The sequence below is a fragment of the Convolutriloba macropyga genome, chromosome 9 (assembly GCF_964194025.1).
Source record: "Convolutriloba macropyga chromosome 9, txConMacr16.3, whole genome shotgun sequence".
NCBI classification, from domain to species: domain Eukaryota; kingdom Metazoa; phylum Xenacoelomorpha; order Acoela; family Convolutidae; genus Convolutriloba; species Convolutriloba macropyga.
This window is the reverse complement of record NC_134476.1, coordinates 60,278,066-60,566,423: the sequence shown is the minus strand read 5'-3', so window position 1 is coordinate 60,566,423 and position 288,358 is coordinate 60,278,066. Positions and strand designations below refer to the sequence as shown.

The 288,358-nt window shown below is 37.1% G+C and overlaps 2 protein-coding genes, 1 long non-coding RNA gene and 1 other non-coding gene across 10 annotated transcripts in view; 2 read left to right on the top strand and 2 right to left on the bottom strand.

Annotated features, from left to right (window-relative positions):
• Window positions 1-122,584, top strand: part of LOC142345506 (coagulation factor IX-like) — a 132,494-nt gene extending 9,910 nt beyond the window's left edge. Inside the window, exons 6-11 of one of the 3 annotated variants that reach the window (XR_012759333.1) lie at window positions 254-366; window positions 4,306-4,503; window positions 7,901-7,968; window positions 111,277-111,403; window positions 121,061-121,388; window positions 122,475-122,584. Coding sequence is in view for 1 of the 3 variants with exons in the window: in XM_075397578.1 (XP_075253693.1) it covers window positions 254-366; window positions 4,306-4,503; window positions 7,901-7,968; window positions 111,277-111,403; window positions 121,061-121,317 (763 nt within the window). In the remaining 2 variants the exon portion in view is untranslated. Of the gene's footprint in view, window positions 1-253; window positions 367-4,305; window positions 4,504-7,900; window positions 7,969-111,276; window positions 111,404-121,060; window positions 121,610-122,474 lie in introns of those variants that run through there. The other 2 variants (XR_012759334.1, XM_075397578.1) reach the window with 2 other exon arrangements.
• A 22,996-nt stretch (window positions 122,585-145,580) lies between these two features.
• Window positions 145,581-252,246, top strand: LOC142345904 (uncharacterized). 5 transcript variants are annotated; one of them, XM_075398350.1, is made up of 18 exons: window positions 145,581-145,866; window positions 181,211-181,257; window positions 184,196-184,269; window positions 189,753-189,767; window positions 192,889-192,996; window positions 199,794-199,935; window positions 211,467-211,523; window positions 211,595-211,653; window positions 219,889-219,987; window positions 220,064-220,114; window positions 228,149-228,365; window positions 229,261-229,413; window positions 230,185-230,385; window positions 230,778-230,963; window positions 235,407-235,645; window positions 240,307-240,372; window positions 243,232-243,328; window positions 251,496-252,246. In XM_075398350.1, exons 1-18 carry the CDS (start codon window positions 145,755-145,757, stop codon window positions 252,150-252,152), a joined length of 2,580 nt encoding a protein of 859 aa, XP_075254465.1. In that variant the 5' UTR covers window positions 145,581-145,754; the 3' UTR covers window positions 252,153-252,246. The 5 variants fall into 5 exon arrangements, with proteins under 5 accessions (XP_075254465.1, XP_075254464.1, XP_075254466.1 ...); XM_075398349.1 differs by lacking the exon at window positions 145,581-145,866 and adding an exon at window positions 153,015-153,337 and having other exon boundaries at window positions 251,496-252,245; XM_075398351.1 differs by lacking the exons at window positions 145,581-145,866; window positions 189,753-189,767 and adding an exon at window positions 153,015-153,337 and having other exon boundaries at window positions 251,496-252,244.
• LOC142345905 (uncharacterized) lies at window positions 189,621-190,392 on the bottom strand. Its single transcript, XR_012759363.1, has 2 exons — window positions 190,110-190,392; window positions 189,621-189,918 (listed from the first exon to the last, which is right to left on the bottom strand). It is a non-coding gene; the product is annotated as an uncharacterized LOC142345905 (long non-coding RNA).
• A 6,137-nt stretch (window positions 252,247-258,383) lies between the features above and the next one.
• On the bottom strand, window positions 258,384-258,455 carry Trnam-cau (transfer RNA methionine (anticodon CAU)). The gene has a single exon. It is a non-coding gene; the product is annotated as a tRNA-Met (tRNA).
• Window positions 258,456-288,358: the final 29,903 nt, after the last annotated feature.

Below are 288,358 nucleotides of genomic sequence, written 5' to 3'. Positions count from 1 at the left end.
ATCAAAGTCAAATCAATAGTTTCAATTTCACGCTGAAAATGTCCTTTTTTGGTCAAATCGTCGTACTTGTTCTCGCAGACACAGCCACCTGGAATTTAAACATCTCCTCGCATCGGTTTTAAGTATGCCCTCTGATTGAGTGGGATCCATTTTTTTGAAATCTTAAGTTGCTTGTCCAGTAAATGATATTTTCTTATTTTTGAAACTGTAAACCATTCAATCATGCCACATCCTCCATTATGTTTTGTTTCAGTCTGTGTGGTGGTGCTATCATAAGTTCTTCAATGGTGATCACGGCTGCCTCTTGTTTGTGGAACTCAGAAGAGGGCGAATTCTACAAAGCAGAATATCTTTTTGCAACAACCGGTTATCTCAATTGAACACTATCATGATTATTATTGAGTTTTCGGATCTTTTCCATTTGTGCAACCCCCCAAGAATAGTGGCTGCATATTATTGTCAACCCCTGGACGCACGTGTCATAGTTGGCATGACGATTTCCTAATGGGGGCACAAACGGAAAAGATCAAAGTTTTTTCATTGACATATGACATCTCAAAAATATTCAACTCAATGAGACCTCTTTACCAGAAAGTTGAGTGGCTGAAAAGGGCAACTTTTTCAATACAATTGACACATCCAAACAGATATGTAAGACTATAATTGTAAACCTAAACATGAAAACAACCCGGAGAAGAAAGTTTATTTCCAACAGTATTTGTATAAATTAACAAAAAACAAAACAAAGAATATTCACGAACTTGGCGTCTTCTATTTTTTTATTCGTGCTATTGTCTATAGAATTGCTGCATATTGTTAACAACATCTCGTTAAAACCAGTAAACAGAGCACATTTAAGCTGCTCCTTAGTATTTTTCAGATAGAGTCCAAAAAAGTATTCAACAATTTTATTGTCAAATATTGAAGTTGTACGAAAGGGTGGAACTAAAATGTGGTCTAACGAATTTTTAGATTTTTTGTTTTCAAAAATTTTTCAGGTCTCAGTGATCCCAGAAAAAGCATCAAAAATCATACAATATCTACTAGTTGCATTCACACAAAAAAAAAAAAAAAAGCTGACTTTTTTTAAAAACATATTCATTGATTTTTTATTCATCTGTTGAAATATGTGGCATAGATACATGTTGAAACAAACAAAAACAATCAAAATACTTTTTTATGCACGAAGCATGACTAGTATAAACAAAAATGTTATATTAATCAAAGAATTCAAAAAAACGTTTAGATGAAAAGTCAATAAAGTTGAAACTATTATTTCCTAAAAAATTTTTGGTCCTCAAACGTTACGATGTTATTAAAAAATTTTATTATTTCAATTTTTATATGTTCAGTTTTCTGTCATTTTTGTCATTTTTTTCTTAGGAAATAAGAAATGTGAAAGCTTCCTTCAATTACAACAACAATACCTGTCTGAGTCAAGTTCTCAATACATTCAACATCTAGCTAGACAAAAAATCACCTAGCCAAAGTACAACAGTTTGCCAGTAAATTTCTATTTTCCTAATGGAAATTTTTTTAAGGTTCTTGTTAATTTTTTCCAGTCAGGCTCCTAAATTTGATCACAATATTACACTCACAATATTCAAAATTGTACATAATCCCTGAAATATTGCACTGCATTTCTGATCATTTTAATTTCTTTCAGCTTACAAAACAGTTTAAATTGTACAAACGGATGCATCTTTTCAAAAATATATTCCTCAAGTCTTCCTCTGAGAAAAATTCTCAAAACAATGCTGGTTTCCTTCGGTTTTTGAAAAAAAAAACAAATCAAGTAATTTATATAAATACGGAGGGGTTGGCCAATTTTCTCAGAAGAATATTTTGGAAAGATTTCGTTTTCAGAACGGAACAAATTAATACAAATTTTGCAAAAAAAACTCTCCATCGTGCAAACTAACTTATAGCGCAAAATTTAGTTTTCTGGTCAGGTGAACTTTTGTTTTGCAAAAGTTTGCAAAATAACTTGATTGTATCAACTGTCGGCACCTCCTAGATAATATAACTAATATAGGTTGGGCAAAATTTTCTCGCTGATTTTGTATTGAATAATTTTGATGAAATCTCTCAAAATTTGAGTTTTCTAAAAAGGTCATTTGAATTTGAATAATCTTAGTCACTTCAAACTTTCAAACAAGCATTACATTGTCTTTTTATTTTATTAATTTATATCATTTGATTCTTGTGCGCAGTAGAGGAGATTATAATTATTTATTCACTATTTAACAGAAATGTACATACGCATGACAAGTTTTTAAATAGCGACCCAAACGTCAATCAGACCCAATATTAACTTAAAAGCATATCTTTAGTAACAAATAATTACTATTTTGGTTTTTAAACATCAATTAGAGGGTGTGTATAGTTTTCAAGCTTCTAACAACTTCTTTGTCAATGTGTTTCCAAATTTTTGATAAATTTCATGCTTTCGTTCTATTTTTCTCAAAACAGCTGCCTGTTTTTGTAAATAGTGCTTCAAATTTGCGTTTAGAAGCGGAGTCAATTCTGGATCTTTTAGTTCATCCATGTTTTTCTCTTGTGGGAAATTTCTGAACTTCTCGGAAGCACTATCTCGCCACCAAAATTTGTCTCGAAAATACAATTTTTCATCCCAAGCCTCCACGTAAACTATAACGTATAGCCTGTTTAACATTTATTTTTTATCCATCTAATTGTAATCTACCACCAAATTTTGATTGAATGCTTTGCCAAACACTTTTTTTGCTTTTTTGTCAAAAAATCTTGTTCCAGTTCTTCGAAGAGCTGGCACTATTCCGTCGCTACAGATGCCTTGAACCTGTCACTTTTTGGTAACGTTTTTTTGCAAGTTGTTCTCCAAATTCTGATTTTATATTAAGTTGGTTTCAAAATTTGTATGAAAATGAAAATTCAAATCGTGGCAAAAAAGCAAAAAATCTGTAGAACTTATTTGATGATGAAATATATCATTCTCTATATCGTATCTAAATTGAGTTTGTGACAAAAACTATTAGGAGTAAAAATTTAGCGCTACCCGGCCGCCATGATCTCTTTTGAAAATTTTCCTCGAATTTAATGGATAACATAACGCTTGATGAATTGGCATTAGAAATGACGTTACCAAAAAAACAGCAATTAAAAAGGGTGCCAAAAGGAAAGGACGAAAACCAGGAGCGTCTTTTAGTAGAAAATATTTGTTCCTAACATCTTTAAAATAGAAATTTTTAGAGAGACAAGAAGAGTAGCTTAAAGTCATATTTATGACGAGGAAATAACCCAGTCAAGACAGGATGGCTATACTAAACAATTTTGGTTTTTCTCATCTACAATAATTCGTTCAAAGTTTTGGCAAGGTTAGGAGTATTATTATTAGTTGTAAAAAAGCAAAAAAATATGAAAGAATCAATAAAAATTAGTAATAGGTATCAGCGAGAATTGTTTAATCCAGAGAAACTATTGTAAACTTCGTTAGACATATAGTAGTTTTCGCCATGTAAGAACAGAATGTCATTTTATTAATTACAACCTAATTTTAAATTGAGGTCTGATGGGAAACCCCAATCTAATTTTCAGTCATCTATTCAACAAACAACAACGGCACCTCTCAATAATGGTATTTTTGGAGACTTTTAGGCCTGTAAGTTCGTTTTTGAACCACATCGAATAAGCATCTAGGGTCTAGTAAAAAACAAAAAATCAACAATAGCCAAAGAAACAGAAAATCAAAAAAAAATATAAAGAAAGCTTTGAGAAACCCAGAAAAGAAGATTGAGGGACTCTTATACTGTTGCCACAGATTTTCAGTTATCTGATGTTTTTGTTCTTCTTTCATTGATATGAAAATTATGTGTATATATTCAGATAAAACAGCGCTTTCATGTTTAGTTATATTGAAAGGAAAAAAGTGGTTGTGCTTATTTTTTTGGTTTAAAATTGCGGCTGTAATTATCTGGCAGAGGAATCCGGCAGACAAAATGTTATCCTACCATTTGGCGAGATCATACGTCATCATACATTATTCTGGTGGAAATCATGCATGTGGTAGAAATATATTATTTCAAAAGATTCTGGAAGAAAATTTGCAAAATTATTTGTTTCGCAAAATTCTATTGAAATCTGTGACGTTCTTGCACTATATATCATTTCGATTTATTAATTTATTAATATTATTTAAGCCTTAAAAAGCTCATAAAAATTATTTCATTAAGTATTTTGTTTCGTTCCTAAACGTATAGAAATTCGCAAAACAAAGAAATGACTTAGGAATAATTTAGGTATATAGATATTCAGTTTTGGTTCTTTCAGGTGACTACAACTTTTATTTTAATGAGGACAATCCACTCAGTAGAAGACATTACATTAAAAGCATCTTCTACCATTCCAAGTTCCTGGTTGACTCCAACTACGATTACAATATCGCAATTGTAGAACTAGAGAAGGAAATAGCAGATGATGACTACAGATCTGATATTCCTCTCTGCCAACAAAAGGATCTCACTTCTCGTCAGTTAAAGCAATTACAAAAAATACTGAGGTATTATAGTTTGGGAACTGGAGTCTTTCCCTCTGATTTTATAGCCCCCCATTATGGTATAATTACCATGATGGGGGGGAGGGTTTAGGTTATCCGACCACTAAGCGGGGGGGGGGGGGGCTATAATGGAAAAGACCCAACATTTCTATAAAAATTGAGGTACGAATCTGCGAGTCTGATTTTTCATCTCCAGCCAAATTTTTCTTTTTGCTTGTGTTTCTACCCCCACCCAAACTCGTTGCCCAGCAAAAACCAATGCAATTACATAGCCAATCGCTAAACATAAAACATAAATAAGAGTATTTAGTTCAATTAAGTTTGGATACATCCGTCACAAATTTTCATGATGACTGTTTTTGGATGAGCAGAGGAAACAATGACAAAATTTTGTTACTTCTCTCCACGTTATAGGCAACTCATTTCTACGCGTCATATTGTCCAAGGTTGCAGTATCTATTAACTATAGTGTCAATTAGTCGGTAATAAAAGAAAGCTTGTTGATAAATGGTTATATGGCAAAACTAATTGTGCATTAAGAAGACAAGCAGTTTTGCAGTTTTGCAATAGCTCAAATCACGGTTCGCAAGAATATTTTCGAAATTGGTATCAACTAGTATTAAAATTTGGGCAAAAAAATTTATCCATACTACATGTATTAAATTTTGGACATGGGTTATGATAGTCTGTCAATACTGATGACGGAATCCAGTTTCATTCATCACTTTCTTAGTATTCAAATTTTCAATAACCACAATATGCACAATTTTAATAAGTAAATTTCATCTTGAAAAAATATTTAAGTTATGCTAAATGAAAAAGGTAAAAAAATATTGAAAATGTTGTCCATCTAACACCAAATTCACTCGTAAACAGAATTTTGCAACGTTATGATAAGAAGGAGGCGCAAGCAGACAAGATTCCGCTTCGTATAGGAAAAGTTCCTATGTATAGTAAAAGCTCTCCATCGTTTCAGAGCTCCTATAGGTTAGCTTTTATTTACCTAAAATTTCAATATTCTAGTTTTTTCTTTCAAGTTATTTCTGTGAAAGATTTAAAAAAAACTAAGAAATTTTAAAAACTGCAGATTAGGAGCTGTTTTTTGGATGATTAATTTTGTTGGCCATATCGCCGTTTGTAGCCCTTTTACGGTTACCTTACATTTTAATTCACTATATGGAGTATAGAGAATCAGCTTGAGGGTTGTCGATAAAATGCACCCACTAGCTGGTAGGGAGAAATTAAAAATGTCACAACAAATATTCAAAGGAAAAGTTCGGTTTCTATTCTGATACAAATACCAAGAGTTTGAATTCGGTTTTCTTATGAACTTCTGAAATTTATTGGAAGGCATAGCGTTTGCCAAGAAAAAATTTTTTCGAAAAGTTTATGTTTCAGACATCAGAAAAGTGCTCATTAAAAACCACAATTTAGCAAAACTTTATTTTTTTAAATTTTTCTCACAACTTTTGTTCTGAAACATTTCTGCAGAAAAGATTTGCTGTCGCAAAATTTTTGAAATGATGTTCAATTGCCAATAACATTATAAACTCAAGGAGTTTGAATCTTTCCGCATTGAGAGAAACTGAGAGACGCTAAGCTAGGCAACCATGAGCACCTTTCCAAACATTTTTTGGCCTTACGCACATAACGAACGTCACTTTTGAAAACTGTTTTTTAAAGGTTATTTTTGCTGTGTCGAAGCTACTCAACTCAATTTAAAATTTTTTTATAATAATAGTTTAAAAATAAATTCAACAGATTAGAAATGAAAACATAAACCGGCAAATGTCGGAAGAATTGCTCTTGAACGACAGGCGAGGCAATTTAATTCATGGTCTTTAGTATAGATCACTTTTCTTTATGGGTTCAAACCTACCGGGACTCCACCGGGATTCGAACCACTGTCCTCCCTATCCATGGCAACCCACACTTACCACTGCGCTACGGATTTGCATAAACGATTTGCATAAAAGAGAGACACACACGTTTACAATAATTGCTATGAACTGCGTTCAAGAGCAATTAAAAACAACTGACATTTAATAAGTATTAACTATTTGCATTTCACTCAGATGTCTTTTTATCAACAACTGCACATCATACACAAAATCAATGACTTTTTTCAACTGAGATATGTTCATTCATCTATTGTTTAGCCCTTGACATTTTTCAAAATATCAAATACATGCAAAAACAATAGGCTTATGACATTGGAAACATTAACTCCAAAAATATTATAAACAATTTTTGTACTTTGTGTTACTTTCAAAGCATCTGTCCATATTCTTCCATTTTCATTATTATCTTTCAAAGCATTGGATGAGAAGTAAAACACATTGCAAACGTATGGTGAAATTATTGATAACACATGCGTTCACACAATAAAATTGATTAACGGAGTAAACTATTTGCTCCCGCAAAACTTGTTCAAACGTTTGTTCTCAATTGTTTTTTTTTCTTTGTTTTTAATTCGAATTCTGCGCTGAATGATTGCTATTATAATTCTTGTTCATTTATCATTATAAGATATGTTACAAATCTCGGTTGTCACTGGACAGAGTGTCAAGCTGAATTACACTTTTTCAACATCCCTGACATTTACTATCAATTTGTTGTCATATGTTAGTAGTTTTTTGAAGCGTAAATCTAGAGATTTTTGTCCACAGGACTATATTTAAAACCATGTAGGGACAGGAACGCAGGAAGACTGATTAGCCTCGCAAAAAACTAATCCAATTTATGAAACAATTGGCACAAGACCACAACATTTAAGAATCTCATTCAGTTCAGAAGTTGTTGGTTGTACTATGTTGTCATTTTAGTTGATTGAATGAAACTTGGGAGCAGAACTGTAATGCTCTTCTTCCCATAGGCACTACTCTTTTGCCGTTGTTTTCCTCCCTAAATTCTGAATTTTTATTTTTAAAAAACCATAATTTGTTTGATAAGTGGTTTTTCGGAACTGGAACAGAAGAAGACCATAATTGATAGCTACGTTATTAACATTAAAGAGAAACTGATATGCGTGTAAAATTGTTACAGGAAAATTAAGAGACCAATGAAAAAACTATTTCTCCACTTTTGATTTGGTTCAAAACAACGTTGAGCATCAAATTTATGTCGATTTATAGTCAAGCATAAAACTTTGGTCGCGCTAAAGTCCAGCAGCAAAATTTGGGCGATCTAAAGTCAATGACGATAAAGTCGAGCTAAAGCATTTTCATGGTAGATTTGGCTCGAGTATGGACTTTTTCTACCTTTTTTGATCGAACAGGGTCTTTTCATAAGTGAAGGCCTAAACGTGACAAGAACTTAAGTGGATACAGTTTTTACTACTTTTCTAACTATTTTTTTTACTATTTTCAGCCGAGAGATTTATGATGGTTGGAGTTGGTTACATAGATTCCAGTGCAACAATTCCTGATGGAATGAAGGTACCTGTAGCATCATCACCACTCTTTTCACCTTGTTATTTCTTATTTCAATCGTTGAGGAAATTTTAATTGAAAGATTTTCAGAACTAACAGAAACTATCGAACAGTTGAGTGTCTTAACTAACAGAAACCGGGTAACATCCCATCGGTTTGCCAAGTGTATATTTATCCAAGCACTTTCTGAGATAATCATAAATAAATATAAATAAAGTTATTTATGGACCGAAGGCCACATAGGGAGATCATTAATAACAATTGACAAAACAGGATCTATTCTGTTTCACCGAGTGAGCACAAATCTTTTATCACCCCCACGCGCACGTGCTATTTTCTTTCATAGTAACGTGCTATATAACAACAACATATAATTTGTAACTGGGGGTCATAAAAAACACTGGGGGGGGGGGGGTGGGGCGAAACAGAATAGATCCCAATATTCTAATCAACTCGGTTACCAGACACATGACCAAAATTGGCCAATAAATTAACTGCCCAATATCTCGGCTGTGCAAAAACTCAAACGTGCAATAGTTGTTTAACTATAAAATGATTCAACTGCCCAATTGCGTAGTGAATATTAATTGAGACGCTCTTTGCGGTATATTGGGTTAATAATGGGTTGAATAGAGCCCAAAAACCACCGAGTGAAATGAATAATAACGACTATCAAAAAGCGGGTCTTTTCTGTTTTTGCCCCCCCCCCCCAGTCCTATATAACCAGTCTGTTTGACCCCCCAAATATGTACTTTTTTTGTCCTTACAGGTCCTTCAATTTAGGCACAAGAACGTGCCCGCAACAGCACAAGATTGGATGGATTTTTTTACCGGTTATCAAAAAAAATTAGTGTCATAAAGCCAATCCTATTGAATATAAGCGCAAAAATAGTAAAATGACGCATTATTCTTTGTCTGTTTACATTATAAGCAAAATTCAATTACCGTATACGTCCTAATTTCAAAACTTCTCTGCATAATTAAATTGTAAATGCCGTTTGTGCGTAATTGTATGTAAAAAAATTAACTTAACTGTTCCACGACTCAACTGTCCAAAAACTCAAATCCCGAATAACTCAGATTTTGAGTAGCTCAACTGATTAAAAACAGCAGTTTGAAAGCCCAGCTGTGCAATAAACCAGATAAATAAACCGGTAACTCAACTCTCCAAATGTTCCATCTTCCCGACAACTCAAGTGTATAAAAAATAAATTCATTTGTCCCACAATTCAGATTTCTAATGACTCAAGGGTATTAACTTAACTGTCGCACAATCCAACTGTCTGAAAAATCAAATCGAATAGCTGAGACATCTAGTAGCTCGACTTATTCAAAAATCAACCGACCAATGCCTCAACTGTGCAATAACTCAAGTATTCAATACCTCAGCTGTCCAGAAACTAAAATACCCAGTAATAAAATGTATATCTACCGACTCAGCTCTCCAAATAACTCATCTAACCAATAGTCAACTGGCCAGCAACCCAAATGTCTGATAAATTAGCTGACCAATATCATAAAAGATCAAAAATTGAACTACCAAGTGACTTAATTAACCAAAAACTCAAGTACCTAACTAAAGCTCAACTCACCAAACCATCAGCTGTCCAATGACTCAGCTGTCCGGTAACTCAACTGTCTAATCAATCAAATTTCCAATATTACAATTTTGTAATTTTTCAGCTGATCAAAAAGTCAGCTGTGCAAGAACTCAGCTGTTCCTTAACTCAACTTTCTGATATATCAAATGTCAGCTATCACAGATAACAGGAACCTGCACTGTCCAATAAAACCCTTGTATAGACAATCAGCTCTCCAAAAATTCAACTGTTCAATTGTTCAATTGTCCAAAAAATGTAGTCGTTCAACAATTCCGCTGTCTCATAACACATACAATAAATAAACTATTCAAAAACCCAATGTCAGCTAACAAAGATGTCCAACATGTCCAGTCTCCAGTAAGTAAACTAGTCAGGAACTCAGCTGGCCACCAAATGCAGATGTCCAAAAAATCAACAATTACTCCGCTTTTCGATATCTAAACTGTCCGACAAATCAATTGTACATTAATTCAACTATAGCCAATAGTCAACTGGCCGATATCTCAAATGTCCATTGAACAAACTGTGCAATAAATCAACTGTCCAAAACCTTAACTGTCAAAGGATACGCCTGGAATAATAACAAAACGGTCCCATTATTTCAACTAGCGAAAAACTCAGAGGGTTCTAAAAATCAAAAGTCTAATTTATCAAATATCCAAAAATTAAACATTCCAAAAGTCAGATGTCCAATAAACCATCTGTCCAATTACTCAGCTGACCAATAGCTCAACTGTCCGGCAAATCAACAGCTCAATTACTCGACTGTCCAAAAAATAATGTGTACAACATCTCACCTAACCTTTAACTGTGCAATTAACCAACTCTCCAGAAACCCAATTGCACTGATAAAAATCTAAACGAAAGCTCAACTGTCAATTAACTTAAATATATAGTAACTCAACTGACTATTGAGAAAACTGTCCAATAAACAAACTGTATAATAACTCAGATGTCTAAAAACTCAACCATCCAATAAATCAGATGTCCAGTCGGTCATTTGTATAATGAATCAACTTTCCAATACCCCAACTAGCAAACTGCCAAATGGACAGAAATTCAGCTGCCCGATAATTCAACTGTTTAAAAAACCAACTGTCAATTAACAAAAATCTCTAATTACTCAAAAGTCCGAAATTTTGTCTGTCCAACAACTCAACTGTCAATTAATTTGACTGTCAAATATCTCCAACTTTCCTATAACTCAGATGCCCTATTGCCCTATTGTTCAATTGACTCGAAAATCAGCTGTACACAATAAATCCAATGCTTTCAAAGTTAACTGCTATAAGGCACAATTTTTCATAAATTCAGAAGCCCATTAGTTCAACTGTGTGGTAAATCAGTTGTCAAGTTACATAGCTTACCAAAAATTCAACTGTTTAACAACTCAACTGTCAAAAAACTAAACTGTCATATAGATCAACTCTGAATCGAAACTGCGTTCTCCATTTTCTCCAATAACTCATCTGTCCATTTACAAAGCTATACAATAACCCAAATGGTGGCCACTAGCTCAGATATCCAATAGCTGAACTGACTATATATCAGCTGCTAAAAACTACAACTGTATAATAACTCAGATGTTCACAAAAGCTCAATGGTCGCTTACATTAGAAGTCATTAATTCAACTCTCTAATAAATGCGACTAAATGACACAACTAGCCAAAAACCAAATGGCCAATAAACCATATATCAAAACACCCATTTGTCCATTGCGCCAACTATTTACCAACTCAACTGGCATATGAAATAACCCATCAGGAAGTCAATTATCCAAGTAAACTTAACTCCGCTGCAAAAACTGAGATGCCCAAAAACTCAAATGTCCAATGACTAAGATGAGCAATACTTAAACTGCCCAATACTAAAACTGTCCGATTAGCAAGCTGTACAGCAATTCAGCTGTCCCACAACTCAACTGCTCCATGATTAAACTGTAGAATAAATCAACTACCCAGAATTTAAATTGTAACGTAACTCAAGTGTTCAAAAAAACAACAACCCTGTAAATCAACTTTCAATCAAATCAAATGTCTAATGAATCATATGTTCGACAACTGAATTGTCCTAAGATTTAACAATCCGAAAACCGAAAAGTCCTATTGCTCAACTGATCAAAAATTCAGATGTGTCCAATAACACAAGTGTTTTAACTGTCAACGAATCCAGAATGTTTCTTCTCCTTGTACTTATATTTAAAAAAATTATTTGTTCAAAAATTCAACTAGCAAAAACTCATGTGTTTAAGGGTTCAAAATTTTAGGGTTCCATAAGTTCAACTTTCTAACAATCAAGTTTCCCATAACTCAACCGTCTGAGTACTCAACTGTCCCATATAGCGGATGTTCAATTACACCAGCGTCCTAATACTGCTCATCGTACTAAGATGTGTCCTGTACGTCAGGTGTGCAAAAATTCATTTACTTAGGAACTCAACGAAAAACCAAAAAATCCACTGTACTTAAACTCAACCGTCCACTAAATCATCCATTCAAAAACTGGATTGTACTAAAACTCAAGTGTCCTTTAACTCAGAGATCCAATAACTCACTTCTGCAATAGCAGAATTGTCCAATAAGAACACTACCCAGTAATTCAACTGTTCAATCACTCAACTAACTAATAAATTGAGTGTCTAAACACTCAATTAGTCAATAACTCAGGTGGCCAAATATTCAAATCCGCCTTAACTCAACTGATCAATTATTCAGTTGTGCAGTATTAAAAATTTTTGTGTCTCATAACTCAATTCTCCAACATTCAAACTGTTCTATAAATCAGATGCCCAATTACTCCACTTTTCAATAACTCTTAAAACACTCACGTGCACATTTTAAAATGCCAAAATCTACAGTGCCAGAGGTTAAAATCTCAGAAGTTGCTACTTAGCCAGAAGTTGAATTTTGTTGGTTTTCGTCATTTTAAAACGTGCGCGTTTCGTGTTTTAAGCATGGTTAAGTGACCCTGCAGAAGTCACTTCGCAAATCTGACATAATATCTTGAACCGATTCGCGGTTCTCGATGAACACCAGAAGTTCTCAGTGAATTCAAGCAGAGTCACTCAGTCATTATATCTGTCCCTTCTTTACTGCATCTCAAAAACGTTGCTGACCAATAATTTAGATGTCAAATGACGAAACTGTCCAGTAACCAAGATGTCCACATAGTGCCCGGTTAAAAAACTCAATTAACAGTTATCAACTCCACTTTCCATTAACTCGAATGTACAAAAATTCAATTGTCAGCTAACCATGATGCCACAACACTCCCCGCCCAAATTGTCAGATAAGCAATATCTCCTCGACTGTCCAATAAATCAACAGTGTATATACTGAACTGTTTAATGACCCGATGCTCAGTAACTTTTTTTGGTTCAATAACTCGACTCACGTAACTCAACTATCTAAAATCTTAATTGCCTCAAGACTCAACTGTCCACTAACTCAATGGTCCGGCAACTTTAGTTAACTACAATCTAAGATGTATCCCCAAAACAAAAAGTGTCCAAAAAAACAACTGTTCAGAGACTCCAACAATTAAACTGTTCAATTACTCAAGTTTCCAAAAGCATCTGTCCAACAACTTGGCTCTCCCGCAAATCAGCTGTTAAATCACGTAACTATCTGATAATTCAATTGTGCAACAACTCAATTGTACAATAAGAAAACTGACCACTAACTCAAGGAAGTAATAAATAAGTTATGTCTGTTAAATCAACTTTTCAGTAACTCTGTTGTCCAAAACAAAATAGTATAACTATTTAGGTTTACAGTAACTCGGCTCTAGGATTAGTTATAGTCATTAATTATTCAGCGGCCTGAAAACACAGTTCTTCAAAAACTCCAATACTCAATTACTCAACTTTCCAATATATCAACTAGCCCATTAAAAAGATGTATCTAGGAAAAATAGTTCAAATAAATTGTTCAATAACTCATTTTTTAACTCAATGGCAATCAAATCCATACTCCAACAACTAAGTTGTCTCCAACAACTCTGCTTTTCCATAACTGCAGAACTGAATAGTCCATTAACTCAAGTGTCCATTAACTCTTCTGTCCAATAGGAAACCGGCCAGTTACTCAGCTGGCCATTAAATCAGTTCTTCATTAGCTCAAATGTCAAAAAATATCAATTTTCAAAAAATCAAATAGCCTATACCACAGCTATATAACAGCTCAACTGTCCTATTACTCAACTGTACAAAAATTGCACTGTCCCTTGACTCGGATGTCCAATAACTCCCTTGTCCACAAACTCAACCGCACAAATACTCATTTGTCTTATGTCTCAGCTTTTCCAAAACTCAACTGCTTGATAACTCAACTATCCAAAACATCAGATTTGTTCAATAAACCAAATAGTCTATTACTCAAGTTTTCAAAAAGTCAGGTGTCCAACACCTCAAATTTAAACTTTCCCATAACTCAGCTGTCCAAGAGCACAATTAAACAAACATTTAACTGTCCCATATATTGAATGATTACTCCACCAATAACTAAACTCCGCAACAACTTAACTGTCCAGTACGACAACTCTTCACTAATTCAACTATTCAATACCTAAACAAACTAAAAAATTGAGTGCCTAATAACTCAATTAGTTAAAAACAAATCAGCTGGCCAATGATTCAGATGTGCAGTAACTAAACTGTTCAATAAAAATAACTTTCCGTTAACTCAAATCTCCAAAACTCAACTAAACAGTAATTCAGATATTCTCATTAAATCAATTTGCCGATAAAACCTAAATGCACATTAAACCAATTTTCCAATAACTAAGTTGTCCAAAACTCAAAATTCCACTAATTCAGATATCTACTAACTCAACTGTTCAATTACTCAACTGTACAATATTTGAACTATCCTAGTAATTTCAGTTTTTAAGAACAACACATTTTTTAAACAACTCAGATGTCCAATTATTCAACAATTCATTAATTCAGCTCGCCTGTCACTCAAAAATGCTCCTCAGTAAATAAATTTTCCAAAATCTAAAATGCCCAATATCTCCACTGTCCAGTAACTCAGTTGTCAACAACTCAACTTTCCCACAACTCAGCTGTCCAATAAGTTAGCTGTCCAAAAACTCAACTGTTCTGTGTCTGCTATGACGCACATTCGACAATGGTCTGTTCAAAAACTCAAGTGATCAATAACTCAATTGTCCTATAGTTCAGATGTGTTCAAAAAATTTGAGTGCCCAATAACCCAGCTGTTCAAATTTTCAGTTCTCCAACAATTCAGATCTTCAGTAACTCCACTGTCCAAAACATCAGCTCAATTGGCGTGCAATTCACTAGTCTATAAACTCAGCTCTCCATAGACTTAGATCTGCAGTAACTCAATTAGCCAACAGTTCAACTGCGCAGTAAATCAACTAGCCAATAATTCAACTGTGGAGTAATTCAACTAGCCATTCACTCTACTATGCAGTAACCTAAACAGCCATTAATTCAAATGAGCACTAAGTCAACTGGCAAACAAATAAACTGTGCAGTAACACAACTAGCCAACAACTCAAATTTGCACTATGTCAATTAGCCAGTAACTCAAATGTGCAGTAAATCAACCAGCCTATAAATCAGCTCTGCAGTAACTCAAAGAGCGAAAAATTCAGATGTGGAGTGACTCAACTAGCCAATAATTCAACTCTGCTTTAACTCAAAAAGCTAATTTCAACTGTGCAGTAACTCAACTAGCCAATAGTTTAACAACTGTTCAGTAATTCAACTGGCCAATAACTCAACTATGCAGTAACTCAACTAGCCAGTAAATCAACTGTGCACTAAGTCAATTCACCAACTACTCAGCGGTGCAGTGACTCAATTACTCAAAAATTCAGATCTGCGTTAACTCAACTACCCGTACACTCAACTGTGCAGTAACTCAACTAGCCAATAATTCAGATCTGTAGTAACTCAACTAGCCAATAACTCAGTTGTGCAGTAATTCAACTAGCCAAATAACTCAGCCGTAACTCAATACCCGAATATTCAGATCTGCAGTAACTCAACTGGCCAATTTCTCAAATGTGCAATGACTCAATTAGAAAATAATTCAGATCTGCTTTAACTCAACTAGCCGTTCACTCAACTGTGCAGTAAAGGAACTAGCCAATAAATCAACTGTGCAAAAACTCAACTAGCCAATAATTCAGATCTGGAGTAACTCAACTAGCCAATAACTCAGTTGTGCAGTAATTCAACTAGCCAAATAACTCAGCCGTAACTCAATACCCGAATATTCAGATCTGCAGTAACTCAACTGGCCAATTTCTCAAATGTGCAATGACTCAATTAGAAAATAATTCAGATCTGCTTTAACTCAACTAGCCGTTCACTCAACTGTGCAGTAAGTGAACTAGCCAATTAATCAACTGTGCATTAACTCAACCAGCCAATAATTCAGATCTGGAGTAACTCAACTAGCCAATAAATTAGCTGTGTGGTAATTCAACTAGCCAATAAATCAACTCTGCAGTAACTCAACTAGCCAATAACTCAGCTGTGGAGTAAATCAACAAGCCAATAATTCAGCTCCGCTGTAATTCAACTAGACAATAACTCAGCTGCGCAGTAATTGAACTAAAAAATTGCCAAAAAATTAATTCTGCAGTAACTCAACTCTGCTGTAACTCAGCTAGCCAATAATTCAGCTCCGCAGTAACTCAACCAGCCAATAACTCAGATCTGCAATAAGCCAACTAACCGGTAACTCAGTTGCGCAAAAACTCTTCTAGCCAATAACTCAACTGTGAAGCAACTCAGCTAGCCAAAATTTCAACTTTGCAAAAATTCAAATAGGCAATAAAACAACAGTGCGGGAGCTCAATTAGCGAATAACTCGGAACTGCAGTAACTCAAATAGCCAATAATTCAACAGTGCACCAACCGAAATAGCCAATTACAAAACTGTGCAGTAAACCGGGGCCAATGGCTTAACTGTGCAGTAACTCAATTAGTCGATAACTAGCCAATAAACCAAATTTGCGGTAACTCAATCAGCCCAAACTTCAGACCTGCTGTAAATCTATTAGCCCGCAGTTCAATTGTGCAGCAATTCAACTAGCCATTAAATCTCTTATGCAGTAACTCAAACGGCCAATAATTCAATTATGCAATAAGTCAACTATCCAACAAATAAACTGCGCAGAAGCTTAACAACTCAACAACTCAACTGTGCAGTAACTCAACTAGCCAACAACTCAACTACGAATTAACTCAATTAGCCAATATCTCAAGTAGGCAGTAAAACAACAGTGCGGTAGCTCATTTAGCGAATAACTCGGAACTGCAATAACTCAAATAGCCAATAATTCAACAGTGCGCCAACTGAAATAGCCAATTACAAAACTATGCAGTAAACCGAGGCCAATGGTTTAACTGTGCAGTAACTCAATAAGTCGATAACTAGCCAATAACCCAAATTTGCGGTAACTCAACTAGCCAAAACTTCAGACCTGCTGTGAATCAATTAGCCCGCAGTTCAATTGTGCAGTAATTCAACTAGCCATTAAATCTACTATGCAGTAACTCAAACGGCCAATAATTCAAATATGCAATAAGTCAACTATCCAACAAATAAACTGCGCAGAAACTTAACAACTCAACAACTCAACTGTGCAGTATTTCAATTAGCCCAAAATTCAGATCTGGAGTGACTAAACTAGCCAATAATTCAACTGTGGATTAACTCATCCAGCCAAAAACTCAGCTGTGGAGTAACTCAACTAGCCAACAACTCAGCTGTGCGGTAATTCAGCTAGCCAATAAATCAAGTGTTGCAGTAACTCAGCTGGCCAATAATTCAACTCTGCAGTAACTCAACTAGCCAATAATTCAGATCTGCAGTAACTCAACCAGCTATAAACTCAGTTTTGCAAAAACTCAAATAGGAATTAACCAAACTGTGCGGTAACTCAATAAGCGAATAATTCAGAACTACATTAACTCAACCAGCCATTCACTCATAAGTGCAGTGCAGAAACTCAACTAGCCAATAACTTAACTATGCAGTAACTCAACTAGCCAATATTTCAAATGTGCAATAACTCAACGAACTGTGCAGTACATGAACTGTGCAGTAACTCTATAAGTCAAAAATTCACTTGTGCAATAATAAAACTAGCCAATCAATATAAAACAACTATGCGGTAATTCAACTAGCCGGTAAATCAACTGTGCAATAACTCAACAAGTCAACAACTCAATTGTGCGGCATTCAACTTTACAAAAAATTATTTGTGTAGTGACTCAACTAGCCAATATTTCAGGTCTGCGGTAACTCAACTAGCCGTTCACTCAACTGTGCAGTACATCAGACAGCCACTAACTCAACTGCGCAGTAACTCATCTAGCCAATAAATTAACTATGCAGTAACTCAAACAGCCAATAATGCAACTATGCAATAAGTCAACTATCCAACAATTAAACTGAGCAGGAACTTAACAATCCAACAACTCAACAACAGTGCAGTAACTCAATTAGCCAATAATGGAGATCAGGAGTAACTCGACTAGCCACTAAATCAATTCTGGAGGAATTCAGCTAGCCAAAAACTCAGCTGTAGAGTAACTCAACTAGCCAACAACTCAGCTGTGCGGTAATTCAACTAGCCAATAAATCAAGTGTGCAGTAACTCAACTGGCCAACAATTCAACTCTGCAGTATCTCAATAAGCTAATAACTCAGATCTGCGGTAACTCAAATAGCCAATGACTCAGCTGTGCACTAACTCCAGGAGCCAATCACTCAACTGTGCAGCAACTCAGCTAGCCAAAATTTCAACTTTGCAAAAATTCAAATAGGCAATAAAACAACAGTGCGGGAGCTCAATTAGCGAATAACTCGGAACTGCAGTAACTCAAATAGCCAATAATTCAACAGTGCACCAACCGAAATAGCCAATTACAAAACTGTGCAGTAAACCGGGGCCAATGGCTTAACTGTGCAGTAACTCAATTAGTCGATAACTAGCCAATAACCCAAATTTGCGGTAACTCAATCAGCCCATACTTCAGACCTGCTGTAAATCTATTAGCCCGCAGTTCAATTGTGCAGCAATTCAACTAGCCATTAAATCTACTATGCAGTAACTCAAACGGCCAATAATTCAATTATGCAATAAGTCAACTATCCAACAAATAAACTGCGCAGAAGCTTAACAACTCAACAACTCAACTGTGCAGTAACTCAACTAGCCAACAACTCAACTACGAATTAACTCAATTAGCCAATATCTCAAGTAGGCAGTAAAACAACAGTGCGGTAGCTCATTTAGCGAATAACTCGGAACTGCAGTAACTCAAAGAGCCAATAATTCAACAGTGCGCCAACTGAAATAGCCAATTACAAAACTGTGCAGCAAACCGAGGCCAATGGCTTAACTGTGCAGTAACTCAATTAGTCGATAACTAGCCAATAACCCAAATTTGCGGTAACTCAACTAGCCAAAACTTCAGACCTGCTGTGAATCAATTAGCCCGCAGTTCAATTGTGCAGTAATTCAACTAGCCATTAAATCTACTATGCAGTAACTCAAACGGCCAATAATTCAAATATGCAATAAGTCAACTATCCAACAAATAAACTGCGCAGAAACTTAACAACTCAACAACTCAACTGTGCAGTATTTCAATTAGCCCAAAATTCAGATCTGGAGTGACTAAACTAGCCAATAATTCAACTGTGGATTAACTCATCCAGCCAAAAACTCAGCTGTGGAGTAACTCAACTAGCCAACAACTCAGCTGTGCGGTAATTCAGCTAGCCAATAAATCAAGTGTTGCAGTAACTCAACTGGCCAATAATTCAACTCTGCAGTAACTCAACTAGCCAATAATTCAGATCTGCAATAACTCAACCAGCTATAAACTCAGTTTTGCAAAAACTCAAATAGGAATTAATCAAACTGTGCGGTAACTCAATAAGCGAATAATTCAGAACTACATTAACTCAACCAGCCATTCACTCATAAGTGCAGTGCAGAAACTCAACTAGCCAATAACTTAACTATGCAGTAACTCAACTAGCCAATATTTCAAATGTGCAATAACTCAACGAACTGTGCAGTACATGAACTGTGCAGTAACTCTATAAGTCAAAAATTCACTTGTGCAATAATAAAACTAGCCAATCAATATAAAACAACTATGCGGTAATTCAACTAGCCGGTAAATCAACTGTGCAATAACTCAACAAGTCAACAACTCAATTGTGCGGCATTCAACTTTACAAAAATTTATTTGTGTAGTGACTCAACTAGCCAATATTTCAGGTCTGCGGTAACTCAACTAGCCGTTCACTCAACTGTGCAGTACATCAGACAGCCACTAACTCAACTGCGCAGTAACTCATCTAGCCAATAAATTAACTATGCAGTAACTCAAACAGCCAATAATGCAACTATGCAATAAGTCAACTATCCAACAATTAAACTGAGCAGGAACTTAACAATCCAACAACTCAACAACAGTGCAGTAACTCAATTAGCCAATAATGGAGATCAGGAGTAACTCAACTAGCCACTAAATCAATTCTGGAGGAATTCAGCTGGCCAAGAACTCAGCTGTAGAGTAACTCAACTAGCCAACAACTCAGCTGTGCGGTAATTCAACTAGCCAATAAATCAAGTGCGCAGTAACTCAACTGGCCAACAATTCAACTCTGCAGTATCTCAATAAGCTAATAACTCAGATCTGCAGTAACTCAAATAGCCAATGACTCAGCTGTGCACTAACTCCAGGAGCCAATCACTCAACTGTCCAGTAAACCAAGTCCAATGGCCTAACTGTGCAGTGACTCAAATAAACAATAACTCAACTCGCCATTAACTCAACTTTGCATTAACTCAATCACAATTCAGATCTAGGGTAAATCAATTAGCCGACAGTTCAATTGTTCAGTAATTCAACTAGCCAATAACAACTCAACTATACAGTAACTCAACTAGCCAGTAACTCAACAGTGCACTAAGTCAATTAATCAATAACACTTCGGTGCAGTGACTCAATTACCCAATAATTCAGATCTGCATCAACTCAATTAGCGATTCGCTCGTATGTGAAGTAACTCAACTAGCCAATAACTTAACTATGCAGTAACTCAACTAGCCAATATCTCAAATCTGCAGTAACTCACCGAATTGTGCAGTAACTGAACTGTGCAGTAACTCTATAAGTCAATAATTCACTTGTGCAATAATACAACTAGCCAATAAAAATAAAACAACCATGCAGTAACCCTACTAGCCAGTAACTCAACTGTGCAATAACTCAACAAGTCAAAAACTCAATAGTGCGGCATTCTACTATGAAAAAATTTATTTGTATAGAGACTCAGCTAGCCAATATTTCAGGTCTGCGGTAACTCAACTAGCCATTCACTCAACTGTGCAGTACCTTAAACAGCCACTAACTCAACTGCGCAGTAACCCATCTAGCCAATAACTTAACTATGCAAAAACTCAAACAGCCATTAGTTCAACTATGCAATAAGTCAACTGTTTGTAACTAAATAGATGTAAGCGAGAAATATACCAAAATGCGTCATTTTTCTTTGCCAATCAGAATTGAGTATTTAAATACGCATAGAAATTGTTCCAACTGACGTACAAAGCTCGGAAAAAGTGCAAATAACATAATTTCAAGTAAATCTAATCATAAGACCTATCAAATAAGACATGATTCGGCTTAATAATTTTCGGGTTTTTGGATTCATTGGTACAAAATGGTGACTGTCATTGAACTGTTTCGTAATCTGACAAAATAACGGCCACAAGAGCATCAAAAATTGCCGTCTAAAAAACCACTTGCTGCTATGTACGTTACAATCTTAATACGTTGCTATCACCAATACGAATACGTTGCTTTATAATATATTTATGACGTTGAATTTATGGCTTTTCTCGATGAATTGAAAACTTATAGGTAGACTGCTTTACATCTCAGCTACAGTTTTGGTGCCGCTCCAACCGAACACAAGGGGTATTCAGCACTTCGTGGGAAAAGAAGTCAATTATTCCGTCAATTGAACTGGACATTTATTCTAGATTACACTATTTGTTCCCCAATAGAGCTCGAAATGTTCGCTGGAAAGACAGTCGGATTTCTCTGAAGTTTTGAATCAAATCACGCTGACTGATGATCGTACAAAACAGAATCGGGTCCAGAAGGTGGCTTACCATAGACTGGACTCAGAGACTCCAGCTACTACAGAAAGCGGCAACCGGCGATTAAGGAGGCTGGTTTGGCGCAATGAGCAACAACTGTTTATGGAAATGGATTACAGGTTCACTAGTCGACACATCAAAATGCTAAATATATGTCTTCTCAGGCTAATGTGTCCTGGCGATCTCTTCAATTTGGGGAGAAAGGAACAGGAATTTACGAAGATTTTGATGTAATCAATCAAGCAGTTGGGACAAAAAAACAGGCGCACAATCAGAGAAGCCCAAACTCTAACAGTTGAATTCAATATGAGAAAGGAGCTGAAAGTGTGTGGGACATTGAAGGTTAGCCGAGGTTCAGAACATCAGCCCATCAGCCTCTGACGAACTTGAACAGGGATTTCTGCAAAAACTGTAAGACAGAACAGAACTTTTACAAATTTTTTGCAGTAAAAATTAAGTTTCAATTTAGACGGCAGACCACAACCCCTAGATTTCCTTACTTTACAATCAAATATATTGGGTTATCAAAAAAAATAACGGTACCAGAACAAAAATATAGATAATCGGTCACCATAAAACCCCACACATCGAAATTTTTGTGACAAAAAAACAACGATTTTGAAAATTTTCGTCGAATTGTCCAAAATTTGTAAAAGGTGATTAAATCGGGTCGTATATCAAAAAGTTAGCTCTGATATAGAGAAAATTGAGAAAACATTATGCTAAACTGCTCAATTTTGAAAATTTTTGGTCAATTTGGATGCAATATTAAGAACGTTAGAAAATCAATATCGAATATTGATAAATCGTATTTTCAAGCTTGAAACCGTCAAAATTTTGACAAAGTTGTCAAAATTTTGATTTTTCAACCAGAAGGCTCGTCAATTTAGTGAAACTCAATACACACAGAAAATTTGTGAAAAAATGAACAACCTGCGGCCCATACAAAAAACCATTTCATCGTTTTTTTTCTCGTTTTACGTTTTCGTTACGTACCGTCCGCTTCTTTTTCGTTCCTTAACTTCGCCATTCTGTTTATTTTTCATTTTCGTCGCTCTCCCAAAATTTCGTTTTCGTATTCGATCATTCGGTTTTTTCTTGCGTTCACAGTTGTGTCTCTCCGCCTAATTATTTCTTCGATGTAAAGTGTCATATGTGATGTAGTATGTTGCTGTTTTTGTTGCAGTATGTTGATTATGCTAGTATGCTGGTCAGTTGCTTCAGTTTTGTTGCTTTCTAGGATGTGACTTAAGTTTGTTCTAGAGTTACGGCTAGTTGATTCCTGGACTTTTCCAACTTACTAATTTACTAGCACCCCTGTTGTAGTATATTAATTTTTGCTGCTTTTTGTTTGCGTGTAACTGTTTGAATGTTAGTTGGTTTAGGGTTTTGCCTTCTAGTGTGTGACTTAAGTTCATTCTGGAGTTACGGCTAGATTGTTTCTTCACTTTTCCAGCTTTCATAGACTACAAAAGCGCTGCATATTACTTAACTTTTGCTGTAGTTTGTTTAATATTGTTGGTATGCTCATCGGTTGTTTAGGTTTGATTATTGCTAGGGTGTGACTTAAGTTTATTCGGGAGTTACGGCTAGTTAATTGCTTGTTCTTTTCATCCATTTAGTATACTATTGTCTGCCGTAATTTAGTTTGTTATTTTCATATGTTAAGCCCCATAATGACTTGTGCTAGTTTGTCTCTTGCAGTAGCATCTCTCCTTCTTCCTAGGGTGTGACTTAAGTTTATTCTGGAGTTACGGCTAGTTTGTTCGGCTGAATTTGTTGCTGTGGTCTGCTAGCATAGTACTTCAGAATGTCCCCGCTCGCTGCTTAATCGGCTCCCGCCCGTTCCTTTCCGTCTATCAGTTTCGTTGTGCGCTACTCGCCCAACGCCTTCGTTCCGTTGGTCTCGTTTCCCGTTTCTTCGCGCGTCGCTCGTTCAGCGTTTCCGTCCCGTCCGTTGCGTCGCCCGTTTCCTACCCGAATTTTCGCCAGTTCCGTTCCGTTCCCTGTTGCGTTGCGCGCTGTTCGCCCGTCCTTCCCGCCCCGTCCGCTTCGTTTCCCGTTTCGTCGTGCTTCGTCCACCCAGTCCTCTTTCCCCAGTTGCCCGTGTTCCTCTTTAGTCTCACGTTGCTTTCAAGCACGTTAGACGCCCTCTCTACTTTGTTACTCACTTTCGCCGGGTAATTTATTACTCGGTAACTTCTTTTCTGCTTTTCCACGTCTTGATTATCAAGTCGTTGTCATTTGGGTTCGGTATAACCCTCATTCCACGTGTTTGGCTGAAAGTTACTCTACACTGATAAATTAGCCATTTCAATATCATGGCCGAACAGCAAGAGAAATTGAAAAATCTCTTTAATGCAAGATCCAATCTAGAATCTGAGTTATGTAACATCCATAAGGACATCACAGATGCCATAGATCGCCAAGACAGGAGAGTTAAAGTTGAACGCTTGGTTTCTATGTCAAAGGATATCTTCAGTAAACTGGTGGAGAAGAATGAGGAACTACTTGATTTGGCCAGTAAAGCGTAGAGCCCAGATTCATTTTACCCTGTCCTTGAGCAATGGTTGGATGATGTAACTAAGAACAATGATAAATTTTTGCTTGCGGCCAGAAGCTATATTGACTCAATTGCTCAGCGAGACAACGTATATGAGGGCGTTAACCCTCAAGGGCAGTCTAAGAGAAGTTCACGTCGAATAGCATCATCAATGCCTAGCCAGCGTAAACATGACTTTCTCATGGCAAAACTAAAACGAGAAGAGGCCGAGAAACAAGAACAAGCTGCCATGCGCCTGGCTAAACAGAAACACGAAATTGCCATGAGAAATAAGGGGCTTGAAATACAAATGGAGCAGATGGCACTTCAAGAATTGGAGGAAGACCACCGCCAGCGTGTTGCCGCAGCTAAATTAGATGAGGCTGAATTAATGGATAACCATTCATTGTCTAGTCACCACTCAAGTGGACTGAACCTGCTTAAAGATAGGGGATCAGATAGAAGTTAGAGACTTGTTCAGGATTGGGTAAATTTTTTTCCAGCAGGTAATTCATTGACTGCTGCAAGCGAGTTAAATTTTTCTCGTCCTGGTTCAGCAACCGCTGACCTCCCTGTCCAAGATACTGCCCATAGTAATCCTCCAGAAAACACAAAAATTGTTGCCGGTAATTTGAATCATCTTGAAATGTTTTCTCAGTACACACGGCCAGGAGTTGCAATTTCTGTTTCTCAGCAAGAAGCGTTGTATCGGGAATACCTCCAGGCTCAACTGCAGCAACCACTCAGTGATCAAAGAGTCGAGCAGGCACATAGTCCCTCAGGCAGTTATAAGGTGAGCCAAGTATCAGTCAACGTACAAAATGTTGCACTTCCACCATTTCAGCCACCTATGCAACTTCCCCGGCCACCAACACCCGTTATGGCACCAACTAACTCCATTTTTGTACCTGATTTTTCAACAAACCCACAGGTAAATCAATTCTTGGGTCCAAAAAGCTCCAGTGTGCCTTGTCATTTACATATGTCGATGCCTCATGTTCCTCAACAACAGAACCTACCTCAGGGTAACATTCCACACCAAACACAAGTCCCTATTGCCCATTCCTTGCATAATTTCCCTCAATCTCTAAACCCACTCGTGAACCTGCCTCCTGAATTCCCGCCTCAACAATTATACAATCTTCAGACTCCCGTGGTTCCGTCGCCCATTCCAGCGAGCGCAACAACATACTTACCCGTCCCCAACATTCCACAACAAAACATTGTCCATTCACCTCAAACCGACCTGGTACCGTGTCCTACAGCACAAAAACCTCCCAAGAACTGTAACCTTGATCTAAACTTGTGAAGTTTTCCCCAGAATAAAACCCCAAACGTAAACAAGGCGACTAATAATGCTACTGTCTTTAAAAATATTCAACCGTACCTACCCCCAAGCACTGCTAACCCCACTATCAGCCATCCCATCTTGCAAATGAGTGCACAACATTATCCAAATAGCAATCACGCAGCAACTTATAGCATGCCTGTTAACCCCTTTAGCACAACTACTAACATCGCGCCACCTTTCGTCACGCCGGTTATACATCCGACATACGGGCATATTGATCCGATACCATTGTGCTGGGGTGGCCCACCATATCCCACGCCTCCAGCGCCAGTATCTGAAAATGCAAGTTTGATTAAGGCATTCACTGACGCCTTATCTAGCAAGACGAATGACCCACTACCCGAATGGAAGTTGTCCCAATACAATGAGGATCCCCTACAGTGGCACGAATGGTATGGTCAATTTAAAAGCGCACTTGACTCTCAAACCTTAACTGATGATGTAAAATTGACATACTTTAAGACCCTCGTAACAGGTAAAGCTAAAACAGCTATAGCTGAGTTCGCCTACTGCGGCGCAATGTACAAAGACGCACTGAGGACCTTAGAACGTAAATTTCGCCAACCACAGGTGGTCGTAAGTGCCCATTTGGATAAACTCAACAGCTTTCCACCCATGAAGATGCACAATAGCGATAACATCATTAACTACTCGGGGTGCATTTCAAATCTTGTCGGGGTATTTAAATCGCTGTCATACGATTCGGATTCAAAGAGTGCTGCGCTTCTGAACACTGCCGTACAGAAGCTACCACTCATTATGAAGGAGTCATGGTCACTCTTCACTGTCAAAAGGCATTGGGTGAAACCTACTCTTCTTGATTTCAACGATTGGTTAAAAGAGAAGGCCGAAGCGCACGATTTAATGAAGAATACCGCAACTAAAGCAAGGACTGAGGATACCATTAAATCAGTAGCAAGATCAAAAGTCGCTTCGAAGACATTTGCTGCAAATACGCAACACAAGAGTAACCTTAAGCCGCAAGAGAGATCTCCGTTAGCATCAATCTCTAGTTGCATTGTATGCAAAGGCAGCCACCGGTTGTGGGAATGCCGAGTCTTTAAGGAAAAAACCCCCACGCAGAGAGCCAAGGTCGTGGCTGAGGCAAAGATCTTTGTCTCGTGTTTGCGTGATAAACACAAGTTTAGGCAATGCCCAAGTCCCCGTAAGTGTAGAAAAGATGGTTGGAACAGCTCCCATAACACCTTACTTCATGGAGCTGGAAGGGGTTTTCCCCGCTAAACCCTCAACAAACAACAACATCGATACTTCGAAGTCGAACGCAGGTACAAGTAGGCCATCTACTGGTCAACAGAAACCAAGCAAAAAAACCACTTTGTCTTCCGTGACGGATGTCAAAGGCCTCCTTCAGGTCACGGAACTGAAACTTACTAATTCTTCTGGTACCAGTACTACGGCGTTGGTTTTATGCGATACCGCTTTCAGTAACTCTTTGGTGTCCGATAGTCTCGCAGCTAGACTAGGGTTACAGGGTACCGCAATAAAACTGACCGTCAAGGGTATAAACACGGAAGAACTCATAGACACAAAGGTGGTACAGTTGACTGTGACACCTTATAAAGATCAAGACTTCGAAGCAGTCACTGTGCATCCCAACGTGAGGGAAACATTAAACGTAGGTTCCGACATCATTGACGTCAAGTCCATGCAAGAGACTTACCCACATTTGGCAGTTCTAGATTCAGTAAGATTTAGCTGTGGAGAAATTGAGATGATACTTGGACAGGATATCTACCATGCCATCCGCCCGTTAGAGTATTTTTCATCCGACGAAAATTGCTCACTGTTCGCTGTCCGCTTGCACATAGGTTGGGTTTTAAGTGGCCCACTTCCGTCAAGTTCAAGTTTAGTCTCGGTGTGTTTCAAAGCCAATATTGAACAGGATTTTGAATTAGCTTGTCAGGTTAAATCTTGGTATGATATCGAACTGTACGGTGCGTTCAAGCAAGTTGACCCACGATCCGCAGCGGATGCTCGCGCGCAGGAAATACTTGAAACAACAACTTTCCATAACGGCCAAAGATACGATGTCGGTACGTTGTGGGCTGATGACAACATCCACCTTCCCAATATATACTTTTCGTCACTGGTACAGCTCAAGTCTCTCGAAAAGCGGCTCTCGAGAGATACATCATTGAAAAAAAAATTATGCTAATACCATCCGTGAAGACTTGGAAAAAGGTTACTTGATTACAGTCCCTGATGCTCACAAGGTTGAGCAGCGGTCGGATAAAGAGTGGTACCTACCACATCATCCCGTAATAAACGCGAACAAACCGGGAAAAGTGGGTAGGGTTTTAAATGGTGCAGAAAAGTTCCACGGTACATCTTTGAATAAGTCTTTGCTCACTGGCCCCGACCTGCTCCAAAACCTAATCCATGTACTACTTAGGTTCCGTCAACATCAATTCGCCGTGTCCGCAGATATCGAGGGTATGTTCTTCCAAGTGGGTGTCCCTGACTGTGACCAGCCATCAGTGCGTTTTTTGTGGCGGGAGGACCCCACAACAAATGTAATGTATCAATACATGCGCCATATATTTGGGGATAAAGACTCTCCCACATGCGCTAACTATGCATTGCAACGCACGGCCCAAGACAATGTCAGTCAGTACACGGAAGCAACCAAAGCTGTCCTAGAAAACTTCTACATGGACGATTACTTGGATTCGGTGGAGTCACCTGAGAGGGCTCTCAAAAGATCGAAGGAGTTGGCGCATCTTCTCCATCTCGGCGGGTTCAAGCTTACTAAGTTTGTAAGCAATGTACCAAATCTGGCTGATCGAATTGATGGGTCACCTCAGTACACAGAACCAAAATTTTTTGCCTCATCCAAGGAGGAAACTTCGCATGTGCTTGGGTTGAGATGGGATCACAACAATGATACTCTAGTTGTGAGTAGCCGTATTGCTCCGGAGTAACCGTATTGCTCCGTTTTCTCCCTTTATTGGGCCAAATCGTCTAATCCGATCGGCCGGCCGCATCAAACGGTTGGTCGAAGTTGACTTTGACGTAAAACATCCTATCAGTCTTGACGCACGCCATGCATATGTGAAGTTGTTCCTTAGGCACAACCATGTTAAACATCATCATCAAGGTATTGACTACTTGCGGGCTAAAGTACAGGAACGTTATACCATCCTCAAATTACGATCCTCACTGCGTTCAATTAAATCAAACTGCGTCACGTGCAGAAAGTTCCGAGCTGCCACTATCCAACCAATCATGGCTACCGAGAAGAGGTGGGGTTTCCTATTCACCTGCTTAACTACTCGTGCCGTTCATGTTGAAATCGTTCCGTCCATGGACGCCAGTTCGTGTGTAATGGGAGTGGAGTGGTTTGTCTCCCGTCGAGTTACACCTTCCATTATTTGGTCAGACAATGGCACTAACTTTGTTCGCGCGGAAAAAGAACTACGCGAGAATATCGAAAAGTGGAACACCATCAACATCGCCGTCGAATTTGCCCACAAAGGCATTAAGTGGAGGTTCAATCCGCCCACTGCGCCACACCAAGCTGGCATATGGGAGAGGCTGGTACGTAGTTTTAAGCGAATACTTTACACCATCCTCGGTACTCGTCGTCTCACGGACAAAGTTTTGAACACTACTTTTTGTCTAGTCGAACATGCACTTAATTCACGTCCGTTAACGCCCGTAAGCGCCAACCCGTCCGACCTAGGTGCATTAACACCTAATCATTTTCTCCTCGGTAACCAAGCAGGTAGTCTCCCTTCCATCATTGTCGTAGATGAGTTCGATCACCGTAAGCGTTAGCCCGTGCGCAATCGCACGCTAACGCTATTTGGTTACGTTGGATCAAAGAGTACGTACCGGCGCTGAACCGACGTTCCAAGTGGCAGACGCCTGCCGAGCAACGCCTAAAGACTGGTGACTTGGTGTGGGTAGTTGAAGAGGCCAACCCAAGGGGTTACTACCCTACTGCTCGGATCACCGAACTTCGTTACGGTTCCGACAGCGTCTCACGCTCCGCCGTCTTGCGCACGTCCACCGGATCGCTCGTCCGCCCTCTTGTAAAATTAGTACCCATTCTCCCTACATCTTCTTCTGGGCCGGAGGATGTTAGTAACTAAATAGATGTAAGCGAGAAATATATCAAAATGCGTCATTTTTCTTAGCCAATCAGAATGGAGTATTTAAATACGCATAGAAATTGTTCAAATTGACGTACAAAGCTCGGAAAAAGTGCAAATAACATAATTTCTAGTATATCTAATCATAAGACCTATCAAATAAGACATGATTCGGCTTAATAATTTTCGGGTTTTAGGATTCATTGGTACAAAATGACGACTGTCATTGAACTGTTTCGTTATCAGACAAAATACCGGCCAAAAGAGCATCAAAGATTGCCGTCTAAAGAACCACTTGCTGCTGTGTACGTTACAATATTAATACGTTGCTATCACCAATACGAATACGTTGCTTTATAATAAACTTAATACGTTGAATTTGTGGCTTTTCTCGATGAATTGCAACCTTATAGGTAGACTGTTTTACTTCTCAGCTACAGTTTTGGTGCCGCTCAAACCGAACACAAGGGGTATTCAGCACTTCGTGGGAAAAAAAGTCAATTTTTCCGTCAATTGAACTGGACATTTATTCTAGATTACACTATTTGTTCCCCAATAGAGCTCGAAATGTTCGCTGGAAAGACAGTCGGATTTCTCTGAAGTTTTGAATCAAATCACGCTGACTGATAATCGTACAAAATAGAATCGGGTCCAGAAGGTGGCTTACCATGAACTGGACTCAGAGACTCCAGCTACTACAGAAAGCGGCAGCTTAACTTTCAGCTACATCAACTACCCAAAAAAAACTGCGCAGAAACTTAATCCAACAACTCAACAACTCAACTGTGCAGTAACTCAGTTAGCCAATAAATCAACTGTGGAGTAACTCATCTAGCCAAGGCTCAGCTGTGAAGTAACTCAACTAGCCAATAACTCAGCTGTGCGGTAATTCAAATTGCCAATAAATCAGGTGTGCAGTAACTCAACTGGCCAATAATTCAACTCTGCAGTATCTCAACTAGCCAATAATTCAGATCTGCAGTAAATCAAATAGCCAATGACTCAGCTGTGCAATAACTCCAGGAGCCAATCACTCAACTGTCCAGTAAACCGGGTCTAGTGGCTTAACTGTGCAGTAACTCAAATAAACAATAACTCAACTTGCCAATAACTTGATTTTGCAGTAACTCGACTAAATCATAATTCAGATCTAAGACAACTCAATTAGTCGACAGTTCAATTGTTTAGTAATTCAACCAGCCAATAACAACTCAACTATGCAGTAACTCAACTGTGCACTAAGACAATTAACCAATAACACTTCGGTACAGTGACTCAATTACCCAAAAATTCAGATCTGCATTAACTCAATTAGCAATTCACTCATATGTGCAGTACCTCAACAAGCCAATAACTCAACTATGCATTAACTCAACTAGCCAAAATCTCAAATGTGCAATAACTCACCGAATTGTGCAGTACCTGAACTGTGCAGTAACTCTATAAGTCAATAATTCAATTGTGCAATAATACAACCAGCCAATAAACATAAAACAACTATGCAGTAACTCAACTAGCCAGTAATTCAACTGTGCAATAACCCAACAATTCAATAACTCAATAGTGCGGCATTCTACTATGAAAAAATTTATTTGTATAGAGACTCAACTAGCCAATATATCAGGTCTGCGGTAACTCAACTAGCCATTCACTCAACTTTGCAGTACCTTAAACAACCACTAACTCAACTGCGCAGTAACTCATCTAGCCAATAACTTAACTATGCAGTAACTCAAACAGCCAATAGTTCAACTATGCAATAACTCAACTATCCAACAAATATACTGCGCAGAAACTTAACAATCCAACAACTCAACAACTCAACTGTGCAGTAACTCAATTAGCCAGTATTTCAGATCTGGAGTAACTCAGCGAGCCAATAAATCAACTGTGGAGTAACTCAGCTAGCCAAAAACTCAGCTGTGAAGTAACTCAACTAGCCAATAATTCAACTCTGCAGTATCTCAACTAGCCAATAATTCAGATCTGCATTAACTCAAATAGCCAACGACTCAGCTGTGCAATAACTCCAGGAGCCAATCACTCAACTGTCCAGTAAACCGGGTCTAATGGCTCAACTGTGCAGTAAATCAAATAAACACTAACTCAACTCGCCAATAACTCAACTGTGCAGTAACTCACCGAATTGTTTAGTAACTGAACTGTGCAGTAACTCTATAAGTCATTAATTCACTTGTGCAATAATACAACTAGCCAATAAATATGAATCATTTATACAGTAACTCAACTAGCCAGTAACTCAACTGAGCAATAACTCAACAAGTCAATGTGAGGCATTCTACTAAACAAAAATTTATTTGTGTAGTGACTCGATTAGCCAATATTTCAGGTCTGCGGTAACTCAACTAGTCATTCACTCAACTGCGCAGTAACTCATCTAGCCAATAACTTAACTATGCAATAACGCAACTAGCCAATAAACTAGCCAATAAATCAAGAGTGCAGTAACTCAACTAGCAAGTATTTCAGATCTGCATTAACTCAACTAGCCAATTTTTCAGATCTGCGGTAATCCAAGCAACCAAAAACTCGGTTGTGCAAAAACACAACTAGCCAATAACTCAATGGTGCAGTAACTGAACCAGCCTACAATTCAACTCTGCAGTAACTCGACTAGCAAAAAATAAATCAACTGTGCAGTATTTCAATTAGCCAGTAACTCATTCGTGCACTAAGTCAATTAACCAATAACTCAACTGTGCAGTAACTCAAATAGCCAATTAGTCAACTGTGAAGTAACCGAGGCAATGACTTAACTGTGCAGTAACTCAAATAGTCAATCACTCAACTAGCCAATGACTAAAATTTGCGGTAATTCAACTAGCCCATAATTCGAATCTGCATTAAATCAATTAACCAACAGTTCAACTCTGCAGTAATTCAACTAGCCATTAACTCTACTATGCAGTAACTCAAACAGCCATTAATTCAACTATGCAATATGTCAACTATCCAAAAAATAAACTGTGCAGAAATTTACCAATGCAACAACTCAATTGTGCAATAACTCAAATAGCCAATAGCTCAACCGTGCACTATCTGAAATGACCAATCACTCAACTGTTCAGTAATCCGAGGCCAATGGCTTAACTTTGCAGTAACTCAAATAGTCAATAACTCAACCAGCCAATAACTCAATTTTGCGGTAACTCAACTAGCCCATAATTCTAATCTGCAGTAAATCAATTAGCCAACAGTTCAACTTTTTAGTAATTCAACTAGCCATTAACTCTACTATTCAGTAACTCAAACAGCCATTACTTCAACCATGCAATATTTCAATTATCCAATAAATAAACTGTGCAGAAATTTAACAATCCAACAAATCCAATTGTGAAATAACTCAATTAGCCAATAACTCAACTATGTAGTAACTCCATTAGCCAATAACACAACTGTACAGTAATTCGGCCAGCCAGTAACTCAAATGTGCAGTAGCTCAACCAGCCAATAATTCAGCTCTTCAGTAACTCAAACAGCAAAAAATTCTGGAGCGATCTGGAGTAATTCAACTAGCCAGTAACTCAACTCTGCATTAGCTCAAATAGCCAAATTCAGCTATGCAGTAACTCAACTAGCCAGTAACTCAACTGTGCACTAAGTCAATTAACCAATAACTCAGCGGTGCAGTGACTCAATAATTTAAAAATACAGATCTGCTTTAACTCAACTAGCCGTTCACTCAACTGTGCAGTAACTCAACTAGCCAACAATTCAGATCTGGAGTAACTCAACTAGACAATAACTCAAAAACTGTTCAGTAATTCAACTAGCCAATAACTCAACTATGCAGTAACTCAACTGTGCACTAAGTCAATTAACCAATAACTCAGCGGTGCAGTGACTCAATAATTTAAAAATACAGATCTGCTTTAACTCAACTACCCGTTCACTCAACTGTGCATTAACTCAATCAGCCAATAATTCAGATCTGGAGTAACTCAACTAGCCAATAAATCAGCTGTGTGGTAATTCAACTAGCCAAAAAATCAAGTGTGCAGTAACTCAACTGGACAATAATTCAATTCTGCTGCAACTCAACTAGCCAATAATTCAGCTGCGCTGTAATTCAACTAGCCAATAAAACAACTCTGCGGTAACTCAACTAGTCATTCACTCAACTGTGCAGTAACTCATCTAGCCAATAACTTAAGTATGCAGTAACGCAACTAGCCAATAAACTAGCCAATAAATCAAGTGTGCAGTAACTCAACTAGCAAGTATTTCAGATCTGCATTAAATCAACTAGCCAATTTTTCAGATCTGCGGTAATCCAAGCAACCAAAAACTCGGTTGTGCAAAAACACAACTAGCCAATAACTCATTGGTGCAGTAACTGAACCAGCCTACAATTCAACTCTGCAGTAACTCGACTAGCAAAAAATAAATCAACTGTGCAGTATTTCAATTAGCCAGTAACTCATTCGTGCACTAAGTCAATTAACCAATAACTCAACTGTGCAGTAACTCAAACAGCCAATCACTCAACTGTGCAGTAACTGAGGCAATAACTTAACTGTGCAGTAACTCAAATAGTCAATCACTCAACTAGCCAATGAATAAAATTTGCGGTAATTCAACTAGCCCATAATTCGAATCTGCAGTAAATCATTTAACCGACAGTTGAACTCTGCAGTAATTCAACTAGCCATTAACTCTACCATGCAGTAACTCAAAGAGCACATAATTCAACTTTGCATTAACTCAACTATCCAATAAATAAATTGTGCAGAAACTTAACAATCCAACAACTCAACTGTGCAATAACTCAATTAGCCAATAACCCAACTGTGTAGTAGCTCAATTAGCCAATATTTCAGCTCTGCAGTTACTCTAACAGCGAGAATCCAGATTTGGGGTAACTCAACTAGCCAATAATTCAGATAATAGTGAGCCAACTAGCCAGTAACTCAGTTGCGCAAAAACTCAACTAGCCAATAACTCAACTGTGTAGTAACACAGCTAGCCAAAACTCCAACTTTGCAAAAACTCAAATAGGCAATAAACCAATTGTGCGGTAGCTCATTTAGCAAAAAATCAGATCTGCAGTAACTCAAATAGCCAATAACTCAACTGTTCAGTAACCCGAGGCCAATGGCTTAACTGTGCAGTAACTCAAATATTCAATAAGTCAACCTGCCAATTACTCAAATTTGCGGTAACTCAACTAGCCCATAATTCAAATCTGCAGTAAATCAATTAGCCGACAGATCAACTTTTCAGTAGTTCAACTAGCCATTAACTCTACTATGCCGTAACTCAAACAGCCATTAATTCAACTATGCAATATGTCAACTATCCAAAAAACAAACTGTGCAGAAATTTAACAATGCAACAACTCAATTGTGCAATAACTCAAATAGCCAATAGCTCAACCGTGCACTATCTGAAATGACCAATCACTCAACTGTTCAGTAACCCGAGGCCAATGGCTTAACTTTGCAGTAACTCAAATAGTCAATAACTCAACCAGCCAATAACTCAATTTTGCGGTAACTCAACTAGCCCATAATTCTAATCTGCAGTAAATCAATTAGCCAACAGTTCAGCTTTTTAGTAATTCAACTAGCCATTAACTCTACTATGCAGTAACTCAAATAGCCATTACTTCAACCATGCAATATTTCAATTATCCAATAAATAAACTGTGCAGAAAGTTAACAATCCAACAAATCCAATTGTGCAATAACTCAATTAGCCAATAACTCTACTATGTAGTAACTCCATTAGCCAATAACACAACTGTACAGTAACTCTTCCAGCCAGTAACTCAAATGTGCAGTAGCTCAACCAGCCAATAATTCAGCTCTGCAGTAACTCAAACAGCAAAAAAATCAGGAGCGATCTGGAGTAATTCAACTAGCCAATAACTCAACTCTGCATTAGCTCAAATAGCCAAATTCAGCTATGCATTAACTCAACTAGCCAGTAACTCAACTGTGCGCTAAGTCAATTAACCAACAACTCAGCGGTGCAGTGACTCAATTACTCAAAAACTCAGATCTGCGTTAACTCAACTACCCTGTTCACTGAACTGTGCATTAACTCAACCAGCCAATAATTCAGATCTGGAGTAACTCAACTAGCCAATAAATCAGCTGTGTGGTAATTCAACTAGCCAGTAAATCAACTCTGCAGTAACTCAACTAGCCAATAATTCAGCTGTGGAGTAACTCAACAAGCCAATAACTCAGCTGTGCTGTAATTCAACTAGCCAATAAATCAAGCGTGCAGTAACTCAATTGGAGAACAATTCAATTCTGCTGCAACTCAACTAGCCAATAATCCAGCTGCGCAGTAATTCAACTAGCCAATAAATCAACTCTGCACTAACTCAACTAGCCAATAACTCAGCTGTGGAGTAACTCAACAAACCAATAACTCAGCTGTGCTGTAATTCAACTAGCCATTAAATCAAATCTGCAGAAACTCAACTGGCCAATAATTCAATTCTGCTGTAACTCAACTAGCCAGTAACTCAGCTGCGCAGTAATTCAACTAGCCAATAAATCAGATCTGGAGTAATTCAACTAGCCAATAACTCAGGTGTGCAGTAATTAAACTAGCCAAAACATCAATTGTGATGTAAATGAATTAGCCAAACCTTCAACTCTACTGTAACTCAACTAGCCAATAACTCAGCTGCGCAGTAACTCAACTGGCCAATAAATCAACTCTGCAGTAACTCAACTAGCCAATAACTCAAAAACTGTTCAGTAATTCAACTAGCCAATAACTCAACTATGCAGTATATCAACTAGCCAGTAACTCAACTGTGCACTAAGTCAATTAACCAACAACTCAGCGGTGCAGTGACTCAATTACTCAAAAACTCAGATCTGCGTTAACTCAACTACCCGTTCACTCAACTGTGCAGTAACTCAACCAGCCAATAATTCAGATTTGGAGTAACTCAACTAGACAATAATTCAGCTGTGTGGTAATTCAACTAGCCAATAAATCAAGTGTGAAGTAACTCAATTGAACAATAATTCAATTCTGCTGCAACTCAACTAGCCAATAATTCAGCTGCGCAGTAATTCAACTAGCCAATAAATCAGATCTGGAGTAATTCAACTAGCCAATAACTCAGGTGTGCAGTAATTCATCTAGCCAAAACATCAATTGTGAAGTAAATTAACTAGCCAAACCTTCAACTCTACTGTAACTCAACTAGCCAATAACTCAGCTGCGCAGTAACTCAACTAGCCAATCAATCAACTCTGCAGTAACTCAAATAGCCAATTTCAACTGTGCGGTTACTCAACTAGCCAATAACTCTAAATCTGTTCAGTAATTCAACTATCCAATAACTCAACTATGCAGTAACTCAACTAGTCAGTAACTCAACTGTGCACTAAGTCAATTAACCAACTACTCAGCGGTGCAGTGACTCAATTACTCAAAAATTCAGATCTGCGTTAACTCAACTACCCGTACAGTCAACTGTGCAGTAACTCAACTAGCCAATAATTCAGATCTGTAGTAACTCAACTAGCCAATAACTCAGCTGCGCAGTAACTCAACTAGCCAATCAATCAACTCTGCAGTAACTCAAATAGCCAATTTCAACTGTGCGGTTACTCAACTAGCCAATAACTCTAAATCTGTTCAGTAATTCAACTATCCAATAACTCAACTATGCAGTAACTCAACTAGCCAGTAACTCAACTGTGCACTAAGTCAATTAACCAACTACTCAGCGGTGCAGTGACTCAATTACTCAAAAATTCAGATCTGCGTTAACTCAACTGCCCGTACACTCAACTGTGCAGTCCCTCAACTAGCCAATAATTCAGATCTGGAGTAACTCAACTAGCCAATAACTCAGCTGTGTGGTAATTTAACTAGCCAATAAATCAATTGTGCAGTAACTCAACTGAACAAAAATTGAATTCTGCCTCAACTCAACCTGTCGATAACTCAGCTGCGCAGTAATCCAACTAGCCAATAAATGAACTCTGCAGTAACTCAACTAGCCAATAATTCAGCTCTGCAATAACTCAAATAGCCAATTTCAACTGTGCGGTTACTCAACTAGCCAATAACTCTAAATCGGTTCAGTAATTCAACTATCCAATAACTCAACTACGCAGTAACTCAACTAGCCAGTCACTCAACTGTGCACTAAGTCAATTAACCAACTACTCAGCGGTGCAGTGACTCAATTACTCAAAAATTCAGATCTGCGTTAACTCAACTACCCGTACACTCAACTGTGCAGTAACTCAACTAGCCAATAATTGAGATCTGTAGTAACTCAACTAGCCAATAACTCAGTTGTGCAGTAATTCAACTAGCCAAAACATCAAATGTGAAGTAAATCAAATAGCCAAAGCTTCAACTCCGCTGTGACACAACTAGCCAATAACTCAGCTGCGCAGTAACTCAACTAGCCAATAAATCAACTCTGCAGTAACTCAAATAGCCAATTTCAACTGTGCGGTTACTCAACTAGCCAATAACTCTAAATCTGTTCAGTAATTCAACTATCCAATAACTCAACTACGCAGGAACTCAACTAGCCAGTCCCTCAACTGTGCACTAAGTCAATTAACCAACTACTCAGCGGTGCAGTGACTCAATTACACAAAAATTCAGATCTGCGTTAACTCAACTACCCGTACACTCAATTGTGCAGTAACTCAACTAGCCAATAATTCAGATCTGTAGTAACTCAACTAGCCAATAACTCAGTTGTGCAGTAATTCAACTAGCCAAAACATCAAATGTGAAGTAAATCAAATAGCCAAAGCCTCAACTCCGCTGTGACTCAACTAGCCAATAACTCAGCTGCGCAGTAATTCAACTAGCCAATAAATCAACTCTGCAGTAACTCAAATAGCCAATTTCAACTGTGCGGTTACTCAACTAGCCAATAACTCTAAATCTGTTCAGTAATTCAACTATCCAATAACTCAACTATGCAGTAACTCAACTAGCCAGTAACTCAACTGTGCACTAAGTCAATTAACCAACTACTCAGCGGTGCAGTGACTCAATTACTCAAAAATTCAGATCTGCGTTAACTCAACTACCCGTACACTCAACTGTGCAGTCCCTCAACTAGCCAATAATTCAGATCTGGAGTAACTCAACTAGCCAATAACTCAGCTGTGTGGTAAATTAACTAGCCAATAAATCAATTTTGCAGTAACTCAACTGGACAAAAATTTAATTCTGCCTCAACTCAACCTGCCGACAACTCAGCTGCGCAGTAATCCAATTAGCCAATAAATGAACTCTGCAGAAACTCAACTAGCCAATAATTCAGCTCTGCGATAACTCAAATAGCCAATTTCAACTGTGCGGTTACTCAACTAGCCAATAACTCTAAATCGGTTCAGTAATTCAACTATCCAATAACTCAACTACGCAGTAACTCAACTAGCCAGTCACTCAACTGTGCACTAAGTCAATTAACCAACTACTCAGCGGTGCAGTGACTCAATTACTCAAAAATTCAGATCTGCGTTAACTCAACTACCCGTACACTCAACTGTGAAGTAACTCAACTAGCCAAAAATTCAGATCTGTAGTAACTCAACTAGCCAATAACTCAGTTGTGCAGTAAGTCAACTAGCCAAAACATCAAATGTGAAGTAAATCAACTCCAGCGGTGCATTCTGGAGTTACGGCTAGATTGTTTCTTCACTTTTCCAGCTTTCATAGACTACAAAAGCGCTGCATATTACTTAACTTTTGCTGTAGTTTGTTTAATATTGTTGGTATGCTGATCGGTTGTTTAGGTTTGATTATTGCTAGGGTGTGACTTAAGTTTATTCGGGAGTTACGGCTAGTTAATTGCTTGTTCTTTTCATCCATTTAGTATACTATTGTCTGCCGTAATTTAGTTTGTTATTTTCATATGTTAAGCCCCATAATGGCTTGTGCTAGTTTGTCTCTTGCAGTAGCATCTCTCCTTCTTCCTAGGGTGTGACTTAAGTTTATTCTGGAGTTACGGCTAGTTTGTTCGGCTGAATTTGTTGCTGTGGTCTGCTAGCATAGTACTTCAGAATGTCCCCGCTCGCTGCTTAATCGGCTCCCGCCCGTTCCTTTCCGTCTATCAGTTTCGTTGTGCGCTACTCGCCCAACGCCTTCGTTCCGTCGGTCTCGTTTCCCGTTTCTTCGCGCGTCTCTCGTTCAGCGTTTCCGTCCCGTCCGTTGCGTCGCCCGTTTCCTACCCGAATTTTCGCCAGTTCCGTTCCGTTCCCTGTTGCGTTGCGCGCTGTTCGCCCGTCCTTCCCGCCCCGTCCGCTTCGTTTCCCGTTTCGTCGTGCTTCGTCCACCCAGTCCTCTTTCCCCAGTTGCCCGTGTTCCTCTTTAGTCTCACGTTGCTTTCAAGCACGTTAGACGCCCTCTCTACTTTGTTACTCACTTTCGCCGGGTAATTTATTACTCGGTAACTTCTTTTCTGCTTTTCCACGTCTTGATTATCAAGTCGTTGTCATTTGGGTTCGGTATAACCCTCATTCCACGTGTTTGGCTGAAAGTTACTCTACACTGATAAATTAGCCATTTCAATATCATGGCCGAACAGCAAGAGAAATTGAAAAATCTCTTTAATGCAAGATCCAATCTAGAATCTGAGTTATGTAACATCCATAAGGACATCACAGATGCCATAGATCGCCAAGACAGGAGAGTTAAAGTTGAACGCTTGGTTTCTATGTCAAAGGATATCTTCAGTAAACTGGTGGAGAAGAATGAGGAACTACTTGATTTGGCCAGTAAAGCGTAGAGCCCAGATTCATTTTACCCTGTCCTTGAGCAATGGTTGGATGATGTAACTAAGAACAATGATAAATTTTTGCTTGCGGCCAGAAGCTATATTGACTCAATTGCTCAGCGAGACAACGTATATGAGGGCGTTAACCCTCAAGGGCAGTCTAAGAGAAGTTCACGTCGAATAGCATCATCAATGCCTAGCCAGCGTAAACATGACTTTCTCATGGCAAAACTAAAACGAGAAGAGGCCGAGAAACAAGAACAAGCTGCCATGCGCCTGGCTAAACAGAAACACGAAAGTGCCATGAGAAATAAGGGGCTTGAAATACAAATGGAGCAGATGGCACTTCAAGAATTGGAGGAAGACCACCGCCAGCATGTTGCCGCAGCTAAATTAGATGAGGCTGAATTAATGGATAACCATTCATTGTCTAGTCACCACTCAAGTGGACTGAACCTGCTTAAAGATAGGGGATCAGATAGAAGTTAGAGACTTGTTCAGGATTGGGTAAATTTTTTTCCAGCAGGTAATTCATTGACTGCTGCAAGCGAGTTAAATTTTTCTCGTCCTGGTTCAGCAACCGCTGACCTCCCTGTCCAAGATACTGCCCAGAGTAATCCTCCAGAAAACACAAAAATTGTTGCCGGTAATTTGAATCATCTTGAAATGTTTTCTCAGTACACACGGCCAGGAGTTGCAATTTCTGTTTCTCAGCAAGAAGCGTTGTATCGGGAATACCTCCAGGCTCAACTGCAGCAACCACTCAGTGATCAAAGAGTCGAGCAGGCACATAGTCCCTCAGGCAGTTATAAGGTGAGCCAAGTATCAGTCAACGTACAAAATGTTGCACTTCCACCATTTCAGCCACCTATGCAACTTCCCCGGCCACCAACACCCGTTATGGCACCAACTAACTCCATTTTTGTACCTGATTTTTCAACAAACCCACAGGTAAATCAATTCTTGGGTCCAAAAAGCTCCAGTGTGCCTTGTCATTTACATATGTCGATGCCTCATGTTCCTCAACAACAGAACCTACCTCAGGGTAACATTCCACACCAAACACAAGTCCCTATTGCCCATTCCTTGCATAATTTCCCTCAATCTCTAAACCCACTCGTGAACCTGCCTCCTGAATTCCCGCCTCAACAATTATACAATCTTCAGACTCCCGTGGTTCCGTCGCCCATTCCAGCGAGCGCAACAACATACTTACCCGTCCCCAACATTCCACAACAAAACATTGTCCATTCACCTCAAACCGACCTGGTACCGTGTCCTACAGCACAAAAACCTCCCAAGAACTGTAACCTTGATCTAAACTTGTGAAGTTTTCCCCAGAATAAAACCCCAAACGTAAACAAGGCGACTAATAATGCTACTGTCTTTAAAAATATTCAACCGTACCTACCCCCAAGCACTGCTAACCCCACTATCAGCCATCCCATCTTGCAAATGAGTGCACAACATTATCCAAATAGCAATCACGCAGCAACTTATAGCATGCCTGTTAACCCCTTTAGCACAACTACTAACATCGCGCCACCTTTCGTCACGCCGGTTATACATCCGACATACGGGCATATTGATCCGATACCATTGTGCTGGGGTGGCCCACCATATCCCACGCCTCCAGCGCCAGTATCTGAAAATGCAAGTTTGATTAAGACATTCACTGACGCCTTATCTAGCAAGACGAATGACCCACTACCCGAATGGAAGTTGTCCCAATACAATGAGGATCCCCTACAGTGGCACGAATGGTATGGTCAATTTAAAAGCGCACTTGACTCTCAAACCTTAACTGATGATGTAAAATTGACATACTTTAAGACCCTCGTAACAGGTAAAGCTAAAACAGCTATAGCTGAGTTCGCCTACTGCGGCGCAACGTACAAAGACGCACTGAGGACCTTAGAACGTAAATTTCGCCAACCACAGGTGGTCGTAAGTGCCCATTTGGATAAACTCAACAGCTTTCCACCCATGAAGATGCACAATAGCGATAACATCATTAACTACTCGGGGTGCATTTTGAATCTTGTCGGGGTATTTAAATCGCTGTCATACGATTCGGATTCAAAGAGTGCTGCGCTTCTGAACACTGCCGTACAGAAGCTACCACTAATTATGAAGGAGTCATGGTCACTCTTCACTGTCAAAAGGCATTGGGTGAAACCTACTCTTCTTGATTTCAACGATTGGTTAAAAGAGAAGGCCGAAGCGCACGATTTAATGAAGAATACCGCAACTAAAGCAAGGACTGAGGATACCATTAAATCAGTAGCAAGATCAAAAGTCGCTTCGAAGACATTTGCTGCAAATACGCAACACAAGAGTAACCTTAAGCCGCAAGAGAGATCTCCGTTAGCATCAATCTCTAGTTGCATTGTATGCAAAGGCAGCCACCGGTTGTGGGAATGCCGAGTCTTTAAGGAAAAAACCCCCACGCAGAGAGCCAAGGTCGTGGCTGAGGCAAAGATCTTTGTCTCGTGTTTGCGTGATAAACACAAGTTTAGGCAATGCCCAAGTCCCCGTAAGTGTAGAAAAGATGGTTGCAACAGCTCCCATAACACCTTACTTCATGGAGCTGGAAGGGGTTTTCCCCGCTAAACCCTCAACAAACAACAACATCGATACTTCGAAGTCGAACGCAGGTACAAGTAGGCCATCTACTGGTCAACAGAAACCAAGCAAAAAAACCACTTTGTCTTCCGTGACGGATGTCAAAGGCCTCCTTCAGGTCACGGAACTGAAACTTACTAATTCTTCTGGTACCAGTACTACGGCGTTGGTTTTATGCGATACCGCTTTCAGTAACTCTTTGGTGTCCGATAGTCTCGCAGCTAGACTAGGGTTACAGGGTACCGCAATAAAACTGACCGTCAAGGATATAAACACGGAAGAACTCATAGACACAAAGGTGGTACAGTTGACTGTGACACCTTATAAAGATCAAGACTTCGAAGCAGTCACTGTGCATCCCTACGTGAGGGAAACATTAAACGTAGGTTCCGACATCATTGACGTCAAGTCCATGCAAGAGACTTACCCACATTTGGCAGTTCTAGATTCAGTAAGATTTAGCTGTGGAGAAATTGAGATGATACTTGGACAGGATATCTACCATGCCATCCGCCCGTTAGAGTATTTTTCATCCGACGAAAATTGCTCACTGTTCGCTGTCCGCTTGCACATAGGTTGGGTTTTAAGTGGCCCACTTCCGTCAAGTTCAAGTTTAGTCTCGGTGTGTTTCAAAGCCAATATTGAACAGGATTTTGAATTAGCTTGTCAGGTTAAATCTTGGTATGATATCGAACTGTACGGTGCGTTCAAGCAAGTTGACCCACGATCCGCAGCGGATGCTCGCGCGCAGGAAATACTTGAAACAACAACTTTCCATAACGGCCAAAGATACGAATTCGGTACGTTGTGGGCTGATGACAACATCCACCTTCCCAATATATACTTTTCGTCACTGGTACAGCTCAAGTCTCTCGAAAAGCGGCTCTCGAGAGATACATCATTGAAAAAAAAATTATGCTAATACCATCCGTGAAGACTTGGAAAAAGGTTACTTGATTACAGTCCCTGATGCTCACAAGGTTGAGCAGCGGTCGGATAAAGAGTGGTACCTACCACATCATCCCGTAATAAACGCGAACAAACCGGGAAAAGTGGGTAGGGTTTTAAATGGTGCAGAAAAGTTCCACGGTACATCTTTGAATAAGTCTTTGCTCACTGGCCCCGACCTGCTCCAAAACCTAATCCATGTACTACTTAGGTTCCGTCAACATCAATTCGCCGTGTCCGCAGATATCGAGGGTATGTTCTTCCAAGTGGGTGTCCCTGACTGTGACCAGCCATCAGTGCGTTTTTTGTGGCGGGAGGACCCCACAACAAATGTAATGTATCAATACATGCGCCATATATTTGGGGATAAAGACTCTCCCACATGCGCTAACTATGCATTGCAACGCACGGCCCAAGACAATGTCAGTCAGTACACGGAAGCAACCAAAGCTGTCCTAGAAAACTTCTACATCGACGATTACTTGGATTCGGTGGAGTCACCTGAGAGGGCTCTCAAAAGATCGAAGGAGTTGGCGCATCTTCTCCATCTCGGCGGGTTCAAGCTTACTAAGTTTGTAAGCAATGTACCAAATCTGGCTGATCGAATTGATGGGTCACCTCAGTACACAGAACCAAAATTTTTTGCCTCATCCAAGGAGGAAACTTCGCATGTGCTTGGGTTGAGATGGGATCACAACAATGATACTCTAGTTGTGAGTAGCCGTATTGCTCCGGAGTAACCGTATTGCTCCGTTTTCTCCCTTTATTGGGCCAAATCGTCTAATCCGATCGGCCGGCCGCATCAAACGGTTGGTCGAAGTTGACTTTGACGTAAAACATCCTATCAGTCTTGACGCACGCCATGCATATGTGAAGTTGTTCCTTAGGCACAACCACGTTAAACATCATCATCAAGGTATTGACTACTTGCGGGCTAAGGTACAAGAACGTTATACCATCCTCAAATTACGATCCTCACTGCGTTCAATTAAATCAAACTGCGTCACGTGCAGAAAGTTCCGAGCTGCCACTATCCAACCAATCATGGCTACCGAGAAGAGGTGGGGTTTCCTATTCACCTGCTTAACTACTCGTGCCGTTCATGTTGAAATCGTTCCGTCCATGGACGCCAGTTCGTGTGTAATGGGAGTGGAGTGGTTTGTCTCCCGTCGAGTTACACCTTCCATTATTTGGTCAGACAATGGCACTAACTTTGTTCGCGCGGAAAAAGAACTACGCGAGAATATCGAAAAGTGGAACACCATCAACATCGCCGTCGAATTTGCCCACAAAGGCATTAAGTGGAGGTTCAATCCGCCCACTGCGCCACACCAAGCTGGCATATGGGAGAGGCTGGTACGTAGTTTTAAGCGAATACTTTACACCATCCTCGGTACTCGTCGTCTCACGGACAAAGTTCTGAACACTACTTTTTGTCTAGTCGAACATGCACTTAATTCACGTCCGTTAACGCCCGTAAGCGCCAACCCGTCCGACCTAGGTGCATTAACACCTAATCATTTTCTCCTCGGTAACCAAGCAGGTAGTCTCCCTTCCATCATTGTCGTAGATGAGTTCGATCACCGTAAGCGTTAGCCCGTGCGCAATCGCACGCTAACGCTATTTGGTTACGTTGGATCAAAGAGTACGTACCGGCGCTGAACCGACGTTCCAAGTGGCAGACGCCTGCCGAGCAACGCCTAAAGACTGGTGACTTGGTGTGGGTAGTTGAAGAGGCCAACCCAAGGGGTTACTACCCTACTGCTCGGATCACCGAACTTCGTTACGGTTCCGACAGCGTCTCACGCTCCGCCGTCTTGCGCACGTCCACCGGATCGCTCGTCCGCCCTCTTGTAAAATTAGTACCCATTCTCCCTACATCTTCTTCTGGGCCGGAGGATGTTAGTAACTAAATAGATGTAAGCGAGAAATATATCAAAATGCGTCATTTTTCTTAGCCAATCAGAATGGAGTATTTAAATACGCATAGAAATTGTTCAAATTGACGTACAAAGCTCGGAAAAAGTGCAAATAACATAATTTCTAGTATATCTAATCATAAGACCTATCAAATAAGACATGATTCGGCTTAATAATTTTCGGGTTTTAGGATTCATTGGTACAAAATGACGACTGTCATTGAACTGTTTCGTTATCAGACAAAATACCGGCCAAAAGAGCATCAAAGATTGCCGTCTAAAGAACCACTTGCTGCTGTGTACGTTACAATATTAATACGTTGCTATCACCAATACGAATACGTTGCTTTATAATAAACTTAATACGTTGAATTTGTGGCTTTTCTCGATGAATTGCAACCTTATAGGTAGACTGTTTTACTTCTCAGCTACAGTTTTGGTGCCGCTCAAACCGAACACAAGGGGTATTCAGCACTTCGTGGGAAAAAAAGTCAATTTTTCCGTCAATTGAACTGGACATTTATTCTAGATTACACTATTTGTTCCCCAATAGAGCTCGAAATGTTCGCTGGAAAGACAGTCGGATTTCTCTGAAGTTTTGAATCAAATCACGCTGACTGATAATCGTACAAAATAGAATCGGGTCCAGAAGGTGGCTTACCATGAACTGGACTCAGAGACTCCAGCTACTACAGAAAGCGGCAGCTTAACTTTCAGCTACATCAACTACCCAAAAAAAACTGCGCAGAAACTTAATCCAACAACTCAACAACTCAACTGTGCAGTAACTCAGTTAGCCAATAAATCAACTGTGGAGTAACTCATCTAGCCAAGGCTCAGCTGTGAAGTAACTCAACTAGCCAATAACTCAGCTGTGCGGTAATTCAAATTGCCAATAAATCAGGTGTGCAGTAACTCAACTGGCCAATAATTCAACTCTGCAGTATCTCAACTAGCCAATAATTCAGATCTGCAGTAAATCAAATAGCCAATGACTCAGCTGTGCAATAACTCCAGGAGCCAATCACTCAACTGTCCAGTAAACAGTGTCTAGTGGCTTAACTGTGCAGTAACTCAAATAAACAATAACTCAACTTGCCAATAACTTGATTTTGCAGTAACTCGACTACATCATAATTCAGATCTAAGACAACTCAATTAGTCGACAGTTCAATTGTTTAGTAATTCAACCAGCCAATAACAAATCAACTATGCAGTAACTCAACTGTGCACTAAGACAATTAACCAATAACACTTCGGTACAGTGACTCAATTACCCAAAAATTCAGATCTGCATTAACTCAATTAGCAATTCACTCATATGTGCAGTACCTCAACAAGCCAATAACTCAACTATGCATTAACTCAACTAGCCAAAATCTCAAATGTGCAATAACTCACCGAATTGTGCAGTACCTGAACTGTGCAGTAACTCTATAAGTCAATAATTCAATTGTGCAATAATACAACTAGCCAAAAAACATAAAACAACTATGCAGTAACTCAACTAGCCAGTAATTCAACTGTGCAATAACCCAACAATTCAATAACTCAATAGTGCGGCATTCTACTATGAAAAAATTTATTTGTATAGAGACTCAACTAGCCAATATATCAGGTCTGCGGTAACTCAACTAGCCATTCACTCAACTTTGCAGTACCTTAAACAACCACTAACTCAACTGCGCAGTAACTCATCTAGCCAATAACTTAACTATGCAGTAACTCAAACAGCCAATAGTTCAACTATGCAATAACTCAACTATCCAACAAATATACTGCGCAGAAACTTAACAATCCAACAACTCAACAACTCAACTGTGCAGTAACTCAATTAGCCAGTATTTCAGATCTGGAGTAACTCAGCGAGCCAATAAATCAACTGTGGAGTAACTCAGCTAGCCAAAAACTCAGCTGTGAAGTAACTCAACTAGCCAATAATTCAACTCTGCAGTATCTCAACTAGCCAATAATTCAGATCTGCATTAACTCAAATAGCCAACGACTCAGCTGTGCAATAACTCCAGGAGCCAATCACTCAACTGTCCAGTAAACCGGGTCTAATGGCTCAACTGTGCAGTAAATCAAATAAACACTAACTCAACTCGCCAATAACTCAACTGTGCAGTAACTCACCGAATTGTTTAGTAACTGAACTGTGCAGTAACTCTATAAGTCATTAATTCACTTGTGCAATAATACAACTAGCCAATAAATATGAATCATTTATACAGTAACTCAACTAGCCAGTAACTCAACTGAGCAATAACTCAACAAGTCAATGTGAGGCATTCTACTAAACAAAAATTTATTTGTGTAGTGACTCGATTAGCCAATATTTCAGGTCTGCGGTAACTCAACTAGTCATTCACTCAACTGCGCAGTAACTCATCTAGCCAATAACTTAACTATGCAATGACGCAACTAGCCAATAAACTAGCCAATAAATCAAGAGTGCAGTAACTCAACTAGCAAGTATTTCAGATCTGCATTAACTCAACTAGCCAATTTTTCAGATCTGCGGTAATCCAAGCAACCAAAAACTCGGTTGTGCAAAAACACAACTAGCCAATAACTCAATGGTGCAGTAACTGAACCAGCCTACAATTCAACTCTGCAGTAACTCGACTAGCAAAAAATAAATCAACTGTGCAGTATTTCAATTAGCCAGTAACTCATTCGTGCACTAAGTCAATTAACCAATAACTCAACTGTGCAGTAACTCAAATAGCCAATTAGTCAACTGTGAAGTAACCGAGGCAATGACTTAACTGTGCAGTAACTCAAATAGTCAATCACTCAACTAGCCAATGACTAAAATTTGCGGTAATTCAACTAGCCCATAATTCGAATCTGCATTAAATCAATTAACCAACAGTTCAACTCTGCAGTAATTCAACTAGCCATTAAGTCTACTATGCAGTAACTCAAACAGCCATTAATTCAACTATGCAATATGTCAACTATCCAAAAAATAAACTGTGCAGAAATTTACCAATGCAACAACTCAATTGTGCAATAACTCAAATAGCCAATAGCTCAACCGTGCACTATCTGAAATGACCAATCACTCAACTGTTCAGTAACCCGAGGCCAATGGCTTAACTTTGCAGTAACTCAAATAGTCAATAACTCAACCAGCCAATAACTCAATTTTGCGGTAACTCAACTAGCCCATAATTCTAATCTGCAGTAAATCAATTAGCCAACAGTTCAACTTTTTAGTAATTCAACTAGCCATTAACTCTACTATTCAGTAACTCAAACAGCCATTACTTCAACCATGCAATATTTCAATTATCCAATAAATAAACTGTGCAGAAATTTAACAATCCAACAAATCCAATTGTGCAATAACTCAATTAGCCAATAACTCAACTATGTAGTAACTCCATTAGCCAATAACACAACTGTACAGTAATTCGGCCAGCCAGTAACTCAAATGTGCAGTAGCTCAACCAGCCAATAATTCAGCTCTTCAGTAACTCAAACAGCAAAAAATTCTGGAGCGATCCGGAGTAATTCAACTAGCCAGTAACTCAACACTGCATTAGCTCAAATAGCCAAATTCAGCTATGCAGTAACTCAACTAGCCAGTAACTCAACTGTGCACTAAGTCAATTAACCAATAACTCAGCGGTGCAGTGACTCAATAATTTAAAAATACAGATCTGCTTTAACTCAACTAGCCGTTCACTCAACTGTGCAGTAACTCAACTAGCCAACAATTCAGATCTGGAGTAACTCAACTAGACAATAACTCAAAAACTGTTCAGTAATTCAACTAGCCAATAACTCAACTATGCAGTAACTCAACTGTGCACTAAGTCAATTAACCAATAAGTCAGCGGTGCAGTGACTCAATAATTTAAAAATACAGATCTGCTTTAACTCAACTACCCGTTCACTCAACTGTGCATTAACTCAATCAGCCAATAATTCAGATCTGGAGTAACTCAACTAGCCAATAAATCAGCTGTGTGGTAATTCAACTAGCCAAAAAATCAAGTGTGCAGTAACTCAACTGGACAATAATTCAATTCTGCTGCAACTCAACTAGCCAATAATTCAGCTGCGCTGTAATTCAACTAGCCAATAAAACAACTCTGCGGTAACTCAACTAGTCATTCACTCAACTGTGCAGTAACTCATCTAGCCAATAACTTAACTATGCAGTAACGCAACTAGCCAATAAACTAGCCAATAAATCAAGTGTGCAGTAACTCAACTAGCAAGTATTTCAGATCTGCATTAAATCAACTAGCCAATTTTTCAGATCTGCGGTAATCCAAGCAACCAAAAACTCGGTTGTGCAAAAACACAACTAGCCAATAACTCAATGGTGCAGTAACTGAACCAGCCTACAATTCAACTCTGCAGTAACTCGACTAGCAAAAAATAAATCAACTGTGCAGTATTTCAATTAGCCAGTAACTCATTCGTGCACTAAGTCAATTAACCAATAACTCAACTGTGCAGTAACTCAAACAGCCAATCACTCAACTGTGCAGTAACTGAGGCAATAACTTAACTGTGCAGTAACTCAAATAGTCAATCACTCAACTAGCCAATGACTAAAATTTGCGGTAATTCAACTAGCCCATAATTCGAATCTGCAGTAAATCATTTAACCGACAGTTGAACTCTGCAGTAATTCAACTAGCCATTAACTCTACCATGCAGTAACTCAAAGAGCACATAATTCAACTTTGCATTAACTCAACTATCCAATAAATAAATTGTGCAGAAACTTAACAATCCAACAACTCAACTGTGCAATAACTCAATTAGCCAATAACCCAACTGTGTAGTAGCTCAATTAGCCAATATTTCAGCTCTGCAGTTACTCTAACAGCGAGAATCCAGATTTGGGGTAACTCAACTAGCCAATAATTCAGATAATAGTGAGCCAACTAGCCAGTAACTCAGTTGCGCAAAAACTCAACTAGCCAATAACTCAACTGTGTAGTAACACAGCTAGCCAAAACTCCAACTTTGCAAAAACTCAAATAGGCAATAAACCAATTGTGCGGTAGCTCATTTAGCAAAAAATCAAATCTGCAGTAACTCAAATAGCCAATAACTCAACTGTTCAGTAACCCGAGGCCAATGGCTTAACTGTGCAGTAACTCAAATATTCAATAACTCAACCAGCCAATAACTCAATTTTGCGGTAACTCAACTAGCCCATAATTCTAATTTGCAGTAAATCAATTAGCCGACAGATCAACTTTTCAGTAGTTCAACTAGCCATTAACTCTACTATGCCGTAACTCAAACAGCCATTAATTCAACTATGCAATATGTCAACTATCCAAAAAACAAACTGTGCAGAAATTTAACAATGCAACAACTCAATTGTGCAATAACTCAAATAGCCAATAGCTCAACCGTGCACTATCTGAAATGACCAATCACTCAACTGTTCAGTAACCCGAGGCCAATGGCTTAACTTTGCAGTAACTCAAATAGTCAATAACTCAACCAGCCAATAACTCAATTTTGCGGTAACTCAACTAGCCCATAATTCTAATTTGCAGTAAATCAATTAGCCAACAGTTCAACTTTTTAGTAATTCAACTAGCCATTAACTCTACTATGCAGTAACTCAAATAGCCATTACTTCAACCATGCAATATTTCAATTATCCAATAAATAAACTGTGCAGAAAGTTAACAATCCAACAAATCCAATTGTGCAATAACTCAATTAGCCAATAACTCTACTATGTAGTAACTCCATTAGCCAATAACACAACTGTACAGTAACTCTGCCAGCCAGTAACTCAAATGTGCAGTAGCTCAACCAGCCAATAATTCAGCTCTGCAGTAACTCAAACAGCAAAAAAATCAGGAGCGATCTGGAGTAATTCAACTAGCCAATAACTCAACTCTGCATTAGCTCAAATAGCCAAATTCAGCTATGCATTAACTCAACTAGCCAGTAACTCAACTGTGCGCTAAGTCAATTAACCAACAACTCAGCGGTGCAGTGACTCAATTACTCAAAAACTCAGATCTGCGTTAACTCAACTACCCTGTTCACTGAACTGTGCATTAACTCAACCAGCCAATAATTCAGATCTGGAGTAACTCAACTAGCCAATAAATCAACTGTGTGGTAATTCAACTAGCCAGTAAATCAACTCTGCAGTAACTCAACTAGCCAATAATTCAGCTGTGGAGTAACTCAACAAGCCAATAACTCAGCTGTGCTGTAATTCAACTAGCCAATAAATCAAGCGTGCAGTAACTCAATTGGGGAACAATTCAATTCTGCTGCAACTCAACTAGCCAATAATCCAGCTGCGCAGTAATTCAACTAGCCAATAAATCAACTCTGCACTAAATCAACTAGCCAATAACTCAGCTGTGGAGTAACTCAACAAACCAATAACTCAGCTGTGCTGTAATTCAACTAGCCATTAAATCAAATCTGCAGAAACTCAACTGGCCAATAAATCAATTCTGCTGTAACTCAACTAGCCAGTAACTCAGCTGCGCAGTAATTCAACTAGCCAATAAATCAGATCTGGAGTAATTTAACTAGCCAATAACTCAGGTGTGCAGTAATTAAACTAGCCAAAACATCAATTGTGAAGTAAATGAATTAGCCAAACCTTCAACTCTACTGTAACTCAACTAGCCAATAACTCAGCTGCGCAGTAACTCAACTGGCCAATAAATCAACTCTGCAGTAACTCAACTAGCCAATAACTCAAAAACTGTTCAGTAATTCAACTAGCCAATAACTCAACTATGCAGTATACCAACTAGCCAGTAACTCAACTGTGCACTAAGTCAATTAACCAACAACTCAGCGGTGCAGTGACTCAATTACTCAAAAACTCAGATCTGCGTTAACTCAACTACCCGTTCACTCAACTGTGCAGTAACTCAACCAGCCAATAATTCAGATTTGGAGTAACTCAACTAGACAATAATTCAGCTGTGTGGTAATTCAACTAGCCAATAAATCAAGTGTGAAGTAACTCAATTGAACAATAATTCAATTCTGCTGCAACTCAACTAGCCAATAATTCAGCTGCGCAGTAATTCAACTAGCCAATAAATCAGATCTGGAGTAATTCAACTAGCCAATAACTCAGGTGTGCAGTAATTCATCTAGCCAAAACATCAATTGTGAAGTAAATTAACTAGCCAAACCTTCAACTCTACTGTAACTCAACTAGCCAATAACTCAGCTGCGCAGTAACTCAACTAGCCAATAAATCAACTCTGCAGTAACTCAACTAGCCAATAACTCAACTATGCAGTAACTCAACTAGCCAGTAACTCAACTGTGCACTAAGTCAATTAACCAACAACTCAGCGGTGCAGTGACTCAATTACTCAAAAACTCAGATCTGCGTTAACTCAACTACCCGTTCACTCAACTGTGCAGTAACTCAACCAGCCAATAATTCAGATCTGGAGTAAATCAACTAGACAATAATTCAGCTGTGTTGTAATTCAACTAGCCAATAAATCAAGTGTGCAGTAACTCAATTGGACAATAATTCAATTCTGCTGCAACTCAACTAGCCAATAACTCAGCTGCGCAGTAATTCAACTAGCCAATAAATCAGATCTGGAGTAACTCAACTAGCCAAAAACTCAGGTGTGCAATAATTCAACTAGCCAAAACATCAATTGTGAAGTAAATCAACTAGCCAAACCTTCAACTCTGCTGTAACTCAACTAGCCAATAACTCAGCTGCGCAGTAACTCAACTAGCCAATCAATCAACTCTGCAGTAACTCAAATAGCCAATTTCAACTGTGCGGTTACTCAACTAGCCAATAACTCTAAATCTGTTCAGTAATTCAACTATCCAATAACTCAACTATGCAGTAACTCAACTAGTCAGTAACTCAACTGTGCACTAAGTCAATTAACCAACTACTCAGCGGTGCAGTGACTCAATTACTCAAAAATTCAGATCTGCGTTAACTCAACTACCCGTACAGTCAACTGTGCAGTAACTCAACTAGCCAATAATTCAGATCTGTAGTAACTCAACTAGCCAATAACTCAGCTGCGCAGTAACTCAACTAGCCAATCAATCAACTCTGCAGTAACTCAAATAGCCAATTTCAACTGTGCGGTTACTCAACTAGCCAATAACTCTAAATCTGTTCAGTAATTCAACTATCCAATAACTCAACTATGCAGTAACTCAACTAGCCAGTAACTCAACTGTGCACTAAGTCAATTAACCAACTACTCAGCGGTGCAGTGACTCAATTACTCAAAAATTCAGATCTGCGTTAACTCAACTGCCCGTACACTCAACTGTGCAGTCCCTCAATTAGCCAATAATTCAGATCTGGAGTAACTCAACTAGCCAATAACTCAGCTGTGTGGTAATTTAACTAGCCAATAAATCAATTGTGCAGTAACTCAACTGAACAAAAATTGAATTCTGCCTCAACTCAACCTGTCGATAACTCAGCTGCGCAGTAATCCAACTAGCCAATAAATGAACTCTGCAGTAACTCAACTAGCCAATAATTCAGCTCTGCAATAACTCAAATAGCCAATTTCAACTGTGCGGTTACTCAACTAGCCAATAACTCTAAATCGGTTCAGTAATTCAACTATCCAATAACTCAACTACGCAGTAACTCAACTAGCCAGTCACTCAACTGTGCACTAAGTCAATTAACCAACTACTCAGCGGTGCAGTGACTCAATTACTCAAAAATTCAGATCTGCGTTAACTCAACTACCCGTACACTCAACTGTGCAGTAATTCAACTAGCCAATAATTGAGATCTGTAGTAACTCAACTAGCGAATAACTCAGTTGTGCAGTAATTCAACTAGCCAAAACATCAAATGTGAAGTAAATCAAATAGCCAAAGCTTCAACTCCGCTGTGACACAACTAGCCAATAACTCAGCTGCGCAGTAACTCAACTAGCCAATAAATCAACTCTGCAGTAACTCAAATAGCCAATTTCAACTGTGCGGTTACTCAACTAGCCAATAACTCTAAATCTGTTCAGTAATTCAACTATCCAATAACTCAACTACGCAGGAACTCAACTAGCCAGTCACTCAACTGTGCACTAAGTCAATTAACCAACTACTCAGCGGTGCAGTGACTCAATTACACAAAAATTCAGATCTGCGTTAACTCAACTACCCGTACACTCAATTGTGCAGTAACTCAACTAGCCAATAATTCAGATCTGTAGTAACTCAACTAGCCAATAACTCAGTTGTGCAGTAATTCAACTAGCCAAAACATCAAATGTGAAGTAAATCAAATAGCCAAAGCCTCAACTCCGCTGTGACTCAACTAGCCAATAACTCAGCTGCGCAGTAATTCAACTAGCCAATAAATCAACTCTGCAGTAACTCAAATAGCCAATTTCAACTGTGCGGTTACTCAACTAGCCAATAACTCTAAATCTGTTCAGTAATTCAACTATCCAATAACTCAACTATGCAGTAACTCAACTAGCCAGTAACTCAACTGTGCACTAAGTCAATTAACCAACTACTCAGCGGTGCAGTGACTCAATTACTCAAAAATTCAGATCTGCGTTAACTCAACTACCCGTACACTCAACTGTGCAGTCCCTCAACTAGCCAATAATTCAGATCTGGAGTAACTCAACTAGCCAATAACTCAGCTGTGTGGTAAATTAACTAGCCAATAAATCAAATTTGCAGTAACTCAACTGGACAAAAATTTAATTCTGCCTCAACTCAACCTGCCGACAACTCAGCTGCGCAGTAATCCAATTAGCCAATAAATGAACTCTGCAGAAACTCAACTAGCCAATAATTCAGCTCTGCGATAACTCAAATAGCCAATTTCAACTGTGCGGTTACTCAACTAGCCAATAACTCTAAATCGGTTCAGTAATTCAACTATCCAATAACTCAACTACGCAGTAACTCAACTAGCCAGTCACTCAACTGTGCACTAAGTCAATTAACCAACTACTCAGCGGTGCAGTGACTCAATTACTCAAAAATTCAGATCTGCGTTAACTCATCTACCCGTACACTCAACTGTGAAGTAACTCAACTAGCCAAAAATTCAGATCTGTAGTAACTCAACTAGCCAATAACTCAGTTGTGCAGTAAGTCAACTAGCCAAAACATCAAATGTGAAGTAAATCAAATAGCCAAAGCTTCAACTCCGCTGTAACTCAACTAGCCAATAACTTAGCTGCGCAGTAACTCAACTAGCCAATTAATCAACTTTGCAGTAACTCAAATAGCCAATTTCAACTGTAACTCAACTAGCCAATCAATCCACTCTGCAGTAATTCAATTAGCCAATTTCAACTGTGCGGTTACTCAACTAGCCAATAACTCTAAATCTGTTCAGTAATTCAACTATCCAATAACTCAACTATGCAGTAACTCAACTAGCCAGTAACTCAACTGTGCACTAAGTCAATTAACCAACTACTCAGCGGTGCAGTGACTCAATTACTAAAAACTTCAGATCCGCGTTAACACAACTACCCGTACACTCAACTGTGCAGTCCCTCAACTAGCCAATAATTCTGATCTGGAGTAACTCAACTAGCCAATAACTCAGCTGTGTGGTAATTTAACTAGCCAATAAATCAATTGTGCAGTAACTCAACTGGACAAAAATTTAATTCTGCCTCAACTCAACCTGCCGATAACTCAGCTGCGCAGTAATCCAACTAGCCAATAAATGAACTCTGCAGTAACTCAACTAGCCAATAATTCAGCTCTGCAATAACTCAAATAGCCAATTTCAACTTTGCGGTTACTCAACTAGCCAATAACTCTAAATCGGTTCAGTAATTCAAATATCCAATAACTCAACTACGCAGTAACTCAACTAGTCAGTAACTCAACTGTGCACTAAGTCAATTAACCAACTACTCAGCGGTGCAGTGACTCAATTACTCAAAAATTCAGATCAGCGTTAACACAACTACCCGTACACTCAACTGTGCAGTAACTCAACTAGCCAAAAATTCAGAACTGTAGTTACTCAACTAGCCAATAACTCAGTTGTGCAGTAAGTCAACTAGCCAAAACATCAAATGTGAAGTAAATCAAATAGCCAAAGCTTCAACTCCGCTGTAACTCAACTAGCCAATAACTTAGCTGCGCAGTAACTCAACTAGCCAATAAATCAACTCTGCAGTAACTCAAATAGCCAATTTCAACTGTAACTCAACTAGCCAATAATTCAGATCTGGAGTAACTCAACTAGCCAATAACTCAGCTGTGTGGTAATTTAACTAGCCAATACATCAATTGTGCAGTAACTCAACTGGACTAAAATTTAATTCTGCCTCAACTCAACCTGCCGATAACTCAGCTGCGCAGAAATCCAACTAGCCAATGAATCAACTCTGCAGTAACTCAACTAGCCAATAATTCAGCTGTGCAGTAACTCAACAAGACAATAACTCAGCTGCGCAGTAATTCAACAAGCCAATAAATCAGATCTGGAGTAAATCAACTTGCCAATAACTCAAATAGCCAATTCCAACTGTGCGGTTACTCAACTAGCCAATAACTCAAAACCTGTTCAGTAATTCAACTATCCAATAACTCAACTATGCAGTAACCCAACTAGCCAGTAACTCAACTGTGCACTAAGTCAATTAACCAACTATTCAGCGGTGCAGTGACTCAATTACTCAAAAATTCAGATCTGCGTTAACAAAACTACCCGTTCAATCAACTGTGCAGCAACTCATTTAGCCAATAATTCAGATCTGAAGTAACTCAACTAGCCAATACCTCAGCTATTGGTAATTTAACTAGCCAATAAATCAAGTGTGCAGAAACTCAACTGGACAAAAATTTAATTCTGCTGCAAATAAACCTGCTAATAACTCAGCGGCGCAGCAATCCAACTAGACAATAAATCAAATAGCCAAAGCTTCACCTCCGCTTTAACTCAACTAGCCAGTAACTTAGCTGCGCAGTAACTCAACTAGCCAATAAATCAACTCTGCAGTAACTCAAATAGCCAATTTCAACTGTAACTCAACTAGCCAATAATTCAGATCTGGAGTAACTCAACTAGCCAATAACTCAGCTGTGTGGTAATTTAACTAGCCAATACATCAATTGTGCAGTAACTCAACTGGACTAAAATTTAATTCTGCCTCAACTCAACCTGCCGATAACTCAGCTGCGCAGAAATCCAACTAGCCAATAAATCAACTCTGCAGTAACTCAACTAGCCAATAATTCAGCTGTGCAGTAACTCAACAAGCCAATAACTCAGCTGCGCAGTAATTCAACAAGCCAATAAATCAGATCTGGAGTAAATCAACTTGCCAATAACTCAAATAGCCAATTCCAACTGTGCGGTTACTCAACTAGCCAATAACTCAAAACCTGTTCAGTAATTCAACTATCCAATAACTCAACTATGCAGTAACCCAACTAGCCAGTAACTCAACTGTGCACTAAGTCAATTAACCAACTATTCAGCGGTGCAGTGACTCAATTACTCAAAAATTCAGATCTGCGTTAACGAAACTACCCGTTCAATCAACTGTGCAGCAACTCATTTAGCCAACAATTCAGATCTGAAGTAACTCAACTAGCCAATACCTCAGCTATTGGTAATTTAACTAGCCAATAAATCAGGTGTGCAGAAACTCAACTGGACAAAAATTTAATTCTGCTGCAAATAAACCTGCTAATAACTCAGCGGCGCAGCAATCCAACTAGACAATAAATCAACTCTGCAGTAACTCAACTAGCCAATAACTCAGCTGTGGAGTAACTCAACAAGCCAATAAATTAGGTCTGGAGTAACTCAACCAGCCAATGACTCAGGTGTACAGTAATTCAACTAGCCAAAACATCAATTGTGAAGTAAATCAGCTAGCCAAACCTTCAATTCTGCTGTAACTCAACTAGCCAATAACTCAGCTGCGCAATAACTCAACTAGCCAATAATTCAGCTCTGCAATAACTCAAATAGCCAATTTCAACTGTGCGGTTACTCAACTAGCCAATAACTCAAAATCTGTTCAGTAATACAATTATCCAATAACTCAACTATGCAGTAACTCAACTAGCCAGTAACTCAACTGTGCACTAAGTCAATTAACCAACTACTCAGCGGTGCAGTGACTCAATTACTCAAAAACTCAGATCTGCGTTAACTCAACTATCCGTACACTCAACCGTGCAGTAACTCAACTAGCCAGTAATTCAGATCTGTAGTAAATCAACTAGCCAATAAGTCAGTTGTGCAGTAATTCAACTAGGCAATAAATCAACTCTGCAGTAACTCAACTAACCAATAATTCAGCTCTGCAATAACCCAAATAGCCCATTTCAACTGTGCGGTTACTCAACTAGCCGATAGCTCAAAACCTGTTCAGTAATTCAACTATCCAATAACTCAACTATGCAGTAACTCAACTAGCCAGTAACTCAACTGTGCACTAAGTCAATTAACCAACTACTCAGCCGTGCAATGACTCAATTACTCAAAAATTCAGATCTGCGTTAACTCAACTACCCGTTCGCTCAACTGTGCAGTAACTCAACTAGCCAATAATTCAGATCTGGAGTAGCTCAACTAGCGAATAACTCACCTGTGTGGTAATTTAACTAGCCAATAAATCAGGTGTGCAGTAACTCAACTGGACAAAAATTTAATTCTGCTGCAAATCAACCTGCTAATAACTCAGCTGCGCAGTAATCCAACTAGCCAATAAATCAACTCTGCAGTAATTCAACCAGCCAATAACTCAGCTGTGGAGTAACTCAACAAGCCAATAAATTAGATCTGGAGTAACTCAACCAGCCAATGACTCAGGTGTACAGTAATTCAACTAGCCAAAACATCAATTGTGAAGTAAATCAACTAGCCAAACCTTCAATTCTGCTGTAACTCAACTAGCCAATAACTCAGCTGCGCAATAACTCAACTAGCCAATAATTCAGCTCTGCAATAACTCAAATAGCCAATTTCAACTGTGCGGTTACTCAACTAGCCAATAACTCAAAATCTGTTCAGTAATACAATTATCCAATAACTCAACTATGCAGTAACTCAACTAGCCAGTAACTCAACTGTGCACTAAGTCAATTAACCAACTACTCAGCGGTGCAGTGACTCAATTACTCAAAAACTCAGATCTGCGTTAACTCAACTATCCGTACACTCAACCGTGCAGTAACTCAACTAGCCAGTAATTCAGATCTGTAGTAAATCAACTAGCCAATAAGTCAGTTGTGCAGTAATTCAACTAGGCAATAAATCAACTCTGCAGTAACTCAACTAACCAATAATTCAGCTCTGCAATAACCCAAATAGCCCATTTCAACTGTGCGGTTACTCAACTAGCCGATAGCTCAAAACCTGTTCAGTAATTCAACTATCCAATAACTCAACTATGCAGTAACTCAACTAGCCAGTAACTCAACTGTGCACTAAGTCAATTAACCAACTACTCAGCGGTGCAATGACTCAATTACTCAAAAACTCAGATCTGCGTTAACTCAACTACCCGTTCACTCAACTGTGCAGTAACTCAACTAGCCAATAATTCAGATCTGGAGTAACTCAACTAGCCAATAACTCAGCTGTGTTGTAATTCAACTAGCCAATAAATCAAGTGTGCAGTAACTCAACTGGACAAAAATTTAATTCTGCTGCAAATCAACCTGCTAATAACTCAGCTGCGCAGTAATCCAACTAGCCAATAAATCAACTCTGCAGTAATTCAACTAGCCAATAACTCAGCTGTGGAGCAACTCAACAAGCCAATAACTCAGCTGCGCAGTAAGTCAACTAGCCAATAAATCAGATCTGGATTAACTCAACTAGCCAATAACTCAGGTGTGCAGTAATTCAACTAGCCAAAACATCAATTGTGAAATAAATCAACTAGCCAAACCTTCAACTCTGCTGTAACTCAACTAGCCAATATCTCAGCTGCGCAGTAACTCAACTAGCCAATAATTCAGCTCTGCAATAACTCAAATAGCCAATTTCAACTGTGCGGTTACTCAACTAGCCAAAAACTCAAAATCTGTACAGTAATTCAACTATCCAATAACTCAACTTTGCAGTAACTCAACTAGCCAGTAACTCAACTGTGCACTAAGTCAATTAACCAACTACTCAGCGGTGCTGTGACTCAATTACTCAAAAATTCAGATCTGCGTTAACTCAACTAACCGTTCACTCAACTGTGCAGTAACTCAACTAGCCAATAATTCACATCTGGAGTAACTCAACTAGCCGATAACTCAGCTGTGTAGTAATTTAACTAGCCAGTAAATCAAGTGTGCAGTAACTCAACTGGACCAAAATTTAATTCTGCCGCAACTCAACCTGCCAATAACTCAGCTGCGCAGTAATCCAAATAGCCGAAAAATCAACTCTGCAGTAACTCAATTAGCCAATAATTCAGCTGTGGAGTAACTCAACAAGCCAATAACTCAGCTGCGCAGTAATTCAACTATCCAATAACTCAACTATGCAGTAACTCAACTAGCCAGTAACTCAACTGCGCACTAAGTCAATTAACCAACTACTCAGCGGTGCTGTGACTCAATTACTCAAAAATTCAGATCTGCGTTAACTCAACTAACCGTTCACTCAACTGTGCAGTAAATCAACTAGCCAATAATTCACATCTGGAGTAACTCAACTAGCCGATAACTCAGCTGTGTAGTAATTTAACTAGCCAGTAAATCAAGTGTGGAGTAACTCAACTGGACCAAAATTTAATTCTGCCGCAACTCAACCTGCCAATAACTCAGCTGCGCAGTAATCCAAATAGCCGAAAAATCAACTCTGCAGTAACTCAACTAGCCAATAATTCAGCTGTGGAGTAACTCAACAAGCCAATAACTCAGCTGCGCAGTAATTCAACTATCCAATAACTCAACTATGCAGTAACTCAACTAGCCAGTAACTCAACTGTGCACTAAGTCAATTAACCAACTACTCAGCGGTGCTGTGACTCAATTACTCAAAAATTCAGATCTGCGTTAACTCAACTTACCGTTCACTCAACTGTGCAGTAACTCAACTAGCCAATAATTCACATCTGGAGTAACTCAACTAGCCGATAACTCAGCTGTGTAGTAATTTAACTAGCCAGTAATTCAAGTGTGCAGTAACTCAACTGGACCAAAATTTAATTCTGCTGCAACTCAACCTGCCATTAACTCAGCTGTGCAGTAATCCAAATAGCCAATTAATCAACTCTGCAGTAACTCAACTAGCCAATAATTCAATTCTGCAATAACTCAAATAGCCAATTTCAACTGTGCGGTTACTCAACTAGCCAATAATTCAAAACCTGTTCAGTAATTCAACTATCCAATAACTCATCTATGCAGTAACTCAACTAGCCAGTAACTCAACTGTGCAATAAGTCAATTAACCAACTACTCTGCGGTGCAGTGACTCAATTACTCAAAAATTCAGATCTGCGTTAACTCAACTACCCGTTCACTCAACTGTGCAGTAACTCAACTAGCCAATAACTCAGCTGTGTGGTAATTTAACTAGCCAATAAATCAGGTGTGCAGTAACTCAACTGGACAAAAATTTAATTCTGCTGCAAATCAACCTGCTAATAACTCAGCTGCGCAGTAATCCAACTAGCCAATAAATCAACTCTGCAGTAACTCAACTAGCCAATAACTCAGCTGTGGAGTAACTCAACAAGCCAATAACTCAGCTGCGCAGTAGTTCAGCTAGCCAATAAATCAGATCTGGAGTAACTCAACTAGCCAATAACTCAGGTGTGCAGTAATTCAACTAGCCAAAACATCAATTGTGAAGTAAATCAACTAGCCAAAAACTCAACTCTGCTGTAACTCAACTAGCCAATAACTCAGCTGCGCAGTAATTCAACTAGCAAATGAATCAACTCTGCAGTAACTCAACCAGCCAATAATTCAGCTCTGCAGTAACTCAAACAGCAAAAAATGCAGATCTGGAGTAACTCAACAAGCCAATAACTCAGCTGCGCAGCAATTGAACTAGCCAATAAATCAGATCTGGAGTATCTCAACTAGCCAATAACTCAGGTGTGCAGTAATTCAACTAGCCAAAACATCAATTGTGAAGTAAATCAACTAGCCAAACCTTCAACTCTGCTGTAACTCAACTAGCCAATAACTCAGCTGCGCAGAAATTCAACTAGCAAATGAATCAACTCTGCAGTGACTCAACCAGCCAATAATTCAGCTCTGCAGTAACTCAAACAGCAAAAAATGCAGATCTGGAGTAACTCAACAAGCCAATAACTCAGCTGCGCAGCAATTGAACTAGCCAATAAATCAGATCTGGAGTATCTCAACTAGCCAATAACTCAGCTGCGGAGTAACTCAACTAGCCAGTAACTCAACTCTGCAATCACTCAAATAGCCAATTTCAACTGTGCGGTAACTCAACTAGCCAATAACTCAAAAACTTTTCAGTAATTCAACTATCCAATAACTCATCTATACAGTAACTCAACTAGCCAGTAACTCAACTGTGCACTAAGTCAATTAACCAACTACTCATCTGTTGGATAGTTGAACTCATCTGTGCGGTAATTCAACTAGCCAATAAATCAAAAGTGCAGTTATTCAACTGGCCAATAATTCAGTTCTGCTGTAACTCAACTAGCCAATAACTCAGCTGCGCAGCAATTCAACTAGCCAATAAATCAAGTGTGCAGTAACTCAATTGGACAATAATTCAATTCTGCAGTAACTCAAACAGCAAAAAATGCAGGTCTGGAGTAACTCAATTAGCCAGTAACTCAACTCTGCAATCACTCAAATAGCCAATTTCAACTGTGCGGTATCTCAACTAGCCAATAACTCAAAAACTGTTCAGTAACTCAACTATCCAATAACTCAACTATGCAGTAACTCAACTAGCCAGGAACTCAACTGTGCACTAAGTCAATTAACCAACTACTCAGCGGTGCAGTCACTCAATTACTCAAAAATTCAGATCTGCGTTAACTCAACTACCCGTACACTCAACTGTGCAGTAACTCAACTAGCCAATAATTCAGATCTGGAGTAACTCAACTAGCCAATACCTCAGCTGTGTGGTAATTTAACTAGCCAATACATCAATTGTGCAGTAACTCAACTGGACAATATTTTAATTCTGCTGCAACTCAACTAACCAATAACTCAGCTGCGCAGTAATCCAACTAGCCAATAAATCAACTTTCCAGTAACTCAACTAGCCAATAACTCAGCTGTGGAGGAACTCAACAAGCCAATAAATCAGATCTGGGGTCACTCAACAACCCAATAACTCATCTGTGCGGTAAATCAACTAGCCAATAAATCAAAAGTGCAGTAACTCAACTAGCCAATAATTCAATTCTGCTGTAACTCAACTAGCCAATAAGTCACGTCTGCAGTAACTAAACTGGTCAATAATTCAATTCTGCTGTAACTCAACAAGCCAATAACACAGCTGCGCAGTAATTCAACTAGCCAGTAAATCAAGTGTGCAGTAACTCAATTGGACAATAATTCAATTCTGCTGCAACTCAACTAGCCAATAACTCAGCTGCACAATAATTCAACCAGCCAATAAATCAATCCTTCAGTAGCTCAACTAGCCAATAACTCAGCTGTGGAGTACCTCAACAAGCCAATAAAGTAATTCTGCAGTAACTCAACTAGCCAATAAATCAGCTCTGCAGTAACAACATTAGCCAATAATTCAGATCTACAGTAAGCCAACTAGCCATAACTCAGTTGCGCAAAAACTTAACTAGCCAATAACTCAACTGTGTAGTAATTCAGCTAGCCAAAAACTCAACTTTGCAAAAACTCAAATAGGCAATAAACCCACTGTGTTGTAGCTCAATTAGCGAATGACTCAGATCTGCAATATGTCAACCGTGCACTAACTGAAATAACCAATCACTCAACTGTTCAGTAACACGAGGCCAATGGCTTAAATGTTCAGTGACTCAAATAGTCAATAATTCAGCTCTGCAGTAACTCAAACAGCAAAAAATGCAGATCTGGAGTAACTCAACTAGCCAGTAACTCAACTCTGCAATCACTCAAATAGCCAATTTCAACTGTGCGGTAACTCAACTAGCCAATAACTCAAAAACTGTTCAGTAATTCAACTATCCAATAACTTATCTATACAGTAACTCAACTAGCCAGTAACTCAACTGTGCACTAAGTCAATTAACCAACTACTCAGCGGTGCAGTCACTCAATTACTAAAAAATTCAGATCTGCGTTGACTCAACTACCCGTTCACTCAACTGTGCAGTAACTCAACTAGCCAATAATTCAGATCTAGAGTAACTCAACTAGCAAATAACTCAGCTGTGTGGTAATTCAACTAGCCAATAAATCAAGGGTGCAGTAACTCAACTGGACAATATTTGAATTCTGCTGCAATTCAGCTAACCAATAACTCAGCTGCGCAGTAATCCAACTAGCCAATAAATCAACTCTGCAGTTATTCAACTAGCCAATAACGCATCTGTGGAGTAACACAACAAGCCAATAACTCATCTGTGCGGTATCTCAACTAGCCAATAACTCAAAAAGTGTTCAGTAATTCAATTATCCAATAACTCAACTATGCAGTAACTCAACTAGCCAGTAACTCAACTGTGCACTAAGTCAATTAACCAACTACTCAGCGGTGCAGTCACTCAATTACTCAAAAATTCAGATCTGCGTTAACTCAACTACCCGTACACTCAACTGTGCAGTAACTCAACTAACCAATAATTCAGATCTGGAGTAACTCAACTAGCCAATAACTCAGCTGTGTGGTAATTTAACTAGCCAATACATCAATTGTGCAGTAACTCAACTGGACAATATTTTAATTCTGCTGCAACTCTAACCAACTAATCAATAACTCAGCTGCGCAGTAATCCAACTAGCCAATAAATCACTTTTCCAGTAACTCAACTAGCCAATAACTCAGCTGTGGAGTAACTCAACAAGCCAATAAATCAGATCTGGAGTAACTCAACAACCCAATAACTCATCTGTGCGGTAAATCAACTAGCCAATAAATCAAAAGTGCAGTAACTCAACTAGCCAATAATTCAATTCTGCTGTAACTCAACTAGCCAATAAGTCACGTGTGCAGTAACTAAACTGGTCAATAATTCAATTCTGCTGTAACTCAACAAGCCAATAACACAGCTGCGCAGTAATTCAACTAGCCAGTAAATCAAGTGTGCAGTAACTCAATTGGACAATAATTCAATTCTGCTGTAACTCAACTAGCCAATAACTCAGCTGCACAGTAATTCAACCAGCCAATAAATCAATCCTTCAGTAGCTCAACTAGCCAATAACTCAGCTGTGGAATAACTCAACAAGCCAATAAATCAATTCTGCAGTAACTCAACTAGCCAATAAATCAGCTCTGCAGTAACAACATTAGCCAATAATTCAGATCTGCATTAAGCCAACTAGCCAGTAACTCAGTTGCGCGAAAACTTAACTAGCCAATAACTCAACTGTGTAGTAATTCAGCTAGCCAAAAATTCAACTTTGTAAAAACTCAAATAGGCAATAAATCGACTGTGTTGTAGCTCAATTAGCGAATGACTCAGATCTACAATATGACAACCGTGCACTAACTGAAATAACCAATCACTCAACTGTTCAGTAACCCGAGGCCAATGGCTTAAATGTTCAGTGACTCAAATTGTCAATAATTCAGTTCTGAAGTAAATCAACTAACCAATAAATCAACTGTGGGGAAACTCAACTAGCCAATAACTTAGCTGTAGAGTTACTCAACTAGCCAATAAATCAGATCTGCAGTAACCCAACTAATCAGAAACTCAGTTTTGCAAAAACTCAACTAGCCAATAACTCATTTGTGCAGTAACTCAGCGAGCCAAAACATCAACTTTGCAAAAACTCAAATAACCAATAACCCAACTGTAGGATAACTCAATAAGCGAATAAATCAGATCTGCAGTAACTCAAATAGCAAATAACTCAACCGTTCACTAAATGAAATAACCAATCACTCAACTGTTCAGTAACCCGAGGCCAATGGCTCAAATGTGCTTAAATGTTCAGTGACTCAAATTGTCAATAATTCAGTTCTGAAGTAAATCAACTAACCAATAAATCAACTGTGGGTAAACTCAACTAGCCAATAACTCAGCTGTAGAGTTACTCAACTAGCCAATAAATCAGATCTGCAGTAACCCAACTAATCAGAAACTCAGTTTTGCAAAAACTTAACTAGCCAATAACTCAACTGTGTAGTAATTCAGCTAGCCAAAAATTCAACTTTGTAAAAACCCAAATAGGCAATAAACCGACTGTGTTGTAGCTCAATTAGCGAAAGACTCAGATCTACAATATGACAACCGTGCACTAACTGAAATAACCAATCACTCAACTGTTCAGTAACCCGAGGCCAATGGCTTAAATGTTCAGTGACTCAAATTGTCAATAATTCAGTTCTGAAGTAAATCAACTAACCAATAAATCAACTGTGGGGAAACTCAACTAGCCAATAACTCAGCTGTAGAGTTACTCAACTAGCCAATAAATCAGATCTGCAGTAACCCAACTAATCAGAAACTCAGTTTTGCAAAAACTCAACTAGCCAATAACTCATTTGTGCAGTAACTCAGCGAGCCAAAACATCAACTTTGCAAAAACTCAAATAACCAATAACCCAACTCTAGGATAACTCAATAAGCGAATAAATCAGATCTGCAGTAACTCAAATAGCCAATAACTCAACCGTTCACTAAATGAAATAACCAATCACTCAACTGTTCAGTAACCCAAGGCCAATGGCTCAAATGTTCAGTGACTCAAATAGTCAATAACTCAACTAGCAAATAACTTAAATTTGCGGTAACTCAACTAGCCCATTTTTCAAATCTGCAGTAAATCAATTAGTAAACAGTTTAACTGTGCAGTACTTCAACTAGCCATTAAATCTACTATGCAGTAACTCAAACAGCTATTAATTCAACAATCCAACAACTCAACTGTGCAAAAACTCAATTAGCCAATGATTCAATTGTGTAGTAACTCAACCAGCCAATAACTCAAATACTGTTCACTATTTCAACTATCAAAAACTCAACTATGCAGTAACTCAACTAGCTAGTAACTCAACTGTGCACCAAGTCAATTAACCAATAACTCAGCGGTGCAGTGACTCAATTACTCAAAATTTCAGATCTGCATTAAGTAAACTAGTCGTTCACTCAACTGTGCAGTAACTCAGTCAGCCAATAATTCGGATCTGGAGAAGCTCAACAGACAAAAAATTCAGGTGTGCAGTAATTCAACTGGACAATATTTTAATGCAACTCAACTAACCAATAACTCAGCTGCGCAGTAATCCTACTAGCCAATAAAACAACTCTGCGGTAACTCAACTAGCCAATAACTCAGCTGTGGAGTAAATCAACAAGCCAATAACTCAGCTGTGCGGTAATTCAACTAGCCAATAAATCAAAAGTGCAGTAACTCAACTGGTCAATAATTCAATTCAGCTGTAACTCAACTAGCCAATAACTCAGCTGCGCAGTAATTCAACTAGCCAAAAAATCAAGTGTGAAGTTAATCAACTACCCTATAATTCAGCTCTGCTCTAACTCAAACAGCAAAAAATTCAGATCTGGAGTAACTAAACTAGCCAATAATTCAACTCTGCATTAACTTAAATAACCAATTTCAACTGTGCAGTAACTCAATTAGCCAATAACTCAACAACAGTTCAGTAATTCAACTAGCTAAAAACCCAACTATGCAGTAACTCAACTAGCTAGTAACTCAGCTGTGCACTAAGTCAATTAACCAATAACTCAGCGGTGCAGTGACTCAAATACTCAAAATTTCAGATCTGCATTAACTCAACTAGCCGTTCACTCAACTGTGCAGGAACTCAACTAGCTAATACTTCAGATCTGGAGTAACACAACTAGCCAATAACTCAGCTGAGCGGTAATTTAAATAGCCAATAAATCAATTGTGCAGTAAATCAACTGGCCAATAATTCAACAACTGTTCAGTAATTCAACTAGCTAAAAACCCAACTATGCAGTAACTCAACTAGCTAGTAACTCAGCTATGCACTAAGTCAATTAACCAATAACTCTGCGGTGCAGTGACTCAATTACTCAAAATTTCAGATCTGCGTTAACTCAACTAGCCGTTCACTCAACTGTGCAGGATCTCAACTAGCCAATATTTCAGATCTGGAGTAACACAACTAGCCCATAACTCAGCTGCGCAGTAATTCAACTAACCTAATTAATCAACTCTGCAGCAACTCAACCAGCCAATAACTCAGCGATGGAGTAACTCAGCAAGCCAATAACTCAGCTGTGTCGAAATTTAACTAGCCAATAAATCAAGTGTGCTGTAACTCAAATGGCCAATAATTCAATTCTGCTGTAACTCAACTAGTCAACAGCTCAGCTGCGCAGTAATTCAACTAGCCAAAAATTATGAGCTCTGCAGTAACTCAACTAGCCAATAATTTAGCTCTGCAGTAACTCTATTTGCCAATAATTCAGATCTGCAGTAAGCCAACTAGCCAGTAACTCAGATGCGCAAAAACTCAACTAGCCAATAATTCAACTGTGTAGTAACTCAGCTAGCCAAAATTTCAACATTGCAAAAACTCAAATAGGCAATAAACCAACTGTGCGGTAGCTCAATTAGCGAATAACTTAGATCTCCAGTAACTCAAATAGCCAATATGTCAACCGTGCACTAACTGAAATAGCCAATCACTCAACTTTGCAGTTAGTTGAGGCCAATGGCTTCATTGTGCAATTACTCAATTAGCCAATAACTCAACTGTGTAGTAACTCAATTAGCCAATAACACAACTGCACAGTAACTCGAACAGCAAGTAACTCAAATGTGCAGTAACTGATTCCGCCAATGATTCAGCTCTGCAGTAACTCAAACAGCAAAAAATTCAGATCTGGAGTAACACAACTAGCCAATAATTCAATTCTGCATTAACTCAAATAGCCAATTTCAACTGTGCAGTAGCTCAACTTGCCAATAACTCAACAACTGTTCATTAATCCAACTAGCCAAAAACTCAACTATGCAGTAACTCAACTAGCCAGTAACTCAACTGTGCACTAAGTCAATTAACCAATAACTCAGCGGTGCAGTGACTCATTTACTCAAAATTTCAGATTTGCATTAACACATCTAGCCGTTCACTCAATTGTGCAGTAACTCAACTAGCAAATAGATCAGATATGGAGTAACTCAACTAGCCAATAATTCAGGTGTGCAGTAATTCAACTAGCGAAAAAATCAAGTGTGAAATAAATCAACTACCCAATAACTCAGCTCTGCTGTAAATCAAACAGCAAAAAGTTCAGATCTGGAGTAACTCAACTAGCCAATAATTCAGCTCTGTTCTAACTCAAATATAAATAGCCAATTTCAACTGTGCACTAAATCAACTAGCCATTAACTCAACAACTGTTCAGTAACTCAACTTGCCAGTAACTCAACTGTGCACTAAGTCAATTAACCAATAACTCAGAGGTGCAGTGACTCAATTACTCAAAGTTTCAGATTTGCATACAACACAACTAGCCACACAACTAGCCGTTCACTCAAATGTGCAGTAACTCAACTAGCAAATAGATCAGATCTGCAGTAACTCAAATAGCCGAATTGTCAACCGTCCACTAACTGAAATAGCCAATCACTGTGTGATACCCGAACATTAATTTATTCTTCAATTTCATTGATGCAGTAAAATTTATATGATGCCTTTAATTTAGTTCATTATTTTAATCTTAATCTTATGATCTTGTTTTAGCTGTCTGGTTAATTTTCCGCTTCGTGATCAGACATGTCTGATCACGCATTCACGTTGTGCCCGAGTGGCTTCAGTTTATTAATTTTATAGTTCTGACTTTCTGCAACTCAATACAGTTTGCAAAACCTTCTCTTGATTTCCCGCTCCGCAAGTAAGCGATACAAAAGTGAAAGTAGATCTCGCGCCGCGAATAGTCAAATAATATTCTCTCTGTAATCTCGCACCGCGAACCACCACAGCAAATAAATAAAGTACGACATGGCGCAGCCAGCAACGAAAAGAACACCTCTCGGAATCGACCCTTTCTGGGACAAACCAACACCGGATCCACCATTTCGCTTGGAGAAGTGGAGGGTACAATACAAATTGGCACCCTTAGCCAAAGAGAACATCATTTTGGAAACGCTACTCGGCCCAAAACTTGAAATGGTAGAGCTACCTCTAGAGCCAATCTACGTAGAGACAATCGTGGTTGCATCTGCACAATCAGAGAGGGAGAGGAACGCGCGCAACGCGCAACAAAAGATGAACTGGCAAAACAAATGCCAACGACTTATTGAGGTAGGCATCATGTGTGGCGACAAACTGTGGTCATTGGCAGACCGAAAAACAGTCTCTCCTCTTTACTTGAGCTTAGGAATAGAGGGACAACGTATCCTTAACTGTAAGAACCCGCATATCATGATAGACACTCTAGCTACTATCGATTTTTGGAAAATCGTGGAGGAAGCATTCATCCGCCCGCGCAACATAACATTTGACAGACATGTCTTTCTGATCACAAAACAGCTTAGGGGAGAAACTGTTGAGCATTTTTATGGTAAATTAAAAGAACTGGTGGAAAACTGTGATTTTGAAAACAAAGAAGAAACTCTGATACGCGAAGTATTCATCACAAATCTGATCGATCCCGAGATTCAAAAAGAACTACTAAAACAAACGGTAGAACCGCGTCAGGCGTTGGAACTCGCAATCAATATGGAACTCGGGATGCGAAACCAACATCAAATACAACAGCACAATAAAATTGTTGTTCCGGCGAATATCAATTCTGTTCAATTCAACAATAACTCACGAAGACCGTATTGGCAGCACAATAATAATAATGTTGCAAAACAAAATAATAGATCAACACTCTATTGTTCGAATTGTGGCGGAAACTGGCTCCTAAATCATCGCGAAAAGTGCATTGCAAAAGGAAAGACATGCAACAATTGCAACCACTTTGCAAAGGTCTGCCGTAAACAGCAAAAAAACATCAGCGTAAAGCCACAAGATCCCAAGAAAAAGATGGTTCGGGTGGTAGAAGAAGAGCCACACTCAGAGGACTCGGTAAATTTTGTTCAACCGGCATAACTCTATGAATCAGACTACAGCAGTGGTGAAGAGGACAACACAGTAGCAATGATTGAAACAGCAGTAGAAAAAGTTGAACCCCTCAATATGCCTCTCAAGATCGGAAATGTCAATACAACTCTACTCGTAGACTCCGGGAGTGCATGCAGTATACTTCATCATTTACTCGCTTCGCAAGTGGTACAAAGCAGCCCCCGCGCTTTCTGGATTCACGAATCGTCACCACCACAACTACGAAACTTCTCTAACGAACCTATACAGGTACTGGGGAAGATCCAAGCCCCCGTCACGAGCAAAGGATGGGTATGCGACACAGCAACTTTCACAGTTGTAGCCGACGGTTTAAAGTCCTTAATAGGTCGTGATTTGTTCGACCAACTTGGACTTGCTGTAACTCAGTCTACACTTCTTAAAGGTAACAGTGTCAACGATATTGCATCCCCTGAATTTAAAGAACAGATAGCCAAAAAATTCCTGGTTTGTTATCACGCATTGGACGATCAAAAAGTCATGAAGCAAAATCTAAAATTCACAAGAATTTCCAACCTAGACATCAAAAAGGTAGAACAATTCCTATCAATCTTCAAGACAAAGTTAATACAGATCTTAGAAAATTATTAGCTGAAAAACACATTATAAAACTGTCAAGCTGCCCCGATAATTATTTCATCTCACCTATTGTGGTTACAGTGAAAAAAGACCAAACGATAAAGCTTGCACTGGATTCAAAAGTTTTAAATAAAACTATTCACAAGAACAAGTATCAAATGCCAAACATTGATTCGCTAATTGAATCAATATCTCAACAAATAAGTGCTCCCGCCTCGCAAAACATAACGTACTTTTCTACGATTGATTTGAAATACGCATATAGTCAATTAAATCTGGACATCAATACAGCTAATCATTGTAATTTTAATATTATTAGTGGAGATATGACTGGCACTTACAGATTTCAAACAGGATTTTACGGACTTACAGATATGCCAGCCGAATTTCAAAAAGCTATGGATTATACTCTAATTGGCTTAGAAAATACATATTGCTTTTTGGATGATATTTTGTTTGTTAGCAAAGGGTCTCTGAATGATCACAAAAAATTATGTAATGAAATGTCTCCAACGTTTAGACGACGAAAATCTTAAGATAAATCTTCCTAAATGCCACTTTGGAAAATTAAAAATTGATTGGCTTGGGTATCATATATCACAAGAAGGTATTTCGACCCTCGAATCTAAGACCGCGGAAATTTTGGCTCTCGAAGCACCGAAAATTTTAAAGAAACTCCGTTCATTTTTGGGATCCGTTCATTATATTGGGAAATTTATCCCTAATCTAGCCCAAATAAGTCATCCTCTTCGCCCGCTACTGCGGAAGTCTTCAAAATTCATCTGGACAACCGAACATGAAAACTGTTTTCAAGAAATTAAGACTCGCATAGCGAACGCAACTGCAAATAGTCATTACAACCCGCATCTCGAAACACGCGTGAAATGCGACGCATCCCGCTCAGGCCTTGGCGTGGCTCTCGAGCAATTAACTGTAGATGGGTGGAAACCAATTGCATTTGCGTCTTGATTTTTAAATTCCTGTGAGGAACGTTATAGTGTAAATGAACTTGAACTTTTGGGTGTAGTCTGGTCAACAGAATATTTTAAAAATTATCTGTATGGAAAACAATTTAAAGTAATTACCGATCACAGAGCACTTATCTCGATTATGAAAGAACAAAGATCTAATAAATCATACAATAGTAGATTGACCCGCTGGGTCGATCGCCTTCTTCCTTTTCAATTTGATATTGAACACCTTCTTGGGGCAAAAATGGGTTTGGTCTATCTCTACATATGATGAAGAATTTTTTGTTGCTAAATTGAAACTAATCTCGAAATCAGTTAACGCATTAGAATTAAACACTGAACACACTGCATCACATTTACACCAGTTATTAACAAATTACACACTCGACCCGCAAAAAACATCTAAAATTGAGATACATGATCCCGCATTACAAACTACACCTAAAATTGGGACCACTAATAACTCAATAGATTCAATTAGCACCCACGCTACGCGAGTACGCGAACAAGTATTTGGCAATTCATTCGCTCCGCGAATTCATGCCTCAAATAGTATTTGTCAATTAAACAATTAAACTCGCGTCACAAAGTCCACTTTGCACCTCTCCCGCTCTGCAAAACAATCAGCAACAACAAACAATTAATCCAAATTCGGATTAAAGTAAAACTCGCATAGCGTAAGCATCAAATTACTCAATTACCAATCCCGCCAATCAAATCACATTCCACAAAAAATTTTAAAAGTCATCACCCAGAGATAAAATCAGTGCTTTTTGCCCCTTGTCATTCTAGAAATCAGTCGCATCTTGCTAAACTTAAAAATCCTAATCAATCATTTTCTGTATTTAAAAACATCAATTCAATAGATAGGAAAATGCCTTCAAAAAAATAATCACCCGAGTTTGATTCAACGATGCCTCCCGCGCGGCGAATCAAAACACCAATAGCGGCAATACAACTCGCTCCGCAAGTACACGCGCAAATTCACCAACAAGTTCTCGCACGGCGAATCAATCATTAGAAAATCCACACACCCCTCAAGGACCAAGTATGCCACCCAGTACAACCCCAGCATCCCCAACCCATTCGTCTAATGCCAGCATCCCATTAACCCCGAGCCCGCACGTACCCACTTTTGAATATATCGTATCCAAAATCTTCAATAAGTCTTTGATTGCCTCCCTAACTAGTAAGGCCGCTGTACTTAAAGAGGTCAGAGATTGCATCTTGACCAACAACGAGAGCCGATTAAAAGCGATAAACCCCTACATACAATCGTATTGGAGGGACCTACACGTGCGCTCCGGGTGCGTGTGCGTAGATGAACGAGTGGCTATCCCTAACGTGCTCCGCGGAGCGCTGATCGATGATATCCATTCAAGCCATCCAGGTACCTGGGGAATGATTTGTATGGCTACACATTGCTGGTGGCCCTACATGCATCGGGAATTAATAGTCAAATCCACTGAGTGCAAACCGTGCACAGTAATCGGTAAGAATCTTAAATCCGTTATTCCTGCTAAGCAATTCACTCCTCATATACCATGTGTTGAACCTAATCAAGAAATTCAAATTGATTTTGGGGGACCAATTTTTGGTGAAAAGGGCAATGAGGTGTACTTTTTGGCAGCGATTGATCGCTTTTCTAAATATCCAACTGCATATATTTACGACAAAGCTAATGGACCAAATGTTTTGAAATTTTTGGACAAGTATATTGAAACTCATGGAATTCCAAGATCTATCCGTTTAGACCAAGCAAAATGTTTAATTGGACGTCAAGTAAAAACTTTTTGTAACAAAAACAACATCGAAATTATTGAAGCGCCTGTAAATGATCATCGTGCTATTGGGTTGGTGGAACGATTAATTCAAACAATTAAAAATAGACTCGCATGTATCAAAGAAGAGAAATTATCTACACACGCCTTTTATGTAAAGCATGCATTAAAGATAATCATTCACCAATTGCTTTTATGTAAACAAAGAACAACAAAGACCTCGCCCTTCGAAGCACACTTTGGAAGAAAGCCTAATACCCCGCTAAGCGTGATTGCAACTAAACCTAATTTGCTGAACTTGTCATACAAGAGTATTATAAATCATTATTTAGACGAGGACACAGTGATTCCAGAAGAGATCCTGCCTGACGACAAGTGGATCAATGGATATCGCAGTGATATCGAAGTTGAATTTGGCATGACCCGAGCTACTACAGAAGCACGATCCAGGGAGCAGGCCAGTACAGACGGGGAACCAAGATTCCTCAAGACCAAGGCGATCCGCCCCATTCCCTTGAAAGAGCGTGCGGCCGAATTGAATCTTGCGAGAAAGGTGCACGGCAAGAGACGCTCGAAAAAAAACTTGGAGGGTTTATACGAGGTCCTTGTCCCTGGGTCGCACATCCTTAAAGTGAGCCCCACCACGTCGAACATAAAAGTACCGGGCAAGCAAGTGGTGACAGTTCGCAATAGCGATATTGCGAAATTTGGCACACAGTTGGAGATGCAAACTCCACTGAAAGTTTATGCTGATAGAGGCGGACCCCGTTCTGGAGAAAAAGTCGTGGAAGAGCTGATTCACAGCCATATCAAACAGTTCACCCGGGAGCAAAAGGTTGACAAGAAAATGAAGCACAGGAAGAGAGAACCGGGCAGCGGGGTTTCATCGCAAAGATCGAACATCTCACGCGCGATGCGGGGACGCATCCCAAAATTACCAAACTTCTCTGCGATACGCAATCAACAACCTCTACCCTCGACTAGCGAACCAACCACAACTACGTCTACTAATCCGGCCGCGACATCATCTACTACGCGTACTTCAGACCGTACTCGTCGAAGCCCATCATATTATGGCTTCGAGACTTCTCCACCAGCGTCTGATATCTTGCCTCCACCGAAACGACCCCACCGAGCGGCTGATGTGGAAAAATTTGCACCACCTGACACCATTGTCGAATCGGTACAGCAAATTGTGGAAAATCAACCCGAGGAACAAATTTTGTCACCCCGTATCGGCTCTGTCTCGCCTCCCACTACCCGAAATACGACTCTGCTAGATTTGGACACCCCGACGCTGGTTCGGTCGATGACAGCCCTCGATGCAGAAGAGCAAGATTCTAACAATGAAGATTGGAATATGTAATGCTAGAAAACTGCAAAAAACATCGTATATTGTATTAATCATCGTATTTTTAGCTATGATAACCAGTACATACATTGATATTATCTATTTAACCAGGGACCTTGTATTAATTTGTAAATATTGTTATTAATTAAATTTTGAAAATTGTATTCTACAATTTTCTCTTGCTGCAAAGGGTAAGTGATACCCGAACATTAATTTATTCTTCAATTCCATTGATGCAGTAAAATTTATATGATGCCTTAGTTTAGTTCATTATTTTAATCTTAATCTTATGATCTTGTTTTAACTGTCTGGTTAATTTCCTGCTTCGTGATCAGACAAGTCTGATCACGTATTCACGTTGTGCCCGTTTGGCTTCAGTTTATTAATTTCATAGTTCTGACTTTCTGCAACTCAGTTCAGTTTGCAAAACCTTCTCTTGATTTCCCGCTCCACAAGTAAGCGAAACAAAAGTGAAAGTAGATCTCGCGCCGCGAATAGTCAAATAATGTTCTCTCTGTAATCTCGCACCGCGAATCACCACAGCAAATAAATAAAGTACGACACACTGAACTGTGATGTTAGCCGAGGCCAATGGCTTAGCTGTGCAGTAACTCAAATAGTCAATAACTCAACTAGCTAATAACTCAAATTTGCGGTAACTCAACTAGCCAATAATTCAAATCTGCAGTAAATCAATTAGTCAACAGTTTAACTGTGCATTAATTCAACTATCCATTAACTCTACTATCAAGTAACTCAAACAGCCATTAATTCAACAATCCAACAACTCAACTGTGCAATAACTCATTTAGTCAATAACTCAACTGTGTAGTAACTCAAATAGCCAATAACACAACTGTACAGTAACTCGACCAGCCAGCAACTCAAATGTGCAGTAACTGAACCAGTCAATAATTATGCTCTGCAGTAACTCAACCAGCAAAAAAATCAGATCTGGAGTAACTGAACTAGCCAATAATTCAACTCTGCATTAACTCAAATAGCCAATTTCAACTGTGCAGTAGCTCAGCTTGCCAATAACTCAACAACTGTTCATTAATTCAACTAGCCAAAAACTCAACTATGCAGTAACTCAACTAGCCAGTAACTCAACTGTGCACTAAGTCAATTAACCAGAAACTCAGCGGTGCAGTGACTCAATTACTCAAAATTTCAAATTTGCGTTAACACAACTAGCCGTTCAATCAATTGTGCAGTAACTCAACTAGCAAATAGATCAGATCCGGAGTAACTCAACTAGCCAATAATTCAGGTGTGCAGTAATTCAACTAGCCAAAAAATCAAGTGTGAAGTAAATCAACTACCCAATAATTCAGCTCTGCTGTAAATCAAAGAGCAAAGAATTCAGATGTGGAGTAACTCAACTAGCCAGTAATTCAACTCTGCTTTAGCTCAAATAGACAATTTCAACTGTGCAGTAACTCAACTAGCCAGTAACTCAACAACTGTTCAGTAATTCAACTAGCCAAAAACTCAACTATGCAGTAACTCAACTGTGCACTAAGCCAATTTACCAATAACTCAGCGGTGCAGTGACTCAATTACTCAAAATTTCAGATTTGCATTAACACAACTAGCCGTTCACTCAACTATGCAGTAACTTAACTGTGCACTAAGCCAATTAACCAATAACTCAGCGGTGCAGTGACTCAATTACTCAAAATTTCAAATTTGCGTTAACACAACTAGCCGTTCAATCAATTGTGCAGTAACTCAACTAGCAAATAGATCAGATCCGGAGTAACTCAACTAGCCAATAATTCAACTCTGCACTAACTCAAAGAGCCAATTTCAACTGTGCAGTAACTCAACTAGCCAAAAACTCAACTATGCAGAAACTCAACTAGCCAATAATTCAGCTCTGCAGTAACTCGACTAGCCAATAATGCAGATCTGCAGTAAGCCAACTGGCGAGTAACTCAGTTGCGCAAAAACTCAACTAGCCAACAACTCAACTGTGTAGTAACTCAGCTAGCCGAAATTTCAACTTTGCAAAAACTCAAATAGACAATAAACCAACTTTGCGGTAGCTCAAGTAGCGTATGACTCAGACCTGCAGTAACTCAAACAGCCAATAACTCAACCGTTCACTAACTGAAATAGCCAATCACTCAACTGTGCATTAACCCGAGGCCAATGGCTTAACTGTGCAGTAACTCAAATAGTCAATAATTCAGTTCTGAAGTAAATCAACTAGCCAATAAATCAACTGTGGGGAAACTCAACTAGCCGATAACTCAGCTGTAGAGTTACTCAACTAGCCAATAACTCAGCTGTGCAGTAATTCAACTAGCCAAAAAATCAAGTGTGAAGTAAATCAACTACCCAATAATTCAGCTCTGCTGTAAATCAAACAGCAAAGAATTCAGATGTGGAGTAACTCAACTAGCCAGTAACTCAACAACTGTTCAGTAATTCAACTAGCCAAAAACTCAACTATGCAGTACCTCAACTGTGCACTAAGCCAATTAACCAATAACTCAGCGGTGCAGTGACTCAATTACTTAAAATTTCAAATTTGCGTTAACACAACTAGCCGTTCAATCAATTGTGCAGTAACTCAACTAGCAAATAGATCAGATCCGGAGTAACTCAACTAGCCAATAATTCAACTCTGCACTAACTCAAAGAGCCAATTTCAACTGTGCAGTAACTCAACTAGCCAAAAACTCAACTATGCAGAAACTCAACTAGCCAATAATTCAGCTCTGCAGTAACTCGACTAGCCAATAATGCAGATCTGCAGTAAGCCAACTGGCGAGTAACTCAGTTGCGCAAAAACTCAACTAGCCAATAACTCAACTGTGTAGTAACTCAGCTAGCCGAATATTCAACTTTGCAAAAACTCAAATAGGCAATAAACCAACTTTGCGGTAGCTCAAGTAGCGTATGACTCAAATCTGCAGTAACTCAAACAGCCAATAACTCAACCGTTCACTAACTGAAATAGCCAATCACTGAACTGTGCATTAACCCGAGGCCAATGGCTTAACTGTGCAGTAACTCAAATAGTCAATAATTCAGTTCTGAAGTAAATCAACTAGCCAATAAATCAACTGTGGGGAAACTCAACTAGCCGATAACTCAGCTGTAGAGTTACTCAACTAGCCAATAACTCAGCTGTGCAGTAATTCAACTAGCCAAAAAATCAAGTGTGAAGTAAATCAACTACCCAATAATTCAGCTCTGCTGTAAATCAAACAGCAAAGAATTCAGATGTGGAGTAACTCAACTAGCCAGTAACTCAACAACTGTTCAGTAATTCAACTAGCCAAAAACTCAACTATGCAGTAACTCAACTGTGCACTAAGCCAATTAACCAATAACTCAGCGGTGCAGTGACTCAATTACTTAAAATTTCAAATTTGCGTTAACACAACTAGCCGTTCAATCAATTGTGCAGTAACTCAACTAGCAAATAGATCAGATCCGGAGTAACTCAACTAGCCAATAATTCAACTCTGCACTAACTCAAAGAGCCAATTTCAACTGTGCAGTAACTCAACTAGCCAAAAACTCAACTATGCAGAAACTCAACTAGCCAATAATTCAGCTCTGCAGTAACTCGACTAGCCAATAATGCAGATCTGCAGTAAGCCAACTGGCGAGTAACTCAGTTGCGCAAAAACTCAACTAGCCAATAACTCAACTGTGTAGTAACTCAGCTAGCCGAAATTTCAACTTTGCAAAAAGTCAAATAGGCAATAAACCAACTTTGCGGTAGCTCAAGTAGCGTATGACTCAAATCTGCAGTAACTCAAACAGCCAATAACTCAACCGTTCACTAACTGAAATAGCCAATCACTCAACTGTGCATTAACCCGAGGCCAATGGCTTAACTGTGCAGTAACTCAAATAGTCAATAATTCAGTTCTGAAGTAAATCAACTAGCCAATTAATCAACTGTGGGGAAACTCAACTAGCCGATAACTCAGCTGTAGAGTTACTCAACTAGCCAATAACTCAGCTGTGCGGTAATTCAACTAGCCAAAAAATCAAGTGTGCAGTAATTCAACTGGCCAATAATTCAATTCTGCATTAACTCAACTAGCCAATAAGTCACATCTGCAGTAACTCAGTCAGCCGACAGTTCAACTTTGCAGTAAACCAACTAGCCAAATTTCAACTGTGCAATAATCCAACTAGCCATTAATTCTACTATGCAGTAACCGAAACAGCCATTAATTCAACTGTGCACTAATTCAACTGGCAAATAAATAAACTGAGCAGTAATTCAACTGGTCGACAACTTAAATTCGCACTTTTTCAATTAGCCAATAACTCAACTGTACAGTGACTCAACCAGCCACTAACTCAAATGTGCAGTAGCTCAACCAGCCATTAATTGAGCTCTGTCAATCAGATCTGGAGTAACTCAATTGGCCAAAAAATTCAACTCTGCATTAACTCAAGTATTCAATTTCAACAGTGCAGTAACTCAACCAGCCAATAACTCAACAACTGTTCAGTAATTCAACTAGCCAAAAACTCAACTATGCAGTAACTCAACTAGCCAGTAACTCAGCTGTGCTCTAAGTCAATTAACCAATAACTCAGCGGTGCAGTGACCCAATTACTCAAAATTTCAGATTTGCATTGACACAACTAGCCGTTCACTCAATTGTGCAGTAACTTAACTAGCAAATAGATCAGATCTGGAGTAACTCAACTAGCCAATAATTCAGGTGTGCAGTAATTCAACTAGCCAAAAAATCAAGTGTAAAGTAAATCAACTACCCAATAATTCAGCTCTGCTGTAAATCAAACAGCAAAGAATTCAGATGTGGAGTAACTCAACTAGCCAGTAATTCAGTTCTGCTTTAAATCAAATGGCCAATTTCAACTGTGCAGTAACTCAACTAGGCAATAATTCAACAACTGTTCAGTAATTCAACTAGCCAAAAGCTCAACTATGCAGTAACTCAACTGTGCACTTACTCAATTAACCAATAACTCAGCGGTGCAATGACTCAATTACTCAAAGCTTCAGATTTGCATTAACACAACTAGCCGTTCACTCAACTGTGCACCAACTCAACTAGCCAATAACTCAGATGTGCAGTAATTCAACTAGCCAAAAAAAATCAAGTGTTAAGTAAATCAACTACCCAATAATTCAGCTCTGCTGTAACTCAAACAGCAAAAAATTCAGATCTGGAGTAACTCAACTAGCCAAAAATTCAACTCTGCACTAAATCAAAGGGCCAATTTCAACTGTGCAGTAACTCAACTAGCCAATAACTCAACAACTGTTCAATTATTCAACTAGCAAAAAACTCAACTATGCCCTAATTCAACTAGCCAGTAACTCAGCTGTGCTCTAAGTCAATTAACCAATAACTCAGCGGTGCAGTGACTCAATTACTCAAAATTTCAGATTTGCATTGACACAACTAGCCGTTCACTCAATTGTGCAGTAACTCAACTAGCAAATAGATCAGATCTGGAGTAACTCAACTAGCCAATAATTCAGGTGTGCAGTAATTCAACTAGCCAAAAAATCAAGTGTGAAGTAAATCAACTACCCAATAATTCAGCTCTGCTGTAACTCAAACAGCAAAAAATTCAGATCTGGAGCAACTCAACTAGCCAAAAATTCAACTCTGCACTAACTCAAAGGGCCAATTTCAACTGTGCAGTAAGTCAACTAGCCAATAACTCAACAACTGTTCAAATATTCAACTAGCCAAAAACTCAACTGTGCAGTAACTCAACTAGCCCGTAACTCAACTGTGAACCAAGTCAATTAACCAGAAACTCAGCGGTGCAGTCACTCAATTACTCAAAAACTCAGATCTACCCGTTCACTCAACTGTGCAGTAACTCATTAATTCAACTGCAGTAATTCAACTAGCCAAAAATCAACTCAGCAGTAACTCAACTAGTCAAAAATTCAGATCTGCAGTACGCCAACTGGCGAGTAACTCAGTTGCGCAAAAACTCAACTGGCGAATAACTTAACTGTGTAGTAACTCAGCTAGCCAAAATTTCAACTTTGCAAAAACTCAAATAGGCAAAAAACCAATTTTAAGGTAGCTCAGTTAGCGTGTAACTCAGATATGCAGTAACTCAAATAGCCAATAACTCAACCGTTCACTAACTGAAAGAGCCAATCATTCAACTGTGCAGTAACCCGATGCCAATGGCTTAACTGTGCAGTAACTCAAATAGTCAATAATTCAGTTCTGGAGTAAATCAACTAGCCAATAAATCAACTCTGAAGTAACTCAACTAGCCAATAACTCAGTTGTAGAGTAACTCAACAAGCCAATAACTCAGCTGTGCGGTAATTCAACTAGCCAATAAATCAAGTGTACAGTAACTCAACTGGCCAATAATTCAACTCTGCAGTCACTCAACTAGCCAAAAGTTCAGATCTGCAGTAACTCAGTTAGCCGACAGTTCAACTTTGCAGTAAACCAACTAGCCAAATTTCAACTGTGCAATAATTCAACTAACCTTTAATTCTACTATGCAGTAACCCAAACAGCCATTAATTCAACTGTGCACTAATTCAACTGGCAAATTAATTGAACTGAGCAGTAATTCAATTGGCCGACAACTTAAATTCGCACTTTTTCAATTAGCCAATAACTCAACTGTACAGTAACTCAACCAGCCACTGACTCAAATGTGCAGTAGCTCAATCAGCCATTAATTGAGCTCTGTAGTAACTCAAACAGCGAAAAAATCAGATCTGGAGTAACTCAATTGGCCAAAAATTCAACTCTGCATTAACTCAAATATTCAATTTCAACAGTGCAGTTACTCAACTAGCCAATTACTCAACAACTGTTCAGTAATTCAACTAGCCAAAAACTCGAATATGCAGTAACTCAACTAGCCAGTAACTCAACTGTACACTAAGTCAATTAACCAATAACTCAGCGGAGCAGTGACTCAATTACTCAAAAATTCAGATCAGCATTAGCTCAACTAGCGTTCACTCAACTGTGCAGTAATTCAACTAGCCAATAATTCAGATCTGGAGTAATTCAACTAGCCAATAACTCAGTTGTGCAGTAATTCAACTAGCCAAAAAACCAAGTGTGAAGTAAATCAGCTAGCCAATAATTCAGCTCTGCTGTAACTCAACTAACCAAAAAATTAGCTGCGCAGTTATTCAACTAACTAGCCAATAAATTAACTCTGCAGTAACTCAACTAGCCAATAATTCAGCTCTGCAGTAACTCAACTAACCAATAATTCAGATCTGCAGTAAGCCAAATAGCCATTAACCCAGTAGCGCAAAAAATCAAATAGCCAATAACTCAACTGTGTAGTAACTCAACTAGCCCAAATTTCAACTTTGCAAAATCACAAATAGGCAAAAAACTAACTGAGCGGTAGCTCAATTAGCCAATAACTCAGATTTGCAGCAACTCAAATAGCCAATATGTCAACCGTCCACTAACTGAAATAGCCAATCACTCAACTGTGCAGTTAGCCGAGGCCAATGGCTTAAATGTGCGGTATCTCAAATAGTCAATAACTCAAATAGCCAATAACTCAAATTTGCGGTAACTCAACTAGCCCATAATTCAAATCTGCACTAAATCTATTAGTCAACAGTTTAACTGTGCAGTAATTCAACTAGCCATTAACTCTACTATGAAGTAACTGAAACAGCCATTAATTCAACAATCCAACAACTCAGCTGTGCAATAACTCAATTAGCCAATAACTCAACTGTGTAGTAACTCAATTAGCCAATAACACAACTGTACAGTAACTCGACCAGATAGTAACCCAAATGTGCAGTAACTGAACCAGCCAATAATTAAGCTCTGCAGTAACTCAAACAGCAAAAAATTCAGATCTGGAGTAGCACAACTAGCCAGTAATTCAACTCTGCATTAACTGAAATAGCCAATTTCAACTGTGCAGTAGCTCAACTAGCCAATAACTCAACAACTGTTCAGTAATTCAACTAGCCAAAAACTCAACTATGCAGTAACTCAACTAGCCAGTAACTCAACTGTGCACTAAGTCAATTAACCAATAACTCAGCAGTGCAGTGACTCAATTACTCAAGACTTCAGATTTGCATTAACACAACTAGCCGTTCACTCAATTGTGCAGTAACTCAACTAGCAAATATATCAGATGTGCAGTAATTTAACTAGGCAAAAAATCAAGTGTGAAGTAAATCAACTACCCAATAATTCAGCTCTGCTGTAAATCAAACAGCAAAAAAATTAGATGTGGAGTAACTCAACTAGCCAATAATTCAACTCTTCTTTAACTCAAATAGCCATTTTCAACTGTGCAGTAACTCAACTAGCCAATAAATCAACAACTGTTCAGTATTTCAACTAGCCAAAAACTCAACTATGCAGTAACTGAACTGTGCACTAAGTCAATTAACCAATAACTCAGTGGTGCAGTGACTCGATTACTCAAAGTTTTTGATTTGCATTAACACAACTAGCCGTTCACTCAACTGTGCAGTAACTCAGCTAGCCAATAACTCAGGTGTGCAGTAATTCAACTAGCCAGAAACTCTGCAGTAGCTCAACTCTGCAGTAGCTCAACTGTGCAGTAACTCAACTAGCCAATAATTCAGATCTGAAGTAATTCAACTAGCCAATAACTCAGGTTTGCAGTAATTCAACTAGCCAAAAAACCAAGTGTGAAGCAAATCAGCTAGCCAAAAATTCAGCTCTGATGTAACTCAACTAAACAATAAATTAGCTGCGCAGTAATTCAACTAGCCAGTAAATTAACTCTGCAGGAACTCAACTAGCCAATAATTCAGCTCTGCAGTAACTCAACTAGCCAATAATTCAGATCTGCAGTAAGCCAAATAGCCATTAACCCAGTAGCGCAACAACTCAAATAGCCAATAACTCAACTGTGTAGTAACTCAAAGAGCCCAAATTTCATTATTGCAAAAACTCAAATAGGCAATAAACTAACTGAGCGGTGGCTCAATTAGCGAATAACTCAGATTTGCAGCAATTCAAATAGCCAATAATTCAACCGTGCACTAACTGAAATAGCCAATCACTCAACTGTGCAGTAACCCGAGGCCAATGGCTTAGCTGTGCAGTAACTCAATTATTCAATAATGCAGTTCTGGAGTAACTCAACTAGCCAATAAATCTACTATGAAGTTACTCAACTAGTCAATAACTCAGCTGTGCGGTAATTCAAATAGCCAGTAAATCAAGTGTGCAGTAACTCAACTGGCCAATAATTCAAATCTGCAGTAACAAACTAGACAATAATTCAGATCTGCAGTAACCCAACTAGCCAGAAACTCAGTTTTCCAAAAACTCACCCAGCCAAAAACTCAGCCGTGCAGTCCCTCAGCTAGCCAAAACATCAATTTTGCAAAAACTCAAATTGCAAATAACCCAACTGTGTGGTAAATCAATAAGCGAATAATGCAGATCTGCAGTAACTCAAATAGCCAATAATTCAACTGTGCAAAAGCTCAAATATCCAATCACTCAACTGTGCAGTAAACCGAGGCCAATGAATTAACTGTGCAGTAACTCAGATAGTGAATAACTCAACTAGCCATTAACCCAACTTTGCAGAAACTCAATTAGACCATATTTCAGATCTGCAGTAACTCAACTAGCTGACAGTTCAACTGTGCTTTAAGTCAACTAGCCAAAATTTTAACTGTGCATTAATTCAACTAGCCATTAACTCTACTCAAATGGCCGTTAACTCAACTGTGCACTACGTCAACTGGCAAATAAATAAACTGTGCAGTAACCCAACTAGCCAACAAATTAAATTTGCACTTTTTCAGTTAGACAATAACTCAACTGTGCCGTAACTCAAGTAGCCAAAAACTAAACTGTGTAGTAACTCAAATAGCCAATAACACAACTGTACAGTAACTCAACTGTGCACTAAGTCAATTAACCAATAACTCAGCAGTGCAGTGACTCAATTACTCAAACTAACACAACTAGCCGTTCACTCAATTGTGCAGTAACTCAACTAGCAAATATATCAGATCTGGAGTAACTCAGGTGTGATTTAGGTGTGCAGTAATTTAACTAGGCAAAAAATCAAGTGTGAAGTAAATCAACTACCCAATAATTCAGCTCTGCTGTAAATCAAACAGCAAAAAAACTAGATGTGGAGTAACTCAACTATCCAATAATTCAACTCTGCTTTAACTCAAATAGCCATTTTCAACTGTGCAGTAACTCAACTAGCCAATAAATCAACAACTGTTCAGTATTTCAACTAGCCAAAAACTCAACTATGCAGTAACTGAACTGTGCACTAAGTCAATTAACCAATAACTCAGTGGTGCAGTGACTCGATTACTCAAAGTTTTGGATTTGCATTAACACAACTAGCCGTTCACTCAACTGTGCAGTAACTCAGCTAGCCAATAACTCAGGTGTGCAGTAATTCAACTAGCCAGAAACTCTGCAGTAGCTCAACTCTGCAGTAGCTCAACTGTGCAGTAACTCAACTAGCCAATAATTCAGATCTGAAGTAATTCAACTAGCCAATAACTCAGGTGTGCAGTAATTCAACTAGCCAAAAAACCATGTGTGAAGTAAATCAGCTAGCCAAAAATTCAGCTCTGATGTAACTCAACTAACCAATAAATTAGCTGCGCAGTAATTCAACTAGCCAGTAAAATAACTCTGCAGGAACTCAACTAGCCAATAATTCAGCTCTGCAGTAACTCAACTAGCCAATAATTCAGATCTGCAGTAAGCCAACTAGCCATTAACCCAGTAGCGCAACAACTCAAATAGCCAATAACTCAACTGTGTAGTAACTCAAATAGCCCAAATTTCATTATTGCAAAAACTCAAATAGGCAATAAACTAACTGAGCGGTGGCTCAATTAGCGAATAACTCAGATTTGCAGCAATTCAAATAGCCAATAATTCAACCGTGCACTAACTGAAATAGCCAATCACTCAACTGTGCAGTAACCCGAGGCCAATGGCTTAACTGTGCAGTAACTCAATTATTCAATAATGCAGTTCTGGAGTAACTCAACTAGCCAATAAATCTACTATGAAGTTACTCAACTAGTCAATAACTCAGCTGTGCGGTAATTCAAATAGCCAGTAAATCAAGTGTGCAGTAACTCAACTGGCCAATAATTCAAATCTGCAGTAACAAACTAGACAATAATTCTGATCTGCAGTAACCCAACTAGCCAGAAACTCAGTTTTCCAAAAACTCACCTAGCCAAAAACTCAGCCGTGCAGTCCCTCAGCTAGCCAAAACTTCAACTTTGCAAAAACTCAAATTGCAAATAACCCAACTCTGTGGTAAATCAATAAGCGAATAATGCAGATCTGCAGTAACTCAAATAGCCAATAATTCAACTGTGCAAAAGCTCAAATATCCAATCACTCAACTGTGCAGTAAACCGAGGCCAATGAATTAACTGTGCAGTAACTCAGATAGTGAATAACTCAACTAGCCATTAACCCAACTTTGCAGTAACTCAATTAGACCATATTTCAGATCTGCAGTAACTCAACTAGCTGACAGTTCAACTGTGTTTAAGTCAACTAGCCAAAATTTTAACTGTGCATTAATTCAACTAGCCATTAACTCTACTCAAATGGCCGTTAACTCAACTGTGCACTACGTCAACTGGCAAATAAATAAACTGTGCAGTAACCCAACTAGCCAACAACTTAAATTTGCACTTTTTCAGTTAGACAATAACTCAACTGTGCCGTAACTCAAGTAGCCAAAAACTAAACTGTGTAGTAACTCAAATAGCCAATAACACAACTGTACAGTAACTCGACCAGATAGTAACCCAAATGTGCAGTAACTGAACCAGCCAATAATTAAGCTCTGCAGTAACTCAAACAGCAAAAAATTCAGATCTGGAGTAGCACAACTAGCCAATAATTCAACTCTGCATTAACTCAAATAGCCAATTTCAACTGTGAAGTATCTCAACTAGCCGATGACTCAATAACTGTTCAGTAATTCAACTAGCCAATAACAACTCTACTATGCAGTAAATCAAACGGCCGTTAATTCAACTGTGCACTAAGTCAACTGGAAAAATCTTATATTTGCACTTTTTCAGTTAGACAATAACTCAACTGTGCAACAACTCAATTAGCCAAAACTCAACTGTGTAGTAACTGAAATAGCCAGTAACACAACTGTACAGTAACTCCACCAGCCACTAATTCAAATGATCAGTAACTCAACCAGCCAATAACTCAACTATGCAGTAAGTCAACTAGCCAGTAAATCAACTGTACACTAAGTCAATTAACCAATAATTCAGCGGTGCAGTGACTCAATTACTCATATTTTCAGATCTACATTAACTCAACTAGCCGTTCACTCAACTGTGCACTAACTCAACTAGCAAAAACTCAACTGTGTAGTAACTGAAATAGCCAGTAACACAACTGTACATTAACTCAAACAGCCACTAACTCAAATGTGCAGTAACTCAACCAGCCAATAATTCAGCTCTGCATTAACTCAAACAGCAAAAAAATCAGATCTGGAGTACCTCAACTAGCCAATAACTCAACAACTGTTCATTATTTCAACTAGCCAATAACTCAACTATACTTTAACTCAACTAACCAGTAACTCAACTGTGCACTAAGTCAGTTAACCAATAACTCAGCGGTGCAGTGACTCAAATACTCAAAAATTCAGATCTGCATTAACTCAACTAGCCGTTCACTCAACCGTGCAGTAAGTCAACTAGCCATTTTTTCAGCTCTGCAGTATATCAACTAGCCAATAACTCAGATGCGCAGCAATTCAGCTAGCCAATAAATCAACTCTGCAGTAACTCAACTAGCCAATAATTCAGCTCTGCACTAACCCAACTAGCCAGAAACTCAGTTTTGCAATAACTCAACAAATCAATAGCTCAACTGTGTAGCAACTCAGCTAGCCAAACGTTCAACTTTGCAAAAAATCAAATAGACAATAAACCAACTGTGCGTTAGCTCAATTAGCGAATAACTCAGATCTGCAGTAACTCAAATAGCAAATATTTCAACCGTGCACTAACTGAAATAGCCAATCACTCAACTGTGCAGTAATCTGAGGCCAATGGCTTAATTGGGCAGTTGCTCAAATAGTCAATAAAGCAGTTCTGGAGTAACCCAACTACCCAATAAAACAACTGTGGAGTATCTCAACTAGCCAATAACTCGGCTGTGCGGTAAATCAAATAGCCAATAAATCAAATGTGCAGTAACTCAACTAGCCAATAATTCAGATCTGCAGTAGACCAACTAGCCAGAAACTCAGTATTGCAAAAACTCAACTAGCCTATAACTCAGCTGTGCAGTAACTCAGCTAGCCAAAACATCAACATTGCAAAAACTCAAATAGCAAATAACCCAATTAATCAATAAGAGCATAATTCAGATCTGCGGTAACTCGAATAGCCGAATAGCCGATAATTCATTTGTGCAATAAATATTCTTAGAAAAAACTCAAATAGACAATAAACCAACTGTGCGTTAGCTCAATTAGCGAATAACTCAGATCTGCAGTAACTCAAATAGCGAATATTTCAACCGTGCACTAACTGAAATAGCCAATCACTCAACTCTGCATTGAACCGAGGCCAATAGCTTAACTGTGCGGTAACTCAAATAGTCAATAACCCAAATGGCCAATAAGCCAAATTTGCAGTAACTCAACTATCCCATATTTCAGATATGCAGTAAATCAATTAGCCGACAGTTCAACTGTGCAATAATTCAACTAACCATTAACTCTACTATGCAGTAACTCAAACGGCCGTTAATTCAACAGTGCACTAGGTCAACTGGCAAATAACTAAACTGTGCAGTAACTCAACTAGCCAACAACTTATATTTGCACTTTTTCAATTAGACAATAACTCAACTGTGCAGTAACTCAACTAGCCAATAACTAAACTGTGCAGTAACTGAAACAGCCGAAAACACAACTGTACGGTAACTCAACCAGTCACTATCTCAAATGTGCAGTAACTCAACCAGCCATTAATTCAACTCTGCATCAACTCAAATAATCAATTTCAACTGTGCATTAACCCAACTAGCCAATAACTCAACAACTGTTCCGTAATTCAACTAGCCAATAACAACTTAACTATGCAGTAACTCAACTAGACTGTAACTCAACTGCGTACTAAGTCAAATACCAATAACTCAGCGGTGCAGTGTCTCAATTACCCAATAATTCAGATCTGCATTAACTCAACTAGCCATTCACTCAACTGTGCAGTAACTCAACTAACCAATATCTCAAATGTGCAAAAACTCAAATTTAAAAACAATTCAGATTTGCAGTAATTCAATTAGCCATTCACTGAACTGTGCAGTAACTCTTTAAGTCAATAGTTCACCTATGCAGAAACGCAACTAGCCAGTAACTCAACTGTGCAAAAACTCAACAAGTCAATAACTCAACTGTGTAGTAACTCAGCTAGTCAAAATTCCAACATTGCAAAAACTCAGATAGTCAATAACCCAAATGGCCAATAAGCCAAATTTGCAGTAACTCAACTATCCCATAATTCAGATATGCAGCAAATCAACTAGCCAAAATTTCAACTGTGCAATAATTCAACTAACCATTAACTCTACTATGCAGTAACTCAAACGGCCGTTAATTCAACAGTGCACTAGGTCAACTGGCAAATAACTAAACTGTGCAGTAACTCAACTAGCCAACAACTTATATTTGCACTTTTTCAATTAGACAATTACTCAACTGTGCAGTAACTCAACTAGCCAATAACTAAACTGTGCAGTAACTGAAATAGCCGAAAACACAACTGTACGGTAACTCAACCAGTCACTATCTCAAATGTGCAGTAACTCAACCAGCCATTAATTCAAATCTGCATCAACTCAAATAATCAATTTCAACTGTGCATTAACCCAACTAGCCAATAACTCAACAACTGTTCCGTAATTCAACTAGCCAATAACAACTCAACTATGCAGTAACTCAACTAGACTGTAACTCAACTGCGTACTAAGTCAAATACCAATAACTCAGCGGTGCAGTGTCTCAATTACGAAATAATTCAGATCTGCATTAACTCAACTATCCATTCACTCAACTGTGCAGTAACTCAACTAACCAATAAATTAAATATGCAGTAACTCAACTAGCCAATATCTCAAATGTGCAAAAACTCAAATTTAAAAACAATTCAGATCTGCAGTAATTCAATTAGCCATTCACTGAACTGTGCAGTAACTCTATAAGTCAATAGTTCACCTATGCAGAAACACAACTAGCCAGTAACTCAGTTTTGCAATAACTCAACAAGTCAATAACTCAACTGTGTAGTAACTCAGCTAGTCAAAATTTCAACATTGCAAAAACTCAGATAGGCAATAAACCAACTGTGTGGTAGCTCAATTAGCGAATAACTCAGATCTGTAGTAATTCAAATAGCCAATATTTCCACCGTGCACTAACTGAAATAGCCAATCACTCAACTGTGCAGTAACCCGAGGCCATTGTCTTAACAGTGCAGTAACTCAAATAGTCAATAATGCAGTTGCGGTGTAATTGAACTAGACAATAATTCAACTGTGGAGTAACTCAACTAGCCAATAACTCAGCTGTGAGGTAATTCAACTAGCCAATAATTCAGATCTAGAGTAACTCAATTAACAGACAGTTCAACTGTGCTGTAATCAACTAGCCAATATTTCAACTGTGCAATAATAATTCAACTAGCCATTAACTCTACTATGCAGTAACTCAAACGGCCATTAATTCAACTGTGTACTAAATCAACTGGCAAATAAATAGGCTGTGCAGTAAATCACCTGGCCAACAACTTAAATTTGCACTTTTTCAATTAACCAATAACTCAAATGTGTGCTAACTCAAATAGCCAATAACACAACAGTACATTAATTCAACCAGCCACTAACTAAAATGTGCAGTAACTCAACTAACCAATAAATTAAATATGCAGTAACTCAACTAGCCAATATCTCAAATGTGCAAAAACTCAAATTTAAAAACAATTCAGATCTGCAGTAATTCAATTAGCCATTCACTGAACTGTGCAGTAACTCTATAAGTCAATAGTTCACCTATGCAGAAACACAACTAGCCAGTAACTCAGTTTTGCAATAACTCAACAAGTCAATAACTCAACTGTGTAGTAACTCAGCTAGTCAAAATTTCAACATTGCAAAAACTCAGATAGGCAATAAACCAACTGTGTGGTAGCTCATTTAGCAAAAAATCAGATCTGCAGTAATTCAAATAGCCAATATTTCCACCGTGCACTAACTGAAATAGCCAATCACTCAACTGTGCAGTAACCCGAGGCCATTGTCTTAACAGTGCAGTAACTCAAATAGTCAATATTGCAGTTGCGGTGTAATTGAACTAGACAATAAATCAACTGTGGAGTAACTCAACTAGCCAATAACTCAGCTGTGAAGTAATTCAACTAGCCAATAATTGAGATCTAGAGTAACTCAATTAACAGACAGTTCAACTGTGCTGTAATCAACTAGCCAATATTTCAACTGTGCAATAATAATTCAACTAGCCATTAACTCTACTATGCAGTAACTCAAACGGCCATTAATTCAACTGTGTACTAAATCAACTGGCAAATAAATAGGCTGTGCAGTAAATCACCTGGCCAACAACTTAAATTTGCACTTTTTCAATTAACCAATAACTCAAATGTGTGCTAACTCAAATAGCCAATAACACAACAGTACATTAATTCAACCAGCCACTAACTAAAATGTGCAGTAACTCAACTAACCAATAAATTAAATATGCAGTAACTCAACTAGCCAATATCTCAAATGTGCAAAAACTCAAATTTATAAACAATTCAGATCTGCAGTAATTCAATTAGCCTTTCACTGAACTTTGCAGTAACTGTATAAGTCAATAATTCACCTGTGCAAAAATACAACTTGCCAATAAATTTAAAACAACTATGCAGTAACTCAACTAGCCAGTAACTGAACTGTGCAATAACTCAGCAAGTCAATAACTCAACTGAGCTGCATTCACTATACAAAAATGCGTTTGTGCAGAGACTCAACTAGCCAGTAACTCAACTGTGCAATAAGTCAATTAACCAATAACTCAGCGGTACAGTGACTCAATTACGCAATAATTCAGATCTGCGGTAACTCAACTAGCCATTCACTAAACGGCGCAGTAACTCATCTAGCCAATAACTTAGCTATGCAGTAACTCAACTAGCCAATATCTCAAATGTGCAATAACTCAATTAAAAAACGATTCAGATCTGCAATAATTCAATTAGTCATTTACTGAACAGTGCAGTAACTCTATAAGTCAATAATTTACCTGTGCAGTAATACAACTAGCCAATAAATTTAAAACAACTATTCAGTAACTCAACTAGCCAGTAACTCAACTGTGCAGTACATCAACCAGCTAAAAATTCAACTGCGCAGTAACTCTTTTAGCCAATAATTTAACTATGCAGTAGCGCAACTAGCCAATAAGCTAGCCATTAAATCAAGTGTGCAGTAACTCCACTAGCCAGTATTCCAGATCTGCATTAACTCAAATAGCCAAAATTTGGATCTGCGGTAATCCAAGCAGCCAATAACTCCGTTGTGCAAAAACTCAACTAGCCAGTAACTCATTTGTGCACTAAGACAATTAACCAATAATTCAACTGTATAGTAACTCAATTAGCCAATCACACAACTGTTCAGTAACTCAACCAGCCACTAACTCAAATGTTCAGTAACTCAACCAGTCATTAATTGAGCTCTGTAGTAACTCAAACAGCGAAAATGTCAGATTTGGAGTAACTCAAGTAGCCAATAATTCAACTCTGCTTTAACTCAAATAATCAATTTCAACTGTGCAGTAACCCAACAAGCCAATAACTCAACAACTGTTCAGTAATTCAGCTAGCCAATAACAGCTCATCTATGCAGTAACTCAACTAGCCAGTAACTCAACTGTGCATTAAGTCAATTAACCAATAACTCAGCGGTGCAGTGACTCAATTAATCGAAATTTCAGATTTGCATTAACACATCTAGCCGTTCACTCAATTGTGCAGTAACTCAACTAGCCAACAAATCAAATATGCAGTAACTCAACTAACCAATATCTCAAATGTGACATAACTCAATTAAGAAACGATTCAGATATGCAGTAATTCAATTAGTCGTTTACTGAACAGTGCAGTAACTCTATAAGTCAATAATTCACCTGTGCAGTAATACAACTAGCCAATAAATTTAAAACAACTATTCAGTAACTCAACTAGCCAGTAACTCAACTGTGCAGTACATCAACCAGCCAATAACTCAACTGCGCAGTAACTCTTCTAGCCATTAACTTAACTATGCATTAGCGCAACTAGCCAATGAACTAGCCAATAAATCAAGTGTGCAGTAACTCCACTAGCCAGTATTCCAGATCTGCTTTAACTCGAATAGCCAAAATTTGGATCTGTGGTAATCCAAGCAGCCAATAACTCCGTTGTGCAAAAACTCAACTAGCCAGTAACTCTTTTGTGCACTAAGACAATTAATCAATAATTCAACTGTGTAGTACTTCAATTAGCCAATCACACAACTGTTCAGTAATTCAACCAGCCACTGACTCAAATGTGCAGTAACTCAACCAGTCATTAATTGAGCTCTGTAGTAACTCAAACAGCGAAAATGTCAGATCTGGAGTAACTCAACTAGCCAACAATTCAACTCTGCTTTAACTCAAATAATCAATTTCAACTGTGCAGTAACTCAACTAGCCAATAACTCAACAACTGTTCAATAATTCAGCTAGCCAATAACAGCTTAACTATGCAGTAACTCAACTAGCCAGTAACTTAAATGTGCAATAACTCAAAAAGTCAATAACTCAACTGAGCTGAATTCAACTATACAAAAATTCGTTTGTGCAGTGACTCAACTAGCAAATAACTTAGCTATGCAGTAACTCAACTAGCCAATATCTCAAATGTGCAATAACTCAAATAAAAAACGATTCAGTTCTGCAATAATTCAATTAGTCTTTCACTGAACTGTGCAGTAACTCTATAAGTCAATAATTCACCTGTGCAGTAATACAACTAGCCAATAAATTTAAAACAACTATTCAGAAACTGAACTAGCCAGTAACTCAACTGCGCAATAACTCAACAGGTCAATAACTCAATTGTGCGGCATTCAACTATACAAAAATTTGTTTGTGCAGTGACTCAACTAGCGAATAATTCTTATCTGCTGTAACTCAACTAGCTATTCACTCAACTGTGCAGTACCTCAACCAGCCAATAACTCAACTGCGCAGTAACTCATCTGGCCAATAACTTAACTATGCAGTAGCGCAACTTGCCAATATACTAGCCAATAAATCAAGTGTGCAGTAACTCGACTAGCCAGTATTCCAGATCTGCATTAACTCAACTAACCAATAGTTGGGATCTGCGGTAATCCAAGCAGCCAATAACTCAGTTGTGCAAAAACCCAACTAGCCAATAACTCAAAGGGGCAGTAACTGAATTAGCCGACAATTCAACTCTGCAGTAACTCGACTAGCAAAAAAAAACAAATTAGCTGCGCAGTAACCCAACTAGACAGTAACTCACTTCTGCACTAAGTCAATTAACCATTAACTCAACTATGTAGCAACTCAATTAGCCAATCACACAACTGTACAGTAACTCAACCAGCCACTAACTCAAGTGTGCAGTAACTCAACCAGCCATTAATTGAGCTCTGTAGTAACTCAAACAGCGAAGAATTCAGATCTCGAGTAACTCAACTAGCCAATAATTCAACTCAAATTAACTGTATTAACTCAAATAATCATTTTCAACAGTGCAGTAACTCAACTAGCCAACAACTCAACAACTGTTCAGTGATTCAACTAGCTAATGACAACTCAAATATGCAGTAACTCAACTAGCCAGTAACTCAACTGTGCACAAAGCCAATTAATTAATAATTCTGCGGTGCAGTGACTCAATTACCCAATTATTCAGATCTGCATTAACTCAACTAGTCATTCACTCAACTGTGTTGTAACTCAACTAGCCAATAAATTAAAAAAATGCAGTAACTCAACTAGCCAATATTTCAAATGTGCAATATCTCAACAAGTCAATGGCTCAATTGTGCGGCATTCAACTATGCAAAAATTTACTTGTGCCGTGACTCAAATAGCCAATAATTCAGGTAAGCGGTAACTCAACTAGCCATTCACTCAACTCTGCAGTAATTCAACTAGCCAAGAACTTAAATAGGCAGTAACTCAACTAACCACTATCCCAAATGTGCAACAACTCAATTAAAAAACAATTCAGATCTGCAGTAATACAATTAAGCATTCACTGAACTGTGCAGTAACTCTATAAGTCAATGATTCACCTGTGCAGTAATACACCTAGCCAATACATTTAAAACAACTATGCAGTAACTCAACTAGCCATTCATTCAACTGTGCAGTAACTCAACCAGCCAATAACTCAACTCTGTATTAACTCAAATAATCAATTTCAACTGTGCAGTAACTCAACTAGCAATAACTCAACAACTGTTCAGTGATTCAACTAGCTAATAACAACACAAATATGCAGTAATTCAACTAGCCAGTAACTCAACTGTGCACAAAGTCAATTAATTAATAATTTTGCGGTGCAGTGACTCAATTACCCAATAATTCAGATCTGCATTAACTCAACTAGTCATTCACTCAACTGTGTTGTAACTCAACTAGCCAATAAATTAAAAATGCAGTAACTCAACTAGCCAATATCTCAAATGTGCAATATCTCAACAAGTCAATAGCTCAATTGTGCGGCATTCAACTATACAAAAATTTACTTGTGCAGTGACTCAACTAGCCAATAATTCAGGTCAGCGGTATCTCAACTAGCCATTCACTCAACTGTGCAGTAATTCAACTAGCCAAGAACTTAAATAGGCAGTAAATCAACTAACCATTATCCCAAATGTGCAACAACTCAATTAAAAAACAATTCAGATCTGCAGTAATACAATTAAGCATTCACTGAACTGTGCAGTAACTCTATAAGTCAATGATTCACCTGTGCAGTAATACACCTAGCCAATACATTTAAAACAACTATGCAGTAACTCAACTAGCCATTCATTCAACTGTGCAGTAACTCAACCAGCCAATAACTCAACTCTGTATTAACTCAAATAATCAATTTCAACTGTGCAGTAACTCAACTAGCAATAACTCAACAACTGTTCAGTGATTCAACTAGCTAATAACAACGCAAATATGCAGTAACTCAACTAGCCAGTAACTCAACTGTGCACAAAGTCAATTAATTAATAATTCTGCGGTGCAGTGACTCAATTACCCAATAATTCAGATCTGCATTAATTCAACTAGTCATTCACTCAGCTGTGTTATAACTCAACTAGCCAATAAATTAAAAATGCAGTAACTCAACTAGCCAATATCTCAAATGTGCAATATCTCAACAAGTCAATAGCTCAATTGTGCGGCATTCAACTATACAAAAATTTACTTGTGCAGCGACTCAACTAGCCAATAATTCAGGTCAGCGGTATCTCAACTAGTCATTCACTCAACTGTGCAATAATTCAACTAGCCAAGAACTTAAATAGGCAGTAAATCAACTAACCATTATCCCAAATGTGCAACAACTCAATTAAAAAACACTTCAGATCTGCAGTAATACAATTAACCATTCACTGAACTGTGCAGTAACTCTATAAGTCAATGATTCACCTGTGCAGTAATACACCTAGCCAAAAAATTTAAAACAACTTTGAAGCAACTCAACTAGCCATTCACTCAACTGTGCAGTAACTCAACCAGCCAATAACTCAACTGCCTAGCTAGCCAATAATTTAACTATGCAGTAGCGCAACTAGCCAATAAACTAGTCAATAAATCAAGTGTGCAGTATTTGGAGTCAGAAGACATCAACGTCAGCAAAGAAGTAAAATTTCTTGGACTCGATCTTTATTATAAATTGACGTGGACAAACCATGTAGACAAAATAGTCACAAAAATGCAACAAAGAATCAACATGCTGAGACATCTAAAATCAAAAAACATAAAACCTAATATTATTATGTACCTTTACAAAACAATGGTAAGACCACTATACATGTATGCAAGTGCAGCTTGGGCAAATGTAACAAAAAACGATCTCAACAAAATACAAAGAGAACAAAATAAAGCCATAAGACTTGCATATAACCTACCAATGTGGACAAGCAAAGATTAACTACATCAAAAAGGAAATTTAGAAATAGTAAGCAAAACAATCCAAAAATTAAACTCGGAAAACTTTACAAGTGCTATAAAACGTAATAAAGAAATTAAAAACATAACAGAAAAACATCTAATAACTTGGAGCCAGATCAAAATGTATCAAACTCCTTTGCAAAACATTTTATAAAAAGGAAAATAAAAGAATAGTAAAAACATACAAAATTAGGGCAAAATCCAAAACAAACTTGGATGCGGATGTCTTGGGGTATGACTCGAGGCGTTAGCTGAAGCCATTCAAACTGAAAAAGAATAGAAACAAACAAATCAGGACAAAATTCGAACAAAGGTGGATGCGGATGTCTTGGGGTATGACTCGAGGCGTTAGCTGAAGCCATTCAAACTGAAAATGAAAAAGAAGAAAAACGAACAAGTTAGGACAAAATTCAAACAAAGGTGGATGCGGATGTCTTGGGGTATGACTCGAGGCGTTAGCTGAAGCCATTCAAACTGAAAAAAATAAAAACAAACAAATTAGGACAATATTCGAACAAAAGTGGATGCGGATGTCTTAGGGTATGACTCGAGGCGTTAGCTGAAGCCATTCAAAATGAAAATGAAAAAGAAGAAAAACAAACAATTTAGAACAAAATTTGAACAAAGGTGGATGCGGATGTCTTGGGGTATGACTCGAGGCGTTAGCTGAAGCCATTCAAAATGAAAAAGAAAGAAAAAGAATCAAGCATAAGGATAACAACATTAGGGCAAACATAAGGATAAAAACAAAATCAGGAGAAAATTCAAAACAAAGGTGGATGCGGATGTCTTGGGGTATAACTCGAGGCGTTAACTGAAACCATCCAAAACAAACTGCCCTGGCCAAACTTGGGTTAGGTTTTTATTTTATTTTTTTTTTAAATTTTATTTTTTTTATTTTTTTTTGCTTACACATATGTGTGTATGCCTGGATACCTAATTCTAATATGTAACAAATTGAATCTTCCTATTCTCTTCTCTCTCTTCCTCTCCAAGGAATCTACTCCTTCACTCTCACCAGCATCCCTCAATCCCCCTCAACTAAACTTCCTATGAACCTCCTTCCCTGCCACTTCCGGGCCCCTCCTTCCATCCATCCACGAAAACCACTCCACCCAAACCAATCTCTTTGTCTCTCTTTCCTCCAGACAAGTATTCAATATAAACTACAAGAAACCAACGAAAATACCAAAACCAAATGCAAACCAAAGTGAAAGCGCGGTTTAAAAAGGTGGTGTAAACTACCACCTGAGAAATCGCAATTAGCAGTTCACTGCTAATTAAACACATTAAAAAGCGAAAAGTGTGCAGTATTTGGAGTAGCCAGTTTTTCAGATCTGCATTAACTCAAGTAGCCAATATTTTGGATCTGCGGTAATCCAAGCAGCCAATAACTTGGTTGTGCAAAAACTCAACTAGCCAGGAACTCATTTGAGCACTAAGTCAATTAAGTCAACTGTGTAGATACTCTATTAGCCAATCACACAACTGTACAGTAACTCAACCAGCCACTAACTCAACTGTGCAGTAACTCAACCAGTGAAAAATTGAGCTCTGTAGTAACTTAAACAGCGAAAATTTCAGATCTGGAGTAAATCAACTAGCCAATAATTCAACTCTGCATTAACTCAGATAATCAATTTCAACTCTGCAGTAACTCAACTAGCCAATAACAACTCAAAATTGCAGTAAATCAACTAGCCAGTAACTCAATTGTGCAGTAAGTCAATTAACCAATAACTCAGAGGTGCAGTGACTCAATTACCCGATAATTCAGATCTGCAACAACTCAACTAGCAATTCAGTCAACTGTGCAGTAACTTAACTAGCCAATAACTTATAAATGCAGTAACTCAAATAGCCAATATCTCAAATGTGCAATAACTCAATTAACAAACAATTCAGATCTGCAGTAATACAATTAGCCATTCACTGAACTGTGCAGTAACTCCATAAGTCAATAATTCACCTGTGCAGTAATACACCTAGCCAATAAATTCAAAACAACTATGCAGTAACTCAACTAGCCATTCACTCAACTGTGCAGTAACTCAACCAGCCAATAATTCAACTGCGCAGTAACTCATCTAGCCAATAACTTAACAATGCAGTAACGCAACTAGTGAATAAACTAACCAATAAATCAAGTTTGCAGTAACTCGACTAGCAAATATCTTAAACGTGCAATAACTCAATTAACAAACAATTCAGATCTGCAGTAATACAATTAGCCATTCACTGAACTGTGCAATAACTCAACAAGTCAAAAATTAATTGTGCGACACTCAACTATACAAAAATTTATTTGGGCAGTGATTCAACTAGCCAACAAGTAAGATCTGTGGTAACCCAACTAGCCATTCACTCAACTGTGCAGTACCTCAAACAGCCAATAACTCAACTGCGCAGTACATCATCTAGCCAATAACTTAACAATGCAGTAACGCAACTAGTCAGTAAACTAACCTATAAATCAAGTTTGCAGTCCCTCAACTAGCCAGTATTTCAGATCTGCATTAACTCAACTAGCCAATAAATTGGATCTGCGGCAATCCAGGCAGCCAATAACTCGGTTGTGCAAAAACTCAACTAGCCAGTAACTCAGCTGTGCACTAAGTTAATAATTAATGACTCAGCGGTGCAGTGACTCAATTAACTAATAATTCAGATCTGCATTAACTCAACTAGCCATTCACTGAACTGTGCTGTAACTCAACTAGCCAATATCTCAATTGTGCATTATTTCAACAAATCAATATATCAAATAACAAACAATTCAGATCTGCAGTAATACAAATAGCCATTCACTGAACTGTGTAGTAACTCTATAAGTCAATAATTCACCTGTGCATTAATAAAACTAGCCAATATATTTAAAACAACTATGCGGTATATCAACTAGCCAGTAACTCAACTGTGCAATAACTCAACAATTCAATAACTTAATTGTGCTGCATTCAACTATACAAAAATTTATTTGTGCAGTTATACAACTAGTCAATAAGTCAGATCTGCGGTAACTCAACCAGCCATTCAGTCAACTGTGCAGTACATCAAACAGCCAATAACTCAACTGCGCAGTAACTCATCTAGCCAATAACTTAACAATGCAGTAACGCAACTAGCCAATAAACTAGCCAATAAATCAAATGTGCAGTAACTCGACTAGCCAGTAGTTTAGATCTGCATTAACTCAACTAGCCAATAATTTGGATCTGCGGCAATCCAAGCAGCCAATAACTCGGCTGTGGAAAAACTCAACTAGCCAATATTTCAACAACTTTTCAGTAATTCAACTAGCCAATAAAAAAATCATCTGAGCACTAACTCAACTAGCCAGTAACTCAGCTGTGCACTAAGTTAATTAATTAATAACTCAGCGGTGCAGTGACCCAATTACCCAATAATTCAGATCTGCATTAACTCAACTAGTCATTCACTGAACTATACAGTAACTCAACTAGCCAATATCTCAAATGTGTAGTAACTCGAAAAGTCAATAACTCAATTGAGCGGCAATCAACTATATAAAAATTTATTTATGCAGTAACTCAATCAGCCACTAACTCAAATGTGCAGTAAGTCAACCAGCCATTAATTGAGCTCTGCAGTAGCTCAAACAGCGAAGAATTTAGATCTGGAGCAACTCAACTAGGCAATAATTCAACTCTGCTCTAAATCAAATAATCATTTTCAAATGTGCAGTAACTCAACTAGCCAATAACTCAGCAACTGTTCAGTATTTCAACTATCCAATCACAACTCAACTGTGCAGTATCTCAACAAACCAGTAACTCAGCTGTGCACTAAGTTAAATAATAAATAACTCAGCGGTGCAGTGACTCAATTACCCAATAATTCAGATCTGCATTAACTAAACTAATCATTCACGGAACTGTGCAGTAACTCAACTAGTCAATAACTCAACAACTGTTCAGTAATTCAACTAGCCAATAACAACTGAACTGCGCAGTAACTCATCTAGCCAATAACTCAACAACTGTTCAGTAATTCAACTAGCCAATAACAACTCAACTCCGCAGTAACTCAGCTAGCCAATAACTTAACTATGCAATAACGCAACTAGCCAAAAATTTAGCCAGTAAACCAAGTGTACAGTAACTCGACTAGCCAGTATTTCAGATCTGTATTAACTTAACTAGCCAATAATTTGGATTTGCGGTAATACAAGCAGCCAATAACGCGGTTGTGCAAAAACTCAACTAGCCAATAACTCAAAGGTGCAGTAACCCGAGGCCCATGGCTTAACTGTGCAGTAACTCAAATAGTCAATAATTGAGTTCCGGAGTAACTCACCTAGCCAATAAATCAACTGTGGAGTAACTCAACTAGCCAATAACGCAGCTGTGTGGTAATTCAACTAGCCAATAATTCAACTCTGCAGTAACTCAACTAGCCAATAAATCAGATCTGCAGTAACCCAACTAATCAGAGACTCAGTTTTGCAAAAACTCAACTAGCCAATAACTCATTTGTGCAGTAACTCAGCGAGCCAAAACATCAACTTTGCAAAAATTCAAATAACCAATAACCCAACTGCAGGATAACTCAATAAGCGAATAAATCAGATCTGCAGTAACTCAAATAGCCAATAACTCAACCGTTCACTAAATGAAATAGCCAATCATTCAACTGTGCAGTAACCCGAGGCCAATGGCTGAACTGTGCAGTAACTCAAAAGCAACTCAACTAGCCAGTAACTCGGCTGTGCGGTAGTTCGTCTAGCCAATAAATCAAGTGTGCAGTAACTCAACTGGCCAATAACTCAACTCTGCATTAACTCAACTAGCCAATAATTCAGATCTGCAGTAACTCAGTTAGCCGACAGTTCAATTTTGCAGTAAACCAATCAGCCAAATTTCAACTGTGCAATAATTCAACTAGCCATTGATTCTACTATGCAGTAACCCAAACAGCCATTAATTCAACTGTGCACTAATTCAACTGGCAAATAAATAAACTGTGCAGTAATTCAACTAGCCGACAAGTTAAATTCGCACTTTTTCAATTAGCCAATTACTCGACTGTTCAATAACTCAAATAGCCAATCATTCAACTGTGCTGTAAACCCAGGACAATGGCTTAACTGTGCAGCAATCCAACTAGCCAATAACCCAACTTTGCATTAACTCAACCAAAATTCAGATCAGCAGTAACTCAGTTAGCCGACAGTTCAACTGTGCAGTAAATCAACTAGCCAATAATTGAATTGTGCAATAATTCAACTAGCCATTAAATCTACTGTGCAGTAACTCAAACAGCCATTAATTCAACTGTGCACTAAGTCATCTGTCAAATAAATGGACAGTGCAGTAAATCAACTGGCCAACAATTTAAATTTGCACTTTTTCAATTAGCCAATAACTCAACTGTGCAGTAGCTCAATTAGCCAATAACAACTCAACTATGCAGTAAATCAACTAGCCAGTAGCTCAATTGTGCACAAAGTCAATTAACCAATAACTCAGCGGTGCAGTGACTCAATTACCCAATAATTCATATCTAAAATAACTCAACTAGCTATTCAATCAACTGTGCAGTAACTCAACTAGCCAAGAACTTAAATAGGCAGTAACTCAACTAACCATTATCCCAAATGTGCAACAACTCAATTAAAAAACAATTCAGATCTGCAGTAATACAATTAGCCATTCACTGAACTGTGCAGTAACTCTATAAGTCAATGAATCACCTGTGCACTAATACACCTAGCCAATAAATTTAAAACAACTATGCAGTAACTCAACTAGCCAGTAACTCAACTGTTCAGTACCTCAACCAGCCAAAATCCCAACTGCGCAGTAACCAGTAACTCATCTAGCCAATGACTTAACTATGCAGTAACGCAACTAGCCAATAAACTAGCCCTCAAATCAATTCTACAGTAACTCGTCTAGCAAAAAAAAAATCAGCTGTGCAGTAACTTAACTAGCCAGTAACTCATTTGTGCACTTAGTCAATTAACCAATAACTCAACTGTGTAATAACTCAATTAGCCACCGACTCAAATGTGCAGTAACACAACCAGCCCTTAATTGAGCTCTGTAGTAACTCAAGCAGCGAAAAATTTAGTTCTGGGGTAACTCAATTAGCCAATGATTCAACTCTTCATTAACCCAAATAATCAATTTCAACTGTGCAGTAACTCTACTAGCCAATAACTCAACAACTGTTCAGTAATTCAACTAGTCAATTACAACTCAACTATGCAGTGACTCAACTAGCCAGTAACTCAACTGTGCAAAAACTCAACAAGTCAATAACTCAATTCTGCGGCATTCAACCATACAAAAATCTATTTCTGCAGTGACTCAACTAGCCAATAATTCTGATAGGCGGTAACTCAACTAGCCATTCAATTCACTCAACTGTGCAGTACTTCAACAAGCCAATAGCTCAACTGCAGAGTAACTCATCTAGCCAATAACTTAACTATGCGGTATGGCAAGTAACCAATAAATCAAGTGTGCGGTAACTTGACCAGCCAGTATTTCAGATCTGCATTAACTCAACTAGCCAATAACTTTGATCTGCAGTAATCCAAGCAGCCAATAACTCGGTTGTGCAAAAACGCAACTAGACAATAAATCAAAGGTGCAGTAACTGAACAAGCCACCAATTCAACTCTGCAGCAACTCGACTAGCAAAAAAATAACTCAACTGTGCAGTAACTCAAGTAGCCAATATCTCAAATGTGCAATAGCTGAATTAAAAAAGAATTCAGACCTGCACTAATTCAATTAGCCATTCACTCAACTGTGCAGTAATTCTATAAGTCAATAACTCACCTGTGCAGTAATACAACTAGCTAATTTGAAACAACTATCCAGCAACTCAACTGTGCAATAACTCAACTAGTCAATAACTCAATTGGGCAGCACTCGAATCTACAAAAGTTTAAGTTTGAAGTGGCTCAACTAGCCAATAATTAGATCAGCGGTAACTTAACTAGCCATTCACTCAATTGTTCTGTTCCTCACCTAGCCAATAACTTAACTATGCAGTAACGCAACTAGCCAATAACTCAAGTGTGCACTAACTCAATTAGCCAGTATTTCAGATCTGCATTAACACAACTGGCCAACATTTCAACTGTGCAGTTACTCAACTAGCCAATAAATATAAAACAACTGTGCAGTGCCTCAACTAGCCAATAACTCAATAGCCCAATAACCTAACTGTCCAGTAACTCAGCTCTCGAATAATAGAATCTACGGTTATAATAACACAAACCTGAATTAAAAACGTTAAACTTTGTTATTTATTCCATATATATGTGGTCTGTTTCTATTTCAACATTAGCGTTATATGTTTGGGATTTCAAAAGCTTGCTTGCAACAGTGGAGCGACATAACAATTTTGGGAAACTTCTTCTTTAAATTTAATCACTTCACAGATCTGAAAATTAAAAAAAAATCTTTTTTTCATTTTTGTTGGTTAAGCACTCCGTTACGTCCGCTTTTTTGGTTTCGTTTTCCATAAATTACCTCCAGGAGTCCAAAAAATAACCTATTTTAGCACTTGTTCAGTCGTTTGAAACACATTCTACTTGGTTTTAGAATAGCCTATGCACTAATGTTAACTTTCTGAAAAAATTGGAAATGCTGCAAAAATGTTTATAAAGACATCCGCTTAATTTAAAATTTTTAATTAACTCAATATTAGTCGATAGCAACGTTTTTTCAAACGAAATCAGTATTGCATTTTCACATCGTATTCTTTGAACATCAAGCTGCACAGTGATGTTTAATTGTGCAAAAGGAATTGTTTTTGAAGGCGTTTAGACAACCACAAAATTTCAAATTCACAATTTCAAATTTATTTTTTTCAAACTTATCTGTCATGTAAAACAGAAAAATTACAAGTTAACATGTAGTTGTTAAAAGAAGTTTAAAAAAAATTAATAAATTTTTACTTCGGACATATATATAAGTTCGGTAATCGAAGACTTGACAAAAGGCAATAGAAGTGTCACCCGCGTCGATGTGTCACCGCTAAAAATCCCTGAACGATGTAAAAATTTTGGTGAATTTGAGTAAAAGTGTAAGATTTGCGTTCAATGCGATGAATGCGATGAAAGCAACTTTTAAGCGGTGAGAAAATTTCTTTAACGCTTAAGCGATGAAAGAAAATTTTTCACTGCTGTCAGCAGAAAGCGGTGAAAAAAAATTTCAGCCCTACCAGCAGAATGCGGCGAAAAACATTTTTCACCCCTAAAAGCCGCAAAAATTCACCGCTTTCAACTCTGAAAGATGCGGGCGCTTTGAAGTGAAAATTTTTTTCACCGCTATTCACCGCTAATCTTACATTATTGTTTGATCAAACCTCGACCCGGGCACTGGTAGGTACTTGTAATGATTGCCTTGTCTTGAGAACAGAAATTAAAACAGTTTTCCCTATGGTCTGTTTTCTTCAATGACAATTGTATTTCTTTCAGTTGCAGTTCTCCTCACATAGATAGGGAGGACTTCCTTTTAAAGGTGCTTTTTTTCAGCATATCTTTTTTCGCTTTTACCGTTACTAACTATTCTCTATTTTGATATACAGAAACGCTTATTGCATAAAAATTACCTTAGAGATCATTTTCGATCCTGCGTTCCATTCCTTTGAAAAAAAGAATTATTAATTAAGTCGGAGAAAATAAACACACGTTGTATAACCCTTATTCTCGTTCCATTTGAATTGGAAACAGGCGTTTTGTTCTGCAGGAAATGGCTCAGCCAACTAAGAGTGTTTGTGCTTTGTAATAAACTTGTATGAGTTTTAAAAAATCATTTCAACCTTAGTTTTAAAATTTTCACTACCAAAACAAGTTGTTTTATATGATAATTAATGAACTTCATTAACAAACAGAAAACGCATAGAGAAAAATCCTGAGGTGTTATTAATATTTCGCAGCTACAATTTAATTTGCCAGCTTTTTTTCAAGAAAAATAACTTTACTTTTTTTCGTTGTACAAAAGTTTTTGTTTTGTCTGACAAACTCACTTGCATCGGAAAACCACTGCGATATATTTCTGGACATCCGGTTCATTGGTGACCTTTTATTTTTCATTGAAAAAGGAAAAAGTGATGCAGCTCAGTTGAAATACAATTACCATTATATTGAATTATTAAAAGAAAAAAATGTAGAAACTGCAAAATCTGCTAAGCATTGATTATGATTGACAAAGTTGACTGCATTTATAGCGAGTAAAGTCAGATTGTTTTTTAAAATTTGAATTATAGCTTTCCTCCAAAAAAAAAAAACAAACGAAAAATCCGCCACAACCTTTTCTTCCATATGAGCTTTCGATAATAGGACATCATACACCTCTAAACTGTTTGATGATTTCCATCTATGAAATCAATAGCGTGCCACTAAAAACAGAATCGAACTAAATTGTTCAATAGACTGGACAAGTACAAAAATTGATGTCCGGTGCTCTTTCTTTTTAGAAGAGAAATTTTAAAATAGTGGAATTAGGTTTCTATGAATTTTTTTTTACTTTTATAGCAGCCCCTCTATTATGGTACAGCCCACATTATGGTATAATTGCCACGACTGTGGATCTATATGTCATATGATCACTAAGTTGCAGGGGGCTATAACGGGAAAGATCTAAAATATGCGATGTAATCAACTCAAAATGATATATAATTATATAATAAAATATACTACAACATGGTACATAGCGCTATATTGTGGTATAATATCTGAATTTATGCTCAATGTCGTGAAAACTGTCCAGTACATGTCTACTGCAGTGAGTTTGACTACTACCTAAAGAACACTACCTGAAATGAGTTTGACTCATTTTGTTCTCGAAGAATTATTTGTCCTTAAATTTCAGAATACACGTCATACTTATATAGCATGCATTCCCGAACAGCTTTTTTGTAATTATGCGGGAAAACATTAATCTTGATAGACCTAAAGTGACCTTTTTACTGAATTGATTGTTAATTACTAACCCTGGTTTGCTCCAATTCCATTCAAGTAAAGATAAAAGTATCATATTATGTTCTGTCATGTTAACATTTGCTCAACAAGCTCAACACAAGAGTACACAATATCCAAATTGATTTTTAAAAAGAGCAAACTCAGAGGTCGATACATTCCCTGTTGAAAAGTTTACATTCCCTGTTTACTCATGAAAAGTTTTTGGCTAAAAGCAGCTCCTGAAGACCAACTTTTTTGCGGTGTACGCTCAGAGTGCTTTTGACACTTAAAGAAAATCAAACTAATTGTGATAATCAAGGTATTTTTGTCAAAATTATAAGAGACAAACTTCTTGCCGTGTAAGAGTTTTTCCGTCTCAACGAATGGATCGCCGTGTTTTTTTCACCCCCAACTACAAAACATGAGTAGTTATCTAGCACGGTACTATGTAAAGAATAGCACGTTATATGCCCACTTAGCCAAGGGGGAGTCAAAACATAATAGATTCTTATGATCTCTTCCGTGACAAATGTTTGCTGTTTCTTTTTCTGAATCATTGAGGGCAAAATGCTGACTTAGAAAACTGTTTACTTCTAATTCAAATTAACTTATTAATTTGTTTAATCCACGAATAATGAAGCAATTTTAAACCTCATTTTGATACCATTCGATACAATTCATAGTCCAACGGTTTCGAGTGGTCCAAAAAACCGGCTGACCTGGGTTGATTTAGGCCTTTGAAATTGAAAATTAATCTTTAGGGCCAATCAGCAAAACCATTTCCTTCAGACAAACTATAACTGCCCTTTGATATGACATCATGCAAGCAAAAGAACATAATCATAATTTGTTATATTTTGTTGAATTTGCACGAAAAGTGGATAAAAATTTAAACTATTATGACACCAGAAGAGATGAAGTGCACTTCGCTAATGAAAATGTGAGGAGATGTAGTTCAAAAGACTGAGCGTCAAAAACCGGGGCAAACGAAAACCTCGATCTGACTGGGTTATGATCAGAAGGAACAAAAACCTATTTTCTTGTCTTGTTATAATTTAGCGGTTTCTAAAAAATGGGGAAAAGCATAAAATTGGTTTTAAAATGATTTTGTGTTGGTTTTGAAGGTATCGCACATTTTGTACGCAACCCATGTTAGAAGTTTGAGGGAGAGCAACCTAATCGGTATTGAGCATATGCTAAACTTAACAAAAAGCTAGCTCTACTTCACCAAAGTATATTGAGGTAGAGAAATTAAAGCCTTCAGCAAATGTTTCGATTGAACATTAAAGGAACATTAAAGGATGTAAATCTACCATTAGCATTAATCTTTTTGTATCAACAAGTACACCTCATTTGAATAAAATATTTGATCATGCGCATAAAAGTCATTCAGAACTTCAGAGTTTGTGCAACATAATTATCTCGCAAAATAAATTTTTGAAAAGTCTAATTAATTTTGAAAAAATTACCATATCCTCTGCGTACACATTTTAAATTTTTATCTAAGTCACTTAAAGTAGTTTTTAACTCCGATGTTTGATTTTGTGTATAAAGTTGTGCAGTTTTTATGATAAAATGAATGCTTCATAATTGGAAAAATTTGTCATTTTTATCAACGATGGCTTTTTTCGAGCAATCGTGAAAAAAGTGACAATATTACCACAATATTAACAACTTCACATCTGTCTGTCCACTGTTAAAATCTCCTGCTGGCAAGGTGAAAATTAGACAGCGCTGAAAGAAAACCTAATTTTCGATTATTTGTATAGAAGTCTCCCTCAAACGCTACTAATTGGGAATTGAGGAGAGAATTAGCAGCCATACACCTATCTACAGTATGTCTCTTAAGAAAGATGAAATAGACTTTGAGTTAGGTCTCAAGCCATTACTAAATGAATTGGAGCAATTTACTTTTAGAAATTTAGGCTAGTTGAAGATTTTTAAGTAAAATTACACACTCGAAACCGTGGAATAGACTACGGAATTTTTTTGAAAAAAAAGAGCGCTGAGATTATGACACTTTTGTCCTCTGTTCACATCAATTTTCCAAAAAACACAAAATGACACAAATATGATTTTTGAGACGTAATAATTGTCAGCCTGGGTAAGAATTGAAGATTTTAGCTGCAATTACATATACTTGTATTTTTCTTACTTTCTTTTTGATGGAAAACATTAACAGGTAGTTGCCATTTTCAAACTTATGTTGTAGGAAATTCGGGTGATGGAAAGAGAGTGCAACTTGAATGATGGGTCAGGGGACTCGTGGTCCATAAAAGACACAACACCTCAAGACACCTTCCGATGCTTCAATGCCACATTACACTGCACATATTATGGTAAACACACCCCCTTTAACATTACTTGAAGAATCCTGTGATGTAGTTCGAATGTAAGGTTCTATCTATTAGTATTATCTGACGCTGCTAGCATCATGTTATAGAAAAACATATGAAAACCCAGGTTGAGGTCCAGACCCAAATTGAGCTATGATCAGACCCAGTCGAGCGCACACCCGTGTGTTCCCAGACCGAAATTACAGGGTCTGGACGGAAGTTCGAGCGCACTACAGTCTGGACGATGGTCTGGAGATGGTCTGATCAGAGGTCATTTTGGTCTGAAAAGTCTGATCATAGGCGTATTCGATCGCACTTGAGTCTGATCATAAAGAGTTCGAGCGCAATTGGGTCTGATCTGAAGCGCATTCGAGCGCACTTGAGTCGGATCATAAACGGTTCGAGCGCAATTGGGTCTGATCAGAAATGTTTTCGAACGCAATTTGGTCTGATCAGGGACCATTTCAAACGCCTTATTTTTTCATTTTTTTTGTTTTTTTGCTGAGAGATGTTGGCTCCGTCAAGAGGCAACAATAAAGCAGCGCTCTGATCAGAGACTAATCTAAAGTCCGATAGCTCTGATCAGAAAAAAGGAGTCCAGCCGATAGCAAAGGCCGGTCCCCTTCAGAGGAAATTTTGATTAACTGGAGACCACGGTGTTTCTTTTGGAAAATGTCTAAACTCATCCATTGAGTCAGAAATATACACTAAACCGTATAGTAAACAAAATTTGTTCTCAACAGTTGGGTTTTGTATTCTTTAGCAATACTTTTAAAATTGGTTTTTCCTTACATGAATTAAGTATCGCAAATATCAGGTTTTATGAAATGAATCTATTATAGCAAAATTAAGAGATTTGTTCATAATTAAAATCTTTCTCTGATCAGACTATTCCGAGCGCACTTGAGTCTGATCAGAACTGGTTTCGAGCGGCGCTTCAGTCTGATCATAAATGGCTTCAAGCGCCAGACCCAATTGTGCTTGAAGCCATTTATGATCAGACTGAAGCGCCGCTCGAAACCAGTTCTGATCAGACTCAAGTGCGCTCGAAATAGTCTGATCAGAGAAAGATTTTAATTATGAACAAATCTCTTTATTTTGCTATAATAGATTCATTTCATAAAACCTGATATTTGCGATATTTCATAAATGCTTCGAGCGCAACTGGGTCTGATAATAACATCTTCGAGCGCACTTGAGTCTGAACATAGTCTGATTAAGGTCTGGGCAATGGTCTGAATTTGAGTCGGGACCATGGTCTGAAGATGGTCTGATCAGAATGCTTTCGGTCTGAGAAGACTGATCAGAGACCTTCTTTGTCTGGAAAGTCTGATCAGAGGTTAATTGGGTCTGAAAAGTCTGATCACGGGTAACTTTGGTCTGGAAAGTCTGATCAGAGATAATTTTGGTCTGGAAAGTCTGACCAGAAGAAAATTTGGGTCTGGAACTCAACCTGGGAAACTAGCTCTCGTAGTTCCTGTTTAGCTTACGTAAAAGACATTGGACAATAAAACTTTACTAAATTGCAATACAGATACTCATTGACACTTCCTTAAAAAATTGTATACCAGACAAATGAATTATTTTTGATCATTTCGGAACAATATGATTTCCAAGTTTATCACTATTCTAAAATTATGCCAGAAAACAGTTACTAATTAATAAATTTTTGATGAAAAAAAATTCCTTTCATGCAAATGAAAATTGTTTCCTTTCTCTCGCTGGATTTTGCAATTTATTTTAACTCCTTCAAAAAGTTACATTTAGGATAGATATACTTTTATAATTAGGATACATTTACAATTATAATACGATAAAATTGTCTACAAACGTCCCTTAAATATAATAAAGGCTGTTAGAAGTTAATGATAAACTAGATAGGGATCGAATCAAAACAATTCAAACCTTGTCAAAACGAACCAAGAGACAAGGTTAGGTCTCATTTTATGAAAAGACTCAAAATTCTAGTAAAAGGCTTTATTCAATAAAATTTCATTGTCAGGTTTCCTACTTGAAACTGCCGAATGAAAAATTTGTACTGATCGAGTAGATGTCTTTTCATAGGATTGTACATTGGATCGAGCATGGTCGACAAACATTGTTCTGTTAGTCCAGCTAAGAAAAAACTCATTGGTTGATAATGGTCTTTTCTGGGGTCAAACAAAATTCTTTTCATAAGCCATATTAATTGATTGTATGAAACTATGCAGTTTAATTATAACGGTCTTCCTTTTCGTCATGATCAATTTTGGCACTTATTAGTTGTATTCACTTGAAAATTATGAATGATCTTTTTTTTCAAAAACAATGCAAAATTTTGAGATTGACTTTTGATTCTTCAGAATGCTTTGGTTCTCTAACGAATAGTGAGCAAAAAAACTAAGTGTAAAATTTTTGATGCAAAAACTCACACTCACAAAACAGGGCTCGACTCATAATTTGTCAATAGCACGACATAATTCATTATTTTGAATCCTAGAAGAATCGAGGAGATCATTTGGGTTGAACCAAAGTCCAGCGGGGTTAATTCGTGTAAAGCAAAAGCCGAACATGATCATTTCGATTGGGCAAATGTCCACTTGTTCGCTGAAGTTGAGCTAAAGCCGTTTCAGAAACTATTTGAGTCGAGCGCAGTCTTTCCATACCACAATTTGGCCAAGCATCGTCTTTCAAAAAAAACAGACAGTTGTGCAACGTAGAGTCTGACAAAAACATAGTCCAATTGTAGTACGTTGGAACCATTGACATAAATTTGCCTAATCAAACCAAATAGATCACCGGTGAAGAGAATAAGAGATTTGGTGTTACCCTCTCTGGTAACCATTTTTTAAAATTTTACCCGCATGACTAACCTTATTGTCTCCCGCCAAGCTGAGGGTGAAAACCAACGAACAGGGTTAATGAGTGGTCGAATCACAGAGAAGATCCCTCGGACTCCTGACCGCCTTTAAATAAAATTCAAATGGACACTAAGGGCACCACCAATTGAAGAAAAAAGATCCAAGTAAAATTGAGTTTCGAAAAATTGACAAACGTCTATTTTTCCGTAGGCATTTTTGTTTGATTCCATGATTCGAATTATCCAAACCCAAGATTAATTTCGAAAAACTTGAAATTTTTTTTGAAGTTTATGGCAAAGAAAAAAATGGGGAACATCATTTGCGTTTTGCATTTACAAAGACTTTCCGAAGTAAGCAAATTCATTTTGAGAGATCAATCACAAGCCAGTTACGACATGTTGAGATATGCATTGGTCTGAAATGGTCAGAAAACATATGATTTCAGTTTTATTTTGTGGTTCCACTGGATGATGTGCCATTGAGCAAGACTGCTCGCGCGAGTCTGTGCCTAGCACATAATGTTCCAACAGGACTTAATAACTTTTAAAATCTGTCAAAAAAACCATTGGGAGAATCGAATCCGAAAGCAACTTATAAGCATTAGAGAAAGTTATGGAAATTTTAGAAAGACAAGTGCATTTCAATTTCGAAAACCCGGACACAGTTAAAACATACAAAACACACTCGCCACAAAATGAAAAAACACACCCACACAAATCAAAACCAAACGCCAAACAATATTATTTTTTTACCGATCTGATTCATATCTGATATCTACTCAACGTTCACTTATATCTTGATTCTTTTTTTTCTAGAAAATTCGATAAGGACTTTTTGAGCTAACCCTATCGATGATTGTTAAATTGGAAATAACATCTGAAATGAACTTTGAAGTTTTTCGTTTCTTTAATGTTCCAACAAAACTTTCTTTAAAATAGTTTCTTTAATGTTCCATGATCACTATGGGTCAATTAGTTTTTCAAAATCTCGTAGATGTGTTATAAGCAAGTGTTAAAAACAAAACAGCTTGGATATTGGACTCAATTATAGCCGCAATTTGCAGCAAAAATATGTTTTTCTGATTTTTCATGATTTCTCAAAGTTTTTGCCTCTATTTGCGTCTAACATTTGTACGAACAATTTCTCCCACGCTAGCAATCCTTCTCTCATTGTTTCATTCTCTCGCTCCATCTTTCTCTCTCACTCTCTTTCTCTCTTTTAAGCAAACATACCACACATTACAAATACGCATAGTCATACATACAACCACACAAGCACAGACGCATACACATAAACACATTTACAACGATCTCCACCAAAGAAACAAACGAAGTTTTAACTTGGCATCTGTTTTTTACTGAATGTTCGTCATCTCTCATTTACGACCTGATTATGTTTGGAAAACTAGGCGTGGACTTCTTGTGGCAACTGTATCTTGATTATAAAAATGATGGTAAAATCAGAAACGAACTTTCTTGAAATAAATTGTCATTTTTGATGTTTCTAGATAAATTTGGTCCATCCAATTTTGTTTTTAACAAAATCTCTCGGATGTGTTAATCTCTAGATTGAATAAACACACTTTTGGTAGTGCATACCTTTAAATCCACATTTTCAGCAACTTTTTCTAACCAAGATAAATTTTTCAACTTTTTAATATTTGTGATAGATTTTGCACTCTACCTGTAGTTGTGTTGGAAAAGTAAAAGAAAGTTAAAAGCTGTTTTTGAAATTTCATGTCTAGTAGCATGGGTTGTTAGGAAATAATTTTGGTTCTCTCACTCGTTTGAGTATTATTATTTGTATCTCTCACTCGTTTGAGTATTATTATTTGTATGGAAATAGGAAAATTTATTAACGTTTATCATAACTGAAAAAAAAGAAAATTTCCTGTTTTCCTTTCAAAATTGTTTTTGTTATTCTTATAATTAACAATCAACAAAAAGTAGGTTTTTATACAAAACTGCTCAAAAACTGGAGAAAATGAATTCGAAGGGCAATTTCAAAATAAAGCGAAATTCAAAGTAAAATGCTCAAATTGAAACAATTATGATTATGAGTAAAAAATTTTCAATCTGGCAATCTATCAAGTCTCTAACTCTCAATTTCATCTGTTTTCCATTATACTAGAGTATATTGGTTAGAACTATCTGCTCTGACATTATAGAGGAAACAAAAAATAAAAAAGAAAAAATTTGTTTCTTTTTTTCAATAAAGAATTTGTTTTTTTTGTGCAACTCCCGATACCAATATTTTACGTCTACAAGGTTTTGAAAAAGTCAGTAAGATAGTTCCGAGGAAATAAGAAAATTATTTGAAAACATTAACTCTATAGTTTAAAAAAATACACTTTTCGGCTTTTAGTTTTAACTTTTCAACGTTGATTTTAGTTTTCTTAAGCTATTAACTTCTTGAGGTCTTCAGTTGTCGAGAAAATTGTTTTCATGCAGAGAAAAAAATATATTCAAAAGCGTTTAATCAGCAGAAAATAAAGAGACGGAAAAAGTCTTTTTAAAAAAAACGTGTGAGAAAAAGAACCAAGAGAATTGATTCTTATTTGGAGTTTTTTGGTTATATAATTTAAATTGTTAATTTTTAGGCTTGAAACTGTATAGAGATTCTACAAATCTCCATTTACAGTGACTAAATTTATTCGAAAATTTTCTGTTTGTTTCTATCTGAATTTTCAGCTCAATCTGTCCCCTCCGCCCCGAGCGATATTTTTCCGTTCTCAATTTTTCATTTTCTCCATCAATATTTTAATGAGTTGCCGGTTTTAAAATTTCTGATAATTTTTTAAATAATTTGAAATAATTTTAAACTGAACCCTGAGGGTTACAAAACGGTTTCTTTCTTTTTCCCCTACATTGCCTAACAAAAAGTGTAAATTTGACTGAAGAAAAAAAGCCAGCATCGCATATATATTCCCCTATTTTGAAAAAATTTGGAACAATATTTGGACAAAAGGGAAACATTTTAGAGCATATGTCGAACAGATGAACTCTAAAACAAAATTGAAGCCTTCAGATTGTAAACCAGATTTAGAAGTATCTGGATTCTTCAAAGATTGATCTTAACGGCCGGAAGCACCTTAACTGCTTGCATAATCTCTAAAATTTCATAGCAACGCTTGAAATAATTGGCAAAAAAATTTTTAATTAAAAATTTTTCTCTAACGCCGCAACAAGGCTGCCGATATAAACTAATTTTAAAAAAATTAGGATCTTTTCCGTTTGTGCCCCCCCAGCTTAGTGGGTGCATATTATTTGCAACCCCCAGATGCACGTGCAATATTTTTACATAATGATTTACTATGTAATGACACGTGCTCTGTAACTGGGGGGAGCATAACGTACTGGGGGGGCACAAACGGAAAAGATCCAAAATTTATTTTATCAAGGTTAAAATATTTTCAAAGTTATAATCGTTTTTTATTTCCAGGGCACGCTGGATCCCACCTGGAGGAATTTGTTCTCCAATAGGCCATGAAATACTAAAATCGATCCCCCTAAGGGACGCAAAGAGTAGGCACACGTTTGGTTAAATTCGTTAATACAATCCAAGAAGTAGATTGTATTGCTGCTCTATCTTTTTTATATGACGTTTGTACATTTTTTTTTCATGAGATTGATCTTTGAAACTGGGATAAACGGGTAACGCCCAATGGGCATTAGATAGTCCATTAGAGGTCCATAGCTGGCTTTGGTAGTGTTTTATATGCTTAGAGTGCTGCAGTTGATAGGAAGTTCAAAATTCAACATGAAAATCCTTTTCGAGGTGTTTTGAGACCCTAAAATAGAAGAGCTTTTGAGTTTTTAGTTGCTCTCAAACGAAGTTTGTATCAATTATATTAGTTCTGTCGGTCTTTTTTATGCGATCTTTCGCTTGACCAATTTTTCGTCTGACGCTTTTGACTTTTCGTCCTCAAAAAAGGGATAAACAGGTAGCGCCCAGCGGGCATTAAGTGCTCTTAGAGCATTTTAGCTCTGTTTCAGCTCAAACAGTTTTGGAGACTTATACTTATGGTGTGAACAGCGGTTCTTAGAGGTTGAAGACACCCCACTGCTGCCCCCCCCCGCAGCCACTGACGAACAACCGCTAGCTAAAAACACGCAAATTTATACTAATTTTCACTATTTTTTTTAAAGATTTTTGAAAATTTTTGTCATTTTTAAAGTTTTAGCAGCCCTAGATGGCAAGGAACCCACTCTAGGATTTGATAATGGGTTATTGCATACTTTCTAGTGGTAATAGAATGGTTTCAACATTTCAACATTGCGAACTTTTTGCATTTTTTTTGATAAATTTTGTAAATTTTTTAACGATTTTTGAAATTTTTCGTCGTTTTTTAGGTTTATCCAGCCTCAAGAGCCAAGAAACCTCCTCTAGGGTTTAGGAATAGGTTTTTATGTATTTTCTAAAAGTAATGGAATCATTTTCAAGACTTTAACATCACCAATTTTCGCATTTTTTTTGACAAAAATTGCTATATTTTAAAAAATTTTTTGACATATATTTTCATTATTCAAGATTTTTCAGCCTCAGGGAGCAGACAACCTCCTGAAGAATTTGATAATAGATTGCTGCATAGTTTTTAGAGATAATAGAATGGTTTTCAACATTTGAACATCACGAATTTTAGCAATTGTTTGATAATACCTGAATTTTTTTTCAAGGCTTTTAAAATTTGTCATTATCTAAGTTCTTCCAGCCCCAGGAAACCTCGTATAGGCTTTAATAATAGGTTACTGAATTTTTTTTATTGGCGATAGAATAGTTTTCAACTTTTTAATATCACAAATTTTATCGATTTTCTAAATAAAACTTATGATTTTTTCAAGTTTTTTTTTGAAATTTTCGTTATTTTATGGTTTTATCTAGCCTCAAGAGCCAAGTAACCTCTTCTAGGGTTTGATAAAGGGTTACTGGTTGATTGCTAGATGCAATGGAGTGTTTTTAGTGATTTTAGGTGATTTTGGTATTACGAGTTTAAGCATTCTTTTTAAAAAAATCGTATGCAACAATTTCAAGTTTTCGAATATTTTTTTCGTGCACCAGGGACCTCCTTCGAAGTTTCTTATTAGGCTGCTTAGTTTCTAGAGTTAATGAAATTGTTATCATTATTTTAATGACTCGAGTTTTAGCAGTTTTTTGATAAAATTTAATTTGAAATTTTTTTGAAAATATATGTTCCAAATGTATGGATCTTTATGAGCCAGTGAAGCTGTTTAAGGGTTGAAATGAGGATTTTGAATAGTCTCTTGAGACAATGGAATGGTGTTCTGAAGATTTTAATATCACGAATTTTGCAAGATTTTGTCAAAATTTGCAATTATTTTTAATTTTTTTTGAATATTGTCCTTTTTTGAGTTTAACGATCAATACTCGCCAACGAAGCTTTTTATGTCTTGCTGATGAGTTACATGACAAAAATCAAGAGACAAAAAAATGTTCTTTGAACATTTTATTCACTGCAAAATGTGGAAAGTTTTCTTTTGAATTTTGCACTTTCATTTTTTTTCTACATGATTTAGTTACTAACAAGGCTAGAAAACTTAAAGTTGTAGAGTCGAATCTCATCATGAAAAAAAATTCCTACCTCTCTCTCTCTGAGTTGGTTGGCGTTTCTTTCCCTCTCTTTCTCGCTCACGTTTTACCTCGCTTTCTCTCTCTCTCTCTCTCTTTAACACTTTTGTTGACTTCAGCGGCTGTTATGTGGCGTGATAATATCGTCTATTACCTTAGCCTCACGCCTCTTCAATCAATTCGTTTTTTGTTTGATTATTATTAAGTTATCGATACTCAAAGTTGATGAAGAATTTTTTTGCGAGATATACAAACTTTTAATGTCCATTTTTGAGCAATATGTTTTGATAATGCAACTGAAGCGCTCAAAATTATACGTATTTTTGCAAATTTTTCAGATTTTTTTTTGAAAATTTTGTCATTTTTTTGTTTTTGGACGTTCAGGTGCCAAACGTCCTCTAGTTTAACAATAAGCTACTACACATTTTGTAGTGGTATTGGAATGATTTTGAAGATATAAAATTCACTAACTTCAGCATTTTTTCGATTAAGTTTCTCACAGATAGGTTACTACTCAGATTGTAGAGTTATCTAAATGGCTCGAACAATTTAATACCACAAATTTTAGCAAATTTCAAAAAATTTGCTGTGCTCTTTATCTTATTGCAAATAAAAGCCTTTCAAAGCTTGTGCGTGAGTTAATGGGAATATTTAAATGTATGAAATTTGGCATTAAGGATAAAAATTTCGGAATAGAGATTTAGCAATCAATATAATTTTGCTTATTTTTTGAAACTTTTTGGACTCTTTTTCTGCTTGCCTGTCAATTGATCTGCGGGTCAGGTACAAGAATTTTAACTTTTAGTCAATTCTCTGGACTTTTAAGACTTTTGTTCTGGTATGTTTTTTTTAAAAAAATTTTATCCTCGGTTTATCCTCAAATAAGGATTGCATATTATCTTAACGCAGATTGATTTGGTAGAAACAACTGAAGTTGAGACATATTTGGTTACTAACTGACACTAAAACTGACCAATTATTCAATTATTATAACAATCTTACCGTAATTTTAATCTTAAATTCTATGTCATGTTTGATACATTATCTAGCGACTAATTAAAATGAGAACAAACTAAAAGCCCAGATTTTCCTCTTGATATTATTTTATTGAGCCAGTATCCTTCAACAAAATACGCAATTTAATCAAATTTGTTCACCAAAATATTACATTTCTTTTTAACTATGCATAAGAAAAAAATTGTGACAAGTTCGAAAAGGAACAACTTTTTTGCAGGGGATCAGGGCAACCCTATTGTGATACAGAAACGCAAATTCCAAGGAAACTATTTTCGCACTTGGTTCGAGGACCTCTGTCTAGTTGGATTTCTGATTGAGAATAACAACGAATGCTTTGAAGATGATGGCAAGATTCTGGCAATGAACCTTCCTTTCTTCCAAAATGAAGAGTTGGATGTGAAGAGGGAGAATGATATTGATGATAGGGAGAAGAAATGGAAGCTAAGTGGAAACACATTGACACAAATATCATAAAGAATAACCACAGTGACAAGCATAGAGTGACAACCGATAGACCAAAAGAATAATAGATTGAAAATAAAAAGGTTGGGACATTAGATCGAAAAATAATCTTCATTCTAATTGACTGTAATTACAATCTATTTGCGACTTTACATAATATAGGTGCATTTGGCCACGCCTCAGGAGCCGTGGCCATCCCGGTTCAAAACTTTTGCTCAAAAATATGTAACAAATGCACTGACAGCCACTGAAAGAAAAACTTTTCAGCGGCTCAATCTTAATTAATTATCCACTCAATGTGTTAAATTTTCAACCACTTTTTAAATTAATTCAGCACTTGTTATTAATTAACAAATTAATTATGTACGATTTTCCACCTTAAAATTGATTTTAAAAGCCTGTCAGCAACTGTTATGCTAAAGCAGTTATCGCTGCTGGAGTATATTGCCACATTACTCGTTTGAAGGAGATCAGGTATAGCTTAAGTGTAATTTTCTTCCTTCAATTGGCCAAAATTGAAGTTCGAGGCTTTTCAGTTATTTCTTAGCAAAAACGTGAATTAAATTTTTTTTTTGAAAAAAACAATGCCATTTTTTGATTGATTGTTGTTTTTTCTGCAAAAGATGAAGCAATGAACATGTTGAATACGTTATAAGCAATAGCGGGCATTGTAATTGCCCCTAAAAAGTGATGATTGTCTAAAAAGTAGCCCCAAATATGTAAGGAATGAGCTGAAAGCGCCCCTCTCTTTCTGAAGTGCTGAACTTATGTTAGAAAAGAGTAGAAATTTTGTAGCGTGGAATTTATGTTAAATAATATTTAGGTGTTGAAAGCTGCAAATATGTTCGAGATCCGATTAATAATAAATTGAGTTTTTGTAAGAATTGATTTGGTTTTTATTCAGCACAATCAGCGTTGAAAACTAAAATGTCAACCAAAAAAACAGCGTAGTCCCTACAAAATTTCGGCACATTCAGCGCGTGTCTCGCAATGTTTTCTGGTTTAACCCGCTCAAATTTTGACCTGGGATGTCTTAACAGCCTGTGAAACTTGATATGAATCTATCAAAATTGGACACAATATCTTGATCGAACATGACATAGCATTATTGTGTTGTTAAATCTCATTAACCAATTCAATTTTGAATTATTTTTGATCTAATGTTCCAGTTTCGATCTTCGATATTTTGTCCTAGCACTGGTAAATAAAGGGTCATCAATCACTGGTTGCTTGAAATAATTAATTTCTGCGGTTCAGATCAAAGAGTTTGGGGTGCTGATGTTAATTGTGAATAAATATTTATTTGATTCTTTTTATTCTGAGAAATGTAAAATGAAAGTAACCGCTTGGTTAAAGTTACATGCTTAATACTTATAATTGAATCTTTATTGTTTTTTTTTAAAATAGAACAACATATGGGTGGATGGGTTGGTTTTTCGATGAGTAGTCCAATCGAATATGTATTTGACTTCCAAATTTTCTGTCCATTTGAACTCTTTCGGCGATGTGGGGCTGGTTCATCATCAATTACTCTTGACTATGTGTGATGGTGGTGGTGCTGTGATGTCAAACTGCCTACAAAAGGCTTTTGCCACGATACGCTTCGGCTATCTTTTGCTCACTTCTGTTTTTGAGCGGTTTGTTTCCTAATTTTTTGATACGATGAAAAAGAGAAAATCTATGAACATCTTCTTTATACATAGAAATCAACAATATGCTTTTGCTTCAATAAATTTTATAGTTTTCAGTACAGCAGGTATTTCTGTCACATTATCCAAACTCATTGAGGGGAATCAGACATCAGAATTGTTGATGTTGAAGTTTTTCTCTTCTCTTTCGTGGATGAGTGATGTCATTAGCAGGCAGTGGCATCTTTTTCAAATTGTTTCAGTCCTTTTGAAGTATGTTAGAGTGAGTTATTGTGTCTTGAATTGAACATTTAAACACTTAGTCCACTGAATTTATTATTCCTACATATAACAAAGATTTGATCAAACTCTCGCTTTTATGTTATTAAATTGCTGCTAGTGAGTTGAACATTTATTAAATAAATGTTGCTGAAAGTTGCTAAAAAATTGCCACATGTTTTTGACAAAATCTGCTGATAAACAATTGAGTTTTTTTGCTGATAATCATAGGTGACTAACGAAAATAATTAAAAACTCGTCCTGAGGTTGTTTCCTTTTCAGTTGTGTATAAAATGTAATTTGAGTTGATTACCGTTTTATATATCTGGCTCCTGTTGTCTAATTGTTCGGTAGTCGTATCTTGATTGGTTGATCTTGATGAGTCTCCTGACAATTGTTGTTGATTTGATCCCTAGATTAAAAACTCTGCCCATATCAATTACCAATTCGTACGGTTACCAATTTAACATCATTTTCACTTGTTTCCTCTATCCTTATCTCAAAGGCTAACTAACCCATTATGAAATCTGAACTTAGTTTTTGTAGCTAAAACACTAAGAATAATATGAACAAAACTGATTCATTAGAACGGAAACCTTTTTTTTAAATTGGTCTATTTAACTGCTTACCTGCTATTCTGGTTGAAAAATTTTCATCTTTTCAAGTTTTATTGTATTTGTTTGTATTCTTTTGGGTTAATTGTCTACCCATCATGTCCTCCAGAAAACTTGTCAGTTTAATTTGAAAAATTGTTCCCCAAAAATTAAACCGATCTATCACCCTAGTTGGGCCGTCATTGGGGCTTTGTCAAGTTTTCAGAATTTTCATTTGAGCTCTTTCAAACCCCTTTTCTGACATCTGTGACATGTTTTATCGACTGATCAAATTAGATCTTTGGCGTGTAATTTGAATCTCAAAGTTTGTAATTAACATATTTGACTCTGTAGCAATGGTGTTGTTAACGCTTCTTCTTGTTTAAACTTGAACGCTAAGAAAACTAGTTGATTTGTCCTCTATTGGGCTGAATTACTGTAACTTTCATCGGTAGCCTTCTTGCCGTAGCTATCAAACAGGGTCATGTTGTTAAGCTTTTTTTTCACACATGTCCCTGCACAGATGCAACAGGTCCGCTCTTAAGAAGTGGTTAAATTTGACGGAACATGGTTGTCACACTATCCTTCTCTATTTATCTCGATACGACAATTTTTTCAAAAAGAATCTATTCATCATTTGAAGTAGGTGTGTGTCCCTACAGTCCGTCAATCAAAGCGCGGAATTTCACTTGTAATACTCTTATAAGCAACTTTCTTCAATTATGTGTACATTTGAATATTTTTTTGTTAAAAGATTCTCTTCTAAAATCTGTGCAGTGCTTATGAAATATAGGTTGTTAAGAGAATAACTTTAATCTCGTAATGGAAAACCCCCTTTTTGAGAAGAATCTTTTGGAAAACCATCATTCATGTTGGTTGTGATGTGTTCTATGCCACCTCCATGTGAACCGCTTGTAATGTTAAGCAGGAAAACAGGCAAAAGTAGACCTTCAGGTCACTGCCATGTTGGTTGTATAATTCAAAGTGTCCAAGGATGTCAAAGCCAGTTTTTTGAAGGAGATGTGTTCGGCCAAAAACCTGTAAATAGGAAAAACTGACATCTGAGGTTTCCTGCTGCGCTGTCTTCCCCGTCGGCCGTCGTAGCATCCTTTGTGAAATGTCTCCATTACTGTTTTGCCTTGTAAGACCCAATTAGTTTTAATGACTTTATGAGCTCATTTTTCAATTTCCACAATGTCGTTCATGCTGTGTTGCATTTCCAGAAGGACTCAAACAGTTTTTGGATTTTTTTTTCCGTTTGTGCCCCCCCCCAGCTTAGTGGGTTCATAATATTTGCGCCCCCAGATGCACGTGCCATATTTTTTTATAATGATTTACTATGTAATGGCACGTGCTCTGTATTTGGGGGCGCATAACGTACTGGGAGGGAGCAAACGCAATAGATCCCAGTTTTTTTTCTATTCATCAGGGTTAACTAGATTGTCTTTGCTGTTGACAGTGGAGCAATGGCAAGGGGAATGCTATATGTACTGTAATTGAAATTGACCCATTTCAACTGTATTGCTTTGGCCTGTTCAAATTAATTAAATTCCAGCTGTTTTAGTCGCATCTTTCACGGTTTTTGTTGAGATTCGATTTTCATCCAAATAAATTCAAATCAAAATGTATAAGAAGCGGTAAGCTTGTCATTTTCAATTCCATAAAATAATCTCTCCAAATAATTTCCTTGATTATTTTTGGAAGCGTTTCGAAAAACTAAATCCATCTACTGCCATGGTTTTTCCGTCAATACAACTTTATCAAGGGCGTTCTTGTAAATTTCTATTGATTTTCTCTTTAGTCATTGTACACTTCTTTTTGGGCCGTTTCAAACTGCTTTTCTGAAATCAATAGTAAAATTTTCTTTATATTAATTTAAGTAAATGATTTTGGATTCGAATGCTCGCAAATATGAAGTAAGACTTTGTAACAATGTTTTCTAAAACTTCATTTTCATATACTTGGTTGCCAAATATTCATAACATTTTTTTTCTTTTTTGAGACTGAAACTAATTGCAGGCTTCAAAAGCTCTCCTTTCGAAGGAGGGAGATCCCACTTGATTGTCAATGATTGTGTTCGGACGAAGAACCCTACCCACTACTCATGTACCCCTGAATTTTTTTCTTTTCCATCAACCATACCATGTCCCTTGTTTTCATTTTGTGAACTGCTTAATGCCATTTAGTTTGAATTCTAAATGTTAGTAAGAGTTTATTAATTAATTGTGAATAGAGCAGATGTTGCTGCTTACTGTTGCATCAGATCTGGTCTTGACAGGTGCTTACACAATTGACATTTTAAAATGGTGAAACCGTCTTTCTGAAGTTTTGATTTTGGAGAAAAGTCTCTTGATCATTACAGATAGACGTTCCCACAGTTCCCCAGAGCGTGGATCTCCAATTGAATTAAATTTCCAAGTGATCTCACTAAATTTGGCGTAGCTTGGTGTGACTCCTGTTGTAAAAAGGCTCATCTCATAAGTTTGTGCGTGAATCATAGCGTGTTGTCGCTGCGAATGCTGTCTGGTAGTACACTTCAGCTGAAAAAAACTTTGGAGAATCGTGATTCATATTCAGTGTTGTTCACCTCCCCTTTGGCCCGAGCCTCAGGTATTTAATCATCAGACCTTTAGAAGAACTGGTTCCCAGCCATCAAGACCAGAGCATCGGTGCTAATAACGTCTGGTGTCAATCTTATTTTGGAGTTGAGTCTCTCGAGCCTCAAGTCTCTTTAAATCATCTTCCGGGACATAACAGAGCGTGTGTAGTCTGGACTAGACATGTAGTGTAGCTGCTCTTAACTTTTGAGCTCTGCTATCACAGATGCAACACAACTGTTCGGTGGTATTTCTGTGGCTATCACTACGTCTTTCTTGTCTGAACCTCACATAGTATTTCCCACTTGAAACCTTTCACTTCAGATACCAGATGTCAGATACCAACAGGGATCACACCCAGTTTTCTCATCCACTACTCATCAACTTTCGGTCCGACAGTGTAGCAGTAATCCCAAGCTTCCTCGCATCTCAACCTTACTAGCCCTGCAGTCGTTGCCTACTAGCAACGAGATTCAGTTTGATTAGATTTTACAAGAGACTTTACTCGGAGTCTAGACAAATCGCTACTAAATGCATGGCCGAACTGCATCTACTAGTCGCGAATTCACTTTCGCTACTTTGCGGATTTTTGAGCCAGTAGGACCATCTTTTGCAACAGGGAGAAGTCAGCGAGACATGACCGCCAGAGCCACTTTTATACAGGGCCCCACCGACGACCACTTATGCTCCCTTTTTTCAAGGGCGTTGTTCAATGCTCTCCCTCAGCTACTTCATCTCGGGATCTTGCCTGCGCTGATGGGTATCGGACCGGCAAGGAACAGATTTTTGACATTGAGTCTTTAAGACCTCGTGATTTGTGAGATCGATTGAAGACTTTGCCGTTTAGCTAGACAAACGTCTGTCCAGGGCGGCCCACGAGGAGGTTAGGGCGACAGTAGATACTCTTTGGCATTCTGCTCTATGCCGTTCAGTGTTGTAATTCCTTTGTCACCTCTATGTGAATTGCTTGTACTGTTGAGTAGAACATGTAACAGTAGATCTTCATGGCACAGTCGTTTTGGTCATGTGTTTGGAACGGTTCAAAGAGGTCCACATGTTTTATTGAAGGCAGTAGGTTTGACGGAAAACTGTACCTGGGAGTTTGACTGTAACTGGGAAACCAAGACATCTGAAGCTTTCTGCTGAGCTCTCTTTGTCGTCGGTTGTTGTAAATTTCCTTTGAATTTTTTTTCAATACTGTTATGTCTCGAAAAACTCAATTAGTCTTATTGACATTATGAGTTAAGTGTTCTGCTAAAGGCTTGGCGTTTGAAAGATTTATGTCGCTTGGAGACTGTGTCAATGGAAAGGGAAGTTTCGCATTTCTGATTTCCAATTCCTAGATCTGGTCTTTTTCCCTTGCCATTTTCTTTACCTTGAGCACGCATAGTTTTCTTCATATTACGTTCGAGAGTTGGTAGGGGGTCACTATAAGAAACCATGGGAGTGTTCCGCGTTCAGTAAGTTTCGACTATTCGACTATGTGTGATGATGCTCCTGAAATACGACGACGGAGAACCATGAATCAGTTTGCTTCACTGACTGCAATTGTTGGCGACGCTTAAAACGGCTGGTGTAGTATTTCTTTTTTTCGCAACATGCCTGCACTACACTTTGCCCATTGTTACTCTTGGGCAACAGTTTAAAATGTTCTTAAGATTTGCTTCGTAAATTTTCTTTTGATACCCTTAAAGAGAGAACAAATTCCAAATCTTTACTTTCACATAGAAAATAAAATGTTTTGGTTTCAACAAGTCAACTGGGGTTGAACAACGCTCTGGGGGGGGGGGGGGGGGTGGCACACGGAAAAGATCCAAAAAATCTCTTTCCTCATGACTTTCATAGCCACCACTTTAACTGATAGTACGTAGAGATCTAATCAAGATAGTCATGCTTGAGTAACCGGAAACATAGAATCCTGTTGCTAAAATACATTTAAAATGTTTTTTGCTCTAATAAATGTGTCTGTCTCATGTCCAATACAATCTCCATGTTATAGTCATTTGATAACCCAGACTTCTTTCAAAGTATCCACAATTTTGTTCGGCCACATATTGTTGAAAATCAGCTTCTCAATTTGAGCTCTAATTATGGCTAAGTTTGTAATGAAACCCATAGTTCTAGGATGGAAGGTCAAATTTCAAGATTACGGCTTCCATGTTTTGGTAACTAAACAAGTTTTTTTGCTGCAAATCATCTTTACGTTACTTATTTAGCTATCTTGAAGTTGCATCCGCAACATGCTCCACGGGGGCAACAGGAACAAGAGGGTAAAATAAGAATAAAACCACCAAATAAATATTGTTTCCAGCTCCAGTTGGAATCGATAAACCCAAATTAAATAGAATAAAACTATATGCAACCAAACCACCTTTGCCTAAAACTGGCGCGAAAAGGTCAAAAAAGATAGCTAATCAGCAAGCAAAAACACGTGCCAGACGGGAGACAGGGTGGACGCTGAGAACCGCTTGGGATTGTTTTTTGTAAGAAATCCATTGTAAAAGATCCATTTTTTTGTAAGAAACCCTGAGTAATAAATTTTGAGCAGCAGTTTAGCTTAGAAATTATTTGTTTTACGCGTAGAAATGTTTTACGCAAATTATGATTTTCAGTAGTTTTTTTTAATATTTTTCTAGTAATTGGATGATGCCGAGAACAGCTTTTGATATTTGTTATTTAACTTTCAATTCAATAAGAGAACTAGACAAATATGAAAAAAGAATAAGACAAAGACAAAATTAAATTTAGGTTATTACTTACAACAAGAAGAATAGCATCAGCAGCATGAGCAATAGCATGAACGAGATACAAATATTGATACTAATACTAATAGTCATACTGATATTAATACTAATACTAATAATTACAGTGAAACTTACGCTAATACTAATAAAAATAGTGATACTGACACTAAAACTAATAATGTTAGTGATACCAATGATAATGATAGTGATACTAATGATAGTCAATATACCGGTCATCAATTTATTGAAGAGTTTAAAAATCAAAGAGCATTAACTACTCATATCAATATTCATGTGCGAATCAGTTTCCCTGATCCACGTGGTGGCAACGTTGTTCATAATAGATTACCACTAGCCGATCAACCACTTAGTGGTAACACCGTTCTAAACTTATCAATAAAACTTAACTGCTATGGCAAACAATTTTATGTTAAAGATAGTGAGGGTAGATGTGTCAAAGATATCAAACATGCGGTTGATCAAACACTCACTCAAGTATAAAAAAATATTAGATATTAAATTTTATTAGGGTTTCTAAGTACAAGGTAACTGTTGAATGTGAATATAAAAAAGAGGAGAACTATATAGCAATAAAACTCAGAAGTGATTTCATATTTAGTGGCTGTGAACCAGTAGACCTATAGAATCCCTTGTAGTTAATTGGGGTTCTAAAATCTGTTCCGAATCTTTCTGAAAAATTGGAAAGGTTTCAATCATTTGAATTCAGAATATACAAGTAAATCTCAGCTCTAAGAAGGATTATAACAAATTAAGTCTAGCAAAAGTAAAATGTAGGGAAGGCAGCCTCTGAAATGGGTTCAAAAGTTATTATGATCTGTGATATTCAATTTCTAACGGTATAGCCACCGGTTTTATCTCTATTTGCATTTACCAAGATAACTTGGTCCCAAAGACCTTGCTCTGTTTTTCTTTTCCAAACACAGCGTTTGGTCCCAACGATAATGTTTGAACATAATAATTTTTCTCCGACATAATCTCAGTTCTGACGTTTGAACCATAAATTCCTATGACAAGTCGTTAAATATACTGTCTCGTAATTATTAAGAAAACAATCAGCGCGTTTGGCACTCACTTTCAAGTGTTTTTTAGTTAAAAGGTAATTTCTGAACGCTTCCTCTTTAAGTGCTTCCTCATTGGTGCTTCCTCAGTACAATAGTTTAGAGTAGTTAACTCGACTATAACTGCTGCACTGCTGACTCTGCATGTACTTTTAGGACTCCCTCTTTACTTATTAAAGGAGAATGAGAATCATCGTTCCCCATTAGTGCTAGAACGTTTCGTCGAATAATCTTATTCATCCTGCATCTCATATTCGAAAGGCCGTCGCAGTTGCATGTAAACTATTGAACTCTTGGACAAATAGCGCATCTAAAATTTTCTGACATCTTGAGCACTTACAGTGTATGTTGTTTCCGGAGAATTTAATCCTAGACTAAATTGATAATTATGGCAATTTTGAATGTTAGTTTTTTCCACCACTAGTTGGTTTATTTTGGCTTCTTCGCTCAAAACTTATATGACAATGTTTTCTTTATCAGCGGTCTCGCCCATCACATAGTGGTGATCCCCCACAGCAATCAACTCTGCTGTGTTTTGGTTCCAGAATTCAGCTAGGTTGAACAGTTTTTTTATATTTCTAGTTTGGACTCTGTATTGGATGTAATCGATCTCAAAATTATCTTTCCTCCAAGAAACAATTTGTTGGTTATCAAACGTGTCTACAAACCTAATCTTTGAGACCGATTTTGTTTGCAACACTTCAGCATTAATTTTCCCAAGTGTTACTTCTGCGTTAATAACTACGCTACCTGGGATACGCTACCATGTGATTTTTCTGTGGGACTTTTTACTTCTCGGTCTATAGGATCACCACCACTATATATGAAATCACTTCTGAGGTTTATCGCTGTATAGTTCTCCTGTTTATTATTCAACAGTTAGCTTGTAATTAAAAAAACCTAATAATCTTTAATGTTAAAGTGTTTTCTTTAACTTGATTGGGTGTTTGATCAACCGCATTGTTGATATCTTTGATTTATTTACCCTGACTATATTTAACATAAAATTGATTGCTCTAGCAGCTAAGTTTTATTGCTAAGTTTACAACGGTGCTACCACTAAGTGGTTGATCGGCTAGTGGTAATCTATTATCAACAACGTTGCCACCAAGTGGATCAGTGAAGTTGATTCGCAGACGAATATTGATGTGTGTAGTTAATGCTCTTGGATTTTTAAACTCTCCATAACATTCAGGACCGGTATAAGTACTATCATTAGTATCACTATCATTATCATTGGTATCACTAACATTATTAGTTTTAGTGTTAGTATCAATATCTCTATTAGTATTAGCGTAAGTATCACTGTCATTATTAGTATTAGTTTTAATATCAGTGTGACTATTAGTTTTGGTATCATAATTTGTATCTTGTTCATGCTATTGCTCATGCTGCTGATGCTATTCTTCTTGTTGTAAGTGATAGCCTAATTTTTTTCTATGTCTTATTCTTTTTTCATTTCTCTCTAGTTATCTTGTTTATTTGATGGTTAAATAAGAAACATCACAAGATGTTCTCGGCATCTTCAATATACTAGAGAAATATTAATAAAATGAAAGCTGCTGAAAATCATAAGTTGCTTAAACATTTTAAGGTATAAAATGAAACATTCCTCTGCCACACTGCCGCTCAAAATCTATTACTCAGGATTTCCTAAAAACAAAGGATTTTGATTGCATTGGGGCGCTGTCTCAAAAGTGCTCTTTATACAACTCAAAAAGAAGTTAAGTATTTTCCGTTCTACGATTCGTAGAGCTGTTATGAATCTCTGTTTAAACGACTGAAAAAGAACTGGAGAAGTCTTTTTCAATCAGTTTTAATAAAGTCAGTTTGAAAGCACCTCTTGAAATCTGCTACCTTACAGCTCCTTTTATTTTTGGACAAAAACTACGAAGACAATAATGCAATCGCAACTGATCAATTGACTGTCTTGTATCTAGACTTTGCTAAAGCTTCTGATTCATTCCCCCATGTCCGACTCATAAAAAAAACTTGTAACTTCCGGTATTGGTGCAAAATTTTGAAACTCTCACCTGTCCGCTCAGCAACAAACTGTCAAAATCAACAACTCCTCATCGAGCACTCGAATAATTACAAAAGGTGTCCCTTAGGGCTCCGTATTAGGCCCGCTACTGTTTCTGCTTTTCATTAACGGCTTGCCCGTGTCACTGCAGGACATACAGAGCTTCGGATATGCTGACCACTTTAAAGCAGTCGTCTCCAGCCAAAATGAATTGAACTTTGTAACAGCAGAATTGGGAAAATGGCTGAATGAAAATCAAATGAAACCTAACATCAACAAAACACACTTGCTCAACATCAAAAGGGAATTAAGTGACCGTCTACTCGATAATTGCGTTGAACCTTGCAAAGAGCAAAATGAAACGGCTGCTCTCCTATCAAAGACAAGGAAAACTTTACACCGCCCAGTTCGTTTCAGCGGTTTCAATTCTGTCCGAATATTGTGTTGTTGCAGTTATTTTTTGTGAACTGTATTATCCGATACTGTAGATTACCGTTGCATTACTTGTTGCTCAATTAAACTCCTTAAATAATTGCTCAGCTTTGCTGAATAAAAAATTTGTTTCTCTCGGAAAACAAAACAAATTCAGATTGACACAATCAAAATTTTGTTGATTTTTCCTTATAACTCAAATTATAAACGGAATTTAGAAATTCCCGTACCTACAAATTGTAGCCCTATAACTTGGCTATAGTCATGCAATGTTTCAGCTTTCTTTGTCAAAGATTATACTAAAGGTCACACTTAGTGTAACTATAACTGAATAACAATAACCGATTTTCTTACTTTAATGTTAGCAAGTCTTTTTATTGGTTTCAATAACATCAAAATAAAATTGAGCTAGGCTTCGTTAAAGCCAGTAAAAGAAACCAAATTTATGCTTTGCACAAAGTTTTTTTTATTTAGGGACTTCCTTCCTCAGAAGGAAACATTGAGTATATCAAAGTTAATTCTCTTTTCACAAGTCAAAGTTAATTTATAATTCGACAGTCACTACTATGATCTACAGAAACAAGACAGGATAACAATTAATTTACCGCGCAAGAAAATGTTCTTCATTACGCACTCTATGTCAGTTTAATAAGACAAAATCAACGAGTTTCTACTGATTTTTGCTAGTTTTTCAAGCGCTATTTATACTGCCGTACATGTCAAATTAGCATCTCTGATTGTTTGTAGATCACTAAGTTGTAAGTTTCGCTGAATACACTGAGTTTCGGGGTTCGGGATACCTTTTACGGTGCAACGCACTCTCTGAATTGGTATGAAAATCGCAAAAATCATCGAATCTGGCCTATCATGTTGGATATCTCTTGCTCCGTTTGAGCTAAATCTGTGTAATTGTGAACATTTGAATACGTGGCAATATTAGTATAATTGGATTTTGAGTTTCAGTTTAACATCATGCGTGGTTATTGCGTACTAATAATGGTTACTGAATATGAATGTTGAACAAAGTGAACAAATCCGTATAGCTTCGACAGAATGTAGCATTGAATTTTGCTATCATGCTATTCTTGCTTTAATGCTTGAAATAGCCCTGAAGCGCTATTCAATTTCGTTGTTGGGTAAGTAAGCTCAGCCACCAGATCGCCGGCCCTGTTTTTCATCGCCAAAACATCTTTTCCAAGTAGTACTGGTGCGCGCTTTACTACTGGTCTCTTATACACTCCGTCGTTCGATCGAACTATCGCTGATCGAATCACACCGTCAGACCCTCCGATGTTGTCCGTAACTCGAGCTAGAATATAGTATTCACGTTTATTGCTTTCTTCGATCAACCAAACGAGATCGCCTTCTTTAAGGGTTTCGTTCGCCGTAGATCGCCATTTTTGGCGGTTACTCCAAGTTGGCAGATATTCTTCACGAAATCTGTCCCTTATGAGATTTTCATAGGCTAGAAATTGTCGAAAGAGTTCTCCTTGATCGACAAAATTTTCCGGGCATGGTAGATAGGGTACGCAACATCTGAACTGAGTGGAGTCAACGGTCGTGCATTCAATGTCCGCTCAACCACGCACATTGTAGTTGAAAGAACGTCCTCTCTGACTGATCTGGTCTTCAACACTGCATACATTGCTTTGTTGCAACTTCTCAACAATTGCTACCGTACTCCTCCAAGGTGTGATGCTGCGGCTGGTTTGAACTTCCATCTGATTCCTCAATGAATTAGATGTTCTTCGATGACTTCTTTGTTTTACGCCGCAACGTACGCTGCCGATTCTCGTTCAGCTCCAACAGAATTTGTCCCGTTGTCACTGAGGATCGTACTTGGTTTGCCTCTTCGCGCAATAAATTGCATAATTGCATTGAGACAACTATCTGTGTCCAACTTTGGAACCACTTCTATACGCACCGCTCTCATAGTTAGACATGTGAACAGACAACACCATAGCTTTTCGTGTCTTCGCCCAAACGTCACATTGAAGGGGCCAAAGTAGTCAACTCCAATATGTGTAAAGGTTGTTGAAGCATCTAACAGCTCTTCGGTTAGATCTGCCATTACTGGTGCTATCGTTTGCACTCTGCCTTCTTCGCAGGTAACACATTTGTTCCTTATTGATCTTAAGGCGTTTCATATGCCTAGGATCCACTTCTTCTGCTGAAAAATGTTTCTTACATGCTCAGTGTCTTTGTGTTGATTGTCCTTGTGCTCGTTTCGCAGGAATAATTCAACCGGATGATGTTTCCAGTGTAGCAATATTGGATGCTTTGCTTTGAAGTCCAATTGAATTTTGCCTATTCTGCATTTGTCTCGAATAAGTCCCTCTTCATCTAGGAAGGGTGAGAATTGTAGGATTTTGCTGCCTTTTGGAATTTCTTTCTCAGCTTTGAGAGATTTCATCTCTTCATCAAACTGTTCTCGCTGTAGTAACTTGAATACGGTTGCCTTTGCCTTTTCTCTTTCTTCAATGCTGACTACGAGTGCTGCTGGACTGGCTTTGTTCAATGCTTGCTGTACGTTTGCCACTGTGTTTACTAGTCTGTTAAAGTTACAGAATCATTCCCACTGAATAACAGCTCTCTTTTCTTCAGCCTGTATCATGAAGACTGATGAGGGTATATTCTCTTCATCTGATGCAAAGATTAGTAGGTTCACCTGTTCTGGACACTCACTTTCTGGTCGCTTCAACCAGGCCGGCCCAGTGGGTCACTCGATTCTGTTAAATTTTTTGATGCTGATGGTTCTAGTGTCAATGTCCGCTGGGTTGTTGATACTGCTCACATGTTTCCACTGTGAAACATCAGTTGTATCAAAACTGATGTATCAGTTATAATCATCGATTGGCCAGAAACACTTGTTGTTTACGATGAGAACTGTGTATCCACTGCAAAACTCTAGTTGAGTCTGAACAAAAGCGGCAACTACTTATCTTCATTTCGTGTTCCTTGACTATTAGTCCTTTTAACCTCACTGCCATGAGTACCGCTTGCAATTCCAATCGTGGTATTGAAAGATGCGTCACCGGTGCCACTCTACATTTACAATCACAAACGTTAATTCAGCTGAATATTTTTTTGGTTGTGAAAACAGATAAGCCACTACACACATCGTGTCTTCAGATGCGTCAGCAAACACATGAAGTTCGGCTTTATCCCTCTCTCTTTTGAAGTACCTTCTATCGATGCTTGTTTCAGCTACAATTGGAAGATTTCTTTCCACCTCAGGATTTCCACTTCTTCATCAGGTTCCAGTTCGTTGTCCCAGTGTCGCCCATTCTTTGGCGAGGTGCCTTTCAGAAGTCGTGATGTAAACACTGAACGGAGCAAACAATCCGATCGGGTCGAATAATGAATATACGAGTGATAGAATCTTACTCTGGGTTATAGGTGATCCAACTTCCTTGATTGTACCTCTGCACACTTGAAGACCATCATCAGTAACAGTCCATTGTAATCCAAGCACCGACGATCCCTCCTTATTAGGTTCCACTTTGACTTGTTTCGTGTTGCTGATTGAATTCAATTCTTCTTGGATTGCTTCGGTAACTGCATAATTGTTGCCTATCCACTTCTTCAGTTCAAATTCATGTTGTGAGAGAAGAAGTTGTAGTTGTTTGAATTCTTCAATCGCTTCTTCAGGGTTTTTTTTACCGATTTGATGAAATTATCCATGTAGAAGTTGTTTTGTATCGCCCTTGCTGCAATCGGATACCCTTCTTCGTTGTCCAGTCCCACTCGCTTGAGCGCATAGTTTGCACAAGTTGGAGAACTCTTAGCTCTAAAACTTGACGCTGATATTCGTATATCTGAACAGGTTCATTAGTACTTGAACGCCATAAGAACCTCAAGCAGCTGTTGTCCTGTTCGGGAACTTGCACTTGTAGAAACTTCGATTCGACGATAGGGCTATTGGTCCTTCGCGAAATCTGACGATTGTTCCAATCAACCCGGGTAGCAGACCCTGCTAGTAGCTTGTCATTTAGGCATACTTCTTTGTATTTTGAGGCAGCATAACAAACACGTCAAATTTTGTTGACTATAGTTCTCCTGATTCTTATTCAGCATTTAGCTTGAACTTAAAGGCTCTAATAAAATTTAATGTTAAAGTGTTTTCTTTAACTTGAGTGAGTGTTTGATCAACCGCATTATTGATATCTTTGATTTACCTACACTCACTATCATTAACATATAATTGTTTGCTATAGCAGCTAAATTTTATTGCTAAATTTACAACGATGTTACCACTAAGTGGTTGATCGGCTAGTGGTAATCTATTACCAACAACGTTGCCAGAAGGTGGATCAGGGAAGTTGATTCGCAGATGAATATTGATATGTGTAGTTAATGTTCTTTGATTTTTAAACTCTTCTTAACATTCAGGTCCGGTATAAGGACTATCATTAGTATCACTATCATTAGTATCACTATCATTATCATTCGTATCACTCACATTATTATTTTAGTGTTAGTTTCACTATCTTTATTCAAATTAGCGTAAGTATCACTGTCATTATTAGTTTTAGTATTAATATCAGTATGACTATTAGTATTAGTATAATAATTTGTATCTTGTTCATGCTATTGCTCATGCCGCTGATGCTATTCTTCTTGTTGTAAGTAATTGCCCAGTTTCTGTCTATTTCTTAATCTTTTTTCAATTTTGTCTAGTTATCTTATTTATTTGATGGTTAAAAATGAAATATCACAAGCTGTTCTCGGCATCTTCTATATACTAGAGAAATATTAATAAAATGAAAACTGCTGAAAATCATAATTTGCTTAAACATTTCAAGTCATAAGGTATAAAATGAAAAATTCCTGTGCCACACTGCCGCTCAAAATTTATTACTCAAGATTTTCTAAAAAACGAAGGATTTTGATTAAATTGGGGCGCTGTCTCAAAAGTGCTCTTTATACAACTCAAAAAGAAGTTAAGTATTTTCCGTTCTACGATTCGTAGAGCTGTTATGAATCTCTGTTTAAACGACTGAAATAGAACTGGAGAAGTCTTTTTCAATCAGTTTAATTAAAGTGAGTTTTAAAGCACCTCTTGAAATTTGCTACATTACAGCTCCTTTTCTTTTTGGACAAAATCTACGAAGACAATAATACAATCGCAACTGATCAATTGACTGTCTTGTAACTAGACTTTGCTAAAGCTTCTGATACATTCCCCCATGCCCGACTCATAATTAAACTTGCAAACTCCGGTATTGGTGCCAATTTCTGAAACTCATAGACTCTCACCTCTCCGCACGGCACCATTTTGACAAAATCAACAACTCCTTATCGAGCACTCGCATAATTACAAGTGGTGTCCCTCAGGGTTCCATACTAGGCCCGCTACTGTTTCTTCTTTCCATTAACGGCTTGACCCTGTCACTGCAGGACTTACAAAGCTTCGGATATGATGACCACTATAAAGCAGTCGTCTCCAGCCAAAACGAATTGAAATTTGTAACAGCAGAATTGGGAAAATTGCTAAATGAAAATCAAATGAAACCTAACTTCAAGGAAACACACTTGCTCAACATCAAGGAATTAAGTGCCTGTCTTTTCGATAATTGCATTGACCCTTGCAAAGAGCAAAATGTAACGGCTGCTCTCCTATCAAAGACAAGGAAAACTTTACACCACCCAGTTCATTTCAGCGATTTCAATTCTGTCCGGATATTATATTATTGCTGTTATTTTTGTGAATTGTATTATGCGCTATACTGTAGATTACCGTTGCATTACTTGTTGCTCAATTATTCTCCTTAAATAATTGCTCAGCTTTGATGAATAACAAACTTGTTTCTCTCGGAAAACAAAACGAATTAAGATTGAAACAATCAAAATTTTGTTGAGTTTTTCTTAATAACTCAAAAGATAAACGGAATTTAGGAATTCCCGTTCCTACAAATTGTAGCCCTATAACTTGGATATAGTCATGCAATGTTTCAGCTTGCTTTCTCAAAGATTATAGTAAAGGTCACACTTAGTGTAACTATAACTGAATAACGATAACAAATTTTCTAACTTTAATGTTTGCAAGTCTCTTTATTGGTTTCAATAAAACCAATAAGATATTAGGCTAGGCTTCGTTAAAGCCAGTAAGAGAAACCAAATTTATTCTTTGCACAAAATTTTTCTTACTTAGGAACTTCGTTCCTCAGAAGGAAACATTGAGTATTTCAAAGTTAATTCTCTTTTCACAATTCAAAGTTAATTTATAATTCGACAGTCACTACTATGATCTACAGAAACAAGTCAGGACAACAAGTAATTTACCGCTCAAAAAACTGTGCTTCAATACGCACTGTATGTCAGTTTAATAAGACAAAATTAACGAGTTTCTACTGATTTTTGCTAGTTTTGCAAGCTCTATTTATACCGCCCTACATGTCAAATTAGCTTCTCTGATTGGTTATAGATCACTATGATGTAAGATTCGCTAAATACACTGAGTGTGGGTTTCGGAATACCTCATACGGTTCACCGCACTCTTTGAATTGGTATGAAAATTGCAAAAATTATTGAATCTGGCTTAACATGTTGGATATCTCTTGCTCCGTTTGAGCTAAATCTGTGTGATTGTGAACAATTGAATACCTGGCAATAACAGTATAGTTCGAGTTTGAGTTTCAGTTTAACTTCATGTGTGGTGATTGCGTACTAATAATCATCGCGAAATACTATTTTAATAATGGTCATCGCGAAAACATCTTTTCCAGGTAGTTCTGGGGCGAGCTTCACTACTGGTCTCTTATACACTCCGTCGTTCGATCGAACTATCGCTGATCGAATGTTGTCCGTAACTCGATGTAGACCCTCCGATGTTGTCCGTAACTCGAGCTAGAATATGGTTATCAAGTTTATCGCTTTCTTCAGTCAACCAAACGAGATCGCCTTCTTTTTGAGGGTTTTGTTCGCCGTAGATCGCCATTTTGGCGGGTATTCAGAGTTGGCAGATATTCTTCACGAAATTTGTCCCATATGAGATTTGCATAGGCTTGAGTTTGTTGAAAGTGTTTTCGATGATCGAAAAATTCTTCCGCGCATGGTAGATAGAGTAAGCAAACGTTCCTGTTGCCAAGCAAGAAATTATTGGTATTAAATGCTTCCAAGTCGTTAACATCTGAGCTGACTGGAATCAACGGTCTTGCGTTCAACGTCCGCTCAACCACGCACGTTGTAATTGAAAGAACGTCCTCTGTGACTGATCTGGTCTCCAAAACTGCATGAATTGCTTTCTTGCAACTTCTCACCAACCGCTCCCAGACTCCTCCAAAGTGTGGTGCTGCAGTTGGTTTGAACTTCCCTCTGATTCCTCGTTGAATTCGAAGCTCTTTGATGCCTTCTTTGTTCCACGCCGCAACGTACTCTGCCAGTTCTGGCTCAGCTCTAACAAAATTTGTCCCGTTGTCACTGATGATCGTTCTTGATTTGCCTCTTCGCGCAATAAATCGCATAATTGCATTGAGACAACTATCTCTGTCCAATTTTGGTACCCCTTCTATATGCACCGCTCTGATAGATAGACATAGTTAGTGATTGAAGGTCGGCTTCAGCTGATTGTAGTTGTAGTTTGTGTTTCCCAAGGAGATTGACGGGTGTGCCAACGCTTCGATTGAATGCACCTTTGAATGTAGTCCCTTTATCTTGAGAGGAAACTTTTCTGTTTCCAGATTCTTTGTTCCGTGTATGCCAGCTATGCTGAGCGTCACATCGGTGCTGTGGGTTCATAACTTCTTTTGCACACTTTGATCGATGAATGAAACCGTCGATTCACTATCGATGAAAGCATATGTATTCAGCCACCGCTCTGTATTGAGACACGAATTATCAGAAGGAAGCTAGTAACTTCATTACTACAGTTGGTTGTTCCTGCGCTTACGTTGACTGCGTGGTTGCCCATGTCCACACGGTTTTCTGCGTGTAACAATCGGTTGTGCTTCTTGATGCATCCATTGATACCTCACGCGTTGAATTTACAATCTTTGGTTGCATGCATTTTGCTTAGACATCCGTAACATAAGCGTTGCTTCCTAACTGCTGCGTATCGATCATTTTTCTGAATAGTGGAAAGTTCCACATTTTATGAGTGCCACCAATTAGCGGTTAGTGATCACATTGCTTTTGCTTTGTTTCCTTCACGTTCGATCTTGCACTGAAGTACGATGTTTTCTAGAACCGTTTGTCTCTATTTGTGCTTCTCCATTATTCTTCCCTTCGCTCTCCTTTGAAAGCTGAAAACCCTTCATGCACGAATGCTATCCTAGATAGCCATTTTTCACACATAATCAGATCAGGTCAATCTTCATCTTTATCATGAACATAGAACCACAACTTCTCTTTGAGAATTTGAGGTATTTCATCTACTGCCATATACAATGTCGAGCTTGATTGCAGATCACAAATCTGCTTGTACTCTTTGAGCACATTCACAAAGTTCAAAACAGTAACTGAGAAATTGATCAGACCTGTTGACTCGTGAGGTTTCACCTGACTTGCTTTGCGAAGACTCTCCAGTTGTGCATCAATGATCACATGAGGCCTTCCAAACTTCCTCTCAAGAATGCTACATGCAGTACCATAGAACTGTACAGAATAGCCCATTCCAGAGATCACTGACTTAGCTTTGCTTGTCAGTAGAGTCTTCAGGTGGCTCATCGTCTCTGAGTCTGATATTGGACGTTGCTCTACTGTAGCAATAAACATACTAGACCACTACGGGCTTTCGAGGGGGTTTCCATCGAAATTGTTCAATTTCAGCTTTGATAGGCTGCTGCCACCTGCGTACCCACTATTGTATTGTAGTATACAGGTTCTGGGGAAAACGTCTTGGTCTTCAGTACTTGAGTATCGGTCTCGTGAACTGCGATATCATGAGAAGCGACAAGGCCTGTTCACTTCAGGGGTTACTTCGAAGCTAGCTGCTGATCGATCTGGTGTTGGAAGGTTGTCGATCATACCGGCCCAGTCTGAGACCTCTCTCGTTTTTGGGGTCCAGTTGAATGGTGACTTGTCTCGAGCACTTCCTGATTGGGAACGGACATCTTCATTCTCTAACGCTGTTCTCTTCACTTTGCGCTCTAGCTCTCACTCTTGCTTCAGCAGTGGATGGTTGGTTTTCAGTTCCTTCATCTGCATTTCCAGCTCTAGTTTCCTGCGCTTGAACCGTTCTTGCTCCAGTCGCATCTTGGTTTTGAATTTGATATCGAATTTCTTCATCCTTTCCTCACGTCTTTGGTCTGCTGAAGATGTCTCTGCTGAAGATACCTCTTGCTGTTGCTCCATTGACTACTGTTTGAGCAACTGGGTTGTCAGTTGAGTGTTGCTGTTGCTCCCGTTGTCGTTCACTGCTTCAGGTGCGTTGTTTTGTTCTCTGTTCTTTTCTGGTTGCGTGCCTTTACTTATATATGCAGGCCAATATTAATCCAAACTTGCTTTGCACTTTCTTGCTTCTTTCAGATGTTCTTCAACAAAATTTGCTTGGTTGGGCACAAGCTTGTTTTGGCGCTGTAGTTGCCTGGGTATTTCTTCTTCTAGAAGGTGAACAGTCTGTTGGTAGATTACTCTTAGTTTGATGGTTCGATCTGAATCTTCATTTATTTTGTAGCCAAGCCTTCTTTTAGTGTTGACTTCGTCAACTAAGTCTTAGAACTTCTTGTCGTACCTGTGAGCTGTTGACTGAAGCTCTTCTGTGCTGGTTTTGGTTGAATTGCTTGGTTGCTGATTGCTTTTGCGTTGCTGATTTCCTTTGAGCAGGGTTCGCACTTCATTTTCTTTATCGAATTGCACTCTTCTGTTCGCCTCGATGAGCTGTTGCTGTTGATTTGTTTGATTCTCTTTGGGGGCGCCCTCGTCGCTCTCTGCATCAGATTGAATAGCAGTTTGCCTTTCACTGTCCGGGTGGATGGACAAAATGGTACGGCTGCTCTCCTATCAAAGACAAGGAAAACTTTACACCGCCCAGTTCGTTTCAGCGGTTTCAATTCTGTCCGGATATTGTGTTATTGCAGTTAACTTTTGTGAAGTGTATTATCCGCTATAGTGTAGATTACCGTTGCATTACTTGCTGCTCAATTAGTCTTTTTAAATAATTGCTCATATTTGCTGAATAACAAACTTGTTCCTCTCAGAAAAACAAAACCAATTCAGATTGAAACAATCAAAATTTTGTTGAGCTTTTCTTAATAACTCAAAATACAAACCGAATTTAGGAATACCCGTGCTTACAAATGGTAGCATTATAACTTGGCTATAGTCATGCAAAGTTTCAGCTTTCTTTTTCAAATATTATAGGAAAAAGGTCGCACTTAGTGTAACTATAACTGAATAACAAAAACAAATTTTCTAACTTTAATAATAGCAAGTCTCTTTATTGGTTTCAATAACACCAATATGAAATTAGGCTAAATTAGGCTAGGCTTCGTTAAAAACATTAAGAGAAACTGATTTTATGCTTTGCACAAATATTTTTTTTTTAGGAACTTCGTTCCTACGGAGGGAAGATTGAGAATATCAAAGTTAATTCTATTTTCACTAGTCAAAGGTAGCATTATAACTTGGCTATAGTCATGCAAAGTTTCAGCTTTCTTTTTCAAATATTATAGGAAAAAGGTCGCACTTAGTGTAACTATAACTGAATAACAAAAACAAATTTTCTAACTTTAATAATAGCAAGTCTCTTTATTGGTTTCAATAACACCAATATGAAATTAGGCTAAATTAGGCTAGGCTTCGTTAAAAACATTAAGAGAAACTGATTTTATGCTTTGCACAAATATTTTTTTTTAGGAACTTCGTTCCTACGGAGGGAAGATTGAGAATATCAAAGTTAATTCTATTTTCACTAGTCAAAGTTAAGTTATAACTGGATAATCACTAATTTGATCTACAGAATTAAGACACGATAACACTAAATTTACGGCTCAAGAAAGTGTGCTTCAATACGCACCGTATGTCAGTTTAATAAGTCAAAATCTACGAGTTTCTACTGATTTGTGCTAGTTTTTCAAGCTCTATTTATACCGCCGTACATGTCAAATAAGCTTCTCTGATTGATTTTAGATCACTATAATTTAAGATTCTCTGAATACACTGAGTGTGGGGTTCGGGATGCCTTATACGGTGCCCCCACTCTCTGAGTTTTTATGAAAATCGCAAATTTCATCGAATCTGGCTTATCATGTTGGATATCTCTTGCTCCGTTTGAGCTAAATCTGTGCGATTGTGAACATTTGAATACGTGGCAATAATAGTATAGTTGGAGTTTGAGATTCAGTTTAACTTCATTTGTGATGATTGCGTACTTATAATAGTTACTAATTTTAAATGTTGAACAAAGTGAACAAATCCGTATTTCTTCGATAGCATGTAGAATCAAATTTCTTTTGTCATGCTATTCTTGCTTTAATGCTTGAAATGGCCTCGAAGCACTGTTCAATTTGATTGTTTATTTAGTAAGCTCAACCGGCACACAAAGAGACCTTGGTTTGATAGTAAATTGCAACATAACCTGGAAATCCAACTCATCAAAGATCAGCAAAAGCCATGAGTGCCCTCTTCCAAATTAAGAGAAACCTTGCTGTAAATTGCTCTGTTAAAATAAAACTCGACGCAGACACTGGTTACATCGTTCCAATAGTTACTTATGCTTCTCAAGCGTGGTGCCCAAACAGGCAAAACCTTCAGGAAATTGAACATATCCAAAAAGTGGCAACCAAATGGATCTTGGCAACAAATGCAGCATACAAAGACCAACCCCTAGGGCTTAATTTACTCCCCCTCTGTCTACATCGAAATGCATGACATACTGGCGCTCCTCAAAAATCAGTATGACCTAACAATTCAACCTGAATCTGATGAATCTGCTGAAATGACGCGACAAGCACAGAGAGGGGAATTCAATGTTCCGAAAAGTCGACTCCGTAAAACTGACAAGTTTTCGACGAACCAAAATACTGTTCAACTACGTCTTGCAAGTGTACAAGGACTACGGAACAATCTTGAACAAAACTACACTGAAAAGAATCTACCATCGTTTCTTTGAAAAATTTTTCAACGTAGACAACAAGTGCACATGGAAAATGTGCAGATATGGACACTGTAATGGACTCGATAAACTCAAAACTAAATAAATTGAATTTTGTGAATGGGTTCAAAGCCTTGAGCTTATTGCTCAAAATCCTTTTCTACTACTACTACTAGAGTAATGAAAACGTGGTAAAACGTTTTGTTCATTACCTTGTTTTCGAGAAACAGGCGTGGAAAAATTTTATCAGCAGGCAAAATTCTTTGCTCACATGTGGCTTTTCAAGCAGTCTTTTTTCAGTTTCAACTGATTGGTTTTGGTTAATAGTTTTGAACAGGCTAGAGTAATAATTTCAATCTTGTTTTGGTAGTGTTCAAATTTTACAATTAATCAAAGAAACGGCATGAACATATAAAGCCCGTTCATTAAGTCACAGTGCGTTAAATTTTTCATGTTCATTTAAGCGATTGCTAGCTGGCATTAGTATTATGCTTAATGGCATTCAGTTAAGAAGTTGAATTAAGTATTGTTTTAGAATCTAACCAAATACGCAAAATTTGCGCACCAAATAAGAAAATTGCCCCCTCCCCAGCTTAATGAGCGTAAATCATTTATGCCCCCAGGCACACGTGATTTTTTCTTACATTGCAACGTGCTATATAACACCATATCATTTGTAATAGAGGTTCATAAAATAACTGGGGGCCGAAAAAATAGATCCAAATATTTTGACACTTGGAAAAACTCTTTCAGTTTCTGTTTCTTTTTTTCTCTGTTTCAGTTGCAATGTGTGTAGAGCGGGTCACATGCGGCTTTTTTCTGGAATTTTGCCGGCTAAGTTGCTTTTTTGGTTTTTGTGTTTTTTCAGAAGATATGCTAGACGATTGATATTTTTGCTCAGGAACAGATGTTTGCAATCAAACGACGGCAAACAATGTAGATATCCACCCGTTCAAACATTTTATGGACCAATTTCATTTTCTCCTGACCAATCAATTGGATCAACAGTTGTCATAATTCTCATCATTAACACACTCACAATGCCTTCCAACTTCCCTCTCTTTGAGTGGTTCTTTATCGTGGACCACAAAGCACAGAGTGAAAAGGCTTCTGATAATCTTCGCAGACACGAAGACGCCTATTCAAAAGCTGGTAGGTTATGGAGCAATTGGATTGTATTCTAACTTACACTGAATACGCTTTTGTTTGTAGCTTTTTTGTGTTTCTTGCATCGCAATCGACATTATATTGGGTTCAAGATATACAAAAGATTTTAATGCTGAAGTGCGAGGTAATTTTTGAAATGCATTTCAAAATAATTAAAATAGACGTCATTTCAACTGGTTTTTTAGGGTTCAAATTTTTTTCAATTTAAAGAGTTTGGAGTGTACTGATGCTCTTAGTTTCGAGAGATGAGTTCATGATGATTAGAAAGTTATTTGAAAGCAGTCATTGAGTTTGCGTATTAATTCTGATCACTGAAGCAATATAAGAAGCTAAGGTTTTTAAACCTGAAATAAATGACATTGAATTGCCCTCAAGCGAAGACTGAAGCAATTATTGTAGACATGTGTGTCTTTTTGCTTGTCCTTTTTATGCCTTTGTTTTTCGACTTCGAGTGACTTTTTCACTCTTTATTTCTTGATTTTTGTGATTCGAGTGCTCTCATTCTGAAACTAAGTTTGTACAAAATATAAAAGCAACCGTGATTAGTTATGCGACTAGATAGCAGTTTTCCCATCACTCTCCCGTTCGCTGGACCAATTGTAACGGCTGCTCTTCTATCTAAGACAAGAAGAACTTTACACCGCTCAGTCCATTTCAGCGGTTTCAATTCTGTCCGGATATTGTGTTTTTACAGTTAAATTTTGTGAACTGTGTTATCCACTTTACTGTAGATTAACATTGCATTACTTGTTGCTCAATTAGTTTTCTTGAATAATTGCTCAGCTTTGCTGAATAACAAACTTGTTTCTCTCAGAAAAAACCAATTCTGATTGAAACAATCAAATTTTTGTTGAGTTTTTCTTATTAACTCAAATTATAAACCGAATTTAGGAATTCCCGTTCCCACAAATTTTAGCTCTAAAAATTGATTATAGTCATGCGAAGTTTCAGGTTTTTTTAATCAAAGGTTATAGGAAAGGTCACATTTAGTGTAACTATAACTGAATAACAGTAACAAATTTTCTAACATTAATGTGAGCAAGTCTCTTTATATGTTTCAATAACACCAATATGAAATTAGGCTAAATTAGGCTAGGCTTCGTTAAAAACAATAAGAGAAGCTGACTTTATCCTTTGCACAAAGTTTCTCTTACTTAGGAACTTCGTTCCTCAGAAGGGAAGATTGAGAATATCAAAGTTAATTCTCTTTCCACAAGTCAAAGTTAAGTTATCACTGGACAATCACTAATATGATCTACAGAAATAAAACACGATAACAGTAAATTTACGGCTCAAGAAAGTGTGCTCCAATACATACTGTATGTCAATTTAATAAGACAAAATTAACGAGTTTCTACTGATTTTTGCTAGTTTTTCAAGCTCTATTTATACCGCCGTACATGTCAAATTAGCTTCTCTGATTGGTTGTAGATCACTAAGTTGTAAGTTTCGCTGAATACACTGAGTTTTGGGGTTCGGGATACCTTTTACGGTGCACCGCACTCTCTGAATTGGTATGAAAATCGCAAAAATCATCGAATCTGGCTTATTATGTTGGATATCTTTTGCTCCGTTTGAGCTAAATCTGTGTGATTGTGAACATTTGAATACGTGGCAATAATAGTATAATTGGATTTTGAGTTTCAGTTTAACATCATGTGTGGTGATTGCGTACTAATAATAGTTGCTGAATATGAATGTTGAACAAAGTGAACAAAAACGTATTTCTTCGATGGAATGTAGCATTAAATTTTGCTTGTCATGCTATTCTTGTTTTAATGCATGAAATGGCCTCGAAGCGGCATTCAATTTGATTGTTGAGTTAGTAAGCTCAACCGGCACACAAAGAGACCTTGGTTTGATAGTAAATTGCAACATAACCTGGAAATCCAGCCCATCAAAGATCAGCAAAAGCCATGAGTATCCTCTTCCAAATTAAGAGAAACCTTGCTGTGAATTGCTCTGTTAAAATAAAACTCGACGCAGACACTGGTTACATCGTTCCAATCGTTACTTATGCCACTCAAGCGTGGTGCCCAAACAGGCAAAACCTTCAAGAAATTAAACATATCCAAAAAGTGGCAACCAAATGGATCTTGGCAACAAATGCAGCATACAAAGACCGAACCCTAGGGCTTAATTTACTCCCCCTCTGTCTACATCGGAATGCATGACATACTGGCGCTCCTCAAAGATCAGTATGACGTAACAATTCAACCTGAATCTGATGAATCTGCTGAAATGACGCGACAAGCACAGAGAGGGGAATTCAATGTTCCGAAAAGTCGACTCCGTAAAACTGACAAGTTTTCGACGAACCAAAATACTGTTCAACTACGTCTTGCAAGTGTACAAGGACTACGTAACGATCCTGAACAAAACTACACTGAAAAGAATCCACAATCGTTTCTTTGAAAAATTTTTCAACGTAGACAACAAGTGCACATGGAAAATGTGCAGATATGGACACTGTAATGGACTCGATCAACTCAAAACTAAAATAAATTGAATTTTGTGAATGGGTTCATAGCCTTGAGCTGATTGTTCAAAATCCTTTTCTACTACTACTAGCGTAATGAAAACGTGGGAAAACATTTTGTTCATTACCTTGTTTTCGAGAAACAGGCGTGGAAAAATTTTATCAGCCGGCAAAATTCTTTGCTCACATGTGGCTCTTCAAGCAGTCTTTTTTCAGTTTTAACTGATTGGTTTTGGTTAATAGTTTTGAACAGGCTAGAGTAATAATTTCGATCTTGTTTTGGTAGTGTTTAAATTTTAATAAAAAATACAAGAACATGGCCAAAACCGAAAATTCCGGAATAGGAATTTTTTTAAATAAATTGATAACAGATGTAAATATGAGTTGTAAATAGGCTAAATATTGTACATAAGGAATAATTTTTGATTGAATTTTTTAGAATAGTTCCTAGAAATGTTTTAAGTGTGGTCTCAGACAAATGTAAATACATATTTATTTTATCCTTTAACTATTTGTAAAACAGTTTTAACCTGATGATGAACGTAAAGTTTGAAAACGTTTGTTTTAAATATCGGAAGTAATTTTAATTTGACAAATTGGTTTCTTTTACATTTAATTTTTACAATTAATCAAAGAAACGGGATAAACATATAAAGCGCGTTCATTAAGTCACAGTGCGTTAAATTATTAATGTTCATTAAAGCGATTGCTAGCTGGCATTAGTATTAAGCTTAATGGCCTGCAGTTAAGAAGTTGAATTAATTGTTGTTTTAGAATCTAACCAAATATGAAAATTTGCGCACCAAATAAGAAAATTTGCATCTATTCTGTTTTGCCCCCCCCCAGCTTAGTGAGCATAAATTTTTTGTGACCCCAAGGCACACGTGCTATTTTCTTACATTGTAACGTGCTATATAACACCATATCATTTGTAACGGGGGTCAAAAAAACTGGGGTCCGAAAAAATCCAAATTTGACACTTTGACTACAAAATTTTTTCATCTTCTGTTTCGTTTTCTCTGTTTCAATTGCAATCGACTGTTTGCAGAACAACCAACGAGACCGAGTTCTAGACAACTTGGCATTCAGCAGAGAATCCCCAGACGTGGCGGAAATAGCAAAGAGCTTCGATGAAGTCAAATTGAGATATCCAAAATCCGAGCGAAAATCAAGTCCCCTTCGCCCGAGCCGACAAAACCAGCCGCGCGTCAACCAGCACAGCCGATCATCCGAGAAAAGCGAACATTCGATTAGATAAGCTTCCGAGGGATTCCCGAATCCTCCCGAAAAACCGCGAGAGAGCCTTATGATGAAAATGTTCAGAAAGTCAAGGAAATCCTCGCCCACATGGATATCGACTGCCCAATGGATGATGTAAAACGTTGGAACCTACGAAAATGAGAAAACGAGAACCATAATTGCAAAATTCACCAGTGAACATCATCGGTGACTTGTCCTGCTGTCCGCCCACAAACTTGCAACCTACGATAAACCAATATTCGTGAGCCGAGAACTCAGTCCGGACGAGAAAAAGTTTGAAAATGCTCTGTTGATCAAGCGCAGATACCTCACAGATGTCGAGAAAATAGCCCTAAAAGACTTGCGAATTCGCAATCTGAAACTGCAGAAAAAAGAAAACCAGAAATGGATGGACGTTGATGTCTCTTCTACTGGCAGCAGCTCACCTCCAGAACCAAATTGACTACAAAATAAAAACAAACTCCAAATACTCAGTTTCAATGTGTGAAGTCTGCTTGACTTCCAAAGGCGACAATTCTTTGACAATGAAATAGCAAAGAGGAACTACGATGTACTCTGTCTCACGGAAACCTGGTTAACAAGCGATGTACCTGACAATGCACTCTTTCTTACTGGATACACAATCCACAGAACTGACCGACCTACTGTAAACCATAACTCAAAACACGGAGGAGTTCTCATTGCGGTGAAAGACATTCTTCACTACAGACTGAAAAACACACGCACTCGGAAAGTTATCGATTGCGTTACAAACTCCAACTGAAGCACTTGTAATTTGCTGCATGTACAACCCTCCTAAACATAGCCCTTACAGGGCACCAGCCAGTCAAATCCACGAAATCTGGAAGAAATTGAAAAGCAGATGAAACAACGGGACAATCACAACTTAGTTGTCAGCGGCGATCTCAACCTCCCTGGAGCTGATTGGAACAGCATGCTCTCAGATGATGACTACGAACTTTGGCGTCTCAACAACTTTGAAACCCACTGACTTCATCAAATTCTGCCTTGCAAACGAAATCAATCACTGGATTTATGCCTCACCCAATCTCGTGACAGCATTGAAATCGCCCAAATCGACAAAATCCTCACACGGGATTACTCAATCAACAGAAAGAGATGCTCCGAGCATCAAGCATTCCGGACAACCATTTCCATCGACATATCAGCTACGAAAGCAGCCCCCAAAGTGAAACATGCATATCACAAAGTGGACTGGAAAGATTTTAACAGCCACATCAGAGACCATCCTTTTTCACCCTACTGCTTCAGCAACGTCGATGAACTTGTTGACCAATGGTACCTATGGATTGAAAAGATAATCGAGATACTAATCCCCCGTGTCACTCAGCACCGAGCAAACCTTCCCCCATGGATTTCCTCTGCCACATCACACGAACTTAAGATGAAAGGAAATATGAGAGAGCACCGACCCTCAACCTCCTGATAAAGATAAAACGACGCAAAAAACTCGTCAATGAGCAATTCTTGACAGATCAGGCAGTCTATGAAGACAAACTCTTCAAAAACCGCCGAATGTTTGACCTACAGAAATACCTGAAATCCCTACGCAAATCAAAACACTTCCCTGATAAAATGTACTACAATGTTGTGCAAAATGGACAAGAAACAAAGAAAACAAGCACAACCGATAGTGAAAAGTGCCATCTCCTCAACGACTTCTCCGACGTTTTCACCAAAGATGGTAAAATCAACGAACCCTCAGTCTACCCAAAACAGAGACTCAACTGCCTCAGACTTTCTGAAGAAGAAATCGAAAGAGAACAGCTGGGCCTCCAGGCAAACAAAGCGTGCGGCCGAAACAGCATCGGAAATTTAATCTTAAGAGCGCCCCAGCTGTGGCAAAATCTCTCAAACTTATCTTCCAAACCTGCCCTAATAAAATAAAATTCCCAGAGAACTGGAAAACAAGTGAGATCACCCCGATCTACAAAAAAAACGCCAACGCAGACATCACACAGTATTGACCAATAAGTCTCCTGAAGAACGTCTCAAAACTTTTCGAGAAAATCATCTTCGAACGACTTTAACCACCAATAGAAAGAACCCTCTCTGACTCCCAACACGGTTTCAGAAAGAAACAATCAGCAGTTCTTCATTTCATCCTCTTCACAGAAGAACTATACCAGCAACTTGAATCGAAAGAATGCAATGACATTCGAACTCTGTTTGTTGATTTCAGAAAAGCCTTTGACAAAGTAGCGCACAAAAGACTCATCCAGAAGCTCGAGAACATTGGCCTCGGAGGAAAGCTACTCCAACTACTCCAAAGCTATCTCACAAACCGAACGCAACGCATCAAAATCGGAACAAGCAAATCAAAGACCAGAAATGTAACCAGCGGAGTATCTCAGGGATCAATTTTGGGGCCTCTGATAATCAATATCTACATTGACGATCTCCCCGAAGAAATCTGAGACCTTCGGATACGCGGATGATTTCAAAGCAATTACCCACGGTGAGCACGAATGCGAGACCACTCTCGGGGAAATACAGAAATGGAGCAAAGCAAACCATATGAGCCTAAATGTTAGCAAAATTAAAACTCTCCTCATCGGAGGGGATCTAGCCGAGCGTGATGAGGCAGGTCTAAAAACCGTCGCCACCCAAAAACAATCTCGGAGTCGTAATGTCTCGAAATCTCTCTTGGAGCGCAAATTGCCAACTTAGAACAACCAAAGCGTGGAAAGCCTTCTACACACAAACGAAATGTTTCGAGCAGAACCTCAATGGAAATGAAACTGAACGCTTATATAGGATACGTAGTGCCCGTAATCTTTTACGCCTCCCAGTTTTGGTACCCTTCGAAGACTGACATGAAATCAATCGAGAAGATCCAGCACAAGGCAATGAAGTGAATATGCGGTGGAAACGACGAATAACATCAAAGACTCGAAACACTTAAAATACTCCCATTCTCCATGTACATGGAAATGCACAATGTCCTCAATCTCCTCTCAATCCTAGAAGGCAATTACTACGTCCCCGAAGACAAACTGCCAAAGCGAAAAGAAAACGAAACAAGACAAAAGCTGGATTTTGAACTCCCCAAACACCGACTACATAAATCAGACGAAAACTTCTTCAGAGCCGCAAAGCTATTCAACATCATCAGTAGAACAACGGAGAAGACAATGACGAAGAAACGTCTGACAGAGATGTACCAAAACTATTTCCAAAGAAGCTACAACGAACTCGACAGCTGCATCTAGAGACTTCTATGCAACTGTGGAATCTGTAATCCAATGAAAAAACTCGTACCAAACGAAAACTGAAGGGTTCTACACCCGAGGGCTCCGACCCTAAAGACTCTCCTTCTACTACTACAATGTGTGTCAAGCGGGTCACAGGCGGCTATTTTCTGGAATTTTGCCGGTTATGTTGCATTTTTGGTTATTTTGTGTTTTTTTAGAAGAGATGCTAGACGATTGATATTTTTGCTCAGGAACAGATCTTTGCAATCAAAAGACGGCAAATAATGTAGATATCCACCCGTTCAAACATTTTATGGACCAATTTCATTTTCTCCTGACCAATCAATTGGATCAACAGTTGTCATAATTCTCATCATTAACACAACCACAATGTCTTCCAACTTCCCTCTCTTTGAGTGGTTCTTTATCGTAGACCACAAAGCACAGAGTGAAAAGGCTTCTGATCCTCTTCACAGACACGAAGACGCCTATTCAAAAGCTGGTGGGTTATGGAACAATTGGATTGTATTCTAACTTACACTGAATACGCTTTTGTATGTAGATTTTTTTTCTGTTTCTTGCATTGCAATCGACATTAAATTGGATTCAATTTATACAAAAGATTTTAATGCTGAAGTGTAAGGTAATTTTTGGAATGCATTTTAAAATAACTAATAGCGGCGTCATTTCAACTGGTTTTTTAGGGCTCCAATTTTTTTTCAATCCAAAGAGTTTAGAGTGTACTGATGCTCTTAAGTTTTGAGGGATGAGTTCATGATGATTAGAAAGTTAATTGAAAGCAGTCATCGAGTTTGCATGTTAATTCTAATCACTGAAGCAATATAAGAAGCGAAGGTTTTTAAACCTGAAATAAATGACGTTGAATTGCCCTCAAGCGAGGACTGAAGCAATTATTGTACACATGTGTGTCCTTTTGCTTGTCCTTTTTATGCGCTTGTTTTTCGACTTCGAGTGACTTTTTAATTGCTCTCAAACGAAGTTTAGCAATTATATTAGTCCTGTCGATTTTTTTTTTATGCGAGGTTGAAGACCCCTCCCCCCACTATTAATCCCACACCCACCCCCCACTATTGCCACCACCCCCCACCGCGCTGTTCCCCCCAACCAAAAGTTGCTACCCCCCTCTGCACCCCCTTCTCCCGTCCCCCCCCCCCCCGTGGCCAGCTACTGACGATCAACCACTAAAAGCACGCAAATTTATACAAATTTTCACAATTTTTTTCAAGCTTTTTGAAAATTTTTTTTATCATTTTTTGAGTTTTATCAACCCTAGATGTCATGTAACCCACTCTATGGTTTAATAATAGGTTACTGAACAGTTTCTAGGGGTAATAGAATAGTTTTAACATTTCAACATTGCGAATTTTTGCATTTTTTTAAAAAAAAAAAACTTGCAAATTTTCCAAGGGTTTTAAAAATTTTTGTCGTTTTTTTTAGGTTTATCCAGCGTCAAGAGCCAAGGAGGCTCCTCTAGGGTTTGATAATAGGTCAGTGTATAGTTTCTAGACGTAATGGATTTTTTCAAGATCTTAACAACACGAATTTCAGCATTTTTTTTTTGAATAAAATAGCATTTTTTAATTTTTTTTTAACATTTATTGTCGTTGTTCAAGATTTTTCAGCCTCTGGGTTCAGAAAATCTGCCCTAGGGTCTGATAATAAGTGGTTGCATAGTTAATTGGTAATGGAATGGTTTTCGTCTTTTTAATATTAAAAATTTCATCGATTTGTTTATATAAACCTGCAATTTTTTAAAATTTTTTTGAAAATTTTTGTCATCTTCTAGGTTTATCTAGCCTTAAGAGCCTTAGCCCAAGGAACCTCAGCTAGAGTTTGATATCAAGTTATTGTATTTTTTCTAGATGCAATAGAGTGTTTTTAAAGATATTAACATTTAACGAGTTTTAGCATTTTTTTTGAAAAATTTTTGGCAATCTTCTTGTTTTTTGAAATTGTTTGTCACTTCTTTTAGGTTTATCCAGCCTCAAGAGGCAAGAAACCTCCTTCGAGGTTTGATACTAAGCTGCTGTCTAGTTTCTAGAGTTAATGGAATTGTTATCATTATTTTAATGACTCTAGTTTTAGCAATTTTTCGATAAATTTTAATTTCAAAAAAAATTTTGAAAAATTGTCATGTTCCAAGTGTTTTGATCATTATGAACCAGTGAAACTGTTTAAGGCTTGAAATAGGCATACTGGATAGTCTCTTGAGACAATGGAATGGTGTTCTGAAGATTTTAATACCACGAATTTCGGCAAGATTTTGTTAAAAATTGCAATTGTTTTTAAAATTTTTGTCCTTTTCTGAGTTTAACGATCATTACTGGCCAACGAAGCTTCTTAAGTCTTGCAGATGGGTTACATGACAAATATCCAGAGTAAAAAAATGTTTTTGAACATTTTCTTTACTGCAAAATGTGGAAACTTTTTCTTTTGAATTTTCAGTTTTCTATATGATTTAGTTACTAACAAGTCTAGAAAACTTGAAGTTGTAGAGTCGAATCTCATCATGGAAAAAATTCCTAGCTCTCCCTCGCTCTCTGTGTTGGCGGGCGTTTCTTTCCTTCTTTCTCGCTCACGTTTAATCTCGCATTCTCTCTCTCTCTCTCTCTCTCCTTAACTCTTTTGTTGATGCCGCACTTCAGCGGCTGTTATGTGGCTTGATGTCATTGTCCATTTCCCTAATCTCAGGCCCCTTCAATCAAGCTAAAGCTAACCTCACTAAACAATGGCTAGGTACTGACAAAGCCAACCGCTCGCCGGTTGTTTGAGAGCAATTCGCCCGACGTTAGTCGGTTATGTTTCACTCTTTATTTCTTGATCTTTGTGATTCGAGTGCTCTCATTCTGAAATTAAGTTTGTACAAAGTATAAAAGTGACTGTGATCGATTATGAATCAAAGCCATTATGCTTTGTGCGTCTGAGTTCTTTGCACGCATAAAACATTTCCGAGCTACACTGCCGCTCAAAACTATTACTCAGGATTTCTTACAAAACAAAGGATTTGGATTGTATTGGGGCGCTGTCTTTTTATACAAGTCGAAAAGAAGTTATAGTGATCTTCCGTTCTGTGACTCGTAGAGCTGTTACGATTTTTTGTTTTATCGACTCGACGATTACTGTAGAAGTCTATTTAATCAGTTTTATTGTAGTGAGTTTGAAAGTAACGAAAGCGTGGAAAAAATTATCTGTTATTCGTTACCTTGTTTTCGAGAAACAGGTGTGAAAAATTTTTATCAGCGAGCGAATTTTGTTCCGCACATGTGGCTTTTCAAGCAGTGTTTTTTTCGGCTTTAACTGATGTTTGGTTAATAGTTTTGAACAGGCTGGAGTAATAATTTCAATCTTGTTTTGGTAGTGTTTAAGTTTTATATAATTGATGCGAGTTCTTATATAATTTTGTGGTTTTTTGCTAGCTACTGTACGGAATTTTAAGCACTTCGATTGGGAGATAATTGAATTTTGTTAGCTGCCTTGATTTTTAGGGCTGAATTGTCCAATAATTAAATTTAAATATCATTTTCAAAATCCGTCATCTTCTTATGTGGCTATTTTTGTGGTGCTGTTTTAGCTTCATCAATCGCAAATTTGTTCCCCATTACCGGACTTTACAGTTTGTGAAGTTTTGTTGATTCCTCCTTACTTATTTCATTATTCGTCCATTCTGCTTGCTCAAAATGGTTTCAACAGTAGCTGCTCAACAATGCAGTCTAAATTGAGCAGTGGCTGTATCGAAAACGATTGAAAAGGAAACTGGGGTAAACCCTTAAAGACCGGTTTTAGATGCCCATTAATTGAACTGCGCTCTAATGGGTCATTGTTAACCGGTCTAATGTTTGTTGCTATTAATACCAGTACCTGTATTCTCTCATTAAGAAACTTGAGTATGTCTAACTACAAAGTTCAATAAAATAGCTTGGACTTTGAAGTATTTGTCTCTTTCTCTTTAATCTCTCTTCCTCTTAAAAAAAATAATAATAAAGGGCCGTGTACACCATCCGGCATCGATGGATGTAGGTCGAAAAATAGGGCACGATGAGTAGCACTTAGTAGCCGGATGCTGCACTCCAAGCTGTTCCCCTCCAGACAGTGTAAAGACGGCCCAGTCACAAAAATAAATAACAAGTGGAGAGGAAAGCACCTATATATATAGCACACATAGGGAACTAGAATGGAAGGATGAAAATAAAAATGGATCATCAAGGAATAAGCAAATGAATAAAGATAAGCAGCCAAACACTCAGTGCAGCCTTCCCTCCTCCACGACGGCGCTAATCGAAGTCTCACTGAGAACACGAGGCTTGAGGGCACGACATCCCCTCAAGCAGAGAACACAGCTCCTCAGAAGTGCGAAGCTGATTTTCGTTCGGATGTAGCTTATAGTGTCGGCGTACGGCTCTCCGCGTTTTTCGCTGATGTTGGTTGCGAGTTGTTTCATAACGCGCGATGCTGATGGACCTGGACCACCCGAACAAGCAAAAACCAGTGCATTGAAGCTGCTGTGTTCGGTTTCGCGGATTCGCTCTTCGTACTTATTTCGCTTGATGCTCTCGTGATATTTGTATGCATCTTTTATGGTCTTAGGGCAGCTCTTCGCATGAGGGTTGAAAATCTTCACATCGAAGAAAGTGCGATTAAAGCGGGAGCCCCACAGACCGTTTGCCTTGATGTCCAGTCGAGCGTCATCATCAGTGGTAGTGGAATTACTCGAGAAAATTTCTCCATCGAGCGACTGAAGTTTTGGCTCTATCTGTACATCGTGGCAAACGTCATCCATCAGTTTTGCAAACACATCTCTAATTTCGTTGTGTCGTAGGTGCGTATAACCGCCTTTGGCGCAATGGAGGGCATGGGTGAGGCTGAATTTTTTCCCGCATGGGCATATGGCTGGCGTGTTCTTCGCTTCCCAGGTGTAGCGAAGTGCTATTCCATCACGGAACTCAGTCTTCGTGAGGTCAAAACCATGTTTTGACAACGGAAGCGCGTTAAGCCAGCTTGATGCTCCTTTCTCCGAGGCCAGCTGGATGGTATACATCATTTCTGGTAGATTGTTTTCGATTCTGGATTTTTTCGAGATGAGTTCACGTTGATTGTCTGCTTTCTGTCTGAGACTGATCTTGGTTTGTTCTTCTTCACATTGTTGAATATTGTTGAATGACGCCAATGGTCTTGAGAGTTCAACTGATTGCTCATGATTTTTGTGAAGATCTTGTGGGAGGGCGATGTTAAGCCCCCCCATTCTGAGAGGGAGAGAAAAAAGTTCTCTTTCCTCTTGGATTACTTCTTTGCCGACGATGTTCGGTATGACTCGGCCAAGCCGCTCCTCCACCTTGTCCAGAACCCCGTCCATGGAAGGTGTAGTACGCGAAAGGAAGCTTAACTTCTGTTGAACCCCCTTCGTCAAACATGCATAGGCATTCTGGGGAGAGGTGAGAGCAAATTGACCTAGTCTGTCTAAACTTTTTGTGTATTTAGTTTCTGCATCTTTCAGGAAATTTTTACTGGCCTCAGAGCTTCCGATAACTGATCCCAGGACTCGAGCGCCCTGCGTGATTTCCACATTTGTGCCTGCAAACACAGTTGACGCTTGGCGCTCGCCTCCTGTCTTAATTATCAACTGACACTTCGGAGGATTGACAAGATATCCATACTTGGGACCCAGCTCAGTGAGCTTGTCGAAGAGTGCCCTGATATCTTCTAACTTACCGACGACGCTACCATCATCAGCATACCATTTTTGGGTCAAAGAGTCATTATGAAGTCTTGTTATTAGGGGTAGGATTGCGATTCCATACATTGCCATCGCAAGGGGATCGCCTTGTGTCGTACCTTCCTGAGACAGTATGGTCGACTTACCGAGTATTTGTTCAACAAAAATCATTTTTTTAATTTTCTTTCAATCCCTATCGGGGCTAAGGGAGTCAATGGTGACTATTTTCCAGCACACTGCTGGGAATGTTTTTTAGTGATTTCAGTTTTTAATGGTAATCAGTGGGCCATGTTTTTATTCACCAATGCAATTAAAAATTGTGCACGGTTATTGGACAGATAATAAATTTTCTGAGTGAGGCCAAAGAATTTCAAAAACTATTATATTTTTTAGTTTAGTTTAACTGATGTTTTGGTTTTTTTTATCAGTGGCACGGAATGTTATTAATAACTGGTCAAATAGGATTTTCAATCTATGCTGTAACCTTTAATGCTTTCAAGGTTCCAGTATCTAGCCAAAATTTTTGAATTCGAACTCATTTATTTGTGAAATTTGTGAATGTTTGAGCTTTAACCGTTTTTGATCAATTTTGTTACTTTAACCCTTACTTTGTTTATGGACAGATATAAATTGCTCTCTAGTGATAAATATTTTATCCGCTTGAATGTTCTCGTTTGTCAATATTTTCAATCTTTCACTTTTATTTACAAAAAAGGTTTGAAATCTTTACCCCTATTCGACGTTATTTTGGCTTATTTATTCTATTATTTCATTTTTGTGACCTCCGTTGATGCTTATTCAAATCTATTTGAAAGTATTAATTTTTAATCAATGTATTTAATAATTTGAACACCAGTTGTCTGCCATAAATAGCAATGAATCTTAGAGATTTGCCCGCGTTTGCTGTTTTTGGTGTTTTTGTTTTTGCCCTATCCCTTAATAGCATTATTGACAGGTCTTCACGGCTCTATTATTTCTTATTTTGATTTTTTTTAATTGTTCATATATCTAGTCAATGTTTTTAATTGCTCTCGAACGAAGCCAACGCGTGTTTGTCTTTTTGGATGCGATATATCCGTTTCATCGTTTTTGGGTTTTTGATCTGCAACATTCTTTCGCCTTCTTGATTTTTGATCTGCAACATTCTTTCGCCTGCTTGATTTTTTCACATTTGATTTTCGTGTAATCTTAACTGCTCTCATTTCGAAATTAAGTATTGCTTAGACAAAGTTGGTTGTAGTTACAAGCCGGTGTAGCTTGATGGTTACACTTTTACTGGCATTCGGGAGGTTGCAGGTTTGAACTCCTCTAGACTACAACTCCGAAGAAGATTGCCCCCGTCGCTCCAGTGTGATTCGTCGGACTTTGTTCGGTTTGTTTTATAAGTTCATGAGCGTTATTGATTTTCAATTTCTCATGTAATTTTTCATATTCATTACTTTGATGGTCAATAATTTCGATATTAATTACATGTAATTTTCAATTTTTTTTTACTGTCATCCCCATTTGATTGTATAAAGAGTTTGTCCTGCTTTGTCAAAGACAAGTTTGTTTCGCTTTACCAAAAATATTTTGCATGAAGTCTTGTTGACTTTTCCATGCTAGTTTTTTCAATATTTTTGCCCAATGTAATTCAAAGAGCAGTTGCTTCATAAAGCATTGAACGAAGTTGCTGTCAAAAACGAAATCAGAAATAGAAACTGATGAAGCTGTTTTAGATGCCTGTTACTCAAATAGTTTTTTCTCAAAAACTTCAAATAGTTTTGTCTATTGCTAATCGGTATTGGTACTGATCATTTCTACCAGATCCAAGCAAGATAACACGTGTTCGCAGTTTTTTGGAACTTTTAATAGCCACCGTCAGCCTCTCAACTGATGAAGCTGTTTTAGATGCCTGTTACTCAAATAGTTTTTTCTCAAAAACTTTTTTCAAATAGTTTTGTCTATTGCTAATCGGTCTTGGTGCTGATCATTTCTACCAGATCCAAGCAAGATAACACGTGTTCACATTTTTTTTGGAACTTTTAATAGCCGCCGTCAGCCTCTCAAGTGCTAATATTTAAGCGCTCTCCTTCTTCAAAAATTTTGTTATACATCAAGTCGGGAATTTCACGTTTCACTTCTGACTTACCTCACTCACTGTCAACTGAATGGATTTTAGTTCTTTCACGCATTGAATTACTCAATGTAGTGAATACAGTCAAAAGTCAACAGAGCAAAATCAAAAGAAACGGGATAAACCGATAAAGCTTGGTGCATTAGGTTATCAAAGTTCATTAGAGAGCTTGCTAGTTGACATTGAGCTAAATAGCTTACAGTTTAGAAGCTGAATTAAGTATTGTTTTAGAATTTATGATCACCGAATTAGAACAATTTTTCTATCTCTTTTTTTTTCTGTCTCATTCCCTGTATGCGTCAACGGCGGCTAGTTTTGGCAATTTGCCGGCTATTGTGTCAAGAAGTCAAATTGGAGTTGTAATTTTAACCAAGCTAGAATTGTAAAGGGAGCGAAAATGCACGTTTTTCCATGTTAATTTTTAAGTATAGCCAGAAAATGGTGTTTGGATAGATTTTCGGTTTTTTAAAGCAATTTTCTTGTTCGCCAATTTGACTTCTATTATTTGATTTTTTCTCCTGATTCTTCAACTAATTGATTCATAGGGCAATACATGTAGTCTAATGATGTAGAGTTCTATTTTTTCAATGGGTTGTTGTCACGCCCCTATTTCGTCCCTCTTAGTTACGTGATGATATTCCTTAAAATATCCATATATAAGTTCTTTAATCTATTTCATATTCAGTTAGTTCTCAAGGCCATATATAGCCAGTATTTCCATCTAGGACTGTAAACTCTAATTTGTTTATGTTTATGAAAAACAACCGCAGATTGACAGTTTACTGATAAACATATCTAGTGCCTGAAAGCCTCAGTATTTACTTTTTTGAGTTTCTTGAAGATAAATTTACGTAATCAGTAACTAACTTGAAGGGAGATCATGTACTTGGTGAAGTAATTATTCTGATAAAGTAGGTGCTAATACGGAACTTGTATATGTACTTAACAAACATCAAGAGACGTACAAAAGCCGGAAATTGCCCAACTTGAAGATCAGTAAATATTTACAAAGGACCAATACAACTCGAGGCACAGTCCTGCGGAACTTGCGGTCACCAGAACACCAGAAAACCTACTCAGAGAGCAGTTCTAAAACTTGAAAACTTTCTTTCAATTTTTGAAACTTTATATTTACTTAACAAACATCAAGAGACGTACAAAAGCCGGAAATTGCCCAACTTGAAGATCAGTAAATATTTACAAAGGACCAATACAACTCGAGGCACAGTCCTGCGGAACTTGCGATCACCAGAACAGCAGAAAACCTACTGAGAGAGCAGTTCTAAAACTTGAAAACTTTCTTTCAATTATTGAAACTTCACTCTTATTTCTTCCGAATATTAATAAAAGATTGAACTGGAAATACTTTTGAAAACTTCTAAGTTTGGACAGACTTTGTTAGAGTAGAAATTGAGACTGACAAAACTCTAATTACCCAAGGCAACTAGTGGATATATCATGCATCCGAACCGCTCAGTAAAAGGCGGTTTCTAGCTAATTTTATTAAAAATATATCCGCTAAAAATCGCACTGTGAAACATCGAAATAAGTCCTTGGAAAATTAACAATATTACTCCAAGTTATTCCAATAATTCACCTCAATAACTCCACAATGCAGAACTTTGAAAGTCAGCGCGTAACATGGTGACAGGAGTTGTTAACCGTTTTCCAGTTTAACGGACCGAAATTCCGATTAATTCTTTGATTAATTTGACATTTTCTTTCTTTTGACATTTCCTTTATTTTCTCCCACTTCATTACCTCAAGAATCTTCAGCCAGCATCCAACACTCTTTCTCCGAGAAAGACAATAACGCAAAAAGAAGTAACAAAGGAAAGAATGGGTGGAAACCGTGTTTGTGTCTATGTGGACTAAGTGTAACAACAAAGTGTTTGAGTTGGCAATAACTGGAACAAACTCAACCACAGTCGCCACAACGGACAATAAAACACAGGGTATTTACAAACGGGGATATTGTGAGTAAATGATTTTGTAAAATTCAATTTTGGTGCTTTATTTATGTCAATTTATAAAGAACAAATTCTCCCCGATATCAATAATTGTCGTGCTTCCCCCAATTTTGTTGAACATATTGAAGGAAACAATATTAACTACACACAAAACAACAATAAAACACAAGCTCAGATAGTAAGTGCTTTCTCCTCTTCACTCTATAAATCCATCGTTATTTATGTGCTAGATAAAGATGACAAACGTGTTGCAATTTATTCGACAGCAAAAAGTTTAAATCAGAAATCTCGCAAATTTGTCCTTATCCGTAACAAACTTCAGTCTGATAAAGAAATTAACCTTGACAACATCATTACTGATTACCAGATAACATCCGAATAAGCGAAATTACTGAAACCATAACTTAAACATTAACTAAAAGAGGGCAAAACAAAAACTTAAACAAAAATAAAAGCAATTAAATTTAATTCCCCCACCCAGCTCCGGAGGTCAATGAATCAAACAGTGACTTCGGTCATTTTGCTGTTGCCTATCTGAGTGCAACTTCCACAAGGCCTGTGCGGTCGTGGTCCCCACGAATGTTCCTAGACTAAGGGGCACTCTTTAGAGGTGAGACTTCGGCGGCCCATACGGCTTCAGCTATATAAGTTTGACGATTCGACCGGAGCTTTAGGAATAGGTTCATAAGCAGCCCATCTTTATTTCTGAACGAATGGTTTCAGTATTTTTTTTCTGATATTTTTGTGCTATTCATTTAACTGTTTTCATCTCTTAAAACCACTTAATCTCCCCATTAAGTTAAGTGTGCTATACGTTAAGTATATAATCTAATCGGGTAAAAAGCAAAAGGGCACACGCGCAGATCAACATCACACCCTGTCAGAAACGGATAATTTTAACGAGTTCGAACAGCTAATAACAGGGGCAATCGGAGTCGCAGCAATCGCAAACGCGCAGCAAGCGAATTTTCTGCAATTACATTTAAAGGAGATGCCTTACGATACTTCTTAACCTTACCAGCAGCTTCCAGACTAGTTTCTGCAGATAGTATGACAGCTCTGAAAAATATATTTACACAAGATGACTTGAGAGAGATTATATTTATAAAGTTAGAGAACCAAAAGTTTAATCCAAAAACATACAGTAAAAAACTTCTTAGTAAATTTAAGAACAAAAGCAAATAAAGCATATCCACCACCTGAAATAGTAGTAGCGGCAGCAGGAGGAGGTGATGCTGAAGCTCGCAGATTTGAAAGAGAGGCAGCAGCAAGAGAATCTGCCATTGAAATGTCAGAAAATAGAAAAAATGAACAAATAAAGCGTTTCTTTATTGAATTCTATGCCAAACTGGCTTAAGCCAAAGCTGTTAGAAAGACCAGACACTGATAAAATTGATCAATTATGCACCTTAGCTAGCCAACAAATTGCAATTAGGGAGATGTGTAACAGAGAAGAGTACTTTGACGACGGATTTAATGAAATAACAGAATCAAACACAGATAAAATGTTAAAAGCAATAACTACTATATCAAATAATCAAAAAGAACTCGAGCAAAAACTTGAGCAGAGACAGAGAACAGCATATAAAAATGAACCATCAGAACAAGGCCCAGTAAACATCTTCACACCACATTATCCACAACAAGTCTACAAACAAAGCTATAGATAAAATTTCAGCCCCCCAATACCAAAATTTCCGACCAAGTTACCCTCAATATCAGCCTAATTATCGTCAAGTTCAGCAAAACTATCGGCCTCAGCAACAGTATGCCACACGTGCTAATAATTACCGAGGATTTAGACACAATTTTATGCTCCTAGACCATTCTATCATAATGAACAACCACAAACTCGGAATTATTGGACTGAACCTTCAGATAGCCCCCCCATTTGTTCACCCAGCTTATGTCAATAGACCAGTTTATCGTTTCCAACATAGAAAACCGCTCAAAATCTTCTACGACAGGGAATAATTTATGATAGTCCAGCACCAGCGCAAAACCGATATGATACTCAACAATCAAATCAGTTTAATCGTACAAGTAATCCTCAAAATAGAACTATGAGAGGTATGAACTACCCATTTAATCAACAAAAAAACTGATAAAGCCACCCAACTTCGAAAAACAAACCAAAAATTATAAAAACTCAGTTAATCATTATAACGAAAGCACGTCTAGTCCAAATTTAGATAAAAGATAAAGTAATAGAGCCAGTTTATAACGAAAATAATAAAAAGCGTAGAAAACGCAAGAGAAATAGTAATAAAAGTAAAGTGAATAATTCTGTGCAACTCCCAACACAAGTACCTCAACCCGCACAAAAGCCAGTACCACATGCTCATTAACTAATCAGCATTGTCCAATTTTTAGGCAGAAGATTATCCTATGTTAAAGTTAAATATAATGGAGAATTAGATGACGCGCACTAATTGATACAAGAGCATTTGCCAACGTGATAAGTCGTGAGTTTTACAAGGAACTTATTAACACAAATATCAATTCAATAACGGAAATAGAAAAGATCTAGAATGGCAAACGGTAATATAGTTAAAATCGATAAAGCAATTAAAGTTACATTTAAATTGGGCACACAAACATGCACAGATCTCCTTGTTTTAATTGTCACAACTCCTGTAATATTAGGTAACCCTTTCTTCGTTAAACATAAATTTAGCATCTGCCCAGGACAAAGTTACATTAAATTCCCTGATCAAACTCTGCAAATAGATGAAATAAAGCCAGAAAATCAACCCAGAAGAGTAGTAAAACGTAAAAAATTCGGAGTTTATACACAGAAAAAAACAACTTTTACAATCAAATCAACAAGCAGTATTAGAATGCAAGCTTTACGATAAAATAGAATCATTCACTGACCTTTGTGGGGTAATAATTCCAAATGAAATCTTTGAAAAAGATAGCGAAGTAATATTAACGTCCTCTTTAAGTAAAGTTGCTGAAAATAATACTCTTTACATTTACGTTCTGAACATTACTGAACACCCAATTACCATAAACAAAGGCAAGGAAATAGTCAAATTCTCATTCTTAGCATCAGATCAAGCTGAAAAGTTGTTAGAAGTAGACCCTCAATTAATAAATGTAGCAAAAATGAGTGAAAATTCATTGACAGAAATAAACCAACTAATCCAAGTCACAGATACGCCAAAAAGAAAAGCTCAACCAGCAAAACCGGCTCCAGAATATAAAAAATTGTGGTTTCCAACGCCTGAAACGTGCCCTGATCCGACAAATTTGTCGCCCTTGCAGAGAGAAATATTTGAGCAACTGCTAAAATTGCAAGAAATGAAAAAATTGGACCCAAAGGGTAATCACCAGGATAAAGTCACCTTTTTGAGCAAGTTCCCGTGGGAGAAGTTCCAGCGATGAGCAAAAAGCTGTAGTAGGTGAACTACCAGTTGAATTCAGTGACATTTTTGCAAAACATAGATTTGCCGTAGGATATAATAGATTTGAAAATAAAGTTGACTCCAGAAAAAAGCATACCAAATTACGAACAAGGACCCCCAACGCCTGTCCATCTACGCAGTGAGTTACAAGTAGAACTGGCATTATTGCATTATTACGGATTAATAACAAATTTGTCTCAATCAAGATAGTACTCCCCAATAAATTGGTGACGCAATAAATTACTTCGCCGGGAAAAAACTGTTTACGAAACTTGACTGTTCTCAAGCATATCATTGCGTGCAAATGGCAGACACTGTATCAGTGCAACTGCTAGCATTTAACTTTGCTTCGAGAACTTATGCTTACAAATGTCTTGCACAAGGATTGAAGAGATCAGTAAACGGATTTTGTTCTTTTATTAGACATTACTTGGACCCATGCTTAGCCTCAGGAAATTGTACCCAGTTTATTGATGATATCGGAAATGCAGTAACAAATTTTGATCAATTGGTACCATCTTTACGAGAAATCTTTACCTGTATACGTCAATCAGGACTAAAATTTTCACCTGAAAAGTGTGAAATAGCAACAGACACAATGAAATTCCTTGGAAATAACATCAGCGCAGATGGAATATCACCAGAAAAAGCGAAAATAACTAAATTCCTTGATAAGTTCAAAATGCCGAAAACAATAAATCAAGTAAAGCGACTAATCGGCTGCACGCAATTCTTCCGTGATTACATCCCCAATCTAGGTGAAAAACTAATGCCGTTTTACAAGCTCCTGAAAAAGGATGCATTAATAGAAACCACAGAAGAACACGTAAAGACATTAGAAGTAATAAAGAAGGATCTAATGGAAGCAACAAATGTAACATTACGATTGCCAAAACCAGGCTTGCAGTATGTAATTCTTTGTGACGCTAGTTACCACGGTGCAGGCTTTGTACTAATGGTGGAAGAGTACGTAAACGAAACAGGAAAGAAAGAAAAGAAAACATACGCTCCCGTATCGTTTGGATCGCATTTGTTTAACGCCACACAATTAATGTTCTCAATTTATTGCGAAGAGTTCCTAGCTTTGTACTATGCGCTGGACTACTTTTCACACTACATTTGGGGATCAAGTAAACAAGTAATTATACTCACTGACAACAAAAGCCTTACACAATTCTTTCAGTCAAAAGTAATACCACCATCACTTTGGAATGGTTTAGACAGAATACTCGCCTTTAACATAGTAATTGCTCACATTCCTGGACGTGCTAATTACGCAGCAGGTTTCCTCTTACGAATGGGGAATGATAAAACAGCAAAAATGTCTTTAAAGTTAACAGATAGAATACCAGTTAGAGAAATTGAAATAGATACTGAAGCAAAAAAATCCTGACATAGAAATGAATGCTGTATTTGATGAACACCAAAGTTTTGGAAACCAAGTCACAGATGAAACCCTTCAACAATTAAAGACCCTTGGATTATATGAACAGTACAAAAAAAAGCACCTTAGCAATGAAATAAACGAAATACAAGGGCTATTTAAACTTAAAAGAAAGCAAGAAATGAATTCAATTCAGTATCCAAATCCATTAGATGAGTTCCCAGATCTTACAGACAACTTAATTAGCCTCAATTTAGCAGAAGAGCAGCAAAAAGATGCAGACATTAGAACAGTAATAAGCTGGATTCAACAAAATAATCAGCAACCAGATTTAAAATATGCGTCAACAAACTGAAAAAAGTATCACAAACATTTAAACAGATTAATTCTTGAAGGGAATGTCTTATACCGGAAATTTTTATGATGATACTGGAAAAGTACTTCAGAAACACTTCTGTGTACCTAAGCATTTGTGGAAAAAGAGTATATATAGGCTCCATGTTTCACAAACAGCAGGTTATTTAGGCATAAAAGCAAGAATTTAGAAAGCGATTTTATTACCCAGGCTTCACTGAACATTTCATTAGTTTCATCAAAAAGTGCCTCACTTGTCTCCAATTAAACAGAGTACTAAATCGCCACATCACACCAAAGTTACAACCAGTCAGTTCACTACAATCATATCCAGGAGATATGCTCCAAATTGACTTAGTAGGTCCCCTAAAGTCCTCTCAGTATAAGTATGTCTTGAGTGGAATAGATGTCTTCACAAAGTATCTATTTGCATTTCCATTAACGAATGGATATGCAGACACAGTAGCACGAGAACTAGTAAAGCTGTTCTTCCAATACAGTTACATTCCTCAAACAATACTTAGTGACTTAGGAACAAATTTTAATGTCAGAATTAGCAATTTTATTAGAAGTAAAGTTAAAACATGCCTCACTAAAGCACCCTCAGACCATTAGAGCAGTAGAGCGATCTCATGGACCACTGAAAAGAATATTGAAGCTCAACACTGAGGAACAATGGAAAGACTGGCATAAATATGTTCCTCTAGCAACGTTCATTCATAATACTTCCTATCACTCAGCAACAAATTGTTGTCCTTCAACTTTATTCCATGGCAGAGAACCAATAAAACCTCTTGACATTAGATTCTCTAGAAAAGTAATGTATGCAGTAGCGGTAAATTCGGATTTTGTAAATGAACTGCAAGACGCCATGATGCAAAAGTTCGGAGAAAACGAAGAAAAACTGACGACTGCATAATTGAAGTATAAAAAGTATTATGACCAAAAAGCCTCAGTAAAACCAATTGTGGAGAAATCACTCTGTTTACTTTTGAATCCTAAGCTACTAGAACAGTCAACAGTAATAGCTTCTCAAGTTCAGAAATGGCTACCGCTATATAAAGTGGAAAAAGTCCTTACTGATTCTATTTACATCATTCGAAAAGTAAACACGAACTACACACAATGTGTTCATCGCATCAGATTGAAACCAATTAAACAGAGTGAAACTCCTGAAGACCGCGAAGTCATCAATCCTGCAAACTTTCCACCTGATCCATCGAGAAGACAACACATGGAACCAGATCTATTTGATAAACATATCCCGGAATTGATAAACGAACAAGATAATGAGATACAACAATCTAAGAAAGCGAAGCAAGACCCAGTCAGAGTAACCATAAATGTTCCTCTAGGTGGACCATTAGCAGGACCAGTAGCAGCAGCACCTCCAGCAGCACCACTGGCCACACCAAGGGTAGTAGCACCAGCAGTTAGACCACGAACAGCCCCAGTACATCTTCCGGTATTTGATTCTTCAAGCTCAGATGAAGCAATTCCAAATTTATTTGATGAAAATAGTAGTTCAGATGAAAATCTAACTGACGTGAACCTAGACGCTGAACAAATAGCTAGAATACCGGTTGATCCTTTAATTGTTAACGAAATTAGACAGCAAGAACCAGAAGTCCGTGTTCCTCTAGTATCATCAGATGATGAAATGTTCCCACCTGCTCAACATTCTCAACCATCAATAGTACCATTAGATGTTGAATCGCCACCAGAAATACCCGAAGAGCAATTTGCGTTAATTGACAGGAAATTTAGAGCCCGACCTTATCACCCTAAACGAAAACCAGAGAAAAGTGCATTCAAATCACCAGTATACCAACAGAGGAAAAATGTACAAGGATTCAGAGTAAGTAGACAAATATGGTTGCATGATGAAGATAGAACAAACCCTTACTTAACCAACCAGATCAGGCAGTCCTAAACCGAAAAATGCACGTGTTAGACTGGAACAAGAAGAAAAACGTGAAGCCATAAAAGCATCAGCACAAGCATCAAAACAATCAAATACACCAAGTAGAGAGACAAAACTAGATCAAGTTAGAGCAAGTATAGCAAAATATTCAGGGAAAAAGCCCAGCAGTGCAGCAAACAAACCAGTAACCGGATCTCAATGAAAAAACTCTTCACCAGGCTCATCAAATCAAAATTTAAATCATTTGTCAGGAAATAAATGCAACATATCTAAGTTCACCAACAGATATCTTACACTCTCCACACTCTTTTGCACACTGTATATCAGCAGACCTTGCAATGTCAAGGGGAGCAGCCCGACAAGTCAAAAGCTGGTACCCAGCAGCCCCAAGTGCAATCAAACTCAGATATCCACCGAATATTGGCTCAGTTTTAATATATTTTGACCCCTGTTTTGAGCGTTATGTCTTCAGTTTAATTACCAAAATTCGGTTTTACCATAAACCCACGTACGAATCTGTATTAGCGAGTCTTTTTGAACTGAGAGAAATGGTAATAGAAGCAGGAATTTCACACTTAAGTCTTCCAAAACTCGCCAGTGGCTATGATAAATTAGATTTTAACATCATTTTTGAGCGTATATGTCAAGTCTGTGACCCTCTACCTATAACTATCTATCTCCATTAGCATGCACAGACCAAGTACAGTCCAGCAGTACCCTCTATTTGCCCCAAAAGCCCGACAAGCCTCAGCAACTTAGCCCTAAAGTCCAAAAATCGCCAAAAATTCGAAAAATTTTGACCTTAAATCCTAGTTATTCTAATGTATCTCCAGAAGTACTTGTCGGAACCTAGATTAACCAATTGTTCTGAAAAGCCCTTGTCCAGTAGAAGCGATAGCAGATATTATCGACCCCTTTCGACTCGTTCTAAGTACCAAAAACTTAGCCTAAAATTGACCCTTCCAAAAATCCTAGATTCACTCCAGAAAAACAGTCTTAAAATTTTGAAAAATGATTCACCCGATCACCCCAAGCTTTTGTGCTGCAGAATTGTTCAAGCCGAGGAACACACATGCAAATTTTGAAGCGATTTGGAGAACTTTAAAAATTGAGTGACGCTGGGGTCCCTGAAATTTCCCACTTTTCGAATCCGCACGAATTCGATCATAAATCCTACAAACAACCCCAATTGCCCTATTTTATAGCCCTAGAGCATCCTACTGGTGAAGCTTGACATCCCAGTTCTCAAAAGTCCTGTCAAAAATTAATAAACGTTGAGTTATGACAAAATACCGAACCCTACCAAAGTGCGTTAAAATTGATAAAATTGTAGTGTAAATTATACTCAATAAATATGTCAAACTGTCCCAAATGCCTCCAGCAGCTACTCCCAGCTGCCAGCTACATGGTACAACCCCAAACAACCATTAAAACATAATATTTCCAAGTATATGTTGAAAAATGACAAAAAAATGAAAATTGCGCTTCTGCTTCACTTCAGCGCTTCAAAAATTTTGTCATTTTATTTCCCACCTGACCCGATTAAAGCCACCTATACCCCCTACAACCTTAGTGCAACCCACCACTAGCCTTGTAGTGCAGTAAAAACCAGTCCCAGCTCATTCCAGTACCAACCATGAAGACTTAAACCCAAATAAGCTTTAAAATTGCCACAATTTTGTCAGGAAAATTTCAGTTATTTCCCACGGGTCAAAATTATTAATTTCTGACAAAATTTAACCATACCATCAGCACTCCCACATTTATATCTCACAGAATATGCAATCCCAGCCCCTAGTGCCAATACAAGCTGAGAAAAGACTGCCAAATTAACGAAAACCACAAAAATTTTAGTGTAATTTCCGAAAAGAGTGATAAAAAATGCATCTTAATACCTGAATATGCCCAATATTATTGTTAATTCAGTTAGCCCCACTCATGAGCAGTCCAACCATAACCATATCAACAATTTTGAACAAGTTTTTTCTAACCTCATAGCCAATAGTCTATCCCATATCTGAGCCCTTTCAAAAAACCCAGGTTCTCCGCAGCGAAAAAATAACTCTAGAAAAAATTGTTGAAACCGTCCAAATTTTTTTTCGCTGCAGGGTTTTTTGAGCCGATAACGTGATCTACAAATTTTGAGCTCAATCGAAGCATTTTAAAAATTGAGTGACGCTGGGATCCCCAATTTTGGAGACTTTTTGAAAATTTACGGACATGTTCATAAAATTCCAAATATTGATCAAAAACCCGATATTATTAGCTTAAAACATCCGTATGCTCAAGCTCTACACGCTCATATTAGAAATAATGAAAATTGTTCTGTAAAATGTTGAAATGATAGCAAAAAACTGAAGCCTACCAAACTCTTCTCAAATTAGTCAAAATAGAGCCAGATTCAGACCACAAAAATATTATCAAATAGCCGACTTATGAGCCCATATCCATTTTTCAGTCTCCCTAGTAGTTGTCCAAGCCTAATGAACCTATACAGTCGCACAAAAATTCATAAATGTTTAAAAAAGTAAAAAATCGAAAATTGCACATTTGATCAAATTTAGTTCAAAATTCTAAGCTGAAAAACTCAACATAAAATGTCAAATCTGGCATCAAACTGCACCAATAGCTGCTACCAACATAGTATTTACTATTTTGACCCACAATTACCGTTGAAAATCAATCATAACGCTTCACAAGTAAAAATCCAGCAAATTTCACAAAAACTGGCACAAAACAAGTTAATCAAGTTCAAAGCTACCAAAATGCTTTGGTAGCCAAAGATATCAGTACTAACAGTTAGCACCCGATTTACGCCAGTAGAGCATCACCAGACCGACACATGTCTTGAAAGAGCTCAATTAGTGGAAAAATCATGCCTGAAAATCAGCTTTTTGGACTTAGAAATCAATGTTTTGACCCGATAAATAGCTTCAAACCCTTTAATTTAGTAATATACATTAGTACCAAGCACAGACAGTACCTTTTTAACCATCCAATATCGATAATGTATGAACAGTGACGAGTTATTCAGCCCGAAATTTAATGACTCAAAAATAGCCAGGTTCAGATCACGAAAATAGTCATAACTTTGCCAAAAATGGTCAAATTGCGCCAAATTTTTGAGCTGCAGCGTTTTTTGAGTCATTGAAGCGACCTGCCATTTTTGAGCCCGATTGGAGCAATTTAAAAATTGAGTGACGCTGGGGTCCCCGAAATTTTGCATTTTTCGTTTTCTCATAAATGAATAAAAAAGTTGACCAAAAAGTGCCCAGAAACCTGAATTTATAGTATAGTTGTTTCCCACCGATGTCTATCGAGTAGGCCAAGCCAAAAAATTTGCCAAAAAAGTTCAATAATAATTGAAAAATTCACATATATGTAACACCAGTCCTGATGTGGAAAAATGACCTAAATTACTACACAAAAAAAATTACATGTGAAAATTAGTACCAAATACTCGTTCAAACCAGTTCATTTTACACACAAGTGCTTCTAATAACCAGGACAAGAGTCTAGAACCATTAGAATCAGTCTATGACCAATATATCTCAAATAAAGTAAAGGTAATGCTCAAAAATGAAAAAAAGTCTCATTATGTCACCAATTTTGCACTTTCACAAATATGTCATTATAAAGTCACACACCGAAATTAAATTGTTACCACATGCTCACACACACACAACAGCACCTAGTTCCAACAGTAAAAACCAATTATCAAGGCTACAATTGACAAATAATAAGTAAAAACTCACCTATAAATAAAACTAAGCTACATGATGAATTTAATCGCACCGACACTAGTCAATCCTCATTGGCGCTATCCTCAGCTACAGTACCACCACCACTAGTACCTTGAACGGCCTGACTCCTTGTCCTCGTAGAACGAGTCACGTACCTCTCAGCATCATCCAACCTGTTTAAATGCCATTACAATGAATAAAATGTCTCCAACTTGCACAAAAATTCGATCAATTCTGCACAAAAATAGTTAAATACTCACTTTGGGAAGTCTACGATTGGCTCACAATGGTACCGATACTCCTTGTCGATGAATTTCCCGATGCACTGGATCAGTACAGCAGGAGCGGTGGTCTTAGCAATGACAAAATTCCTGTAACATACCCAGCCGCCCCCATTTCCTCATTATACTGCGAATAGATATTGACATTGCATCCGAGGAGATAAGCCATACCGACAAACTAAACAGCAAAACCTCAGAATGTATCTACCTACACATGCAAGTACAAGAATTACCACGTATTGAAAGTATAATTTACCCAGAACTCGGCCAACGACCCATTGTCTTCACTCTCAGCAATCTCATACTCCGACACAAAGTACCCTAACTGGTGCTTCACAAGCTCAGAGAACCCAGGCAAACGCATCTTGGCCACAATAGCCATGCGTAAAACACGAGTATTTTGCTTGGGAACCTTTTTGTCTACAATAAACCGAATAAATGTGAATTAGAGTTCCAAATCAAATGAAAATTGCAATAAAACACGACAAATACCTGACTTTCGACCAGTTAAAGTGTAGTACAGAGCACTGAGAGCACACAAACCGCCAACCTCGGCCCTTGCACCAGCCGCACCAAGCAATTTGGGAGTTTTAAATGACACCACGTCGACATACTCAGCGTAAATGTCATTGTAGAACTCGTACCCCAATTCAGCACACACCTTAGCGCGAAGATTCGCACGGAAAAAAGTACAATGCACCTCTGTGCCGCGCATCTTCTTCACGAAACGTGGCACACCTTCACGACTGGCTCTAAACAACACGCAAAAACCCCTTCACAACTAATAATAAACGCAAAAAAGTACAGAAAAATGCATAAAAATATACATAATTATTATACACATATGCATTTACCTTTCAACAGCGGCCTGTAACCCGCCCAGCGAACGTGGAAAGAAGAATCCAGCAGCCTTCAGGCGATCGACTTGCGTCCTCACACGAGTCGTGTGCTGTGCAGAAGGACAACCCAACATGAGAGGAGCCAATTCCTGAGAGACCATCTGCTGAGTTGGAATCTCCTGAACCTGAATCTCACTGCCCACCTTCACTTTCACCTTGTACACCAATTTTTCGCGATTCACAGCCAATTACGACGTCCCCACATTCTTTTTCCCCAGTCTCTTGTGTTCTGCGCTTTCCCGATAAGCTCCTCGGTCCTCAGATGTCCGAACAAATGCTGGATACACACATTCAACCTGAGGAAACGTTCTGCTTCGCACGAAAGACAGAAAATCTTCATACTAGGCAACGTCCAAAATTAACATTAAATATCTGAAAGTTCAAAAATTGAGCTAAACTGGTTATCAAGCAAGCAAAAAGTTATAATGACACTTGAAAAATGAACAATCACAGGAATGAAAGTATACAAACAGAACAAATTGTACAATAAATGCCAAGGACGTTTAAATACCATGCTATAATGACCGCTAATAGTTAACAAAACTTGCAGTAAAACACACAACATTACTCTGAACACACAATTACACCCTTCACTAACTTTTACTTATTCACTACGCCTCACTAATTCTTCCTTTTATCCCCTACTTATATCCTCAATTCCCCCCACAAAACAAGTTTTGATATATATACTAATTACTATGATATTAGTAGCACCTTATTAAATATTAATAGCACCAAGTATATTAGTCAGTATATTAAAACAAACTAACCCAAACTACAACTAAACATATACGACTAAAAGTCAGTCAATAAGTTAAATAAATAAATATAAATAACTAGTTAAACTGCCGTCTCCTCCATCTCAACTCCTCCATCATCCTCCTGTTCTTCAATCTCCACTCTCTCCCTCCTTCATCCCACACATCTTCCCCTCCTTCTCCCTCTCCACATCCCAACAATCCCGAATAACATAAATAATAATATGAATACTAATAATAATATTACGTCCCAGTAATCTCCTCCATCGTCTAAGCTATCAACTACTGATGTACTATTATTGATATTACACCCTGGACCACTGAACCGAGTTCCTTGACACATACCTGGTCCCGTTGCTACAGCATCCCAGAGTGATATTATTCGGGCCGACAGTAATATTGAAGCACATATTTAATATCAGAATAATCTGAAAAACTCGAAAAAACATTTAAAGACTGCATAATTCGACCCCCCAACCATTTTCCTCATCATCACACACCCACCATTCAACCAAATAACCACACTTCAACATGTTTAAACACCATATTTAGTAGTAATATCAATAAACATACACATCAACACACATGATACAAAAGTAGAGTACACCTGAAACAAATAAATATATAAATAAGTGCCATATTGAGAAAACTAGAGCCAGAAGCCTGAGTACATTAAGCAAATGAGCAAATAAACACCGGAAGGCCAAACAGAAAACAGTTGAACACCCAGAAGAGCCACATCAGCAGAAGATTGTCCTGAAACATAGTTGTTATTATTGAAACACGAAAATGTTACTTACAATTGTACTGAATCTCGTACTCTTCGGCCCCACTTTTGAAATTCTGATCAACGCAGAAGCTCTGGCTCAAGGAATAATCTTTCACAAGGAAGGAAAGATCCTAATCACCGAGAAGTTCATCAACGCGGAAATCTTAGTCCCGTTTGCCCGATACAATTTCACAGTACGCCAAGTAGACTCTACTTCATGAACTCTCAAAGAAATGGACTACACAGTCGGAGTTTTGCGACACTACTTACAGTACTACGTACAAAAATCAGACAGATATGTTCAATGTTGATTGGTTTTATACAAAGATTCTAAACGAAACAATCGAAGCAGAAATTGAAGTCTTTAAACTAAGGAGTGAGACCAAAAAACTCCTCACCAGAGTCGAAGAAGAACCCCGAACTCGACAGAAAAGAGCCGCCCCGCTTGCTATAACAGCCGCAGTCGCTGGAATTGGACTTTTTGTTCCAGGAATAGCAATGAGCAGCGGAGGATGCGGTGGAATCACAGGAATTTTCGGCTCTTGCCAGCGAACGTCTCAAAATGCTGAAAACATTGATAGATTAGCTAACAGTTTTGATAGCCTTAACGATTATGTCATGGAAATTGGCGCACAAACAGATGACAAATTCTTTCTAGTTGCTGACGAACTTGCAAAGGTTTATAAAGTTCAAAACGAAATGCAAGAAAACCAGAACAGAAACTGGAAACTAGTTGAGGAACATTTCGCAATTGTAGACCACAATCTGAACGCAATAGTAACCTGTATGGAATTTCAAGCAACGCAACAACAATTGAACTTTAACTTTGACACAGTAGCATCCTTACTCCTTAAACTTTATGCAGATATTAAAAGTTATCGAGCAGCTTTATATTCTTTCCGAATTAATGTTAAGTGCAATTCCTACTTACTTGACAAACGCCTTCCAATCTCTTTAGTGCCTCGAAAATCTTTGATAGATCCTTGATGCAGTCCATGATAGCCAAAGGAACGCCCCAGATCGTCTAACTTTGGCAATACCCATGACTGACATACTTTCGTATTATGATGCGAAACTTGTACAAGAGATTTCAACAGTAGAAGACGGACTTTTACTATCATTAGCCATTCCCCTAGCCTCTAGCCAAACAGTGTTTGAACTTTATCTTGCAAAATAATCCCTATGCCCCAGAAGGACTTTGTAGACGCCTTACAATGGGTGATTGAGGGAGAATACCTAGCAATCTCAGAAGGTCGGATGAAAACAACAGTACTGACGAGATCCCAGTACGACAACTGCCTTGGATCGCCACGATACCGAATCTGTCACGAGACAATGGAAACCCACCTTGGATTCTCCTCGTGCTTAGCAACCCTCAAGTTTCATCATCCAATTACAGCATTGAGAGTATGTGACACAGAGAAGGTTGTGTTACCCAACCCAGAACGAGCAGAGAATCTTGGATATGGAGTTTGGCTACTAACATCAGCTTCAAGTGATTTTACCCTTAATGAGATTGGTATGGACGAGACGTGCCGACAGACCAATGTTCTCCATAAAGGTTGTAACATCTGTTTAATCACATTAAAATGTGGACAAACAATGTTCAGTGACCACATTAAAATTAGAGCTGATTTACAAAGTTGTCGGTACCTACCAGCGAAGAGAATCAATGTAAAATTGCCAGACCCATTAGAACTTTTAATTGACTCAGTACCACACATTAACGAGCTCCCGAAATATGAATCAAGCACAGAAGCAAATCTTGATTTATTGAAGAAAGTTAAAACGGAATTTAGGTATTCAAATAGAAAGTTATCAACAGAATCACTAGACGATATAGCAAAGCCCATTACCACTGAAATGAAGTCATTTAAGCCAGCACTAATTGACAAACTTGAAATTTACGTTCCAATCAAACTTTCTCTTTCGCTAACAATTATTGTCTTTATTGGAAACTTAGCCTTACATATTCTCTTCATGTACTTATACCATAAAGTAGCCTTTGTACGACGAATGTTACCAAATTTCATGTAGCTTAACGGAACAAATGTACCGCTAAACCCATTAGTTTCCGTACCAAAACATCTGAAAGTAGATGTAGTCGCAAATCTCACAAAACAGCTCAAGAAACGGCCAACAGTTATATCTCCAGAAGAAATGGGAACTCTCAAACGACATCAACGACGAAATTCAATGCCAGCAACTTCAACAATGTCACTGAATACACTTTACAGATTCAACACAGAAGAAGAACTTGACAACCAAGCCCAACCCCGAGAGGAGAGTATAATTTAACTTCTAGAAAGTCTTATATAGTTCGACAAGTATTATCCTTTTATAACCGATTAAGTACACCTTCACTCACTAAGTTCAACTAATCAGTGTTTATATACTCCAACTAGTGCTTAAACCATTCACTCCAGAAATTAACCAGTGCTTTAAACCATTCATTCAACCAGTATCCTTCTTCTCCTTCTAAAAGTTTAGAGCCATTATTCAACGAAATAACCATGATTATTTCCACTGCTAATTCCAACATCTTCACTTAATACTAACTATATCTTATGTTCTCACTCTTTATTCTGAATTTGCGCAGCTTAACTTCTCAAATGTCCCTTTACAGCCTTTAATCTTGTCTTAATTTTCTTCATTTTTATACTTATCTCAAATTAAACTTTGTTCCTTTTACCTTCTTTAATTGTTTTTAACTTAAATAAATGCTTTCGTTCACAAACTCTTCTCTAAGAAAAACATAAATTGGGTGCCTCCAGCAAAAACATGTTTATATCCTCATACTCGTGCAGATTATATGTTTTATAAAAATATTGTAAAAACCCAGTTCCTTCTCAAAATTTTCATGGAAAGTTTTCATAAAGTCCGGTAGTGTCACGCCCCTATTTCGTCCCTCATAGTTACGTGATGATATTCCTTAAAATATCCATATATAAGTTCTTTAATCTATTTCATATTCAGTTAGTTCTCAAGGCCATATATAGCCAGTATTTCCATCTAGGCCTGTAACCCTTAATTTGTTTATGTTTATGAAAAACAACCGCAGATTGACAATTTACTGACAAATATATCAAGTGCCTAAAAGCCTCAATATTTACTTTTTTGAGTTTCTTGAAGATAAATTCGCATAATCAGTAAATAGCTTCAAGAGAGATTATGTACTTGTTGAATTAATTATTCTGATAAAGTAGGTGCTAATACGGATTTTGCATATGTACTTAACAAACATCAAGAGACGTACAAAAGCCGGAAATTGCCCAACTTGAAGATCAGTAAATTTTTGCGAAGGACCAATACAACTGAAGGCACAGCCCTGCGGAACCCACAACGAACAGAACACCGGAGAACCTACCCAAAGATCAGTTGACTAAAACTTGAAAACTGTCTTTCAATTATTGAAATTTCAGAATAATAATAAAAGATTGAACTGGAAATTCGTTTGAAACTTCTAAGTTTGAACAGACTTCGTTAGAGTAGAAATTGAAACAAACAAAGCTCTAAAAATCCAAGGCAACTAGTGGATATATCATGCATCCGAACCGCTCAGTAAAAGGCTGTTTCTAGCTAACTTTATTAAAAATATATCCGCTAAAAATCGCGCTGTGAAACATCGAAGTTAACAATATTACTCCAAGTTATTCCAATAATTCACCTCAATAGCTCCACAATGCAGAACTCTAAAATTCTGTGCGTAACAGTTGTTCATGGTTTAGACGACTGAGGCACAGTTTGTTTAAATCAAATATCAGCGATTTTTTGTTTACCCGTTTCCGTTCGCGCGTTTTTACTGTCTTGTTTGTTAGTCTCATTAATGATGAGTCTCATTGGCTCTCTAATGAGGCGTTGTATAATCTGTATAATAAGCTTTTTGATATCTGAAGGTTTTGACTACTTTGTCACAGCTTTTCTCAAAAAATATCACTGATTTTAAGTCGTACCCATTTGTCTTATTTGTCTTATCGCTTAGTCTCAATAATGACAGTTCTTGAGGGAAAAATTCCAGTGATTTGATTTGATAGTGATTTTCATTACTTAGGCGGTATTTGTCTTCAAAAAATGGTAGCGAATTGGAGTTATTGGTCATTATTATTGTTCGTTTTAATGTGTTATAGCATGTCTCTTTAATGGCAATAGTAATCGGTTGCTAATAAATCATAAGCTTATCTAATTATTGACTTGAGTCCAAAGCGGTGGTTTTCTTATTGTAAAGATATTAGTGGTTGTCTGAGTCTTGCATGGTTTTCTTGCTGTTCTTGTGGTCTTGTCGCTCTTTATCGAATATAACTGTTTTGATTGGGCTTCTAGTGTGGCTTAGTTTTGGCAAATTTGTTGGCTTCAACTTTAACTATCGCTTTCATGCACTTACTTGCCATTGCTTTTTGAAAGATTGTTGGTGAATTTTTCAATCCTGCCTTTATTTGATGTTCTTTTCGTCCCTTTTTCACTTCGTGGAACTGTTAAGTGTTGTTTTTATACCTTCTTTTTTGTTACGCTTTGACTAATGATTTTAATCTGTGATTTGTGGTTTTCTTACTTTAACGACAGTAAGTTTCTAAAAGATTATGATTTTCCCACTAGTTTGATATATTGTGTACTCATTCTATGGACGCGTATCGTCATGGCATGTTTTTTTTTATTTGTTGATTTTCTGAAACTCTAGTTTTAGGGAAAATGAATTTTTGTCCGTTTTGTGATTTTTGATCAATACTTGTCCTGCTTTATTTTATTTCCTGTTCTAATAAATTAACATTGTTTAACGTTAACATCTTACCTTTTCGATCAGACGTGACCGCTTCAAATTTTGTTATGAAACGCTGCCTACAATTGAAAACTGATTCATTCGTCTTTAATGTCAACAGAGAATTAGACTGCCTAAGTCAGACGAGTCTCTTTTTGTAAATTAATTTTTAACTCACACTGAAGGATAAAGGGGAAATCTCTGCTTGTTTCTCAATTCTGATGTTGATATAATTCTAAACAGTCTAATCATCGGCTAATACCCTTAATTGAATTTGTTTCAGTCATCACCTACTCCTGTCTTGATGGCCAGCATTCACCCCAATTTTTGGTAAGTTGTGTTCGATATATTTGGAGCTTAATTGTCGAATGCTGTCAAACTAACTTTGCAGCAATTATTTTAGTCCTGTTGGTCTTTTTACGGTCGATTGCTCTCGAGCGATGTTTGAATCAAATATTCTAAACGTATTGGTCTTTTTTTCTGCAAGATTTTTGCCTGGCCATTTTTGCGTTTTTATTCTGGAACTTTTCAAGTAACTTTTTCAAGCTTCACTTCTTAATTTTGAGTGATTTCAGTTAATTTCATTCTGAAATGAAGTGTGTTGCTAAAATATAAAAGCGATTGTTTGCGGTTGATTCTCAAAGACGTTGTAACTAAGTGGTTAAGATGGCTGACTTCTATCTTGGAGGTGTCGGGCTGGAAACCCTATGAGTGCCGAGTTTTTGCACCCATAAAAATTTCCTAAAAAGTTACATTCCTAAATTCAATTGCCCACGCCGGTCGTTCGAGATCAATTCATCCGACGTTAGTCTTTTCGTGTTATTTTTCGTAGGACCGATATTTTGGTGTACGACCTAAGAATTTAGGTGACTTTTGGTGTAAAAAAAAGAGTTAAACTAATAAAGCCCGATGGTATTAGATCGCCGTGAAACGAGCAATTAAATAATTTGTACCCCAAAAAAAAAAACAGTTGTTAGCATTAGCACATTTAAGAAGTTTGCTGCCATGAGTTTCAAAAGTGTAGACTGCGTCTGTCGAGCAGCAGAAGATTGTAACTCCAAATTATAACTAGTGGCTTTCAGAAACAGGTGGTTTTTTAATGACTCTCAAACAAAGTTCCTAGCAATTAGAATAGTCTCGTTGGGTCTAATACTTTTAAGATTTTAGTACTGCCGACTTTCCGTCAGGTAGTTTTTTGGTGTGGAGAACATCTATAACAACGCTAGCAGGCTCTACTAGGTGCCACCTTAGTAAAATTCACTGATACCTTCTTCAGCTAAAACGTTAATATTCTATTCTCAGTTCTATGGTATAGTTTGGTCTCGTCGCAACATATTTAGAGCCATTGTTCAAAGAAATCAGTTAAAGCGAGTTCCTCGAAAGACTTCGATCAGCGGAGGGTAGAATCTCACCGCACGTCTTGAAAAGTTGAGCAATTGAACTGGAGGCACGAACTGAGCAATTGCGTAAGGCAGACACGAACTGAGCTCCTTTTACATCCTTAAGGGATATAGAGTTAGGGCTACTTATTTCTGCGCGCGAAGTAGACTCACCTACTTCTCTCTGAGTAACCGACTCTATAAAACACTTGAAGATAAAACTGAAGATCTGTTGGTGATACTAGAGTTTTTTGTTCTGCAATGTTACGTACTGTAAACGGGTGATTTTCTGCGTTATGATTCTTTAATGTGATTGCAAATTTATGAATTCGTAGTTTTGATATGAGTTCTGATGATACTTATGTTATACATACATTATTTTCTGGAAACCACTGCGGGCCCTGTATATATTTCGAAACTTCTGGGAGTTTTGGGATTACTTGTGGAAATGCACTTGCTATAGACTTTGTGGCATCAAAAATATGGTTTATCTGGCTTCGCCAAAAACGGTTTTTGAACCATGTAAAAAATGTGAGTACTTCTTGTTTATCTGGTTCTGATAAGTCAGCATCTACGACTGTACGTAGAAATATCTATATTAATTGATTAAAGCCTTCAATTTCCTGTCTGGCTATTTTGTGTACGCTTTCAGCGCGTAAATGTATAGTATCTGCGTTTAGTGTCGCTGCTAATCGTTTGAGGAATTAAAATAAGAATTTTTCAAATTTTTCCTCTTAGCTTTGTTTTTCACCGTGAATTCCTCGTAATAATTCAAAGTATCTGATATTGGATATTTGATATTGGATATGTGTCTATTTGATATTGGATCTTGAATAAATAGTTGTGCACTTTTTGTTACTTTTTCTCCAAAATTTTAATGATGAGAGAATAGCTGTTCACGCAATTTAAGAGGCTTTTTCTGGTATTGATGGTTGTTTCTGGTAATGGTTGTTGTTGTTTGTTAAAATGAAAAGATTTCAGTTTTAAAGCGGTGTTTGAGTAGGTTTCGTTTGTCTGCGTCGCTAACTTTAACTATTTCAAAGTTTTAACGTTCTCTATTAAGTGTTGGTTTTCTTGCCGTAGCATAAATATTTTCCTAGCGTAACTTGAAGTGTCCGATCAGAATAGTTTTTCTCCCTACTTGAAATTAAATTGATGAATTTATTTTTGTCGTTACTGCAGAACGATTGTTTAGGACTGTCTCCTGTGACTAAATCTAAATAATTAAAAGCTAAGTAGGTGCTCTTAAGTTTTCTGAGAGAGAGAACTCAGCTGTGTTTTTTTTCAGTTCTCTGTATGGTTTTACCTAGTTCTCCCTGACTAACCAACTCTATGAAACACTGAAGATAAAATTGAATTTTAACGGTGGTAATAGTATATAGCACCGGATTCAATGGTGTACGCATAATGCAACTATCTATTGGACTGAATAGAGGTAGACGTGCTAGCGCTATATAAAAGAGAATAGAGTCTTCTCAGTCTGTGATTGGCTGAGAATACACATTCTGCATTTTCGTCTGCTACAGAGTCATTGCCGCAAATAGTGGCCAGCTTAATTGTTGAGATAGCAAAATGAAAGCCTGGAGCCTAACGATATGTTGTAGTCTACGATAAGCTTCAACTAACCTAATATATTCAAATGAATTTTTCTAAACAGTTAATCGCCATTATAAGTGCTCTCACCTGCATCCATACTCTAAGCTTCAATGTGGGTTCTCGTCTGCGGAATTCAAAAGAATTATGCAAAATTTTGAACAATGATCCAGAAATTGGCGTTGGATTTTATGAACGCACGTTCTTTTTTACAAGTCATTCTATTTTCAGTTTTCATTATGGTGATTGATCTATTGTTTGCTGTAATAATCTATTGTTAATCTTTGACTGTTTAGAGTCGACTTCGTACAATAGCCACCGAGTTGACCATTCCATTTGGACCAAATCATCAACAGAAACTGCTTCACAGGTAACAGCAATTCTTCTTAATTGCATTCATTTCTTCTTTTCTTCCACACCATCAGTGGCAATGTTTCAAGTGCTCTCAAACCAAGTTAGTTGCCATTATTTCAATCCGGCTGGTCCTTTTAATTGCTCTCGAACGAAGTTTGAAGTAAATATTGTAAACGTGTGTGTGTGTGTGTGTGTGTGTGTGTGTTTGTGTGTGTGTGTGTGTGTGTGTTTACCGCTCGAAAAGGAATATTGGTATTCTGCAGGTTTTGTCCGCTGAAGCTGCTTTTTTAAAACAGTATAGATTTATTAGGCACTTAATTTCTTTTCTTGCTCTTTGATGTTTCTGATTTAGGTCGAATACCAGCTTTTGCTTTTATATTTATGATTTGTAATGCATAATGATTTCTGTTTTTAGAACATTGGACTTAAACAGCGTCTTAGTTTTCTAATGTACAGTTATTAGGAACTGCCGGTAAAATTTAACGTCAAAACGCCCTCGCCCACTTAACCCACACTTAAATGCTACCTATCCTCGCACCTGTCTCCCGCTATAACTTACCTATGCCTCACCTATCTATACCCAAACCAACCTATCCTCTGTCTCCGCCCTACCCCCATATTCGCACCTTACTCGTTCGCACACCGGTGCCCACAAGACCCCCACGCACCTACGCACGCCTATAGACTAAAAGCTGTTCATAAATTTTTGCGACCACTTTATGGGGGAATGAGTTCATTTTTTTCGAGATTGCTCATTTGATTAAAGTTAGTTTAATCAACACCTGTTGCGATAATAGGAGTTAAATAAACTGCCAGTGTAATAAATTTTAACGCCCGATCAACACTGGAAAAAGACTTCAGCATTAGACTACGAGTTTATCACTCTTTTATCGCCACTGTTACTAAGTAAACAGTTGCGATAAAAAGAGTGGTGATAAACTCGTAGTCTAATGATGGAAACAGTTTGATAAACTTGTAGTTTAAAAAATATAAACATGATCGCAACAGGTGTTGATTAAAAAAATTACCACACGGTTGTTATCGCCCTCGAAGTTATCATAACACCTCGGCTTCGCCTCGGAGTTTGATGACTTCTCGGTCGCGATAACAATGGGGTAATATTCATTAATCTATGCACGACTCTTCTGGTAGTTGCCGGTATTCTATGGGCTATGTTTTTAGTAATTTTGTTCCTGAATTGAGTTATGACTTCTTTGTTTCTAACATTGACTTCTGTTTTTGAACGCTGATGTCTGTTTCCTAACAGTGGTCTTCAATAGTGGCTTAGTTTTCTAATATACGATAATTAAAAACTGCCGGTATTACTCAAGGTTAAAAGGACATTTTGAGAAATTTGTGCATAAGAGTCCCTCATCCCCATTCAGTCTATATCCTCACCTTCCTAACCAGCCCCCACACGCATCAACAAGCACACATACCTCAACCTCTAGCATTCTCCACATAGCTGCACTACCCCCTCCCCCCCCACCAATCCCGCTTCCACGGAGCCCTCTAAAAAACTTTTCAAGATATAAATATATAAATTTTTGGCAACTTTTCCATGAAGTTAACGGTTTCCTATTAATTTCTTCAAGTTTCTTTGTCACGTTTATCGTTTTGCAATCGCAAGAGAGCAACAAATTTTTGTCAGCCTGCGAAAGGATTAATAGTAGTTTCACTGACTATAGATTGCTTTTTAATACCCGCCCTCATCTCAGCCGGCTATTATAGCACTCCTATTTTTTAATAGCCGCACAGCGATAGCTGAGGCTATTATTGGCCTTCTCTTGGTTTTTTTACAATTCAAAGAATTTGAATTGTATTGGGGCGCTGTCTTTTTTTAAGATCGGTTCACACATTTTCATGATTTTTGAAGTCAAATTGGAGTAGTGATTTGAGTTAGGCCGAAACGGGAAATGGAGCGAAAAAGCGAGAGGTTTTGCGGCGTGAATTTTTTTGCTCTAATTTTAAAGTAGAGTGAGAAAACGGTGTTTGAACAAAAATTCGGTTTCTCGGTAGTCATTTTTTGTTCACATGCGGCAATTTCACTCTAATTTTTACGATTTTTTCGATTTTTTGGACAGGATTTTTTTGTAAATGGTTTTCCCAATCGATTCACAGCTCATTCTAGGCCTAATTTTTTGTTTCAATTAAATTTTCATTTCTCGATAGTGTTTTTTTGTTCACATGCGGCATTTTGACATTGATTTTCTGTTTTTTTCTTATTTTTTGATCTGATTTTTTAAAAAATTGTTTTTCTCAATTCACGCATAGTCCATTCTAGGTCTAGTTTTTTTTGTTTAGTCAATGAAAATTCTTTGAATTGTACGTCAGGACTTGTCCTGTTATGTTTTTTTTATTTCGTCGTCATGATTTTTGTTACGACCATATGACGTCACAACCACTTCAAATCTGCTTTTTTGTTCATTCGTTCATGCAATTTCAATTGAATTGCGTGCATGACGTCATTTTTCACTCTTAGTGGAGCGAGTTTTTTGTTCATTCGCGTGATTAAATTTTTGGTCACACTTCACTTACCTCACTCTCAAAAATGACTTCCTCACTCTGAAATTGACTTTTATTGAAAGTTTTAATTCAAAGAGATAAGGTCAAATGGGTGTTTGTCACTCTAAATGAAGGTTATTTGAGAGCAGCTAATAGAGGCAGCAAAAACTTATTCAGATTTTCAATCAAAATATAACATATCAGCCTTCAATGACAAGATGAATTTTTTTGGTCTGTCTTTTTTACTGTTTTTTTAGACTGCAGATCTACGAAGCAATTGCGGCTATTTTCTGGCAATCTGCCAGCTATGTTTTTTTTTTACTTCGTCGAAGAAAAAAATGTTTCGCTTTACCTCATTTTGGCGCTTTTTCAACATTTTGCCCAATTTTAGATGCCCGCTATTTGGACGTCGTTCCTATAAGTCTTAGTAACCACTTTTAATGCTTATTGGTATTGATAGTAGCCCCTGTAGCCTCTCTCTAAGAAACAGAAGTATGTTCAACTACGAAATGCCATCAAAATAAATTGGACTTAAAAAATGTTTTTGTACAAAATTCTTTTTGTTCAATATCTTCTGTTCTTTCAATCCCAATCATGCTTATTGGAATCAACGGCGGATATTTTTCAGGTAATCTAACGGGTCGGTTTAACTTTTGTAAACTCAATGAAGTTTGATTTTTAGTTGTTTTGGAGAGGTTTTTATTGTTTTGGAAAGGTTTTTTTAACCTTTCATTCATCTGTAGGGACGGTGAAGCTTATAAAAAGTTTTTGCTTTTGTTAATGCCAATAATGTAATAGTAGTTTAGTTTTTGGTTTTGTCGACATTAGCGTTAAGAGCTTGAGCAATTTTATGGAGTGTTCGCTAATGTTTTCAAAGTTTTTTTTGTCGTTCTAGCTCATGCTTGCGTCTTTTGCGCAGCAAGATCTCTGCTAGCTTGCAAGTAGCATAAATTCTGTACTGATTTTAGCATAAAAAAGTGGTTTTAACGATATATGTCTAAAAATTTAACCAAATTTAGGATAGTCTTTTTTAACAATTTTTCATTTTTTAAATTTAGGGAATGTTTTGTCACTTAATTTTGTGAGCTTAATAGATATTGTTTTGAAAATAGTGCTCTGTTGATGCATGAAATTTAACATAACAGTTTTGGCGTTGAAAATTTTCATGCTAGAAGCTCTAGTGGATCTTTGATTTCATCAACTTGGCTTTCAACACGCTGATCCTCAAAGTATACACTTTTAAAGCTATCATTCCTCTGAATTTGAGAAACTACTTTTATGTTTTTCTGGCAATGCTCAACTGGTCTGCTGGTCCCGTCAGATACAGTAGCTTTTAGTTGCATTATGTTCTTTGGATTGCATCACTGGACTTAAAAGCTATGTTTTTTAATTGCTCTCGAACGAAGTTTGTAGCAGTTATTGTAAGCGTGTTGGTCTTTTTTATGCAAATTTTTTGCTTGACCGTTGTTGCGCTTTTCTGGAACATTCATTGACTTCTCAAACGACTTTCACGCTTTGTTTCTTCATTTTTGCTGACTCCGACGCATAGAAACAAGAGGGGTCTGACAGCCGAGTGGGCAGGGCTTCAGGTGAGGGATCGGGAGGCCCATGGGACGAATATTGGAGTGGTTAACTTTTTTGCATCCATAAAGAAAAATTTATCTAAGCTACAGCCATTGAATTAAATTGCCTCGCCTGTAGTTCGAGAGCAATTCTTTCGACATTAGTCGGTTTATGTTTTTGTAAGATGTTTTCACACCTTTTTCCCTGACTGAGCTTTTGAAACGGGATCAACGGGTAAAACTCTGCGGGCCTTGAGTTGCAATAGGTGCTCAGCTGGCTTTAGAAGCTTTTGAGATGCCTAATGTGCAGAAACTGCTTTAAGGCCTAGATGCAAGGTGAAAATGTCAGTTTTTGCTGTTTATGAATCTTTATGGAATCTTTTCAACAACACAGATTTGATTTTGACGATCTGGATATCTTTAGTTTTTGCGTCTCTAATTAGTTTTGCTAATTTTTCAACTTTTTCAGAAGTTTTCTTTTTATTTTTTTAGTGACCAATGGAAATGTTTTGAGGCTTAAATTATAACTTTTAGTGACAGATAAGTTTTTGAGGATTTTAACTTAATAAATTTTAGCGACTTTTCAGTTTTTGCTACATCAGATTTTTGTTTTTTTTTGCTTTCTTTTTCAACTTCTTCAAGTCTAATGGGTCAATTAATTTTTAATGGGGCTGTTTGGCTCGTTCATAGCCCTAATTGTGATTTTTGCCAACAAATTTGCCATTGGTCTGAAGTTTCTGGTTTTCTTTAATTGATGAAATGGATGTCTTTGAAATGGATGTCTATTATTTAGTTTCAATTTTTGATGTCAACTTTTTTTGTTTTTTAACTGCATTTTTTCATCGTGTTTTACTGAAAACTGCAGGTTAATGAGTAGCCTATCTTGCTGCTGACGTTCTTAAATCTCTTTTAACAACATAAATGTGTCTGAGGACGATTTGCTTCTTGGTTTTTGCTTCTTCTTGTCGTTTGTGTCCAAAAAGATCTATGAAACGCCTAATTGTGTTTTTTTTCTTGGATTTTTTGAACAATTATCGGATCCCCTCACCGTAGCAACCATTCTGTTTTGATTTTTTTGCTTCTGTTAGTCAATTGAGAAGCTTTCAAGGCTTCCATTAGTTACTTTGAATTGTAAATCAGGACTTGTCCTGCTATATTTTCAATAGTGATTTTGGTCACGCCGAAACAGGTAGGGGAGCAAGAAAGCGAGTGGTTTTGCAGTGTGAAATTTTTTCACTCTAGTTTTATCCCACCACGGTCTTTCCCACGACATTCCTCCTGGGGATTAAGAGGCAAAGTATATATATAAAATACTTTTTTCAATATGAACCATATGAATTTTAATGGATGGAATCAAGAATAGAACTACAGCTTATTAGTTAGTTTGGTTAACTGATTTAGTTTTGGTTCGCGCTGCCTCTCCCATGTACAGTGTATGGGCAACAAGGTAAGTCAGCAATACTACAACCACAGCTACCCACACTGAAATGCATGTTTGTCCGTCCAGTTGGGGGTGTGTACACAGATATTCGGAAATGTTTCCTTCCCCGAGAGAATATAACACCGGTAGAAGAGGAACACGGTAGACATTCTTACACCTATAAAGGTATATTTTAATTGTAATTGATGGTCATGCCCCTTGTAGGGTTTATTAGTTCAAAAAAGAGGGGCATTAATTTGTTCACACGAGGTTATTTAAAAACTTTTATTCACTGTGAAAATGAAATGGTTTATGAAATTTGTGTCACTTGATGTGTTGTTTACCGTGCAAAGTTCTTAAAATATTTACCTGCAACAACTTTCTCCAATATTTGGTTATGGTTATGGTGTAGGGTAATTTTGCATGAGAATTGACTGATGGTTTTAAGCAAGCAACTGTTGTGACATTAATACATAGATTGAACTGTTAAGATGGCTGGATTTTGTGTGATGTGTCGTGACTTCCGTTTTGTAATTCTTATGTATCGGGTTATTAATAGCCGCGTCAGCAATTCCAGGCTGCTATTATTGCGCTTCTAATTTCTGACTTCGTCTAACAGGTTTTTGTTTCGTCTTACCCTGACTTTTTCAATGACTTCAGTGACTTCTGCTTTGCAGTTAAAATTTGTCTGCGTGACGTCATTTCTGCTTTTAGGTCGATTGCATGGTTTACATCACTCAAAAAAATGACTTCTAAACTCACTTATAGAACTTTATTTTATGAACATTTTCTAGTTAAAGATCAATAGTGTGCATCTAAGTAGGGCCAAACTTATATGCCATAAGTCTTGAATATTAGTCGTGAGTTATTGATTTCGAAAATCAATTTTGAAAAAGCTCTTTTAGGGCTTTTTCCTTATAGACCGTATGTGTATCATAAAAATGACAGTACGTATCTAACCCAAAAAATCTAGTGGTCTACTAAAGGACTTTTGGTCAATCTGCCAATCTTGTTTTTTTGGATCATATTTTTTCTAAATGGTTGTCCAAATCCATTCATAGTTCATTCTAGGCCTACTTTTTGTTAGAACCAAATTTTCATTTCTCGCTGGTTTTGTTCATTGGTTTTTTGTTCACATGCGGCATTTTGACATTTATTTTCTCGTTTTTTAATAGCCGCACAGCGATAGCTGGGGCTATTATTGGCCTTCTCTTGGTTTTTTACAATTCAAAGAATTTGAATTGTATTGGGGCGCTGTCTTTTTTTTAAAGATCTGTTCACACATTTTCATGATTTTTGAATTCAAATTGGAGTAGTGATTTTGGTCACGCCGAAACAGGAAATGGAGCGAAAAAGCGAGTGGTTTTGCGGCATGAATTTTTTCGCTCTAATTTTAAAGTAGAGTGAGAAAATGGTGTTTGAACGAAAATTCGGTTTCTCGGTAGTGGTTTTTTGTTCACATGCGGCAATTTCACTATGATTTTTACTGTTTTTTCAATTTTTTGGATCGGATTTTTTTCTAACTGGTTTTTCCAATCCATTCACAGCTCATTCTAGGCCTAGTTTTTTGTTTGAATTAAATTTTCATTTCTCGCTAGGAGTTTTTTTGTTCACATGCGGCATTTTGATATTGATTTTCTGTTTTTTTCTTATTTTTTTTCTGATGTTTTTAAAATGGTTTTCTGAATTCACTCATAGTCCATTCTAGGTCTAGTTTTTCTGTTTAGTCAATGAAAATTCTTTGAATTGTACGTCAGGACTTGTCCTGCTATGTTTTTTATTTCGTCGTCATGATTTTTGTTACGACCATATGACGTCACAGCCACTTTTTGTTCATTCGTTCATGCAATTTCAACTGAATTGCATGCGTGACGTCATTTTACGCTCTTAGTGGAGCGAGTTTTTTGTTCTTTTGCGTGATTAAAATTTTGGTAAGACTTGACTTACCTCACTCTCAAAAATGACTTCCTCACTTTGAAATTGACTTTTATTTACTTTAATTCGAAGAGATAAGGTCAAATGGGTGTGTGTCACACTAAATGAAGGTTATTTGAGATCAGCTAATAGAGGCAGCGATAACTTATACAGATTTTAAATCAAAATATACCAGATCAGCCTTCAATGAAAAGACAAATTTTTTTGGTCTATCTTTTACTGTTTTTTTTAGACTACCGATCTACGAATCTATTGCGGCTATTTTCTGGCAATCTGCCAGCTATGTTTTTATTTTTCGATCTGATTTTTTGAAATGGTTTCACAAATCACTCATAGTCCGTTCCAGCTCTAGTTTTTTTGTTTTTAATAATTCGTCGTCTCCATCGATGTTTCTTGCGACCTGACTTCTCCGAATTGACTTTTTCAATATCAGTGACTTCTACTGCTTGGCAGTCAAAATGTGTGTGCTTGACGTCATTTGTTCTGCTTTTAGGTTGCGTGTCTTACCTCACTCAAAAAATGACTTCTGAGATCACTCGATGAACTTTAAATTTTGTGAAAGTTTGCTAGTTAAAGATCAACAGTGTGCATCTAAGAAGTGCCAAACGTATATGCCTTTATTCTTGAGTATTAGAGTCTTGAGTTTTTGATTTCGAATATTAGGTTTGAAAAAGCTGTATTAGGGTTTTTTCATTATAGAGCGTATGTGTATCATAAAAATGACAGTGCGTATCTAACCCAAAAAATCTAGTGGTCTACTAAAGGACTTTTAGTCGATCTATCTATCTTGTTTCTTTAGTTGTTTCAATTCGTGGAAGGCCACAAGTGTCTATCGCGGCTATTTTCCGGCAATCTGCCGGCTATGTTTGATAATTAATGAGAGATCCATGGACATTGGGAATGATTAATAAAACTGTCAGAATCAACATAGTAAATGTTTTTTTAAATTGAGTAATATACACGTTTCTTATGCAAAGATCGTCTGCCGAACAATTGAGAAGAGATAAGTATGCTGCTTACCCCATAATTGACAGCTAAAAAACGTTTGCGCATCAATTTAATTGATCAATTTGTTTTCTGTAAGAACTTCTCAATTGATTTATAACTCGGTGCTATGGTATAATGTCGGCTATCAAGTGATTGTGCATGTTTGTAGTTGTTGTTTCGAATGTGGATGTTGACATGTAGATGTTAGTGGAGGTTTTTGTTTCAGCACTCAACTGGAGTTCTTCTACTTTGAGAACGATGACAAGAATCAAGATATTCTCTACGTGGCTTGTCTCCTCCACTGGAGATCCATGACGATACATGGAATCATCAGGTCAGATAATCACATCACATCACAGGTACCCAAACATCCTTTAGATTACAATGAATAAGGCCACGAAAGGACATTAAACCTGTAAGTATAACACATATTGTAGTCCTCTAACACTTGCATATTTCTTGCCTTAAGTCCTCAAAGTTTGTCTCCTCAATAAAAAAAATCAACTGCACCATGATGTATTATGATGAGAAATTGGTTTATATCTGTCTATACAAGAAGCTAATGGCTGGTCAAATGTCTGTATCTGTTCTGCGGAGAAATGATGAGCCCTATCCGCATGAATTTGAAATACTTAATTTTCATAGCTCTAAAAGTGCGATAACGCACTTTTTGCTCCAACTCTGAAGTAACAGAGAACGGTTTCTGAAAGATAGCTGTAAGCTGAGCAATGTCCCTGGTTTTTACGACGCGAAGAGGAGTATTGGTTTTCTTGAGGTTTTTATCATGCAAAAAATTTGAATTGTATTGGGGCACTGTCTTTTTAAAGATCTGTTGACACATTTTCACTCTTTTTGAAGTCAAACTGAAGTGATGATTTTGGTCATGCCGAAACAGGAAGTAGAGTGAAAAGGGCCAGTGAGTTTGCGGCGTAAAAAATTTTCACTCTAAATTCAAAGTAGTGTGGTGTGAGAAACGGTGTTTGAACAAAAGTCTGCTGTCTCTTGTGGTTTTGTTTACATGCGGTGATTTGACTTTTATTTTTACTGTTTTTTTTTTCAAATTGTTTGATTGGATGTTTTTCTAAATTAATTTTTCGATCCATTTGCAGTCCATTCTTTTGAGGTCTAGATTTTTGTTTATTTGCTCTCGAACGAAGTTTGAAGAATTATCGTGAACGTGTGTGTCTTTTTTTCTCTTGACCGTTTTAATCAAGAACATTCTTTTGGTTTCACTTATCGAGTAACTTTTTGAAGCTTGATTTTTCGAGTGATTTGAGTTACTGCACATAGCCTTTGTGGTGCAGTGGAAAATGTCCCTTATTCTCATCCTAGAGGTTGAAGCTTTGAGCCCCCCCGTCAGAATTTTTTGCACCATTTAAGTTTCCTTAGCCTATGCCATCTCTAAAAATGTTTGGCCTGCCAGTCGTTTGAGAGCAATTTGTCCAACGCTAGTTGGGCTATGGTTAGTCCATGAAAATTCTTTCAGTTGTATTTCAGGAATTGTTCTCCTGTTTTTGTTACCGAAAGTACTATTTGTTCAGGCGGTGTTTTGACTGAAGTGAAAGTAAGTAAAATTTCCATGTGATTTACCAAGGAAGGAATTTTTTGTTCTTTTGTTTCGTAGAGTAAACGACTTTTCTACTTAGCAAAGTTTTTTTGAGAGAATGGTGCATGTAGATAACAGTTTTTAATCGTTTTTTTGTCGATTTTGTTCAATATTTTTGTTATTTGTCTTTTGTAGATTTTCGAGTGGAAAAGTTATTTATGTTTCTCAATTTCGTTTTTTTTAATTATTTTTTTTTCGCTTTTGGTGGTCTGTTTTAGTTTCAGTGTATATGACTATATGCCTTTGATAATTCTTGTATTGAGTTAACTGTTTTGTATGTTAGTTGTTTTTGTTTTTATTAAATTTTACCCATATTAATTTTAATCCCATTTTAGTGGCTGTCGTCCAATTTTTCCAAGTTTTTTGTGTGTTTTTGTTTGGTTTACTTGAATAAGGCTTCCTGTGCCCCGTCAGTGCTGATAAATTTATGAACCTCATTCATTGAGAGTCTGTTCCTCATTGGTTTCCAATTTAACGATATATTGATGTTTTGGAAAATATTTGCAAGTTTTGAATCTTCGAATTCCATTTTTTAAATTTCTCACAGGAGGATTTCTACGTAATTTTACTGTGACTCCAATGGTACATAATGCAAGTTTCACTTTTTTGTGATGCCTTTTTGTTGCCCTAAACTCCACATTCTATAATTTCGCCATTAAGTCTCACAAGTATTATATTTACTTTTTGTTCCGACCCCTTTTAGTGGAGGAGGAACTAAATGCTCAACTGGGCTTTTTGTTCCATCAATTTTCGCCGATCGATTATTTCTTCGTACAGAATTGTGTGTGCTATTATTAGAAAGCTTGTCAAGCGTAGAATATTATTTTTTTTAATCTCGTGGTTTTTAAAGGATTACGGAGGTTTTATTTTTTGTGTACGCAAGGCTCATTTCCGCTTGTTTTGTTCACACTTTTCACAATCTTTGCTGAAAGTTTACTTTAAAAATGTGGTAAAATTGTTAAGGAAATTCTCGTTGGTTTTACGTTAAAAATAAACGAAAGTTTTGGAATTGCTTGAACCAACTCTTTTGGCGAAATTTTTTGAAAGTTCAGAATTTTTATGTTTTTCATGACAAATGTCACTAAATATGTTTCTTTAGCCCACTTTGTCCACATTGACCGGTATTGTAGACATAAAAACTGATAGGATACTCGTTTACTCAGATGAAGACTGTTTTTATTTTCGGTTCCTTTGTACATGTTCGGCTGTTTTTACTTTGCCTCTAAATTCCGTCGTTTATATTTGAATATTTTTGTTTGCCAAAGTATCTATTATGCTATTATTTGGAATAGTTTTTGAACAGCCGAGCAGCATTAGCCGAGATAGTTTTGTCAGCCATAATTTTTTGCAAGGAAAAAGGAGTCGGATTGCGTTTTTGCTGTGGCATCTTTTAAAATATTTTTATGATTCTTTTTGTCCCAATTATACCCCCCATACAAATGAGGCGCAATTAATGAATATTTTGCTTTAGTAAATCTTAAATGAATTCATGAGTTTTGCCAGTTTGTGTTTTTAGTCATATGATTCAGTCTAATTAATGATATTTGTTATTGGCTATTAAAGAACTGTTAAAGAAACTATCTAATGCTTTCTGTTGATAACGGTTTTTTGCTAATCAAATTGATGTTTTTTTCGGTTTATGTTAATTGCCGAACAAAAATTTTAGTCAATACTCAGTTAATGACAAATGAAATTTAAGGGCAAATGAAGGCCAGTGGACATACATCATAAACTCAGCGAGAAACTTCTGGTTTATTTTGGCTTCAAAGCTGTGTTGGCGTTAATTTGTTCCTGAATTCTCGAGTTCTGCCTATTTTTGTTGTTATTTTAGTCATCTGACTTAGTCTCAGTAATGACACACATCTTTACTGTTTAAGAGCCGCGAAGTGATAGCGGCTATTATTGGGGACATAGTGGTTTTTCTTTAATTCGTTGTCTCCATTAATGATTCCTACGGCCTGACTTCTTGGAATTGACTTTTTCAATGATTGACTTCCGTGACTTTTACTGCTTTGCAGTTAAAGTTTGTGTTCGTTACGTCATTTTTGCTTTTAGGTCAATTTTCTGTTTTTTTCTTACTTTTTTTGTTCTGATTTTTTTAAAATGGTTTTCTCAATTCACTGATAGTCCTTTCTAGGTCTAATTTTTCTGTGTAGTCAATGAAAATTCTTTGAACTGTACGTCAGGACTTGTCCTGCTATGTTTTTTATTTCGTCATGATTTTTGTTACGACCATATGACGTCATAATCTGCTTTTCGTTCATTCTTTCATGCAATTTCAACTGAATTGCGTGCGTAACGTCATTTTTCGCTCTTAGTGGAGCGAGTTATTTTGTTCATTCGCGTGATTAAATTTTCGGTCACACGTGACTTACCTCACTCTCAAAAATGACTTCCTCACTTTGAAATTGACTTTTGTTTACCTCAATTCAAGGAGATAAGGTCAAGTGAGTGTGTGTCAATCTAAATGAATTTTATTTGAGAGCAGATATCAGAAGCGGCAATAAATTAAACAGATTCTTAACCAAAATATAACATCTCAGCACTTAGTTTTTTTTGTCTGTTTCTGCTTTTATCTTTTTGAGACTGCAGATTTACGAAGCTATTGGGGCTGTTTTCTGGCAATCTGCCAGCTATGTTAGACCATATGTGCATCATAAAATTGACAGTACGTATCTAACCCAAAAAATCTGGTTGTCTACTAAAGGTCTTTTGGTCAATCCGCCTATCTTGTTTCTTTAGTTGTTTCAATTCGTGGAAGGCCACAAGCGTCTATCGCGGCTATTTTCCGGCAATCTGCCGGTTATGTTTAAAATTGTTTGCCGTTTTTGAAGTGCCCAGAAATCTGATCTAGTGTTTGGTGATAGGTTATTAAAAAAATTTTCTTGTCCTTTCAACATTTTCATGTCACAAATTTTGCAATTTTAAAAATTTTTCCATGTTTCTACAGCATTTGTCTTATGTTCAGTTTCTTATGCCTCAGCGACCAGGTGATTTCTATATGTTTTGATTGTATGTTGCTGCATGGCTGCTAGGGGCAATGGAATGGTTTTCAATGGAATTTTTTTTTAAATTTTGAAAATTTTGTCACTTTTTAGGTTTCTCTAACCTCAACGGTCAAGAAGTCTTCTCTAGGTTTTGATAATAGGTTACTCCATAATTTTTAGTGTTAAAACGTCTTTTTGCAATTTTAAAAAAAACTTTAATTTTAATTCTGAAAACTTAGAATTTTTTCCACACTGACCAGGGAACCTCCTATAGTGTTTGCAATTGTGTTACTGCATAATTTCTAGTGGCAATAAAATGGTTTTCAATTTTTTATTACAAATTTTAGCAGGTTTTTCATAGAAGTTACAATTTTTTCAGGTCTTTTTTCTGAAAATTTTGAATTTTTTTGAGTTTTTCCTGCATCAGGGGCCCAGAAACCTCATCCAGGGTTTGATAATAAAGTACTGCGTAGTTGCTAGAGGTAATGAAATGGGAATCATTATTTTAATAGCAAGAGTTATAGCAATTTTTTTGATAAAGTTTGGACTTTTTTTAAATTTTCTGGAAACTTCTTTGTTCCTAATTTATAGATCTTTGTAACTCAATGAAACTATTTAATGCTTAAAATAGGGATACTGGTTAGTCTCTGGAGACAATGAAAGGGTTCTGAAGATAATAGTATTACGAATTTTAGCAAAATTTTTATATTTTTGGTTGTTTTTAATTTTTTTGATATATTTTGTCATCTAAATTTGGCCCACGAAAGTTTTTTAAGTCTCGCAGATTGTTCTGCTTGACAAAGCCCCAGAGACAAAAAATGGTTTTGAACATTTTTCCGGTCACATTCAGAATTTGTCTTTAATTTTTCCACTTCTCAGTTTTTTGAATGATTTGTCATATTTCTGGAGTTTATCGCCACCGAGAAGTTATCAAACTCCGAGGCGAAGCCGAGGTGTTATGATAACTTCGAGGGCGATAACAACCGTATGGTAATTTTTTTAATCAACACCTGTTGCGATCATTTCAAAATTGAACACAGTTTTATTGGTTTTTACTTTTTATTTTTTGTGGACAATTACATTTTCAAAGGCAACTGATATTTCATCGGATCTGTTCTTCGTTTTGTCCTCAAGAGCCCCCCTCCCACACAGATATATACACACAGATACACACTTACACACACGCACGCACACACGCGCACACATACACACACACGCATACATACAGAGATACACACACACACGCGCGCACACACACGCACGCATACACACACACACGCACAAACACAACACACACACCACACATAACACACTACACGCTCACCACACACACACTCATACGTTACACACACGACACACCCCCCTCACACACACACACGCGCGCGCGCAGGCACGCACACACACACACGCACACAAATACACACACCACACCACACACAACCAACACACCACACGCACACACCACATCCATACCACACACACATCACATACACACCACATACAAACCACACACACACCAGACACTCACCACACACACACCACTCACACACACCGCACACTCACACTACACACACCGCATCGACACAACATACACACCACACACACACGCAACACAAGTTTTTTAGACTACAAGTTTATCAAACTGTCTCCATCATTAGACTACGAGTTTATCACCGCTCTTTTTATCGCCACTGTTTACTTAGTAACAGTGGCTATAAAAGAGTGTGATAAACTCGTAGTCTAATGCTGAAGTGTTTTTCCAGTGTCAATCGGGCATTAAAAGTTACTACACTGGCACTTTATTTAACTGCTATTATCGCAACAGGTGTTGATTAAAACCCTGTTGTGAGGGAAGATTACTTTTGTCTGTTTCGACCCTCCTCATGCACACCTCAATCCACACTTAACCCTTCACGATCATTACTCCTTGAGGCCACCACTCAGCTCGCACCCTCTCCCCATTCTGCTCCTTCCCTCACCCTCTGTTAAGCCCCCTATTCCCCCTTTTTCTGATCCTCCCCTTCCCTCGCCCCCTTCTCGCTCGCTAGTTATGTTTGTAATTCCTCGTTTCCATCAATGATTCTTGGAACCACGTGCTCTGGGCGTCATTTACTCTTTTGCGTCGGCTTTTAGGTCAATTGTATGATAAGTTTTAGTCTTATCTCACTCAGAAAAATGAATTTTGCACCAACTTAATGAAGTTTTAATTTTCAAACGTTTAGTAATTGAAGACAGACAGAGAGAAACTTAAATGCTCTTGATTCTTGGGGGTGAGAGGTGAACTTTCAATCTCAAACATCTCATTTTAAGAGAGTTCATGCTTAAAGCTTTTTCCTTTATTTGTCGGAAAACAATTTCACTCTAAGTCTAACCCATAGAATTCTATAGTATTAGAGGTGGCCAATTATCTTAATTTTTTTGCTGATTTTCAACTGTAAAGTTGCAAGGAGGCTATGTTGGAAAGCAATTAGTTGGTTGTTAGTCGATTATGCTTTAATAATGTAGAAATGAATAGTTGAGTGTGAGTGTATGTTTCAGCCGCAAGTCGTGTTTCGGAGAATTCCAGGAGGTGTTGCAGCAGATATCACATTTGAAGCCAGATGCTGACTCCCTTACCTTACTGGTGACTGATCTATACAATTGGTGCAAATACAGCCACATACACTTGTACAGCTTCAAGGTATCATCTCTTTTCACCCCAAAGTGACCCACCATAGCCTCAAGTAGTGCATCTTATTTTGATAGAATTGAGTAAAAATTATACAACAGATGATACAGCTTAAGGTTTCTTTGATTCTCACATGCCTAAATGGCAACTTAAAACATTGAAGCAAACAAATGTGAATTAAATTTGGTCCATATTTAGCCTTTGACAGCAATTTGGTCGATGTTATTTTGATTTATATTTGCAGATAGACAGCCTAAAGCTTAAGGTTTATTTTCGTTTTTCTTTTTGCGTTGCGATCCATGCCCACAATGCTGTACATTTTGAATAATGTCTACAAGTCGTTATTACTGAGCACGAAATTGCAGCCTGCCATCCATTTCGAAATTGTTGATTAGTTCCACTTATTAATTGCTCTCAATCGAAGTTTTTAGCAATTATATTAGTCCTGTTCGGTTGGCTTTTTTTATTCGGGTTTTCGCTTGACTGATTTTTTGTTTGACACTTTTGGCTTTTCGTCGTCAAAAACGGGATAAACAGGTAACGTTTTGAGGACGTTAATGGGTCTTAGAGCCTTTTGGCTTAATAGACGCTAAGTATTCGATTCATTGAAACTATTTTTGAGACATAAATTCATGATGTGGAGACATTATTTTCAATCAATTAAGCCGAGGCTAGTCGCACTATGCCGTAGCTAGCTACTGACGAAGCCAACCGCACGTCTCCCGACGTTAGAGCAGGTTTTGGGATCTTAGGTTGTTGTATAGCACATTACTATGTAAAAATTTAGGACGTGCACCTGGGGGGCGTAAAAATATAAGCCCACTAAGCTGGGGTGGGAGCAAAACAGAATAGATCTGGTTTCGAATCAACATTTTTGTCGCTTGCGACCCTTCTCTTGTTCTCTGTTCTTTCACAAACTATTTTGGAGACATAACCCCTCAATCCCTACCTCCTTACATCAGGTCGGAAGGGCCCCGTTTAGACAAAAACCGGCCTTCCATCGTTGCCTCCCCCCACTGTTGCCCCACCCGTGCACCCCCCCCCCCCCTCCCCGATGCGCTCGCCTCACGCCCCTTCAATTGAGATGAACTGAAGCTAGCCTCACTAAACCGCTCGCCGGTCGTTTGAGAGCAATTAGTTAGTCGGTTATGTTTGTAAAGTGAATGAAAACCAGTGATCATTGAAGAGCTGCTGATCCCAGTTCAAAAGTAATCGAAAAGGAATCCCGGATTTAAAATGGAAGGTGGATAAGTCAAGGAAATTGCGTATGTTTATTTTGAATCACACCAGTGACTGGTCTTAACCACCTACCCCGGACGCTTGCAACAGAAAACTGAGAAGAGGTTTCTTTACATATCGCCTCTATTAGAGGATGACAATGTGGCTACTGATTACAGCTGGCATCAAGAAAGCTACAGAAATTGTAGAAAAAGTTTAGCAGCGTCAGTTGACGATTCTGGTAGTTTGAGTTGAGACACAATATAAAAAAAACCACTGAATTCCGAGCCACATCAACGAGTATACAATTGATATTAGTCCGGCAGAGTAATTATTTAAATGGATTTATTATTTACATATTATAACAGAAAACTTGAGTTAAATTCAAAAATTTCGCATATCTCAAAACAAAATTAATTAAGTTTATAATGTCAACCCAACCAGTAAACCGTAGTTCTAATTCATTTTCCAAATTTAAAGGCACGCCATGTTGAACAAGTAACCTTCCACAAAAAAGGGTTCCTTTTGTAAGCTGAGCAGAAGAAAGTTCTAAGTTGCTTGGAGAAACTTTTTTTGTCTTGTTTGATTTTAATTTCGCTGGGTAGTTCATTCCAATCTAGTATCGCTAATCTGACAAATGAGTTTTGCCTTTTGATGGAGAAAAATTTTTAGTCCCAGAACAATTTTTTTGTCCTTATAGACTCATGAAGATTCCAGGTGATTAAGGGACGTCCCGATGTTGGTGAAAAAGCTGGTCGTAACTGTTTTTTTCAAAAGTATTGTAATCTTTTTGTTTTTAAAAAGAGTTTTACGGGTAGTATATTCCGACTGCATTTAATATCTTGAACAGATTCAAATTTATGCCTAAAAAGGTTGCTCGTAATGACCAGTTAAGCTGTTTCTCAAGAGTCATTATTAATTTTTGCTCAATTGCGTGAATGCTAACCGCTGAGTAGTGCAAGTGACTTAATACTAGGGCATTTAGGACAAGTATCAATAGTTTGAGTAAAAATTATACAACAGATGATACCAGTAATGTTTCTTCGAATCTCACATGCCTAAATGGCAACTTTAAACATTAAAGCAAAAAGCCGCTCTGAATCAAAATTTGTCCACATTTAGCCTTTGATAGCAATTAGGTCGATGTTAGTTTGATTTATATTTGCAGATAGACTGTGAGCCTAAAGCTTAAGGTTTATTTTCGTTCTTCTTTTTGTGTTGCGATCCATGCCCACAATGCTGTTCATTTTGAATAATGTCTACAAGTGCGTATGGTATTCCTGAGCACCAAATTGCAGCCTGCCATCCGTTTGGAAATTGTTGATTCGTTCCACTTATTAATTGCTCTCAATCGAAGTTTTTAGCAATTATATTAGTCCTGTTCGGTTGGCTTTTTTTATTCGGGTTTTCGCTTGACTGATTTTTTGTTTGACACTTTTGGCTTTTCGTCGTCAAAAACGGGATAAACAGGTAACGTTTTGAGGACGTTAATGGGTCTTAGAGCCTTTTGGCTTAATAGACGCTAAGTATTCGATTCATTGAAACTATTTTTGAGACATAAATTCATGATGTGGAGACATTATTTTCAATCAATTAAGCCGAGGCTAGTCGCACTATGCCGTAGCTAGCTACTGACGAAGCCAACCGCACGTCTCCCGACGTTAGAGCAGGTTTTGGGATCTTAGGTTGTTGTATAGCACATTACTATGTAAAAATTTAGGACGTGCACCTGGGGGGCGTAAAAATATAAGCCCACTAAGCTGGGGTGGGAGCAAAACAGAATAGATCTGGTTTCGAATCAACATTTTTGTCGCTTGCGACCCTTCTCTTGTTCTCTGTTCTTTCACAAACTATTTTGGAGACATAACCCCTCAATCCCTACCTCCTTACATCAGGTCGGAAGGGCCCCGTTTAGACAAAAACCGGCCTTCCATCGTTGCCTCCCCCCACTGTTGCCCCACCCGTGCACCCCCCCCCCCCCCTCCCCGATGCGCTCACCTCACGCCCCTTCAATTGAGATGAACTGAAGCTAGCCTCACTAAACCGCTCGCCGGTCGTTTGAGAGCAATTAGTTAGTCGGTTATGTTTGTAAAGTGAATGAAAACCAGTGATCATTGAAGAGCTGCTGATCCCAGTTCAAAAGTAATCGAAAAGGAATCCCGGATTTAAAATGGAAGGTGGATAAGTCAAGGAAATTGCGTATGTTTATTTTGAATCACACCAGTGACTGGTCTTAACCACCTACCCCGGACGCTTGCAACAGAAAACTGAGAAGAGGTTTCTTTACATATCGCCTCTATTAGAGGATGACAATGTGGCTACTGATTACAGCTGGCATCAAGAAAGCTACAGAAATTGTAGAAAAAGTTTAGCAGCGTCAGTTGACGATTCTGGTAGTTTGAGTTGAGACACAATATAAAAAAAACCACTGAATTCCGAGCCACATCAACGAGTATACAATTGATATTAGTCCGGCAGAGTAATTATTTAAATGGATTTATTATTTACATATTATAACAGAAAACTTGAGTTAAATTCAAAAATTTCGCATATCTCAAAACAAAATTAATTAAGTTTATAATGTCAACCCAACCAGTAAACCGTAGTTCTAATTCATTTTCCAAATTTAAAGGCACGCCATGTTGAACAAGTAACCTTCCACAAAAAAGGGTTCCTTTTGTAAGCTGAGCAGAAGAAAGTTCTAAGTTGCTTGGAGAAACTTTTTTTGTCTTGTTTGATTTTAATTTCGCTGGGTAGTTCATTCCAATCTAGTATCGCTAATCTGACAAATGAGTTTTGCCTTTTGATGGAGAAAAATTTTTAGTCCCAGAACAATTTTTTTGTCCTTATAGACTCATGAAGATTCCAGGTGATTAAGGGACGTCCCGATGTTGGTGAAAAAGCTGGTCGTAACTGTTTTTTTCAAAAGTATTGTAATCTTTTTGTTTTTAAAAAGAGTTTTACGGGTAGTATATTCCGACTGCATTTAATATCTTGAACAGATTCAAATTTCTGCCTAAAAAGGTTGCTCGTAATGACCAGTTAAGCTGTTTCTCAAGAGTCATTATTAATTTTTGCTCAATTGCGTGAATGCTAACCGCTGAGTAGTGCAAGTGACTTAATACTAGGGCATTTAGGACAAGTATCAATAGTTTGAGTAAAAATTATACAACAGATGATACCAGTAATGTTTCTTCGAATCTCACATGCCTAAATGGCAACTTTAAACATTAAAGCAAAAAGCCGCTCTGAATCAAAATTTGTCCACATTTAGCCTTTGATAGCAATTAGGTCGATGTTAGTTTGATTTATATTTGCAGATAGACTGTGAGCCTAAAGCTTAAGGTTTATTTTCGTTCTTCTTTTTGTGTTGCGATCCATGCCCACAATGCTGTTCATTTTGAATAATGTCTACAAGTGCGTATGGTATTCCTGAGCACCAAATTGCAGCCTGCCATCCGTTTGGAAATTGTTGATTCGTTCCACTTATTAATTGCTCTCAAACGAAGTTTATAGCAATTATATTAGTCCTGTTCGGTTGGCTTTTTTTATTCGGGTTTTCGCTTGACTGATTTTTTGTTTGACACTTTTGGCTTTTGGTCGTCAAAAACGGGATAAACAGGTAACGTTTTGAGGACGTTAATGGGTCTTAGAGCCTTTTGGCTTAATAGACGCTAAGTATTCGATTCATTGAAACTATTTTTGAGACATAAATTCATGATGTGGAGACATTATTTTCAATCAATTAAGCCGAGGCTAGTCGCACTATGCCGTAGCTAGCTACTGACGAAGCCAGCCGCACGTCTCCCGACGTTAGAGTAGGTTTTGGGATCTTATGTTGTTATATAGCACATTACTTGAGTTAAATTCAATTTATGTCGCATATCTCAAAACAAAATCAATTGAGTTAAATTCAAATTATGTTGCATATCTCACATTAAAATTAATTAAATTTATAATGTCAACCCAACCAGTAAACCGTAGTTCTAATTCATTTTCCAAATTTAAAGGCACGCCATGTTGAACAAGTAACCTTCCACAAAAAAGGGTTCCTTTTGTAAGCTGAGCAGAAGAAAGTTACAAGTTGCTTGGAGAAACTTTTTCTGTCTTGTTTGATTTTAATTTCGCTGGGTAGTTCATTCCAATCTAGTATCGCTAATCTGACAAATGAGTTTTGCCTTTTGATGGAGAAAAATTTTTAGTCCCAGAACAATTTTTTTGTCCTTATAGACTCATGAAGATTCCAGGTGATTAAGGGACGTCCCGATGTTGGTGAAAAAGCTGGTCGTAACTGTTTTTTTTCAAAAGTATTGTAATCTTTTTGTTTTTAAAAAGAGTTTTACGGGTAGTATATTCCGACTGCATTTAATATCTTGAACAGATTCAAATTTCTGCCTAAAAAGGTTGCTCGTAATGACCAGTTAAGCTGTTTCTCAAGAGTCATTATTAAATTTTGCTCAATTGCGTGAATGCTAACCGCTGAGTAGTGCAAGTGACTTAATACTAGGGCATTTAGGACAAGTATCAATAGTTTGAGTAAAAATTATACAACAGATGATACCAGTAATGTTTCTTCGAATCTCACATGCCTAAATGGCAACTTTAAACATTAAAGCAAAAAGCCGCTCTGAATCAAAATATGTCCACATTTAGCCTTTGATAGCAATTAGGTCGATGTTAGTTTGATTTATATTTGCAGATAGACTGTGAGCCTAAAGCTTATTTTCGTTCTTCTTTTTGTGTTGCGATCCATGCCCACAATGCTGTTCATTTTGAATAATGTCTACAAGTGCGTATGGTATTCCTGAGCACCAAGTTGCAGCCTGCCATCCGTTTGGAAATTGTTGATTCGTTCCATTTATTAATTGCTCTCAAACGAAGTTTATAGCAATTATATTAGTCCTGTTCGGTTGGCTTTTTTTATTCGGGTTTTCGCTTGACTGATTTCTTGTTTGACACTTTTGGCTTTTCGTCGTCAAAAACGGGATAAACAGGTAACGTTTTGAGGACGTTAATGGGTCTTAGAGCCTTTTGGCTTAATAGACGCTAAGTATTCGATTCATTGAAACTATTTTTGAGACATAAATTCATGATGTGGAGACATTATTTTCAATCAATTAAGCCGAGGCTAGTCGCACTATGCCGTAGCTAGCTACTGACGAAGCCAGCCGCACGTCTCCCGACGTTAGAGTAGGTTTTGGGATCTTATGTTGTTATATAGCACATTACTTGAGTTAAATTCAATTTATGTCGCATATCTCAAAACAAAATCAATTGAGTTAAATTCAAATTATGTCGCATATCTCACATTAAAATTAATTAAATTTATAATGTCAACCCAACCAGTAAACCGTAGTTCTAATTTATTTTCCAAATTTAAAGTCACGCCATGTTGAACAAGTAACCTTCCACAAAAAAGGGTTCCTTTTGTAAGCTGAGCAGAAGAAAGTTACAAGTTGCTTGGAGAAACTTTTTTTGTCTTGTTTGATTTTAATTTCGCTGGGTAGTTCATTCCAATCTAGTATCGCTAATCTGACAAATGGGTTTTGCCTTTTGATGGAGAAAAATTTTTAGTCCCAGAACAATTTTTTTGTCCTTATAGACTCATGAAGATTCCAGGTGATTAAGGGACGTCCCGATGTTGGTGAAAAAGCTGGTCGTAACTGTTTTTTTCAAAAGTTTTGTAATCTTTTTGTTTTTAAAAAGAGTTTTACGGGTAGTATATTTCGACTGCATTTAATATCTTGAACAGATTCAAATTTCTGCCTAAAAAGGTTGCTCGTAATGACCAGTTAAGCTGTTTCTCAAGAGTCATTATTAAATTTTGCTCAATTGCGTGAATGCTAACCGCTGAGTAGTGCAAGTGACTTAATACTAGGGCATTTAGGACAAGTATCGTGGAATTGATTTTCTAATAGCATAATTTTTTTTTATTCCTCAGGCCATTTTTCGTAAGATATGTTTCACTTCCTCTTGAAACGTTAAGTTGCTGTCTATGTGAACCCATAAATATTTTACTTCAGGTTTCTCGTCTATTGGAATTGAATCTAAAATTATCTGTTCATCGAAATGTTTTCTTTTGCTCTTACCAAATATCATGAATTCAGTTTTAGAGGTATTAACTGTGAGGTGATATTCACGAAAAAATCGAATAAGTTCGTTTGCATTTTGCTCTAACTTGATTTTGCTTTTGTCAATGAAGGTATCAAAAGTTAAAATAACGGTATCGTCAGCATATTTATAAGTTCAGTTTCATTGTCAACTCTGGTTGCCATATCATTAATGTACAGATTAAATAGGAGCGGACCAAGTACTGTTCCTTGTGGTACACCTCTATGAAGCATCAGATCTTTTGATATGCAATCTTATAGTACAGCGGATTGGCGGCGCTTTGTAACGAAACTGCTTAAGAGATTTTTTGAGCTCTCATCAAAACCTAAGTTGCCTAACTTGATAACCAAAATGTCATAATTGATAGAATCAAAAGCTTTTGATAGGTCAAGAAATGCTGCTGTGACAAAATTGTTAACGTCAGTTTTGTGTCTGATGAATTCTGTGCATAATAATAGGGAATCGATGGTAGAAAACTTTTTCCTAAAACCATACTGATTTTTACTTAGTAATTTATTGTCGTGAAGGTACTGACAAATTTGATCCCTCAAGATGGTTTCAATGATCTTAGAAAGGCATGGGGTAATGGAAATCGGGCGATAGTTATTAGGATCCTCGGGGTCACTTTCTTGTATAGTGGAACAACATGTGCTCATTTAAGCTCATTGGGGAAGCAAGATAATTTGATGCAGTAGTTCACAAGGAAGTTTAAATGAGGAACAATGACAGAGCTTGAGTCTTTAATAGCCCACGCAGGAATGTTTGATGGTCCCATTGGTTTATTTCTCCCCAATGCCCTGATTGCGTGATGACAGTCTTTTTCCGTTACAAAGTGAAAGCTAAGTTTTTTGTTTTTTGTTTGTTTAGGATTGCCCATCCCAGAAATCTGTAGTGGATGCTGTGGGCCTTGGAATTTCCCAAGTGTAGAGAAACGATAGTTCAACAGGTCAGCAATTATTTTTTGTTTGGGCTACATAATCACCAAATACATTTCTCAAACTATAGATTCTGGGTTTTGTTCAGAGTTTCTGACTTCATTTATCCGCATCCACTTTTTTCTGTCACTTTCTGGTGCTTCAATAAAATTTCTATGAAACCTGTTTAAATCGTTGTCATTAGAAATACTAAACTGGTTTTTTAGATCGAAGAAATTTTCATAGTCTTTATCATTCAAAAACCTATCACGATCGACCATCAGTTGTCTTGATTTTTTAGTTAACCATTTGTCTGTTAATGTAAAAAAAACTTTTGTCATTTCGGATAAAACATTTTTTAAGTGGAGCACTTTTCAAAAGTGCTGTCGTAAAATTTTCTGTGAAAACTTGTAGCATTGAATCCAAGTTGTTCTGAACATACATTATTTGCCAGTTTTGTTGTTCTAGGCAGTGTTTAAAGTCAAGTGCATTATAGTTTTTTTATCGAAAATTTTTCTGGACTAGTACCTTTTTAGTTTCAACATGAAGCCCTTATAGACTTAGAGTAGCAAAGTGGTCACTTTTTACTATTCTATCACAAATTATAGTGTCGTTTATAGTTGAACAGTCAGTAATAATGTAATCAATAAGGCTTTTGGTATTGTTGCCCCCGTTTAAACGAGTAGGAATGGTTTGGTTCTTTATATGTAAATCATAAGGAAGTGTTACTGTTTCAAGCCTAGATCTTTCCAAGGTATCTAAATAGTTATTGTTATAGTCGCCCAGAAGTATTCTTTTCGTTTTTCGTATTTGCATTATCAATGTTAATTGCAAGTTGGTCCAAAAATTCAGTGCTATTTTGTTTATTGGGGTTATAGGTAACATTCACTAGTAAGTATCGACTAAATGGCATTTTCAATGAGACCCAAACACTCAAATTTCCCCGTAAAAAGATTTCAAATTTCCCCGTAAAAAGATGAAACGCAGTTTTACCTCTTTTTAATATTTGATCTTTAAAAGATCACAATTTTATGGGGCTTTGGTTGTCATCAAGTTGTGATCTCAAGCCGATTGTTAAATAAACACACGTGATAGTAACGACGATTTGATTCGGTAGCTAAGCCATGATTGAATAAAATTAATAGTTATCAATTTCTCCAACACACTGCTGAGTTTCCATGACTCCGATGGTCATTTGTTTTATCGAGTCTTGTTTAACCGATGATGAATTCGAACTTTTTACTATACCAGTAAATCAGTGATCTCTGTCAAATTCTAGGAAATTAAGAGGTGGCAGGAATCGCGTTTTTCTCTTTGACTGCTTGAACTATGATGCAGTTCCCTTAGTACAATCAAAGCTGCTGAAAGCCTGCATCAGAGGCTTTATAGGAAACTGTAGAACATTTTTTCTTTGAGTTTGTACAGTGATTTATTTTTAACGTCATTGAGCGGCAATGAGTATTGTAATGAATATGATGACCTTATAGAACCATTAAACAGCAATTCCTGTTGCTCTATCAAAATAGATAATATCAACCTCACTTTACTCCCAAAATCGTCACCTATCCTGGACTATATAAACATCATTAACAACTTTAGGCAACTTATAGACGAAGAAAACATAGAAACTGCAATTTCAAGAATTCTTTACCAAGTCATGGCAAAATTTAACCTTAACAAAATTGTTGGATTGTCGTATAAGAGGTTGGTTTTTTGGTTTTACTGATCAGGATCCAATTGAATTAAGGTTCAGTGTAGCCAGTTCTCGTCTCTGACTTCAATTGAAACCAAAATTTTGCAGTCAATGAGAAACAAGAGATCTTTTCCTTACTGGATTTGAAACTTCAGTTTGTGGTTGTCGCACCAGGACTAAACGATTGTTGATGCAACTGTTGCTCTGTTTTGTCTGACCCATTCCATTTTTACTTTTTGGCTTTAAAAACGTGATAAACAAATAGTGCCGGGGGGGGGGGGGGGCTTTAGATGACTAAGCAGCTATGATTGAGCCTCATGCTTCACTAGTCTCTAAATATGCCAAAATTGTTTTTAGGAGACAATTTCATTGCGTGAAGGGCGGAGCTTAATCTTTAAGGTTTGACCTCCCTCAGGCACCCTTCTCCCCAAACCCAACATTCCCCGTTGACCCTTTTCCATCTGCCGGTTTGGACCCCCTTTCGTGCAACCCGATCAATCCCGTCCCTTGACCCCACACACTCCGCTCAACCGCCTCTAATGATATCATCCCTACGCCCCAGCTGGCTACTAAAACCAGCCGCTCGCCGATTGGTTGAGAAGATTTCGCCCGACGTTAGTCTGTTATCTTTTTGAAAACAGTTTTTTTTGTTGATAATTGCGGGCTGTTTCAAGTATGTCCAATAATCTTTTGCTTGAGCAGCGTTGCCATCGTTTACCCAATCTATCTGCCAAAATAAAGCCTGATTCACTACTGATAACATTATTTTCACTGAACTACTGTCAGTCGGTTTATTGGTAGCGTTTTGTACTATTATTTAAAGGTAATTGTTTGTCGAGAGTTCTCTATGCATTTTGGCTTCTGTTGAAATATAATTTTAGTTTAAAAAAACTTATTTGTTCTTTAACTTTGAGAAATTTCTTTTTGCTGTTGATGCTTAAGAAAAAGCACCTTGTTGCCTTACCAACCGGCAATTGCAAGAACGTAAAGGAACGTATGTTTTTTCTGCCTTTTTTAAATTTAAAAAGAGCGAAAACTTTTAATCGCTCTCCAACGAATTATGTGGCAATTATATTAGTCCTATGGTCTTTTCTATGGGATTTTCGCTTGACCAATATTTGGTCTGAGCCATTTGAATTTTAATCTTCAGAAACGGGATGAAGAAATAGCGCCCAGAGGGCATTAGTTCGCTGGGCAGCTCTTAGAGCTTTATGCTTTGCTAGTCTCAAATTATGCTATTCACCAAAGCTGTTTTGAGACAATTTCATTGTTTGAAGGGCGGTCCTTAACCTTAAAATTTTGATCCCCTCCCACCTCATTCACCCCCACCCAACATTCCCCCGTCCACCTCCCACACATGGCGATTTGGACCCCTTGTCCGCCAGGCCTCCCAATCCTACCCACTCCGCTCACCCCCACCCCCCCCCCCTCTAATGATAGCATCCCTAAGCCCCAGGTGGCTACTACTGAAGCCAACTGATCACTGGTCGTTTGAGAGCAATTCGCCCTCGCCCGACGTTAGTCGGTTGTGTTCTGAAAAGCAGTTTTATAATAATTGATCATTGCAGGCTCTGCTTCAATTACGTACGTAACAGTTTTTGTTTTAGAGTTCAACGTTGCCATCATTTGCAGTGAAGAATAAGAAGTTCAAATTAGAAGACATCGTGAGTCACTTCTACTTTTGAAATAGTTAATTACTGTTTACACATATAACTGGGTGTTCTATTGTATTCAGGCTTTGGCTGAACTCTTCACGACTCTGGACTTGAATGACATTATTGATCTACTCTGTGTGTAAGTACTGCTGTCATTTGACCAACCGTATAACATGCAGCTTTGTAGAGTTGCAGTTTAACAAAGTTGAACTGTCTATTCTAGAACTACTGTTGGTTGTATGGTGCCAATAGATGTATCAGTGTTCTTCAAACGATTTTTCATCTAGGCCTGATGTTTTCGTACTTAAAAGAGGGATAAACTGGTAAAGGTCGAGAGCATTGAGTGTCTGTTAGGTGCTCTTAGAGCTATGCTAGTCTCTAAAACTACTCACAAGGTGTAATTTCCTCATTTGTTGGTTAAGGTCATTTTTGGAAATTTGACCCATATCTTTTATTCTTCAACTCAATTTTTCTAACTATGGTTTACATGTCTCCACGATCCTACGCACCCAGCAGTTGCCACACCTCCCCTCTTACCCAGACTGAAGCAGATCGAGCCCCTGAGGGCAACCCGTCAGAGGTTTTTCGGTCGTTTTGGTTTAAAACAGAAATTTCGTCATCTCTCGAAGCCACTTTTCTTACTGTCACCATATTCGTGATGTCCTCGAGAGATGAACAAAGTTGATTTGAGATTTCATCTGATTAGTTTTTGGTCATCAATTATTTACAGCACTCTAAAGACCTAAATTTGAAATCAAGATAGTTTGAGATTTCCTCTTAGCCTTTTCAAGTTCAAAAAAGGATTTGACTCCACTCCACTATAATGAAAGTGGTTCTTTAAGAATCTCTGTAAGAATTACGACTTGTTCAACTGAATCAAGCATTTTAATTTATAGAACAATTCCAACACAGTACAATTAGTAATTTATGATTAAAGCAAACTGTCAAAAAAAATAGGAAGAGCAACAGTGGACAATGTTGCGCTTTTTCACTTGGTCTAGTTTTATCCAATTAAGGGATTTGCGAGCTAGTTGTTCTATAATTTCAAGCGTTCCTAGTGAAGTGAGCGTAGTTTTAACTTGTGCTTATTGGAGAAATGACAATCATTGATCTATAGGTTAGGGTATCTACTGTAACTGGGGATAAACATTTTAATTGCTCTCGAACGAAGCTTGAAGCAATTATTTTACGCGTGTGTGCCTTTTCATGCAAAATTTTTAATGGACTCTTTTTGTTTTCTAGAATATTTTCAATTTCACTTCCCCTATGACTTTTTACGCTTGACTTTTAAATTTTCTCTGAGTGATTTCAATTTCGAATATTCAGAAATTAAGTCTGTTGCCTAATTAAAACAGACTGCGAAAGAGGACAGTACACAGCCCGTTTAATTAGATAGCATAGATAGCTTATGTACGTGCATAGAGATGTGAGATAGCTTAGTAGTTTAGAATGTGAGAGAGGAAAGTACATAGCCCGTATGTAGTTTACTTCCCATGTACACAACTCTCGTGGGGAAGGTCGCTGTTCGGTCCCCTCTCTATTCAGAATTTTTTGCGTTATAAGTGTTCTTCTAGCCCATAACCCCTATTCAAATATTTGCCTCGCTAGTAGCTTTATATTTTCAGTTTTTGGGTGCTAAAGTGGCTCATAAGTATAACGGAGGTTTAATTGAGTGTTTTCAAAATTTTAATTTGATGTTGATATAAACATCATCATCATCGTTTGTTTATACACTTCTTTCTTCAGACTCAGAAGTGTACTGTTTCGTATTAGGAGTAAAAATGTTCACGGAAAAGAAATGTTTTTAAAGCTGATTTGAACTGATCAACTCCATTCTTCTCTGATCCACTTGGGGAGTTTGTTCCACAAGACAGCACCTTGGTAATCAAAAGCATCTCGTCCAAGTTTTGAAGACCTTTTGGGTACAACCAATACCACTCCATTTCGGGAAGTTTTTGCTCGTTTTTCAAACACGTCTAAATAGTCTGGAATCAGATCTTTGTGAAAAAGGCTTTTGTAGACAAACAGAAGTATTTTAAAACGAATTCTCATATAAATCGGCAGCCAGTGAAGGCCATGAAGGTGAATTGATACAGAGCACCAAGGATGTAGCCGGTAAACAATTCTACATGCCCGATTTTGGACCTTTTGGAGAATGGACAATTTTTTCACGCCAAGTCCGTTAAGGATCGAATTGCAGTAATCTAGGCGACTCATGATTAAGCATCTAACCAGCACTATGCGTGTTTCAAAATCAACAAAATTTCGAAGAGAATGGAGTATTCGGAGGTAGTGAAAGCAGTTTTTGGCAACCGTTTTTACTTGCTTCTCTATGTCAAGGTGTTTATCAATTGTAACGCCAAGGCATTTCAGGGAGTTAGATAGCTTTACTTCAACGTTTCCAACTTTTATGGAGCTGATACTTGGCGCATTCTTTACGCTTGAAATGAGAATGGCTTCTGTTTTGCTTTCGTTAACCTGTAGACCAGCATTCGCAAACCAGTATAAAACTTTTTGAATGGTAAGTTCAACGGAATTTGCATTGAAGATGTGTTTTGAAGAGCATTCAAAGTAGAGGAGGGTGTCATCAGCATATAGTTGATAATTTACTTTAATTATTTTGAGTAGGTCACCCAACGGTGTAAGATAGACACTGAAAAGCATAGGCCCAAGAATGGAACCCTGAGGCACACCAGAATCGAGAAGTGCAGGTTTTGAGACTGAATCGTTGACTAAAACAAGTTGTGTTCTTCCCAAGAGATAAAACTGAAGCCACTTTATGGCTGTATACCTTATGCCAAAATGATCTTCACAAATATGTAAGAGAACTTCGTGGTTCAGGGTATCAAAAGCCGCCTGCAAGTCAAGAGCCACTGTAAAAACAAACAAACGTTTATCAAGCATCTTTCGTGTGTTCATGAAAGTATGCAATAAGGCAATTTCTGTGGAGAAAGTTGCACGGTAGGCGGATTGCTGATCATCTAGGAGTGAGTTCACATTAAAATAACTTATAAGTTGCTCAAATGCAAGACATTCAAGGACTTTGGATAAAAAGATTAGGTTACTAATAGGTCTATAATTTGATAGAATTTCGGGATCAAGACTTTCATTTTTCAGCTTGGGAATCACTATCGCAATCTTAAAAGCATCTGGAAAAACTCCTAGTTCAAATGACGTATTGAAAAGTAAGATTAATATAGGCATAAAAGATGCTGAGAAATCTTTAAACACTGTAGATGGAATTACGTCGTGGTAGCTATTCGATGCTGACGTTTTCGCTAGGGCCCTTTGTAAGCTTTCCTCATTGACAGCTGCAAATTTTGCAAACCGAGGCGAGATTTTGTTGCAGTCTACAGTAAACTTGGAAAATTTCGAGGTGATTTTGCAGACTTTTTCCTGGAAAAAGATTGAAAATCTTTCAGCTAGGGCGCTTGCGTTCGTAAAACTCGGGGAGCTTTGTCTTATAGCCTTTCCCTAGGAGTGAATTCAAGATCTGGAACTTTTTTCTGTCTGGAGCTTTTGAAATATCACGAAGATTTTCGTCAAAGAATAATTTCTTTTTTCTGTAGTAGAGATTTCGGTACTCTAATATAGCATTGCTGAGGTCACTCTGAGCTGCTTTTGTCCGTTGTTTCCGGAATTCGCGCTCTTTTTCCTTTTGTTCTTTTTTGATGCTATGAGATCGTCGTCGAAAAATGGGCATTTCTTGTGAAAACCTTTGCGTTGAATCGGTGTTGCATAGAAATCGACTTAACTACGAATGATGTCTAGGAACCATTTACATAAAGTATTCGGGTCGTCTGAAGTTCTATGCGTGATTGCTGATGATATTTCAATTTCCTCGGCAACATTTTCCAAGGCACTCGTTTGAAATTGCGATATGTGAAAGGGCGATTTCTGTGTTTTGGTTTATCAGAAACCGGCATGCCAAACTCAATCAAAAAATGATCACTGAAATCCAGTTGCTGAACAATCATTGGACAATTTTCGTAGTGTGTGGGCAAAAAGACTTGATCCAAAGTGTTACCATGTTTATGCGTGGGTTCGTGAACACGTGCTGACAACTCTAATGCTTGGAATAGTTCCAAGATCAAATTTGCATATTTATTTTGGGTATTAAAATGGAGATTGAAATCGCCTAGGCAGATGACTTCCTCGTAATCCAACGCCAAGGCGAGAACTGTTTCAGAGATATTATTGTAGAACTCCAGGGATGAGGTACCAGGTATATGGTAAACAACTAGGAAGAGATAGGGCTTGGAGTGGAGCTTCAATTCAATGGCCAACATCTCAAACGTGTCTGTTAGAGCAGAATCAATTATTTTGGTATGAAAATTCACTTTATATATGAAACAGAGGCCGCCCCCTTCTCGTGAGACCCTGGCATGTGAGTTATGAGAGTAGTTGTCTGAATGCTAGTAGCACTGCTTAAGAAGAAGTTCCTCGTCCGAACGTTGCCACGTTTCACATAAAATAAAAACATCTGGATTGGATAGCTTTATAAGTGAACTGATTTTCGAGCACTTGTTTCTCACTGATCACGAATTCAAGAGGTCAATTTTCATTGAGTCCTTGAGCCGCTCAGGGAGTAGTCAGCTTCTGGGAAGATTTTTGAGCCACTGCCAGGCTGTTTCGTTCAGTCTGAACCTTCCAATGAGAATCCCTTGAGGCCAATTTTCAGCTTTTTCAATTTCTTCAATATCTTTTTCTTGAAAAACAGCATGGAAAGATTTATATGGTGATTCTTGTTTTGAGACTTCTCTGATATGTAGCAATTCTACACCAATTCCGGTACAGTGTTGTTTGATATCGTCGGTGGTTGTTTCTCGTTGAGCCATACCTATGTACCTCCTGGGCAGATTGGGTTTGCGAGGGGGGATAGCCTTGAAATTTGAGTTTGCAGCTCCATCTCCGACTGCAATGATAGGGGCTGGCTTCACTGTTCTCTGTTTCGTTGGAGCTGCTTTTGGATCGGCCGTTTCATTCTTTGAATGGAAAGATTTCCGTTTCTTTGACTTCTGAGAGGAATCAGACATCATGCTGGATTGAGAGGGCTCACGAGATCGTAAGTCAAACCTCTTTGACTTCAGGATCTCAGCAAAAGTGAGATGAGATGCCGTGGCCGCTGTAGGCGCTGAGTCGGAAGATTCGACACGCGAGCGAAACTTCATTACTTCCTGGTTTACATGACTTAACATTTCTTCAATTTTCGTAAGTTCATACTTCAAAAATTGTTTTTCGGATTTCTTATCGGATGAGCAATCGTTACAGCACCACAGAAGGGTGCCTATTTTGACAAGAGTTGCATCTAGTGAGGGGTAGACACAGGATAAATGAACTTTTTTCGAGCATACATGGCACTCCATTGAGTTTTCCGTAATTTTACTCGAGCAAAGAACGCATTGCTCAGTGGTAAAGAGAGAACAAGTGTTCTGACTCACCTCGTCAGTTGGTGGCGTGCAGTCGGTCGAGGGGGCGTCAGTTTCCATCAGAGAGTCCACACAGACAACCACTATCACGATCGCACTCGAATGTTCTTTCCGGACCAAGGTTGTTGAGTTCTTTGCGGTATTTTTTTTTAAAAGGATCTTTTCTTTGATGAGGTTTTTAATGTTATTCACTCCTTCTGAGGTCAGATGAACATGGACCTTTTCCTTGTGGTGATGGTTCTTCAGGTGACGAAATTGAATGTACTTAGATAGACTGAGGAACTTCCACTTCGACTCTTTGGCTAACTTGTTAAGGATCTTATTGATTTCGTGCGTTCTCTGACAGTGAGTGCCTCTCTGAGGAATTCCCAGGATATAAACTTTTTTATAGCGTTCAGCAGTGAAATCGCCAGTTTCTTGAGTTGTTCGGGAATCAGAGATGCTGGTGTGGCCGACGGGATATTGTTATCGAAAGCGTTGTTCCCACCGATGAAAATAATGAATGTTTCGCACCGCTCAGTGCTCGGGAGATAGTCGTATGAGTGCTTGACCTGACCTCCGGGAAGCGACAAATTGAGAAATTTCCAGTGAACAGGTCTTTAACTTGCGAGTCAGATATCATAAAAACTTTCGTTTGAGCTCTTCTAATGATGTGATATCTCATCTAAAACTCCGGTGAACCCTGAAGGTATCTGTGGAGTTTAGATGAGATGGTGATGAATGGAGATTACTCCTAAACTCCGGTGAAACCTGAAGGTATCTGTGGAGTGTGAAAGGAGCACTGTTAATTGCTTCCAGATATAGAACAATAACAGCTTGCAGATATAGAATTGGTTGCTTCCAGATATAGAACAATAACAGCTTGCAGTTTGTGCACTTTTAATCATCAATCAAGGGCAACCATGGCTACCCTGATAATCAAAGCAGATCTGAAACTATTAAAACGGCTGTGTTTTGCGAATTTGTTTTGACGAGCACAGTTTATTGAGCTCAAACGCGTCAACTGCTGATAGGTTATTTAGAATAAAATGTTTCCGAGTAATCAATCATTGTGCAATAAAAATATTCCAGAATGTTTGTAGTATATACAATACGAATTTGTTAAAGAAATAGGAGCCGATTCTTCATAATATGATATTATATCATCTTACTTATGCAGTAATTAAGGATGTTTATTGGCGCGTGATGTCTTCATTGTTGCAATATTCTTCTCTTTGCTTTTCTTTGATTTTACTTAATCCATTTGTGATTCAAAGACAGTTTTGGAAATGTGAACGTGGAATTTTTCATACTTGTTCCTTTTTGAATTCTTTTGCGGTTGCTCTTAAACAGAGTTTATAGCAATTATATTATTTCTGGTCTTTTTCGGATTTTTGCTTGACCATTTTTTCCTTCGACTCCGTTTACTTGTCTGCCTCAAAAATAGGATAAACAGGGAGTTGAGTTCTCTTAGAGCCTTATGACTCGCTATTCTCTATATATGTGATTCACAGAAACTGTTGAGCAGACAAAAATTATGGTGTTAGGGGCGGTGCCTAAATTTCGGCACAGTTCGCCCGACGTTACCTGTTTGATTGGATGGTTTAAACTCATTGGGACCGAAATGTCTTCTTTGGTTAAAATTAATGCATAATGTAGGCAGGTTGATAAAAGTGTCTTTAATATCAGTATTAGCCAAATTTGTCACAAATTTTTGTGTGGTTAGCAAATACAACTACCTTGACTTAGAAATGTTAAAACTGTATTAACTCAGGAGTAAGTTGATGACAATGATCTGAAGATCAAGTACTTATAGCATTGTCTGCTTCACAGCACATAAGGGCTCCACAGCAACACTTGTTTTGAATTGTTCAAATAAAATCCTTCAAAAAAGTTTTAAGTGCCACAACACTTTTATTTTTATGAAGAATTTTATTTGAACAATTCAAGATACGTTTTGGTTTAGCTGTTGAGACTACAGTGCTGACAAGATTTGCTAGAGTATGTTTAATTGCTCTCAAAAGTTTGTAGCTGTTAGATTAGTCCTGTGGTCTTTTTTATGCGATTTTTCACTTGATCGATTTTTCGTCCGACCCATTTAACTTTTCGTCCTAAAAACGGGATAAACAAACAATAAACGGCATTAAGTTCTCTTAGAGACTTTGCGCTCGCTATTCTCCAAGTACGCGATTCACAGAAACTGCTTTCGAGACGTATACTCATGGTGTGATGGGCGGTTCTTAGAGTTTGCCCCCCCCCCCCCACTTCAACCCTTTACTTCAACCCACCCCCAGCTCCCAATCCCCACCCCTGCTCATCGTTCAGTCCATAAGGAAGCGGTCCCGTGCAGCCGGTTCTACTTCTTTTCACCCCGATTCATTTAACCCCGCATATTTTAACCCCTCTGTCATTTAACCCCTATATCATTTCGGCCCTCTAACATTTCATACCGCGAATTAGGAGTCAACATTAAAGGCATATTTTGTCATAATTAAGTAGATAACTTACTTCTATGTTCGGTTTTGATAGTTTCATATCAAGTCCCACGGGCCGCTAAGGCATGGCCATGGCCCGCGAGGCATTGCCAAATGACTATATTGCTAATTAAATAGTCCTTATTTTACAAAAGATTAAAATCGGGGTGAAATGATAGAGGGGTTAAATGATGGAGGGGTGAAAAAATTAGGGTTAAATGATAGGGGGTTAAATAAATAGGGGTGAAAAGCGGGACACCGTGCAGCCATAGACCCCCACCCCACCCCCACCCCCCCCCCCCCCACACACACACACACACACACACATCGTTGCCCCATCAGTACCCACTGCGCTCACCTCACGCGCCTTCAATTAAGCTAAAGCTAGCCTCTTTAAACCGTGGCCAGCTACTGACGAAGCCTACCGCTCGCCGGTCATTTGAGAGCAATTCGCCTGATGTCAGTCCGCTTATGTTTTGTTGTTCATTCAAGGTTGTTAGTGGAGGGCAACGTGTATGTGACGAGCAAGAAGCTTAACAAGATATCCAGTGCAATATTCCTTATCACCAGACTCATCAGACCATTCCACTGGTAATATTCTTTACACTAGTTTGCAGAAATGTTGTATGAATACTATTATTATCAGTAATTATCTCACTTGTTACAGGCAGCAGATTCTAATCCCTTTACTCAGTCCAAACATGCTACACTTATGCAGGTAAGAGATCTTTTCTCTACTTTGCAAGCATCCCTAATCATAAGCTTATTTTGTGGCTGTCAATCTGAAATAGAAAGTTTTATGGTTTTCTATGTAAAATTCCACAATTTTGAACAATTCTTGAATAATTTTTCAAGATGTCGGGAATTAAGTGTAACGCTCTTACGCCTAAAGCCTTAATATTTCTCAAAGCTTTAGGTTTAAGAGAGCTGCACTTATTCTCGAGATCTTGAATTATTTTGAAATTATTCAAAATAGTAGAATTTGACATGGAAAACCGCTATGCTGGCTATTTTAGATTGGAGGAATAAATTAGATTATACAGGTTTAAAGCATTATCCCTCTGAATGTTTTTACTGTAATGCCGCTAAATGTTTGAATCAATATTCATAAAACTAGATTTAAATGCGAAAATAATGAAAACTGTTCGTCTTCTCTAAAATTTTTTAGCCCAATGTTTTTAGCCCCAAACGGTATAGCAAATGTGCAGTACCTCAAGGCTGTTCTTGGACCTTCTCTTTTTCTGACATACATTAAAAATCTAACGACCGTTGTCTGCAATTCATCGGTGAATCCTTTTTTTCTGGTGACACCGCCAACGTAAAAAAAATTATTTATATAACATGCAGTTTCAGATAAAATCTTGGTGGAGTAATCTATCTATGAGGTACAACAGGTATCAGTTAAAGCAAAATTAAAAAATCGTTTTCAGAATATTCTCCGAAAACGAAATTGCAAAAATATATCAGAGCAGCTTGAAGAGTTTTAATTACCCTCAATATTTTAGTAGCATATTTATGAGTGGCTTAAGCAAATGTTTTATAAAAAAACAAGAGTATAGTTGAAGGGTACTATCAAACAAGTACAAAAGCAATCGTAGTGAATACCCTGACGATGTTGAATTGTAACGCCAAACAAGTTTCGGCTATAGTTTGGTTCGTTCTCATGTCAATGCTCTCAAGAAAGCCAACTCGTTGATCCTTAGAACTTTACTAGTGGTTTTTGTATAAAATATTTTTTGCATGAATTCAGTGACAATTCCATGTTTAGAAAATTAAAGCTGTGTTCAATGTAGTCAATTAATGCTTAAAAAGGATATCCGCCCTCGATCTTTGTTTAATACTGCAGTCTTGGACAGATTATTTCTTTTTCGGGATGCTTTTCAGTGCTCGTGGTGTGGAACTAACTAGTGTTGTGCAGTTTTTAATGAGCATTCGAAAATCATTATAATTAGAAAAGAACTACTTAGACTACTCATCCTCATTGGCACTGACAGGTGTCTTGCGAGAGCGTGGGGCTGTTCCCGACTACAGATCACACTAAGACGCATCCTTTTTGTTTGACGTTTTTACTGCCCATTTTTCTCCTTCTTGACGTGATTGTGCCTAATGTTTTAGGTACTTAATATTAATTTTTTAGTTAAAATAAATTTTTAGGGTGAGCTGCCTTCAGCAAGCCTCTAGCTAGCTTTCTGGTCGGTCCCGTCTTGTAAGAGTTTGTTAACTTCGCGGATTCTTGTACACTTTTCGTTCTTTATCAATCGCGAGATGAATTCACTTATTTTTATTCAATAGCTACTGTGGCCTTGTATAGGTTGCGAAAATTCTGACAGTATTGTCAAAACTTTGTTTATTTTTTAATAGCTGCCGTCAACCTCTCAACGGCTATTATTTGGGCGCTCTCCTTTTTGAAATTCGCTTTACCTTTCGATCACGTTTATCGTTTTGAATAAGTCACGACTTTCACGTTTGACTTCTGACTTACCTCACTCACTGTTTCAACTGGATAAACTGACGCACCATGTTGAACAATTTGAGTAAGATGGGTTTAAAATCAGCAATTAATTTCTTGCCTCAATTGAGACACTACCATCCAACACATGGCTTAATAGTTTCTTTCCAACTTTCTAAATATGATTTTGATTAGGCGACTTTCAATCTAACTTTTTCCCCAGATGTCTAAAAGCTGGTTTTACTGTTGTTATACTGTTTATAGCCGTCGTCAGCCTCTAAGATGGCTATTATTTAGGCGCTGTCCTTTTTCACAATTCATAGAATTTGAATTTTAGTTCTTTCCTTTTTCCAAGAGTTGTTCACACATTTTCATGAATTTTTCAGTCAAAATTGGAGTAGTGATTTTTTATTTTGTTCACGCCGAAACAGCAAGTGGAGCGAAAAAACGAGTGTTTTTGCTTCATGAAATTTTTTTGCTTTAATTTTAAGGAGAGTGAGAAAACGGTGTTTGAACAAAAATTCGCTTTCTCGCTAGTGGATTTTGTTCACATGCGGCAATTTCACTTTGATTTTTCCTGTTTTTTCAATTTTTGGATTTCATTTTTTTAAAACGGTTTACCCAATCCATTCATCGTTCATTCTAGGCCTCGGTTTTTGTTTGAACCAAATTTCCGTTTCTTGATAGTGAATTTTTGTTCACATGCGGCATTTTAACTTTGATTTTCTGTTTTTTACCTGATTTTTTTTAGAAATGGTTTTCTCAAATCGCTCATAGTCCGTTTTAGGTCTATTTTTTTGTTTAGTCATTGAAATTTTTTTGAATTGTACTTCAGGACTCGTCCTGCTATGTTTTCTAAATTCGCTTTACCTTTCGATATCACGTTTTTCGTTTTACATAAGTTACGATTTTCACGTTTGATTTCTGACTTACCTCACTCACTGTTTTATCTGAATGGTTTTTAAATCCATTTACTCATTGAATTACGCAAGATAGCGAATACAGTCAAGGTCAAAAGAACAAAATTAAAAGATACGAGATAACCGATATAGCCCTGTCATTAAGTCATTGAGAATTAGTTTATCAAAGTTCATTACTAGCTGAGATTGGTAGTAAGCTTATTAGGTTTCAGTTTAGAAGCTGAATTAAGTATAGTTTTGGAATCCAACTGAAACTGCAGGCCGAATTCGGACACTTTTTGACACCGAAAAAAGTGGAACAAAATTTGGTCAGTTTATCTTTTTTTTGTTTCAATCCCGATGTGAATCAAGCGTCAACGCCGGCTATTTTCCGGAAATCTGCCGGCTATGTTTCCCGTTCACTCTAAACTTTACTCGAGTTTTTGAGTTAGCTGTTTAGATGCAGCTATCATTGGTGGACGCTCAAGTTTTGCGACCAAAACTTCGGTTGATTATGCAGTCAGTTGAACTCAAATACCGTCTTTTATTAATTAAAAACTGATTTTGCGATTATGGTGTTTTTCAACTTGTCCTCAAAAACGAGGTAAACAGGTAATGCTTGAAAGGCATTAATTGGCTGACGCCTTACTAGTCGATGAGTATGCGATTCACCAAAACTGTTTTTAGACAGTTTCAGTCTTAACATTTGACCACCCTCCGTCATTCAAAACTATTGTGTTAAATCCTGAGTGAAGAGAACTGTATCACACGGTGTATGGATTAGAGTCCGATTAGAGTCAGAAAATTAAAGAATTTGAGATAGTTGGTTGTGTTTTTTTTGTTAATGCGTTTGAGTTGTTGGTTTTGAGGTAATTGTCTCTAACGTGCTCTTTCTTAACGTTCATTGAATGTTTTTCAGAGTGTTTATTTGAGTGTTTTGGTCAAATGTCTCCGGTTCATTTCCGGAAGCCTTTGGTTGTTTTTTGCCAGATTTTTTGTTTTGCCGTCTTTTTTAAGATCTGTTTTTTTAAGACTTTTTAAAACCTTTTCTTAACAATGAGAAGTCAAATCGGAGTAGTGTTTGTAGTTACACTGGAATAGTAAGGAGAGCGAAAATCGAGTTGTTAAAAGGCTTGTATTTTTTCAAAGTAATTTTGAAAGTGAAGTGAGAGAATGGTGTTTAAACGGATTTTTGGTTTTTGATAGCATTTTTTTCACGTTCGGGAATTTGACTAATGATTTTGTTGTTTAATAACCGCCGTCCGCCTCTCAACGGCTGTTATTTAGGTGCTCTCCCTTTTTAAAGTTCGCGTTACCTTTTTAATCACGTTCTTCGTTTTCCGTAAGTCACGATTTTCTGTTTGGCTTCTGACTTACTTCAGTCACTGTTTCAGCTGAATGGATTTTAGATTAGTTCACGCTTTGAATTACTCAATGAGGTGAATACATCAAAGTCAAAACATCAAAATCAAAAGAGCCGGGATAAAGCGCGGTCATTAAGTGATTGAGAATTAGGTTATCATAGTTCATTCGTGTTTGCTAGCTGACATTGGTATTAAGATTATTATATTTCAGTTTTGAAGCTGAATTGATTATCTTTTTAGAATCCATTTGAAGCTGCACGCCTAATTAGATAACTTGTTGACACTGAAAAAAAGCAGGAAAAAAATCAGTCAATTTGTCTCTTTTTTTCTTTCTGTTTCAATCACGATGTGCATCAAGCGTGTCAACGGCGGCTATTTTCCGGCAATCTACCGGCTATGTTTAGTTCATTCAAGGTTGTTAGTGGAAAAATTCGGTCAATATTTTCTTTTTATAGCTGCGAAGCTGTAAGCTGAGCGAAGCTATATTGCGGTGCTCTTGGTTTTTTCTTGTTTCGTCGTCTGACGCGCTTTTTTCGTTTTACATTTGTTCACACAGCAAAGCTGAAAAAGTCAAATTTTCTGAATGACTTCTTCCTCTCACTTACGGCATTTGCGCGCGTGACGTCATTTCTCAATCGCTTTAGCAAAAGTTTTTAGGTTATTTGCGTGATTAGATTTTGATCATACGTGACTTACCTCACTCAATAAAATGACTTTTGCACTTTAAAACTTAAGTTTAAATTGAATTTGTTTAAAGTCAAAGGAACTCATTTGTGCAGTAAAGGTCCCTAATAAGAGGCTTCTGCGGAATGAATTTTAACAAGCTTTATTAATTTATCGCTGAATGTTTTTTTACCTAGTTTTTTGAGCGGCGTCGATTTTTTTTTTCAATTTAGATCTGTATCTGTTTCTATCTCTGTTATATGGCACGCAGGTCTATTTCGCAGCTATTCCGGCAATCTGCCGGCTATGTTTCTGTTTCAATCCCGATGTGAACCAAGCGTGTCAACGGCGGTTATTTTCCGGTAATCTACCGGTTATGTTTTTTAATTGCTCTTGAACGTAGTTCATTGCAATTATTGTAAACGTGCTGGTATTTTTTAATGCAAATTTTTTGCGTGTTAATTTTGCGTTTTTCTTCTAGAACATTCTTTGACTTTTTCTCAAGTGACTTTTTCACGCTTTCGTTCTTCATTTTGGAGTGATCTCTATTGCTCTCACTCCGAAGTAAAGCTTGTTGCTAAAATAAAATCGATTGTAGCAAAGCAACGACAAGGACGTAATAGCCGAGTGGGCAGTGCATCTGGTTATAGATCGGGACGTCAGTGTTTCCAATCCCGGAGGGGTCAAATGTTTTCCGACCCGCCTGGCGTTCGAGAGCAATTCTTCCGACATTAGTCGGTTTATGTTTCCATTTTCTGTACAAATACCTTTAAAATGTAATGTGTATCTCCTAATAACGCAGAGTTGCTTTTGCTTAAACCCCTGAAAAGGCAACCAATGGTTTTCAAAGATTTTGGATTTTCAATGTTTTTTGGTTTTTGCCCGTTGACGTTCTTTTTGTTGACGAAACTGACACCAATAGTTTTTAAAATATAGACATTTTTTTGGATTTTTCCATCTTTAAAAGTGTTTGGTCTGTCACTCAGTTTCATTGTGGACAGCTCTGTTTGACATTCTTATGATTCTCATTTTTGTCAATTCAAAACTTTCATATCAATCAGTTTTAACTACTTTGACATCAACTGCTTTAAAAAATACTTTTTTTGTGCCTTTAAAGTTTTCTTTGTTTTTCTGTCACTTAATCATGAACGATGGGTTTCATTGGCTTTTAATTAGACATATTTGAGATTATCTAGTTTTTTAAGTTCAAAGCTGCAGTTTTTAACAGCTTTGACACGACTTGTTTAAAAAAAAATAATCGTTCTTATTGGATTTTGACCGTTTTTGCATTTTTCTTTTGTTGTCGGGTCGGTTAGACTCATTAATGATAAGTCTCATCTGTCTCTCCAGTTAGGCATAATTGGATCTTTTAATTTTTAAAGTTTTTTACTAACAATTTTTTGGGCTTCGACACCGTTTTTTGACTTTTTGAACTTGATTTTTGCCTGCATTTGTTGCTACATTTGTATTTGTTGTCCCGATAATGTTTTCGTTAAGGTCGATATTTTGTTTTTAATCGCCGCCGTCAGCATCTCAACGGCTATTATTTAGGCTCTGTCCTTCTTTTATTTCGCTTTACCTTTTGATCACGTTTTTCGTTTTACGCAAGTCACGATTTTCACGTTTGACTTCTGACGTACCTCACTCACTGTTTCATCTGAATGGATTCTAACAATGGATTCTTTCACGCATCGAGTTACGCAATGTAGTGAATACGGTCAATGTCAAAAGAGCAAAATTGTAAGAAACCGGATAAGCGTTTAAAGGCCGGTCATTAAGTTGTAGGTTATTAGCGTATCAAGGTTCATTGATGCTATTGCTAGCTGGCAATTGTTTTAGTGCTTAATAACGGTCAGTTTAGCAGCTGAATTAAGTAATTTTAGAATCTAATCGATTATGAAGTGAATCTTAAAATGTAAATGTTTAACCAAACTTTTTGTTATTGTTATAGAAATTTGAATTTACAATAAAATTGGCTATAGAATTAGAAATAAATTTTTTTCTAGAGCTGAACTAGCATCAACAGATTGGAGACATTTGTATCAACAGAACGAAGCAAATGGCACCTTTCAACTCTTTTCAGATTTGTTCAAAAATGTATTGAGCAGTTTAGCACCTATAAAAATTGAAGAAATAACAGAAATTTCAAAGGAAGAAAAGGGGATATCTAAAGAGTCATTGAAACTAAAACGAAAAACCTCGATTATTTAATATTTGGAATGAGAAGGCAGATGTTTCTGTTAATGATACATATCTAATAGAAAACAATGCGTTAAGAATGGGACCTTAAATTCAGGTTGGGTGACAATTACCACGGAGTCCCTTAAGGAACAGTCCTTGGGCCACCGATTATTATGTTTTTTTTATAATGTGAGTCTAACCTAATGTGCAGAATTTGCACACCAATAAAAAATTTTGACACTTAGAAAAATTGTGTCAATTTCTATCTCTTTTTTTTCTTTTCTGCTTCAATCCCAATGCGTGTCAAGCGGGTCAACGTGGCTATTTTCCGGCAATTTTCCGGCTATGTTTATTGATAGATAGTGCAATAGATATTAAAGAGCTCAATTAGATGACTTTGATGCCACTTACTTTTGATGAGGTTCGGAGTGTGTGTTGTCCTTTTATTTTATCTGCAGTGGTTTTGCATAAAGTTGTTGTTTGCTGTCAACATGTAGTTTTGCACTGTGTAAAAATCATTTGTGGCTGCGGTTGTTTGAATAACATCTTCTATAACACTATTTATCTAACAGAACTGAAATAAATTTATGTTTTGAATTTTGTTTTTTTTTTCACTTTCGTGGAGGTCTGGTTATTTGTTTTGCTCTTTTATCGGAGGCTGATATTATTTACTTGGAATTCAGGACTAGTCCTGTTGTGTTTTTTCAGTTCGTTTCACTTGTCGATCACGTTTTTCGTTTTTTATACATCACGACGTTCACGTTTGATTTCTCACTTATCTCACTCACTTTCTTTCAACTGAGTGGATTTTAAATACTTTTACCATCGATCAAAGGACCATTCGATCAAAGTCCAAAGAGAATAGTCAGAAAAAAACTGGATAAATCGATAAAGCCCGGTCATTGATAAATCGATAAAGTGCATTGGGCGTCACCGTTGGCTCTTTTCCGGCAATCTATCGGCAAAGTTTATAAGGAACACTCCGAAAATTCCCCCTTTTTTATCTGATGTGCATTTGCTCTCTGGTTTCTATTTTAGTTTTTGCGCAAGCGGTTCTGGCGCTTTAGTGTTGTTTCAAAGGTAGCAGACATCAAGCTGATGCAATTTGCTTTTTTTTGTCTTCAATAAATAGCCTGAAATAAGAGCTCGCATTTTAGAGCCAGAGCCATTTGTATCAAGTTCGTTTTTTTCGGCAGTGCTCCTCTTCCGTGCATAATTGGGATCCATAACTCAATGTTGGAACTGGCCAGAAGAGAGATCGTGGAGACTAACCTGGACAATGCACCTGATCCGAACAACACCGGTTATTATGTATTGGTGTCTCTAGATGCAGACAAGGCAGAGAAGTTTGAGAGGTTGGACAACATGCACAATAGATGTGACAGAGTGTATGACTTATTCCCACGCACTTATGTAAGCATCCACATCTACATGAAATAAAGACGAAAGTATTGAGAATTGTGCATTCCAATATACTTGTTTCAGGCAGAGTAACAAAGGTTGCAGCAAACATATAAAAGCAAATAATTTTTGGTTAGAGTTATCCTGTAGTCTCAAATAAACTGCTAATGCTCAGTGTGACGTTTGAGGACCTTTTTAAGTAAAACTTTTGTCATTTCTGGAAATAAAATTAGCTATTAATTGTTTTGCTATGTGTAAATGGAAGCAAAACTCAGCATTGCTCGCCTACCTTACTTAACTGTCTAACAAACAATTCGCATTAATCTGATTGTCATTAAACAAGCCAATTGGTAGAACAAAAATAGTTTTATGAAGAGCAATATTTATGCAAGAAAATTGTCCATAGACACTCCTAAGTTTTCTATTCCCCGTTTTCTATTAAACACTACAAAACTACACACCTTATTCAGTAAATTTCTGTGCGTCACAGTACACTCACTCCGAAATCCCCAGTTTAAGATCTGAGGTCAGCATGATCTCTGAGAGTGTTAATTGCTCTGAAACGAAATTTTTAGCAATTTCAGCAGTCCTGCTGGTATTTGTTCTATTTTTTTGCAGTACCAACTTTTCGTCTGAGGTATTGTTTTTAACCCTTTCAACATATCATCTTCAAAAGCGGGATTAATAGGTAAAGTATAGGAGATAGGAGGTCTAACACTCCTGAATTGTTTTTCGACGGAGTCGTCGAACACTCCTGAATTGTTTTTCGTTTTTTCGCTTGACCTTTTTTGTGCTTTTCTTCTGGAATGGTATTTGACTTCTCAAGTGAAATTTTCACGCACTTCATAGGATGGGCCTGTGAATGATGCAATTAAGCTACAAATTGGAATGGCTTCTTTGTGTTGAGGTATACAGTCTGAAGAGTGTGTGGAAGTCTCTGCTGCAGAAGCTGTCCAGGTGTGACATGACTATAGAGGAGTTTGCCAAATGTGTGTTGGATAGTGCTCACAGGTTCATTGCACAACTACTACTCGGATATCACTCCTGCTTCTATCAAAAGGTACTCCACCAAACCCCCCCCCCCCCCCCCTCACTCACGTGCTCTCAGACGAAGTTCTACCAATTATTTTTCTTTTTAATGCAATTTTAAGTCACGGTTGAACCCCCCCCCCCCCGTCTGTCGTATCGGTCCAATTTTTGTAATCTAACCTAATCTAATCTTTTATATAATGTGTGGTCTTTATGTCTTTATAAGATCCCTGACACATTTTGTGCCTGTAATTGTGCTGGGTAGAATTTAGAAACAACAGAATATATTGATTACACAAATTCTAATCATGTCGCCTATACCTCAAACAAACTTGTGGAAACGTCCGCTCAATCTTATCGCATTTTGAGGGAATAGATGTGTTCTAATTGACACTTTTTCGATTGGTTTTAGAGGATTAGGTCCACTGTTTATGTGTTGGGTCTTATCACAATTTAGTTGTATTCTTTGTGTAGTAAATAGTGTATTATGCGACCTATCTACCTATCTACCATCGACTAGATATAAGTTAAGAAGTATTTGCCACTTTTGATGCGAGTTCTCATTTTGAAATGAATATCTTCGTAGAAATACTGGAAAGTGAGAGGCTGGAAATTTGGTCAACTTGTTAGTTGTGTTTTACAAAGTAGGTTGTCAAAATATAGAATGAGTTTTGTTAAATAACTAGATCGAGTGTCAATGTTAGCCACCGTTTTACTTTCTATGAATATATCTATCTGACCACTTTGTAATGTTGAAACAGTTGAATAACTGAACCCAACTGGAGGTCACATCTAATTTTAGAAAGACCTCACTGACTCTTGTCAAACAGTGACAGAAAGTGAAAACAATACGGACGAATTGTGTCAATTTGACAAAGAAGCATTTATAGCTTCAACTCTATCCACACCTGGTAGTGGTAGTGGTACAACATCTGGATCTTCTGTGAAACAGTCCGGTGCCAAATACAGAGTTCTACTTACACAGTGCCAATACTTTGAACAGGTACGCAAAAATAGGCATGTGAGTTGTTCAACTGATAGAGTTCTCAGTGGTTTCTTGCAATTTAACACACCACAGCTTTTGGATAATATTCATTGCTTGAGTGAAATTTGAGTTTTTAACAGATACGAAGAAACAGGTGACTTCTCAAGCTCTTCGCATCAAGTGTTGTGGCTTTTTCATTGGAAGTATGCATGCTCAAATGAACCAAACATGGCCAAACAATATTGTATTCGCCTAAAGGGTGTAGAAAAATGGGTATCTATTAAAATCGAACCTCTGAAGAGAATTATTGTGCATCGTTTAAGAAACTTAATCATTTAACTGTGCAATCTGACAGCGTTTCATTTGAAAAATGCGGTTGTATCCCAAAGGAATATTTTTTCTGCTTTAAGTTCATTAATGGAAAGAGTAGGAAGGAAGAGGTAGTAGTGACAGATAGAGAGAAAGAAGAGATAGATCAGTACAAGCACTTTGACAGAGTGTACGAGTGGGTACTTCACACAGAAGGAGAGAAGAGGAGGAACAACAACTCCTCTGCTGCCAATTTCAACCTCAAAGTTGACTCTGCTTACTCCAAGGTACAATATTACTTTGCCCCTTCCCACGTATATTTAGGATATACTCGAACGTTCAGATCCAGGAACCGTTTCAAGGCTTTTTCCTGATGAGTTTCACGATCGCTACTTTTGCTCTCATTCACAATTTCTTGCAGCTGAACTCAATTTTCAGACAGTTTACCGTAAAAAGTCCATCAATTGTGTCGCATTTGGATGCATTTTTAATAACCGCTGACAGCTACTTTAATGCCTATTATTTAGGCGCTCTGCTTTTTAATTGCTCTCAAACGAAGTTAGTAGCAATTATAATAGTCCTGTCGGTCTCTTTTTATAGCTGCGAAGCTGTAAGCTGAGCGAAGCTATATTGCGGTGCTCTTGGTTTTTTTTGTTTCGTCGTCTGACGCTCTTTTTTCGTTTTACATTTGTTCACACAGCAAAGCTGAAAAAGTCAAATTTTCTGAATGACTTCTTCCTCTTACTAACGGCATTTGCGCGCGTGACGTCATTTCTCACTCGCTTTAGCAAAAGTTTTTAGGTTATTTGCGTGATTAGATTTTGATCATACTTGACTTACCTCACTCAATAAAATGACTTTTGCACTTTAAAACTTAAGTTTAATTTGAATTTGTTTAAGGTCAAAGGAACTCATTTGTGCAGTAAAGGTCCCTAATAAGAGGCTTCTGCGGAATGAATTTTAACAAGTTTTATTAAGTTATCTCTGAATGTTTTTTACCTATTTTTTTTCAGCGGCGTCATTTTTTTTCAATTTAGATCTGTATCTGTTTCTATCTCTATTATATGGCACGCAGGTCCATTCTTTCGCAGCTATTCCGGCAATCTGCCGGCTATTTTATGCAATTTTTCGCTTGACCGATTTTTCGTCGGACCCATTTGATTTGTCGTCCTCAAAAATAGGATAAGCAGGTAGCGCCCAGCGGGCATTAAGTGCTCATAGTCTTCAGCACTAGTTTCGGCTCACTAGTCTCCAAGTATGCGATTCACAGAAACTGTTTCGGAGAATTATATTTATGGTGTGAAGGGCTGTTCTTAGAGGTTGATGAAGAACCCCCCCCCCCCCACTGTTGCCCCATCCTCCTGGTGCACCCCCCCCCCCCCCGGTGGCTAGCTGCTGATAAAGCTAACTGCTCGCAGGTCGTTTGAGAGGAATTCGCGCGACGTTAGTCGATTATGCCTATTATTTAGGCGCTCTGCTTTTTAATTGCTCTCAAACCTGCTGATCTTTTTAATGTTTTTTTATAGCTGCGAAGCTGTAAGCTGAGCGAAGCTATATTGCGGTGCTCTTGGTTTTTTTTTGTTTCGTCGTCTGACGCCTTTTTTTCGTTCTACATTTGTTCACACAGCAAAGCTGAAAAAGTCAAATGTTCTGAATGACTTCTTCCTCCCACTAACGGCATTTGTGCGCGTGACGTCATTTCTCGCTCGCTTGCAAAAGTTTTAAGTTTATTTGCGTGATTAGATTTTGAGCATACTTGACTTACTTCACTCAGTAAAATGACGTTTGCACTTTAAAACTTAAGTTTAATTTGAATTTGTTTAAGGTCTGAGGAACTCATTTGTGCAGTAAAGGTCCCTTATTAGAGGCTTCTGCTGAACGAATTTTAATAAGCTTTATTAATTTATCGCGGAATGTTTTTTACCTAGTTTTTTGAGCGGCGTCGATTTTTTTTCAATTTAGATCTGTATCTGTTTCTATCTCTATTATATGGCACGCAGGTCTATTGTTTCGCAGCTATTCCGGCAATCTGCGCGCTATGTTTGGCACTAGCAACTTTTTCTTGTAGTTGTTGTTAATAGCCGCGAAGCGATAGCGGCTATTATTGGGGACATCGTGTCTTTTTTTAAAATTCGTCCTCTCCATCCATGATTCTTACGACCTGACTTCTTGGAGTTGGCTTCAGTGACTTCTATTCCTTTGGAATTAAAATTTGTATGCGTGACGTCCTTTCTGCTTTTAGGTCAATTGCGTGACTTACCTCACTCGAAAAAATGACTTCTGAACTCACTTATGAAACTTTAGATTTTTTAACATTTTAATTAAAAATCAATAGTGTGCATCTAAGTAGTTGCAAACTTATATGCCCTAATTCTTGAATATTAGTCTCGAGTTTTTGATTTCGAATATCAATTTTGGAAAAGCGCTCCTGATAGACCGTATGTGTCATAAAATTGACAGTCCGAATCTAACCTAAAAAGTCTTATGGTCTATTAAAGGACTTCTGGTCGATCTGTCTATCTTTTTTCTTTAGTTGTTTCAATTCATGGAAGGCCACAAGCGTTTGTCGCGGCTATTTTCTGGCAATTTGCCGGCGATGTTTTACGGATTGACGAGTTGCCTTTCTCTCCTCAAAAGCCATTACGAGCGTCTACCTGTACCAAATTTAGCGAGTAAATTTACTCACTTTTGTAACCACCTTTCACTTTTTGTATCTTATAACATTTTACGTGTGAAGCACTCTTGCAAACATTAAGGATGAAAAAGCGGAGCCATATATGGAAATTTCAGTCACTGGAAGTTGCAAAGTAGAATCTACTTTCCGCCGCGAAATACTTTTTGCGGAAGCGCATTCCGCAAAATTGTTGTTATCAGGTTTATAAAATTAATTATTCTCGAGTAGAATTGACATTTGCTTGCAACACTTATGGTATAAATCATGTAGCATAAGGTGTAATCTACTCGACAGGTCATCTACAGGTCGCAGGGGTCCTAGTCCAGTGATGACCAGTACCAGTACTATGATCAGTGGTGTAAATTGGTGACATACCGTAGCATGGAAAATGGGGGAAAACATGAACCTAATTCTATATTTTGAAATTATTTTTTTGAGTTTTGTTAATAAAACAGCAGAAGGTTCCATGCTGCCCACAAAAATTTGCCTGAAGCAAGAGAGAAATCTTTTCAGTTCTCTTGCACTCATCTGCACTTATAAAACAAAATTAGGATAGTATTTTAAATGAAGGTAAATAGTTTTCGTATTCTTACTCCACATCTTTTACGAATTAGGCCGGTGCTTTTATCTACAGTTTTTAGTTGCTTTGATTGGACTCTTTTTGCTCTAAGTGTATTTATTTCTTCGTTTACATTTTTGAGACAATCAATCTAGCATTTTGCCCTTAAAATTTCGTTCATAAATGTGTGTTACTTGTTTGGAGCGAATATGATGTTTTTCGTTCGAGTTAAGTGGATGATAATTTGGGCTTATTAATTATAATTCTGGTGTAGATTACTTATAATTCTTGTTTTGACTCTAATGGCTTGTTCCATGTGGTTGCTTGTTCCATAGACTAGCACACCATTACTCACAACGGGTTGGACATACACCTTGTTTGCTAATAGCAATTGTTTTACAATGTAAAATATATCTGTGCCGCTAAAAATAGCCCGAGAAGTTATTCAGTTTTGAACACAGGTTTTCAATTTGTTCGCCAACAATTTATTTTTGGTTGTAAATTTTTGTCACTTTTTGTCTTTTTCCAGCTTTATGGGCCAGAAAACCCCTTTAAGGTTTTATAATAGGTTACTAAACAATTTTTAGTGGCAGTGGAATAGTTTTCAACTTTTTAACATCAGTTTTTTTGCTTTTAAAAAAAATAACCTGCATTTTTTATGAATTTTTCTTGTTTTTTTAGTATTTACTATCTCCAGTGGCCAGAGATTGCCACTAGTGTTTATTTTTATGATAGTTGCTTGGGGCTATAGAATGGTTTTATTTTTTTAATATCTCGCAATTTTGCCATTTGTTAAAATTTGATTTTTTCAAATTTTTTAAATTATTATCCAGTCGCGAGTTATCAACCTTTATTAGTCGGCGAAGCATTTTTGGCTTGAAATGGGGCTACTTGCTAGTTTTTGATGACAATGAAATGGTTTTGAATTTTTTATCATAATTTTCAGCAACAGTCCTTTAAAATTTGTAATTTTCTAAAAATTGTTCTGTTATTTTCTGAGTTTATCGATCTTTCTGGTTCAATGAAACTTGGTCGTGCAGTTGGATTACTGATCACATTCCAGAGACACAAATGGTTTTAAACATATTAGTTTTGCAAAATTTTGAAGCTTTCATTAAATTTTGTAATTCTCATTTTTTAAGTGTTTGTTTTTTGTTTCTCGATTCTCATCAAAATGACAGTCCGAATCTAACCCAAAAAGTCAAGTGGTCCATTAAAGGACTGATAATCAATCTGTCTATCTTATTTCTTTAGTTGTTTCAATTCGTGGAAGGCGACAAGCGTCTATTTTCCGGAAATCTGCCGGTTATGTTGTTTAATGGTGTAATCTAACTCACACTGCTCGCCAAATTATTTGACACTTACAAACAGGGCTGTTATGTTGTACCTTCTTTTCTTTGCCTTGTTCAATAATTCCAATAGACGGCAAAGGGGACAGTAGCAGCTTATTTCGGACAATCTGTGGACTATGTTTCAATGTTAAACTCTTTTCTGCAGCTGAGTGAGCAGAAAAACAAATTGCAACAGGAAGTGAAGAGCAAGTCCATTATGGTTAAGAAGGCTGTGAGGAACAAACTACCTGATGCATCCAATTACACGGTCACGGCTGCTGTTGCTAAGAAGCCAGCTCATCGTCCATCCCAAAATGAATCCGCTACTAGTTCTTCTGTGAATGCCACCCATTCATCCACTGTACCATCCTCTGTGTTCTACGTATCACCACCCACGCTCATTGGGTTAGCCAGTTTAGAATGGACTGTCATTTATGAATTTAAAATTATTCTATCAATTTTTCAAGTCTGTTTTTACTGATAGCCTGAAACATTGGCAAGATTGAAATTAATGTCAAACTTTGAAAAGCAGAAGAGAAAACTATTATTGCAATTATGGTTTAGTGATTCTAAGCCGTGTAATCTATTCTTTATACGTCAAACAGAATGTTGCGGGTCTTTCCTCTTGGGGGTGGGGGGGGGGTGGGGTGGGGGTGGGCTTAAACCGAAAAGCCGAAAGGATCGGAAACCTAAAATGAGCTGAGTCAATTTCCAAATACGAAACTATAATTAAAAACGATATGAACGCATAAAGCAGAGTTTTAGAGAAACCAGGGCACGATTTCATCGGTAACTTGTACTTCGAGGCAGGAAGTTTAATTTGAAGGATTCAACTTAGACTTAAAGAAGTTGAAGTCTAATTCTTTGTCCTAAACTTAGTTCTCTTCCCAAGAAAATAGACTTTCACTTAAGTCTAAGATCAATCTCTAGAACTCAGAAATTTAATCTGGACACTTAATTTAATTTGGACACTTAATCAAACCGCTATGAACAAGCGGCTGCTTCACTATCGGGCACGGAGACGTTTGGTTTATTTCAACTCCTGTATATTTATTTCTAAGAAGCAAAATTTTCTTTCACTCAGCAAAATTTTACTCCTAACCCCAATTTAAAGTAAAATTCAACACTTTCGTACCCCTTTGGTTCTCTAAATACGTTAGAACAAAATCTTAGTCCCCCTCGCGCCTCGGGCGACTAAAATATTGTTCTAACATATGCTAGATGCCCCTGTCTATAGTTTTATTAATAGCCGCGAAGCGATAGCGGCTATTATTGTGGACATCCTGGTTTTTTAAAGGACTGGTGGTCAATCTGTCTTTTATTAATGGCCGCACAGCGATATCTGGGGCTGTTATTGGCCTTCTCTTGGTTTTTTCATTTCGTCGTCAGGTTTTTTGTTACGACCATGTGGCGTCACAACCAATTTAAATCTGCTTTTTTTTTCGTTCGTTCATGCAATTTCAACTCAATTGCGTGCGTGACGTCATTTTTCACTCTTAGTGGAGCAAGTTTTTAGTGATGGAGTTTTTGGTCACTCGTGACTTACCGCACTCACAAAAATGACTTCCTCACTCTAAAAATGACTTTTCTTTACTTTAATTCAAAGAGATAAGGTCAAGTAGGTGTGTACCACTCTAATTGAAGGTTAGCTGAGAGCAGCTTTTGGAAGCAGCAATAATTTTGGATCAATTTTTCTAAATAATTTTCCCAATCCATTCATTGTCCGTTTTATTTCTAGTTTTCTGTTTAGTCAATGAAAATTCTTTGAATTGTACGTCAGGACTTGTCCTGCTATGTTTTTTTATTCGCGTGATTAAATTTTGTCACACTTGACTTTACCTCACTCTCAAAAATGATTTCATCACTTTGAAATTGACTTTTATTTACTTTAATTCAAAGAGATAAGGTCAAGTGAATGTGTGTCACTCTAAATGAAGGTTATTTGAGAGCAGCTATTAGAGGCAGCAATAACTTATACAGATTTTTAATCAAAAATAACATATCAGCCTTCAATGAAACGAAATATTTTTGTTCTGTCTTTTTTTGTTTTTTGAGACTGCAGATCTATGAAGCTATTGCGGCTATTTTCTGGCAATCTGCCAGCTATGGTTTCTTTAGTTGCTTCAATTTCATGGAAGGCCACAAACGTCTAACAAACGTCTATCGCGGCGTTTTTCCGGCTATCTGCCGGCTATGTTTTAAATTCATTACAAAGTCAACTGCTAATTGCTTTTGATTCTAATCCTATCTGCTCATTAAAAGGCTGGAGTGAGACCAACTACAAACCTAATCCAATAAAATTAACATTTACTTATGATATTTTTGTAGACAAACAATCAGTTTTTCAATAGCCGCGAAGCGAAGCAAGGCGTTTAATCAAACTGTTATTCTTTTATTTTGTTTTCACGATTGCGACGATGTTCTTTTTGAAGATGTTCTCAATATTTTGATTTTTGAGTTCACTGAGAAGTCAAAATAAAATTTTGATTTTAGTCAAGCAGAGTTAATAAAAGGAGATAAAAACGAGTTTATCTGACCGTAAATTTTTGCTGATTACTTCTAAGTGAAATGAGAAATTACTATTTGAACAAACTTTTGGTGCTTGAGAGTTATTTTCACTTTCGATAATTTGACTTCTATTAATGCAGCACTGATAACATATCTTTGGCCGCATTGATAGATTTTTAATGACCGCTGAATTAGTCTCGTTAGTGGAGGTTTTCCTTAGCTTTATATTGGAGCACAGTTAATTCTAGTAAAAGGTGTTTTTATTTGTAACTGTTTTAATTTTTCTCAATTTTAAAAGGTAGCAATGATTTGTTTTATTTTTAATGCATGTTATTTTTGTTGTTTTGTTACATTGTTGCAGTAATGGCAGGTGTCATAAATTTTATGATTAACACCTAGTAAACACGTCAATTCATTGTTTAAGCTAGCAGCTAGTATATGTTCTTTCTTAAAGACGACCCAAAAAATGTCAGTTCTTGTTTAAGCGTGCTTGTTAATCTATTGGTTTTCTAGTCTCGTATTATCACTCTTGACAGATCTATTGTTTCATTTACATGAAACAACATTGAATCTTTTTTGAATCCAATGTGTAACTAATGTTTTAGCTTTGTAACTATTCGTTTAAAAAAGCAGATCGCAGTTGTCTTTATTTTTATCTGCTTTTTTATCTGGTTTTGTCACATTAACCATTAATTGTACCTCTGAAATTTTTGTGCTGTCTAATGCGCAGTTACTTAAAGTCTAAAGACTGCAAGTTTTAGTTTTGTTTTTGAATACTTTTTATGCTAATTATCAAAGAGTTTGGTACAATTCGAGTGGTTTTCTATTGGTTTTCTAGTCTCGTATTATCACTCTTGACAGATCTATTGTTTCATTTACATGAAACAACATTGAATCTTTTTTTAATCCAATGTGTAACTAATGTTTTAGCTTTGTAACTATTCGTTTAAAAAAGCAGATCGCAGTTGTCTTTATTTTTATCTGCTTTTTTATCTGGTTTTGTCACATTAACCATTAATTGTACCTCTGAGATTTTTGTGCTGTCTCATGCGCAGTTACTTAAAGTCTAAAGACTGCAAGTTTTATTTTTGTTTTTGAATACTTTTTATGCTAATTATCAAAGAGTTTGGTACAATTCGAGTGGTTTTCTATTGGTTTTCTAGTCTCGTATTATCACTCTTGACAGATCTGTTGTTTCATTTACATGAAACAACATTGAATCTTTTTTTAATCCAATGTGTAACTAATGTTTTAGCTTTGTAACTATTCGTTTAAAAAAGCAGATCGCAGTTGTCTTTATTTTTATCTGCTTTTTTATCTGGTTTTGTCACATTAACCATTAATTGTACCTCTGAGATTTTTGTGCTGTCTCATGCGCAGTTACTTAAAGTCTAAAGACTGCAAGTTTTAGTTTTGTTTTTGAATACTTTTTATGCTAATTATCAAAGAGTTTGGTACAATTCGAGTGTCTCAGAATTTGCTACTGTTGTCCTTTTGAATAGTGTCTGATTTTTTTTCTGGAAATGTGGCGTTTTCCGTCTAATATTTTGGCGTGGAAACGCTTACTAAGTCAACAGTTGTTGTCTGCTTTCAGATGCTAGGTGAGTTTAATTTTGTATTTGGTTTCGTGTTTGTATTGGTATAGTTATGTTAACTATTAGTTGTTCTGCGGGGGCTGACAGTCAGATTTGTTGTTTTTCCTGCTATGTTTTTCAATCCCTTTCATCTTTCGATCACTTTTTTCGTTTTACATAAGTCACGATTTACATAAGTTAACATTTCCTCGTTTGACTCCTGATTTACCTCTCTTTGTTTCAACTAAATGGAATTTAGAATGCACTCAGCAGTATTCGCAAATACTTTCCAGGTCAATCAAAGACGGGATCAATGAAGCTCGGGCGCTTAGACTTGATATTTAAAGACTCAGTGCATTTATTTTTGAAGTTTCTTGGATTATACTGCTTAATTGTAGTGTTCAGCTTGTCCTCCATGTTAGACGCTGAATTCAACATCGTTACTGAATCCAGTGAAATTGCAAACCAAATTATATCATTTTTCAACACATAGAATAGTATGGAGCTGTCCTCATTTTTCATTTTCCGTTCCTGTATAAATGTCAATGTTGATCAGTGGGGTCAAGGGCTGTTATTTTTCGCCAATCTGCTGGCTATGTGTGAAATATCTCTCAAGATTTATATTTGTTTTCTTAGTTTTTTTATTCATTTGTTTTTCATTTGTGGCATAGAATCCATTGACAATGGATAAAAAGTTTTCAATTTCCACAGATCACCGGATCCTTAAAGTGTTTCATTTAACGCGATTATAGCTTTCGGTTTCAAATTTTTTAACTCAAATAAGATCCGAATATAGAATTGATCTCTCCTTTTTTGTATCCCTCCTCAAATGATATCCGTCGGCCAAAATTGGCTTTAAAAAAATGTCGAGCTTGAATATAAGACCCATTTGAGGGAGGAGCCATTTAAATTACAGCTATCATTTTAACAACTTTACCACTAAAGAGTAATTATCCTATGTTGATAGTGTTTGTGTTGTTTTAGACACGTGAAGCACTCTGACTCTGGCTTTAAATTGCCCACGCAGCCTCTCAATCACGCAGCCATGAGGTATCACAAATCAAATTTTTTTAATACGATTAATAATATTAATATCATACATATCTGCCGTCAGCCTTTCAACGGCTATTATTTGGGCGCTCTCCTTTTTTAAAATCCAAGAATTGTATTGGTGCTGTCATTTCACACCTTTTCCCATGACTTTGAGCTTTTGAAAGGGGATAAACAAGTAAAGCTCGGCGGGAATTGAGTTTCACTAGAGGCCCATGGCTGGCTTTAGTACTCCTTGAAGTGCATAATGATTCAGCAACTGGGAACTGAGTTTTGTTTGATCAGACAAAAATTGACGTTTGTCAAAGTTGATATAGGTCTTTTGCAAGACCTAATTACTTTTTATGGCAATTTTGTGATCTATTTGTTTTGCTACTACAAACAAACATGAAAATTTATACTAATTTCTTCAATTTTTTTGAATTTTTTCCAGCCTCAGGCGCCACAGAACCTCCTCTAGGGTTTGGTAATAGGTTACTGTTAAGTTTCTATTGGCGATGGAATGATTTTCAAGATTTAAATTTCAAGATTTAAATGTCGAAATTGATTACTGGGTAGTTTCTGGAGACAATGAAATGGTTTTGAAGATATTAATATAACGAATTTTTAGGCAACATTTCAATAAAATTTGCAATTTTTTAAAGTTTTTTTGAAAGTTTTTAATTCTTTTCTTGAGTTCATCAACCTTTCAGGGCCAGTGAAAATTATTTGGGTCTTGCAGATGAGTTAATGGACTTATTCGAGAGACAAAAAATGGTTTTTGAACTTAGAAATATTACGAACCCTCCAAACATCGTTCAGACCGTAAGGTCTCTGTGTAGCCAAAGCAAACCTCCCAACGCTGCCACTACTGTTGGCCCTACGAACCTCCATCAGTCTACTGGTGCACGCCCCGCTGCGCTCACCTCACGCTCCTTCAATTAAGCTAAATCTAGCCTCACTAAACCGTGGCTCTCTGAAGAAGCCGACTGCTCGCCGGTCATTTGAGAACAATTCGCCCCAGGATAGCCGGTTATGTTTTAGTTTTTCTCAACTTTTGAGACTGTTTCTTTTTGGCCGGGATTGTTCCATAAATTTGTTGGTGAGATACAGTATTTTTTAATTTTTCATTGAAGTTGTTGGATTTTTTCGGGACTTGTCCTGCTATGTTTTCAAATTCGCTTTACCTTTTGACCTTTTTTTTTGTTTTCATATGTCACCATTTTCACGTTTAACTCCCTGACTCACTGTTTCAACCGAATGGATTTTAAATTCTTTCACTCATTTAATTAGTTAACGTGGTGAATACGGTCAAAGTCAAAACAGCAAAATCAAAGAAAACGGGATAAACATACAGACCGGTCATTAAGTCATAGTGCGTTAGGCTATCAAAGTTCATTAGACCAATTGCCAGCTGACATTAGTATTAAGCTTAATTGCTTTTAGTTTGAAAGCTAATTTAGGTATAGTTGTAGAATATAACTGAAACTGCACACCAAATTAGAAAACTATTTAAAGTTGAGGGAAAATTCTGCCAATTCCTCTCGTTTTGTTTGCTGTTTCAATTCGGATGTGCGTCATCGGCGGCTTTTTTCCGACAATTTGCCGGCTATGTTTATCTTGTAATTGCTCTCAATCGTAGATTGTAACCATTACCTTAATTCTGTGGGTGTCTTTTGCGATCTTTCGCTCGGCCGATTTTTCGTCTGACCCAATTGACTTTTTGTCCTCAAAAACGAGATATCATGTAGCGCCCAGCGGCCATCAAGTTCTCTTAATGATATTGAGTGAACTAAATAAAAGACGCGCGTTCATTTTGTCTACGTTTGTTTTTTAATAGCTGCACAGCGATAGGACTTTTATTGGCCTTCTGATGGTTTTTTCAAAGAATTTGAATTGTATTGGGGCGCTGTCTTTTTTTAAGATCTGTTCACACATTTTCATGATTTCGAAGTCAAATTGGAGTGGTGATTTTGGTCACGCCGAAACAGGAAATGGAGCGAAGAGGCTAGTGGTTTTGCGGCGTGAAATTTTTTTGCTCTAATTTAAAGTAGTGAGAAAACGATGTTTGAACAAAATTTGCTGTCTCGCTAGTGGTTTTTTGTTCACATGCGGCAATTTCACTTTGATTTTTACTGTTTTTTCGATTTTTTGGATCGGATTTTTTTCTAAATGGTTTTCCCAATCCATTCGCAGCTCATTCTAGGCCTAGTTTTTTATTAGAACCAAATTTCCATTTCTCGCTGTTGGTTTTTTGTTCTCATGCGGCATTTTGACATTGATTTTCTGTTTTTGTTTTCTGATCTGATTTTTTTTAGAAATGGTTTTCCCATTTCACTCACAAGTCCGTTCTAGGTCTAGTTTTTTGTTTATTCAATGAAAATTCTTTGAATTGTACGTCAGGACTTGTCCTGCTATGTTTTTTTATTTCGTCACGATTTTTGTTACGGCCATATGACGTCACAATCAGTTCAAATCAGCTTTTTGTTTATTCGTTCTTTCAGTATCAACTGAATTGCGTGCGGGACTTCATTTTTCACTCTTATTGAATGAGTTCTTACTCATTCGCGTGATAGAAATTTTGGTCGCGCGTGACTTACCTCTCTTAAAAAGTGACTTCCTGACTCAGAAACTGACTTAAAATCAAAGAGATAAGGTCAAGTGAGTGCGTGTCACTCTAATTGAAGGTTTTTGAGAGCACCTAATAGAAGCAGTAAAAACTCAGATTCTTAATCAAAATATAACATCTCAGCATTTCATAAAGAGAATTTTTTGGTCTGTCTCTTTTACTATCTTTTTGAGACTGCAGATCTACGAAGCTATTGCGGCTGTTTTCTGGCGATATGCCAGCTATGTTTTCCACTTTGTTATCTTATGCAGGTCAAATGGGCAGAGTGGAGGAGTAGGTAGACATTCAGTGGGTCCCACAGTTCAGAGGAGGTCAATGTTCTATCTCACTACAGCACCACACACTCAAGTAAGTATAGTTGGTTGTGTGCACTCTAACGCAATGCCTTAACTTGACCTGTCACCCTCTTTTTTTCTTATCAATTCTTTTGCTGTGTCTGTTCTATATTTTGTTTCCAGTGTTATTGATCCGGCGTAATTCTGGCGTGTAGTACGAATAAGTGAGGTGCTACCGGAAGTCTTCAAGTTGTTTAATAGCAAAAGCTATTATTTAAGCGCTCTTTTTTACATGAAATATGGGTTGTACTGGTCCAGTCGCTCTCAAACGAAGTTTGTAGCAATTATATTAGTCCTGTTGGTCTTTTTTTATGCGATTTTTCGCTTGACCGATTTTTCGTCTGACGCTTTTGACTTTTCGTCCTCAAAAACGGGATAAACAGGTAGCGCCCAGCGGGCATTAAGTGCTCTTAGAGCCTTTCAGCTCTGTTTCAGCTCAAACTGTTTTGGAGACTTATACTTATGGTGTGAAGGGCGGTTCTGAGAGGTTGAGAAACCCCCCCCCCGTGGCTAGCTACTGACGAAGCCAACCGCTCGCCGGTCGTTTGAGAGCAATTCGCCCGACGTTAGTCGGTTATGTTTTTGTTTATAAGATGTGTTCACACGTTTCCCATAATTCGTGCTTTCAAAACAGGATGAAGAGGTAAAGATTAGTGGACTTCATTAGACGACCGAAGATGTCGTCGTTTTTTGTCGTTCTGATTTTTTTTGAATGGCTCTTAAATTGACTGCGGTCACCGTTTATAAAGGTTTTCTACAAGCTACAAATTTTGTCCATGTCTGTGTTTTGGAGGTACATGTATTGGTAATGCCAACTTAAACGCCAAAACTTGCAAGCATTTTTGCAATTTCGTTTTTTTGAATTGGAGTTTTTGGACTGTTAGGTGCCAATGAACCGGTTTTCAGAACAAGTTTTTTTTAGGATAGTAGCGTTAACAACGTTGGTCAATTTTCAACAATTTTGGCTGACTTTTCCAATTTGTAAGCTTTTTGCGACATATGCATTGTTTATCTCATGTGTCCGACCAAGCAGCTCTAGAGTGTTCAGTATTTTGTTGCTGTTTCTTTTTACGTATTTAATAGCCGCCCTCATCATCTCAGCCGGCTATTATAGCGCTCCTCATTTTTTTTTACTTTGTCGAACAAAAAAATGTTTCGCTTTACCTCATTTTGCCGCTTTTTCAACATTTTGCGTGAAATCTTTTTGACTTCTCTAGGCTAGTTTCTCTCTTCTCTCATTCTGTTAAAAGTGATTTTGAACATCAGTTGCTCAGCAAAGCATTTCAAAATGAAAAGAGTCAGTATAAAAAGTTGGAGTCAGAAATAGAAACGGGATAAACCCATAAAGCCCAATTTTAGATACCCGCTATTTGAACGTCGTCCCTATAAGTCTTAGTTACCGTCTCTAATGCTTATTGGTATTGATAGTAGACCCTGTAGCCTCTCTCTAAGAAGCAAAAGTATGTTCAACTACGAAATGCCATAAAAATAAATCGGACTTAAAAATTGTTTGTACGAATCTCTTTTTTAATAGCCGCACAGCGATAGCTGGGGCTATTATTGGCCTTCTCTTGGTTTTTTTATTTCGTCGTTATGATTTTTGTTACGACCATATGATGTCACAACCACTTCAAATCTGCTTTTTGTTCATTCGTTCATGCAATTTAATTTGAATTGCGTGCGTGACGTCATTTTTCGCTCTTAGTGGAGCGAGTTTTTTGTTCATTCGTTTGATTGAATTTTTGGTCACACTTGACTTACCTCGCTCTCAAAAATGACTTCCTCAGTTTGCAATTGACGTTTATTTACTTTGATTCAAAGAGATAAGGTCAAATGGGTGTGTGGCACTCTAATTGAAGGTTTTTTGAGAGCAGCTAATAGAGTAATCAAAAACAGTGAAAAAAGACAGACCAACAAAATAATCTTTTCATTGAAGGCTGATATGTTATATTTTGATTAAAGTCTGTTTGACTTTAATCGAAATATAACATATCAGCCTTCAATGAAAAGATTTTTTTGTTGGTCTGTCTTTTTTACTGTTTTTTGGAGACTGCAGATCTACAAAGCTACTGCGGCTATTTTCTGGCAATCTGCCAGCTATGTTTTTATTTCGTCGTCAAGATTTTTGTTACGACCATATGACGTCACAACCACTTCAAATCTGCTTTTTGTTCATTTGTTCATGCAATTTCAACTTAATTGTGTGCTTGACGTCATTTTCCACTCAGTGGAGCGAGTTTTTTGTTCGTTCAAGTGATTAAGTTTTTGGTCACACATGACTTACCTCACTCCCAAAAATGACTTCCTCACTCTGAAATTGACTTCTCTTTGCTTTAATTCAAAGAGATAAGGTCAAATGAGTGCTTGACTTTTCTAATTGAAGGTTATATAAGAGCAGCTAATAGAAAGAGCAGTAAGTTATACATATTGTTAAAATGTAATATCTCAGCCCTTAATGAAATGAATAAGTTTCTTTTTTGGTCTGTCTTTTTACCTTCTTTTTGAGACTGCAGATCTATGAAGCTATTGCGGCTATTTTCTGGCAATTTGCCAGCTATGTTTTTTTCAATATCTATTCTTTCAATCCCAATCATGCTTATTGGAATCAACGTCGCCTTTTTTGCGGCAATCTTCCGGGTATGTTTCTTAATTTTGCCTGCCTCTGTTTGCCTGTTATATGTTAAGCAGGGTTTTTCATGCCAAGTTTTTGGTTCTTGTTTTCTTAAATTTTCGATCAATTACTCTGGCATTGAAAAAATGATTCAAAGTGTCTACAATTAAAATGAAATATTTTTCTCTCGCTTTATGCCGTGTTTGTCTGTTTAACTCGTTATGTTCAATCGATCTGCTGGTAAGGTCAAGGTTGCTTTGTCTTTCATTCAATTCTTTGGTTAAGATTCCAGAACTTGTCCTGCTGTACTGTTTTTAACACGCAATTTTTGATAACTTTTCTCTCATAACGGGATGAACACGTTGAGCACAGAAGGCTTTAATTTCCAACAGAGTCCCTTAGCTGGCTTTAGTAGTTATTGAAGTGCATATTTCCCCGAATTCGCTGGTATGGCCTAAAATCAAGTTGTTTTTCAGTATGGTTCTTCAGGTGACTGTACAGTCTGTAAAGGGTCTCGGTCAGGCTAGATTTCTTTTTTTTAATCTTCAAAAATGTAAATTTAAAGTTATAACCACAACAAGAACGTTTGGTTAAATATTTACATTTTCAAAATCGCCTCGTAAATATATGAATAGTTTGGTCTTTATACTTCAGTAGAAAAATTTCCTAAAGCCTCTTACTTGTCTATCTATTGGAACACGTTCATGCAGTTTGACCATTTCGCTGCTTAGTTTTTCCTTAAATTTGTTTTTAGTTTTCTCTTTTCGGATTTCAATTGGCAAATTATTCCATTTCCTAGAAAAATTTCTGATCAGTGACCTGTCACTCCATTTGGATTGGCACTTATTCTTTGGAAAAAACTGGACAGTTCCGCAGTTTTTGGTCAATTCGTACTTTTCAAGAATCCTGAAAGAGGAGTTTTTGGTTTCTCGACTACTCTGTTTATATTTTGAGAGGAGGTCAAAAAATTTAAGAAGACAAACTTTTTTAATGAAAAGCTCTGCTGGTAAAATTTTGTCTTTCAGTAATAGATCTCTTGCACTGTCAAACTTTTTGCGCAGGTGGCAAACCTTTATTCCCCAATTTATTTGTTTATTAACTCTTTGAAGTGACATAACCGACAACGATTGAAAAAAAATTGCACTGAAATTGAGATGGGACAAAACAAGTGATTTAAAAAGAACGATTCTTGCTTTTAGTGGTAGAAAATGTCTTACTAAGTAAATTGACCTAATAGCATTTGCCATTTTTGTTAATGTTTTGTTCAGCTGAATGTCAAAATTTAGATTGTTATCAATCATTATACCTAGATAACGACAACTTGTTTTTGGCTCTATGAAAATTCCATTATAATGAAATTGTTCAATTTTTGATTCACCATTTTTTGAAAAAACCACAATTTCTGTTTTATCTCTGTTTAAAGTTAGCATATTTTGTCTCATATGACTGTCAGTACTTTCAAATACACTGTTAATTTCGCATAAGAGATTTTCATCGGATTTGGAATGACAAATAATGCATGTGTCATCTGCAAACTGTAAAACGCCCTCTCTTTTTTTCATTTTTTCTGGGAAGTCGTTGATATATATTAAAAAAATTAAAGGTCCGAGAACTGTTCCTTGAGGTACTCCGTGATTTATTGTCACCCAGTTCGAATATTCTATGCCGTTCTTTACGCATTGTTTTCTGTTAGACAAAAACGATTCTAGCATTGCAATTGATTCCGTACTAAATCCATATTTAGTAATTTTTTCGAGAAAAATTTTGTGAGATATTGAGTTAAAAGCTTTGGCTAAATCCAAGAATATACTAACAACGGTTTCGTTTTCTTCTAACAAACTATTCACTGATTCTGTCAACGATATTACTGTGTCATTTGAAGATTTTCTTTTCAGAAACCCAAACTGATTTTTATTGATTATTTCATACTTTTCAACATGTTCTAACATTTGTTGGAGCAAAAGTCTTTCAAAAATCTTCGCAAGAGTCGGTGTAACTGAAATTGGTCTGTAGTTTCCTGCTTCCAGTGGATCCCCTTTTTTGTAAATTGGAGTTACATATGCTTTTTTAAGTATGTCAGGAAAAATGTTTTTTGAAATACATTCGTTTATTGCAAACTGTAGGTGTGTTCCAATAGACATTTTGCTACACTTGAAGGACCATGTAGTGAGTAATCCAGGACCCGCTGCTTTGTTTTGTGGTAATTGATCAATTACAGTAAACAGTTCTTTTCTCGTTATATGTCTGAAGGAAAACTCAGTTTTGTCAAAAGCAAAGTCCGGTAGCTCAATCTTTTCTGTCTCGCCTTCGTATAAACCTAATTTAGAAAAACAAATATTAATTGTGTCAGCGATTTCTTTTTTGTCTTTTAAGATATCTTGGTTGAACCGAATTCTAGAAATTTCGCCGTTTTTATCCTCGTGTTTTATTTTTGTTTTAATGAATTTCCACTGTTGTTTTGAATCGGGAAGACTTTCGAACAATTTCTGTGAATAATTGTGGCTCGCTCTTCTAAGTAGTCTGTTTGTATGGTTTCTTTTTCTTTTGTATGAGTTATATGTGTCAACGTCTGCTGTTATCTTCCAAATATTGAAAAGCCTGTGCTTTTCGTTGATTAGATTCAGAATTTTTCTGGATAACCATTTCTTTTTTGTTGATTTTGATGATGGCTCTCCTATTTTGATGGGAGCTATACTATTCAGAATATTTTCAAACATAATTGAACATTTTTCAAAAGTTGAGTTTGCATTGTTTTGTTGATACATGAAACTCCAATCCGCGGATGCAATTTTTTTGTTGCTGTGTTTCCCTTGCATGTCTGTTGCTGTGTTGATTGGTATTGGTAATGCCACATAGAACGAAAAGCATTAAATTCGAAACGAAAAGCGAAAAGCATAAAACGAAAAGCTATTTTTAAATTCGTAAAAAGTTTTTGTTATTAGTTTGTCTACTATTTGGGGGGCCCATATATTTTCTTGTGTTTTGAACGCGTAGCAGTGGGTCAATTTTGGCAGAATTGGTTTTGAGTTGTTGATTTTCAGGAACCTGAACAACTTTTCTTAATTTTTATATTTTTGGAAAAAAATATTATTTGTTGATTGCCATGGTTTGTTTAATGTCCAGTCAATTTTCTGCATTACTGTAATTTATTTGTTCCTAGGTTTTGCTTGACGATGGGCTCTTGCGTCGATTTTTGCGTTAGAATATTCTGAAGACATGAACACCAAGGACGTTTAGCAAATCTGCAGTATTTATTGCTGATTTTTTTCTTTCTTTTCTTTACATCATTTGATTTTTGGCCTGCCTCTGTTTTCCTCTTTGTCATCATACTGCTAGTCAAGATTGATCTTATATGGCATTTTTCCTGTTTGAGTTTTACTGGTCTGTGAGTTGGAAGCTTTCGTATTCAACACGCTGTTACCAATATTTCAATTCTTCAGGTGCTTTATTGTGCTCTAAAGAGTTTTGCGAGGTTTTTCTTATCTCTGTCTCATCAATTAGAGGTCTCATAAGTTGTTTTGGATGCTTAAATCATTCAAGTTAATTGTTTCCTTCATAGCTAATGTTTTTTGTGACTTGTACGCTGTTCTTTTTTTAAAAAAGGTTGCAGGTTTTGCTAGTCTTTGTACTTATTGCTGTCTTATCACTCAATCCCATTAATGACATTTCTCATCCGTTGCTAATCAGGATTTAAGTAAATCAAAAAAGTAATAGCGAGTTTTTGTTTTTGCTGGCATTGGTTGTATTTTTTGTTGCTGAGCCGTCTTATTATTGACAGATTTTGTCGGTTGCTAATCAGGAGTGGTAAATTTAATTTGTTTTGCTTTCATAGCAATCGTTTTATAATGATTTTAACATTTTTTTTTCAAAAAAAAACTAAAATTAGTTTTTTTAGTGTTGCCTCCTGTTGTTATTTTTGTGGTCTTGTTGCTTCTCATATGACTTCTAGCGCGGTCTTGTTGATCACTTTATTGGCATCAACTTTTAGCTAACGTTTTCATTGACTGAGATGTCGCTTTTTTTAATTGTTTTTGTGAATTTTGCCGTCATTTTTTGTTCTTTTGTCCTCTTTTCAGCCATCAGAACTAAAAGATATTTAAATGTTTTCTAAAGTTTTATGGCATGCTGTTTTTTGAGATTTTGGCATGTATTAATGTGGTTTTCTCACGTTCACGCCACTGTAATTTGAAATTATTCATTTTTTGTCAAGTTAATTTCTAATAGCTGCCGTCAGCCCCTCAACGGCTAGTATTTAGGTGCTGCCCTTTTTACTTTTCAAAGAAATTGAATTATGTGTGGGCGCTGTCTTTTTTTAAAACTGTTCACACATTTTCATGGTTTTTGAAGTCAAATTGGAGTAGTGATTTTGGTCACGCCGAAACAGGAAGTGGAGCGAAAAAGCGAGTGGTTTTGCGGCGTGAAATTTTTTGCTCTAAATTTAAAGAGGAGTGAGAAAACGGTGTTTGAACAAAAATTCGCTTTCTCGCTAGTGGTTTTTTGTTCACATGCGGCAATTTCTCTTTGATTTTTACTGTTTTTTCTAAATGGTTTTCTCAATCCATTCACAGCTCATTCTAGACCTAGTTTTTGGTTTGAATTAATTTTTCATTTCTCGCTAGTGGTTTTTTGTTTACATGCGACATACTGACATTGATTTTCAGATTTTAAAAAAATTGATTTTATTTTTTTTGGAAATGGTTTTCCCACTTCACTAGTGATCCGTGCAAGGTCTAATTTTTGTTTAGTCAATGAAAATTCTTTGAATTGAACGTCAGGACTTGTCCTGCTATGTTTTTTTTATTTCGCTGTGCCTTTTGATGACGTTTTACGCAAGTCACGATTTTCACGTTTGACTTCTAACTTACTTCACTCACTGTTTCAACTGAGTGGTTATTAAGTTCTTTCACGCATTCAACTACGCAATGTGGTGAAAACTGTCAAAATCAAAAGATCAAAATCAAAAGAGACGGGATAAACAGATAAAGCCCGGTCATTAAGTCATTGAGAATTAGGTTAGCAAAGTTCTTCGAGTGTTTGCTAGCTGACATTGGTATTAAACTTATTAGCTTTCAGTTTAGAAGCTGAATTAAATATAGTTTTAGAAACCAACTGAACGCCAAATAAGAGCACTTTCTGACACTAAAAAAAAAACAAAAAAAAATTGGTCAATTTATCTTTTTTCTTTCTGTTTCAATCCCGATGTGCATCAAGCGCTTCAACGGCGGCTATTTTCCGGCAATCTGCCGGCTATGTTTGGCCTTTTTCGTGTTTTGTTTTTAATTGCTACAAGATTGTTTTACTATACTCATTTTATAGTTGTCTTTCCCTAAACACTTTGGGAGAAAATTTTGAAGAAATTTTCTAATTATTTAGATTTTTTGTCTATTTTTTCTCTTCAATCCCAACGTGGTTAGGTGCGGTCAACGGTGGCTATTTTTCGGCAAAATTCTGTCAAGGGTGACTATTTTCCGGCAATCTGATGGTTATGTTCTCGGTTTAGAATTTTGACAAAAAATATTACGTGAATGTAGTCTAGTTCAGCTTGTTTTTAAATGAGTTGTGTTTGCAGACATCTCCTCAGAAAGGTACAGTGCACAATTTGCCCCTTTCAAATGTCAGATCGAAGCAGATGAACAGGGATGATTACGACGACAGTCGATTAGGTAGTGATCTAAACGGGAATTTAATCGAGTCGGAAGAGTTCAGGAAAAGAAGTCAAACAATCGGTGCAGAAATGAGGAGTAGTTCTTTGTCTGCAACACGTTTGAGTGATAAGAACTCTGAACAAGATCCTATGAAGTCATCACACCTCTCGAATGAAGTGAGTGGTAGCAAACTTGAGTCTATCAATTTAATGGATTTCGATGAACCTGATCAAGGCAGAAATTCAATCAACGCAACTTGGACCAGTGATCAACAAAGAATAAGCTTGCAAGAGTTTGATACCCTTTTCACTTCAGAAGACGACCGAGGTGACAAGAGAGATGATAGTGATCAAAATAGACTAAAGGATGAAGACAATGCTTTTGACATTGATGATGAATTCACTAAATTATTTATTGAGTGGGGGCGCCAGAGGGCCGCAAGGTTCTCTGATGACTTCGTTGATGACTCTGAAAGACTTAATGACGCTTTTTCAAGCTACGAAAGAAGCTCTCCTGAAGATATGAATGAAAAGAGTAGTGTTTGTACAGTACAGTTCAGTAGTAATAATCCCTTTAGCTAGATATGAATAAAAATATCCTAACGGAGGTCTGTTTCGAATTGATTTCTAAGTAGCAGAACTGACTACCGGAACTGACTATTTTTGGCAAGTATTTCTGTGCTCAATTCAGTGATCATGTTGAGAAAGGAGCGACTAGAAAATAGGAGGACTGGATGAGTGCTTTCAGAATTGAGGCATACTATAATAGAAACGAAACAGACAATCGTAGGGGTTAATATCCCACATATGATTTGGCAGTCAAAGTCAGATCTATCATTACTTTTTCCTATTTGAATGATTAGTAATATTTGCAGCCTTTGAAAGTGTGACTGTTGATAATATACATCAGTTTGTACTTAACAAATTGGAATCTATTGTAATACAAGTTGCATATTTTGCATTATAGCATTGTTCTTGAACTAGTCAAAATAAAGTTGTTGAAGTTTCCTTTTCCGTTGAAACTGACTGGCACATTTAGATTCCAGATTACACAGCAGTTTCACAACAAGCAGCTCTCAACCGAAGTTTAGAAATTATATTAGATCTTCGGTAATTTTAATGTAATTTTTCGCTTGATCGATTTTTTGGCGGACGGTTTTCACTTTTGGTCCTGCAAACGGGATAACCAGCTGGAAGTCTGAACAGCTCTCTTAGTGATCTACAATTATCGGCGCACAAATCAATCTACAATTATTCTAAGCTGCTGAGAAGACTTAAAATCATGTTGCAGAGGCAGTTTTGGTGGTCTCACAACGCTTCAAGCCCCTCATACAGCAGCAAGCGACTCCTACTGCAAGAGTCCCAAAGGTCATGCTGGTTTCTAGATAATGCAACTGCTTGCCGCCGATCATTTGAGAGCCATTTGATTTTTAGTGATTAAGAAGACTTGTAGTGAGGATTTTTAGTGATTAATTGCTCTGGAACGAAGTTCGTAGCAATTGTATTAGTCCAGTGGTCTCACGCAATTTTTCGCTTGACCGGTTTTTCTATTTGACCCCAACCTCCCAACCCGCTGAGCTCACCTCGCGCCCTTCCAAGTAAGCTAAATTTAGACCCAAAAAACGTAGATTGCTACTAACGAAGCCAGCCGGTCGTTTGAGGGCAGTTCGCCCGACTTTAGTGGGTTATGTTCTGTTTAATTGAAGAAGTGCCAACAAAACAGAATGCAGCAGCCAACGGTGCACGTGCAAATGTGTTCAATGCAAAATACAAAAGTCCAATACTATAAATTTTGCAGAGTACTATTTGGCTCGTGTGATATCTCGGAGCATTCCTTTCGTAGAACAATTGGTTTTCGCGCAGATCAAAAATGTAATTATTCGTTTGTGTTCTGGCCTCATTTTTTGTGTACGCTCATTGTTTTGACCTAAATTTCTTTAGTTCACTATCTGATTTCACTGATCGATATTTTTTTAGAATAATGATTAACTTTTTTCCTGCCTTTTTTCAATTTTTCTATCTCTTGTTTATCAGTATGCATCATTGCGCATTTTTTAAGTCGCTGACAGCATTGCATTTTCTTCGGTCACGCATACGCTAATTGGTTGCTGGCTTTCCCATTTTAAAATTTGCACCATTTTTCCCAAAATGTTTTTCGGACCAGAAGATACTAGGACAGCTGAAGGAGTCAGCAAGCAATCCGCCTTTCTTTCAAATAACCTAATTTCTTGCAATTAAACAATTTCTTAATTAATGCGGGTTTTAGGCCGATTATTTCATTATTTCTTAAAGATAATTTCAGACAACTTAGAGGGTTTTTGACAAATTTTCATATAAAAAACAGAAAAAAATTGCAAAGCTAGCAGTTTGGGTTGGTGTAAGATGCGTTGCTTGCCATACTTTGTTTTTAAGTTCATTTTAACTTCCAGCAGTTTTTTGAGATGACGACTAGTTAGTAGAAATCATTATGACCAGTCTTGCAAAATAATGAATGATAAAGCATGGCGTGAATTTGCAGTCTAAGTAAAAGTTAGATAACTGCTTTGGCTAGTACCAATTGATAAGTGTTCTTGAAAGAGTTGAAAGGAAGCGCGGCACTAATCAATAAGTGTTAAAAAGTAGTTCTTTATTGGCTTTACCTCATTTATTCAAATGGTCCAAAAAGAGTGACTTCTCGGAGCACCATTCAGGTAACTTCGTACCAAATTTGTTTAAAAACTGCCCGGCTGTTCAAAGATTTCCGCCAAAGAAATGATTTAAAACCATAAATTAAACAAAGCAGAAAACTCAAACGATGAATATTGTGCTTTTAATTTAAATGATAGTTACGAGACGATCATTTTAGCGGTGCAAATTAACTTAGATTCTGCTTTTTTACAAAACATAAAAATGATGCATTGTTTTTTCCCAAAAAGTGTTCAGTTCTTAAAAAAGTCTTCAAAAATTTAAATGCTTGAAAAGCACAGTTAAGTGAGAGTGAGTGTTTCCGGTCAGTCAAATTAATTAGTGCACCACAACCGGATTCTTATTTGTTCTATCTCTTCGTAGAGTACTCTTCGTAGAGTACTCATTTTAGAGGATGGCGAAGTAAATAGAGTATTTATTAGAGCTGTCTTGTTTCATTTGAGTACTGATAAAATTTCCATATAGTAGGTCACATTGAAAAAGAAACTCAGGAATTTATGGTAATAATGATAATCTAACATGCAGTACACTCCATTACAGAACCAGTTTAAATTCAATCGACAGCATGTCTCAAGAAAAAAAACCACGCGCAAATTTTCTGATGCACCGCGTTAATCAAATCTTAAGAGATCTTTTGTTTGCCCCCACCCCCAGTGTTTTCACGCCCCCTGTTTTAAATTACAATGTTATATAGCATGTCACTATGTAAACAATTAGCACGTGCACCTGCGGGGGGGCTTAAAAGACATAAGCCAACTAAGATGGGGCAAAACAGAATATTTTGACTTTGAGAAAAAGGCCTTGGTTGGAGCCACGCTCCCGTAAAAATTGGTAAATTGGCTGCTCTCGTCTCTACTTTTACTGAAATCAATATATGTAATTCTGCTGTCTGTCACTGTGTAGAATCAAAGACAATCAATGATTTTTTTTGATTTTTTATAACCATACCTTAGAATATAGAACTGACAGAGGGGGATTTTAAGAAAAAAGTTTAGTGCAATTCGAGGATAAAATTAGAAAAAAGGATTGACAATAACATCTAAAAATAGTTTATTTTTCGTTGGCGCCGCTATTTGGTGTTTTCCGAGGCCTCTCATTATCAAACGAATCTTGTACCCCTCTGAGAGTACTCTTCTTAGAGTAGCTTCTTCTTCTACCTTCTTAGTACTCCTCTTAGAAGACGGCAAAGTTAAACGAGTACTTATTAAAGCTGTCTTGTTTCATTTGAGTATTGATGAAATTTCCATTTAGGTGGTCTAATTGAGAAAAAAGTTGAGGCACTTATGCCGCTGTTGAATAAGTTTGACATTAGCTTTATTGCAATATGACATACGTTTTAATACTCTCTCAAATTGATTCAACAATTTAGCTTCAACTCGTTTGTAATGGTTAATTTAATAAGCACTACAATCCACTAGACAGCCAATTCAAATTCAATCGACATCATGTCTCAAGAAAATGAAACCATGAGCAAATTTTCTGATGCACCGCGTCAACCAAAAATCTTGGGAGATCTATTGTGCTTGCCCCTCCCCAGTGTTTTTCAAGCCCCCTGTTTTACAATTTATAGCACAATTTATAGTATATGTTACATAGCAGTTTACTACGTAAAATTAACAGCATTTGTGCCCGGGTTGGCCTAAAAGATATAAGCCAAATAAGATGGGCCAAAACAGAAAAAATCCATTTTGAGGTAAAGGACTTGGTTGGGAATACGCGCCAGTAAAATTTTGTAAATTGGCTACTCTCTGCTCTTTTTACTGAAAGCTGTCTGGTGTCATTGTGTAATATCAAAGACAATCAAAGTAGTGATGATCTTTCATTTCTAAATTTTAGAATAAAGAACTGGCAGCGACAGGATTTTCAGAAAAAATTGTTTGTGAATTTGAGGATACAATTAGAAAACGAGATTGAAAGAAACACCTAAAAGTAGTTTTGATGTGTTTCTGGGGCCTCTCATTCTCCAACAAATCTTGTACCCCTCTAAGAGTACTGTTCTTATAGTACCTTCTTCTTGTACCTTCTTAGAGTACTCGTCTTAGAGGATGGCAAAGTCAAAAGAGTAATTATTAAAACTCTCTTCTTTCATTTGAGTACTGATAAAATTTCCATTTAGGGAGTTAACTGAGAAAAAATAGATTAATTCAGCTGTTGAGTGAGTTTGACAAAAGCATTATGGCAATATGACGTATGTTTAAAACCCATCTCAAAATGGTCCAAAAATTTAGCTTCAATTTGGTTCTAACTGTAATTTAATATGCAGTAGAATCCATTAGACAACTGTTTCAAATTAAATCGATTGCATGTCTTAAGAAAATGAAGGCTTGAGCAAGTTTTCTGATGAACCTCTCGATTTAAATCTTAATAGATCTAATGTTTGCCCCACCCCCTTGTTTTCGACGCCTCCGAAAATTGCACGTTTCAAGATGAAGGCCTTGGCGGTGACTAGGCGCCTGTAAAAATATGTAAATTGGCTACTCTACGCTCTACTTTTCTGAAAGCAAGATATTCGATTCTGCTACCACTGTGTAAAATCAGAGACAATCAAAGCAGTGATGATCTTTTTACTACTATAATTTAGAATATCCAAAATTTTTATTAGAAAATTTCCATTTAGGTGGTCTAATTGAGAAAGTTTGGGGATCATATGCAGCTGTTGAATGATTTGACAGTAGCGTTATGGGAATTTGACACATCCTTCCATCCGTTCTCAAAAGTATCTAACAATTCATCCTCAAATCGGATATAACTGTATTATAACATGCAGTACAATCCATTAGACATCAGGTTCATATTGAATCGACTGCTTATCTCAAGAAATTGAAACCTCGAGCAAACTTTCTGATGATCTGCATGAATTAAATCTTAATAGAGCTATTGTTTGCCCCCACCCCCATGTTTTTTCAAGCCCCTAAAATAGCACGTGCATCTGTGGGGGGGGGGTTGTAAAGAATATAAGCTTACTAAGCTGGGGAAAAACAGAACAGACTCTTTTTAGGATGAAGGCCTTCGCGGGGACTACGCGCCAGTAAAATTTTATAAATTTGCTGCTACTGACTAAACTTTTAATGAATGCAAGGTTTTTCATTCTGCTGTAACTGTGTAAATTTCAAAAAAATCAAAGACGTGATGACCTTTTTTTCTATATCTTAGAATATACAACTGACAGAAACAGGTTTGAGAAAAAACATGGTTAAGGCAATTTGAGGATAAATTTAGAAAGAGATAGAAAGAAATGCCAGTAGTAATATAGTGAGCTACACTCCCCGGGGGGGTGAGGTCCCCCATGTATTAAGATAGGGTATAGCGTATTTTCCGGGATTTGGGACCTCCCTAACGTATTAAGATAGGGAATGAATTAGCATGTATTAAGATTAGGTATAGCGGTGTTAATGTATTAAGATTAGGTATAGGTTGCATGTATTAAGATTAGGAATAGAATCTCCATGTATTAAGATTAGGAATAGAATCTCCATGTATTAAGATTAGGTATAGCGGTGTTAATGTATTAAGATAGGGTATAGCCGCCATGTATTAAGATTAGTTATAGCCGGCGACATGTATTAAGATTATGCGATGACATGTATTAAGATTAGTAATAGCCGCCGACATGTATTGAGATTAGTTATAGCCGCCGACAGGTATTGAGATTAGTTATAGCCGCGGACATGTATTGATTAGGTGCCGCCATGTATTAAGATAGGGTATAGGTTTTGTGTATGTATTTGTGCATGTACATTTTCTAGTAGTATAGTCGGTGCAAATGTGGGGGGTAGGTTCGGAGACGCTCCTGATAGGCTGAAATTTTGAGGGGAAAATATCAATGTTTGTGTAGTTATTAGGTGTTTACTTGAGAACAATAGAATTGGCGTGGGTAATTAATTGCTGTAATTATGTGAGAGTAATTATGTGACAGGTTGAATTTTGTTTACAAATTTTATGTTATTAAATTGTGAAATTAATTGGTGGGGGTTTTCAATTACCCTAGTTATCTGAGGGGTAATTATGTGACATGTTGAATTTTTGTTTACAAATTTTAGGTCAATTGCAAAGATTGTTCCCCTAATTGTTTGAATCAATTGTGTAACAAATGTCTTTTGCGCGCTCATTAATTGGAAAAAGTCAAGATAGCAAGAGGTAGTTTTGATCTACCGTCCTCTGGGTTATGGGCCCAGCGCGCTCCCACTGCGCCATCTTGCTAATTACATGCATATATGCTTTATTTTTTGTACATTATTTGAAAAAAGATGTTAAATAAAAGAAAAAATGAATTAAAATAGTATAAAATGACAGACACAGTACAAATTATGAGCATCAAAATACAAAATTACTCAATCATTTACAATAAATTGTATAAAATTCAATGAACATCAAGGTACACTTAGCCGAGTGGTTAATAAAGTTCGATAAAAAAAGTTTAGAAAACTCACGAGAAACAGTTACGAGAAACATATACTATCGACTTTATTAACTTCAGCTTACTAAATACCAAAATGAACACTACTACATATAGTTACTTATAAAATTTAACACGTGTACATCATGAATATTGTTCAAGTTGGTTTGGAAAAACTTAAATAGTTGAAATGCTGCAAAAATTGCGTAGAATCCACACAAATTTTGCATCTTCTGAAGTGGTCGATGTATTATTTTTTGGTACGTTTTACCTAAAAATTTGTAATGTGTTACTGGTCGAGCCAGAGAATCCGCATAATAGTAACTTCTGTTGAGTCGAGCAATCAATATCCAATGTTCACCGACTTCTTTACTCGAAGCAGTGTTAATGATTGCAAAGCTGAATTTGGGTAAATTTGGAATGAAATCTGCTGGAAACGATCCAATGTATTTGAATTTTAGCTCAGGAATGCGTTCAATAATTTGTTGAAGAGATTGATTATCCATGACAAATAATCTTCTGTTTCAATTCGCAAGCTCCGTTTGAACAGGGATTTCTCACATTACAATCAAGTTGAAATGATTCGTTCTTTTCAATAAAGCAACAATCTTTAGATTGGGGAATTTTACGTATCAGACCTCCTGTAGATTCACTTACTCTGTCTTCACTATTACCTGTGACATCGGGATGAAAGATAATAATGATGATTAAAAGTCCCAGGAATACTGCACAAATAAGGTATACATATAAGTTTGGAGTAGGTCTACCCCAATTTTCATCCATTCCCTATCTTGATATTATAGTGTGGAAAGGGTTGCAACTGGGCGATGAAAGTACATATCCAACAAATGTTCCAACGCAGAAGGCAATAATATAAAAACCATAAAAAATTGAGAAGAAAATTAAAAAATCTTGATTAATGCAGAGTTCTTCAGACATTCTTAGCAACTGTTCCAAACTGATCAATTTTAACTGTTGAGATTCGTTCTCCGAGAACAATTAACTCGGTAACATTGGTTAGCGGACGTTCAAAGAACATTTCTAAACGAAGACTTTCCCCACTGAGTTCAGGATAATGAACATTTTCACCAGCATCTTGGAGTGATGTGAGATCGAATACAAGCACATAATGATCTGTGAAGAAATCATTCGGTAACGCAGGAATTTCTTCGTTGAAGTTCATTGCCTTCATTGTTGTAACATAAGCTCTACAATTGTTGGTTGTATCAATTGAGACTAAAGCTCTCCCTCCTCGAACAATTCTCAGCTCCCGCAGTCCAAACTTTCGATAATGAAAAGGATTTTCTTGAAAATGTCCGGTGAATGCTGAATTAGTGTTCATTGCTATTGCAATTCGTCTGATTGGGGCATTATTGAAAACATTTTCCTGAATAAATTGATTTTGTCCAGAAGGAATAATAAATGTTCGCGCAATTGTCTCCATAAAATTATAGCAAGCTGGTTGATGTGTTAGTTGATACTTGATTGTCTGGTGATAGACCTCATTAACGACAACACGTCTCGTAAAAAGTGAACAGTCAAGAACTCTAAGGGAAACATGTGGATTGTAGGAAATCATGTAAAAATTTGGTCTCGCTCGAATCAATTTGAGTCTAATTTTTGTATTTGGAAGTAATAATTTTTCACATATTACACATAGTTACCATATAAGGTAACCCCATCTTTCAACAAAAGCTCTTCTTCCCTATCTATGAACGGACTTTTTTCATAATCACTAGGATCTTTCTCAAATTCGTATCCATGACAAGCCAAAATTCCTTCATTATTCATTGTAGAAGCATTGAATTCAATGGATATCAGAGCTTTGTGGCCATAGAGTCCGTTAGAGTTGTACACTTGTTGATTGTTTAAATACACTTCGCAGTTGGAGAAAAGAGAGTGTAACAAGTTGTTGACATGAGTCAAATATTGTAAATCATCATCAGTGAAAGTCATACCCATATCTAGTTTTCCATGCTCCTCTTTTTTCATGAAATCGTCAAATAATCTTCCCTTTTGTAATCCAACTTTAATTTGTAAATGAATATCTCTCATATCGAGATAAATACTTCTATCTGTTTCAAATTCAAATTCAATGCTGCTTTCATCCAATGAAGTGCTAGGATAAACTTCTTGAATATGGGATGATTCAATTGGTTCCAAAACCGGAATTTTGTCAAAAATCTCCAAGCAAGAATTTGTAAAGTGTCCATAACGGAAATTACTGTCATTTGATGATCTGGTATTCATTTTAGTTTGGTAAAAATATCCCTCCTAGTTCGACGACGTCGACTGATTTTTGGCGAGCGTTTTCGAATAATACGTCGTTTTCTAGGTTTTCCTCCTCCTAGTTGTTTACGTAAAGTTTTCTTTCAAACATCTGTGGCTGCAGATTTGAACTTTTTCCTTCCAGCTAAAACATTTCCGATTTCTGGCGCAGCTAATTCAATCAAGTCAGCACCAACTCTTTTAGCTGCTGGTACAACATATCGTCTCAAAAAAGGAATTGCAGTTCTCCCAATTGTTTGTGCTAAAGCTCCAAATCCTCTTCCCCTTTGTCTTGAATAACCACGAAAATACGGTAAATCACTGTCTGCAACCATTTTTTGTAAACTTAATTTTAAAAATGATTGTCTGAAGCTCTTCTGAACATCAATACAGCTCTTGTTACACCTACTGAATTGAAGGGAACTTTTTCACCGTATGAGTCGCGGAGCTCAAGTTTAATGCTGTGGAAAGAATTTTTAAGAATTTTTTTAAATTGTAGATTTGGGAAGTTTTGATAATTCATATATTGTCCAGTAGATATTATGTCTCCATTCTTAATTTTAGAAATAAACGGAATACATCTCAAAAGCGCGGCTTTTGTATCACCTACAATATTGTATTCAACAATATCACTGTATATCATGAGAGTATGAATTCGAACAATATCATAGGGAAATTTAGGAAAATGTGGTCCAGCACCACTCATAAAAACACCCATTCCGTAAACAGCTTCCTCACACCCAAATACGTGACAGAGATCAGTACTGAAGATAACTAGTAACGAGTTCTCATTAGGAAGGCTTAGGGATATTCTCTGTGTAACTCTGTTGACTTTTAATTTGATTGGCGTTTTCTCATACTTTTCTCTTTCCTGAATTTGTTTGTTCATTTCGTTCACAATATCAGATATTGATGGATATAGTCCTGCATCAATTGTATAATAATCGGAAGGTTTTGTATCTGGAGTTGCAGCATCTAGATAGAAAAATTTTCCATCTGTAATATTCTGGTACAAAGATGGATATGATAGTTCGGTTATTGCCACCTCCCATTCTCCTTCAAGGTTAATCTGTTCGGGAAGGAAATTGGTAAAAGAACTCAATGTATTATTTGGATAACAATCAAAGGATGCGTTGGAAACCAGCTCTACCGTAAAAGAGTTCATCACTAAATGATACACTTTGAGAGCTCTTGTTCATAAAATTTTCCTAGTATTTCATCACCCTGCTCTCCCTTGAGGTTGTATGTTGGAGGTTTGTACGTAGCAATCTTAACAATTTCAAAGATTTCACTCGTGAACTGTGACTTGTATCCTTTTCTAAAAGGAATATCGTATTTCGAAATTCGTACTTTATCCCCTACTTTAAACCGAGGTTTTTTGTATTGTCTGATCGGATTTTTGTAAAAAAATTGATAAAAAGTCTTTGTTTTTTACCTCTTTTGGAGCTTTACCTGTAGATCTATTTACTCTACTATTCATTGTATTTAGGAAAGATCCCATTTTTACAAGGTACTTATGCCCGTTTTCTTCCATGAAGCGATAAATAATGTTTTTCAAAGATCTGATAGCTCTCTCAGCTACGGCAGCTTTTGTTTCACTTCTCGTTGAATAAATTTTAATTTTCTTTTCTCCACAAAATTTCCAAAATTCGCCACCAAACTCTGTTCCTTGATCAACCCATACTTTTTGTGGGATGTTGTTTTTTCGTAGCATTTTTTTGAAAGCTGCTACAGCATCTGTAGAATACTTTGATTTCATTGGTTGAACACGGACAAAACGAGAAAATACATCAGCGCAGATTAATAGATACTTTACTCCGTTATTAAACTCTGACAATTTGTCCATAAAAGCTAAATCAAGACACCAAATTTCATTTATCCGCTTTGCAAATGCAGGTAATCGTCTAAAATGTCGATTTGCTTGACGGTATTTTGTATAGGAATTTTTAGTGTGGAGAAAGGAAATAACCTTGCCTCTTGATAAACCGCTCGCTTTTTGAAGATTTCTAACCGGTCCAAATGCAGCTTTTCCTTCTTTGTATAATCGTTGAAGTTTCGCTTTTTCAGATTTTGAAAGGGATCCAACTCCCTCTGTCTTTGCTTTTGGCATCCTTGTTTACAATTTTGCTCGGACTTATCCCTGTAGCATCAAGTATTGTGTAATATATATCAGGAAATGCAATATTTTTTCTCTTCAATGCGTAAATAAAATCGGTAAATGCTACATTTGTATCTCTTCCATCCAGTAAAATGGAGTCAATGAGGGACAGCTTGATTCGAGGACATTTGAGTATTTGATCTACAACTGACTCGTTTTTGAATGATTTTGTGTTAGTGGTGATGTCCTTGTGAAGAGAATCTAAATTTTGTGGAACGAAGTTAACTTTTTCTTCACTCTCGTCCAATTTATACACATGTAATTTGAATTTTTGTTCGTAAAGCTGTTGAGGAATCAAAACAAACTGTTCCATTTCAAGAAAGACGGTTAATGATAGACGGAGTTAGAATTGATATAAGTTCTATTCCTTTCCTTGAACTTAAGATTTCTCTCCTTTTATTTATTCCAGTTCTTTTTAGAATAAGCTGATGAATTTCGTCTTGATACTTTTTTACGTCTCGTTTTTGAATATCTTGCAGTTCTCCTCTGAGCATGTTTACGATGCACTCGTTTAGGAACTGAATAAATTCTTTCGGACAATTTTTTAGGTAAGTTCTCTTGAAGTTCCGGGAATAACTTTGGAACGTTGTCAGAGTAGAGAGATGTTGTGTGCTCATCACTCAAAAATGTGGTCTGCTGTTTATGTTGTGGAAGGAAAAAAATTGAAGGAATCGATCCACTATTTGTACAAAATCGAAGAGAGTCGACTGTTTTGGGAGTTAAATTAATAAGTAAATGACCATAAGGAATAGAAGTTGCTTTGGTATACCAATCTTTTAATTGTGAACCTAATCCCAACTGTTGGCTCAGAGTGTTTATTTGCAGTACATCTCTAGGAGATTTGAACAAGACGATATGAGTATTTTGTAACTCTATATCTCTTCCTAATCTACTCTGATGAAATAAATTGTGTTTGATGTATATTGTGCTGAGTCCTTTATGTCTTCCAGCTGTTGCAATTTTAACGAAATCTTTAGAGCTGGAAATCTCCTCACAAGAGTCGTCAAAAATTAACAGATACTTTGTTCCGTTATTTGGGAGGTTTCGAATAAACTCAAAGTCAACTCCTTCTATGAACTCAATATTTTTAACATCTTTAGACATTAAACCATAAAGAGATTGATAATGTTGATAGAAGTAGTAAATTTTGTCGAACTCTGGTTGAAAAGTTCCAATTGTTAACCATTCATGTATAAGATGAGATTTCCCAGATCCGCTTGGACCAACCAATGAAATAAAAATTCGTTCTTTTGTGGAAACTATCTTGTTCATAATTTAGGTGAAGGTAAAATATAACCAACTGTACTAGAAAGGATTGCAATCCAAACTGTTGTTTCTTCACACGTTGTAGCCAATGTTATTCGTACTATACAACAGACCAGAATTACGAGTATAACAAAAAATTGGGACAGAAAAACGACTAGAGACCTATTACAAGTCTGTCCAAAACATTTCCATGATTGTCGTTCCTGATTATTATCATCAAAGACAAAATTACCCAAATTTAATCCTTTATCTGTATGCTCAGTCATTTAAACGTAATCATTGAGACGATAGAGAAAATGTTTCAACTGAATTGTGATGTAAATAAATAAAAAAAATGAGATAAGCTTCTAAACATAAAAAAGAAACAAACAACAGCGACAGCCAAAACACTGTCTCTTCACAGGAATTAATAACAGAAAGCATAAAAAAGGAGAATAAATTCAAAATTAAGAAAAACGACAGAATTGAAATGAAGAATAACTGTGTAACGCTAGGACAAAATTTGTTCAACTTTCTCATTTTTGAAGCAACTTTTCTATGTTTTGTAGGCGAAAAAAATGATTTTAAAAATTAATTAAAAGACAATATGATACATTACAATCAAAGTATATAAAAATTTTTACAAATATTAAATTTTGTCAAAAAAATTAGGAACCCAAGTTCCATAAGCATAAGCTTTCTTCTCTGCACAGTGCAATGTTTTCTTGTGTTGGTAGGGGTAGTTACTACATTCCCAGATTGTATCTTCGTTGGAAATCAACTTAGAGGCTTTTGGACATCCAAAATCGTCCAAATTTTCCACATCCTTACACAAATAATTGGATAGGATTTTACATTTCTCCAATCCTTTGGCAAAGTATTCGGTTGTAGGAGAACAATGTTGATGAATTATGGCTGGAAGATCTGAGTAATCAACTTTTCCATTATTCCAGTTTATTCCATGTAAATTCTTTGTGTTCCACTTTGCTTGAAATGTTGGCTTGTAGTCATTCGGTGGGAGGAATGTATATCCTAACACAATTCCGTCCTTGAAAATTCCCAGCTCCTGGACAACTGTTCCCTCCAAGCACTCAATATCAAACACAACGAGAGTCATCCTCTTTTTAGCTGAGATAATTGACAAATGATTAACAATCTAGTATTTTAAAAATATGAGGATGACAAACTTTGATGTAGAGACAAAAGAATAATCCAGTTATATGACCTAGAAGACAGGAGCTGGGTAATTGCGGCAGCATGTAACAATAACCTGGTCCTTCGTCTGTTGTTGTTTTCACAGCTCCAGCAGAATCATGTAAAATTGCATATAGACGAAAAATTTTTGATCTAGCTAAGAAAAAGTCCAATAGAGAGTTTCCATATCCAATTCTTCCTCCGTGAGGAAACTTTTGATCAATTTCGTCCAAATCGACATTTCGGTCCCAAATTTTACACGCTGCGAGAAAACAGTTTTTACGTTTTTCGTTCGTAGGGAACATTGAAAGTATGCTTCCGTAACAATTGAAAATGTTTACCAGAGTAACAATATTCATTAACTCTGAGTTGTTTCGTCCAAAATAATGCAAGTCTTTTTGTAATTTTCTATATAGGAAAGAAGTGTTGGCAGATGATCTACTAGATTTTTATACTCCTCTTTTTTCAAATCAATCTTTGTAAGAAAACTCCACTGATATCCGTTCCAGCGATGTTGAGAAATGGAAATTTCTTGTTTGTCAGAACGATATGTTAGAGTTGTTCTGCGCAGCCCATTATGAATAACCCACTTGAATTCAGAAATTTGGGACTCTACGTCTAAATTATCCAAATTGGGAAAATTTTGCGCTTCAAGAACTGTATATGAATACCTTTTAAGCTCGTGATGTAACCTGACGTGAAAAACTTTTGATTTATCTCTGAGACTTAAGAAAATGTTTCTAGAGCATCCAATATCCCAACTCATTCTAAGAAGAAAAAAATTTCAAATGAAAAAATGTTTACTGAAAGTCAAATACATATAATCACCAAATATTCATCATTCAATATAAAAAACATCATAATATTGCGCAGCAGTAGTTATTGAAAAGTACATTGTTCAATATTAGAGAAGTCTTTAAGATTTTCAATGAGTTCCTTGAATTCTTCCATTTTATAGCTGACGTAAGTGACTTGCTTGAACTCATTGCTCTCTTTGCGACAAAATAGTCGGATCTGGACATAAACTGAAGCTGGATTGTCCTGAACGTACTGTATAAAGGTAACGTAGAGACTTCGATTTTTTCCAATGCTGATCTCTCTTGCTTTGTGACATTGTTGCAGCACGTCTTCCATTTTTGGGTTCTTCTCAAATTGAGCTGGATTTTCTCGAATTTCCCAGTCTCCATTCAGCAGATCGTTCTTCAGAAGACAAAATTTCTTGAATTCGTAATCTCCAATTCTCAGTTGTTGGTACTTTTCAAATGTTCCACATTTATCTTTTTTAAAGACTTGAAAAGTTGGTTCCGAGTAATTTTGTCCATTTCTAAATATTTGGGACACAGTAAATCTCCCAAATCTGTTTGGATGAGAACCAAAGTCAATATAAAATGGGACAGAATCAGTACCCAATTTAGGTTGTGAATCTGTAAACATTGATGGAGCGCTCGAGTAACAAGGAGATACTTTGGAGAGCGACATTTACGTAACTTGAGTAAGCTGCGAGAAGTTGATTAAATGATTTGCTTAAAAAATTAAGGGCCTCTACAACGCAGAATTTCCTTTTATGCTAATGACATCATTGTTTTCGCACAATTTCCTAAAAAGGAAGAGAAAAATGTGTCTATTTAGAATTCTTCCTTAAAAGGATTTCTAATCAGAAATTTTCAATAAAGAAAACTTTTGAATCATTATAGAAAAAGAGTCTTTGTGTTTAGCACGTCTGTGTTGCATTAGAGAGAAGTAGTGACGAAAATATTTTGAACAAGTAAAACATCGAAATTTATTAATCCGCTGTTTCTTGAATTGATTCATAGCTCAAATGAGATTTTAAATTGCACATAACAATTTCATTGGTTTCCTTATTTGGAATTTGAATTCCTTTATAATTTATAAGTTGATTTCCTTATTTGGAATTTGGTTTTATTTATAATAAATAAATTAGTTTCCTTATTTGGAATTTAAGTTCAAATAAGGAAATCAATTTCTTTAGAACTAAATAATATTACAGAATGGCAGCAGTTATGTGTCAGGTTTTACCACACTTTTACAAAAAATTCTGTGAAAAGGCGTTGTTTATATCTGTATCTGTCAAAGATTATAGACCATATATTCTTACAAGTGAATATGTTGTTGCTTCACACAACAGTTTCTGTCCCCTGAAAACCTGTCGATATCACATTGTTCTCATTTCTTTCTCCATCGGAGACTTGCTTCAAAAACTGGAAGATCTCTCCTATTTATATCAGACAGTTGATTGTTTATATACATTATATAAACATCAATTTTTTGGCAATATTTTGGAAAAATCGGGACTTGTCTTTACTCCGTTAGACAGAGCAGTACAAAACAATTATGAGAACAAATATGTTGAGAAGTTACCTAGTGTGTCTAAAAAAAGATTGAGTAGAAAGAAGTTCAAGAGACATCTACTGCGCGCTGAACAAAGAAATGTAAGCACACAAACAATGGGATCTTCTTTTCTGGACAGAATTCAATCTCTTAAAAACTCAAAATATGAGGGTGAATTGATAAAAATTGTTGACTGTTTGTTAGATGGCCATGGCTTAATTGATAATTCTCTGTTATATCTTGAAATTAGAAAGTAATAAATTTGTAATTGCATCACAATTATTTACATAGTATCAGTTTTATGTTTGGTTCAAAAATCAAGAAAATTAAATTTCTCTTTTTTTACAATCTTTTTCTTAAATGTTTAAATTGATACCTCTAATCTGTTAAATGTCAAGTTTTGTAACAAACTATTCTTTTAAAAGTCGAGTTTTCTCACAAAAATTTTTGTTAACTGTTGGGCTTTGGAACAATTTATTTTAATAAAAGTCGAGTTTTCTCAACGAAATTTTTGTTAAATGTCGAGTTTTCATTCAATCTTTTTGTTTAAATATCAAAAAACAGTTTCCAATTGGATACAATGAAGCGCAAATTTTTTCCTGATTTTCACCAGTTTACGGTATAATTTAGCGCAAAAAAGGAAGAGATTTCTAATTTGTAAAATGACAAGTTTTCTTTTTCTATAACAACTTAAAAATCGAGTTTTCATACAGGTTTTTTTCTTAGAAATCAAATTTCTGCTCAGTTTTTTTTCTTAAATATCAAATTTTTGATCAAAAACTTTTGTTAAATGTCGAGTTTTGATAATGCTATTTCCGTTAAATATCAAGTTTTGTAACGAAGTTTCAAAATTCAAAATTTTGTTTGATTATATCCTTGTGAACTGGTTTAGAAAAGAAAGCTCACATGAGAAAAATTATATTATAAAGAATGTTTAAATACAACACCAGGAAAATGTATAAATCAACATACAACTTTTCCGTTAAGAACGATTACAAATGAAGCTGCAAAATTGTACCAACTCGAATCTATTCAAACAGAGTTCTCACAACATACTCTGGTAAGTTTTGAATCTCATTCCCAAAAGGTCTAGAACGTTCAAATATTACTGGAGGATCAGTTGGTTGAACGCTGATTGAAGTTGTTGAATTTTCATCAGTCAGCAAAACTGGATTGTGCGCCGTTCCATCCTCTATGGAAGGTGTTGTCATTGATGGAGTAGTCGACATATCAGTAGAACCATAGTACTGTGCCGGATCAAAGTTCTGCTGTTCATTTGCTGTCCAAGTGCTAGTATCAACACTTAGCTCGCTCCCATCAAAGCTTGACACAGTTTGAAGCAAATTCCCTGACTCCTCCACTGAACTCAAAACTTGATTTACATCCGGGCTAGAGAACCAAGAGTTGGGAATTTGCCCTTCTTCCCAAGGGAAAGTATATTGAATGTTGCCAGCGACGTAGGTAGGTGGAAATTCTGTCCCAGCAACGTGGGGATAGTGGTGCCCACTAATAACAGCAACCTCGTGTCCCATCGCTTGAGTTCCAAGCTGATTCTCCGTAATTGGAACCTGACCCTGATGATAGGTGTCGAACTGTTGTCGCTGGTGTTCAATAATATGCCACACAGTGATGGGTAAAGTCATTACAGTCTCATATAATCCGTTTGATAAGTCTTTAATACTTATCCGAGCAGTCTCCTCAGTGAAGCAAAATGAGTACAGAAGACTGTTGTTTTGCACAGTAAACTCCATTTTGTTCAGATGAGTTGATAGAAGTGGATTTTTTAGAAACAAAAGCAGTTTGTAAATGAACGTATTGGAAACTGTCAAGTAGAGAGTAAGTTAGAAAACAACAAATTTCACTTTATAGTAGGACAAAAAGAATATCTAAGTTAGAAACAGATAAACGTTACAACTGAAGTAAGATCTGTAGATAAGAAGAATGTGAATGTAGGAACTCAATTGTATAAAGTTTTGAAGAATAGTTAGCAGGACGATGAGGAACAGAGGTGAAATTAATTTTGAGGAAATGAAAGAGAATGATGAAGTCTAACTTTGTCGCTCCTATTTATAGTGAATTCCGTCCAATAAGAACAAAGTAACCAAAGAAGGAAATATTTTGTAGAAAAACTGACGTTAGTAACCGAAACAGGAAATGGAAATCATTTAATGTATCCAAATATGGAAGAAGTTGTTATAAAATGATGCTCGTATGCGAAGCAGGAACATCAATGCGTGAATAGAAACCAAATATGGTTTTTGAATAATACATGTATCACATGATACGACTACTTGTTTACTAAATAAGGATAGCTCATTGGGAACAAAGTGACATAATTTATCAAAAATGTTAAGCTCTGATAAATTTGTTCAACTTCGTTAAATTTTAAATCAATCTCGGAAAGTATTCCATTTTTGGAACAGAACTTTTGTATATATATATTTGGGAGCCGAATTCCAAATCGAATTTTTACTCCTTCAGAATTGTAATCTGTATAATAATGAAAAAACAACGCGCTTTGTACAGATGAAGTGATTGCTATGGGGTCAGGAATTGGAATACAGTTCGCTTGTGCTAGATTTCTGTACTGTTCTAAAATTTCGGGAACAGAATTCAAAATAAATAAAATTTCGTACTTGTTAATGTGTAGCTCTGACGATAAATCAAATGATTTTTTCGTTATATAATCATCATATTTGAATTTTTTAATGGAAAATGTTGCATATTCGAATCCTTTACTAAATCGGATTATTCTGTCATTCTGAACGCAATTGTCCAAGAAATTGTAGAAAAAATAGGAATCAACATCAATCTCGTCAACTTTGTAAGCATCGGCAATTCCTTCTTTCCTCTTATATATTTTTTCCAACAACTGTAAATGATTTTTGATTAACATTTTTCGCAAATGAGCAAAATTTCACGCAATACTCTGTTTATGTAAAAGAAAATTAAAATTAAGAAACAATTACACAATATAAAATCGTTAATCTTCAGAATAATTTCTTTAACACGGGATTTCGATTGGTTGAGAGGTTCCAAGACAATAACGTTAAGTTGTAAAGTAAATATTTGTTCGTGAAGTATGGATGAATATTTGTTTTCGACATCTTTAACATTGTTGTAAAAGCACATTCATGTGCTAATTTCAATTTTCAATAGGACTAGATTTGTTTGCAAGCACCAAATTCTCTCAATTGCGGATAGACACAAATTTGAATCACAGAGTTTGTTAAGATTGGAACAATTTGTTTGAATTTGTTGTGAGTCTATTTTTGGATTATGGCTGGATGAAATATGAAAACTTATATAAAATGTAAAAGAAATGATTAAGAAGATATATAAGAATGATTTGCTTTTTTTGAGTTTACTCCAAGGAATGAATTCACATATTTAAAAAGAGTATTCTTAATTATTAAAGGTATTTGTAAATGGAAGAATCTGATTGGTTTATTCATTATGTTCTAGAATGTTCGGTTATGACAACAAGCTTCTTAAAATGGAAATGATAAATTTCCATATATGGAGTGATGCGTCATAGCTGCGTTCCCTAAATGTACAAAAATAATTTCTTTCATTCTCACTTTGTTATTGTCACAATTAGTTGCTCGTCACAATACCCGAGTTTGTTTCATCTTGTACCAAAACAATGCCTTCTCTCGATAGAAATCTCCCAGTGAACTGTACAAAGTGCAACAAAATGGTGGTGAAGAAGAATATGGCAAGACACAAGCAGTCTTGTGATAGTGGGACTCTATTTTGTCCCAAATGTCCACATTTCAGTACAAAGAAGAAAGAAGACATGAATTACCACATTGCTAAGCATCACGCTCCTAAGGATACAAAGCTAAGCACTATGTGTACTGTATGCTTGGAGGAGTTTCCGAGTTTCTATTCTCTTCAACAACACAAGAGGAGAAAGCATGGAACTTCAACAAAACTTGGAACAAAATCGAGTGAAAAGCTTAAAGAAGTTCTAGAATCAGAGGAGCTGGAAAAGGACAACGAGCAGCTACAACAAGAACTTAGTGCTTGCCAGCACTTTTTTGACGATACTGAGATGGAAAATGGAAGACATCAAGTGTTCAACTTCAAGCTGTCCAAGCTCGATCCTCATGAAATTAATAAAAAGTTGAAAGAAGTATTCGAAAAACTCAACTGTGCAGCCAAAGTCAACTTAGCTCTAGGATTTATATTAAGAAATGTGGATACGGACGAGTATCGATACTTCTACGCTCACGAGAACAACACTTTCTTCGAGAAATCTCATCTACTCTGTTCCAAAGGAGACTTAGTCTCTCTTCACGACAGGATTGAAAAGATGGATTTAGTGGAGACGTGTGCTCAGGAGCGGGAGAATACAAAATGGCGATTTGCTCTGACTACAAATGTAACAATATTTTGCGCTCTCCTAAAATCCATTCCAATGGGATGTATCGATGCTGTTCTTCCTGAACAGTTACTCAGACGACCAGATGTGAATTGTCTCGTATCGAATGGCTATGGTGAGACTTACAAAGATTATCTTTGCTTATTCCGAGCTATAGCTGTTCACTTATATGGATCATCGGAGCTTGAGATCAATGCAAAAAATTTGTTTAGTGCATTCCTCCACGAATCTGGACAAGACGCAATCAATTTCAGAGGGGTATCGATCGATCATCTTGTATTTGTTGAAAATGCGATAAAGCACAACATATTTATTTACGATATTGACATTGTAGATGGAGATTTTGTTGGTGAACTTGCGAGGAGAAGTATTGAAATATATGAGAAAAATATTAATTTATTACGTTACAACAACCACATATGCTATGTAGATGATATCAACACATTCTTTAAACGATTCCGTTGTCCCAGTTGCGATACGTTCATTCAGAAAGCGGGAAATTTCAACCGCCATGTTAAAACGTGTAAAGATAGAGTACAGCATATTTACCCAAAGAGTGTGTATACATTGCGCGAGACCTTATTTGATAAGCTTGACGGATTTGGAATTTCCTACAACGAAGATCAAAAATTGTTCAAGAACTTGGCTATTTTTGACTTTGAATCGATATGTGTACCCTCCGACCAATTAAAAGATACAAACACAACCACTTGGATTGGAAAGCATGAACCAATCTCTGTCTCTATTTCCTCCAATTTAATTGATGAACCTGTCTTCCTATGTGATAAAGATCCGAAAGCTCTCATTATATCTTTTGTTGAAGCTATTGAAGACTTAGCAAACAAAAGTAAAACTGAAATGTGGACAAAGTTTTCCTCTATTGAAGCAGTAATCAGAGCACGAGTTAACGCAATTGGCGAAAATTTAATTAAAAGAAAGGAACAAAACGCTTCAGCATTTGAGTGTGAAGATGAACGTACCGAAGAAGATGATGAAGCTGATATGTCTACGCAATTTCTCCAAATGCAGAAAAACCAGCTTTTGGACTTACAGCAGCACTTTGAGCGTTATGTGAACACTTTATCTGTGTTCGGATTCAATAGTGGAAAATATGATTTAAATCTCATTAAGTCCTATCTCCTACCCTATCTTATTCATGAGCGCGACATTCAACCTACTGTTATTAAAAAAGCAAATCACTTTGTTTCTCTTAAGTTTGGTGATGTACAATTTCTCGATATCCTCAACTTTCTCGGTGGAGCTACATCACTTGATTCTTTCCTTAAAGCATACAAGACAAATGAGACCAAAGGATTCTTCCCCTATGAGTGGTTTGACTCTCCCGAAAAGCTCGATGCAACTTTTCTCCCTCCTTACGACCGTTTCTTTAGCAAACTGAGAAACTATAATCCACTGGAGAAGGAATTTACTGATTTCACTAAATTGCTTAACAGTGGATTTTCTCAACAAGAGTCATTAAAAAAGTTGAGGTTGAAAAATGTTCCTCCATCTGGAATTGACAATTACAATTACCTGAAAGTGGTCTGGGAGCAAGAAAAAATGGCTACATTCAGAGATTTTGTCAAGTGGTACAACAACAAGGATGTTGTTCCAACACTGGAGGCAATGCAAAAAATGATGGAGTTTTATCACAACAAGGGTATCGATTTGTTAAAACTCGGATGTACACTTCCGAACTTGGCTAATATCTGTCTTCACAAGTCAACAAACCACAAGTTTTTTCCATTTGTTGAAGCTGACAAAGATTTACATGACAAAATACGTGAGGATATGACTGGTGGTCCACCTATTGTTTTTACTAGAAAAGCAGTAGTTGATCAGACCTTCATACGAAACTCTGAAAACCTTTGCAAGTCTATCGTAGGTATTGACGCTAGCCAACTCTATCCCTTTTCAATGTGTCAAGAAATGCCCACTGGACTTTACACTCGATGGGAATTTGATACAGATTCTCAAAAATTCAGGGCTCGAACAAACAGATCTCGAACATTTGAGAACATGGTTATGTCATATCTTCAATCACAACGTTCCGAATGTAAAATTGAGAGCTACTACACAACCGGAAAACAGAAGAAGATTGATTGTTTTAGCGTAGACGGATTTTGCACACATTGTAATACGGTGTTTGAAGCCATGGGTTGTTACTTTCATTTCTGTCCTTGTCAGGAAGCTAAAGCAAGTCTCTCAGAAGAGGAAACACAGAGAGGGATTAGAAAAAGAGAACATGATGAATTGAGAAGAGATTACTTAAAAAGTAAAGGATATAAGATTGTTGAAATCTGGGAGTGTAAATGGTGGGAACGTGTTAAAGAAGAAGAAAATGTCAGAAATCACGTGAGAAAGAACTTTCCTTTCAAATTACCTTTGAAGCAAGAGTCTTTACTAGCTAAAATAAGAGATGGGGAGATGTTTGGATACGTACAATGTGATTTGGAAGTTCCCACAGGTTTGAAGTACAAGTTTTCGAATTTCCCGCCTATTTTTAAAAATTTCAACGTTAGTCGAGCTGATATTGGAGATTATATGAGAGATTACGCTGTCGAAAACAACTTACTGAAGCAACCTCAGCGAATGCTAATTTCAAGTTTCAATCTGGAAAATGGAACAATTATTACTCCCCTACTAAATTTCTACATCAGCCTCGGTCTGAAATGTACAAGAATTTATAGATTTGTACAGTACACGCCGCGCAAATGTTTCAACACCTTTGTACAGTCAGTGGTAGACGCTAGAAGAGGTGGAGATGAAAATCCTGATTCCAGCGTTGTTGCTGAGACTATGAAATTATTGGGTAATAGCTCTTACGGTTATCAGATTTTGGACAGAAGCAAACATACAGAAACCAAATATTTGAACGATGAGAAGACGCACAATGCAATCAATGGGAAAATGTTTAAGCGGTTGAACAATGTCTCAAAAGAGCTTTACGAAGTTGAGCTAGCAAAATCAAAAATTGAACACCGCGAACCTATAATAGTTGGATTCTTCATACTTCAGTACGCTAAATTACGTATGTTGGAGCTCTACTATAACTTCTTTGACAGATTTTGCGACGTGGATAAATTCGAGGAGTTAGAGATGGATACAGATTCCCTCTATTTAGCCTTAGCTCATGAGAATTTGTATGATTGTATTCGACCTGCTAAAAAACAAGAATGGGAAGCATTGAGAAAGCAGGACTGTAACGACTCTTTCCAAGCAGATGCTATTCAAAATTTCTTCCCTAGAACATGTTGTTCTAAGCATAAGAAGCATGATAAACGGGAACCAGGACTTTTCAAGGAAGAATTCAGATGTACGGAAATGATTTGTCTTTGTAGCAAAACTTATTGTTGCTACGATGCACAGTCTGACAAATACAAGTTCAGCAGTAAAGGTCTCAATAAAAGAACATTAGAAGAGAATGGAGATGGTCCGATGGAGAAATATTGACGTGTGATGGATGAAATTATCAATCTTACTTCAACAAATAGAGGGTTCAGAACAATAAACCATTGTGTTGCTACGTATGAGCAGACAAAGAAGGGACTGTCCTATTTCTACCCTAAGCGCATTGTTCAGTCTGACGGTATTCATACAGCACCACTCAACATATAACTTAAATGCTTTTACTATAGCACAATTCTTTAGTATTCTCTATTACATTTATACTGTGTCTGTAATTTTATACAATTTTAATTCATTTTTTTTCTATCATTGAATTTTTTCCAATTAATGAGCGCGCAAAAGACATTTGTTACACAATTGATTCAAACAATTAGGGGAACAATCTTTGCAATTGACCTAAAATTTGTAAACAAAAATTCAACATGTCACATAATTACCCCTCAGATAACTAGGGTAATTGAAAACCCCCACCAATTAATTTCACAATTTAATAACATAAAATTTGTAAACAAAATTCAACCTGTCACATAATTACCCCTCACATAATTACAGCAATTAATTACCCACGCCAATTCTATTGTTCTCAAGTAAACACCTAATAACTACACAAACATTGATATTTTCCCCTCAAAATTTCAGCCTATCAGGAGCGTCTCCGAACCTACCCCCCACATTTGCACCGACTATACTACTAGAAAATGTACATGCACAAATACATACACAAAACCTATACCCTATCTTAATACATGGCGGCACCTAATCAATACATGTCCGCGGCTATAACTAATCTCAATACATGTCGGCGGCTATAACTAATCTCAATACATGTCGGCGGCTATTACTAATCTTAATACATGTCAGCGCATAATCTTAATACATGTCGCCGGCTATAACTAATCTTAATACATGGCGGCTATACCCTATCTTAATACATTAACGCCGCTATACCTAATCTTAATACATGGAGATTCTATTCCTAATCTTAATACATGGAGATTCTATTCCTAATCTTAATACATGCAACCTATACCTAATCTTAATACATGCTAATTCATTCCCTATCTTAATACGTTAGGGAGGTCCCAAATCCCGGAAAATACGCTATACCCTATCCTAATACATGGGGGACCTCACCCCCCGGGGAGTGTAGCTCACTATATTACTACTAATGCCTAAAAAGTTTTTCTTCGTTTGCGCCACTATTTGGCGTTTCCTTTGGCCTCTCATTTTCAAGCAAATCTTGTACCTCTCCAAGAGTACTCTTCTTATAGTACCTTCTTCTTGTACCTTCTTAGAGTACTCGTCTTAGAGGATGGCAAAGTCAAGAGAGTAATTATTAAAACTCTCTTGTTTCATTTGCATACTGATAAAATTTCCATTTAGGGGGTTAGCTGAGAAAAATTAGATGAATTAAAGCAGCTGTTGAGTGAGTTTGACAAAAGCACTATGGCAATGTGACGTATGTTTATATGCCATCTCAAAATGGTCCAAAAATTTAGCTTCAATTCAGTTCTAACTGTAATTTAACATGCAGTAGAATCCAATAGACAACTGTTTCAATTTGAATCGACTGCATGTCTTAAGAAAATGAAAGCTTGAGCAAGTTTTTTGATGAATTTCTCGAACTAAATCTTAATAGATCTATTGTTTGCCCCACCCCCTTGTTTTTGACGCCTCCGAAAATTGCACGTTTCAAGATGAAGGCCTTGGCGGTGACTAGGCGCCTGTAAAAATATGTAAATTGGCTACTCTACGCTCTACTTTTCTGAAAGCAAGATATTCGATTCTGCTACCACTGTGTAAAATCAGAGACAATCAAAGCAGTGATGATCTTTTTACTACTATAATTTAGAATATCCAAAATTTTTATTAGAAAATTTCCATTTAGGTGGTCTAATTGAGAAAGTTTGGGGATCGTATGCAGCTGTTGAATGATTTGACAATAGCGTTATGGGAATTTGACACATCCTTCAATCCGTTCTCAAAAATGTCTAAAAATTCATCCTCAAATCGGATATAACTTTAATATGACATGCAGTACAATCCATTAGACAACTAGTTCATATTGAATCGATTGCATGTCTCAAGAAATTGAAACCTCGTGCAAACTTTCTGATGATCTGCGTGAACTAAATCTTAATAGAGCTATTGTTTTCCCCCACCCCCATGTTTTTTCAAGCCCCTAAAATAGCACGTGCATCTGTGATGGGTTGTAAAAAATATAAGCCTACTAAGCTGGGGCAAAACAGAACAGGCCCATTTTAGGATGAAGGCCTTCGCGGGGACTACGCGCCAGTAAAATTTTATAAATTTGCTGCTACTGACTAAACTTTTAATGAATGCAGGGTATTTCATTCTGCTGTAACTGTGTAAATTTCAAAAAAATCAAAGACGTGATGACCTTTTTTTCTATATCTTAGAATATACAACTGACAGAAACAGTGTGAGAAAAAAACATGGTTCAGGCAATTTGAGAATAAATTTAGAAACAGATAGAAAGAAATGCCTAAAAAGTTTTTCTTCGTTTGCGCCGCTATTTGGCGTTTCCTTTGGCCTCTCTTTTTCAAGCAAATCTTGTACCCCTCTTAGAGTACTCTTCTTATAGTACCTTCTTCTTGTACTTTCTTAGAGTACTCGTCTTAGAGGATGGCAAAGTCAAAAGAGTAATTATTAAAACTCTCTTGTTTCAATTGAGTACTGATAAAATTTCCATTTAGGGGCTTAACTGAGAAAAATTAGATGAATTAAAGCAGCTGTTGAGTGGGTTTGACAAAAGCATTATGGCAATATGACGTATGTTTAATCCCATCTCAAAATGGTCCAAAAAATTAGCTTCAATTCAGTTCTAACTGTAATTTAACATGCAGTAGAATCCATTAGACAACTGTTTCAAATTGAACCGACTGCATGTCTTAAGAAAATGAAAGCTTGAGCAAGTTTTCTGATGAACCTCTCGAACTAAATCTTAATAGATCTAATGTTTGCCCCACCCCCTTGTTTTCGACGCCTCCGAAAATTGCACGTTTCAAGATGAAGGGCTTGGCGGTGACTAGGCGCCTGTAAAAATATGTAAATTGGCTACTCTACGCTCTACTTTTCTGAAAGCAAGATATTCGATTCTGCTACCACTGTGTAAAATCAGAGACAATCAAAGGAGTGATGATCTTTTTACTACTATACTTTAGAATATCCAAAATTTTTATTACAAAATTTCCATTTAGGTGGTATAATTGAGAAAGTTTGGGGATCGTATGCAGCTGTTGAATGATTTGACAATAGCGTTATGGGAATTTAACACATCCTTCCATCCCTTCTCAAAAATATCTAACAATTCATCCTCAAATCGGATATAACTGTAATATAACAAGCAGTACAATCCATAAGACAACTAGTTCATATTGAATCGATTGCATGTCTCAAGAAATTGGAACCTCGAGCAAACTTTCTGATGATCAGCGTGAACTAAATCTTAATAGAGCTATTGTTTGCACCTACCCCCATGTTTTTTCAAGCCCCTAAAATAGCACGTGCATCTGTGGGGGGGTTTTAAAAAAACATATGCCTACTAAGCTGGGACAAAACAGAACAGACCCATTTTAGGATGAAGGCCTTCGCGGGGACTACGCGCCAGTAAAATTTTATAAATTGGTTACTCCTGACTAAACTTTTAATGAAAGCAGGGTATTTCATTCTGCTGTAGCTGTGTAAAATTTAAAAAAAATCAAAGACGTGATGACCTTTTTATTTCTATACCTTAGAATATACAACTGACAGAAACAGGTTTGAGAAAAAACATGGTTAAGGCAATTTGAGGATAAATTTAGAAAGAGGTAGAAAGAAATGCCTAAAAAGTTTTTCTTCGTTTGCGCCGCTATTTGGCGTTTCCTTTGGCCTCTCATTTTCAAGCAAATCTTGTACCCCGCCTACAGTACTCTTCTTAGAGTACCTTCTTGTACCTTCTTAGAGTACTCCTCTTAGAGGATGGCAAAGTTGAAAGAGTGATGATTGGAGCTGTCTTGTTTTATTTGAGTACTGGGAAAATTTCCCTTTAGATGGTCTAATTGAGAAAAATTCTTGAGCAACTTATGCAGCTGTTGAATGTGTATGACAAAAGCATTATGTAAATATGACATATGTTTAAATATCCTCTCAAAATGATCCCATAACTTAATTTCGAGTCGGTTTTATCTGTAATATAATTTGCAGTACAATCCATTAGACAAATAGTTCAAATCGAATGGACTGCATGTCTCAAGAAAAGAAACCTTGAGTAAATTTTCTGATAAAATGCGTGAACTAATTCATAATAGACTTATTGTTTGCCCCAACCCCCATTTTTCTTTACGACCCCCATTAAAATAGCACGTGCATCTAGAGGGGGTAGGTGACGTAAAAGATAGATGACCAGTAAGCTGGGGCAAAACAGAACAGACCTATTTTAAGATGAAGGCCTGGGCGGGAAGTACGCGCCTGTAAAAATTTGTAAAATGGCTACCCCTGTCTCTACTTTTATTGAAAGCAAGGTATTTCATTCTGCTGTAAGGATGAGTATTTTGCTTTCAATTCAAATGATAGTTACAGGACCATTCTAGCGGTGTACTTATTCGAGTACTTATTAAGGCTGTCTTGTTTCATATGAGTTATGATAACATTTTCCATTTAGGTGGTCTAAATGAGAAAAAAATGAGTAACTTATGCGGCCGTTAAATGAGTTTGACAATAGCATTATGGCAAAAAGACATATGTTTAAATAATTTCTCAAACTGTTCCAACAAACTAGCTTAAATGGTTTTAACTTCAGCTTCAACTTGGTTTTAATGATAATATAATATGCAGTAGAATTCATTAGACAACCAGTTCAAATTGACTCGACTCCATGTCTCTAGAAAACGAAACCTAGAGCATTTTTTTTCTGCTGAACCGCGTGAAGTAAATTTTAATAGGTCTATAATGTTTGCAGCCTAAAACATTTGCACACCTGAAATTAGGGTCTCTATTTCGTTTGTGCTATATATTGGTTTAAGTGGCCTCTCATTCTAAACCGAACATTTTCTGATCAATTCAAAATCAAAACGTCTCTAGCATCAACTATTTTATCCCAGATAGTTTTGGAAAACAAAACACACATATAGCTGTTGTTAAAGCATGCTATACTCATGACTGCTAGTATTTCAGTTGGTGATATTTTACCTCCGTCTGAAAAGGATGTTAATTTGTCCATATCACCCAATTTTATCACCCACTTTTACAAAGAAGTTGTGGGAAACTCTTGACAACGTCTTTACAAAACACAGAATCATAATTTTTGATCGCTAAACTTTTCTGACGAGAAAACAACTGAAGGGCGAACCTGTCAAAAAATACTAGGAATGGTTGCCGGAATTGTCTTTAAACTGTGATCCTGGCAGTCACGAAGAATCGATCATACGAGACGAATTCATTGGAAATATGCAAGATGGGGATTTCCAACGCAGAATCCTAAAAGAAGCATGAACTCCTAAGAAAGCGTTGGAATTGACATTAATGTAGCGTATGCAAAATCAACTTGAAAATTTCGGAACTCCTGCATGCACGATGTCCAATTCGAACGTTAACCCTTCAGTCAACAACATTCAAAAGTCGTGGAACTACCCCAGGAGGAATACACATGACTCTAGGAGGTTTTTCTGTCCCACCTGTAGTTATACCTGTTTTCCCGGCCAAAAGTGTCCAGCACTAGCAAAGACTTGCAAAAACTGTGGCATCAACAATCACTTCGCAAAAGTTTGTAATAAATCAAAAATTTATTTCTAACCAAAACCTAGAAAAAAGGAAGTCAATGATATATGATCTGAAGCAACCACAGTAGGAACATCACCATCAGTAGACGAACAAGTCAAAAAAATAGACAATATGCTGAAAAAGCATAATTTTTACGATGCAAACTATGACTTTTACTACGATTATCTTGAAGACAATTGCCAAGCAGTCATCAAAGACGTCCAAAAAATTTGGGAAAAGAAACCAGTGAACTCTGGTAACATAAAGACAAAAGTTCTAGTGAATTCCGGCAGCGTTTGTAAGATCATCGATAAAAATCTCTTCGCAAATGCGGTAGTCATGATTAAAAAAGGTAGCTGCTGGAAAAACCGTCGGATTTGCAAGATTTAAAAACAATCTCAAAATACATAATCAAGCTAGATGGTGTCATTAACACTACAGTAAAATGAGAGTTTTGGACAAATACGTTCAAATTTATGGAGCATCGAGAAGTATCCATGTAGATCAAGCCAGACGTTTAAAAGATAATAAAAGTAAAAAGCTCTGTAAACAAAGAAATTTTAGCATAAAAACGCACGCGCATGCAATCACCGAGCTAAAAGATTAGTAGATGTATTGATACAGGCCAAAATCGGTGAAATTATCAAGTAAACCCAATCGATTTGCAAAAAAAGAGTTAAAAAAGTCAATAATATATCAATTTGGATTTCAAACCAAAGACAAAAAACGTAACACATTTCCAAGCACACTTTGGACGAAAGCCAAACACACCACTTAGCAAAATCAATACAATTCCAAATTCAACAACTTTGACATAAGAACAAATTTTGAATCACTATTTAGAGGCTGATACTGTTCCAGTCAACACGACAACAGGTGGTTTTCAGCAGAACGAATCGATATCATGGTTGAGGAGGCCATGACACGGGCGCAAATAGACGCAGGCCGCCGATACAATGGTGATAACAAAAAATCTGTATCAAGATTTGGCATCCAATTGAAATTGACAAACTCATTACCTCAATCAGAAAAATTACTAGAGCTCTTACTAGCCAGTGAGGTGCCAAGACTATCAAAGAAAGATCTTCGAGGAAAGATCTTCGAGCTTGCATCAGGAAGCACAGTTCTACGCACTTCCCCTGCAACCACAGTAAATCAAAAACCCAGAGTTCCTGAAGTACGAGTCGGGAGCAATTGCATTGCTAAATTCAGAACAAAAGGGGGACGCAATACGCGACTTTTGCAATATGCCTAGCATTGATCTCTTCGTTATGAGAAAACCACCAAAAAAAGTCTTACGCCATATGAAGGAGTTCAAAGGAAATATAGAGGGGATACAAAATTACGACTCATGCATAATGACAATCATTAGGTTATACCGTCTGCCAACAGCATAATCTAGAAAGCAATGACGGCACGAGAGCCATCAAACTTTCACTCACCTGCCACCCGTAGTAGAAGTGTGCAAACTCCCAGAAATTCGGCAACCTCCTCTATTTCCCCTTTTATTTTCTTTTCAATCTCCCCTTAGTCCAAAATTAATCGAAGCGGAAACATAGCAAATTTCCAAGCCCAATTCTTGGCGTGGAATCTCATCAGATTTCCGCCTCTAATTTAGTATCCTAAGAATCCAAACCTCAGAATCGAATACAGGTTTGTGCTGAGAATCCAACTCATCTAATTTGGTCAGAATTAGCAACAAAATTGCTAATCCTTATAACGGGATATCACAACAGTCTGCCGAATATTGAAGTTCTACGAAATAGCATTTTAGCATCATGATAATAATAGCAATAAGTGAAAATTAGACGACAAAAATTTTCGGTCATTTGACTGGTATCAGTCTAGTTTTGACATTTCAGATCGAAGCCGGCCACCATTCAGTACAAAAATGTGCAAAAAACAAGATTTCCTTAAAAATAAACACGCCATATTTGATAAGTTTATTAATTAGATTTGCTCGGAATAGTTGTCTGCTTTTTTCCAATCTTTCTACGCAACTTGGAATGATTTTTGTACGCATTTAAATACTCAATTCTGAGTGGAAAGTAGTCTCTCACTGGATAGATTGTTCATCTTTTTACGCGATAACTTCTTGTGGCCCAGAGGAAGATTTCGAGAGAATGGGTACCGATTTTACTCGGAGGTTGAGGAACAATCCAGTGGACGTGCGAAAAACGCACTTTGGAGCGTGCGAGGCTCTCTGAACCGTAACGGAGTTCAGTGATCCGAGTGGTATGGTAGTATATCTAGTTTCGGTCTCATCAATTACCCAAACCAGATCACCAGTCTTTCGGTTTTGATCGGTGCGCGTTTGCCACTTAAAACGTCGGCACGGTGCCGGGACGTACTCTATGGTCCTACATGACCACAAAACGTTAGCGCAAGACTCTGCTAGGAATTACCGCGTACGGTAATTGACCTCATCTATGCCAATAACTGAAGGGATACTGCTTGCTTATTTACCGGGGAGAAAACGATTAGGTGTCGAAGCGCCCAGGTTGGATGGTTCGTTATCTATGGGTTTTAACGCACTTGAATTGAGTGCGTATTTTACAAGACAAAAAGTAGCACTTAGAATTTTTTTGTGAAGCTACGAGTTTCAAGGATGGTGTAAACTAAAAGCTTGGAGCTATGCACCAGATTCCCCCAGAGGCTACCTTGATTTGGTGCGTTTGGCTGGTTGAATCTCTAAGTCTCCATTAAATGCCTCTGTGGGCAAATTCAGCAGCGATATTTTTAATATTGCACGTTTCGATATTTTCGGCGAGCTTCTTTCCTGCACCAACAACCTTTGTGCAATTAACTGACAAGATCATTCATGGGAGTTGTATCACGACGGGAAAAAACACCTTTTTCCTTTTCGAACGAATTATTGTCCAAGAACAGGACGATGTCCACGTGGACAGCACAAGTAGTCAATAGAGTGAAGAGGAATACCTACCTCTTCTAGGTTGTCAAACAAACGGAGACCTATGTTTGACCAAATTAGTCAACCCCGGTGTTGGCAAGGAGAGGAGATTGGCAACCAAGTAGTTCTACTGGAAGGTCAACCATGATGAGTTGAAGAGTGGCAGCCAGAACATTATGCATGTTATACAGTTAAAATTTATAGAATGCAGTTACGATCGTAGTTTGAGGATGACTTAATGTTCTTGTGTTTAACCCGCAGATATTCCAAGTTTTGATGTTGTTTTTAAGTTGATATGTCGGCGAAACAGTATTACACTTACGCTGCGTACGTCTAGGACGATAAAATAATTCACATAAAAAAACTTCGACCAACCGTCTGATGGGCCTAGCCAACGGGATTAAAATATTTGATCTAAAAAGAAAATGGAGCAATACGACTACACAGTTTAAAAGATTTCTTCTCGAGGAGATCTTTTGTTTTTGATTTACAAGATTATCATTGAACGAGATGCCGAATATGACGCTCGGTTTCGTCAAGCTCAGTGGGATCTCTTTTACTACCGTTGGCAAAACCATTGCATTCATGAGAGGATAACAGCTGGAGTGCCTATGCTTTTCTTCGTGTCCAAATTGACTAGGTTTTTCTATCCATCTTGCAATCATACTAGCTGGTTTTAAAAAACGTATATCAAGACAAGAAGGTTGGGGACGGTTATAATTAGATTGTGCTGATTAAGAGAACAGATTATCAAATGATGATTAGAAAGAACGATTGCAAAAGATTCTTTTTACTTTAATTACAAAGTCAGGGTAATAACCTGGACTTTTTTCAGCGCTTTGCGGGCTTGCAAACGAAATGATTCTCTGATTAGTTTTATGTTTCTGAATGAGGATTGCGCCCAATGTCTGTTAACGAAGCTTTTCTTGTGGGTGTATACGGTATCCTAAAACCGGGTTTCCTAATTGGCTACAGCAGGTTTGCACTCTGTGCTACGTTTCAATTTAATGGAGATTTTTGTGATTTTTAGAGACCTGGTCTAAAAATTGAAAAAGAATTATGAGCCCCAATTACGCCGTGAAATCCTGCAGAGATGATTGTTCGCAATCTTTATACTGCCTTTATATTTTCTGGGTCAGCATCGACTCCAGTTTTTAATGTGTCCCAAAAATCTGAAAAGATATTTTAAAAAACTACATTTAGATCTTCTGATCTTCAAATCAATCTCTTCTAAACATTGGAAACCAGAAATTTTACAATTTCAGATGTTCATCAAAGTTTCTTCCAAAAACGATAGCTTCGTCAGAATTAAAAAATTTTTTTGGTAACAGATGCCAGAAAAAAAGGGTTTCCATCGCGTTTCTAAAAGCTACTAGCACTGACGCTAATCCCATGTGTACTTTCCACTTGTACCGGCCTAGAGGTGAGGTCTTATGAAAGCTGTGAAGATTTGACCCTCTTCTCTGCGCCAATTAAAAGTATCGGGACCAGAGATCTATGTTCGAGAAATAGATGTTTCCCTTTAAAGAGTCAATGGTTCCAAAAGTTCGTGGTATAGACTAGCATGACTTCTCTATTTGTTTTATCGGAAAACGATAATCTAGAAATAAATAATAAGTGCCATTTTCTTAGAACAAACCATGTTCGATATGCCCAATTGGTGCAAAAGTGTTGAAACAAGTCTTCTCTTTCGAACTTTTTGACATTATTTTTCATGGCTTTTAAGTTCAATACTCATGTTGATATACGTCCGCTTGAGCTAGGCAGCATCTTTCTTCAATTTTGTTTTCCGACAAGTGAAGTAAAAAAAAATTGCATTGCGTGTGTTTTTTTGCGAAAAAAGTATCTCATATTTTGGGCACAGTGTTCTAAATTCTCTTTTAAATTTCCAGGAAAAACTCATGAAACTCGAGTATACATGTTATTTGAAACTGAATTCCTTTTCCGTTTCTAATTTTGGGTTCATATTGTTTCGCTGTTTTTTTTTAAAGTTCTTTGCCCTTTTCTGCTAATGAGAGTCTTGTTTTTTGTAAAACTTCTTGTGTTTTATTTAAGGGTTCAGAATCTGAAGCCCGACAACTGAACGATAAGTACCTTTTTTGGAACAAAAACTAGTTGAGTGGATACGCTCATTTGGAGTGTGTTGACTCAAATAGATCTTCTTGTTCCCATTTTACCACAATTTTTTTTATGATTCAGTTTTCTCAAAACTTGTGCTGACATATATGCGTCCGAATCACGTAGCGTCTACCTTCAGTTTTTCTAGGTATAATTGCTATAAAAAGTCCCATATTGGTTGATTGTCTCAAAAAATTAATCTCATTTTTTGGGCACAGTATTCTAACGTCTCTTAGTTTCTCTCAGGATAAACTTATTAAAATTGATTTCCCATTCTTCCCTAACTCGAATTCTTTTTCGAATTTGATTTTAGGACCGGATTGTTTTGTGCTAATTTTGAAAATTTTTCATTTTTTTTTTCACCAGGCAACTCTGTGTAATTTTTTCTGTTTTATTGTTTAGAACTCAAAACCATGCAACGTCATTAATCATGTTATTTAGCAATTTTGATACAAAATAAACGATTTTATTATAGATTCCCATTAACAGATTGCATTAGATTTTACTAATCAACAACAATTTGCAGCTCAGTTTTTAGATTTAAAAACATTTAAAACTAAATTAGAAATCAAAGCCTAAAAAATCAAGTATTATCTCATTCATAGTCACTAGAAACTTAACTGTTGTTTAGTGTGTAAGTTTTGTACTTCGACGGCTTAAGTGTTTGCTGACACTTTCACAAGCATTTTCCAGTTGCTGGCAATAATTATAGTTTTATTGCAAGCTTTGCAATTGCCTATAAATAACACTACTTCCACTAATTTTGGAATTTATCAATTTAATGCTTTGCATTTTTTTTTTGTAAACAAGCACTCCAAAGGCCTGTTTTCGCCAGTCATTTTTGCGGAGCTCGCTGAATATGAAACACTAACATGTTCAACTAATTTTGTTTTGAATGAAACCAATAATGTCGTAATTGTGTTTTACAATACTGTTTTTTATGTTAGAAATAAAAGAGACATTTGTTTTAAAAGATATTTTACATTTTTTTTTCTCAAAACATTATACAGTTAGTTTTGGACGTGTTTTTTTATCCAAAATATTGAATGACCCAATTAATGCTATTTTTCCGTTTGAAAGTCCGACAACAGTTCACTTTTTCTCTTTTTCGTATTGTTTTTGAGACACGTCAATCTTTAATTGAACTTCATTTGTTTAGGAAAGAAAATTGATATTTCTGGAAATCAAGGCAGCAATGTTACTGGGGTGTTGTTTTGCAGAGGCATTAATCTCTATTACAATTTCAAAGACCGCTTATGTGCAAGATGTTGTCTTTTTATTGAATTGAGCGGGGCACTTGTTAAATTAGAAAGAAGATATTGATTCCAATTATATTCATGCAGGAGGAAAAACTGCTAATGTAAAAATTCAATTGAGTGATAGCTTAGATGGTATGTGGCATTTTGGATTCAAAGGTCCTAAGTTGATCCGCACTAAGTATCAGCATTATCAACATTTTAAATTAACCAAGTGAACACTGATATGTCAGGTTTGTTAACTCTGCTCGAATGCCGACCTTTGTTTTATCAAATGTTCATTCGACAGCCAAAAGTCAAGTAAAAAAATGGAGCTGTACCTTTGATTTCGAAGCTCAAATATTTCGTACTTTTTTACATACTTGTTACATTCAGGAATTGAAAGAATTACCAAAAAATTTACGCCTAAATGCCTACCGCTGTCTCACTAAAATTGTTAAGAAAAAAAGTTGCTGCTTTTTCTCGGACAAATGCTAAAGCTCAGAACGTTGTCTTTGGCGCAGTAAAAAACAAAAAATATGTTTGTTGCCTTTGTTTTTCGAACTGTCTGTCACCGATGGTGCACGCCATAGTTACATTCGCTACCAACCGGTTAGGATTGACTCAACAGCAGGGAGCCAACGCGAAACAACACAGACTGCTCTGCTTCACTC

What these genes read in the sequence shown, in the direction of transcription:
- LOC142345904 (XM_075398350.1), top strand. Translation starts at nt 145,755, where the DNA reads ATGCCTTCCAACTTCCCTCTCTTTGAGTGGTTCTTTATCGTGGACCAC. An exon ending in AGCATTCACCCCAATTTTTG is followed by an intron (nt 181,258 to 184,195) that starts GTAAGTTGTGTT and finishes TTGACTGTTTAG; the next exon opens with AGTCGACTTCGTACAATAGC. An exon ending in ATTATTGATCTACTCTGTGT is followed by an intron (nt 211,654 to 219,888) that starts GTAAGTACTGCT and finishes TGTTCATTCAAG; the next exon opens with GTTGTTAGTGGAGGGCAACG.